The sequence below is a fragment of the Giraffa tippelskirchi genome, chromosome 2, assembly GCF_054371585.1.
Source record: "Giraffa tippelskirchi isolate mGirTip1 chromosome 2, T2T-mGirTip1v1.2.pri, whole genome shotgun sequence".
NCBI classification, from domain to species: Eukaryota; Metazoa; Chordata; class Mammalia; order Artiodactyla; family Giraffidae; genus Giraffa; species Giraffa tippelskirchi.
In genome coordinates this window covers 397,325-614,377 of record NC_137276.1, presented here as the reverse complement: position 1 = coordinate 614,377, position 217,053 = coordinate 397,325, and the positions used below count along the sequence as shown (strand labels likewise).

The following is a 217,053-nucleotide window of genomic DNA, read 5'->3' as shown; positions in this document are numbered from 1 at the left end:
GAGACACTGCGGCAGCGCGCGGGCGGGGCGCGGTGGCGGTGGCGGTGGCGGTGGCGGTGGCGGTGGCGGGGTGGGGCGGGGTGGGGGCGGGGGCGCGGGCGCGGGGTGGGGCGGGGGCGCGGGGGCGGGGGCGCGGGGGCGGGGGCGCGGGGGCGGGGTGGGGACGGGGGCGCGGGACGGGGGCGCGAGGCGGGGGCGCGGGGGCGGGACGGGGGCGCGGGGGCGGGGCGGGGGCGCGGGCGCAGGGCGGGGGCGCGGGCGCGTTGCCATGGCGTCCCGGCGCGCGTAGCCAGTCCGGAGCGCAGAGCCGGCCCGGAGCAGGGCCAGCCCAGAGCGCAGAACCAGCCCGGCGCGCGGAGCCGGCCGGGAGCGCGGAGCCGGCCGGAGCGCGGAGCCAGCCCCGGAGCAGAGCCGGCGGCCGGGGAGCCGGGGCAGCGGGCGGGGAGGCCAGGCTGGGAGGGGCGCCGGCCGCGCGGACCTCGGGCGGCGGGGACGCGGCGGCTCCGGCGGCGGCGCGCCCAAGAATGCAGACCATGGACCGGGCCGCGGAGGCTTTTTATGACGAGGACGGCAAGGACCTGGACTTCTACGACTTCGAGCCTCTTCCCACTCTGCCAGAAGACGAGGTGAGCCCCCGCCCCACGGCGGGACCCTCACCGCCCCCACCGAGGGGGTCGTGGAGAGACCCCCAGGCCCCAGGCCCCCGCGGGCCAGGTCCCGGCCGCAGGGGACCCCGCAGCTGTTCTCACCGCCCCCTCCCCGCAGAGGGGCCAGGACTCCACGCCACCGGACAGCAGCTGTGGGCCGTGGGCCGTCGGTGCGGATGTCCGCGCCCTGCAGGGGTGGGCCTGGGGTTACAGATGTTGGGGGGATGAGCGCGGGGCGCTTTGGCCCCAGGCCCAGCCTGGTGTTCCCCCTCGCCGCGGTCCTAGGAGGTGACCGAGGCCTCCGGGCAGAGAGCCCAGTCAGGCCTGTTCGGAGCTGGTGGTGTGGGGGCTGGGGGCCCTGAGACTGACGACTGACCCTGGGCCTTCAGTCAGGAGCCCAGGTCCTGAGCCCCCAGCAGGGGTCCCATGGGGCTTCTGGCCACTAACCCGGCCAAGAGCCTCTAGAGCCGGTTTGCCTGAGACCCGGCCGGAGAAGTTGCTCCCTGGCCTGGGTTCGTCCGGTAGCTCTGTAGGTCAGGGTCGAATAGAGACCCCACGGCCCTTGAACAGGCCAGTCCCGGCCACAGGAAAGGTGGCCGCCAGAGGGCTCAGCTGCTCCCCAGTCTTTGGGGTCTTTGCAGAGCCCCTGTCCCAGCACACCCCCATCTGTGGGGTCTGCAGACAGACCCACCCGCCCTCCTGAACTGGAGGGTCACAGAAACCGTCGCTGAGGGCCCCAGGGCCCCTGCCCCCAGCTGGCGCCTGCCCACGTCCTTAGCCGGGCTGGTTCTAAGGACGGAGGGGCTCATGCCCTAGAAACAGTCCTTCAGAGTCTGCGGAAGGGGCAGTGCCGGGCGGGGGGGCGGGGGGGTGTGCTGCCTCCCCACCCCGTCCCCACCCACCATGGCCTGGATTTGGTGAGAGAGAGGGCTGCGGAGAGAACCGCAAGGGAATAAATAACTCTGTGGGTATCTCCATGGCTTTATGGAGGAGTGAAGGGCGCTCCCAGCACATAGCCTGCAGATGCTCCCGTAGGGCAGGTTCCTAAAGCGCCTGGTGGAAGCCTCACGTCCCCCGAAGCACCCTCGAGGCAGACGCAGAACGTGGTTCTCCATGCGGCCTGTCTGCATCGACCGCCCCACGCCTCCAGAGCCTCCTCTGTGCCCGGCACACCGAGCTGTGATAGGTGCCCAGTAAACAGGGCAGGCAGAGAAGGGTTTGGACCTAAAGCCTCCACCCTGAGCCCGCCCTCTGGTAGCCGGGTCACAGCGCCCTGGGGATGGGGCAGCCCCCGCTGAGCCCAGTGCGTGGGGCCGGCACCCCCACTGTCCATGGCCGTCACCTCCAGGTGTCGCGGGAGGCCGCGGTGGTGGTCCATCCAGCAAGGAAGTCCAGACAACTGGCCCCTCTCGCCGCAGCCACTCCTGATGGGAGGCATTGCCCTGGGTGTGTTCTGAGCCAGGAGGTCTGTCCCTGGAGCTCCAGCTGATGTCCTGTCCCTGAGACTCTGGTGCCTGCACGCAGCGGGTGTGGTTAGTGTTAAAGGCTTTAAGTCCCTGCCAGGGACGTGGGACTGCCCGCGACAGCACTTTGCCATCAGGTTGATTCTCCAAGGCCGCCCCGTGTGAGAGGACAGAGGGCGGGGCTGCAGGAGCCCCCGGGGGAACCACGGGGATGCGGGCACCTTCCGGCCGGGCCGGACCAGCCAGGAGCCCCCGGGGGAACCGCGGGGACGCGGGCGCCTTCCAGCCGGGCAGTACCAGAGACCCCAGCAGGGGCCTCTGGACAGTCCCTCACCTGTTGTGACTGCGGACCAAATTCAAACTGCTGGTGAACGTATGAGAAAATGTTCGACTTCGTTACACTCAGGAAACACAAGATACACCCGCCGTGACTGCCTTCCGCCAGCACCGGGTTGGCAAGAACCAGAAAGCGGGACGGTGGCCGCTTGGTTGGGGGCGGGCGGTGGCAGGCCACCCTCCCTGAGGTCTGGGGGCGGTGGAGCAGACTGACCTCTTTGGAGAACAGTTAAGGGTCCTGTAGTGGGGTGTGGGTGCCCCCCCTTCCCAGCAACTTCACTCTGGGCACCTGCCCTGGGGACACACGGGTGACACATGGCCATGAGAACTCAGGGCCGGCACCGCCCAGCAAGGTCCTGGCCCCCCAGTCCCTGCCCACCAGCAGGCTGCGCCCCCACACTGGACCTGCAGAGGCCGGAGCAGAGGCGGCGGAGCCACCCGGGAGGGGCAGGCGTCAGCCAGCAGGTGGCCCTGGTCTTCGGGGGCCTTCAGGGGGCGGGGTCTCCCAGTCCCAAGGCTCCCTTGAGGGAGTATTCTTACTGCCCCCCCAAGTCCAGTGGGACGTCAGCACCTGTGGGCCGGGAGCTAGGCTGAGCCGGGGGGGTCTCCAGGTGGAGGGGCAGCGTTTGAAATGCGCAGAACGACCCGTGGAGGGGTCCCGTGGCCCAGGCAGCCTGGCCGACAGCCTGCCCCGGAGGGACAGATGCTCCCGCTGGCCAGCACCTCGCTGTGACCGGCCGGCAGCAGGAGACCCCCGTCTGGGACCCAGCATGGCAACAGGGGGCTGCCCGGGGAGGCTGTGTCCCCCGCCTCCCCTGCTCTTCTCCCAGCCGGGACAGACACAGCCTCTGCCCACACGGCTGCTGGGGGGCCCACTCCAACTGCCCCGGGAGGTCCGGCCCCCTGGGCAGTGGCAGGATGGAAGTGCCCCTGCCTGCCACAGCCCTGGGGTGCTGGTCCCGGGGCGCCCGGAGGCGAGGGGAACACAGCTGTCCGCTGGAGCCTCACTGGCTTGCTGTCCCCCGCTCCCACCACTCACAAATGTCCACCTTGGCCTGTGAAGCCCCTGCCAGCCTGCAAGCCCCATCGTCTCGGGTGTGGATGGGGGCCTGCTTGGCACGAGGCTCAGGGTCCATGGGGTCCCAAGCTGCTCCTCGGGGAAGAGCCCAGGCTTCCGTCTACCGGGGCGGGAGTTCAGGCGGGGCCAGTGGCCTGAAGGCCCTGCACAGCCAACACGGGTCCCGGCCTCTTGAGCCTTGTCTGGGCCCACTAGCCAAGTCTACCTGGCACCCGCGTGGCCTACGTGAGCCCCGGATCCAGGCAAGGAAGGGTCACGCCTCCTGCCTGGGCCCGAGCAGGGTGGACCAGAGGGGAGGTGACCGTGGGCCCATTGTCCGGGGTCCCTTGTCACGTGTCAGGACCTCCCCTGGGTGTGCTGGAACCTGCTTCAGCTGAATGCCGCCTCCCACTGCAGTAGTGGGGTTTCAGGGGGTCTGAGACCATCCCACCTGAGGGGGCGGGCTCCACTGAACGGAAGCACTGACTTGGGGCCCGTGAGAGTCACCCCACAGAGCCACACAGGGACCCCACAGGCGCTCCCCTGTCAGTGGCTGCAGGTCTCCAGCTTCCCTGAGGGTCTCCCCCAACCAGAGCATCGTCCACTGGGCAGGGCAGCAGAGGCCTGGCCCTGAGCCAGAAGCCATGGGCCTGCCCTGGGCGCCTTCTCCTGGCAGCACATCTGTCTGCGTGAGCAGGCGGGCCTGGTGCCCACTTGGCCACAGCCAGTGGGAGTCAGCGAGGCCCCCGCATTGGGACCGGCGCAGACGCGTCCTCCTTACAGCCGAGCCCACGGGGTCCTCGGGCTGTGGACTGTGCATGTCTGCAGGTGTGTGCATGGGCATCTTGGTGTGCAGGCATGCGTCTGTGTGCACACTGCCCGGGCACCTCTCTAACCAGGCCCCGTGGCACCCCCGGGCACCTCGGGCTCTGAGTCCTCAGGGTCCCGGCAGACAGACAGGCTCTGCATGACCTCTTACGGGAGAACCAGACGTAGCCGGCGGGTTTGGAAGCCGAGGTTTCGGGTTCACTGTCTGCTGCCGCGACCTGACCGCGTGCTCCGCTCTTTGCTCAGGATTCTCCTTTTAAGACGCCCATCCACCCTCCCACAGGGTCCACACATTTCCGGAGCTTGACGCGGGGCGCCCCCAACTCTGGGAGCCACGAGCCCTGTGGCCGCCTTGTTCTCACCCATCTTAATGCCACGCCCACCAGAAAGCTCAGGTCAGGCCCAGGAGGTTGGCACCGAGCCCCTCCCTGAGCTGAGAAGGACCTGCCCCATCCGCCTCCCGTCCCCTAGTGCCGCGCGCACACACCGCCACCCAACCTGCTGTTCCTCTGTTTAAACTCTGCATCTCCTTGGCTGTGGCTCTGGCGACCCCGAGCAAGGAGGTGAAGTTTAAAGGCAGGAGGCAGAGGCTCCTTTCAGGACCAGAGCTCAGCTACACCTGAGAACACGCTGCGTGCTGGGGTGGGAACAGTGAAGGCTGGAGGCAGAAGCTTGGTAGGGGCAGGAAGCTGGGGGCCTCTTCTGTACCACTCCACTCACTCCTGCTCTCCACCCCACTCACCCCAGCTCCCCACCCCACTCACCCCTGCTCCCCAGCCCACTCACCCCTGCTCCCCAGCCCACTCACCCCTGCTCCCCACCCCCTTCACCCCTGCTCCCCACCCCCACTCACCCCCGCTCCCCTCTACTTCCCACCCCCACTCACCCCTGCTCCCCACCCCCACTCACCTCTGCTCCCCACCCCCACTCACCCCTGCTCCCCCACCCCCACTCACCCCCGCTCCCCCCTTCACCCCTGCTCCCCACCCCCACTCCCCTCTACTCCCCACCCCCACTCACCCCTGCTCCCCACCCCCACTCACCCCCACTCCCCTCTACTCCCCACCCCCACTCACCTTTGCTCCCCACCCCCATTCACCCCTGCTCCCCACCCCTGATCACCCTGCTGTCCACTCCCACTCCGAGGCTGGGTGTCCAGGCCTTTTCCTGACCACTGCCTGCATGCTCCCCCAGGCCTCAGCTCCCAGTCTGGCTCCCTCTGTGCCCCCTCCCCTCTTTAGGTGGGTGGTGTGTGAACACACAGACTCACAAGGCTGACCAGGGCCTCAAACAATGCCCTGGAAAAGGGCGATGCGGTACAGGGTGTCTGATGTGTGTGAGCCTGTGCACTGTGAGCGCCTGCTGATGAGTGTGCTCGTGCAGGTGACTTGCGTGGACACCTGTGGGCACAAGCTTGTGGATGTGCAGGCTTTGCCTGCCTGTGCCTCTGATAACTAAGTGAATGTGTGGGAGTTGTGTGCGTGTGTGAGGACAGCAGGTGGGTGTGCGTGCACACATGCACGACAGTGTGTTAGTGTGTTGTGTGCACACACGCATGCATGTGTGAGTGCGTGTGGGTGGCAGGACCACAGCTGAGTCAGATCCAGACGTAGGGGCGGCCGCGGGGTCTTGTCCCCAGCCCCCCACACGCAGGTGCCCGGGGCTCAGCCCAGGCTGTCTCGGCAGGAGAACGTGTCCCTGGCCGACATCCTCTCCCTGCGGGACAGCGGCCTGAGCGAGCAGGAGGCCTGGGCTGTGTGCCTGGAGTGCAGCCTGGCGATGCGGAGCGTCGCCCACTCGGCCATCTTCCAGACCCTGTGCATCACGCCGGACACGCTGGCCTTCAACACCAGCGGGAATGTGTGCTTCATGGAGCAGCTCAGTGGTGAGGCCTGCGCGGGGAATGTGAGCACAGAGGTGCCTGTGTGGATGCGGGCCCCTCCCTCGGGCGCCATGGTCTGGAGCCGGGTTTCCACGGCAACCTGCCTGGACCTGGGTGAGGGGAGGCTGTGGGGCTGGGCCCCGCTGGTGGATGTTCCTGGCTGGGCCCCAGGTGCACGCAGCCCCCCATCCGGGAAGAGCCTGGCAGCCCGGCTCACCTGATGTGTGTTGGGGGGGTCACCGTGTGAACGGCGCCTTCTCTTCCCTCCCCAGATGACCCTGAGGGAGCTTTTGTGCCCCCAGAGTTCGACGTGACGGGGAACACCTTTGAGGTAAGTGGCAGCAAGGAGGCCAGCACCTGGCCCGCTCTGCGAGCGCCAGGGGTCCCCCCCGAGGGGCTGCCTGGGCCACTCTCACCCCGCGGCTGGGCTCCAGCGACAGTGCGCATCTGGCCGCCTGCTCCTCACTGCGTGCCTGGCATGTTGTCTGAGTGTGAATTGACTATATTTAAGATGTTAAAAGCACCTAAAATTACCAGTGGTGGCTGGCGGGAGTCACAGCTCTCCTGAAGGACTTGCGGGGGCTGCTCGTGGGAGGCTTGAGGCCTGGAGAATCCCCCATGAGTGTGAGCTGCGGCCACGCCAAGGACACTTGGGCCAAGGTCCCTGAGGCCGCCGGGCTGATGAATGCTGCCCATCAGGTGAACCCCTGGGTGCCCCAGTGCGGCGAGGTGGGCAGAGACCTAGAAGGGGAGGGCCCAGCCAGGCCATTCAGCTCCCTGAGACCAGCCCCCGCTGCATCTCCGCTCTGGGAACTTCCTTTTCCGCACTGGGTGTGTGGGGGGCGGGCCTGCCCGGCTCGGTGCTGCTCTGCGTGGCCTTGGAGCCCCCAGCCCGGTCACTGCAGAGCCGGGAGGGCCCGGGGGATGCTCCCCCGTTCGGGAGACCAGCACCTCCGCAGGTGTAGGTGGGGTGGGGCCGCCCCGCAGGCGGGCCCATCTCTCTCCAGCTGTCCGCCTTCCTCCCCGTACCTTCCTCCGTTCGGTCAGGATTGCAAATGTTGTGTTCACTGTGGAACGTGACGTCTCACTTCCTTGAGGCAGCAGTTGTCAAACTCTTTGGTTTTGGGAACCCTTATCCTCCTAAAAATCAAGTATCCAAAGAGCTTTGTGTGAGTCACACCTGCCAGTACTCACTGTGTCAGAGTAAAATGGAGAAATGCAGAAAAAGTCCACCTACTAACTCATGTAATAATAACCATCATAAGCCCATTCCGTGTTAACATGTATAACATATGTTCACAAAAAGTAACAGTATTCTCCCCCCAAAAGCAGTGAGGACAGTGGCGTTGTTTGGCGTGTTTGTAACCCTGCTGAAGGCCCCGCTTGGCGGAGGCCCGGCTCTCACCGCGGCGCTCGCGGTCAGTCTGCCGTGCCCGCGCCCGGCCCACGGCCCTGGGGGCCCTGCTGCTGTGCAGCTCTGTGGCCTCGAACCATGCTTTGAGAAACGCTGCCTGAAGGCATCCTTTGATGAAAAGAAAAAGTTTATCAGTCCTTCTCTTTTAGAAGCTTTTTTCTGGGTTTATTGGTGCATTTGTCGCGCTGAGTCTTCGTGGCTCTGTGGGGCTCTCCCTAGCTGCGCGGGCTTCTCCCTGCAGTGGCGTCTCTCGTTGCCGAGCACGGGCTCCGGGCGCGCGGGCCCGGGGAGTGCAGGCTCAGTGGTTGCGGCTCCCGGCCGCAGAGCTCGAGCTCGCTGGTGCCGGTGCGTGGGCTTCGTCGCTCTTCGGCATTTGGAGTCTCCCAGCCCAGGGGTCAAACCCGTGTGCCCTGCATTGGCAGGTGGGTTCTCAGCCACCGTACCACCAAGGGAGCCCTGCCATTTATAATGCAAATCATCGGTGGTGTGAACTTAAAAAAACACACAACGTGAGAGTTGCAAGTTAAGTTTTATTTGGGTCAAAATGAGACCTAGTCCAGGAGACAGCATTTCAGATACGTCTGCGGAACTGCTCCAGGGGGCGGGGAGGGGGGTGTCGGCCTGTGTGTGATTTGGGGGAGGGGAAGCGGCGTGCGTGCTCAAGCGTTCAGTCGGGTCTGGCTCTCTGTGACCCCGTGGACCGGGGCCCCCCAGGCTCCTCTGTCCGTGGGATTCTCCAGGCAGGAATCCCGGAGCAGGGAGTCATTTCCTCCTCGAGGGGACCTTCCTGACCCAGGGGTGGAACCCGTGTCTCTGTGTTTCCTGCAGATTCTTTACCACTACGTCACCTGTGTACAGTCAAGCTCGTATTCTTTCTTTTAATTTTTTAGAAGTTATTGTTTGTTTCTGCATTCATTGGCTGTGCAGGCTTTTCAGCAGTGTGGCCAGCAGGAGCCACTCTCTCGGTGCCGTCTGCGGGCTCCCCGCTGCGGTGTCTTCTCTTGATGCAGAGCACAGGGCGGTGGCTCAGCAGCTGCAGCCCCCAGGCCCCCGTGCCCAGGCCCCGTGGTCGTGGCGCGCGGCCTTGTTGCCCCACCGCCCGCGTGCTCTTCTTGAACCAGGGATCGAGTCCTTGTCTCCTGCATCAGCGGCAGATGCTTCGCTGCTGAGCCACCAGGGAAGCCCAGGCACATATCCTTGCAGAAGGTTTCTGCTAGTCGCAGGGAGCAGACGTCACCGTGCAGGATTTCAGTGCTTTTCTAGAAATGAGGAGATGCAGAAATGGCGCTTACAAGGTTGGGTCCTGACGGCATCGAGCTGTCCGAAGACTGTCCTGCCGCTTTCTCCAGAGCAGAGGGCCTCATTCCTGCTCTCCACCCTGAGCCCCTTTCAGGAGTGTTGAAGGTCGGCAGCTGCAGCAGCACCTGATTTAATCCTTGTGGAGGTGGACGGCAGGCGCCCGTTTGTAGGTGACCGTGTTTTCTCTTGCTGCTAGCGGTTTGTGTTGTTTTTTGCCTTAAGAAACCTTCCCAACCTCAAGGTCCAACAGATACTTGCTGACATTTTCTACCAAGAGTTTTAAAGGTTTTGTTGTTCACATTTAACCCACCTGAGGTGGATTTTTTTATGTAATGTGAGGAAAGTATCCAGGTGCATCTTTTTCTGTGTAGAAAAGGGTCTTTCCAGCTGTTTATTGGCTAGCCTTGGCACACTCCAGCGAAGCCACATACACCCCAGTCCAGACAAAAGTGGGTCTACTTCCCAGACCTCTGCTCTAGTCCAGGGGGGTCTGCACCCTGCATTTATTAACCTCCCCAGCTCCACACGGAGCCCAGCATCTCATAGGGAAAGGGCTCACTCCCTGTTCCTTTGTTCTGAAGTCTTTATTCTTCCACAGAAAGTTTGGACTTGGTATCAAGTTCCATGAAAAGCTCTGTTGGCATTTTGACTAGAATGGCTCTGAATCTGTGCCTCAGTTTGGGGAGGACTCACACCCTTACAGTATGTGGTCTCCTCTGTAAACCCATTATTCCTCTTCATTTATTTAGCTCTGATTTACTGTCTCAGTAACAGTTTAAAACCTCTCCTGTGTTTTACTTGAATGTCCTTTACTGGGTCATTCTCAGGAACGAGATGTTTCTGTGTAAACGGACGGTCATCTTTGTAATCACATTTTCCTGCTTTTTGTGTCAAGTCTACAGAAACGCAGTTCACTTTAGCATCTCAATCTAGTATCAGCCCTTGTGGTATATTATTTAATTATTTCTGATAACTTTCTGTTTAACTGATCAAAGTGTTAGTTGCTCGGTCATGTCTGACTCTTTGTGACCCCATGGACTTAGCCCACCAGGCTCCTCTGTCCATGGAACTCTCCAGGGAAGAATAATGGAGTGGGTAGCCATTCCCTTCTCCAGGGGATCTTCCAGACCCAGGTATCGAAGCTGTGTCTCCTGCATTGCAGGCAGATTCTTCACAGTCTGAGCCACCAGGGAAGCTTCCCAGGTGGCTCAGTGGTAAAAACTCTGCCTGCAGCTGATCAAGGCACCAGCAGAAGGTGGCAGGCAGTGTTGCCGTCCAAAGCTTTGGTGCCACGTCCCCTGCCCCACGGGTCCCGGGTGGGCTGGAGCAGGGGTGTGAGCAGGTCAGTGACTCTCTGCCTTCCTGAGAGCGCCTCCCACCTTCCCGCAGGATGGCTTTTGCCTGAGGCCCCTGCTGTGCAGAGGCATCGTGTTCTGTTGTGAAATGCTTCTGTAGCTTTTGAAATGATTATTAGGATGTCGGTATCTCCCAGTTTATTTTCTAACGTTAACTCAACCTTTCCTGCTTAGAAACACCTAAACCGACAGCGCCCTGTGCTTTCTTTGCCGCTGCATTAGATCAACTGATGCCTGCTTTGCATCTCTGCGTATTTTCATGAGTAGGCTGGTGGTTTTCCATTCTGTTGATGTTTCTGACGGTGTTGCCATCAGGAGTATCTTTGTCGTGTGCAAATCCCCCCCCCCTTCCTTTGCCGTTTTACAGCTTACATAAGAATGGAATGGTCTGGTCCTTGAAAGTCTAATCAGACTTACTTAGGAAGCCAGCTATTTCCTTGGAGCAAAGAGTTTTAATTGCTGCTCTATTTTTAATAATTATAGGACTTACCTGTTTTGAATTTCTTAATGACTCAGCTTTTGATAAACCACATGTTTCTAAAATTTTACCCATTTTAACCTGTGTTTCTAAAGTTGCAGGGGAGATCCTTTCTTAATCAGTGCCTTATTGTAGGTGCCCCCTTCCACTCCTTGGGTGATTTATTTGTGCCTCCTCTTGCCAGTCTTGCAGGAGGGAGTACATCCCTTCTATATTTTGTTAGTTTTGTCAACAGAAATAATAACAATCCATAATAGAAATGCAAAGACTGCTATTTGAGCCAAACAGAGGACTGCAGTCTGAAAGACAGAGTCAAGAAGCACTTTAATCATGTCCCCAGAATACAAAATGTGGAAGCTTTTAAAAGCAAAACCCACAAAATTACTTAAGTTGTCTGTCAAGAATTAGGGTTGGAGCTGCAAGAAGGAAGGGTGCTGGTTAAGCAGGATTTGTTGGGGTCTGAAATGGCTGCATAGTCACAGGGGGAGGCTTGAGACCTAAGGTTGCAGGTGGCAGCTGCTGGCAGATACTGTTTTGAGAACGGCTGGTGGTGTCCCTGAGTCTGATAGCAGCATCCCGAAATCCAAGTTCTCAGGGATGCAGGAACATGTCTGAACCCTCAGCCACCTGGATCCACCCCAGATGCCTGAACCACAGTGACTCCATTCTTATTTTTAAAGGCATCCTCTTCTCTAATGGTTAAAGCAGTCGTACGATGTGTGTTTGACAGACCATAAATCAAGCTGCTCTAGATGAATGGATAGCAAAGATGTAAGGATGTTCCTGTGGCCCATTGGTTAGGACTCAGCACTCTCGCTGCTGTGACCTGGGTTCACCCCTGGATTGGGAACTGAGACCCTGCAAGCCTCACGGTGTGGCCAAAAAAAGAGAAGAAAGTGATGTGGTGTGTCTATATACAACAGAATACTACTCAGTCATGAAAAAGAATGAAATGATGTCCTTTGCAGGAACATGAATGGACCCAGAGATGATCATACTAAGTGAAGTAAGTCAGAGAAAGACAAAGACCATATGATAGCACCTACATGTGGAATATAAAATATGACACAAACGAACTTATCTACAAAACAGAGTCACAGAAGAGATCAGACTTGTGGTTACCAAAAGGGAGGGAAAGATTGGGAGTTTGGGGTCCAACCCAAACTGTTACAATGCAGACTGTTACATATAAGATGGTGAACAACAAGGTCCTACTGCACAGCACAGGGAACCACATTCAGTATCCTGTGATAAACCATAATCAAAAGAATTTTAAGTATATATATATCATGTGTTTGGGTAGACTCCGGCAGTTGGTGATGGACAGGGAGGCCTGGCGTGCTGCGGTTCATGGGGTCGCAAAGAGTTGGACACTACTGAGCGACTAAACTGAACTGAATATATATAAATGAGTCACTTCGCTGTACAGCAGAAGTTAACACATTATAAATCAACTGTACTCCAATAAAATAAATTGTTTAAAAACAGGCTTCTGTGGTCAGCGCAGAGTTCAAGCGAAACCACGTATGAGCCAGAGCGACTTGCCCTACATGGAAGTTTCTTCCGTCAGCTTTTCAAAGAGCCCACCTTGTATCCTGTGACGTTTCCCGTCCTGTCTGCTCCTCTATCAATTCTGCTCTTGTTTCAGTCTTTCTTCTTGTGCCTGTTTTAAGTTAACGAGTCTTTGTAACTTGAGTTGGACACTCAGCTCATTAGTCTGAGCTTTTCTTCTTTCCTAACATTAGGGTCAACGCCTAAAGCTAAGACTTTCCGTCTAAACATGAATTTTGCCTCATAGCATTTTCAGTATCATTCACTTCTAAGTGTTATGACCAGGGATCAAACCCATGTCCCTTACATTGCAAGGCAGATTCTTTAACCACTGGACCATCAGGGAAGCTCCTGATTGTCTTATTTCTTTTTTAGATAGTTCATTGTTAATGTATAAAAATGTAACTGATTTATATATGCTGATTTTGTATCCTGAAATTTTACTGCATTTGTTGATTAGTTCTAAAAGTTTTTTGATGGAATCTAAGATTTTCCGCATGTAAGATCACATCATGCACAGAGACAATTTTATCTCTTCCCTTCTAGTTTGGATGCCTTTTATTTCTTTTTCTTGCCTAATCGTTCTGGCTATCAACAACTTCCAGTGTGTTGAAAAGTAATTGTGAGAATGGGCACCTTGTCTTGTTCTAAACTTAGAGTTCAGCGTTTCATCATTGGGTATGATGTTAGCTGTGAGCTTGTCGTATATGGCCTTTGTTATGTTGAAGTACATCCCTTCCATACCCAACTTATCGCGAGTTCTTATCATGAAAAGATGCTGAATTTTTCCAAATGCTTTTGCTGCTTCTATTGAGATGATTATGTGATTTTAACTTTTATTCTTTTAATATGGTGAATTACATTTATTGATTTGCCTATGTTGAACCATCTTTGCATCCCAGGGACAAATTCCAGTTGACCGTGGCATATGATCTTTTAATGTACTTTTTTGAATTTAGTTTGCTAATATTTTGTTGAGGGTTTTTACATCTGTATTCATCAGGGATGTTGGTCTGTATTTTTTTGTTGTATTGTCTAACTTTGATGCCAGGGTAATGCTGGCCTCATAAAATGAGTTTGGGAGTGTTCCCTCTCATTTGATTTTTTGGAAGAATTTGAGAAGGATTGGCATTAATTCTTCTCTAAATAAATGTTTGGTAAAAAGTCACCAGTGACGTCATCTAGTCCTGGGCTTTTCTTTGTTGTTGATTTCTGATTCAATCTCCATATTAGTAACAGTTCAGTTTATTTCTTCAAGATTCAGTCTTAGTACACTGTACGTTTCTAGGGGTGTATCCATTTTGTTCTAGGTTATCCAGTCTGGTGTGTACATCGTGGGCTCTTACGATCCTTTGTTTCTGCAGCATCAGCTGTGACATCTCCTCTCTCGTTTCTGATTTTACTCGAGTCCTCTCTGGTTTCTCTAGTCGGTCTAGCTAAGGGGTCCACAACCAAGCCAGAGGCATGTCTGCCCTCACCTGATGAACAGCCGGGCATGACTCCTGCCAGGTCCCTTGGCATTGTTGCCAGCTCCCACAGATGGTCCACAGATGGACCAAAGTGCTGCTGATGCTACAATCTAGAGACAGCCATCCTGCCCACATCCAAGTATTTTATCTTGCATGACGCTGGTTCTCCCAAATTCTGCACCATCAGCGCTGTTACACTAAAATCCCAACCATTCTAGGTATTTTTTTAAATGGGAGTGGTGGAACTTTATATACAAGCTTGACAAATGTGAAAATAATCTACCCAGGGGGTGGGGGAAGATGAAGAGCAATTTGTCCTCCAGGCGTGAAGGTGCGCTCTGAAGCTACCATAATCAAAAGAGCACAGTCTGGACCGAGGGAGGGACACAGAGTAAGGGGGGAGGCCAGGGCGCAGGCCCCGGGGAGCGAGGGCGCAGGACGAGGTGTGGGCCCACAGAGGGTGGGCTCTTCTTCAGCCGTGCGGGAGGTGACTCTCCACCAGGAGACAAACCCCCCTCCCTGCAGTGCCCAGCATAAAGACACATCCCAGATGGGTCAGAGCTCGATGCTTCACAGTTAAAAAAGTATTGCAAAAACACAGAAGTAAGCAGTTTTTATTGCCCTGGGCTAGGGCAAGTCCTCCAAGGAAGCCAATAAAAAAGAATTATCTCACTCATGAGTGAAGCTCCTTAGCAGCTGGCCATGACCAAGAACGGCAGTCCCACCCGTAGGGCCTAAGCCTTCGTGAATGTGGCGTGATTGCATGAAGACGTCCACCTGAGGATGGTCGCTGCAGCGCTGGCCACAGGAGCAGATTTAACAAATGAAAGAGAATTTTTGAATGTCAAAGACATATGAACAAAGTGAAAGGATACGTGACAGAGAGAACATACGTGTGACACAGAGACCAAGATCAGCCCCTTCATGTGAAAAGGGAAAGTGTTCCTCAGTGGTGTCTGACTCTTTGCGACCCGGTGGACCATAGCTAGCCAGGCTGCTCTGTCCATGGGATTCCCCAGGCAAGAATACTGGAGTCGGTTGCCATGCCCTTCACCAGGGGATCTTCCTGACCCAGGGATCAAACACGCGTCTTTTGTGTCTCCTGCATTGGGAGGCAGATTCTTGACCATCTGAGCCACCAGGAGAGCACCCAAAACAGGCGACAGCTCAGCAGAGAAATAGCCAAGCCCATGAGTGGGCATAAAGAGGGACAGTTAGGGCAGGAATAGAGATGTTGGGCCAAGCCCATGAGTGGGCATAAAGAGGGACAGTTAGCGCAGGGATAGAGATGTCTTGGGCCGAGCCCATAAGTGGGCATAAAGAGGGAAAGTTAGGGCAGGAATAGAGATGTTGGGCCAAGCCCATGAGTGGGCATAAAGAGGGACAGTTAGGGCAGGGATAGAGATGTCTTGGGGGTGGGGATGAGGAGGGGAGCTGCCCTGGAAAGATATGGGGTGCTCCTGGCCCGGAAGAGCAACACCGCGTGTGACAGGTGCTCTGCGCGGACCTGCGCGAACCTGCGCGACCGCGACCCCACGGCCCCTCCCCCAGGCCCACTCCACGGCCCCGCCCATGGCCACGGCCCCCCACAGCCCCGCCCATGCCCCCCCACCCATGACCCCACCCATCGGCCCCCACGGCCCCGCCCCCAGGTACGCCCCGCGGCCCCACGCCCCGCCCATGGCCCACACGGTCCCACTCCTGGCCCCAGCGGGTCTTTGGTGCTGCAGGCTCACATCTACTCTCTGGGGGCCACGCTGAAGGCGGCCCTCGACTACGTGCCGGAGCCGGAGTCGCAGCCCAGGCTGAGCCAGGAGCTGGAGGCACTGCTGGGCAAGATGCAGGCGGAGGACCCTGGGGACCGGCCCGACCTCCAGGTAAGCTTGCAGGCCTGCTCCGCTTCACCCAGGAGATACCCTGAGCCCTGCGTGCCCCCGGCCCGCGCTCGCACACCCAGCAAGCACGCGGGGCCCCCACCACCCGGTCATCCGGGCTCCTGACTTTTTACTCTGCACTTCGGCGATGAAGGGTGCGCCTTGTAACGGTCACGGGCGGGACAGAATCTGCGGGTTTCCGTAAGCGCCCCCAGCCCTGGCCCGTGACCCCAGAGCCTAGAAGGCTTAGCGGGCAGGGGTGAGGGCCGCCCCGGGGCTGAGCGCCGGCCCGCCGCAGAGCATCATCGCGCTGTGCGAGGAGAAGATGCAGCTCACGTCGTCCTGCCGCCTGTGCCGGAGCCTGTCGGCCGCCGGGAGGAGGGTGCTCTCCATTGAGTCCTTCGGGGCGTTCCAAGGTAACCAAACCCGCCAGCGGGCCAGCACACGTGCCCAGGCACTACCGCGCACGCAGCTGTGCACATGTGGGTGTGCACACGTCTGCACCAGCGTACTCACACACCGTGGAAGCACCCACACTCACATGCACGCGTATCCAAACAGATCACATGTGCCCCCCCAGCACACACGGAAACATACATGTATGGGGAAACTCGGACACACCTATTGAGACCACTCAGACAGCAGGCACAGCCCCGCACACACGCACGCACGCACGCACGCACACCCCCCCCAATCAGAGGTGAGAGGCAGGTCGTTTGGTAAGTGGCTGCTCAGGACCCCTCACTTCTGTCCTGCTCTGTGAGCTTTGGGGCCGTGGACCCAGCGCCGTCCTCTGGCGGCCACCTAGTTCCTGCCACACGCGCTGTTGCTGAAGCATCTGGGGTTTTCACGGCTCTGGGGTGTAATCTCGAGCGGCACTTGGAACCGGTGCCAGCGTCTGCTCTGAGCCGTGCTCGAAGCACGGAGCGCGGAGGGCCCTGGGGGAGGCGGGGCCCCTCTCCCAGCCAAGCAGCAGCTTTCCCCACCGAGTCTGCGTTTGTGGCGCTGCAGTGGCACCGGGCCCGCTGGCGGGTCTAATAGCGGGGAGGCTCCGCGGTTGAGGGTGGGGCTGCAGGCCCCCAGGAGTAGGAGAGCGAGTGTCTCTAGAGCGGTTCACACAGACACGTGTGCGCGGAAGGTTTTGCGTCAAGACAAGGCGGGACTGCAGCCAGGTCTAAGTTATTCCTATGGGGAGGATCGCTTGTGTAATTGTAATAGTAAAACGATGTGCTTTTTGGATGAGATGATTAAACAGGCCTTAGGAAACGTTTCCCCCGCGGGAAGCTTATCCCCGGCGTGGGGGGGGGGGGGCGGGAGCGCTTGGAGACGCATTAATTAGCCAGGATGGTGCGCAGTGCGTTGACTGGTGGCCGTGGGCAGGGGAGGCAGGGAGAGGCCCACCCAGGCCGCCGCCCTCTGCAGTGACCATGCCCTGGTCTCCGCCAGATGTCAGCGACATCACCTGGAGGGGGCGACTGGCTCCCAGAAGTGCGGGGCCCAAAAGGCAGCCAGGGGACCGTTCTGCTGACCCCGAGGCCCTACCTTCCCCGGAGGGCTGGCCCCCGAGCCCCGCCAGAGAAGGCCCGGAGCACCCCGGGACCCCGCCCTCCAAGGCTCTGCTGTCTTCCCCTGTGAAGAATGGAGAGAGCCCAGGTCGGGAGGGGCTGGCGCCCGAGAGGCTGGCCTGCCTCCTCCTGGATGCACAGCGGCCCCCGGCTGACCTGGACAGAGGCTTCCTGGACAGGAGCCGCCTGAGAAAGGTGCGGACGCTCCCTCGGCTCCCGCCCGACGGCCCCGAGTCGGGCGCGCTCTGCCTGTCGCTGACTAGCGTGAAAACCCAGCTGCCCGCATGGGAACTCTTCCCTCCAGACCCCAAGGAGGCCTTTCCGGAGGGGAAACATGGCCTTTCCAGCTTCCAGGCACAGCCTGGATCCAGACTGTGGCCGGAGCGAGAGCTCGAGCTCCGTCGCGGAGGGGACAAGCGGGTGGGCGGCGGCAGCCCAGCGCGGGAAAGCCCGCCGCCTCGTTTCGAGGGCCCTCGAGATGCGGGTAGAGACCCAGGGACTCCGGAGCCTGACGAGGGGACTGCGGACAGAGCCGGGGAGCCGGACAGGGCGGCTGCCGAGCAGGTGGGTGACTGGGTCCTGCACGCCGGGCGGGGCCTGCGCGCGCTCACGGGCGCCCTCCAAGTGCTGGGCATTTACCCCAAGGAAGGAGCGCAGCCTCAGCTTCACTTTGGCTCAATTTCCAAGCTTTAAGATGGGGAACCAGGCACGCCTTTGCTGGGTTAGTTTTTCTCTCAAGGACGTGCAGGGAGCAGCTTTTCCAGGAGAAGGCCCAAGGGGCGTCTCTGGGCTCTGCTTCGCCAGTCCGGGCGCTCAGGGGCGTCTTTAAGTTAGAAATTAATTAAGAATGTGGGTTGAGGTTGCTTACCTGTCAAGCTTGGTTGGAAAGGTGATAGTCGCTCAGTCGTGTCCGACTCTGTGCGACCCTATGGACTGCAGCCCATCAGGTTCCTCTGTCCATGGGATTCTCCAGGTAAGAATACTGCAGTGGGTTGCCATGCCCTCCTCCAGGGAATCTTCCTGACCCAGGGATCAAACCCTGGTCTCCTGCACTGCAGGTGGATTTTCTACCATCGGAGCCTGAGCAGCGTGCCGTGTTCTCCTCTGTACTGGGTTCTGAGCAGCTGCCAAGACCAGGAGGCAGAGCCTCCTGGGGGTGGGGTCTCCCCAAGGAGGTGGGGTCTTCCGGGTGGAGGGCGGGGCCTCCTTGGGGCGAGCGTGGAGCGGGGCGGGGGGGCGGCGATCTTCCAGACTTGGCGGCGTCCCTTCAGTAGTGTCCAACTCATTGCGACCCTACGAACGTAGTCCAGCAGGCTCTGTCCTGGCACTGTCTCTTTATAAGATGGCAAGGACAGAGGACTCCTTAGAGCCAGTGTCCGGGAGGTTACTGTGTTTTTCCCGTGACCGTGGGTGAGCTGAGTGGCCTGCAGCAGCCATCAGCCCTCTTGTGGGTGGAAGTCTTGGCCCCAGGAAGTCACTCCCCCAAGGTGGGTCCCCGTGAGCATCTTGGGACAAAGCCGCCTGGGAGTCTGTGGGGCAGTGCTGTTCCCCAGCCTCATTCCACCACCTCTGCCAACCAGGGCTTCCCTGATGGCTCACACAGTAAAGTCTGCCTGCAGTGTGGGAGACCCGGGTTCGATCCCCGGGTCGGGAAGATCCCCTGGAGAAGGAAATGGCAACTCACTCCAGTATTCTGGCCTGGAAAGTCCCATGGACGGAGGAGCCTGGCAGGCTACAGTCCATGGGGTCCCAAAGAGTCGGACACAACTGAGCAACCTCACTGCCGACCCAGAGGTTCAAGGGGAGGTCTGACTGAGTTACATTTTTATTCGTATCCTGACAAGCACCTGAGGGTGATTTACATGAAAAATGTTTACTTTAAAATGGAAATCTCTCCTGGAGACCCCAGCACGCACTGACACGTGCTCAAGGCCCACACGCTGTCCACTCCACACACACTGTCCCCCGCCCCGTCCCACCGCCTCCGCCCCCACAGCCACACTCCTGTACCAGAGCACAGGCTCCAGGGTGAACACCTCAGGGCTGAGCCAGGGGCCCCACTCACCTTCACACGCCCAACAGCCCACGTCCCAGATGGGTAAATGGAGGCTTGGGAGCACTGTGCAGAGGGTGCGTGGTGTCTGGGGGCAGAGCTGATGGGGAACCCAGCCATGGTCTCAGCCACCACCTTTCCTGCCCCAAAGGCCTCCCTCCTCTCTGTGTGACTAGACCTCCACACAGGCCACAGCTCATCAGGTGTCAGGGACCCAGGTCTCTGGGGAGCACGTCCCGGTGCCAAAGCTGGCTGCTCCAGCCCCACAAGTAGCAGGAGACTTGGGAGCCCTGTGCTCCTGGCCCAGGCCGCTGGCCAGGCACAGCCTGGGTGAGGCAGGCGGGGAAGCCACAGGACTAGGGCGGCTGCGCCCTGGGCCTAGAGTGGGGTCTAGGAGCGGGGAAGCCACTGCCTCCGGAACCTTCCTCAAACACACACACCCGTGGCTGAGGGTGGCGGCTCGGCCTCGCTCCTCCTGTGGCCCCAAAGCAGAGAACTCCCTCCCAGCCAAATTCAGGCTTCTGATTCTGGGACTTTTATGGGGTCGAGGTCGCAAGGAAAGGGGGACACGTAACATGAAATCACTGTCTTAACCATTTCAAGTGTGCAGGTCAGTGGCGTTAGGTACATCCACACTGCTATGCGAACATCACCAGCATCACCTCTAGAACTTTCTCATCTTTCCAAACCAAACCTCCGGCCCCGCTGAGCATGGACCCCTCCTTCCCTCCCCCGGCCCTGATACCCTCCCATCTGCTTCCTGCTTGGCTGTTGCTCCTCTCGGGCTGTGCTGTGTGAGGAATCAGCGGCCCCTTGTGGCTGGCTTGTCACTGACCAGTGTCCCCAGGCTTCACCTGTGTTGTTGCTGGGTCAGAATTCCCTTCCTCGATGGGGCTCGATGGTGTCCCTCGTGTGGATGGACCAGTCGCGCTTATCCATCCATCGCCCAAAGGCACTTGGGCTCTTCCACTTCTCTGTTGTTGTGCATCACACTGTTTTGAACATGGGTGTGTAACTACATCTTCAAGACCTCGCTTTTAAGTGAGATTACCGGAGCAGATGGTAATTCCGCGTCTGCTTCTCTGAGGGGCCTCCATGCGGTTTTCCACACTGTTGCACGTTTTACGTTTCCATCGACCATGCACAGGGATCTGGACTCTCCACTCGCACCCCCAGTACCTGTTGTGCGGACGTGGCCCCCCACCAGCCTGTCGTGAGGGGTGGGGGCGGGGGTGCTCTGTGGGGGAGGGGCACACGCGCCGTGTTGGAGGTGGTCCTTGCCCTGTGACCCCCTGCCAGGCGCCTGCACCCTGAATGCGACTCCCCCACCCCCAGGGCGTCTCCCTGCAGGACCTCCTGACCAAGCTGGGCCGGCCCTTCAAGGAGTACGAGCTCTGGGCTCTGTCCCACGCGTGCCTCAGCACCCTGCGGACACTCGGCCAGCACCCAGGTGACCCCCACCCCCGCGGGTCTTTGTCCAGCCCGCCCACCCCCGCACGTCTGGCCCGGGACCTGGTGGCCGCATGGCCTCCCTCACCCGTGTGCTGTGTGGACAGCTTGGGGCTGGGCGGCCGTGTCCACCCTGTGAGCTGGGGTCAGCGTGGGGTGTCGGCTCTGGCCTCGGGACCGAGGGGGCCACAGCTTAAAATGTGGGCCTTAGAGCAGAGACCCTGCGGAGGAGCCGGAGCCGTATGGGTGGGCTCAGCCCATGCCCTCTCAGCAGGGGTGACACTGTCCCCACTGGCTGGTGGGGGTGGTCTTGGATGCTGTGATGCTGTGTGGCCCCCGAAGCTCAGCCGTGCCAGGCAGAGTGACGGTCTCCAGCCCCACTATGGTTCTGGCACGTGATGCACGGGGCAGGCGCTGCTGTCCAGCTTCCCCGGGCCCTGTGAGCCTCGGGCTGCGGGTACTCTGGACCGGCCTCCCCCGAGGCCCGTCCCTCGGCAGCACTCAGCAGGCGGGTCGCGTTCCTCTGTTCCCCCCTCTTCCCGCAGCGCCTGCACCCCCGACAGCCGCCCTGGGCCCCTGGCTGCATCCAGAGGGGACGGCTGCCCCACCCTGACCGCAGCTCTGCCGGCCTTTAGGGGGCCCTGACCCTCGCCTTCCCTCGCAGCCTACCTGTGTCTGGATTCCGTGCTGGTGGCCGAGGACGGAGCCGTGCTTTTCGGGCCACCTCCTGCCAACGGTGCGTGAGTGGGCTCACCTGGGGGCCTGCGCCAGCCCCGACGGCCGGGCTGAAGGAGGCTCAGTGGGGTTTGGGGTCTTCTCTCTCAGGCGCTTACAACGCGTTCTTCCTGGCTCCCGAGGTTGCAGAGCAGAAGCTGACGACTGAAAAGGTACCAGGGCTCTTCCACTCCTCCCTACCCCTCCCCGTGGTGCCCACAACCCCTCCCCCTGACCTCCCGCACCCCTTCCCCCTGGCCACACGCACCACCCCCACCTCACGCACCCCCTCCCATGACCGCACGCACCCCCACCCCTGTCCTCCCGCACCCCCTCCCCATGGTAACCGCACCTCGTCCAGAGAGCCTGGTGGGGAAAGGGCAGAGGACGGGCCCAGTGTGAGAACCAAGGGGAGCTGAGGCGGCCCCCCTAACGCAGCCCCTGGGTCCGGAGGCGCTGCGGGGCCCAGGAAGCATCCACCTGGTCGGTGCCTCCTGGAAGGTGACAGAGGTCACCCAGCTTGCACTTCTACGTGGACGGCTCCAGGCCGTGTGTATGGACCCCAAGACCCCAGGGGTTTGCAAGGCACTTGTCAAACGCAGCCATTATTAAAAATTAACTTGTACAAACTTATAATCAAGTAAATTATGTTCCAAACCAAGTAGAACTTCTGCTTCTGGGAGCATGGGGGAGCGGTTAGTTCCTGCCTCCCCAAAGCACACGGTTCCTAAAGCGGGAGAGGATGGCAGGCAGGTGGGGAGCAGAGGCTGCCCGGTGGGGGCCTGGGCCGGGAGCGGTGGTTCCGAGAGCCCAGGGCCGCCTGCCTCACACATGGAGGATGAAGGGCGTCTGGGCAACCCCAGCGGGCACAGCTCAAGCCCAGGGGAAGCCCACACTCTGGAGCTAGGGCGGCAGGACAAGGTGAAGGCAGCCCGCCCCGTCTGGGTGCCGGCGGAGAAGGCCGTGGAGCAGGCCTGCGACCCCTGCCTTCCGCCGGCGAGAGTGCTCCCGGCCAGCAGGGGCGGTGTCCGAGGAGGCCTCAGGAAGAGCTAGGACTTCGCCATTGCCCACCTCCCCTCCAATAATCACTAACAAAATGAAATAGTTGTAAGTCTAACAAAGCATGTACAGGACTTGTATGCTGAAAACTTGAAAAGAAGTGAAGTCTCAACTCAGTAATCTAAGCTCGCACCTCAAGAACCAAGGAAGAGAAGAGTGAAATAGACCCAAAGCAGAAAGAGGGAAAAAGGGAAGCTGAGCGCAGCAGGCAATGACGTGAAAATGGAAAGACAGCAGAGGAGACCAACAAGAAAAGGGCCGGCTCTTGGAAAACAGCCACAAAACTAACAAACGCACTGACGGAGCAAGAGGTGGAGGGAGGCACAGGTTAGCGGCGTCAGGAATGACGCGGGGGACATCCCCGCGGGCCCCGCAGGCGGCAGCAGGAAAATGGAGCCCCGCGGACGGCTCCACACACATAAATGCAGCGACTTAGATGGAACAGGCCGACTCTTCAAAAGACATCAGCTACCTCAGCTCACTCGTGATGAAATAGACCTTGAATTTGCAAGTTTTAAACTCTCAAAAATAAATCTCCAGGTCCAGATGGTTTTACCTGGGTGCTCTACTGAATGTTTAAAGAAGAATTAACACCAAGTCTACAGTCTTTTCCAGAAAACAGAAGTGGACACTTCCCAAACCCTTTTATGAAGTTATTATTACCCTGATGCCAAAACCAAAGATAATGCAATAAATATGCATATAAGTCAATATCCCTCATGAATATAAAGGCAAAAATCCTTAACTAAACATATGCAAATAGAATTCACTAATATGTAAAAACAATTATACACCATAACAAAGTAGGGGTTAGTCCAGGGATATAAGTTCAGGGATATATGATTCCCTGAAAACCAGTCAGTGTAGTCCCATATATTAACCAGCTAAAGAAGAAAAATCCCATGATCACATTAATTGATGCATAAAAAGCACTTGGCAAAATTTAACATCCATTTATAAAAAAAAAAAAAAACACCGGAAAAATAGGAATAGAAGAAACTGCCTCGAAGAGCGTCTACCAAAAGAACCACACAGTTAGCACCATACTTAGTGGCAGGGCTACATCCAGAACAACATGAGGGTGCCCACTGACTCTACCCCATTCAACGCTGTACTGGAAGTTCCAGTCACTACAATAATGCAAGAAAAGCAGGTAAGAAGCAAAAACCCAGGAAGGAAGAAATAATACTGTCTGCAGATGACATGATTGTGTACATAGAAAATTCAAAGGCATTCCAAAGAATCTACAAAAAGAAAAAGAAAGCCTCCCAGAACTTAGAAGTGAGTTCTGAAAGGTCATAAGATATAAGATAAACATTCAAAAATCAATTGTATTTCTATATGCTAGCAATGAACATGTGGACACTAAAATTAAAAACATGATACATTTATAATCACTCAAAAAAATGAAAGACTTAGATGTAAATCAAACAATGTACAGAATTTGTATGCTTAAGGCCACAAAATGCTGGTAAAAAAAAAATCAAAGAAAAATTTTGGGATGGAGGGATAGGCAAAGAGTTGTTAGACTTGATGCCAAAAGCACTATCCATCAATTTTTCCATAGAAGGAAAAATGGGCAAATTGAACTTTTCATCAAAATTTAAAACGGCAAAGTGCCATTTATTCCAGTGTGGAAGGCTGACTCAACAACTGAAAATCAATGTAAAACATCACATAAACTAAAGCAGAAAAATCATATGTTTGTATCAGTAGATACCAAGCTTTTGACAAAATTCAACACTCATTCATAATAAAAATTCCCAGCAAACTAGGAATAGAAGGAAATTACCTTAACTTGATAAAGAATATCTACAAAAATAGCCAACAGATAATTAAGAGTGAGAAACTAGATAATTTACCCCTAAGACTGGCAAAAAGGCAAGAATGTCCCTTCTCATCACTCCTAATCAATATCGTACATTGATTTTAGCCTTTCTACTGAGTGTGTGGTGGTAACTCATTGTTTTAATTTGCATTCCCCAAATGCTATATGAAGTAGAACATCTTTCACATGTGTATAGATGTATACATCTACATGTGTATAGATTTGTATTAGCTCAGGTGAAAATGAGTGAAGAAGTCGCTCAGTCGAGTCCGACTCTTTGTGACCCCATGGACTGTAGCCCACCAGGCTCCTCCATCCATGGAATTCTCCAGGGAAGAATACTGGAGTGGGTTGCCGTTTCCTTCTCCAGGGGATCTTCCCCACCCAGGGATCGAACCCATGTTTCCTGCATTGTAGGCAGACGCTTTTACCATCTGAGCCACCAGGGAAGTAATGCAGCAATAAGATAAGAAAAGGAAATAAAATGTATGTTGATTGAGAAAGAATAAGACTCTCTTTGTTTACAGCTGACATGATTGAAATCATGTCAGAAAGTCCCAAAGAATTAACAGAAATCTCCTGGACCTAGCAAGCAGTTATAGGAAGACTGCAGAGTAGAAGAGGAATGATACAAACGTCACTTGCTTTCCTGTTACCAGCAACGAACAATTAGGATTTGAAATTTAAAAAACAATACCATTTAGGCTAGCACCAAAAAAAACCACTTATGTATGAATATGTGTATGAGAAGGGCTTCCCAGGTGGCACGAGCAGTAAAGACCTTGCCTGCCAATGCAGGAGATGTAAAAGACAGGGGTTCAATCGCTGGGTGGGAAAAATCCTCTTGAGGAGAGCGTGGCAACCCACTCCAGCCTTCTTGCCTGGAGAATCCCATGGACAGAGGAGCCTGGCAGCCTACAGTCCATAGGATTGCAAAGAGTCAGACACAGCTGAAGTGACTTAGTATGCATACATGTTTATAAGATACATATAAGGAAAACTACAAAGCTAATATGAGAGAAACCAAAAAAGAACTAAAAAAATGGAAAGGGAGTCCATGTTCATAGATTGAAAGATTCAATGTTATTACCATGTCAGTTCTTCCCAATTTGATCTATAGATTCAATGCAATTCCAGTGAAAATTCCAGCAAGTTACTTTGTGGCTATTGATGAACTGATTCTAAGGTTTATATGAAGAGGCAGGAGACCCAGAATAGCGCACACAATATTGAAGAAGAACAAAGTCAGAGGCCTGATGCCACCGAGCTCTAAAACTGATTGTAAGTGACAGTAATCAAGTGTGGTTTTGGCAGAAGGAAAGCCAAATAATAATGGAACAAATAAATGGAACAAGACTGCCCAGAAACACCCACACAAATACAGTCACCTGGTCTTTGGCAAAGCAGCAAAGGCGATCCTGGGAGAAACAGCGGTCTTCTCAACAAGCGGTGCTAGAACAACAGGACATACACACGCAAAAAAATCTTTACACAGACCTTGCACTTTTCACAAAAATTAACTCAAAATGGATCATAGACCTCAAAGCTATAAAACTTCTAGAAGATAATGTAGGAGAAAATCTAGACAAAACTTTACACAAAATCTAGGCAAAAATTTAGATACAAAACCAGAAGCATGATCTATGAAAGAAACAATCGATGTTAGACTTCATTAAAATTAGATGCTTCTGCTCTGTAAAAGATGCAATTAAGAGAATGAGAAGTCAGGCCACAGATGGGAGCAAAACCCGTATCTGACAAAGGACTTGTATCCCAAATATGCCAAGAACTCTTAAAAGTCAACAACAGAGTGCCTGAAGAACTACGGATGGAGGTTTGTAAAATTGTACAGGAGGCAGTGATCAAAACCATCCCCAAGAAAAAGAAATGCAAAAAGGAAAAATGTTGTCTGAGGAGGCCTTACAAATAGCTGAGAAAAGAAGAGAAACGAAAGACAAAGGAGAAAAGGAAAGATATACCCACCTGAATGCAGAGTTCCAAAGAATAGCAAGGAGAGATAAGAAAGCCTTCCTCAGTGATCAATGCAAAGAAATAGAAGAAAACAACAGAATGTGAAAGACTAGAGATCTCTTCAAGAAAATTAGAGATACCAAGGGAACGTTTCATGCAAAGATGGGCACAATAAAGGACAGAAATGATACGGACCTAACAGAAGCAGAAGATATTAAGAAGAGGTGGCAAGAATACACAGAAAAACTATACAAAAATGGTTTTAATGACCCAGATAACCACAATGGTGTGATTGCTCACCTAGATTCAGAAATCTTGGAGTGCAACGTCAAGCGGACCTAAGGAAGCATCACTACTAACAAAGCTAATGGAGGTAATGGAATTCTAGCTGAGCTATTTCAAATCCTAAAAGATGATGCTGTGAAAGTGCTGCATTCAATATGCCAGCAAATTTTGAAAACTCAGCAGTGGCCACAGGTCTGGAAAAGATCAGTTTTCATTCCAATCCCAAAGAAAGGCAATGCCAAAGAATGCTCAAACTACCCACAATTGCACTCATCTCACCTTTCTAACAAGGACATGCTCAAAATCTCCAAGCTAGGCTTCAACAGTATGTGAACCAAGAACTTCCAGATGTACAAGCTGGATTTAGAAAAGGCAGAGGAACCAGAGATCAAATTGCCAACAACCATTAGATCATAGAAAAAGCAAGACAATTCTAGAAAAACATCTACTTCTGCTTCACTGACTACACTAATGCCTTTGACTATGTAACTATGTGGATCACAACAAACTGTGGGAAATTCTTAAAAGAGACGGGAATGCCAGACCACCTTACCTGCTTCTTGAGAAACCTGTATAGGGGTCAAGAAGCAACAGTTAGAACTTGACACGGAACAGCGGACTGGCTCAAAATTGGGAAAGGAGTACATCAAGGCTGTATATTGTCACAATAACTTTGAACAGACACCTCACCAAAGAAGATATCAGATGGCGAGTAAGCACATGAGAGACGTTCCACTTTGTGTGGCACTCGGGAAGGCAAAGCAGAGCAGTGAATTCCCACCACACACTCAGCAGACAGGCTAAAATCAAAACACTGACAACAGCAAACGCCGACAAGGGTGAGGAGCAACAGGAACGCTCATCTGTTGCTATGGAGACCCAGACAACCCAGACATTTTTCTTAGAGATGACACTTGTGTTCAGTGAAGTCCTGCACACGACTCTCCATAGCAGCTTCGTTGGCCACAGCCCCGATCTGGAGGCCTTTCGGCTCAGACGTCTTCAGCGGGCGGCAGGCCAGCCCACAGAGCGGTGGCAGCAGTGACGGAGCTGAGAGAGAAATGTCAGCCCCGAAGGCTGCATAGCCTGAGATCCCGTTTATGTGACATGACGAAATTAAGAAATGGAGAGCAGATGAATCGCTGCCAGCAGCTAAGGCTGGAGGGGACAGGACGGATGCTGGTGACAGCGAAGCCCCACATCCTGCGGGGTCCACACCAGGGGCCTGGCTCTGGCACTGCACCCGGCCTGGCAGCACGGCCCCTCCGGGGCTGGCGAAGGCGCCTGGGCCTCTCTGGGTCATCCCCTACAACTGTGTGCATCTACAGTGACCGCAATTAAAAGAAAGTTGATAAATACTCAAAACCAACAACTTCCTAGTGATCTGAACTAAATTAGGAACTAAAGGGCCTCTTGAGGAGGGTGAAAGAGAGTGGAAAAGCTGGCTTGAAACTCAGCATTCAAAACACTAGGATCAGGGCATCCGGTCACGGCAGACAGATGGCGAAAAGTGGACAAAGTGACAGACTTTATCTTTTGGCTCCAAAATCACTGCAGACAGTGACTGCAGCCGTGAATTTAAAAGATGCTTGCTCCTTGGGAGAAAAGCTATGACCAACCTAGACAGCATGTTGAAAAGCAGAGATATCACTTTGCCAACAAAGGTCCGTCTAGTCAAAGCTACGGTTTTTCCAGTAGTCGTGTATGGATGTGAGAGTTGGACTATAAAGAAGGCTGAGCATCAAGGAACTGATGCTTTCAAATTATGGTGCTGGAGAAGACTCTTGAGAGTCCCTTGGACTGCAAGGAGATCCAACCAGTCAGTCCTAAAGGAAATCAACTCTGAATATTCATTGGCAGGACTGCTGCTGAAGCTTCAATACTTTGGCCACCTGATGCGAAGAGCTGACTCATTGGAAAAGACCCTGATGCTGGGAAAGATTGAAGGCAGGAGGAGAAGAGGGTGACAGAGGATGAGATGGTTGGATGGCATCACTGACTCGATGGATATGGGTTTGAGCAAACTCCAGGAGATAGTGAAAGACAGGGAGGCCTGGCGTCCTGCAGTCTGTGGGGTCGCAAGAGTTGGACATGATTTAGCAACTGGACAACAATGACTTGACATAGTTGGCTGTGTCTGTGCTTCCGGGCGGGAGCCCCATAGAAGGGCCCCCGTCTCCCCCTCCCCACTCCACGGCACCACCTTGACGGCTGGGACCCGTCCACGCATGAGTCTTCACACCATGGACATCTACCAGCGCTGAACTCAGGGCTTGGCTCCTAGTCTTGTCAGTTGACTAGACTTCCTGATGGACGTGGTGGAGGAATTTGACAAGATTGAACTGAAGAGCGCGGCCGGTCCGGGAACGACCCTGCGGGGATTCGGCCGCAGTCTCCTGACTCTGCACAGACGGGCTCTGTGTCTCTGGCTTCACTTTCACTTTTCCAGAGAAACAAAGGTATCGGCCACGTGCAGGTTGGAAGCTCGTGTGGGTCACAGGTCGGCCGCGGATACGAGTCGGATAAAAGTCAGGGGGAGCGCTCCGGGAGACGCGCCGACTCCACAAGCTCACAGAAGGAGCCTTGGCCCTTCCTGACGCTCTCCGGTGCGCGCGACACACCCTTGTAGCAGCACCTTCTAGAACAGACCTCTGTGGGCACCGGGAGGACGTGCTTTTGTTCAGAGAGCCTGCTGTCAGCATTTAGCAGCATGGCGGGGCTTAGGGGGACTCCGGGCCTCGAGCCTCCGCGGGGCCACCTTCCCTCACAGAGCGCAGGCCAGAAGGTGTGGCCGGGGCCCAGTCCCCCTGCTCACGCTGGGGCTCTGATGCCTGTGGGTACCGGTCAGAGCCCAGGCCAGAGCCTGGCGTACAGCTCGGGGTCTGTGGTGGGGCCTCCAGGCTCTGAGGACGCCCCCCACTCATGGGCAGTTCTGAGCCAGCGGCCCGCCCCTCTCCCCCACCCAGGCCTCTGTATACTGTGTGGCCGCGGTCCTGTGGACGGCCGCCAAGTTCAGCATCCCCCGAGACCGCAAGCTGGCCCTGCCACGCCGGCTCAAGACGCTCCTCCTGCACATGGCCAGACGCAGCGCCCAGGAGCGGCCTTCTGCCACAGAGGCCATTGAGGTAACCGCACCGCGGGGGCCCCGGCTCGAGGCCCGGGACCAGGACAGGCTCTCGTCTCTGGGGCAGGTGGGGGTCAGATGGGGAGGGCGTGGGTTCTGAGACCAGGGACCTCTGCTGCTCACCTCCTGACCTTCCCCAGCCTGTCCCGGCCTGCAGTGCATCCACCAGCCTAGTGGATGGGGGGTAGCCTGGGCCCGAGCATGGACCCTTGGCCCCTACAGACCCCACACATGCCCGACATCCCCAGACTCCTCCACGGGTCTGCCAGGCTGGGTGTAGCCCCTCAATCTGTGGCGTCCCAGCTGACCACAGCCGGGACAGCTGGGGACTAAGTCGCAGCACAGCCCCCAGGCTCTCCCCATGAAGGGGTGCCATGGGGTCCTCCTGCAGAGAAGCCCCCAGGCCTCCGGCTGCCACCGCACGCTCCGACAGGCTTCGGCCCGGGACAGCAGCGGAGTGGCTGTGTGTCTGGACGCTGGGCTGTACTTGCTTTCAGACCTGCAGTGGTTACCTCCTGCAGCGGGGCATGGACAGCCGCAAGATCCTGGCCCACCTGAGGGCACTGACCTGCCGGGTAAGCCGGGTGCCGCCGAGCCTGCGGACCCTCTGTGCTACCCCGGGCGGTGGGGGGAGGCTCCCATCTTCCTGCTCCGGGAGGAGGAGACCCCGGGCCAGGGCGGCAGGCCAGCCCCCACCCTCTGGGCTGACTGTGCTGCTGTCGGGGGCCAGGCCCCTGCCCCGTTCTCTGCTGAGCCCCTGGCGCGTCCTGGGGGTTGCAGAGTGACCCTCAGCTTCCAGGCAGGGCCGTGTCAGGTGACGACACCGTCCCTCGGATGCGGACACGCACTCAGTCGTTTGTCCACATGAGGCCTGGTGGCCCTACCCCAGGAACCCACTGCTCCGGGAAGCCCGTGTGCCCCAGGGGCTCCCGCTCTAGAGACAGAAGCCAGGCCCGTCAGCGCTGGGGGCCTCGGCCTGTGGCAGCCGCGCCTCCATCTCAGCGGAGCCGGCCGCGTCCTTGTGCCCCAGGTTTACCAAGAAGAGGAGAGCATCGGTCTGCAGCACGCTTTCTCGGTGGTTGATCTGGACCCCAGCCTGGTGGCTGCGCCCACGCCTGGCTCAGGTGGGCCTTGGGACTGGCCCTCCCCAGCTCCCCTGCCCCGGGGCCCATCATCGCCCCTGTCTCCAGGAGTCCAGCCCTGAGCGGACGCTGGATGTGGCCGAGGACCCCAGATAGCGTGTCCCGGGCTGGCCCCCAGCCGCCCTGCCTTCACTCCCCCCGGCTCCTCTGACCCTGTCATTCAAGCTTGTGTCCAGTGGCCGGAGCAGGCGACTCACCTCTGCCTCGTGGCCCGTGTCTCCCAGTGCACCCCCTCGAGAGAACCTGCAGAGCCTCCTGTCTGTGGCCCTCCCGTCTGTGGCCCTCCCGTCTGTGGCCCTCCCGTCTGTGGCCCTCCCGGTCTCTGGCCCTCCCGTCTCTGGCCCTCCCGTCTGTGGCCCTCCCGTCTGTGGCCCTCCCGGTCTCTGGCCCTCCCGGTCTCTGGCCCTCCCGTCTCTGGCCCTCCCGTCTCTGGCCCTCCCGGCTGTGGCCCTCCCGGTCTCTGGCCCTCCCGGCTGTGGCCCTCCCGGCTGTGGCCCTCCCGGCTGTGGCCCTCCCGTCTCTGGCCCTCCCGGTCTCTGGCCTTCCCGGTCTCTGGCCCTCCCGGTCTCTGGCCCTCCCGGCTGTGGCCCTCCCGTCTCTGGCCCTCCCGTCTCTGGCCCTCCCGGTCTCTGGCCTTCCCGGTCTCTGGCCCTCCCGGTCTCTGGCCCTCCCGGCTGTGGCCCTCCCGTCTCTGGCCCTCCCGGCTGTGGCCCTCCCGGTCTCTGGACCTCCCGGTCTCTGGCCCTCCCGGCTGTGGCCCTCCCGGCTGTGGCCCTCCCGGTCTCTGGCCCTCCCGGCTGTGGCCCTCCCGTCTCTGGCCCTCCCGGCTGTGGCCCTCCCGTCTCTGGCCCTCCCGGCTGTGGCCCTCCCGTCTCTGGCCCTCCCGGTCTCTGGCCCTCCCGGCTGTGGCCCTCCCGGCTGTGGCCCTCCCGGTCTCTGGCCCTCCCGTCTCTGGCCCTCCCGGTCTCTGGCCCTCCCGGCTGTGGCCCTCCCGGTCTCTGGCCCTCCCGTCTCTGGCCCTCCCGGCTGTGGCCCTCCCGGTCTCTGGCCCTCCCGTCTCTGGACCTCCCGGCTGTGGCCCTCCCGTCTCTGGCCCTCCCGGCTGTGGCCCTCCTGTCTCTGGCCTTCCCGGTCTCTGGCCTGTTCCCACCCTCCAGCCACTCAGCCAAGTACCGCGCCCTCCCTCCCAGCTCGGGGCAGCCCTGGGTGCTCCTCCCTCAGGCTCTCTCCTTGGACTCTCCCTCTCAGCGGCCCTGGGCTTGCTGGGCGCCTCCAGGCAGCGCCCACGAAGGCCCTCGCCCACCCCGGTCACCCTGTGTTTGTCCCCAGACCTCGTGCAGATCGTTGGCGACAGCAGGCTCGGGGCCATGTGGGGGCCAGTGCCCGGTCAGCCCTCCGGCCTCCGAGGGGCCGTGCTGCTGCCAGAGGTGCTCACCTCCCTGGACACTCACTTCACGCCCCTCGTCCCTACTGCGGATGCAGGTGTCTCCAGGTGAGTGCCGCTCTCGGGGGCTGGCGGGGTCCCAGGCGGCCCCTGAGTGTCATCTGCTCCGCTCACAGGGACAGGCCCGCCCTGACCTCAGGGCCAGCGGAGAGCCCGGAGGACACAGGAGGGCAGCGGGACCCGCAGGGTGATGGGAAGCAGGCCCTCGCGGCCCCCGGCCCGGAGACACCTGTGCAGCCACAGCCCAGCCCTCCAGAGCCCCTCAGCGAGTCCGCGCCAAGAGGCTCAGCCCAGGGGTGCCCCTGGCCCCCCACCCCCGCCAGCCTACCAGAGGGGCCGTCAGTGCTGACGCCAAAGTCTCCAGCCCCAACTCCGCCCCTGGAGACACAGGTGTCCTCCTGGGATCAAGGGGCAGACGAGCCCGTCCCAATTCCAGCATCTTCTGTTGGGCTCGGGCCCCAGCCCCCCAGGCCCCCCACAGCGCCCCCCAGGACTCCCCACCCAGCCGAGCCGCCTAGAAGTAAGACCACCCAGGAGGCAGGCCAGGAGCCGGAGGGCCCCCCGTCAGCCCCACAGGGCCCCTCCCCGGCCACAGGGAATCCAGACAGCCCCGGGGACGCCCCAGGAGGCCAGCCGGAGGCGCCCCAGCCCGCAGACCGCAGGCTCCGCCCGTCCAGCGTGGATGCCCCGCCCCTCCCGGAGGGGGCGGCCTGCCCGTCACTGCAGGAGGCCACGCGCCTCATCCAGGAGGAGTTTGCCTTCGATGGCTACCTGGACCACGGGCTGGAGGCTCTGATCATGGGTACCAGGGGCGAGGGTCCGGGAGCAGGGGGGAGGTCACCCGGGAGCCCGCCGCCGCAACGCGGCCCGGTGCAGGCGGAGAGGGCGGAGGGTCCCAGACCTGCCCGCCCCCTCTCCCGGCCGTGCGCCCCGCCGCGCCCGCCCACGGGACCGGGGGCACCGGAAGATCGCGCGCCGCGTCCTGACTCGTCCCCCGCCAACGCAGGGGAGTACATTTACGCCCTGAAAGACCTCACCTTCGCCACGTTCTGCGGCGCCATATCCGAGAAGTTCTGCGACCTCTACTGGGGCGAGAAGCTGCTGCAGAGCCTCTTCCAGGTGGTGAATGGACGGCCGCCGCCCTCGGGGAAGTAAGACCCCCGGCGCGGACCCCGGGCTCCTCCGCTGGCCGCGCCCCACCTGCCCCGGGGGCTCCTCTCCCGCCCGCGTCCAGCTTGGCGCCCTCCCCAGAGCCCCCTCTCTGGGCCGAAGTGCTCCCTGCGTGACCCCTCCTCTGGCGGGACGGGGCACCTCCCCTCCTGGGGCCAGCCCCCTGGGGGGCTGCAGAGGGCGATGTGGGGGGTGGGACCCGGCAGGCCTGTGCCTGGAGCAGCTGGGCGCGCTGACTCCCAGGCCAGCCGAAACCCCATCTCAGCCCCAGTCCCCCCGGCCCCCCAGCACCCCACACCGAGGGCCGCACACACCTGCCCTCCACCCCAGCCGAGCCCTGTTTTCACAGCACCTGGAGGGGGGCCTCGAGGGGAGACAGGTGCCCGGAAGACCTTCTGTCAAAGGGCCTGTGTCCATGATGCCTGTGGCCAAGCTGTCCCGGAGGTGCGGGCAGGGCCTCCGTCCCGAGGCACCCCTGTCCCGCCCAGGGGCACCCCTGGTCAGCCTGGGGAGGAGCCCGGGGGTGCCTGCAGCGTTCTCCGTTCTGATGGCAGTGCTTCCGAAGAGACCGGGCCACAGACCGAGGGAGATGGGACCCGAACTCCGAGCAGCTGCTCGCCGGCCAGCAGAAGGGCCTCGCGTCTCGGGCTGAGCGAGCCAGGGCTCTGGGGTGAGACCCCTCCTCCAGGGCGTCTGTTCTGTGGGCGGAGGGTGGGGCGAGTTCTCTTCAGGCCAGCAGTGGGCTGGGTCAGCAGTGTGGTGACAGGGTAACAATGGCATCCTTCCTGGGCACGAGCCATTTAAGACCCCAAGGTCCTTCGTGCAGCTGGAGCCCCGGGCTCCTGGTAACTGAAGTCTCGGTCATGTCCCCAAACCCCGTCTGACGGGGCCAGGCAGTGTGGCTGCGCCCACACCCAGGATGGCCCCTGCACCATGCGCCCGCTGGAGGTGCCCGAGAACAGCCCGCTGCTCGTGGGACCCTGGGTTCCCAGGTCCCTCTGCCTCATCTGAGAACAGGCCCGGGTTCCCTGGGATCTCCGCCCTGACCCCACCCCGCACGGCGGCCCACTTGGGAGGGGACTGAGGGACCCGACCCTGAGGACCCTCCCATCCTCTCCTCGGGACCCGACACTTCTCCGAACACAGTCAGGGCTGGACTGTCTCCCAGGAACTTGTGTCGCCATGTGTGACCCTCTCCCCTCTGTCCAGGGAAGGAGAAGCCAGGTGTGGACTCAGACGAGCTCTCTCAGGGCAACTTCGAAGTGGGGTTCCGGCCTCAGCAGTCAGTCAGAGCCGGGAGGGAGCGGCAGCCGGAGGCCCAGCCGCAGGGCGGGGGCCTGGCCAGGGGCTCCGAGGCCGAGTCCCGGCCCCCCAGGCCCCCCGAGGGCGGCCTGGCTGTGAGCCCCGCCCCGGCGGGCACGTCGAGCTGCAGCCCCGGCTGGTGCAGCGCCTTCTACGAGGCCGACTGCTTTGGGGCTGACGTGCACAGCTACGTGCAGGAGCTGGCCAGGCAGAAAGCCCCCCGGGACCCTGCCACCGACGCCCAGAGCCCGGTGAGCCCCGCGCGTGCCCTCGGCTGGGGGGGAGGGTGCTTTGCCCAAGTATGCCGTGGGCCACAGGACGTGTTCGAGCCGGGGCTCCCAGGTCCCACCTGCTCCCGCGGCCACCATGCCGGGCGGGGCCCCCACTGTCTGTCTCCCGGGGGGGGGGGTGTGTTATGCTCATCTGCATGCATCCCCCACCTCGGGGGCAGGAAACGGCTTCTCTCTCTTTGGGCTCTTGGTCACAGGGCACGCCTGGCAGGAGGTCACCTTGCCCTGGGGACCACAGCCAGGTTTGGGAAACAGGGTTACCATGACGAGGTGAGAAGCACCTGGCCCATGGCGGTCAGCTTGGCCAGGCCCCAGGGCAGCTTCTCTGGTGGGCAGCACACTCTGTGTCCCCCTCCGGGTCAGGGCCAGCCCCGGCTCCCCCCAGGTCAGCAGGGTGACGGCAGGCCCTGGACTGGAGTGTCCAGGTCTGGCCAGCCCGCGTGCAGGGCAGCCCTGCAGAGCTCCGAACGCAAAGCCTCTGCCCGGCCACTGGGGGTCTGCCCCTTCGCGACCAGGAGCCCTGACCTGCACTGCAGCCTCCCCCCACCAAGTGACCAGGGCTCCAACCTGGGCCACAGCCTCGCGGGGCGGGGCCCCGGGGGGCAGACAGGAGGGAGCAGTCAGCAGCCAGGCGCCCTACTCCCCCCACCCCCTGCAGCCCCCGCACCGTGAGCCTCAGCACTGTCTGCCCGTGCCTTCCCAGCGTCCTCACCTGGCTACTCAGTCCCAGGAAAGAGCCCCGCAGGCCTCAGTCCTGGAGAGCCAGCAGCCTCCTGTGCTCTTGGCAACCGCGCATCGTGTGCGTGCTCAGTCGTGCCTGGCTCTGCGACCCCAGGGACTGTGGCCCGCCAGGCCCCTCTGTCCATGGGACTCTCCAGACAAGAACACTGGAGTGGGCTGCCACGCCGTCCCCCAGGGATCTTCCCACCCAGGGACTGAACCCACGTCCCCTGTCTCGTGCACCAGTGGGTGGGTTCTTTGCCGCTGTGCCACCTGGGAAACCCCATATACACTGTAACTGAATCTAATAGAGAAGAAGCCCTGGGGTGGGGGTCCCCGAACCCTAGTGGGCTTCCTTGGCAGCCCCTCAACTCCGAGCCCAGGCACGCACAGCGTGCCACCAAGGCACTGCTGTGTTGCACTGACCTCAACTGGACCAAGATTTGGACCTTAACGAGAGCCACTGGGCGGTGGGGCCAGGAGGACGTGGCCCCGTCAGAGGCAGCTCCACACGGACCTGCCAACAGCCCCCGCTCAGCGGTGCTGGGCAGGGCAGTGGGCTGGCCCGAGTGTCCTCTGATGGCACAGGTCACATGCTCCAATGTCACAGGTCATGATCTCTGACATCACAGGTCACATCCTCGGATGTCAAAGGTCATGATCTCTATCACAGGTCACGTCCTCTGACACCACAGGTCTCATCCTCCGGTGTCACAGGTCATGACCTCTGACACCACGGGTCACAACCTAGGATGTCACAGTCACGACCGCTGGGGTGGCATTATATCAGTGTGGGCCCCTGTGGACAGGCAGCCCGTTTCCAGCCCGCACCGTGCTCAGAGCCGTGGAGGGTGCTGCCTGTCACCTCCTAGGCAGGTGCCTGGTGGGGTCCGAGGGGCCCTTGTCCTCAATCCCGGGCTCTCCGGGTGTGGCAGCTCCTGGAGGGAGACTGGACCGTGGATGAGCCTGGCTGCCCCCTGCGTCCCATGAAGGTGGTCCTTAAAGGTGGACGCGGAGACCAGCTCAGGCCCCAGACCTGTTGGGCTGGCGTCTGTGACTTGCTCGTGACCCCACAGCCAGGACGAGGCTCCCACCCTGCGTCCCACAGCGGCTCTGCGGGCAGCGCACGTGGGGGACGGTCTGGAGTGGGTGCGGTGGGCTGGGAAATGCCGGGCGGGCGACCAATGACCATGTCTCTCCCTTCTTCCTGCCCCCGGGAAGATGTGTCCCCTGGAACCTGAGTGCAGGCAGGTGAGTGCCTGCGCGCCTCTGCTCCTGGCCGGAGTGACCCTGACCCCAGCTCCACACTCGGAGACCCACCGTGTCTGTGACAAACAGGGGCCTCGGGAAAACACAAAAGGCATAAAAAACCCGTGGACACATCTCACATCTGCCACCCAGAAGGCACGCATGCATGAGGTCGGGGCAGGCAAACAGCTGGAGGGCACGCGGTCACTTCCCGCCGCTGACCACGCGGGGGCGCCGTGCGCCCGGCTGCACTGCGGCCTGTGGTCACCTCCTGCCACTGACCACGTGGGAGGCCGTCTGCCCAGCTCTGCCGCAGCCTGTAGTCTCGCATGTCTCCGCTCACCTTGGTGTCGTAACAAGGCTTTGCTCCGAGTTTAAGTGGCAGGCACTGATGGACGTTCACCTCCTTTTTCTCTTTGTCCACACTTTCTGGGTTTTCCAACTTGTGAGCCCTGTTTTATTTATTGTCAGGTCCACGTAAATCCAGTGGCCAGCGGGCCTAAACTGTGTCTCAGGTCATCCCTGTTTATTGGTCTAATGAACGGATGCTCCTTTAATCCTATGAGAACAACCCTTCATCGGGCTAGGGCAGGAGGAAATAACCTAAATTCAACAGACCCTGAGTGTTTCACATGGAGCATCGCCTGAGCCCGCCTGGGGCCAAGCCCACCAATGTGCCTGCCAGGCTGTGCCCATGGGGCTGACGCCCACTCACACCAGCCACCCTGCAAATCTTCGTTCACCTAGATTTATCCTTCAAGTCTTGGCCTGGCTGAAGCCCCCGCTGTCTTTGGGGCTCTGGACAGAAGTGCAGTGCTGGGCTCCTGGGGGCCACGTGTGGCTCCAGGGCAGGACTGGCTTGGTGGGCTTGCCAGGGTCTGCACTGCGGGGTGTGTCCAAGCTTCGTGCCCACAGCAAGGCGGCTGAGCACATGGGGGCGGGGGTTGGAGGCCCCCAGCCCACATCGCACAGGGGTCCCCAGGGGCAGTATGCGTGGGGTGGGGGCCTCAGTGGGTGGGTCTGGGGCCACAGAGGGGCCTCGTGGACCCTCACTCACGGCTGATCCCCTAGACCAGGAAACCACGAGAGGCGTGGGCTCAGGTCCCCCCAGCCGGGGATGTGGCGCCTGGAGTTCTCTCCAGAAGGCAACCCCTCTGACCAGAGGACACTGGACGCGCCCACCCGCTCTGCCCACCTTTGTTCCTGGGTGGCTGCGGGGTGAGCGGTGGGCAGGGCTGGGGTCACCAACACCACACGTGTGGACTCCTTGTTTCCAGCTAGTCCCTCAAATCTGGTTCTGTCCACTCTGCTGAGATGTCTCCCAGCTCCAATGACCAGACGCGGACGTCTCGAATGCCCACCTCGGCCCTGTGGGCAAGTCCGCCTCACCTGAACCCGAGAGGGGAGCCAGGGGCTCATGGCTCTTTCCTCTCCAGGAGCTGGAGCAGCAGCTCATGATCGAGAAGAGGAACTTCCGAAAGACTCTCAAGTTCTACCAGAAGCTCCTACAGAAGGAGAAGCGGAACAAAGGTAGCCTCGCTGGACGAGGGCCGGGCCGGGGTCAGGCGTCCCGAGAGGGTCGGGCGCTTCGTGCTGACTGCGTCCACCCCCAGGCTCCGAGGTGAAGACCATGCTGTCCAAGCTGAAAGGGCAGCTGGAGGAGATGCGGTCCAAGGTGCAGTTCCTCGGCCTGGCCAAGAAGTACCTGCAGGCAAGGCCCCTTCCCACAGGCCCCTCCCTCCAGAGGCCCCTCCCGCTAAACCCTCGGAAACACGCCCGCCTCTAAGAGGCCGCCCCGGGGTCAGGGACCAGGTGAGCGGGCGGCCGGCTGGCAGACAGCGCTGACTCGCGCCCCAGGTCGTGTACGCGGAGCAGTGGGGCCTGGAGCCCTGTGCCCTGCCCGTGATCGTGAACATCGCGGCCGCCCACTGCGACCCGCTGGACTTCAGCCCCCTGGACGAGTCCTCGTCCCTCATCTTCTACAACGTCAGCAAGCACCCGCGCGGCGGCCGGCAGCCAAAGGCGCGCGTCCTGCAGGCCGGCACCCCGCTGGGGCTCATGGCCTACCTGTACTCCAGGTGCGGCCCCGGGGGGATCCCTGCGCTCCTGAGACGGCTCTGCACGTTTCTATGTAGAGAATTTGTCTGTCTGTGTCGGTGCCCGCTGGCCTCTTTGGCCAGGCTCCTGGCCGAGTGGCCCAGACCCGCACGCATGGGTCTGGGGGTCTGAGTCAGGTGTGCAGGGGGCACCGTGAAGGAGACCCTGGGAACCCGGCCGCCATGACTGAGCCTGCCGGGCTCCTGACTCCACGCAGCCGGGACCCCCCAAGGCACCGTGACCACGCCCAGCTTCCTAGGTCGGCCGCCCAGTAGCTAACACTGGGCTCGGGCTGCGGGCAGCTTACACCCAGCCAGCTCTCCACGGCGCTGCTGGGCGCGAGCAGGGCTTAGGCTCACGTGCGTGCGTGCCAAGTCACTTGAGTCAGAACGACTCTACACGACCCCAGGGACTGTAGCCCACTGGGCTCCTCTATCCACGGGACTCTCCAGGCAAGAAGCCTGGAGTGGGAGGCCATGCCCTCCTCCAGGGGAGCCTCCTGACCCAGGGATCAAACCCCGGTCTCCTGTGGCTCCTACACTGCAGGCGGGTTCTTGATCGCTGAGTCACCAGGGAAGCCCGAGGCTCATGCGACCCCAACTAATAACGCAGGCAACAAGCGCTCGCCTGCAGCAGGGAGGGGCCAGGCGGCTCACTCCCAGGGCCCCCAGGCACCCTTGACCCCCACCCCCTGTGCCCCCGCAAGCCCCACCTGGGGCTCAGGCTCTGGGCAGCCTCCTTAAGGGCCCGCCCCACCCCAGCCCCAACTGGGTTGGATACAGACCTCCTCCCATGTGATGGTGGCAGCGTCACCCCAGGGTGGCTTCCAGGGGCTCAGGACGCCGCTCCGGAGCCCCTGGGGTCTTCTCTGGGCTGGAGGCTGTTGATAGCCAGTGGGGGACAGGGCCTTCCAGGGGCAGCTGCCTCTGCCCCCCTCAGTCACCCTCCCAAGGTGGGCTGACGGGGGCCTCCTGCCGGGGGGCGCTCCGGGCTGCCCCTCAGACTCAGGCCTCCTCCTCCGCCTCCCTTGCGGGATGGGGTGTCACTCAGCACCAAAGCCCTCCAAACTCTTCCAGGAGACATCGTGTGTGTGTGTGTCACAAGGCGTGTGTCATGTGTGAGCACAGCACCCCCGCGAGGGTGTCCCCTCTGTGGGGAGCCGGACCCCGGCTGCCTGGTCCCGCCTGTGCCTGGCTGGGGTCTGGCAGGGGACCAGCAGGCCCCAAGTCCTCACTCCTGGACCCCCACCTCCTTCTCGCTCTCCTGGCGCCCGGGGGCACCCCGAGGCGGCCCTGCCTGAGGCCGAGGACCCGCAAGCCCCCACCTGCCTCTTTCCTGACAGTGATTTGTGGCTGGGGAAGGGCCCCTGCATTTGCTCAGCTTTCTGAATTAGTGGTTTCTACGAGGAGACACAGTGAGAGCCTCGAAAACTGACATTAAGAAAGTCTTCAGGGACTTCCCTGGCGTCCAGTGGTTGAGACCCTGAGCTTCCAATGCAGGGGACGCAGGGTTCAATCCCTGTGCAGGGAACTAGGTCCCACATGCCACACAGCGCAGCTGAAAAACCCTTTAAAAAGATAAAATTTAAAGTCTTCAGACTGAAAATGTTTAGGGATTTCTAATGTGATCAGTCCCCGCACTCCCGGCTCATTGGTTCTGAGCGGTGGTCCAGCTGGTGCCTCCAACACAGGGCTCTTGTGTTCGTTCACATGCAAGCACTCACACCCACCCACAAGTGCACACAACTGCACACTCACACACACATGCACACAGCCACACACACCACACACCACTCACGCTCACACACACAAATACACACAGCCACACACCCATACCTGCACACACAGCTGCACACTCACTCATACACACACCTGCACTCAAGTGCACACCATTGCACACACCCACTCACATCTGCACACACACACTCATACACCCACACACCAGCACACTCACACCCATACACTCACCTGTCCACTCACATCTGCACACACAGCTGCACACTCACCCCCCCACACACCTGTGCACTCACATCTACATACACAGCTGCACACTCACACCCCCTCACACATCTGTGCACTCATCTGCACACCCACACACCCCTGCACATTCACATCTGCACACTCATGCTCACATTCATACACCTACACACCCCTGCACACACCCATACACACCTGCACTCACGTATATGCTCACACAAGTGCACATGGCTGCACTCACCCACACACACACCTGCACACTCACACCCATACACACACCCACACACACACCTGTGCACTCATCACACACAGCCGCACACACACCCATACACACCCGCACACCCCCCTGCACACGCTCACACCCGCACACTCATAGGCTCACACTCGCACCCACCCCTGTACACGTTCACACCCGCACACACACCAGGACCGGGTGCTGGCCGGCCCGCACTGACCACCCCCCTCCCTGCAGCGGCGCCTTCCTGGAGGGCTACGTGCAACAGTTCCTGTACACCTTCCGCTACTTCTGCAGCCCCCACGACTTCCTGCACTTCCTATTGGACCGCATCAGCAGCACCCTATCCAGGTACCCCAGGGTCTGGCACCAAAGGCTGGGGCGAGGACAGAGGCGGAGAGGGGGTGCAGACGGGCCAGGAGGGGCCCCGATGCCCACGGTGGGGAGAAGCAGGGTGGGGGCAAGGAAGGTGGGACCCCTACAGACTAGGGGATGGATGGGGGATCCTAAGGGGCTGAGCAGCAGGCAGGGTCAGCACGGGAGGGGGTGGTGGGCAGTGCTGGATGTTCTCTCGCCCTCTCTGAGCTGGCTTGTCCTTGCCCCGAGACACCCGCACAAGCTCAGGCTGGGCGCCCCGGGAGGGGACTCACAGAGACCCTGCCCCCGTCTCCTCCACCCGCAGAACCCACCCCCATGGCTCCGGATGCCTTCCCAACCTTGGGGCAGCCTTTCCAACCTTGGGGCAGGCTGGAGGGGGGCAGTGGCTGCAGCGGCCCCTTTCCTGCCCAGGCAGGTGGGCGGGGCAGGGCTTAGGTGCCCCCTAAAGGCAGAGCCACACTCTCCACCCGGCCCCCCGTCCTGTCTGGGGATGGCGCAGGGGGCCCTGCCCGGCTCAGGCCTCCTCTGCCTCCAGGGCCCACCAGGAGCCCACCTCCACCTTCACCAAGATCTACAGGCGGAGCTTCTGCCTCCTGCAGGCCTGGCTGGAGGACTGCTATACCGTGGACTTCGTGAGGAATGCCGGGCTCCTGCGGAGGCTCCAGGCCTACCTCTCCTCCCAGGTGAGGTGGGGGGCGGAGGGGCGCACCCCGCGGGAGGCAGCAGGTGACCCCGCGTGCTTCTGCCCAGATCCTGCCCCTGGACGGCTCCGCGGAGCACCTACTGAGCCTCCTGGAGGTGGGCACCGAGCGGCCGGCCGAGGGCGCCCTGCACGGCACAGACCTGGAGGACCCCAAGGAGGTGCAGGACGACGCCAGGCCCCTCAGCGCCCTGTGTAAGAGGCTCTCGGAGGACGCCGTCTCCCGGAAGGTGCGGCCTTTCCCGGGAAGATGGGCGCCCGTCCCCCCCGGCGTGGCGACACTCACACACTAGTACAGACACACACGTGCACAGGCACACACGTGCATGCCTTCCACACAGCATAGACAGGCAGAGGTGCGCGCACGCACACTCCGTCTTGCGGCTCTGGGGCACCAGCTCTGTGAGGCTGGCACTTCCTGTCACAGCCCCGGAGAAGGACAAGAGACCTGCCAGGGGGTCAGACTGCCCCACCTCCCTGACCTTTGGGCCAAGGGCAGGGTCGGGATGTGGCCGGGAACAGGGGCAGGGTCTCGGGGGATCTCACCATGACGCATGCAGGCAGCATCAAACTGCACGACTGCGTCCACAGGGGAGCCGCTGAAATCCTGGGGTCAGTGCGGCCACAGGAGGGAGGCAGGGCTCCGCCCCGCGGCTCTAGGCTGCCTGGGTCCGCCCTGACCAGAGGGACCCGCCCTCCAGAGCTTCCCCTGGCGGCTCTCCCGGGGCAATGGGCTGGCGCTGCCCCACCACAAGGAGCGGCAGTACAGCATCGCGTCGGCCCTGCCCAAGCCCTGCTTCCTTGAGGACTTCTACGGGCCCTACACCAAGGCCGGCGAGAAGGGGCCCTACTTCCTGACCGAGTACAGCACCCAGCAGCTCTTCAGCCAGCTGACGCTGCTGCAGCAGGTGGGGCGCCAGGTCCACACGGTGTGCAGGGGGCACCCTGCCCTGTATGGGCACAGGGCCCTCCCTGCTAGAACCGGGCGGGCGGTCAGCCCCCAGGTGCCCTTTCCCAGCCCCCACCAACCCGGGCCCCGTCACCTGGCAGGCGATGGCAGGGACAGGGACCCAGCGAGCCCACCCCCTGCCGCCGTCTGGGTGGACGTGGAGGGCCCCCCACCCAGAGAGCAGCCTTGAGATGGGGCGCTGCCCGCCCTCTGTCCTTGCCCCCGGCAGGAGCTGTTTCAGAAGTGCCACCCCGTCCACTTCTTAAACTCCCGGGCCCTGGGCGTCACGGACAGAAGCGCAGCGGCCCCCGAGTGAGTGTCCGCGGAGCTCTGCAGAGCGTGAGATGCTGGGGTGGCCGAGGGTCTTGAGGGCTCCACCCGGTTATTTCCACCGGGTGGAAATGCCTTTCCGGACACTCTGGCTGACGGGCAATGCCTTGTGGTTCTGGGCTGGACACCCCCCCCTCCTCGGGGTTCCAGCGCCACCCCGTGTCCTGGCTGGGACATGCTGGACCCGTGCCTACATCTCTTGCAGGGCCAGCTCTTCTGAGTCTCTGTCAGCCAAAACCTGCAGCTTATTTCTGCCCAACTACGTCCAGGACAGATACCTGTTACAGCTCTTAAGAAGCGCAGACGACGTCAGCACCTGGGTGGCTGCCGAGATCGTGACCAGCCACACTTCCAAGGTCGGTGCCCGAGGCTCTGGCCCCAGCACAGGGTCGGGGGTGCCAGCACGGAGGGCACCTCCCTGGGCGAGCCCCTCTGCTGGGGGTTCACAGAGATGTCCCGAGCATGAGCCCCTGGAGCAGGAGAGCACAAGGGGTGCTCAAGGCAGGGGACCCCGCGGCTCGCCGGCCTCCGCCCCCATCCGTGACAAAGCCCACCGTCACCAAGAGCCTCTGCAGCGTCTCCTGGCCCGAGTGCTGAGCTCTCTGAGCCCGTAGGGAGCCCCGAGGCCCACAACACACGCCAGCATCCCCAGGCTTTCCCCTTTCAGGGAGAATCTTCCAACTTCAGGGGTTTATTAGCTGCCAGACTGACCCCTCCGCACTCGTGCCAGGACGTGGCCCCCAGGAGCCTGCCCCGGCCCCCGTCTGCTCCAATCCTCAGTGTCCTCCTGAGCGACACCAGCCTGCAGCTTTCCTCTCACCCACTGGGCATCACACGGACCTCCAAGCGCTTTGGAGGGACACAGGGAGGGGGGCATCAGCGCCCGGGCCGCAGGCCAGAGCCGTCTCCAGACCCACCCGGGGCAGCGGCCAGGGGCCGGAGCCGGCGTCACTGTGAGCGGAGGCGGTGCGGCCTCTGCAGGGACAGGACGGGGCGGGGACAAGGGAGAGAGCGTCCGGGCTGGACATGCGGATCAAGCCTGAAACATACGCAGTCCCCGTGCTGCGTGCTGCTCGCTGTGCCGTCAGAGCAACCCGGAGACTGACTTCAACACGCGGCAACTCTGGTCTCAGAACACGGTCAAAACGCAAAAGTTGAGCCAGAGGATGTAACGGGAAGACTCTACACATGGACCTCACCAGATGGTCAACACCGAAATCAGACTGATTATATTCTTTGCAGCCAAAGATGGAGAAGCTCTATACAGTCAGCAAAAACAAGACCAGGAGCTGACTGTGGCTCAGATCATGAACTGCTTATTGCCAAATTCATACTTAAATTGAAGAAAGTAGGGAAAACCACTAGTCCATTCAGGTATGACCTAGATCAAATCCCTTATGATTATACAGTGGAAGTGACAAATAGATTCAAGGCATTACATCTGATAGACAGAGTGCCTGATGAAATATGGACAGAGGTTTGTGACACTATACAGGAGGCAGAGATCAAGACCATCCCCAAGAAAAAGAAATGCAAAATGGCTGTCTGAGGAGGCCTTACAAATAGCTGTGAAAAGAGAAGCGAAAGGCAAAGGAGAAAAGGAAAGATATACCCATTTGAATGCAGAGTTCCAAAGAATAGTAAGGAGAGATAAAGCCTTCCTCAGTGATCAATGCAAAGAAATAGAGGAAAACAATAGAAAGGGAAAGACTAGAGATCTTTTCAAGAAAATCAGAGATACCAAGGGAACACTTTATGCAAAGATGGGCTCAATAAAGGGCAGAAATGGTAGGGACCTAACAGAAGCAGAAAATATTAAGAAGAGGTGGCAAGAATACACAGAAGAACTATACAAAAAAGATCTTCACGACCCAGATAATCACGATGGTGTGATTACTCACCTAGAGCCAGATATCCTGGAATGTGAAGTCAAGTGGGCCTTAGAAAGCATCACTACGAACAAAGTTAGTGGAGGTGATGGAATTCCAGTTGAGCTATTTCAAATCCTGAAAGATGATGCTGTGAAAGTGCTGCACTCAATATGTCAGCAAATTTGGAAAACTCAGCAGTGGCCACAGGACTGGAAAAGGTCACTTTTCATTCCAATCTCAAAGACAGTGCCAAAGAATGCTTGAACTACCACACATTGCACTCATCTCACATGCTAGTAAAGTAATGCTCAAAATTCTCCAAGCCAAGCTTCAACAATACGTGAACCATGAACTTCCAGATGTTCAAGCTGGTTTTAGAAAAGGCAGAGGAACCAGAGATCAAATTGCCAATATCCACTGGATCATCGAAAAAGAGAGTTCCAGAAAAACATCTATTTCTGCTTTATTGACTATGCCAAAGCCTTTGACTATGTGGACCACAATAAACTGTGGAAAATTCTCAAAGAGATGGGAATACCAGACCATCTGACCTGTCTCTTGAGAAACCTGTATGCAGGTCAGGAAGCAACAGTTAGAACTGGACATGGAACAACAGACTGGTTCCAAATAGGAAAAGGAGTACATCAAGGCTGTATATTGTCACTCTGCTTATTTAACTTATATGCAGAGTACATCATGAGAAACGCTGGGCTGGAAGAAGCACAAGCTGGAATCAAGATTGCTGAGAGAAATATCAATAACCTCAGATATGCAGATGACACCACCCTTATGGCAGAAAGTGAAGAAGAACTAAAGAGTCTCTTGATGAAGGTGAAAGAGGAGAGTGAAAAAGTTGGCTTAAAGCTCAACATTCAGAAAATGAAGATCATGGCATCTGGTCCCATCACTTCATGGGAAATAGATGGGGAAACAGTGGAAACAGTGTCAGACTTCATTTTTGGGAGCTCCAAAATCACTGCAGATGGTGACTGCAGCCATGAAATTAAAAGACGCTTACTCCTTGGAAGGAAAGTTATGGCCAACCTAGACAGCATATTAAAAAGCAGAGACATTACTTTGCCAACAAAGGTCCGTCTAGTCAAGGCTATGGTTTTTCCAGTGGTCATGTATGGATGTGAGAGTTGGACTGTGAAGAAAGCTGGGCGCCGAAGAATTGGTGCAGAGGATGAGATGGTTGGATGGCATCGCCAACTCAATGGACATGAGTTTGAGCAAGCTCCAGGAGTTGGTGAGGGACAGGGAGGCCTGGCGTGCTGCAGTCCATGGGGTCACAAAGAGTCAGACACGAATGAGCAACTGAACTGAACAAAAGCCCTCAGAGGTAACAGCGCATCCTGTGCAGATCACATCCCTGGGATGTGGAAACACAAGGTCACAAAGGAATGGAAACAATGTGACATGTCTGAAAGTGAAAGTTGATCAGTCGCGTCTGACTCTCCGACCCCAGGGACTACAGTCCATGGAGTTCTCCAGGCCAGAGTACTGGAGTGGGCAGCCTTTCCCTTCTCCAGGGGATCTTCCCGACTCAGGGATCAAGCCCAGGTCTCCCACACCGCAGGCAGATTCTTCACCAGCCGAGCCACTAAGGAAGCCCTTGTTTTAGACGAGTAACGGTAGGAACAAAAGCAATGAGGACTCTGGCTTCAGCAGTGGGTGCAGAAGTCACGGGACACAACAGCGGAGATGAGGAAGCCACCCCGTGTCCACTGACGGCGAAGGGCTGACCATGCCGCCCACCACCCACCCCGGGAAAGGTCCCTCAGTCCCATGTGGGGACAGAGGGGGACACCCCACAGTGCTGAGCCTGGGGGCGGGAGGCCGGTCACCAGAGGCGACCTCCACGAGACTCCACCGTACGACGCACGGTCCCCATGTGCAGACAGCTCTGCCTCCACTGGCTGGGGACCTCCTGCTTTTCGTCTGTCCAGACCTACAAAGAAAAAGGACGTCAGTGGAAGAAGCAGGCGTGTAAACTTTCTCACGCCAGGCAGTGGGGTGGCCACATGCTGAGTGACCCCCAGGTCCATCCCAGGACCCAGGCGCCGGCCAAGCCCAGCAGCAGGGCATGTGGTGGGGTCGCAAGGGGTGTCCCCACCGGAAGGATGGCACTGGCCGTGGTGATGGTTCGCAGGGTGCAGCACCTCTGAAACTAGGGGTCAGCTGAACCCTCCAGAATCTTCTAGAAGTCACTGGAATCATGTGAAATCCAGGCACTGACTGAGGGCCGTGGGCAGAGACTCCCTGGTGAGGGCGGGGGTGCGGTGCTGGGGGTTCCCAGCTGACCCAGCTTGTCTGCCCTGCGGACCAGCGACCCTGTGTTAACAGGCACAACCCCGTCCTGCCTGCCGGGCAGGCAAGATGCTGCCATGGCTCCCTGTTGGCCCCCCTCCCAGATGGGTGTGCGCTACTGCCCCCGTCTGTCCTGAGCAGAGGTCTGTCCAGGGGACAGTGAGCACCTGGCCTGCGTCTGTGCCCGTCCCTCTGTGCCGCCTGCTCCGCCCACCCCAACGCTGACCGTAACCCCCGACCCTCGGAGCTCAGGATGTGAGTGTCTCATTCTCCGGTTTCAGCTACAGGTGACCCTGCTCTCCAAGTTTCTGCTGATCGCGAAGTCTTGCTACGAGCAGAGGAACTTCGCCACAGCCATGCAGATTCTGGGCGGCCTGGAGCACGCGGCCGTGGGCCAGGCCCCTGTGAGTCCCTCGGGGGCGCGGCTGAAGCCAGGCAGGGAGCCCCTGTGGGGCCAGGGGGTTTCACCTGCGCTTTTATTTTAGGCCTGGAGAATTCTGCCCGCGAAGATAGCGGAGGTCATGGAGGAGCTGAAAGCTGTGGAGGTACCGGTGTGCGCGAGCTGCAGATCCCCCCAGGGGCGGGTGGCAGGACGGGTTGCCTGGCCGTCTGCCTCACGGCCCCCCAGGACTGGGCGCAGCCTCCCCGACCCCTGGGCAGAGGCGGCAGGGGCGCTCCAGGAGCCCTGCCTGCCAACTGCCTCACGGGTCTGACGCCTACCGGGGGCGCCGGTGTCTGAAGCCCACCCCCCTCCTGACTGCCCCTCGAGAGACCATCGGCAAGGACACAGCCTCTGCTGACAGGGCTGAGGTGCCAGGAGCAGCCTGCACCCAGCCCAGTCCAGCTCTCTGCCAGTGGGGGGGCTCCCGCATGTCCTCGGCTGACACCAGACCCGGGGCCCTGCCGCTGGCCAGCCGGCTCTCGGCTCTCGGTCTGACTTGGGCGGGGTCCCCTGGGGCGCTTCTGGAACCAGCACCTCAGCAGCAGGAAGCGCGGCCTTTCTGGGGGGCCACTGTTCCTTCTGTGCCCCCGCGCTGTAGAACCTGGACCCCCAGCCCGGGACCCGAGGGGCATTTTGAATTGGATGGCAAATCAGGGTGTGGTGCCCCCACGCTCCGACTGGCACTGGCCGGCCAGCCCTGCTGGGCGCCTGGGACGCCCCCTCGCCCCTGCTCACCCCACGCCCGTCTGGGTCCCAGGTCTTCCTGAAGAGCGACAGCCTGTGTCTGATGGAAGGACGGCGCCTCAGGGCCCAGCCCACCCTTCCCTCAGCCCACCTGCTGGCCATGCACATACAGCAGCTGGAGACGGGCGGCTTCACCATGACCAACGGGGCCCACAGGTGGAGCAAACTCAGGTGAGGGGCCCACAGGCGAGCAGGCAGGTGAGGGGCCCACAGGCGAGCAGGCAGGTGAGGGGCCCACAGGTGAGCAGGCAGGTGAGGGGCCCACAGGCGAGCAAGCAGGTGAGGGGCCCACAGGTGAGCAGGCAGGTGAGGGGCCCACAGGCGAGCAGGCAGGTGAGGGGCCCACAGGTGAGCAGGCAGGTGAGGGGCCCACAGGCGAGCAAGCAGGTGAGGGGCCCACAGGTGGAGCAAGCTCAGGTGAGGGGCCCACAGGCGAGCAGGCAGGTGAGGGGCCCACAGGTGAGCAGGCAGGTGAGGGGCCCACAGGTGGAGCAAGCAGGTGAGGGGCCCACAGGTGAGCAGGCAGGTGAGGGGCCCACAGGCGAGCAGGCAGGTGAGGGGCCCACAGGTGGAGCAAGCAGGTGAGGGGCCCACAGGTGAGCAGGCAGGTGAGGGGCCCACAGGTGAGCAGGCAGGTGAGGGGCCCACAGGTGAGCAGGCAGGTGAGGGGCCCACAGGCGAGCAGGCAGGTGAAGGGTCTCCCCCATTGCTCCTATTCCTCTGAGGCCTGGACCAGCTGCCCTCACCCCAGCCCAGGCTGCCACACGCCCCCCCAGGTGACCCCCAGCCGCCGCCTCCTCCACAAACGCGGGGCAAACAGTTCCCACACTGTTGGCATCCATGGCCCCAAACACGGCCCCAAGGTCGTTGCGACCTCCCTTCTTGTTGGGAGATCAGGCACACCCTGAACCCCACCTCTGTGCAGCCGCGCCGGCCCCCCGAAGCCGCCTCTTCCCTCCGTCCCGCCTCTGCTCTCCTGTTGGACCCCCTGCCCTTGGGCTGACCGAGGAGAACCCCTGGTCAGGCCCCCGCCCCGTTCAGCTGCTAGCACCCCTGGGGACCCACCTGGGAGGAGCAGACTGGGTGCTGTTTGTGACCACCTTCACCATGACCCCACCAGGGACTCAGACACCCCCAAAGAGGGTCACTGCCCACTTCAGCCTGTGAGGCAGCAGTGTCCTCAGCATCCACACCCAAGCCAGCCTCTCCAGGGGCTCCCGGCCATGTCCGTCCCTCCGCAGCGCCCCAGGCCCATGCTGCCTCCAGCTCAGAGCCAGCCCGTCTGCAAGGAGCCCCCCTCGCCCCCCACAATTCCGTCCTCCCCGCCCTGCCCCGCCCTCACCGTTCACACCGCGGTCCCGTGGAGGCTGGTCCGGCCTCCTCGGGGTCAAGGGCAGCAGCCTCGCTCTGAGAGCCGGGCCCAGGGGACATGGAGCCCACCACTCCCAGCTGTGCTTGTAAGACCCCTTCAGTCACCCCTTTGAAGACAGTAGCTTAGAGGTAACGCTGTTATCCACGATGCACACTCACTGCAAGAGGTCCACGGCGATCAAAGGGGAGCGGGCGTTAAGGGGAGGCCACAGTCCAGAAAGGCCTGGCCAAGCTCCGCTCATGTCTGCCCTTCCTGACGCGGTTCACAGGTGCGTGTGTTTGCACACCTGTCTCCTCATTAACAATGGAGGCGTTCACATGGAACACACCACGTCTTCACCCAAAACCAGGGTGGGCACGTGTGTCTGGAGAGTCCACAGCCTCCCAGGGCAGAACCAAGGCCTGCAGCTCAGAGGCCCCCGTTTCTCGGATGACACCCAGCGGAGTGCCAGCTGCTGCCTGACGCCCAGCTCGGGGAGGCAAAGGCTGGCTCCTCGCATGGCCGGTTCCCTGGGCGCCACGTCACGGAACGGGGCTGGGGCAAAGCGCAGGGCACTGAACCCGCCTGGATGGAATAACCCGCGTCCACCCGTCTGATGCCTCGGGCTGCCTCACAGCTGCCTTATCGTGGGGTTTTCAGGACTGACCGGGCCTCACACAGCACATCTCCAGTCAACATTTGTGGAATGACAAGTGGACGGATGGACGGAGGGAGGGAGGGATGGAAAGACGCAGGGCAGGTGGACAAACACGCCTGGGCCCTGAAACGAGGTTTGGCCTGTGATTAAACAGCAAACTGGCCCCTTGCAGTCTGAACTCTGACGCGGCTTGGCTGGGCCTGGCCGGCGCCCACCGGCCGCAACACTGCCCCCGAGACGCGTGCAAACTCACGTCCCGTTTCTTCCCGATACAGAAACATCGCCAAGGTGGCAAGCCAGGTCCATGCGTTCCAGGAGAACCCCTACACGTTCGCCCCCGACCCCAAACTGCAGTCCCAGCTCAAGCAGAGAATTGCCCGCTTCAGTGGGGCCGACATCGCCATGCTGGCGGCGGACAGCGGGGCAGGCCCCCGCCATGTGGCCAGCGAGAAGCACTCCAGGAAGATCCAGAACAAGCTGCGGAGGATGAGAGCGACGTTCCAGTAGCGGGGGCGGCGGGCCGGGCTGCGGGCTCAGACACGGACCCGGAGACGGCACCGGGAGGCTGAGGGGGGGTCTCTGCGAGCGCAGTAAAACTTAAAGGTGTAAGATGTGAACCAAACCAGGGTGAGTAGGCTCCCCAGGAGTCGGACCCCCGAACGCGCGTTTACGTGTCTCAGAGACGAACAGCTTCCGCCCAGTCTGCCAGCTGCCCAGCCTGCCCCCAGAGCCCCGCACCCCTCAGACTGTAACCCAGGTGCCCCCGAGCAGTGCTGGCGTGAGTCTGCCTGTGTCTGCCACGACGGAGGGCCAAGACGGGCCCCTGGTCCCCCTGCTAACGACAGATTCCAAGGGTTCTGGAACCTTCCGTGTGAACCCGAGGCTTCCAGGGGCCGCAGCCCAGCCCTGGGCTCACAGTCCCCTCCGGCCCTGAGCCCTGGCTGCTCGCTCTGTCCTGGGGCTCGCAGCCTTCCCGCCGTTGGCCTGGCGCGGCCCTCACCCCGGCCAGCCTCCTGCTGCCCACCAGTGCCTCGCAGCTCCCACCGGCCCCTCCCAGGGCCCCACGCCCCGGTGCCCACCACCCACCACTCAGAGTGCGTCCCGTGGGGCAGGGAGCCCTGTGCCAAGGCCCCGCGCCCAAGGGCGCAGGACTCCGACAGCAGCTCCAAAGCCGAGACAGCCTCAGCGGCCCCTCTGCAACCCCGCCGTGTGGGGGGCGCCGAGGGGGTGGTCCCGGACGCCTTCAGCAGCCCTGCATGCGACACACACACCCGCGCCACCTCCCACAGCCGGCGGCCACGGCGCTTTCGGAGAGGAGAGGCGTCTGCCGCCTTGGGGGGCACTGAGCGCTCCCCAGGGCTGTTTCCACCGGCCTGCTGGGGTCAGCTTGCCCAGCGCGGGCAGGATGCGCTCGGCCGGCAGCTTGGGGACCGGGGCGGGGCATCACACCCCCTCAGCAGGGAGGCCAGAGCCCCGGACCGTCCCAGGCACCGACGTTCTTAGGTTGCCAATCGCTGCGAGACCCAAGATTCTTCTTTTGAGTTTTAGGATTAGTGATTCTTTGGCGCAACCAGCTAGTGGTATTTCAACGAAAACCATTACCTGATAAAATGCTGAATTTCTAACATCAGGGTGTTTTCCCACATGTATTCATTCCCAACACCCAGCTCCTGCGTACCTGAAATACCAGAGGCGTGCGGCACGCCTGTGAGAATTCGGTTCTGCACATCAACTGCTAGGTTTTCAGCACCTGAACTCAGCGAGGCCGGAGGCCAGCGTAAACGCGCACTCCAGCCAGGCAGTCGTGCCCGCGGCGGCTCCGCGCGCCTGTCTGCATGTCGCTCTGGCGTGGTCCGGTCTCTAATAAAGCCGTTTCTACCAAGAAGGCTGCCCACGGCTCCCGCGCTTTGTCCGCCCCATGGCTCACGGGGGCTCCTCACAGCCATGACGGCGTCTCCAGGGCTGCTCGTGAGGGTGGGGGGCGAGGAGACTCGGCCACGGCGATGACCTCGGGTGATGAGCCGACGGCAAGGCGGCCCCAGGACCAAGCCCCACACGGCAGGGCCTGCGAGCTGCCTCCGGAGGAGACGGCCAGTCTCCCACAGTCGCCGCCCGTGGAGGCCCCCGGGCACCACAGCCCCAGCCTGCCCGCCACAAAGCCTGCCCATCCCAGGGTCCGGCCACCCAGACGCTACCCGCAGGCCACAGGTCGGACAGCCAGCTTGTCCTTGCAGGGGGACTGAGGGGTGCCCCGGGCCTGTCATCGCCAGGAAGGGTCCTGCTGCTGCGGTTCAGGACTGGTGGGCACCGCGGGCGGGGTCTCTCTGCTGTGGAGCCAGCCAAAGCCTGGGGGTCTTTCTTGGCATCTCTGGGCTCCGCCCTCTAGATGCCAGCAGCATCGCTCCCACCCCCACCCGCAGCTGTGACAACCCACAACTCTCCAGACATCACCAAACGTCCCCTGGGGAGCAGAAGTGCCCCCCAAACCACAGCCCCTAAAGCACTGACACCCCAAATCTTGGTTTCCAGATACCATTCAGGTCTCCAAAAAAAAAGGAAACAGCTGAATGGCTGATTCCACGGCTGGGGTGGGGAGAGTAGCAGATGAGTCAGGAGCTAAAGGGGGGAAGGGGATAGAGGTAGATCACATCAAAAGGACACAGGACAAGAGGGCAAGAGCTGCTTCCACAGCCAGAGCCGACCACGTATGCCCCACGCATGACAGTGACAGGCTGCGGGCCGGGAGGAGGGTCAAAGTCTGAGTCCACACCGGCGTCAAAGGACAGCTGCACGAGAGCCGGGAAGACCGGGGGAAGCCCAGAGAGGTGCCGCCTGCCACCCCGTGAGTGTTGGGGCACCTGGCCACTGGCCCCCTGCGGGGCAAGACAGGAGAAGGGTGCCCTCGCAGCGGGGAGACGCGGGCATCACCCTAACTGGAGAGGAGGGTCAGCACCGGGGGCCGGCCCGCCGGCATCGTGCGCCCTGACGCGCTCTAGGCAGGTGCCACGTCACTTCCGGGGGTCTCGTCCCAGGCCCTCGAGCCCTGGTCTAACCATGAGAAGACACTAGACAAACCCAAACTGAGGGGCAAGCCTCAAAATACCCACCAGTCTCCTCAAAGTGTCAAGTACATGGGAAAAAAAGATCTGGAAAGGACCACGGCCAAGGGCAGACTGAGGGCACAGGATGACTAGATGCAGCTGGAGCAGACGGGGGATGGGAGCAGAGCACCTGCTGCACCGCAGTTTAGTCAGCCGCACTGCGCAAGCACTGACTTCTCAGTTTTGTCAAAGTCCCACGGCCGAGAAAGACATCAGGCATACTCTGCTGTCAGTATAATCCGGGTGCAGACTTAGAATTATCCCACACGCAGGAGTTTTAAGAATCAAAATGGACACAAAAGGGAGAATTTAATTCAGATGACCATTATATTTACTATGAGAAGAATCCCTTAGAAGAACTGGAGTAGCCCTGAGTCAATTAAGAGTCCAAAATGGAGTGCTCGGATGCAATCTCAAAAACGACAGAATGATCTCGGTTTGTTTCCATGGTAAACCATTTAATATCACAGTAATCCAAGGCTATGCCCCAACCATTAATGCAGAAGAAGCTGAAGTCAAACAGTTCTATGAAGACCTACAAGACCTTCTAGAACTAACACCAAACAAAAATGTCCTTTCCACCATAGGGGATTAGAACACCAAAGGAGTAAGTCAAGAGGTATCTGCAGTAACAGGCAAGTTTGGCCTTGGAGTACACAAGGAAGCAGGGCAACAGAGTTTTGCCAAGAGAACATGGTCACAGCGAACACCCTCTTTCAACAACACAAGAGACGACGCTATACATGGACATCTCCAGATGGTCAACACTGAAATCAGACTGATTATATTCTTTGCAACTGAAGGTGGAGAAGCTCAGCAGAAACAAGATTCGGAGCTGACTGTGGCTCAGATCAGGAGCCATTTATTGCAAAATTCAGGTGTAAATTGAAGAAAGTAGGGGAAACCACTAGACCATTTAGCTGTGACCTAAATCAAATCCCTTATGAATACACAGTGGAGGTGACAAATAGATTCAAGGAATTAGATCTGGTGTAGACAAAGTACCTGAAGAACTACGGACAGAGATTCGCAACATAGTACAGAAGGCGGTGACCAAAACCACTCCCAAGAAAAAGAAATGCAAGAAGGCAAAGTGGTTGTCTGAGGAGGCTTCACAAACAGCTGAGAAAAGAGAAGCGAAAGGCAAAGAAGAAAGAGAAAGATATATCCAACTGAATGCAGAGTTCCAGAGAATAGCAAGGAGAGCTAAGAAAGACAAGTGAGCAACGCAAAGAACTAGAGGAAAACAATAGAATGGGAAAGACGAGATCTCTTCAAGAAAATTGGGGATACCAAGGGAGCATTTCATGCAAAGGTAGGCAAAATAAAGGACAGAAACAGCAAGGATCTAACAGAAGCAGAAGATACTAAGAAGAGGTGGCAAGAATACAACAAAAAACTGTACAAGAAAGGTCTTAATGACCCAGATAACCACGATGGTGTGACCACTCCTCTAGAGCCAGACATGCTGGAGTGCGGAAGTCAAGTGGGCCCAGGAAGCATCACCACGAACAAAGCTGGTGGACGTGATGGAATTCCAGCTGAGCTATTTCAAATCCTAAAAGATGAAGCTGTTAAAGTGCTGCACTCAATATGCCAGCACATTTGGAAAACTCAGCAGTGGCCACAAGACTGGAAAGGGTCACTTTTCTTTCCAATCCCAAAGAAGGGCAATGCCAAAGAGTGTTTCCACTACTGTACAATTGCACTCATTTCACATGCTAGCAAGGCAATGCTCAAAATCCTTCAAGGTAGGCTTCAACAGTACATGAACCGGGCACTTCCAGATACACAAGCTGGATTTAGAAAAGGCAGAGAAACCAGAGATCAAACAGCCAACGTCCACCAGATCAAAGAGAAAGCAAGAGAATTTCTGAAAAATATCTACTTCTGCCTCATGGACTACCCAAAAGCCTTTGACTGTGTGGATCACAACAAACTGTGGAAAATTCTTTTCTTTCTTTTTTGATTGGGCTAAGCGGCTTTATTAGAGAAAGCCGAGATTACAGAGGACTGAAGAGTTGGCACTGGGGCCCTTCTTGCCAAAGGTGGGCACAACACTGGCAAAGCACTGGTTGTACAGCACGTGGCTCTCGATCCAGCCTGTCATCTTCTTTTTCTCCTGTTTGGCCACCTTGGGTGTCTGACTTCTTGGTTTCCTAGCACGGGCCAGGGAACCATGGACTTTACCTCCAAGCATGCAGCCGACTACTTCCGGAGTGCTCAGAGCCTCCATCCCACACCGGCCCGGGGTAGTCTCATCCCTGGGGGTGTGCGTGCCAGGAGCAGAACTTGATTTTCTGGAGGGATGCCCTCCAATGAGGCTACCTGAGCCGTGATCTGGGCAACGGCCTCCTAGTCGGTCACCTCGAGTGTGTAGCTCCTGGGCACAAAGAGCTGCGTGTTGGCAACCAGATCACAGACGCCACTGCCGTTACTGCGAAGATGGAGTCAAGAAAGAGCTGGAAAATTCTTAAAGAGATGGGAATACTAGACTACTCTGCCTTCTGAGAAACCTGTATGCAGGTCAAGAAGCAACAGTTAGAACCAGACACAGGACAATGGACTGGTTCCAGATTGGGAAAAAAGTACGTCAAGGCTGCATACTGTCACCCTGCTCACTGAACCTCTATGCAGAACACATCATGGGAAATGCCAAGCTGGATGAATCACAAGCTGGAATCAAGATTGCTGGGAGAGATATCAACGTTGGATATGCAAATGATACCAGTCTAATGGCAGAAAGAGAAGAGGAACTAAAGAGCCTCTTGAGGGTGAAAGAGGAGAGTGAAAAAGCTGGTTTAAAACTCAACATTCAAAAAACTAAGATCACAGCCTCCAGTCCCACCATTTCACGGTTAATAGATGGGGAAAAAGTGGAAACAGTTGCAGATTTTAATTTCTTGGGCTCCAAAATCACTGCAGATGGTGACTGCAGCCATGAAATTAAAAAATGCATGTTCCTTGGGAAAAAAGCTTTGAGAAACCTAGACAGCATATTAAAAAGCAGAGACATCACTTTGCCAACAAAGGTCCGTCTAGTCAAAGCTATTGTTTTTCCAGTAGTCAGGTGTGGATGTGAGAGTTGGACCATATAGAAGGCTGAGCGTCTAACAACTGATGCTTTCAAACTGTGGTACTGAAGAAGCCTCGAGAGTCCCATGGATGGCAAAGAGATCAAACCAGTCAATCCGAGAGGAAAGCAATCCTAAATATTTATTGGAAGGACTAACGCTGAAGGTGAAGCTACAATACTTTGGCCACCTGATGTGAAGAGCCGATTCACTGGAAAAGACCGTGATGCTGGGAAAGACTGAGGGCAGGAGGAGAAAGGGACGACGGAGGATGAGATGGTTGGAGGCATCACGGACTCAATGGACGGGAGTTTGAGCAAGCTCCGGGAGATAGTGGAGGACAGGGAGGCCTGGTGTGTTGCAGTGCACGGGGTCTCAAAGAGTGGCACGCGACTGAGCGACTGAACAAGGGGTTTCATACAACTGCTGTGGTTAGTGTACAGAAATACAGTTTCACACAACTGCTGTGGTTAGTGTACAGAAATACAGTTTCACACAACTGCTGTGGTTAGTGTACAGAAATACAGTTGGCTTTTGTTCATGTTATATTCAGTGACCTTGCAAAGCTCATTACTTCTGACTGTGCCTGTACATTTTGCACTTTCCACGTGTACCGCCATATCACGCGCGAGGAGCACCCTTTCACTTCTTCCTCGGCCGTCTCCATGCGTCCCACACCTTTTTCTTGGTTTATTCTCTGGCTAGGACTTCTAGAAGGCTGAGCAGAAGCTGTAACGTTGGGCACCCTTCTCTTATCCTTAGTATCTCAGGGGGTAAGGCTTAACCCTAGTAAACACAATGTTAGCGGCCGCCATTCTTTATCAGAATAAGAAAGTCCCTTTATGTGCAGTGTATGTAAATTACGACACTAAACTTGACCAACGGCCTACCTCTCCATCAGGTCCAGCAGCGGTGAACACTACCGCCTACGCAGACTAAAACCGCAGGGGGGTTGGGGGCGTCTGGTAGAACCAGAACATGATTGCACTTAGGAATATCTAGGGTGCTCCAAAGCAGAGCCTCTGGAACCAGAATGTTCCATGGCTTCCTTTACGCAGCGGTGAAAGGGCACGGCACATGCGTAAACACGGAGGGAACCTTGCGCGCCCCACACACTTTGCCATGTTCGTTTGGACTTGATCCAGCGGTTTAAGATGTACAGACAAGGGGGCTGGGCGGGCGCTTTCGCGGTAGGCGGGCGGGGGCAGAGCCTTACTCCACGAGCTGGAGACCCAGGAGCCCGAAGACTGGCCCGGAGACCAGGCGTTGCCGCGGCCGGGTTGAACTTGGCGCGCGGGGCGGGGCGGCGCGGGGCGGGGCAGGGGGAGGGCCGCGTAGACCCGGCGGGGCTTCCGCGCCGGCTTCGAGCAGGGCGGGCGCGCAGGGTCTTCCGAGCGCCAACGGGCGGCTTCTCCCGGGCCTCGGCCCCGACCCCGCCGGCCCCAGGATGCTGCTGCGGCCGCGGCGGCCGCCCCCGCCCGAGCCGCCATCGCCCGCCAGCCCGGACCCCGAGCCGCGGCTGGCGGGGGGCGCCCCGGAGACCCCGCCCCGGAGGCCCGCCTCGCCCGGCGCGCTGGCGGCGCCCGCGCCCCCCGGCTTGCCCGCGTCCCCCGGCTCGCCCGTGTCCCCCGGCTCGGCTCAGCGCACGCCCTGGAGCGCGCACGAGACGGAGCTGCTGCTGGGCACGCTGCTGCAACCCACCGTGTGGCGCGCGCTCCTGCTGGACCGCCGCCAGGCGCTGCCCACCTACCGCCGCGTGTCGGCCGCGCTGGCCCGCCAGCAGGTGCGGCGCACCCCCGCGCAGTGCCGCCGCCGCTACAAGTTCCTCAAGGACAAGGTCCGCGACGCGCACGGCCAGCCGCCCGGGCCCTTCGACGCGCAGATCCGCCAGCTTATGGGCCTCCTGGGCGACAACGGGCGCAGGCGCGGACGCCGCCGCTCCCCCGGGCCCGGACGACCCCCACGCGGCCGCCGGCCGGCCTCCGCCGCGCCCGCCGAGCCGGGTAGGTGGGCTGGGGTGGGGGAGGGCGCGCCCCAGACGGAGGAGCGGGGGGAGCGGGCTGTGGGGGGGGGGAGCGGGCTTTGGGGGAGCGGCCTGGGGGGGGGCGGGCGCGCCCCCGGCAACCGGCGGCTCCGCGTTCCAGGCGCCCAGCCGCTGCCCGCGTCCCGAGAGCTCGACTCGGATCCCGCGTGGACGCTCAGGTTCAGCCCGTCCCCGCCCAAGTCTGCGGACGCGCCCCACGTCCCCGGCTCCCCGACGGCCCTCTGCACCTTCACACCCGCGCCTGGCCGCCCCGAAGAATCTGAGCCCTTCCGCGCCCCCGGCTCCCCGCCCCCGCCGTCCCCGGGCCCCGCCCGGGAAGACCCCGACTCGCCGCCCGGCCGCCCGGAGGACCACGCGCCCCAACAGCCCGCGCCGCCGTCGCTGAACGCCGCCCTCCTGCAGACCCTGGGGCACCTCGGCGACATCGTGTCCATCTTGGGCCCGCTGCGTGACCAGCTGCTGACCCTGAACCAGCACGTGGATCAGCTGCGCGGCTCCTTCGACCAGACCGTGTCCCTGGCCGTGGGCTTCATCCTGGGCAGCGCTGCGGCCGAGCGAGGCGTCCTAGCCGACTCGCGCCCCTGAGGCCTGTCCCTCCGCGGTCCCCGCGCCGGAGGGCCGCCCCCTCAGCCCTGACCCTGCCTGCTGCCCCTCCCCCCAAACCTAGGTATGTTCAATAAAAAGATGGCTTTTTCTGATTCAGTCCTGTGTCTGCAGGTTGCGCACTGGGTAGGAACGTAGGGCTGGAGATAACCAGGAGGTTAAAATGGCCTCCGGACCCCGGGGAGAGGCCCAGTTGGGATTCTGCCCGGCCCCACCAGGCCTAGGAGTTCCGTCTCCCGTCGGGGGAGGGCTGTGGGCACGTGCAACCCGAGGTCGGGGCCCGCATCGCATACCAGCCTTCTCCAGGTCTCCAGACCCTGCTTGCCAGGACTTCCCACCAGCAGAGACCGGCCGCGGTGGGCGAGCCCCTGCGAGCGGGGAGGAGGCCGGGCGCCACGGGGAGGGCCCCGGGAACCGGCGGGGGCCGGGTTCAGCCGGAACCGGTGGGGGAGGTGTGAGCGGTCTCCGGCCGCCCCCCGCGGGCCGTCCAGGGAAGAGCCCGCGGCCTTGGGCCGAGCAGCGTCCAGGAAGGAGATTCCCGGGGAAGCGGTCCCCTCCTGTCCACGGAGGTGCGTGGGCTGGGTGGGCCCGGGGCAGGAAGCGCTGCGGGTCTGAGGTTTTCCACCTTGGCGGAGGCCAGGGTTCGTGCAACTTTAAAAGGACTTTATCGAAATCGCCCCAGGACCATTTTCCAAGTCTTGACTGAGGGCCCCACCCTGCGCTGAGGGCTCAGACCCGGCGGGGACGGGGCGGGGCCGGACATGCTCCCAGTCGGGTGGGAATAGGAAACAGCCAGAGGCGCGGGTCCGCATAACAATACGCCTTCGGGCTGAATGCCCGGCGGCTTTTCAGCAGCTAGGGGATCATTCAGAGACTTAAGTGGTTGCTCTGGTCCGCGAGGTAAACGGGAAGCCTGTCTCCAAGCGCCCTGCAGTCCTCGCCCTCCGGAGGCTCCAGGCGGCCAAGCACTCAGCCCCTCCCCCAGCCCTTTTCTGGAATTGTCTTCTAAGAGGCCCCAGTTTGGCCCCCAGCCGCAGGGACCCGGCAAAAGAAGGGTGCACCCACCCTTTGGTACTGGGGGCTGTGTACGAAAGATCCCAAATCCTTGACACGCTGGCCTCTGCTGCGAGAGATGGTGCCTGCCCCTTTCCAGTCCACCCGAGGGCAGAACCTGCAGTGGGATCTTTGGCGTGTGTAAACACCGGCACAGCCTACACACTCCCAAAGGTAAGAGCCAAGGGTGGGAGCTCTGAGACAGCCTGGGCCGCTTCCCAGCAAATCCCCGAAGCCCCCCCCCACCTCCCCGGGGGCAGGGGGTGAGGTCATCGGGACCCTCTGCTCTGGGAAAGGGCTGTTTCGGGGCTTGAAGAAATCCATGTAAGCCTCCAAGTCTTTGGGGACCAAGGTATTGGGGTGCACCAAGGAGAACCTGTCTGCCTTACTGCCCATGTTGCCTGGTGGTCTGGGGGCCACGACCAGGGCCTTCTCCTCAGGGCCTGATGACCCTGCACACCCCTTCCTGGGCCTCGCTAAGGTCTTCCATCTGGGGAGAGGTGAGCCTGTCTCACTCCAGCACCTCGGCTAGGGGCTTTATTTGTAACTTAAGCCATTCCTGACGCGTGGAAACGCTCAGATCCGGCTCCCCACCCTGCCTGTGACCTGCCTTGGCTGTAGCTCTCGGAGGGTCTGTGGGGGAGGTGGGTCTTATGCCAGCCATCCTGGGTTTGGCTCAGCACGTATGCAGCGCACCTCCCAGTGGGAATGGCACCCTGGCCATGGGCATGCCTTTCCCTGTGCCTGTGTGGGCAGCGACCCAGCCGGCCTCCCGGCCCATCCTCAGGGGTCATCAGGGGCCCCTCGGCCAGCAGGCTCACCCCTTCACTTGCACTCTGGTGAAATACGTGGAGCATTAAGTCTCCTGTCTTAGCCGTTTCCAGTGTGCAGCTCTGGCGTCGGGGACATTCACGTTGTGCAGCGGTCACCCCGTCAGCTGCAGAGCTTGCTCTTCCCACACTAATCACTGGACGCTCACTCTGCAGCCCCCCCGCCCCCGGCGGGACGCTCCGGTGTGTGTGCTCAGTCGTGTCCGACTCTCTGCGACCTCACAAGCTGCAGCCGCCAGGCTCCTCTGTCTGTGGGCTTCTCTAGGTGAGGATACTGCAGTGGGTGCCGTGCCCTCTTCCCAACTCAGGGATCTAACTCAGGTCTCCCGTGTCGCAGGCAGATTCTTTACCCTCTGAGCCACTGGGGACCTCAACAGTGGGATCAGACAGTATTTGTCTTTTTGTATCTGGTTTATTTCACCTAGAATAATGTCTTCCAAGCTGTGAACAATATACACGGCATACTGTGGATTTTCTTTTACAGACTGAATGATAGCCCACTGCATTGATGGACAGCATTTTGCTTGTCCATTGATTTGTTGGTGGACATTTGGGCTGCTCCCACATTTCAGCTATTGTGGATAATGCTGCTATGAACATGGGTGTGCAAATATCTTTCAAGACCCTGTTTTCAGTTCTTTGGGGTGTGTAAGTGGAATTAATGGGTCATATGGTAATTCCATTTTTAATTTTTTGAAGAACCTCCATACTGTCTTCCAGCCGCTGCCCCGTTTTATATTCCCACCGACGCTGAACAAGGGCTCTGATTTCCTCACACCCTCAGCCACACTTACTTCCGTTACCGTTTCATCTCAGCTGCCCTAGGGAGTGTGAGGTTCAAACCTTCAACACCTGGTGTTGCAGTGCGTGGTCAGCGGTGTGGCCGTGGACCTGCCGGCGCCCTCCTGTCCAGGGGCTCGGGGACCCGTCCAGCTGCTGGTGCCCGTGCCGCGTGAGCTCACCCGCGCGCCTCTTCTGTGGCGCTGAGGCCCGTGCACAGCGGCCTGTAGCCTCGTTGGCTCGGTCAACAGCCGTGACCGCGGGCCCCCCACTCCGGGCCCGGGGGCTGGCTTTGCTTTTCCCCTTAACCCCACACCCAGCTGGCGCTCCTGGCGTGTGTGTGGAGGACGGCCCTGGGCCCGTTTTGTTTCCTGGGATCCAGCTCCCACCTAATTCAGCACCCTCAGCCTCCCACCCCAGCTCCCCTCCCTCCGGGGCTGGGGCCAGAGAGAGCGGTTATCACAGCACATTCACCCATCCAGAGTCAGTGCTGTTGAGCCCTAGAAGAACAGCTATTCCAGTGACAAGGGACCACCTCATACAGATGCATTTTCCCCAAGGAGGCATTTGGCCCTCAGTCCAGGGGCTTCCGCAGCCCAGATAGGGCTCCACTCTGTCTGATTAGCTCTGTCTGCCCTACCTTGGTGTCCAGACGGTCCCTGAATCGAACTGAAGCGAGCTTCCTGTGTACCTCGTGTTTCAGAACTGCCTGTCCTGATTCTCACTGCTCATTTTCCAGACCCCGTCTATTCTACGCCTGCTCCTCTAAGCACACCGTCCATACTGGCCTCCGCCGGTGCACAGCTGGACCTGTGAACGGTCTCCTCCCCAGGGACTCAAGGGGCCAAGAAGGAACCCGAGGTGGGCAGACGTGTTTGTGCTCTCAGATCAGCACGGCTCCCTCCAGCGCTTCCTCCAGGCCCTCACCAGAGGCCCCCGGTCCGCGTGGTTCTCCGCTCTTCACGACACCCGCCACGTCTGCAGTCTCTTCCCCACGTTGTGGGGGCGCAGAGCGGGAGGGGGTGTGCCAAGAGGCACAATAGCGCCGCCTCGCTCTTGCTCCTGTTCTGCGCTGGACCAATGTGTCTGCCAGAAACCACAGCGCTGAGTGTTACAGACCGAACGTGTCCCCCTAATTCCGTGTTGAGACCCCAAGCCCAGGGTGGTGCAGTTAGGAGGGCCCCTGGGAGGCAACAGAACGTGAGGGTGGGGCCTCGTAGTTGGGGTTAGCGCTCCTGACCCCGCTCCCCGCTTGGGAGGCCACAGCAAGGAAGCAGCCGCTGTCCGCCCTGCAGCCCCCAGCCTGGCGTCCCTGCCGCAGAAGAGATGGGACCCTGCCGCTGGCGCATGCCTTAGCAAATTCTGGCAGTGTCTTCAGCGGGCGCCCAGGTGCCGGCCTCTCCCAGAGCTGTGGTCGCTGAAGGTCGGAAGTGGCTACTCGGGCGCGTGGCTCACCTGGCCCAGCCCCAGGACCTGCAGAGTCCCTGGCGTGGACCCGGAGGGTGGCTTGTCCGGGTCCGCTTCCTGGCCCTCACAGCGGGTGCAGCCCTGCCCGTCCTCCGTCGCCGGTCAGCGGGAGTGTCCAGGGCCCGTTGCCTTTGGCCATTTACCTGCGTGGGCACCTCTGTGCGTCTCGGTCGGGTTTCTCTGCTCATCGGGGGTCTCGTCTGTTTCCTTCACCTTCAGGACGCCTGTGGGCCCTCCTTCTTCCTTCGTTTTCTGAGTTTTGGGTGCTGACCTCATCCTACAAGGACTCTGCTGACCTGCAGAAGGTCCCTTCCCGAGGACCTCAGGGGTCGCTCTTCGCACTGTGTTCGTGAGGTGCTTGTCTGACTTCACTTGGTTCATTGTTTCTAATGGCAGCACCAAGCAAAAGCACTCTGGAGTGACAGGAACGTTCTAGAATGACTGTCCCACACGGCTGCCCCCAGCCACACGTGGCCCCTGAGCCCCCGAAATGTGGCCTGTGCGACGGAGAGACTGAATTCTCTAAATTAGTTCACATGTGCTCAGAGCTCCACACTCGGTCCTTACAGAAACCTCTGGTTTAGTGCCGTCGATTTCAGCTTCCTAGCTTCAGAATCTGTTTCACCAAAGACCAGGGCCTGGAGTTAGACCTTCATCAAGGTTCCCTCCAGGGTCACCAGGGGCCCCTTTCGGAGGCCCTCAGACGGACGGGGGACCCACCCCCACGTCACTCGCGTCCTGCCTCGGGGGGGACCGCTGCAAGGCCACAGGGTCTGGCTGTGGGTGGTGGCTTCCAGTCCGTCTGTCCGTGGGCGTGGCCCGGCCCCTCCAACCAGAGGTCTTCACGAGACTGGAGGACGGCGGGGCCCCACGTGCCGAGGAGACGTCGTGGGGGTCCCCAGGCGCGGGACTCGGCTCAGAAGCAGCTCTGCCAGGGCCGGCAAGACCTGGCTGGTGGGGGAGGTGGGGAGGCGAGGGGGCTGCAGCCCGGCCGAGAGGTGGGGGTCCGCCCCCCGCCTGTCCACTCAGCCTGCCCTGCTGCTGTCTCTGCCGGTGGGACAGAGGGGCCGGGCTTGGACTGCAGCCTCTCGCACAGCAGCAGGAAGCTCTCTGACCTTACCCTCTAGGAAGGAAGGGGCCTGGGGGAGGCACCCACCCAGCTGACGGGGAGGCCCAGACAGACGTGAGCCAGTCTTCACGGGCAGGCCCTTCCCTGACTCCACAGCTGCAGCCTGGGAACTGAAGGCGCCCCCAGACCACCGCCCTGCTGGGGTGGGACATGCCCACCGCGCCCCGTGGCCCACACCTCTGTTCTCCCCACCAGAAGCACAGATTCGCCCTCCTGGCTCCAACGAGGGGGGCGAGGGGCGTGGTGGCCGAAGCCCTGATTCTGAGGACAGCGGGGCGCAGGAGAGACGGGACTGGGGGCAGTGCCGGAGCCACATGGGGCCTCCTGGCCTCTGGGCCTCTCAGTGGCAAGTGGCATGGACAAGGGGTCCGGGTAGGGGGGCCTCACTTGCCTGCACTAGTCACGGCCCAATGGGGATGGTGAGGGCCCGGCGGGTCTAGGGATTCGGGCCGCTGCAGGAGGAGGAGTTCGCTGTGGGGTGGAATTGACTGGTCGTGGGCTGAGTTGCAGCCTCAGGGCCAGAGTGTAGACGGCTCAAGATCGCAGGCGCCCAGTCCCCGCTGGCCCCACCAGCCCCTGCCCGTGCAGTGGGAGGTCAGCTGCCACCTGGGCTTGGAAGCCAGCGGCCCAGAGCCACTGCCACACCGGTGCCTGATCACCTGGACCCAGAGGAGGGTGGCGTGTAGCCGCGGGGGGTGGCTCAGCAGCCCTAAAGACCGCTGCCAAGTGAGAAAGCTGAGGCCCCACGGGGCGACAGCTGTCACAGAGCAGCCTGGGGTAGACAGAGGGGAGGCGGGGCCCCAGGGGCCAAGAGCCAGGTGAGGAGAGGGGCCCGAGCCCTCGGCAGAGCTGAAGGACAAGAGGGGAGTCCACACCCACGCGCAGGAGCTGGAGGGAGAGGCCGTCTGACCCGCGAGGGGAGGTCACCTTGGGATTGAGAAGGGGCGGTTGGGGTGGGGTGGCTGTGAGAGGTGGGTTCCTAAGAAAAGGGGTCACCTGGCAGACCTGGGGTGGGGTTGCGGCGGATGGTGCCCGTGTGGGGCCAAAACGCCAATGGACTGGCCCTGAAAGATCAGAAGGAAAGAGATGTTAACCCTGTCTGGGTTTTGAAAGGTGTGGTACATGTTAATGCCTGACATTTCACAAAGTACTGCTCTTAGCACTCATTGCAGTAATTCCCAACAAACATTCCCCTTCTTCTAAGCCAGTGGTCTCCAACCTTTTTGGACCAGGAACCCGTTCTGGGGAAGACAGGTTTTGCGTGGAGGAGGCTGTGATTTGGGCGGTACCGTGAGGGATGGGGAGCAGCTTGTGAGCTTTGCCCATGTCCGGACGCCGCTCACCTCCTGCTGTATCACCTAGTTCTAACAGGCGGCTCCGGTACCGGCCCACAGGCTGGGGGTTGAGGCCCTAAGACCTAGAGGGTGCCTGTCCCGCGGGTTCTGTGCGCCTGGAGCAGTCACAGGGCTGCGGCTCACTTCCTCAACCAGCCTGGGAAGGCACCGCGGCTGGCCCAGGGGCTCCGAGCACCCGCAGCTCGGCCACTATCGTGGCGGGACACCCACATCCCCAGCTGCGCCGAAGAGCCTGTCCACGAGCGTCCTGGGAGCACCTGGGCACACGCAACCTGCAGGACTTCCTGCAGTCATCTCAGGAGACACCCCACCTGACACGGCGAGGGATTTAAATCCCAACCTCCCCCCCACCCCCAGGGACCAAGCCGGCCGGCCCTGCTCCTTGCTGAGCCCGAGGGGCTCGAGGGCGGGATTGGGGTGTTAATCTCTAAGCGAGGTGGCCAGGCGGGCCAATGTGGGGGTGGGGGACAGCCTTGGTTCCCAGCCCAGGCTGGCGCCCCCGGAAGCCCAGGCTGCAGACTCACCCTGTCCGTTCCAAAGCCTTCGGGGCTGGGGACTGGATCCGGCCGCGGGCGAGGCCGTGTCTGCCTGTGGGCGCGGCTCCCTGATGGGTCCCTGCAGCAGTGCCCTGTGGGTCGTCTAGGACGCACCACGTATCCGTCTGCCGGTGGCATGGAGAGGGAAGACGCGGGCCAGCCAGGGGTGGGGGAGAGGGCCGGCTGACTGGCAGCCTCCCCACGGAGCACCGGCCCCAGATCTCGCCACCCCCTTCCCTGAGGCCAGCTTCGCACCAGGGACGGGGCTCCGTTCAGCGAGGAGTGAAGCGCTGGGGGCACCGGGACGAAGACCGAGTGACTGTCCATAGAGCAGCCCCTGCACCCACCTGGCTACCAAGGGGCTCGGGGGGCACTGGGCAGTGGCCCAGCAGAGCAGAAGCTCCCAGGAGCCGGGCACAGACGTGTCCCTGCCCTGAGCCGGCAGGCCCCCTTCCTTCCTGCCACTCAAATCTGGGGGCAGCTCCTGTGACCAGAGTGAACCCGGACAGAGAGTGTGGGCGGGCCCGAGGGGTCCTTGCGGACCAGCCCCTCCCCACCCTGCCTGGCTCCTCTGAGCCCACGTTCCCGCAGAGCAGGACAGCCTATGGCACAGACAGTGGCCGAGCCCACCTGTCCTGGGAGTGACAGTGCAGACCTCCTTGAAGGTTGGACAGTGGGGTGCTGGGCGGGGGGGCACCCTCACCCTTCAGCAGCCCCGGCCAGCAGGGGCAGCAGAGACCACATAGCAAGTCCTCAGTTGCTGCCTCTGCCTTCTTGGCTGCAGCCCCACCCCTCCCCCAGACCTCCCGGAGCTGGAGGAGGTGCGAATGGCCTCCTTTGTGCCTCTGAATTGAAAGCAATTAGCTGCCGTTTATCTGCGGAGGGGGGATTTGGGTCATCTAGGTAAACCCACCTCCACCACCCCCCCCCACCCCCCCCCACCCCCCGTCCTGAGCTTATAAGTGCGGCCCAGCCCTGCCAAACCCTGTGCCCGGCCGGCCCCACCTAGCCAGCTGGACCCAATTCCCAGCCCCACCGTCTGTCCAGAGCCGGGTGGTGAGTAGGGCTGCCTCCCGCCTCCACCCTTCACGGCAGCTTCGGCCCGGTGGACTGGCTCTCCTGGAGCAGCTGCGAGGGGCGGGCGCACAGCCAGGCCCGCCGAGGTCTCCGGGTGTAGAGCGGGGGACCCCCCCCAGACCGTGGGCATGGGGGCGCTGAAGTCCCCAGCAGTGTCTGCCCCGGGGATGCCCACTCCTGGAGGGTGTGCAGGGGCCCTCCCTCCCCAGGCTGGATCGGGAATTGAGGTGGGTCCGGGAGGAGAGCCACCCAGCCGTGTACTTGTGTCGCAGGTGGGGTTTTTTCCCAGGCCTGGGGCTTCCCCTCGGATAGGGGGTCTTCCCTGCTCAGTCCTTTGGGACTCCTCCACCTCCCCCACCCAGGAGCTGCCCCCACCCTCCCTATTAGTCGTGGTCGGACGCTTGGTGCCCGCAGTGTACAAGTCCTAAGTTCTTGGAGCCCACTTCTGCAAGAGGGTCAAAGGTTAGCGCGTCTTGTGCCTCAGGAAGCCCGCTCACTTTGGAGAGGTCACCGCAGCCCCTCAGCGGCACTGGGTGCCTTCTTTCGGCCTCCAGACTCGGCTAGCTCGCCGGCCATCTGGCGTCCTGCGGGTTCGCCCAGGGACGGCCGCGGCCTGGTCCTGTTTGGATTCTGTTCCCGTGAACATCCCGGGGCTTCCGAACCCCGAGGACCCTCTGTCCGCAGCGGAGGAGACTCAGCCTGTCGTTCAGTCTCTGTGACTTTACCACTGAGCTTCCATGTCAGGTCCTGCGTGGCCAAAAGTGGAGCTAGGGTTGGCTGTATATTTCCATTTTCAAAAAGTTTAAATAAGGAATGTGGAGACGTGTTCACCTCACGGGGGAACTTGGTGCTGCCCCGTCTCCTACCTACAAATCGGGACCGACCCGCCGCACACAGCGGCGGTCGCGGAGCCGGGGCGCCCTTGGACGGGGCGGGGAGCGGGGGGCGGGCTTGGCCCGGGTGGGCTCCGGGCCCCGTGCGTCAGAGCTCGTCTACAGGTGAAGAACCTGCCTCCGGGAGGGGGCGCTGCGTGTTGTGGGCAGAGGGAGAGCGGCCGCGTCCACTCTGTCCTCCCGGCGCCCGCGCTCCGGAGCCCGGCCCGCAGGCCGGCCGAGGGCGGGGAAGGGCGTCGCCTCGACCCAGTGGGAGGCCGGCGGACGGGCGGGCGGCTTTCCCGAGTCCCTGGCCTCTCCGGAGCTTCCTCCTGGGCAGCCGCGTCCCTCTTGGGCGGTGCTTCGGCCGCGCGGACGGAGGCTGGGGACGCAGGGAGGGGGCGCCCCGGAGCGCTCCTCCGCCCGGGCCCGCGGGAGACACGGGGGGCGGGGCTGAGGGGGGCGGGCACCCGTCCTCGCGGGGGGTGGGGCTGATGGGGGGGCGGGGCTTGATAGCCAGGGCCGGTGGGGCGGCCTTCCTCTCCGTCTCCGCCCCTCCTTTCCCCGCAGACCGAAACCTAGCCCCGGAGCTGCCGTGTGAAACAGCAGCGCCCCCTACAGGACTCTCGGCTGAGCGCGGGCCCTGCGCCGCCGCCGCTGCGCCCCCGGGCCTCTGCCTGAGCCCCCTGCTCTGGCTCAGCCTCTGGGCTCCTTCCGAGCGGAACCAGCCCCCGGCTTCGACGTGGGCTTCGTGCGGCGGGCAGCCCCCAACGTACTGCCTCCCAGACGCCGAGACCGGGGTGCCCGCCTAGCTGGCCTTGTCCTGGGGTGCCCGGGGCCTGTGGGCGCTTTCTAAGGGATTGTGGGCGCCCGGACGCCCGCAGCTGAGGCCGGCCAGACACCAGGGGTGTGCGGGGCTTCGCCTGGTGTCCGCCTGCAGAGACCGCGGTGCCTGGCAGGCTTGCACCCCCCACCCCTTGCTGCTGGGACTGGGCCCTCTTGGCCTCAGGACTGTGGACAGTTTATAGTCGAGGACGTTTTAGAGCTGCTTCCTCCCTGAAAACAGCCAAAGGGTTGTGTAGGAAGGGACGGTCAGCGAGCCACCAAAGGAGGAGGCGGGGCTGTGCTGGGCCCTCACAATCGGGGCCAGCTTATCCGACAGAAGGTGCTGGAACCTGGCTTTCCAGTCGGAGTAGATAAAGGCAGATTCTTGTGCTGGGTGCTCCGAGCTTTGTGCACGAACCTGAAAACCAACAGGATTAGGAAGAAGTAAAGGTGTTTGTCACCCTGGGTTTGAATCCACTTTCTAACAGTGACCTCAGAGCTGGACACCAGAAAGGCCCAGCGGTGCCTGCGGTGGGGGCGGGGCCTCCGGGGGCTGTGTCCTCGGGCCCTGCTCGGCGCCTGAGGAAAGGCTTGAGGAGCCAGGACCCGTGCCTGCCCCCCGCCCCCGCTGTCCTCTGTTCTTGCTGCAGGACGGCGCCCATGGGGCAGGCGAGAGGGAGCAGGCTGCCCAAAGGAAGGCCCACGGCGCGGACGCTGCGCAGGGTTCTCACCGGCACCAGCTCAAGTGCTCACCCTACCCAACCCCTGCCGGCCCCATTCCCTGTCTCCTTCCCGTTCTCAGCCCAGGCTGGGACCCCAGCTGTGGGTCAGGGACAGGCGTGCCCAGCCAGGCCAACCCCACGTCAAGTAGAAAGAGTGGGCCTGCAGAGCAGAGGCAGCCCCACGAAGCCCCCCTTGGGGGTGCGGGGGTGCCCCCAGCCCAGCCCCGCTCTGCAGTGACGGAAAGGCCATGACACAGATTCTCCGTCCTCTGGTGTCAGCGACACCTGGGGGCAGAGGACCTGCTGTCCCTGACCAGTGTTTTCCGGGGTCAGGACCCCAGGGCCGCGTGGCCTCCAGGGCTCCTGGCCTCTGCAGCTGGAGGGCTCCGTGTCAGCGCCTCCCCAGGCCAGGGAGACCCACGTTCCCAGCCCTGGCGGTGACCGCAAGTGGCCAGGCAGCAGGTGGAGGGGAACCTCCCCAGGGAAGCCACGCTGAGGTTTACGGGGCAGGATCATCCCCTCACCCCACCTTTTACAGGACAAAGCCCCGCAGGACTGACAGCCTGTCTGGCGTCCCCTGGCCTTCCCGAAGGCCTCCCAGCCCCAGGCCTGGCCCCAGCTGCCTCTCTGCGCTCCTCTGCTGGACTCAGATGATGCAGGACCCACTGGCCTCCTCTGCTCCACCTCCTGGTGGACACTCCGAGGCCTGTGTTCTTGCCCGGGGAGCTGCCCACGAGGGATGCCCTCCTGCAGCTGGGACAAGTCCAAAACCCAGGGGGAGGGCATGCCTGGCTGGCCGTGGTAAGTGCAGGGTTTCCCTCCCTGTGCCCAGGAGCCATTCCCTACAGCTGCTGACAGGAGGATAACGGTGGAGAGCAAGGCAGAGCCACTGACGGCCTGGATCCAGCCCTGCCTGCAGCCCACCTCTCTCCCCATCGCAGGAAACAAAGGTGTCTGGCTCAGGGCCATGGTTACTCATGCACTGAGGGTGTCGCACCTGCTTTCCTTCAAGGGTCCCAGGGGAACTGAGCCCGCCTCAGGCCCCTGGTGAGGATGGACAGAAGGGAGCACCCGCTGGGGGTGGGCGTCTGCCTGAGCCCGGGGGCCTCCAGCAGCTGTGGCCCATCCCCTTCTCCCACCCCCCGCAGGACCATCCTACAGCTGAGCCTGGGACGACAGCTGATAAAGGGCGTCTCTGAGCTGTGTTTGCTGGGCCAATTAGCCAATAAGCCCGATGGTCATTGGACCCCTCTGCCCCTTCTCCAGGCGCCCTTGCCAGGGAGCTCCCACCGGCCGACAGGTGCCCCAGGCGGTGCTGGGCGTGGACTGTCTTCCCTGCAGCCTTGGGAGTTCTGGCCCGCCAGCCCCACTACCTGGGAGTGCCCTGTCCCCGTGACCCTGGTGATCAGAAAGGTCGTCAGGAAGCTCCCCACCCACCGCCCTCCCAGCTGACATGTCTAGGAGTCCTCTCACTCCCTCCGGTTTTTTTTTCACTAAGTTTTATTTTTATTAAGTTCCCCCAAGACCACTCTTACTGATGTGCCCGCCCCCCACCAGCTTGGATCAGAAAAAACCACAGATTGAGGGAGCTTTGTTTTAAACGCACCAGATCAACACTCTCCACACTGAACTTCACATGAAGTTACCTTTATTTGCATTACACTCGTTATCACAGCGCGATGAGGGTGGAGAAGCAGCCCCACGGCCACCCCCGGTGACACCCCCCACCTCTAGGCGCGTCAGGCCCCGCGTGGCTCCAGGCGGGCCATCCCACTCCTGTTGCCACACCGCACCTTCCGTCCCCAGGGCCGCACCCCCACCACGCTCCTGGGTGCAGACCAGGGCCTGGACCACACCCACAGCTCTAGGCACCCACGGAAGTGAAGGTCGCCCCATCCCGTCCCACGACCCATGACACCCCCCAACCCAAAGCGGAGGTCAGGGAGCCCTGACCCGGCGTGCAGGACGTGGAGGCAGGTCTCGAAGCGGGTGCCCGGCGGGGAGCAGGCTCTGGTGCAGGGGAACCTCGGGGCCCCATTTTCCCATGCCCTACACCTCTTTAGGCCAGACCCTCAAAGAAGTATATGCATAGGAAAAAGGAACAGCGAGTGGCGTGGCTGCAGGTCCAGGGTCCGTGAAGGCTTGGGTCGTCTGAATGAGCTGCGGTCGCGGCTGCAGGTGTCCGGGTGCGAGCAAGCCGGGGGGCCGGCGGGCTGCGGGGGAGACCGGGAGGCCCACGGGCTTTACCTGGTCACGGTCGGGCTCGGTCTGGGGTCCTGGCGGCGGGCAAGCAGGGCAGCGTGGCGGAGAGCTGCGTGAGGACCGCGGCTCTGTGGCTGTGGCCGCCTGGCGCCCTTTTATGCCAGGCGGAGACCTTGGCGGGGCGGCCGGGCAGCGGCCGTCACGTGCGGTCACGGGCCGCGATGTCCCAAGGACCCCGGCCGCCCCCACACCTGGGAGACTGGGGCACAAAGACCTGCTCTCAGCAGAGCGCCCAGCCCCGGCGGGCGGGCCCCCGGCGGACCTGGGCCGGGGCCAGCGCTGGCCCGCAGCCTCCTCGGGCCTTATCTCCCTGCGCGCGGCCTGCGTCACGGCCCGGAACACGTGCCCGGGGGCAGCCTGCAGGAGCGGCATCTCCCCTCCTGCCCGGGCGCTGAGCCCCGGCCCCGCCCCCAGGAGCCCAGAGGGCCCGCAGGCCGCCCTGTGCTCAGCTCTGCCCCCAGGGCCCCAGGGGTCTTGGGGGGACACGCGGGGACAGGTGAGGGAGTCGGCACCCGGGGCCGGCTGACCGAAGACCCCAGGCCACCCACACACAACGCACTCCCCACCCCTAGGCCCAGGGGCCCAGGAGGGCTCAGCTTCCTGCCCGTGGACAGGGCTGCCCGTCAGTACCCTTTGGCGGGGGGACAGCTGGTCTACGTGGACAGATGTCCACCGCTCCGTTCACAGACGTTTCCCCCCATGGGGGATGACACAGGAGTGATCTGAGTCTGAAACGGACCGGCCATCAGGTGTCCCCATCCGGCCCTCCCTGTCCTGAGTCCCAGGGTCCTGCCGTGCAGCCCTCACACCGTCTGCCCCCCTCGGCCCTGGGGTGGCTGCGCCTCCCGGACCCAGGAGGCCCCTACCCTGCGCGAAGGTCCAGAGAAGCCCCCCGCCCCGCCCTGCCTGTGCTCTGAGGTGGCTCTGGTGTGGGTGTGTGCACCTGTGTGTCTGTGTGTGCCTGGTGTGTGCATGTGTGTGCCTGGTGTCTGTGTGTGTGTCTGTGTGTGCCTGGTGTGTGTGTGTGTGTGCCTGGTGTCTGTGTGTGTGTCTGTGTGTGCCTGGTGTGTGCATGTGTGTGCCTGGTGTCTGTGTGTGTGTCTGTGTGTGCCTGGTGTGTGCATGTGCGTGCCTGGTGTCTGTGTGTGTGTGTGTGTGTCTGGTGTCTGTGTGTGTCGGTGTATTTGTGTGCCGCAGCCCCTCACACTCACCCAGACTGGGGGCCTGGGGTCTGAGGGCCGGGCTCCTAGATGCCAAGGCCAGCCGAGGGTACATGTGGCCGTGCGAGGGAGGCCAGGTGAGAGTGAGCGCCCACTGTGAACGTGCCAGGGCTCCTGCCATCCTGGCCCAGACCTCACTGACACCCCACCAGGGCCTGCACCCCTCAGGGCTGGGGGTGTAGCTGAGAATCTGCAGACCCTGGGCTGGATAGACGGGGCCAGCGCCCCCTGCCGGCAGCCTGTCCGCAGCCCCAGGGCCTCTGGGGGCCTTGTAGCGTGGCGAGGGGCGCCGGGGCCTGCAGACACCAGGGGGCGGTCAGCTGCTCAGGGGTCTCCTGGGCCGTCAGGAGGGACCAACCTCTGGGCTAGAGGGGGCCACAGAGGGGGTGTCAGACCCCCGCCTCCGGTGGGGAGGGGGACCTTCCGTGGAAGAGGAGACCCCCTCCCAGGGAGCTCAGAGGCTGGAGGGGGCCACCTGCTGAATGCCAGGCTGAGGGGTGAAGCCCCAACTTGAGCCGCAGCTCTGGGGCCATCTCTGTGGGTCCCCCATTCTCCGGAACCACTCGGGGTCCCCCCATCCCTGGGGCCTCCCCATCATGAGCCCCCACAGCCATCAGCCCTCCCCTTCACAGCTGCCTCCTTCAGCTTTGGGGAGACGCTTCTGCCCTTGATTGTGGCTCCTCAGGCGGGCGGCAGGCCTGCAGGGGGAGGGCAGCAGGAGGCAGGGAGTCCAGGGTGCGGAGGCCCGCGCTCCAGAGCCCTCTGAGGCCCTCCCGGTCATCCTGCTGACCTGCTTGCAACATCAGTGCCTGCTGATTATAAACCAGGCAGGGACCCAGAGAGGCTCGGAGAGAAGACGGGGGAGGGGCAGCGGCTCCAGGTCTCAGGTGTGTGGACCCCGCTGGCCCTGCTCGGGAGCGGGGGTAGCTGGCCCCCTACCAGCTGGAGCCTGGGGAGCCTGGTGGGCAGTCAGCGGGGAGAAGGGGCCAGGCCCACTGTCTGGTTCTCCCCCAAGGCCCCTGGGAGCCAGGTGCTGAGCCGGCAGAGTGTATGCGGAAGCCTCCCTGGGGTTGGGCCTCCCACGAGGAGTTTAGTCCCAGCCAGCCCACCTGGCTGTGGCCCTTGGAGACCCCAGGCCCTGGAGTCTCAGCCCCTGGAAGGCTCGCTCTGTGGACTCTGGGGACGAAGGGATGGACGCAGGGCCGGCTTCCACCCGGAGTGGCTGCAGGCAGGAAGGCCCAGCCAGGGGATGCTAAGGCGGCTCCCTGCCCGACGCGTGCACCCCAGCACCACCTGCTGCCAGATGCTGCGCGGCCCCTTGGGGCCTGGAGTGGACCCCAAGCTCAGGACGGGGACCCAGGCCCCTCCCCACACCCTGGCCGTGGAGCCTGCTGCCAATGTCCCAGCACCGTCGGACTTTAACGGGAGCCGCCTCCAGCCCCCTCCCCAGGCAGTGAGGACGGTCCCCAAGGGCAGACACAGAGGCTGGCTTCCAGGGAGGCCGGCCAGGGACCCGGGTTCAGCTCAGGCGGGGTCCTGCCCAGCAGTCCTGTGGCCTCCAGCAGGCACCCAGGGTAGGACCCTCCATGCTTGCCGAGTCTGTGGCCTCCACACAGGCCCACGCGGGGTCCTGGGCCCTGTCACCGCGTGCAGGGCCCCCACGAGTGGACCCCGAAACACGGAACGTGCTCTCCCTCTGCCCACAGGACAGAAAGTATCTCTGCCGGCCCTGAAGGACGTGCTTGGCACACAGCAGACCTGTGATAAGGGGCGTCCTTCAGGGCCGCTCGCTCCCTCCCTGCGTCCACTCCCGGCAGGGGGCTGTTCCCGCAGCTGTCTGCTCAGCTCCGCAGGCTCCCAGCCCTGGAGGCGGCTGCATTAACCCCTGGTGGGTTCCCAGACAGCACGGCCTCTCCCAGCGGGCCCTGCACCCCGACCACAGCTCCCCGGCTTATTAACCACGGGCACTCGCCACCCCAAGGCCGGGTCGGGGGCCTGCCCTGTGAGCGGGTGGTGGCCCCCGCCCCCCGGCTTCAGCTTCCCGCTGTCAGGGAGGCACTGAAGTTGGCCAGCCCCTCGGGGGCAGCAGGCCCAAGGGTGTCTGCCCGCGAGGTCTGTCCACCCGAGAGGAGCTGCCCCAGACAGACTGGACAGCAGGGTCCTCAGACTGGAGGACCCCCCCACCAGGGCCCTCGAAGAGCAGGGGGTGGGAGGCCCGTGGCCCGAGGTCCATGGGGTGGAGCACACGGGAGCCGGGGGGACGCGGCCACGGTGAACGCTGTGCAGTTGGTCTGAACCCGGCCTTCACCTGGCCGTCCGGGGTTTGTTGCTAAAACGGGGGTCCCCACACTTCTCGGTGGAGAGGACGGGGGCCTGGAAGGGTGACGGGAAGCTGTCTGGGCCAAGCCCCCGGTGGGTCCCGGGGCCTCCTGGGCTTGGGGTGTCCGACCGAGAGCCTGACCCGGGCTGTGGGCAGCGTGAGTGCGGTGAGCGGCCCCCGTCACCTCTGGGCACTGGGTCCCCGGGCAGGACGTGCATGTGGGCCGGGCGGGGAGACAAGGGGTTAAGGCTGGGCCTGGAGCGCCCCTGCCTCCACAGTGGGGTTTCAAGGCTGAGTCTCTGTGACTCCCTTGCTGGGAGATAATCCTCTCCCTCCCGGCAGATCAGAACACTCCCCCGGCCATGGGAACTTCCCTCCACTCAAGGCCACGGCGTGGGCGGCCTCCCAGGGCACCTTGGCCTTCCCGGATCCCCCAGCCAGAGGAAGAGCGTGGCCCCTTTGTCTGCACAGCTGACCCGGCAGCCCCCACCCCGGCCACGGGAAGCTGCCTCTGAGCGCCTGGCCCAGAGCCTGGCCCACTGGGCCTGCACACAGGCGTGCACACACCCCACACACCTGTGCACGCAGGGCTGGCCCCGGCAATCGCTGTCATCCCTAACCCAGAAACCGGGGTCTCTTTCTCACCGAGGGGCTGGGCCCCTAGCTCTGGGGGAGGATCTGTCACCTGCAGGCCGCCCCCCTCAGGAGCTACGGTCTCTACGGCCTTGAGCCTCCCCTGGACCCGGCCTCTTCAGCCCTGAGCCTCCCCAGGCCCCCGGCCTCCACGGCCCCTGAGCCTCCCCCAGTCCCCTGGCCTCTACGGCACTGGGCCTCCCCCAGGCCCCGCACCTCTACGGCCCCTGGGCATCTCCTGGGTCTTCAGCTGACTGACCCACAGGCAGATGCCCCTCCTGAAGCCAGTTCAGTGTCCCTGATCCGAGATCCCTCGGGGTCGCCACAAACACCAAAGGCCCTTTGTAGAAGCTTGGGGGTCAATTAAGTGCTGGGGATGCCGGGGGTGGGCACGGAGCCTGAGACTGGTCCCGCCTGACCCCATCAGCGCTGGCCACCACCGTGCGGAGGAGGAAACAGAAGCCCAGACCAGCAGGGTGAGCCGAGCTTCCCAAGGACAAGGGCCGCTAGAGCCCCAGCCAACCTCCTCCTGGACCAGGCGTTTCCCAGGGACCCCCTCCCCCATCCCCTGGTGGACAGAGAAGCCCCTGGCCCGGCTGGTCGGGCGGGGTCACAGGGTGGGGGGTGCTATGCCCCTGGGAGCCCTCAGTGGAGCACCCCTTGACTCCTTGCCGCGGACTTAGGTGGGGGCTGGGAGGACCTTGGATCTGGGAAAGGGGTTGGGCTGGGAACGTGGCAGGAGTCCTGAGACCCTGCTGCAGGCAGCCTCGGATTGCAGAGGAGAAAGCCCGCTGGAGCCCTAAACGCCCAGCCCGGTGGGTCAGAGCCAGGGCCCACAGGCAGTGGGAACAAAGGGGAGCCCTGGGGGATGAGTGTGAGCACATGTGTGCACGTGTGTGAGGACTTGTGACCTTGCAGTGGTGAAGGGGGCCTGAGGGGCCAGTGAGGAACGCTTGGTCCCTCCTGGGGCCCAGCCTGGTGGATAGATAGGCTTTCCTCTGGGAGCCCAGCCCGGCGTGGCTGCGTGCGGGGGACTGGGTGGGCAGCACACTGCCCCAGCCAGTCCAGGTGACTGCGGCTCTGGGGGCATCCAGACACGCCACACCGCACCCCCAGCTCTGCGTCGCCCCTGCCCACCTCCTCGGTCTCTGCGTCTGCCCTCTGCCTGGACGGCCACTCAGCTGACTTGAGGGTGGCGTTGGGGGGCACTTCACCCCGTGTGGCCTGGTACACTGTGGGGACACAGACCCCGCAGAACATGCAGTGGGGGGAAGAAGGTGCTGGGCCTGGGGTCCTCTCGCCTCCCCTGGGGTGAGGTCAGGGATGCTCGGGCCCCCAGAGTCCCCACAGCACCCCGCTGGACAGCGGCTCTGCTTTTGCTGAAAGGCGAGAGGCGGATCGTTCCTTCAGCTGCCGCGTTGGCTGGTTCTCTGAGGGGGGGTCTCTCTCTTTGAACGACGTGTCCTTTTCAGGGTCTGTGAGAGGACCGGACAGATGTCCAGTGTGTGCACGGCCCAGAAGCTGGACTGTCTCTCAGGTGAGCTTGCCAGAAGCATCATTCTCATTTCTCCCTGATTATAGAGCACGTTGCTCTGATGGGAACTGTCAACAACACAGAAGTAACTGTTCTCCACCCAAGACACATCGCTGTGAGCTGATGGGCTTCTGCCAGCCTGTTCTCCAGGCAGCTTTCACCACCTTCTTCGAGTCAGCATGTCCCTTCCAGGGCAGCCCCCCTGGCGCTGAGGGCCAGATCCTCCTTGGGACAGCAGCCAGTTGCTATTCTTTCCTGTCTTTTCTCTGGGCTTTCATTTCTAATCTCCGTCAATTGCAATCTGCACTGCTGATTTACTACCTGAATTTAATCAAAGCTTTGAGCTAAACAGGACTTCCCTGGTGGCTCAGATGGTAAAGAATCTGTCTGCAATGCAGGAGACTCAGGTTTGATCCCTGGGTCAGGAAAATCCCCTGGAGAAAGGATGGCAACCCACTCCAGTATTCTCACCTGGAGAATTCCACGGACAGAGGAGCCTGGCGGGCTACAGTCCATGAGGTTGCAAAGAATACGACTGAGTGGCTAACACTTTTCACGCTAAACAAATTTCATGTTCTGCGTGAACCTCTAAGTCAGTTTTTTAATATATTTTTTATTTGGAGAATAATTACAATATTGCGAAGGTTTCATGGAAGCCCCTGTCACCGGTTCACTTCTCACACATTTTGTGCAGCCAGGGTGCTTTTCCCTGAAAGGCGTTTCTCACGTGTCACAGAACACTTAATACATCCACACCACCAGGCCAGCTGCTGCCCCTTCCGGCGCAGAAAGGCGGCCTGGCTCGCTCTCAGCCTTGACGCCGGGGAGCAGGAAGCCCGGGGTTCACGCCCACCCCACCCTCCAGGATGGCGCTATGGCCCTGTGGTCAAGCACCCGCGCCCCTGCCTTCTGGAGCCCTAGCCGTGCGGCATCAGCAATGCCCACAGGGTGGGGCCACCTCCCAGGCGCCCCCGCGCCAGTCTTCACAGCCTCGTCCTCACCCCTGATGCCCCGTGTGCAGCCCACGCTGGGCCTCTGCCCCGCTGCACCGCGTCTGAGCTGCAGCCCCTCGCTTTGCTCAGAAGTCAGCCTGCTGCGCTCCCAAGGCCCTAGCTCCCACACATCCGCTTGGTCCCACCCCACTCCCAGCTGTTTCTGGGGCTCGCCCCAGGCCCCAGGCCTCCCTTCCCGCTGGATGGTGGTGTGCCATGTGGGGAGGGCAGCGTTTCCGGGCAGGCCGTGGCCCTGGCACCGCCTGCCCCATCGGGAGGACCTTCCTGCCTAACCAAAGCCTCGGGAGCTTTGTGGCCGTGAGGCCTCCCCGAGGCGCGTCCACAGCAGCGCGTCCAGCTCGCCATGGTGAGCATCTCCCCAGCGTCAGGGTCACTCACTTGAAACCCATATAGGAAGGAAAAGCTGGATCAGTTGCTTCAGAGATCATGGAAACAGATGTGCCAAGCTGGGGAGGGCACCATGGGGGCAGCGGGGGGAGGCCAGGAGCTCCCACAGGCCTGGAGGCCACTGCCATTTCTCTGTCTATACTGGGGGCTCCGTGGTACAGTCCACACCGCTCAACTGGAGGGTTTCTGGCTGACACAGGAATTAGCACAAAGCCCTCCAGTCCTCTGCGGGCAGGAAGGTCACGAGGGCTCCAGGCCCTCATCCCAGCCTGTTGCCATTCTTAGGGAGGGTCAGGAAGGCGTGATTGCTGCCCTGGCCACACGGGGCCGCCCTTGGACCATCCTGGGGGGGTCCGGAACGGTGACAGTGTGGCCTCCCCAGGCACTTACACGGCCGTTTCACGGAGGGGACTAGGGAGGCCCAGGGGCCACTGGCCTCCAAACCCCTGGGCAGGCGGGGTCCCTGTGGGCCTGCAGGCTGTCATTCACACCCCTGCACCTCCGAGGCTCTCCCCTTAAAAATGTTTCTAAAATCATGAAATAACACGTGCAAAAAGACCTGCCAGATGGCAGGCCAGGCCCCCAGGTGTCCACCTGCGCCCTCGGAGGCGGGCACCTACAGGCCTTGGCGTCTGCGTCCGGGCTGGGGGGTGGGCAGCCTGGCTTTAATGTCATTAACCCCCAGGGGCTGTCTCTGCACCCACGGCTCAAGGGGAAAGCTGGGGTGAACTCACGGGGAGCCAGGTCTCTAATAGCAGACAGCTGCCCTGGCCAGCAGCAGTGAGCGGAAGATGGCACGGGCAGCTTGGGTCAGTGGGTGGCCACAGAGCAGCCTCGCCTCATGTTCTTCTGGAGACAGGCTGCCTCTGCGTCTCCCCAGGGGCCTGGGCCTGGCCAGCTCTGCCTGTAACCAGCCGCCCAGCACACAGCCATCTGGTTGCCAGCCAGGTTGATCAGTGCGTGCCCAACCCCCACCCTGGCTGCTCCTCCGCATTCCTGCCCCTGTGGGTGGCACAGAGCCTTCAGCTGGCAAGGGTGGGGCATGGTCCTCCAGAGGACCTCCAGCCTCATGCCCCCGGTGAGCCCGCTCCTGCCCCCACCCCCAAGACACTTTGCGCGCTAGGCTGCGAAGTCCAGCTCCCTCTGTGGCTCCTGACGCTGGAGGCTGGAGCACGGGGGCTGCTTGCAGCCTGGGATCCCACAGCAGGCAGCCCAGACCCGCCCCCAGATACCCATCCTGGGGATCCTCTCCAGGGGCGAGGCTGTGCCCAGGAGAAATCTGAGAGATGGCCCCTCCTGGGCGACACCCCCTAACCAGTCTTCACGGCCCCTCCTGGGGAAGCAGACCCTTTGCCTCAAACCCTGGGTCCCTCCAAGCCTGGGGGCTGGACCCGTGCTGTGGGGCCAGGGCCGCACGTCTGACTCAGGGAGGACGTGGGCTGACTCAGAGCAGCTCTGAAACCGACGGAGGTTTCTGCTCTGACGCTGCTTCCTGAAACCCTGCAAGGGCCCGGGGCGTGTGCGTGTGGGGGGTGGGGGGCAGTGAGTCAGTTGCGGGAGGGGGGAGCACCCTGGATGCTGGGGAAGGGAGGCAAGAATACCAGGACCCAGGACAGGCAGGACACAGGCAGCCCCCTGCCCCCCACCTCAGTAGCTCAGGGCACCCTGGCCCCCGCCCTGACGCCCCCAGGGGGGAGCCCGTCCTGTGGATCCTGGCTCTGCTCTGACCCCCAAAACCTCCAGAGCAAGGAGGGGTGACTGGCCATGTCGGGTGACTACTGTGAGGTCCCCACAGGCTCCCTTCAGGGAGCACAACCTCCCGCGAGCTGTTTCTGCGGGGCTCCTGGGACGGCAGGTTGGCTGACTCACGACGCTGCCCCCACCCCGGCCCCTCCGGCACACAATTGCCCGCAGATGGTCCGTGTTCACAGTGACACCGGGACAGCTCAGGGGCTACAGGGAACCAGACCCGTCTTCATGTCCAAACTGGTCTTCTTTGGGGGACGGGGCGGGGGCAGCAGGGGAACCTCGGGCCACATCAGCTGGGCGCCCGGGACATGCAGTCAGGAGGGGCCAGGCCTCTGCTTGTGGACACGCTAGCTCAGGCCCTCCTCGGCGCTCTGAGTCTGGGGGATTTCCATGTGGGCTCGAGGTCAGAGTCTGTTGGGCTGGGGAGGGGCCCTTCTGGCCCCGAGTACCCCTCACTGGGGCTGGTGCCCCTGTCGCATGAGCTCTCCGATCCGCTGGTCCTTCAGTTTCACCAGGTGCTCCAGCCTGGCCACCTTCATCTGCAGAACCTGCAGGAAAACACCCCCGAGGGATGCCTGTCCACGCTCCTGTGGCGGGCAGCTTCAGCCCCAGGCTGTGTCCAGCCAGCCCCCCTGCAAGGCCACACCGTCAGCAATCAGACCAAAGGCCCTCCAGCAGGCCACTCTGCTCAGAAACGACATGGGTCCCTGAAATGAGCCTGAGAGCCCAGGTGATGGAGGGCAGGTCAGGAGGGGAGGGGCTGCCCAAGACCCACGGAGCCTCCTGACCTGTTCCCTCTGCAGCCCCGCCCAGCGGTTCAGCCTGCCAAGCGGACAGCATCGCGTGCAGGGGTCACTTCTGAAGGGAAAGGCCGAGAAAACGTCCCTGTGCAGACAGACGGTCAAGGACCGGCTGCCCGGCACTCCTGCTCAGCTGTCCTCACGCACAGCTGCTGCCTCCCGAGCCTCCCCCAAGCAAGGCCAGGGCACACACTCCCCTCCTGGAAGGAGGGCGCCTGCCACGCTCCAGCAGGTAAGAAGAGTGAATAGATCTGGAAGCTCGTCTGCCCCCAAACGCGTGTCCAGAAGACAGACGGTTCCCACTGGTCTCAGCAGACCGACCCTCCAAGGGCCCTGAGCGCCAGCACGCCACTGGCCCGGCCACACCGCCCCTAGGTGGAGAGCGTGAAGGATAGGGGGGTCCTAAGGCTGGGCACCACCTTATTTCAGCTGATGCTGCAGGCTGGGACCCCGGTACCCCTGGGTCAGCCCTGGGATGCTGCCCCTCCGTGCCCCCGCCCCCGCCCGTCCACCCTGACTTCTGTTTTATCTGACATCAGTGACAGTCACGGGAACGGAACTCAACTGTGTCACCATCAAACAGCAGGTGAGCTGTCTTGCTCTCTGGGTGTCAGAAAGTCAAATGCAGTTAGCCCTGGATCAATGCGGCAGCGGGGGGACACCAACCCCTCCTCCAAGTCAAACCCGCTGACAAACTGCAGCACTGGGGCGCCCACCTATGAAAAACACCGTGCGGTTCAAGCCGCGTGGTTCTGGGGCCCATGGTGGCCGTGCCTCCGCGTCAGCACAAGGCCCGGAGCCGGGCAGGGCGTAAGGGCAGCAAGGGGCCTTGCTGAGCCAGGGCTTCCTCCCTGCCGTCCAGCAGCTGCAAACCACAGGATGACGCCACCTTCCTGCTTCCTCAAGAAAACTGCGTCAAGATTCGCGGAGCCAGCAGGAACCGCTTTGTCATCACCATTTCTACAACTCCTCCGACCCCGAGACTGGGGTGGCCTGCACACCCCACCCCCACTGTCTCGGGTCCAAAACTGCAGCCTGGGCGCCCAGGGGAACGCGTGGTGGTCGCTGAATCAAAGTGACAGGACCCAAGCACCTCCTGAACCCGGGAGTGCTGAGACCCTCGGTGAGAGGGGGACAGGCGAGTGCCCCCAGAACCAGGCTTGTGCCTTAGGGAGCTGACTTCTGCTCCCTGACTGGGCCCCAGGGCCCTCGGCCTGCCATCTAGTATGTCTGGGTGGCAAGGCCTTTGAGTCTGCAGCCCCTGACTCGTGGTGTCTGGCGTCTGACAGGCAAGGGTGGGTGGTCATCTCCAAGGGGTGGAGGCCCACTGTACTCTCCCCTCTGCTTCTGGGTATCTCTGGGATATGTTCGCGGGACCCCCCTGGTCAGGGGCCCTGCCTGGTCCCCCTCCCGCCTCGCCGCATGCTGGTCCAAGCTGCTTGGAGGGGCGCCCAGACCTGTACCTTGATGGTCTCCTGCAGGACAGCCAGTGCCCACTCCTTCTCCAGCAGCTGCTGCGGCAGCCCAGGGTCCAAGTGGTGCCAGGGCTCACTGGCTGGGCAACTGAAAGGCAGACACGGGCCTTTAGTGGGCGGGCGGGCAGGCCAGTAGGGGGACAGAGCAGAGGGTTCAATCTGGAGCCCACCCTCTGCATGCACAGTGGCCCATCTTCTCCAGAGCCCTCTGACTCCAACGGGTCTCCGCCCCAGAGCGTGCCGTGGGGCTCAGCAGGCCTGCGAGACCACCGGACACATCAGCTCCGGCCTCCAGCTGGGGGAGGGGCCGGCGGGCTGCGGACTGAGGCCACCCAGACGGCACTGGGGCCGGGTCGGGCCTGAGCTGGTCCACAGGTGCAGCCCTCCATACTTCCGAACGGCTTCCTCGTTTGGAGAAGCGACCCCTGAACCCGAACGATGGCCACTTCACGTGGCCTGTGGGCGGGGGCCCCTTGTTGGGGTGACGAAAGCAAGGCTCCCTCCCAGTGGGGGGCAGGGTGGTCTGCTGGGCGCAGGGCCCCACACAGGGCGGGGGCGGGGGGGCAGTCTGGACACCCCCAGCCTGTGCAGGGGAGGCGAGCCCCACCCACCAGCATCCCCACTGGAGTGTCCTGGTTCCTGCAAGGGGCTCAAACGTTGTGCTGTGAGACCCCCTGGAGGGGCTGACTCCATCCTTGTCCGCAGGCCTGCCGGCGTCTCCTGGTCACAGACGGGCAGGGGGAGGGGCTCCCTGGAGGAGGGGGCACGGCCTGGACCTGAGCGCTTCTGAAAAGGGACGCAGGCCGGTCAGGCACAGGGACACAGGGCTTCATCCCCACTCACTTCCTGCTTTTACTCTCATCAGCAGGCAACGAGCCCGCGTCCCAACACAGCAGATGCCAGGGCCACACAACGGTACCCACATGTCCAGTCGTGCCAGGCGGGTCCTCACCGGCCTCCACCTTGTCCCTCACTGCACACAGGATGGGCTCGATGGCCCCAGGGGTGTTGACGACCACCTTTCGGATCTCTTCCTCCGAGACACTGAGACCCAGCTTGTGGAAGACTTTCCTGCAGAGGGAGCGGGTGCAGCCCTGAGACCAGAGTCCCACTGGGCATGCTCACCTCGTGCAGAGCCGCTGGACTGGGGTGCCTTCCGGCCCCCATACCCACGGGGGCCTGTGGCCATCTCGTTCCTGGTCACCCGCCGGGGGTCCCGGGACACAGTGCGCTGTGCCCTCAGGTCAGCTGAGTCCCAGCCTCACTGCCACCTCCCTGGGTAGCATTCATCTTTCCGAGCCTCCTCTGCTCTGTGCAGATGTCCTGCCCGCTCACCTCCAAAGTGCTGAGAGCCTGACCTCTCACACGTCTGCCTGCAGCTGTCAACCTCTCCAGGCTTTGCGGGGGGGGGGGGGGAGCCGCCCACCCCGCCTCCGTCTGCCCCAGTCTCTCTCCCCTCCGAGTAAGTCCCACCAGAACCTGGCCGGCCTCAAGCTGGCTAAGGCACTGTCCCCTCGGGCAGCGTCCTCCGAGGGCCCTCCCCACTACAGCCTTGCGTAAGACCCAGGTCGCCCCCCTCATGCTGCTCACTGTCACTTCCTGTGGTCCTGCCTCAATGTCCTCACGTGACTTGTCACAACTGACACTGGCTCCATCTCCTCACTTACCTGTATTCCCTCTCGACTCGCTGGGCCCATTTACTGCCATGTCTGCTGGGCCTGAGCAGAGTCTGTCACCCAGAATTTTTGGCAGATGAGTGCATGAGGCGCGGCTAGCGGGGAGGACAATGCCCTGGGAGCATGTCTCAAGCTGACTGTTACTGGCCACTTGGTGGGGAGCCCCCAGGAGCCTCAAGTGGAGCTGGACAGAGCATCAGGGAAGCCCACGGCAGGGACACAGCCTGAGAACCTGTCCCGGGGTGGGGGCCGCCCACGCAGGCCAGCCTTGGGGAGCTAGGAGCGGGCCCAGCAGGGAAAGCGGGGTGGAAAGCCCCACTCGGAGCCCTGCCTGTTGAGAACGCTCCAGTTGCTGCGCTTCTGGCCGGTGTTGCAGGTGGGGACGTAGTTGTGCAGGTCCACGAGCCGGGAGCGAAAGAGCTTTACGACCTCCGCCAGCATCACTGGGGCGGGGCAGGCAGGGGCGCGGGGTGAGCCGAGGGGCCCCGGATTCCTTGCATCATCCGTCCCCCAGAGCCTCCACACGTAGGAGGGCAGAGAAGGGTTCCGGGGAGTCCCCGCAGGGTGTGGGCGCCCCGGCGGGAGGGCCGTGAGGGCCGGCGGGCTCCGAGGAGCTGCTAGGGGACCCCTGGGACAGGCGGGGGTGGGGCGTGAGGAAATCCTGGGCACCCCTCTGCCGTCTGTCTCCTCCTCCCGGGGCCATCGAGGCAGCGGCCCTCCCGCCCCTCCCCGGGGGCCTTCACGACCCGCCTTCGCAAGGAGACCAAGGCGCGGGGACCTTGCCCGGGCTGCGGCCTTTGTCTGGCCGTCCCGCCAACCAGCGCCTCTCTCGGCCCCGGGGCTCCCGCTGGCCGAGGAGGACAAGCGCTGGGCTCTCGGCCTGGACCCCCGGGCAGGCACCCTAGCCCTCGGCCCCTCACCGCCGTCGCTAAAGTCCCGGGCCAGATGGCGCTTGTGGCGGCTGAGCGGCAGCGCGTCCAGCCAGGCGTAGAGGCCTTGGAGGGCGCCGGGCGGCAGCGGCGGCGGGGCCGGGGGACGCTGCCTGGCCGGCTGTTGGGCCGTTGCCGGGAGACGGTGCCGGAAGCGCCTGTAGGACCGGAAGGGGCGGGACCGGAAGGGCGGGCGCGCAGGTAAGGGCTCGGCCGCGCTGAGTGCCCGCCGGAGGCTCGGGATGGGGAGGGAAAGCCTGACTCGACGCAGTGAGGCTGGGGGGCTCCGGGACGGTGAAGGTCCGGGAGGCCCGGCGCGCTGCCGTCCAGGGATTGCAGAGTCGGACGCGACTGGGCGACATTGACGGTAGACTTGTATTTTAACAAGCGTCGAACTCTTACGTCTTATAAATTAAGTTCCACATGGTTTCGCATGCAGCACTGTGCACTGATCTAGTAAAAAACTTCCCGTCATTTAAAACTTGATCAATAATTTAATTGTAAAATATAAACATTTTATTAAATTTTTGAGCCCTGCTGAATGTGCACCTGAGGTTTTCAGGTGAGACACCAGGCGGTCAGAGGACACACGTGGTTGAGGAGGGGCTGGCCTCCCCCAACCTCCTTCCGGAGGTCAGGATGGCCGATGGCCCAGCTGGGAGTCCTGGGCCCAGCCAGGCAGTCCAGGGTCCAGAGGCCCTAGGCTGTGACCTTGAGATACTGAAGAGTGATCTTGGCCATGAGGAGCTGGTTCTTCCCTTTGGACATTTCAGAGAGGACTCAGACCCTGAGGGGGTGGAGGGCCTGGGGACAGGCGGCTGTGTCTGCTGCTGCTGCTGCTGGTGGCAAGGTCACAAGACCGCACGCAACGTCCAGACAGGTGCACAGATGCCCCTCAGGGTGCTTTGAGCTCGGGCCCTATCACCTCCTCTGGACAGGGGGTTTCAGAGCAAACTTCGGGTCAACGACTCCCTTGGGGAAGGAAAAAAACTGATAGTAAAGACCATCTGCTACAAAGAGCACAACTGAGTCTAAGTTCCTTTTACTTTTCTTAAAATCTGGATCCTTATTTTATCCAAAAACATGTGTGTGCTCAGAGGTCAGAGCGGCAACAGCCCCGGATAGTAACAGCTGATGCTTTACCAAGAAGTCTATCCTCCATCCAGAAGCAGAAGCAGTAAGTAGACTTCCGTACTTACACCAGTACAGACAAAGACGTCAGCAGCCGGAAGAAACAGTAAGCATTGAAAACTCCTCTGACAGAGCACAGAGCAGAGGTTACGGCCTCTCGTGGGGCAGTGAGTTCGCTCTGTCCCACCAGGTGGGCACTGCCCTGACAGTGAGGGCCTCACCTGAGTGGGTCCAGGCTGGGCCCCTCTCGCTCCAGGCTTGACGGGTGGCATTGGAGGAGCACAGGTCGGCTTGATGACCTGGGAAGAGGGAGACACAGCTGATGGCTGGCAGTGCCCGGGTGCTGTCTGCCCAGCACTTCTAGAAAGTTCCCTGGGTGCTCTGCTTGGCTCCGGACTGGCCTGCAGGCTTCTCTGTGCTGAGCTCTCTATAGAAAATTGCCCTGGACACCCTCCCCACCCTGGCTGGTACCGCCCTTGAATGAAACCCAAACATGGCAGGGCCCCCATTCCTGGGCCTGCCGGGTTATCTCACCGCCCTGCTCTCTCCCTTCAACTCCCCACTTCACCCCACCCCAACATCACCCAGGAAGAGCTCTTAGATTGCAAGAGTGTGGGTCTTTGGATGTCTAAAACCAAGGATTCACTACTAAAATGTGTGTTTGTTTGCATTTCAGCTTTCCAGGGGCAACCTTGGCTGAGGTAGGGAAGGAAGGTCTCTAGCAGGACCCCTGCTCAGCCCTGGCCAGGGTGGGGTGCAGCCCAGCACCCAGAGGGCCCTGCTGAGTGGGGCTGGGGGCTGAGGGATGGGGGCGGCCTGCACTTTCTTCTGCAGTACAGTTCCCTGGCTGCCCCTGCTTCCTGGGCCGGAAATCTGTTTGCTCAACCCCCTTCCCTATTTGGCCTGTCAAAACTCCTCCTGAAACTTTATTTAAAGACTCTTTTTTGTAACTTTACTGTAACTCTAAAATTAACTCAAAATAAAGAATAAAAAAGAAAAGAGAAATAGAGAATCTCCATTGAAGAAACACTGCAATAGTGGTTGTCCCAGGCAAGATCCACCCACAGAAGCCCCGTGGGTTAGCCTCTCGGAGGCTGGGCTGGAGGAACCGGGCTGGCCTCTCTCCAGGCACCTCCAAGTTTTAACCACAAAGGGAAGAGGGCCCTAACAGTGATTTCGAGTCCACACAGACACCACTGCAACCAGTGATGACTCCACACCCCCGGGGACAGACAGGCTGACACGGGGCCCCACGGGACACCTGGTGGGTGAAGCCCCACCCCAGGAGGGGAGAGAAAGCCTGGTCTTCCAGGCCTCAGCGTCTGTCAGAGCGGGGAGCCCCTGCCTGCTGGGAGGTGGGTGTGTGTCCAGAGGTGTGTAGGACCCTCAGCAGTGCCCTCGGTGCTCCCAGCAATGGAGGGGCCCACCAGAGCCAGACCTCACGGGGGGCAGAAGGGCCTCCCACACACGTCCCAAGGCAGGGGGCCTGCTGGGGCACCAGTGACGCACATTTGGGAGAGACCTTTCCCAAACCGCGGAAGCCTGGAAAGGATGGAGCTGGAGCCCACAGCGCCCCTGAGCTCCTCCCCCACAGTCCTCTCACCTGCTTTGGCTTCAGCACCGGAAGCGGCTTGGCGGGAGGAGCGGGTCTGAGCTGGTGGGAGTGGGGAGGAGTGGTCAGAACCCCCAGGCCCCCTGGGTTCCGTTCATGTCCTTGCTGGGCTGCCAGGCTGGGTGCCTGGCTCACTAAGTGCAGCCCCAGACCCTCCTCCCCCGGGGCCCGCGCTCTGCCCCCTCGCTGGCCTGGCTGCCGGCCGCTCCCTGCTCACCTGGCCCGGGGCCTGCGGGGGGTACACAGGAACAGGGGACGGCGGGCTGGACGTGGTGACTGGAGGCTGAAGAGAGCAGGTGTGAGCCTGGGTCTCCCCGGGCAACCGCCCCCGGAGAGGCCTGGCTCAGAGCTGCCCCCACCCACTGAGGACCCAAGGTTCTGGCCCCTCCCAGAATGGGGAGGAGGCCCCAGGTGTGTGCACTGTGGGGGTCCCCCATCCTGCTCCACACTGGGCGGGGCCTGAGCCAGACCCCCCTCTCAGCCCTGGGGTCACACGGAGGTGCTGGGCAGCAGCCTCTGCGCCTCAAAACCATCCTGGGATGGACACTGCGGAGGCTTTGAGCTTAGATTCGATTCTGCTCCCGGCTCAGGCGGGTCCTCAGACCACTCATCCTAAAGCCTTGGTTTTGCCTCCAAACGGTGGTCATGGTGGCCACTCTGAGCCTCGTGAACCTGAGATTTGGGGGTGGCCTGGAGTCTGTCAGGATGGCTGGCGCTTACAGCAGGGGGTGGTCGCTTAGGGGTCACCGAGGAAGCTGTGGGCTTGGGGGGCTGGGAGGAAGGGGCCAGCTCTGGGGGGCCCCCGGGGGAAGCCTGAGCCCCGCCTCTCGCAGGCTTGCTGTGCCCTTCGTGGAACAGGGGGTTGGAGAGCCCCATGGCCGTCTTGGGCGCCACATTCCTAGGAGAAATAAGATGGGTCAGTGCGTCCTAGCCTCAGGATTCAGCCCAGGGACTTGAGGCTCCCAGGCGTGGAGACTGCTCAGCTGCAGCCGCCCCGCGGGATGTGTGGGCCACAGCTGCGCAGGCAGAGCTCTGGGGTCAGGCCAGGCCCGGGGTGGGAGGGCTTGGAGGCCACTGGTAGGTGTGTCCTGCTGCAGCCAACACGGGGTGAGGTCCCCAGGAGCCAGGCGGGCTCAGAGTGCAGCGTCACCCATGGGCAGTGGCCCGGTGCTGCCTTCTCTGAGCTTCCTTGTCACCAACCTGTCCCCACAGCCCAACCTGCTCCTGCGGCAGAAGGCAGGGGCCCAGGGTGGGGCCGCCACCGTGGGGTCCCCTCTCCCCCCAGAAGCACCGCAGGCGACTGGCCCCGCACACGTTGACGTCCTGCGAGCCCAGAGCACAGCTCCCTCACCGCCTTCGGACCGGGCTCCGGGCCTTGCGGTAGATGAGCACGCCTGCCAGGATCAGCACCAGCACCACCAGGGCGCCCACGCCTGCCAGCACACGCGTTCGGAGGCTCCCAGGGGCTGCGGGGGCACAGAAGACCAGGGCCGGACCCGGCTCGAGGCAGCAGGGACTGGGACGGCCCGTGGGCAACTCAGCCCTGGCTAGGCCAGCCCAGAGCTGAGGAGGGGAGCACCTCCTCGGCCAGGCCGACAGCCAGAGCCCTGGCCACATGCCCCAAAGCCCAGGCCCGTCTGAGGCTCTGAGACTCAGTACGTGACACCATGACACCGGCGCTCCGGGCTCTCGGGGGACCAGTCGGGGGCTTAGCGGGTGGCCCTCGGTCTGGGGCTTGGTGGGTGGCCCTCGGCTGGGGGGCTTGGCAGGTGGCCCTCGGTCAGGGTCTTTTGGTGGTGGGTGGCCCTTGATTTGGGGGCTTGGTGGCGGGTGGCCCTCGGCCCTAGAGATGCGGGCGTGGCTGGGCCAGGCCCCGGGGGCCGCAGTGCTGTGCACGGCCTTGTGTTCCATGGGGGACAGTGTGGGGCCGGGAGGCCAGTGTCCCATGCCCAGGCCGGGTTAAGGACCCAGCAAGGAGTGGCCCATGCTGCCTGCAGCCCTCCTTCTGGGGCAGGGCAGGGCCCCCTCCTTGGGGAGGGCCGCCCTGGACCTGTGCGGTCAGGCTGCAAGGCCACACCTTCCATGGGCCCCTCGCGGTTCAGAGGCCCAGAGCCTCCTCTCAGCCCTGCCCAGGTGGTCTAAGGGAAGGCAGGACCCCCGACCAGACCCCGTCAGGCTTGAGAACGTGTGAGAAGGCATAGGCCTGCCCAGCCTACCTGCGTGCTTGCCGGACAGCAGCTCTGCGCAGTAGGGCGGCGCCCAGCCTGGCTGGCAGTGGCACTGGTCCTTGTGGTTGCACTCCTGGGGGACAGCCGGGCATCAGGGCCTCTGGACCCCCATGCGCTGTGCTGGCCGGTGCCCATCTGGGCATCGGCTCTGCCAGGCCCCCGACAGAGGACGGGCGGGGTGTCTAGGACCACCGCCACCAAGGTTTCATCACAGGTGCCTACAGCCGCAGCCTTCCCAGACAACGTGGGGCTTTCTGAGCAAAGCAGGCATCGCTGCGGAGGGGCAGGGTGGCATTGCGGTGGGCTGTCCTCCCCAGGAGGGGACGCAGGAGGGCACAGCCCTGAAGCCCTGGCCTTCCCAATGTCAGAGCTCAGAACCGGACGCTTCACACCTGACTATCCTGCCCATGTGTCCACCGGCTCTGACACCCAGGAGATCCCTGATAGTCCCCGCCTCGGGAGGCCCCGGCGGGCTCCCTACGTCCCCAGGGCGCCAGCCTTAGCCCTCTGTTTGCCTGGGGGGTGGCAAGCATGGCCGGCACATCTCTCAAGCCCAGAGGGCCGGTGGCGGGCTGTGCCCTGGGCCCACGTACCCCGTGGCCGTTGCACCGGGCGGAGCAGTTTCTGGATCTGTACACGTGGAGGTCCTGGCAGAAGCCGTCCCAGCAAACCTGGAGGGCAGCGGGGGTCTCCTGAGGCAGCCAGTCTAGACCCCTGCTTGAAGCACCCAGTCTCCCCGGTCAGCCAGAGCCGCCCCCAAACTTGCATCTGGGCTCTGGGTGAGGGGGCAGGCCACGGCCCCCACCCTCTCAACGGCCCTGCCTGTAGGTCATCTGCTGGCCAACCTTGGCTGTGGGGAACGACAGCACCCGGCCAGCCGTCTGCGGCCACCAGGGCTGGCGAACACCCCCGCCCACCCCCAGGGCTCGCAGACCGTGTTCAAACCCGTTCACTGACGGGGGGCTTCTCCCACAGCTCCATGCGCCTTCTGACTTGCTACCTGGGGCAGAGCCCTCCAGCAGCCGCCACGGCCCTGCAAGCTCACCCCAAGCCCAGCGGCCTGGCCGAGAGGCGTGTCCAGCCCACCTGCTCCTCGCCGCACTTGGTGCCCTTGGGCACCGGCTCGTGTGCGGTGCTGCCGTCCTGGACGACGGCCCGGCAGACGCCCAAGGGGGTGGTGAGAATGCAGTACCCGCGTTGCGGGGGGTCCTGCCCCCCCTCGCAGAAGAGAGTGCCGCACTTGTTGACCCTGGGGACAGAGGGACGAGCGTGGGGCTGCTCTGTGGGGCTTCCTGCTCCAGGCTCAGTGCGCCAGGAGGCCCCAGGAGGCCCCAGGCAGCCCACAGGCATCCACAACCCAGCACCAGGGGCCCGCCCTCCTACAAGGGCAGCACGGCTCAGGCCAAGGGTCCTGCAGGGCGGGGCAGGGCGGGGCAGGGCGGGGCGGGCCCCCCACCCACCCCCCAGAGGCCCTGACTCAGCCCCAGACTCCTTTATGCAGAGGACCTTCTTGTGGCCCCAGGGAGGGGGACATCCTGGGCCCTGGCCCCAGGGGAGTTGGGCCACGAGGGACGCTCACCTGCCGGAGTGCAGGGGGACCCCGACCCTGCAGCCTTCGGAGATGCTGTGGCGGAAGCAAGTCTCCACGGCCACCCGCGAGCCTACAGACAGGAGAGAGTCAGTCCTCCCGCTCGGGACCTGCCGCCACCCTCGCCTCCCTGAGGGCCCTGCAGCTATGCCTGCCTCACCTGGCCCCCACAAGTCCTGGCAGCGCCGGGCCAGCGTCGGGCAGGCCCCGTTGTAGCAGTAGCCCCCAGGGCAGGGCGTGCCATTCTCCCGGAAGGCGTCCTCGGGGCACACGGGCCGCTGGCCATCACAGTGCTCGCCGAGGTCACACTCATCCTTCGCGGAGCGGCAGGGCTCTCCGGCCAGCTTCACCTGGTTCCAGGGGGCCAAGATCACTGTGGGAACGGGAGACCCCCAGCACACACCCCTGCCCTGAGCCCGGGCCCCAGGCTTACCCTGCACTCGTGGCAGCAGACGCCGTGAGCACACTCGGCCCCCTCGGCCAGCAGGCAGGTGCTGGCGTTGCAGCAGCGGTTCTGACAGTCCTGGGGGCGGGGGTGACAGTGAAAGTCCGAGTGGGCTGCACACTGGGCCGCCAGCCCCCGCCTCGGGAGGACTGGTCACTCCCAACCAGCAGCCCCGCCGGTTGTTTCGGGAGGTGTGGCGGTGGGTATGCAGGGCACCCAGGGATCAGAAATAGACGCCCAGCCTGCAGATTGGGACTTGGCCCACGAGCACAGACAGCGGAGGGTGGTGGTGTTCAGCTCTGTACCTCGGGGCGGCCGCAGTCACACTGCTCCCCGCGCTCCAGGAACCCGTTTCCGCACACAGGGCCGCCCACCAGCCGGTCAAGGTCTGGGGCGTCCACCAGGCAGGCTGTGTGGGGCTTTTCCACGAACGTCTCCAGGTCGGCCCGGCTGCACTGACTGAACTTCCTGGGGTACTGGGAGCTGGTGGGGGGGTCCCTGTTATCAGGGGGGCTCCTTGGGGTACTAGGAGTTGGTGGCGGGGTCCCTGTTATCAGGGGGGCTCCCTGGGGTACTAGGAGCTGGTGGGGGGCGTCCCTGTTATCAGGGGGCTCCCTGGGATACTAGGAGCTGGTGGGGGGGTCCCTGTTATCAGAGGGGCTCCCTGGGATACTAGGAGCTGGTGGGGGGCGTCCCTGTTATCAGGGGGGCTCCCTGGGGTACTAGGAGCTGGTGGGGGGGGTCCCTGATATCAGGGGGGCTCCCTGGGGTACTAGGAGCTGGTGGGGGGGGTCCCTGTTATCAGGAGGGTGGGTGAAGCCGGCTCTGGCGCTGACAGCACCCCCAGTCCGGGGCCCTGGGCCAGGCTGGATCGCCGAGCCTCACCCGATGCTGGCGGCCATCACGCAGCCGCCGCCCTCTCGTGGCACCGGGCAGTAGCAGCCGGCGACGTTCTCGTCATGGTCCATGCCCAGGTTGTGGCCCATCTCATGGGCCATGGTGCTCGCCACGCCGATAGGATTCTGGCTGTGGTCCTGCAGGGGGGCCGTGCTGGCTGGGGCTGCTCCCCAGGCTCAACGCCCCACCTCACTGCCCGCTCCTCCCCCACCATCTGCCCCAGGGAGGCTGAGGGGCTTGGCAGCGCTCCTGCCAACATCGCTTTTTCAAATAATAGATATACGGTAATATTATTACAAATAACAGTAACAGCGTCAGAGCGTTCCCGAGAAGACGGGGCTGTTCAGCCAGCCAGGGTGCAGCAGGGGGCGGAGCGGTGGACCTGAGTGCCCAGCTCCCCCTCACGTGCTGTGGGTCAACCTCCAGGCCTCGCAGCCGCCCCCCGCCCCCCCACAGCCAGCTACAGCCTCTGTCCAGCAAACCCATGCAGACCCCCGCACCTGGTTTACAGCCCCTGAGTTCTGGGAGCACATGGTAGACACCTTGGCCAGCCCCACGGTGGTCCCGGTGAAGTCGACCCCGCTAGAAGGAAAGCAGTGTCCGCCGTGGCCACCCCAGAGCCCGCCGCCCCAGGCCCCCCGCTCCGCCCTGCCCGTGCCGCGCGTGTCCCCCTGCCCCGCCCCGCCCCGCCCCTGTCTCCCCCTCCCCCGCACGTGGCCCCTGTCTCCCCTCCCCCGCATGTGGCCCCGCACGCCCCCACCCCCGCACGTGGCCCCTGTCTCCCCCTTCCCCGCACGTGGCCCCTGTCTCCCCCTCCCCCGCACGTGGCCCCCGCCCCTGTCTCCCCTCCCCCGCACGTGTCCCCCCGCCCCTGTCTCCCCTCCCCCGCATGCGGCCCCGCCCGCCCCCACCCCCGCACGTGGCCCCGCCCCACCCGTCTCCCCCTCCCCCGCAGGTGTCCCCCCCGCCCCTGTTGCCCCACCCCCGCACGTGGCCCCGCCCCACCCGTCTCCCCCTCCCCCGCAGGTGTCCCCCCGCCCCGCCCCTGTCTCCCCCTCCCCCGCAGTGGCCCCGCCCCCAGCTCGCTCACGTGATGAGCTGCACATTGTCGTGCGCCTGCCGGCCCACCAGCTCTCGCGCCCGCCAGGCCAGAAAGTTGTCCAGCGTGGAGTCAGGCTGGGAGCTGACCTGAATCTTGTCCCCACCATTCCACATCTCCAGGCCCACGAGCACCACGCGGAAATTGAGCTCCTGATAGAGCTGCCAGAGAACAGGGAACCGCGAGGCTCGGGGTGAGGCTGGCGGAGGGCCTGAGGCCCCGCGGAGTCCACTGTGGTGCGAGGGGTCTCGAGGGCGGGGGCAGGGTCCCAGCTCCCCCCTCCCCCGGCGGGTGGCTCTACCTGCAGCCCGCCCGCCACCACGGCCGCCCAACCCTCCTGACCAGCGGGGTTTCTGTCAGGCTGGGTGTGAGCTGCCTGCCCAGGGGTCCCGGCGGCCCCTGCTGGAAGCCCCCAGGGCAGAAGTAGCGCCCACCTTGTCCACATGGTTGACCACCTCCAGCACCCGCCGACGCACGGCCTCTCTGCTCCCAAACCGCTGGAACTGGAGGATGGCAGACCCTCAGTGGCAGCCTGGGGCCCCCGCCCATCACCCTTGCACCCCGCCCCCCGCCCCCCGCCCCCCTGCACCCCTCCCCCGCACTCCTCCCCCCCTCCCCGCCCCCGGTACCTCCGTGTTGTCTGTGACCACGAACAGCTCCACATAGCGGGTCTCTCTGGGTTCTGGCCACTTTTGAGAAGGGGTGACAAGAATCCGGTCAGCCACCAGCCACAGCCCTCTTGTCCTCAGCCCGTCTCCACACGCTGATCATCTCCTGGGCCCTGGAGCTGGCGCCTGGCCCCCCGCCAGCGCTGGGGGAGCCGTCAGGGGTCGGGGGTTCTGCTGCTGTGGGGCGGAGCCAGGCCCAGGCCCACCCCCACCCTCGCTGAGCACCCAGCAGTCTGGGGGGGGCGCGGGCCCAAGGAGAGCGGCGAGAAGCGTCGGGCTCCACTCACCCGAGGTCTGAAGGCTGCAGAGACCCGCGGCCCCAGGATGCTCTCCAGGCTGCTGTCGTTGACGCCGCAGGTGCCAGCCGCCTGCTGCTGGTGCTGTGCCAGGTACAGAGCGTGCGGCCCTTTCTCCCCGGCCCCCGCCAGGGGCTCGATCAGGCGGACGGTGGACCCTGCCCGGAAGAAGCCCCTGAGGCAGAGGCGAGCCTGGCTCTGAGTCTGTGGCCCCGGGACCCCCCTGCCGCCCCAGCCGACCCCTTTCTCCTGGGCCCTGCTCACTCCTCTGGAGAGCGAGGGGGCCGGGCCGGCAGCACCCACCTGAGGCCGGCGCAGGTGCTGAGGCTGGCGGCCGAGTGAGGGTGCCCCTCCACGTGGCCCTGGTAGAAGCAGTGGTCCTGCGGGAGGAGGGTGTGAGGGCCCGCCCCCGCGCCCGGGCTCCCGCACCCGGCTCCCAGCGCCCCGCTGCTGGCCTGGGGCAGGGTACTTGGGCCATACCTGCCTCTGCAGCTGCTCTGTCACCTGAGAGCCGTTGGCGGCCATGTAGGTCTCCGCGTAGCCCGAGCCCACCAGGTCCCTGGAAAAGAGCCACTGTGGTGCCCTGGCCACCCCTGGAGGAGAGGCTGGAGACAGCGGGGTGCGGGACAGGGGAAGGACGGTCACTCACCTGTTCTTCCGAAGGTGCAGGGTAAAGGTGTGCCCTCGGGCCCCTAGGACGTAGCTCACACTCTCTGGGTACAGGCCCTGAGAAGGGGGCAGGGAGGGGCCCAGGGTGAGGGCCCTGCCCAGCTGCGCCCACCTCAAACCTGGATGGGGCGGCGGGGCTTGGGCAGCACTCAGGGGTGGGGCAGGCGGGCAGCTCCACCCAGAGCTGGGCCTTAGGCCGCGGGGAGAGGACAACACCTCTCCCGGGCCGCGTGGGGGAGGGGGACCCCCGCCCCGACAGAGGACACGGGGGCTGAGGCCGCCCTCCCTGCTCCAGGGGACCCGCTCCTGTGAGGCCCTTCCCCTTCCAGCCCCGGGCCGACCGGAAGGGTGCCCCCAGGCTGCAGCTGACCCCCCGGGACTGTGTGCGTGGCGCCTGCAGAGGGGGCTGGGGGCCCAGGGCGGTGGGTGGCTCCTCCTGGGACAGGGAGGTCAGGTCAGGGCTGTTTCCACCCTCACATGCAAACAAGCAGGCGCACACTCCGTCAGGAATGCCCCCAGGCAGCCCCGGGGAATCCCAGCCCGGCCCCAAAACCCGGGAGAGGTGTCAGCTACGTAGCCGTAGCCCGCAGAGCCACCCCACGTCTTAGAGTGAAACCGGGGAGTGGCCTCGGCCGGCGGGCTCCAGAAAGGAAGACAGGGCTGCGCCAGCGGGGGCCACCCGAGCTCGGGTGCGGCGGCCCTGCCTCCGGGGTGAGCAGGACGGAAGAAGGTGGAGGCCTGGAGGCAGGGGGCAGGCTGCTCAGACAGAGATGAGCTCTCAGGAGTCTGCCCAAAGGCCTGGAAGCCTCCCGGCCCTCAGCAGGGAGCTACCACTCTGCTCAGAGTTGGAAAGGGGCTCTGAGGCCGGGGATGGGGGGCGGCAGGGGGAGGGCGGACCCCCGGGAAAGGGCTCTGAGGGCCCAGGTTGGAGCGGGTGGGGGGGACCCCCAGGCCAGCGTTCTGCGGAGACTTACCAGGTGGGAGGGCAGAGCCCGCCGAGTGCGCTGTGCAGGCAGGCGCCGGGGCCGCACCACCTCGTACTGCTCCACGTGGGGCAGGGAGGCCCCGGGGGCGACCTCTGCGGGAGACGGGGGTCAGCAGTGCACAGCACACCCTCCCGCCCCGGGACTCCCTTCCTGGCCTGCTGTGCGTGGCCCCTCCTCTGGGGGAATCACCGCAGACCCTGAGGTCTGGTTCCCCAGCCCGAGTGGGGGCCCTGCCTTAAAGAGACCACAGGACCCCACCGGGGCGGTGCCCAGAGATGCTGCCCAGCTCACCAGCTGCCACCCGGAGGCCAGGGTGGCCTGGACACCGCCCCCCTCAGGGACCAGGACGCACACAGGCCCTGGGGGGTGGGGGGAAGCGGCTCTGCCCACCCAGCACTCAGAGCTGACGCTTTTCATCTCTATAATCACACAACTGCATCTAAAGGGGGAGCAAGAGCCCTCTTCCGCAGGGTTCACCCAGCCAGGATCTAGAAGCTGCCCTGTACTCAACCAGACAGCCCAGACCCAGAGCTGACCACCACTCTCACTGCCGAGATTCTTCCTCTTGCCAGTGTTAATGGTCGTGCCCCCCGTTACACTGTCTGGCAAAGCTCCAGGACTGAGAGGCCGAGGGAAGGGCGCCTGCCTAGGAAGTGCCCTCACTCCAGAACCCCAGGAGGCTCTTGGGAGCCAGGGTGGGGGTAAAGGCCAGCAGCACGGCCAGCCCCCCAGGAGAGAGGCAGGTCCCCATGTGGCCGGGCAACTCCCCGGGATGTCCCCAACACCTCAGCTCCAGACCACCGCTTCTCATTTTCCCTTCCTCGTCAGGCTGGGGGTCCCACCAGAGGTGGGCAATCGCCCCCAAGCCCTGGGATAGAAGGGGGGCAGCCGGGCCTTCACTCTGAACTTCCCGGCGAGGCCCTCCAGCGCAGGAAACGCCCAGGTGACCGTTTACCCACACAGTTCCCTTTTGCAGGTTCCGTGCGTCCACCGCCAGGCCTCCCCGCTGCCTTGGCCGACTCCCCGAGACGAGCCTCGAGTCCCGCGCAGGGAGCCACGGGCCAGGAGGCGGCGCAGGCAGCGCGGGCCCGCTCTCACTCACCCTGCAGCCCCAGCGCGGCGAGCAGCAGGAGTCCGAGACCGCGCATGGCGGGGGTCCGGCGGGCGTGGGGTGCGCGCCGGCCTTCGGGGGCCCGAGCGCAGGGATCCGGGGTCCGAGGCCCGGGGTCCAGGAAGGGCGGCGAGAGCAGGTACCGCCACGGCTGCGCCAGCACTGGGGCTCGTCTTGCGCTCGAGTCGGGCTCGTTCCCCCGCGCCCCACCCACGGCGACCAGCCCCCGGGCCGCGGCCAATCGGCGCCTCGGGTACCGAGAGGGGCGGGGCCCCCATCGCCTCCCAGGTCGCCCTCTATCTAGTCCCCTGAGGCTCCAGGTCAGCGACCCAACCCAGTGTTCAGCACACGGAAGTTTCCTGAATGTGAGCCGAATCAACCGGGGGCAGGTGGTCGGACTAACACGCGCCACCCTGCTACGCTGCATCCCCCAAGCCGGTGAGGGACAGGCTGGGGCTGCCAGGGGCCTGCTGGGGTGGTGGAGGTAACCGACTGGGAAGGGCTGTGTGTGGTGTGGAGTCTCTTGGGGGAGCATTCCCTCCAGCTTCCTGGGAACAGAAAGCCCCAGCGGCCCCTGGGCAGCCTTGCCCCCAGGCCCTGAGGCCTCATCGGGGAGCCTGGCACAGGGCACACCCAGGAGCAGCCGCTTCACTTGGGGCACAGACCTTGCACTGTGGAGAGGGTGCACACGAGGCTGCCTGCCCAGCAGGCGGCCCAGGAGCGGGCTGATGTGTGCCAGTGCCCTGCACAGCGGCTGGGTGCAGCCTGCCCACTGGCAGCTCCCCCTGGTTTCTGCTAGTCCTGCCCTGCCCTGTCCTGCAGGGCAGGGCCATCCCCCTTTGGCCTGGTACACAGGGACCCAGGCTTCCTGCAGCTGAGCTGTCCACTGGCACCCACGTCTCCTTCTGGACGGGCTCCCTGACGTGGTCAGACATCGGGGCATGTCAAGGCCTCGGGTGAGATGGTGTGGTGCCCACGAGTGGTTCCAGACCAGAGGTCAAAGTTGAGCAGGCCATCATTTCCCCCGAAGTGAATGGCAGGAAAAGAAATATAAGGCAGGACAGGCTCACACAGACTTTGGGGTGACCTGGGTGGTTACAGCGTGGGGGCAGAGGTGGCTTCTGTCCGAGCTCACATCATAAGAACGACGTGTGTGAAACGCCCAAATCCTCTGGCAATTTTACTTCTCCTCCTTGGTATTGCGTGTTACCTGATAGCAGAAGTTCAAAGGCAGCCTGACCCTATTTGGGCAAAAACACCAACTGCTGGGACTACACGGTCCCCCAGCAAGCTGCCTAGACCACAACAGGCAGCTCAGCAACAGGGCAGCCACTGGCAGCCAGAAAGCCCACCGCCACCCCTCGATGTGGGCCACAGAACTCCTCCCACCACAGAGGACCTGCTCACCAAGCCCACAGGCGCCCCCTGTCACCACCTCCCCCAGAGGCGTCTCCGGAAAGCCCAGTGCTGAGCCCAGGACAGGGATGAAGTCCTCAGGCAGACCCTGTGCTGCAGAAGCCCCTGGACTGGCAGATGAGCCCCTTGCTCCAGGTCACGCCTACACATGACGCAGCTCAGAAGATGAAGCCGTAGTGGCTCGAGTCCAGGCCCCCCCATTCGGAGGGCGCCTCTGCTGGGCACTCCGGGCTGAGAGCCACCCCTACCCCCATCCTGGGGGAACCTGGGCTTCTGTCCTCTGCCAGGGGCCTCCTGGAACAGGTGGTCAGCACTAGATTTTGAAAATGAGACACGGAATTCTGCAGGAAGGGGCAGCTTTGTGGGAGGGGCGGGGGGGGGCAGGGCAGCAGGAAGATGCTGCCAGTCACACACACCCAGACGGTTGGCTGGGCAGGGCCTTCCCCTCAGGCGGCAGCCCCAGGCAGCTCTAGCACCCTCTTGGCTACCGACCAGGGGCTGTGCTGCCCCCTGCTGCCCAGAGCCAACCCCAGCCTGCAGTCTGACTTCCCGCTCACCCCAGCCCAGGTCACAAGGACCAGTGTGGACACCACAGCTGGATCTCGCCCCTGCCCAGCACCTTGGTGACCACCCTAAAGTTGTTCTAAGCCCATGTGTTTTCACTTTGCCTTATCTGACGCCAAAAAATTCTTCCCAGTGCCTCCGCTCGATCCGGGAGAGGACTGCAGAGTCCAGGACTGCCCTCCCCCACGCCTGCCCAGACCAGCAGACGCGCTCTGTCTGGGCAGAGCGTGAGCCCAGGAACGAGAGGAGACAAGCGCAGGTGCGTCAACTTTATGTGTGGACAGGACACACAGCACACACACTCCAGACACGCCTGGTGAGGCCCCAGCACATCCACCGAGGCTCAGCCAGGACAGGTGAGCAGCGTCACTGTGCGGGGACGGCGACCCTGGGTGCGGGAGCGGGGGGGCCCCGTGGGCCGGGCACGGGGGGGGCCGCCTTCTGGCTCCTCTCTGCAGACAGGCGCTCCAGCCGCTCCGTGTAAAAGCCGTTGAAGTCAAGCCTGTGAGGGGAGCGGGCGGGGTCCCCAGGGAGGCCTCAGTCACCCTGGCGACCCCCTCACCACCCACAGCGAGGTCCAGGGCACTCGAGAGCACACGCACATATGTGCACACGCACGCAGGCACACAGGGCCCAGGTGCCACCTGCCCCAGCAACAGTGAGGGCAGAGCTTAAAGACACAGGAAAACACCCAGGTCAAAGGGGAGACAAGCGTCTCCAGCCCCTGGACCCTGCAGCTCTCGGAACCCTGGGCCCCAGGACGTCAGGGCACTGTGGGCAGAACTGAGCAGTCCCAGCATCTGGCTGAGCCAGAGGCTGCCCAACAGGAGCCTCCAAGAACAAGGACCGCTCCTCCTGCCCAGACCTCACTCACAGAACCCCGCAGTGAGCGGGCCCATCACGTCTCTCTGAGGAGCGGAAACTGCCGGCCCAGAGCCACAGAACCCACTGCCTGGGCCCAGGGCCCCGCGCCCCGTCCTCCCTGCCTGGGCCGAGGGCCCCGTCCTCCGTCCTCCCCATCCCATCTCCACTGTTTGGCCCACAGGCCCCCCAGACTCCACACTCCTGCTCCCATCCCGCCTGCTGCTGGTCGCTCCTGGGGTCACAGGCAGCGCAGCCCAGGGGAGCACCATCACAGCCCTGGAGGCGTGGCCAGCCTCGCGTGCCCACCATGGCAGGCGGGAGGGCGCCGCCCTGGCCCTGCCTGTGCTCCCAGCACCTCCTGACCTGTGCCGGCGGGCAGGGAGTGGGGAGGGCAGCACCTCCTCACTGCCTGTCTGGAGACAGGGTCCTCCTTGTCCAGTCCTGGGTCAGGGCACAGCGGCCAGTGCAGCTGACCCCGGCCTTGCCCTCAGAACACAGACAAACTGGGCCGGGAGAGGTGCTGACGCAGCAGCCTCATGCATGCTGGCCCACGCGTGCACGCACGTGCACACACCCGCGCACATGTGTGAACACCCAGATGGCCTTCCCTCAGCAGGTGATGGGGATCAGCGCCCGCGCACGGAGGCCCAGGGCGCGGCCTCAGTCACAGCGGCTCTGGGGGGCAGGCGCACCTGGAGATGACGCTGGCCATGCCGTGCTCGCAGTCGCTGGTGCTGTAGACGCTCAGCCGGGCCAGGAGGTCGAGCAGGTGGGCTGAGAAATTCTTATCGAATTTATTGATGGTGGCCTCGAAGCTGGAGGCCAGCTGTGGCGCGTCCACATGCTCAGCCAGGCACTGCAAGACACGGCACCCCCCAACAGCTCAAAGCCTGCTCTTCTTAGAAGAACACGTCTTAGACAGTCATCCTGTCATAAAGGGTAAAAAGTTAGGGCAGCGTACAAATTCTGAGATGGTAGGACCTAGGCGCGTCCAGGCGCTGGGTCCTGTGTCCCGCAGCACACGGAGCCAGGAAGCACATGGACCTCGGGGCTTTCTCAGGTGGCTCAGATTTTCAAGCTGCCACTCGGCAAGTGGGCAACCTGGAAGTGCCCGCCTGGGTCACCTTACCCGGCCCCGCCCTACGGGACACACAGCTGCACCTGGTCAGGTGCCCAACTCTGCCAACTAGACGGACTCTGTCCTGGGGCCACAGGGCCCGAGCTCCATGCTCATTGGGCCGCAGGCCCCGGTGGGGTGTCCCCACGGCCCGGCCTCACCACACCCCCCTGGATGACACGGCCTTGCCCTGGGAGGCTAGGAAGGGAGATTCTCCACGGCTTGTGTTTGGAATGTAATTTAAAGACAGTCTTTTTATCAATCAAAGGAAGACAGGAACGGAAGGACGTAGCAAGCCTGGTTTCTAAGCGCCGTGACCCGAACACTGTCCAATCCGAGGTGAGGAAGGAGGGCCTCGGGGACGGCCGCGTGGTGCCACCCACCTTGCGGGCGAGCTCCTTGCGGGCGCGCTCCTCGGCCCGCTCGGCCTCCGTGGGAGGCCCCTGCATCGTGCCGTGCTCCAGCGTCAGGCGGCCCAGCTCGCTGTCCAGTTTCATGCTCTGCGTGAATCTCTTGGGGATCGGGAGGAATGCTCGTCAGCCACGACCCAGCCCCGTGAGAAACGCTACCCCCATGCGGCCAGGACGGGCCGTGGACTCGGGTCGTGCCCGCCCGCGCCCGCCCCGCGGCACCTGCATGCAGTTGGTGAACATGACGCACACGGACATGAGCCTGGAGAAGACACGCAGCAGCTCGGGGTTGGTCAGCATGCAGTCCTTCAGGCAGCTGTCCAGGAAGCTCGTGTGATGCCCCAGCACGTCGTCGATGTTGGAGGCCTGTGTGGAGGCACCGTCGGGCGCCTGAGGGGATGGCACCGCGTCCCCAGGGGCTGCCACGTGTGCCGCTCTGCTCCTTGTTTAAACAACCCCGGGGTCTTTTAGGGAAAACCTTCAAAATGTTGCTGAAAGAACACATTTAATGTGCCCCACAAGGCCTGAGTTTGGGTTTTTAAAGACAGAAAACACTGCTCGCTGTACTTGTGCTCCTGGAGTTTCGTGGCGTGACCCTCTTGACTGAAGGACCCCAGGGCCCTGGACGGGGTGCCGGCCCAGTGCCGAGGCTCTGAGGGAAGGACGCGCTCCTCCAACAGCCTGAGCCCAGGCCGTGCGTCCTGAGCGCCCTGCCTCCTCTCCTGGGAGCAGTGAGGCCCGGGCCCTGCCTCCCTGACCCCTGACCCTGCTCTGCAGACCCCCCGAGGCGCGTGGCCGGCTGGCCTGAACTTACAGATCTCAGGTTCTTCTCTAGGACGTGCCAGGTCGGCTCCATCACCTCAAACATCATGTAGTACTGGATGTTCTGCACGAAGTTGAGCATCCGCTGCCGCAGGGTGAAGGCACCCGCAAACCTGCACGGGGCGAAGGCGTCAGCATGCGGCATCCTGAGTGCCCGGGCCTCCTGCTGCATCCACGCCACCTGCTCCCTGCCCTGAAGGGGCCGGAGATCTGTCCCGCGTGCACGCAGCACAATCGCAGGGGCGGCGGAGGCGGTGGTGCGTGCCGCGGGTCCGTGCTGGGTGCGCACAGGGCCTGTCCCACCCCTCCCCGGGCGCCAGCACGCACCACTTGGCAGAGTGCAGGGAGTGCTGTTTGGCAGTCTTGTTGCTGATCCAGACGCTGCAGAGCTGCCGCTCCACGTGCTTGCAGTAGAACATGTGTCTGAAGAGCATCTGGTAGCGCGTCAGGGCTTTCCTGTGAACACAGGACAAGGTGGGCTCCAACAGGCGCCTGGGAGCTGCTGCTGCACCAGACATCGAACATGAGGCTCGTGGGACAGAGCGTGACTCAGGCAGCCAGTAACCCCCAGGGGCATGAGCAGGCCTGAGAGCCCAACGCTCACCTGTTAATGATCAGAGACAGGGGCCACTTGACCACGTAGTCGAAGGAGAAGGCCTCCAGGCCGCTGAGCGTGAGCTCGGTGGGGTCAGCGTGGACCATGGCTTTCTCCTGCTTGGTCTCAATGGCCAGGACCCGCAGCAGTTGGGTGATGAGGTCGTGAGGCATCAGGTCGATCTTGGGGAAACAGACAAGGAGCGTCACGTCCTGACCACACCCGCCGCTGTGTCATGACGGGAAGCGAGTCCAGAGCCTGACTACACCCGCCGCTGGGAAGCCAGTCCAGAGCCAAGGAAGCGCCTCCAGGCACAGATTCTAAGTCTGGGAAACGGCCTAATGCACCAGACATCCACCGACAAACTAATTAAAAAACGAAACCACTTCCCAACACAGCAGGAAAAAAGAGTACAGAGACATTACTTTACAAACACCCCTGACGGTATCGATGAGACACAAGGGCAACGAAGAACCCCGAATCATGAGTCACCGCCCGGTCCCACCTCGCACAAGCCCAGCGAGGGGAGCGTGTGCTGAGGGCGGCACAGCAGCCCAGGCAGGGAGTGCAGGCCCCACCTCCGCCACACACATGAGGGCCTCCCACGCGCCCGCGATGGCAGGCTGGTAACTGGTCAGAAGGCTGAGGACAGAGAATGACGGACGAGAAGGAGAGGGAAGAACAAGCAAGCAGGAGCTGCAGGTGAGCACACACATCACCCGCAGAAACGGACCCGAATAGCTGGGCTGCAGCCCCACGCGGCGGGCAGCCCAGCGCCTGGGGACCGAGCGCCGGTGACGTCGGTCCAGCTGGGCACTGGCCGTGTGCTCTGACTCAAGAATCTGACTCCAGAATCTTATCTACCTCACAAGAGACCCCAAAAGATACGGAGCATGAGCTGAAGGACTGAGGGAGACCTGACACCCCGCTGTCCATGATGCAGACAACCAGGCAGGCTGGGGCCAGGCCGTGAGCGCAGTGGGCCGACTGACCCCACAGGGCCTGGCCCAGACACTGAAGGCCCCCGGCACACGCCCCAGGACGGGCCACGGGGAGCCACAAAGACTCAGTGAGGCCGAGGAGACATGAATCCTAGCGTGCCCTCAGACGACAGCAGGGCGACGTCAGGGATCAACAGGATCAAACCGGACAACGCAAGCGAGAAAAGGAAACACGCTCCTAAAAACAAACGGGCCAAGGAAGGAATCACAAGAGAAATCTGAAAACACCGTGAGACGAATGGGAACGAAAACACGGCAGCCGACACCACCCAAGCAGAGCCGCGGGAATCAGGGCCACAGACGCCTGCGTTAGAAGAGCCTCAAGTCCACAGCCTCCCTCTACAACTCGAGAAACTAAACAATAACAAACTCAACCCACAATCAGCAGAAAGAAGAGCAGGAGTAAACAAAAGACAACAGAGAAAACAGATGAAACCAAGTTAGCTCTCTGAAAGATTAGCAAAACTGACAAGCTTTTAGCTATATTTAACTAAAAAAAAAGACACAAATTATTAAAAAGAGAAATAGAAGTGGGGACATTGTCAACCTTACAAAAATAAACAGGACTGTGAGAACAAACTCCTACACAAATTCCTAGGTACACACACAGTACCAAAACGGACTCAAGAAATGGAAAACTGGACCAGACCCGTAACTGCGGGGCAGACGGAGGAAACCACCAAAGCCTCACACCACAAGAAGCTTCCAGGAAGAATTAGCATCCGCCCTCCACACCCATCCAGCTCCACGTATGAGGCCAGAAACACTACAGAAGACTAAGGCCAGTGTCCCTGCCCAGCGTGGATGCAGAGGCCGCAGAGACCCACGGAGAGGCTGGGCACCCACAGCCCGAGACGCATCCCTGACAGAGCCAGGGGAGTCCTGGGAGCGCTCCCCCCGCGGGGAGGCGCGCTCGCCAAGGGCCCACCTTGAGGTCGTCCTTGAAGGGGTCGGTGTTGGCGGTGCTCATGCGCAGGGCCAGCTCCAACAGCGCCTCCAGGCGGGTGGGCGTGATGTCGTCCACTGGCTTCTTCAGTTCCTCTTCTGTGAGGTCCATGAAGTGCACAAAGAAGTCGCCCTGGTCCATCAGGAAGTAGCGCTTGATGGACCTGTGGGCGGGGGACAGCCCAGAGTCGCCTGGTGCTCCCACGGTGGGTGCCGGGGTAACGAGGGACTGGGTGGGGCAGGGAGGACGTGCCGAGTGCATCGCCCGTGAGCGCCCCCACCGAGAAACACCCTCACACGGGAGTCCGAGATCGGCTCAAAATGAGCTCAAAGGAATGGGGGGCACAGGCCTACTGCGCCAGGCTGTGTAGGAGATGCGGCCAGAAGGGCACGGAGGGGGCTGCAGACAGGCCCCTGGAGGGCAGGGACCGCCACAGACGTGGGGACATGGCAGACATATCTGCGAGGACCTCGCAGGTTCCCAGCAGGCCGAGGCCCAGCACCACGTGAGCCGAGCCGGGCCCTGGTGCGGGCAGGGGCGGTGGGCAGGCCGCCAAGCTCGCACACCTCAGATGGGCCGCGAGCCCCTTCTCCCCAGGAGGAAGCCGCGCACCTCAGGCGGGCCGCGAGCCCCTTCTCCCCAGGAGGAGGCCCAGCAGCACCTCAGGCGGGCCGCGAGCCCCTTCTCCCCAGGAGGAGGCCCAGCAGCACCTCAGGCGGGCTGCGAGCCCCTTCTCCCCAGGAGGAGGCCCAGCAGCACCTCAGGTGGGCCGCGAGCCCCTTCTCCTCAGGAGGAAGCCGCGCACCTCAGGCGGGCCGCGAGCCCCTTCTCCCCAGGAGGAGGCCCAGCAGCACCTCAGATGGGCCGCGAGCCCCTTCTCCCCAGGAGGAGGCCCAGCAGCACCTCAGATGGGCCACGAGCCCCTTCTCCCCAGGAGGAAGCCGCGCACCTCAGGTGAGCCACAAGCTCCTTCTCCTCCATGAGGAAGCCCAGCAGCACCTTGCTGGCGTAGCTGAAGGCCTTCTCGATTTGCTCCACGTACGCCCGCTCCTTCAGCGTGTAGATGACCTCTTTGGCTGCCGGACAAGTGACGTCATGACCACACTCTCTGACCACATTCAGGTATTTTCCTGGAATGGGATGGAGAAAAGCACATTGCAACTTTTGCTGCACAGGCGACAAGTCGCAGGCCTGAACCCGAGAGGCCGCAGCCCCAACACTGACCAGAGGTCGGGAACAGACCCAACTGGGAGAGAACGGTCCCAGAAACTAAACCCCCGCCCAGAGCAGAGCAGCACAGTACAGCTGGCACCCACCGAGCACTGCGACTGCCTGTGACTCTTTACCCTGGACTTCCCTCACCGAGGCCATGAGAATCACCTCAGAGCCAGACCCTCCACCACTTCCCAGCCCTGCCCCTGGCCCAGCTCTCAGAACCAACGTCGGGGCCCTGGCTGGAGCCTGTCTCTAGGTAACTCGTCCCACGTGTCTCTACACCAGGTTCCTGACCCACAAGGGGATGACTGAAAACACCGCTGGCCTAGTGGGGCCTGTGTGCTTTCCTGCTTTTCCTCTGCTGGCCTGTGATGCTGGCAGAAAACACAACACGTGTCTAGTCTTGCTCCTGGTTCCAGCTCTGAGCACCTAGGACCCTCTCACCCCACCTGCGTTCACACACATGAAGGGACTCCTGGCCGTCCCTGCAGACCTTCAGGAGGCAGGCTGGGCCAGAGGGACCACCGCATGGCAGGACAGTGAGACCCTCGGCCCGTCCCCCGATACCTGGGGAGGGGAGGGGCTGGAGGTCAAGTTAGTGACCAACAGCCCACGAGAGGACCAGTTATGCCCTGTCCTGGGACCTACGTGAACCCCCATGGGAGGGGGCATGGAGAGCTTCTGGGCTGGTGAGCACGTCCACCTGCCAGGAAGGTGGGGCCTGGTGGCCCCCAGCTCCTCGGGGACAGACATTTCTGTGTTTGGGGCCCTCCAGGCCTCCTCATCAGGCTGTTTGTCTGTCTCCATTACGACATCCTTTATAGCAGACCAGCGTATCTGCTAAGTAAAGTTTCCCCAAGTCTGGGGGGCTGTCATAGCAAATATCAAACCTGGGGAGGAGCCCGGGACCCCGAATGGTGGCCACACTGGACAGACGTGCAGTGGCCTGGGGACCCGACGCGCATGACGGGCGTCTGCTGGGGCCGGCCTTGAGGGAGCCCTGATCCCTTGGGCCCACACTGACCCGGCGGTTAAGTGTCAGAGCTGAGTTCAGTGGGTGGTCCCCTAGCTGGTGTCCATGGGGGCGCTGAGAACTCGCTGTTGTGTGGAAACCCACGAGCCTGGGGTCAGAAGCGATGAGGGCACAAAGCGGTTCCCTTCGGAGGCCGCGGCCTGGGGAGCCCAGCGGCGGGGGGCGTCCGCCCGCGCTCACCCGTGCTCAGCACCTTGCCCGCCATCTTCTGCAGGAAGGACGGGATGTGCCGCTGCACCACGGTGTAGCGCTGGTCCCAGTACTTGTCGTTGTAGTCCTCCTGGATCTTCTCCTTGCGCAGCTCGTGCTCCTCCACCATGAACTCGCTGCAAGGCAGGGCGCCTGACGCAGGGCTCACCCCGCGCGGGAGGCCCCACAGCCCCGCTGCGCCTCCACACACAGCCATGACCCCTCGGGGCAGGGCGTGCGTCCCGGGGTGCAGAGGGCGGGGTCTGCGGGGCTGGACAGGACGCTGCCCCCCAGTGCCGCCCCACCTGTACGGGTCGTCGATGATGCCCCTGTAGATCCACTTCTCCAGGATCTCGAAGTAGGGTACGCTGGCGGCCGTCGTGAGGTACAGACACAGCTCCTGCGCCTGGCTGTCGCCCGTGTAGCTGAAGCTCCGGTCGTGCAGGAGGCTCAGCGTCGCTCCCCCCACACACTCACCTTTATCCACCGAGGTGGCTGCCAGGGAGAGGGCGGCGCTCAGCGCTGAGAGGGTCCCTGGCCACGCTGGGCAAGAGCCTTCAGCTCACCTCCCACCTTCTCAGGGGACAGATCCTCCTTCTGGGATAAATTCAAACTATGAAGCTGGCGTTTCTGGAAACGTCCAGCGTCTTCCTCTCACAAATTCGTAAAACACAAAGCTATACAGCCTCTGAACTCTTAAAAAAATCGAAGACAAGCACCTTGACCCAGGGGGACCCTCCCGCCAGGCCCTCCTCGCGTGCAAGGGGTCCCTCCCGCCAGGCCCTCACACCCAGGGAGGCCAGGATGTCCACGGTGCGCATGGCTGGCTGAATGTAGAACCAGAGCTTCTGCAGGGACAGCAGGCCCTGCCTCTGCAGCTGCTCCAGCTGTGTGACCAGGATCAGGTACTCCTTCAGCAGGGTTCTCATGGCAGCGGCCAAGGCGTGGTTCACCTGCCCGTACTCGAAGGAGGATTTCTCCTCAATGAACCTGAGAGGAAGGCGACCCTGAGCCCGAGCAGCTGAGAGCGGCATCTCAGGAGGGACGGCCCAAGGGGCCTGTGGACGCCGCCTCCCTCGCGTCTCCAGGTCTCCCGGCCTGGCAGTGAGGCCGACCTTTCCCCAGCAGGGTCTGCGTGGGCTTCCAGGCACCGTGGCGGATGCGCACCCACCTGCTGACGGTGGAGTAGCTGGCGGCCACGGGGAGGATCCTGCTCACCAGCTCTCGGATGGACAGGTCCAGGTTGGGGTCCACGAGGAAGGTACGGCTCTGCCTCCCTGTGAGGGGCTGGGCCGTGATGTACCTGCCGTCCACACCCACCAGCACGTACAGCAGGTCCTCCACGACGGCTGCTTCCTGGGAGGCCAGGGGCAGCGTGCCTGTGGGTGCAAACACCAGCGGGCCTCGCCTCCAGAGCCCCACTCCATGGCCTCGCCCTCCCCACCCTCCTCCCGCTATGTAACTTCCTCCAGTGCTGTGGATGTAAAAACCAAGGTGACCGCTTGGGTTAACTGATCCCATCAGGGAACCAAAGGTCGAGAGTCCAAAACCACCACCAGCAGAGGCGCTGACCACCTGACAGGCAGGGACCACACGACGAGTCTGGAGCTGACTATCAGAGCCTTTAAAGCAAGTAAAACCCTCCACACACAACTAACTGCTTCATCTTCAAAGTGACAAAGCACTTCTGACACGTGTTGTGCTCACAACGCTCACCGCCCGGTGAGGCTGGGTCGCTCAGGAGGAGGCCTGAACCAGGCTTTGCCAGGGGAGGGACAAAGATGGACGCCATGGTCACCACGTGGCCAGGAGGAGACACCAGGGAAGCTGGAGCCCGCCGCAGATGCGGAAATCAGGAGAGGGACGTCAGACAGAGTGCTGGGCCACACGGGGCACAACAAATCCCTCCTCACAGACGAGGTCCCCCAGAAAAGGGAAACTTGAGAGCCGGGAGCTCCACCTCAGGCCCCAGGGCTGGGGTGGGGGCCGGGGAGAGGCGAGGGACAGAGCCACGTGCTGCTCAGACTCCAGGAAACTGGTTGTGTCTGCAGGACCTGAGCCGAGGCTTAGGGACCCAGCGGAAACCACACACACGGCTAGGAGCGACAAAACGCCCGTGCCCACGGCCTCGGGAACAGGCCAGGAATTGTGAAGACACGTGTCTATGTCGTCCAGCCGTGGGCGGGATGGCCCAGACAAGCAGATGGAACTGGAGGCTGGCGTGAGGAGGGACGGCCTGGTCACAGGCAGGGGGCATGCCTCTGCTGTAGGACTCGGATGGCAAGATGACTGTGGGGTGCACCACACGGCTGGCGGGGGACGCCCTGCAGGGCTGCTGCACACCAAGCAAGGAGGCAGGGCCCCCCCGGGGAAGGCTGCGCCAGGGGGACACCAGGGAGGGCCGAGGATGACCGTGATGATCACAGGCATCTTGGCATGGATGGCACCATGGCCAGAGGGCCCTGAAGGTGGCATCGGGGCCTGCGTTGCCAGGCCAGGGCGTGACAGAGGCCAGAAAGGTGATACAGGGCCCGTGGGACAGACGCCGATCTCGCCACCAGAGCCAGTGCAGTGTGGCTGCTGGAGGGAAACGGGCCGGGCCACCTGTCCTGGCCAAGCTCTCCCTGAAACAGTGTCATGCGAGTTGGCCTCAGGGGCCACCCTCAAGCACAGCTCACCCCTACCAGCGGGCAGCACAGCAGTCCCACTACAAAGAAAAACCGCCACGTCAAACCCCGCGAGCCCACCCCACCCTAAGAACCAGTGCCCGGCCACCTCCGCTCCGCAGAGCCGCACCCCCCAACCCGGCAAAGCCTCCCCAGAAGGTTCTGAGCAGCGCCTCACGCGGGCCTAGAACCTACTGCATCTTCTAACCAATCCAAACGTGCAAATCAACACTCACAGAGTGCACGACCTCGGGGGAACAGGTTTCCTCAGGGGTTTTCCTACGAAACCGCTTTAGATTGTGTTGAATGTGCCAATGCCCCAGCCAGCCGCCCCAGGAGGCAGGGCCCCAGGCCTGCAGCATCAGGGCCCCCCACCCCACTTCTCCACCTCGGATGTGGCCCTGGGGACCAGGCTCCATGAATCCCGCTGCAGGGCAGGCTCCTCTAGCGCCTGTGAACATGGCCGTGCCTCCCGCCCCGGCCTCCCCTGTACACTGTGAGCAGAAGGCCAAGACACGGCTCTCCGCCCCTAGGGGGCCACAGATGTAGGCGAGCGGCACAGACACTCGCATGCCCCAATGCCCCATGGTGCTCGTGGCCGAGGCCGTTGTCCCGGCGGCAGAACCTGCAGGGACGTGACTCACTGTTGGGAAGGATGACCCTGGTGATCCTGCCACCCTCAAGTCTGCCTGAGCCCCAAGACACACACGCTCCTGAGAGCCGGGCACAAGCCAGCCCAGACACTGGCACGTCACCACCCACCGGTGGGGGGGGATGTGGAGGCCAGCGGGCAGCGTGTGTTGCCACGTGGCCGAGGGCAGCAGACGGCCCGGGAGCAGCACGACGCCATCCACCCATTGCCTCCGAGGAGCTCAGCCTCCCTGTCCCAACGAGGCCCCACTGTCCGAAGCCGTGCGTCACCTACCGATGGGCACAGCCACGTCTGTGCTCGTGCCCGAGCCGGGCAGGAAGTCCCCAAGCAGCGTGGGCCTCTCGTACACCCACGCAGGAAAGACTGGGAGGCGCTGCCCTGAGTTTTTTTTGTTCTGCTTGTCTCGAAGCATCTTTCTCGTGAGTTCCAGAGACTGGTGGGGAGGTTTTTAAAAACAGAAAGAAAACACACACCTTTAGTACAAACACTTAAAATTAACACACCTACTATATGAAAACACACATCCCTAAGCACATGTGAGGGACAGACGCTTGTGGAAGCGAAACGCACACCCAAGCCCATCACGGTGGGGGCGGGACCGAGGTTGCAGGAGCCCCTCCAGCACACGGGCCTGGACACCTCGGCGCACCCTCAGAGCGCCGCCCGGTCCCTGGGGTGGACCCGAGCTGCCAGCTGTGCAAAGTGCCCAGTGAGAGCTGGGCCGGAGAAGGGGTGCCCACACCTGAGCCCCCTGGGCTAAAGCAGGGAGACATGGCCCCGCTGGCACAGGCAGGGAGCAGTGGTCCCCGAGGGCACCCCGCTTCCAGAAGCACTGAGGGGGGCAGAGCTGTGAGAAGCCACGAGGTGCTGGACACAGAACATGCCCAACCCGCACGGGCCTGCGGCTCAGACCTCAGGCTGTGGTTCTGAAGGGCTCGAAGGCCCAGAAACAAGATGTGGGGAGACGCCTGGACGGCCGACCAGGGCCAGACGCAGAGTCAGAGGAGCAGTCAGAGAGGGAGACAAAGCATCACCTCAAACCAGCTGCCCACGTCCCCGAGGGAGATAGAGCCGGGGTCCGTGCTGGTCGAGCCCACCGCGCATGGGGCAGCAGGCGCCCCCCACCCCCAGGGCAGACCAGAACCTCTCGCCCGGGGCCCAGGACCCCATCCCAGAGCCGGTGCCCCCAGGCAAGTCTCCACACGCCAACACCGCGGCCATGTGCTCACCTGCTGCCACGTGGGGCCCGTGGCCACGCTCCCCAGCTGCTTCCTCAGCTCCTCCAGCTCCTGCATGGAGATCTTGGAGGCCGTGGCGGGGGCACCAAAGCTGGAGGTGCTGTTGGCTGCAGCACTGGCTGCGAGCTCTGCTCTCTCCTTGGCATTCTGCTGCAGATACTGCAGGGTCTGAAACACAGGGCCCCAGCGTCATGCTGGCTGCACACGGGCGTCCTCCGCTGGGCACGGCCGCCCCGCCACCCTCCCACAGCTCGGCCTGCAGGTCCTCCAGCTGCAGCCCGATCTCCTCAGGCTGCATGCCACGTACGCCACGTCCCCAGGTCACTGGACAGGACCCCACACCCGTTTCCCGTGGCTCGGCCTGTTCTCCGCACGTGGCCGGCCTCCCTTGCTGTACGAGACCACACCCCTTCATGGTTCCCGGCGTGGGGCCGCCAGGTGCCCCTGAACAGACCCTGGGCCTCGTGCCTCAAGAGGAAGCACTGACCAGCCCCACACACCCTGGGGCCACAGCTCACACTCTTCACGTGCACGTCTCAGTGTCACAAGTAACAGCGCTCAATTTAAAAGAGATGAAAACACAGACTAGACAATGGAGGACACGGTCCCTCAGCCCCAGAGGTCACCAGTAACACTCCTTGTGTGTATCACCATCAGGAGCCACTTCTGCTCAGCTGCACGTGAGTTATCTCAGTGCCGCGGGCCTGAGGCTGAGGGTCAACAAGGGGCCACCACCAGAGAACAAGAGAGAACATGGGCCAGGCACGACACCCATCCACCCAGCCCTCAGACTCAGACAGGCTTGGCCCCAAGCCCGGCACACACCTCCCTGTCCTCTGTGAGCTTCGACAGCAGGTACACCAGGGGGTCCAGGTTCCTCGTGTTCTTAGATTTCAGTTCATCATATTTCTTCAGAAAGTCCTCAGGAGTACGAGAAAACTCTGCTATTTTAACCTCAAAAGCATATTCAGAGTGATTTAGAGACTATAACCAGGAACTTTACAAGGCTGTGCAATTAACTAACCTCCCCCCAAAAAAAATCTAGAATGAAGTTAGGGAGATGAAATAGTCATCCATCTCTGAAATAAAACTAAGAAACAATTTGTCAGACTTGCCATCATCTCCTCTGTGGCTCCCTCACTTTATCCTTCCTAAGCAACTTACAACCACACGTTTTTGTTAGTAGTTTATGCATTCATTCTTTACATTTAACTTTATTCCCTCTGGAATTCACCACTACACACAGGTTCAGGAGTTACGTGTTCTCACTGATCAGTATGCCCCCCTTTATAACAAAGCAGACGTAACTGTGTGTTTTCAAACTCTATTCTGCTCAGTAAGTTTTCTGAGTTATCCTTGTGCCATCATTAGGCTGTCAAAGTAAATGAACTCTCATAATGTTTTGTTTTAAATATTCACATTTACTTACTTGGCTGCTCAGCCTTAGCTGAGGCAGGCGGGATCTTTAGTTGTGGCCTGTGGGACCTAGTTCCCTGGCCAGGAATTGAACTCCTTGCACTGGGAGTGCAGAGTCTTAGCCACTGGACCACCAGGAAAGTTCCCATAATGTTTTTAAGACAGACTTCAAAATTGTCTTTTACAGAAAACCTATGATTTTAATTGCACATTATTTGAATTTTTAAAAATCCACTTTAAAAGGATTTCAACGTGGCTAAGGCTGGGAGCTTCCTTTTTCACACAGAAGAGAATCTGTGCCATGACGTGAACAGAAATCAGGACCACCTGGGCCTCCAGACGGAGGTCAGGCTGCCAGCCCAGTGTTCTCCAAGCCTTCACTCACTCATCAGTGCACCCAGCGGGCGAGAGGGGCCGTGAGGAGCCACTGGAGCAGAGCTGGGCAGAAACTTGGTCCACAGAGAGCATCTGACATCAGACGGGCACCACTGTGGCCACCCAGTGAGGAAGGTGAACTCTTGTGCCCCACCTAGCCGCGGGGGCAGGACCACCTCGCCCCACACAGTCCTGGGGGGCGGGACCACCTCGCCCAGTGCAGCACTGGCGCGGCACTCACCTTGGCGCTGTGTGCAGACACCGTGGTTGTGACATACGGGGTCCTATTCTTCTGCAGCAGGTCGATGTAGACCTCGGCCCCGTCCCCTCCATGCACCCGCAGTAGGCTGAGCAGCTCATTGACATCATGGTGAATCCGAAATTCACTCATGATTTTGGCTCTGAGACATCACAACGTGCTCCCCTAAAGGTAAGAGACAAACCATTTACAAAAACAAAACCCTATAAATAAAAAAAGTTTAAAGCAATCAAATTTGGCCAGTCTCAGGTCATGAGATGCCAAACTGTCACATGGGCTAGCCTGGCGGGCCCACAGCTTCCCCGGGCAGACCCCACCACAGCTTGCCCTGACCAGCCCGTGGGGCCCCTTCCTGGGGAGGCTCTTCCGCCCCCCTGCTGGGGGGGGCTGTCTCAGTGGGCAGCTCTGGGGGAACTGGAGCCCTGACTCAGAGCCTCAGCAGCTGCGGCCAGTGTCCAGGCTGCTCCTCCGCTGGGGGCTGGCACGTGCACAGAGAGTGGATGCAGCCTGAAGGCCTGGGCCTCCTTCCTCTGGGTGACTCTAGCCTCACACGGCCCTAGGCCAGCGCGGAGCTGCTCCCTCGGCTGGCGGCCAGCACTTTCTAGCCACAGCTGCACAGACACAGGGGTCCCTGCCCTTCAGGGGTCCTGATCACACAAGGAGCTCTGCACAGGCCTAAGCCACTTCCCGTCCTGGCTCCTGCCACAAGGCCCCCAGCTGCCGCTCTGGTAACCAAGATGCTGCCTGTGCTCGCCCAGGCCAGGTTTTCACATCCACCATGCACTGTAGCTGGGTGGGCTTCCCCTTCAGTTCCACCTGCCCTGTCAACCAGGTATCTGAATGTCTCCTCACTGGATATATAACCTTCCGGGGTCAAAACTGTAAATGAGGTCCCGCCAAGCAGACGGTGGTGGCCTGCATGAGGACGTCTGTTCTCCCACTGATGATCGGTCCAGTTAGCCATTATTATTAACACTAAGACAACGACAGACACCTAGATTCAAAAAACAAACACGAGCAGGCTTTACGTGCTTCACATAAACGTTTGGACAAACCTATGCAGGGTTCATAATATGGGATCATGAGCCACAGGAGACCCTTGGAAATTACAGGCAAGGTCATTTCTGATTTTTACGAGAAGGTCTTTCAACAGATCCTCAAACACTCTGTGATCCTAAGAAGATTAGAACCACTGTGCCAATAGCTCCAGTGAAGACAAACTATGAGTGAAACATCAGCTGGGGGAGCCTCAGCACACATGCCCACAGTGTGAATGTTGATTTGTAACCACACAGAGAGGGACTCTAACCCCCAAGTGACGGAAAACAAGCTCCCAGTACACGAACATCAGTCATTGGACACAGACATCCAAGACTGGCCAGAGGCAGAGTATCTCCAGACAAGAAAGCCAACAGCAAGGGTGAGCTGGCACGTAAGTCACCAGCACATGTACTTTTCACATCAGGAGGCGCTCACAGGACCACAGTCAGGGGCCTGAGGCATAGCGGGGCCGGGGCTGAGGCTGAACCCTGACTTGGGGCTTCCAGGCTGTAGGACTCTGGACAAAAAGCTTGTCCTCTGTAAGCTTCTTCTGAAAGGGGGTGAGTACTAGATCCTACTCACGAAGCTGTCGTGGAGAGTTAATATGGCACCTAACAGCCTGCACTGTCGCTATCAAAAAAGCAGAAACGAACACTGCTACTGCTGCACATGGCCAACCACTGGAAACGGCTGTTACCTGAGAAATGGGAAACTGGCCATGAATCAGAGCCAGCACCCTAAACCATGGTTCCCTTGTAACCAGTCAGAAGGCAGTAAGCAGGCACCGAAAATGACAAGCAAACCAGAAAAGAGCACAGAGCTCTCACAGGGCCTCTTCAATTCCAAGGGCTTTCACCCACATTCCAAGAGGTTCCCAAGGACTGGGGGTGTCCCGTAACAGCTGGCCTGAGGATCACTTTGGATGCGTAGATGGCAAGGACACTGCATTTGCCACCGGAAGAGGCACAAGCGAATGGACAGGGCTGTTGTGAAGAAAGCTCATGTGAGCAAACGTTTACGTAAAAACTACCTTCGTGAAACCTCACATCTGTGGGAGAAACAGAGCAGACGTTCCACGTCACAAGTACTGACCCTCCCAGGGGCCTGGTGCTCCACCTGGGTTTGGGAACAGTTCCCGCGAGCTCTGCGGCTCTCACCGACGGGCAGCACCGCCCGGAGAGGACTTCTGGCTGTAGCCTCACGGGAAGGGTGCTCCTGACACTCCCTGGCAAGAGGCCGGGGGGCCAACACCAACCGAACCCCCTCTCCACAGCGCAGCAGCGCCCCGCTCAACACGGCTTTGAAGAGCATCTAGCTCATCTTGCTGACGCTCCCGAGTGCTTCTCCCTGCCGGCCGCCGCCAACCGACCCACAGACCCCGGTGACCGAGACTGCGCTGCCGGGCGCCGAAGGCTCTGCAGGGCAGAGCGACACAGCGAACCGTGACTCTCCCGGAGACCACTCGGGCTCGCTCTGGAGACAAGGCCGGCGCGGAGAACGCGGCGGCCCTTCAGGCGGGAGGCGAGGCAGGGGGCAAGCGCGACGGCGACGAGGGCCGGAAGGAGCCTGCGGTGCTCGGGGCCGGGAAAGGGACCCGAGCCTCCCGCGGGAGAGCCGCCCCCAGGCCGACTCACCACAGCCGCGCGCCGGAGCCCGAAGCCGAGCGCGCCAAAGCCCGCGGCGCCGCCCGTGGCGGCGACGGAAGTGTCGCATGACGTCACGTCCGGCCCCGCCCCGGCGGCTCGGGGACGGTGGCCGGCAGGTCGTGCCGCCGCCGGCGCGCAAGGCAATGCAGCTGCCGCCCGCGCTGCACGCCCGCCTGGGGGGGGCCCCTGGGGCGGCCGTGCCGCTGCCCGTGCAGCGGGACCCCCTGGCCGGGAACGCGCCCTTCCGCTTCGCGGCGCGCCAGGTGCGCTTCCCGCGGGAGCACGAGTTCTTCGAGGTGCGAGAGCCGAGGAAAGAGAAGGCGGTTGCGGGTGGGGGCGGAGCGGATCCCATGTGGGCGGGGCCAAGGCTCGGGGCGGGGCCCGGGTCCTAGGGGCGGGGCCCGGGCTGACCCGGGTACGAGCCCGCAGAGGTGTCTTCCGCAGGACGGGGACGTGCAGAGGCACCTCTACCTCCAGGATGTGATTACGCAGGTGGCTGGAGAGCCAGAGAGGCCCAGGTGAGCGCTGTGGCCCAGCTCAGGGCCCTTCTTGCCTTCTCGCCCCTCTGCTCGCCCCGCCCTGGTGTCTGCCCTGAGCCACCGATGAAGCCAGCATGGCTGGCGTCGCCACCACCTTGCTTGTCCGTGAAGATGTATTTGTAATGAAGGCAGGACTTGGGATTGCAAGAGAAAATCCAAAGCTTTATCAGCTTTATCTTAAGCCACTTATCGGGGGTGGTGACAGGGAGCCTGACGTCCTGGCCTCCGAGGAATTGCATCCACACCAGGCGTTTTTCTGCTAGGGTGCCTGAGTTCACCTGTCAGGTGGCCGGCTGCTGTCAGGTGTTCGACGCCCTGGAGGACTATGAACATCACTACCACACTCTGCATGGAAACGTCTGCTCCTACTGCAGGAGGGCCTTCCCCTCTGGGCACCTGCTGGACACCCACATCCTGGAGTGGCACGACTCGCTGTTCCAGATCCTGGCCGAGCGGCAGGACATGGTGAGTGATGCTCGCCCACTGAGGCCAAGGGCAGTCATCATGGGGCTTGTCCCCGAGCCATGTGCCTCATGGTGCTAGAGCCTGGAGTCCAGACTGGGTGAGGCAGTGGTCCCGGGGTCAGGGTGGTGACACTGTTTCTGTTGTAGTACCAGTGCCTGGTGGAGGGCTGCACGGAGAAGTTTAGGACCAGCAGAGACCGGAAGGAGCACCTGGTGACGCATCACCTCTACCCTGCAGACTTCCGCTTTGATAAACCGAGGAAGGGCAGAGGGTACGTGGTGGTACTCGAGGAAGCCGCCTCCTGAGCTTAGCAGGCCTGAGAGTGTGCAGACTCGGAGGGTGTGGACGCCTTCGTGCAGCACTCCTGTCACCTAATGTCACATTTAGCTTTAGGTTATGTTAACCCTGCGAGTCAGGAGTTACTAACAGAGAGGGTTGAGCAGGTGGAGGTGGCTTTGTACGTTGCCACTCTGTCTGCAAGGAGGACAAGAAGGGGGAAGCTGCCTTCCTGGGTCTGTGTGGCGGTGACCAGGGTGCCGTCACGGGGTCTGCTGGGTGTCCCTCTGCGCTCATGCTTCGCCTTCACCCCCCTCATCACCTCTCCTCCATCCTCACGTGGGCCTTGGGGCCTTTGTCCCAGGCCATGAGCCATTTCCCGCACGTGGAGCCCTTTGGCTTGTCATTTGTCCCATCAGTACATTTACAAGCTTGACGACAGAGCTGTCTAACAATGTTCAGAAAGCACTGTGGGAAGTGCCTCTGGGAACTGTCTTTAACTTCGTGTTTTCTTTGCCTTTTCATTAACTGATCTTCTCAGGGGAAGCTTTGTAACCACCTAAAGATTGCATGGATTGAAATCATTTCAGACTAAATTGTTGTCCCCAGATAGGACTTTGCTGTTCAAAGTAGAATAATCAGGAAAACTCACTTCAATATGGGAGATTTTTCTAAGACTTTGAGTATAAGGTAACTCCTTCCTTTCCAAGGAATCATTTTAAGTAGAAAAAAATCATGCAGTGCTGGATTGAGACAGTGGTGTTAAGGAGGAGAAGCTCAGTATTGTATGACTGGCTTTAGTGAATTTCTCACTTAATTGTTGTGCAAAGGACACTTGGTACGGTTGATAGTCACTTACCACATGACACCATAAAGGTAGTATTTTAAAAGATGGAGTGTGACTGTTATACCTAAATTCATAAAACGTGGTGTGTGTCATATTAACAGTCGTCTCTCTTTGTCCTGGAATTCCAGTAGCCTGGAATTACTCTTGACAAAACAGCCATAAAACAGCTTTGCGAGTTCACTCCCGGGGGAGGGTGGGGCTGCAGGAGCTGACCCCGGGAGAGCCCACAGCCTCTGTCTCCCCCAGCCCAGCCTCGCAGGGGTCAACAGAAGCCATGGGGGAGGACTGGGCACCCTCTGAAGGAGACGCCATGGAAGTCTGCTCGGAACACACAGAGCCCCACCCAGAACCTCCGAGAGAGAGGCGGGTCTACGGCCACAGGTCAGTACCTGGCCCCTTTCTGAACCAGGTTCTGAAGTTGTGCTTCTGGAGAATTCTGGGTTTGACGCTGAGCGTCCCCATTGAGAGAAGCCACACTGCGTTGGAGTGTTGGCTTCAGGGGGAGATGAAAAGGCTGACCACCTGCTGCCCTTGGGTGACCTGGAGCCCGGGAGCACAGCCTCCTCTGACCGTGGCCTAGGTGGGGATGGAAGGCCGCAGGATGTGACTGCCTGGGTTACAACCTACTGCCTGTTTTTCTAGTGTTAATGGTGTTTTTGTTGGGTTAATTTGATTTCAAGTCTAATTTGGGGGTCAGTGTTGGAGAAATGGAAAAAATGACCAACAAGCCCACTCTGTCTGAGGGAGGACCTGGAGTCCTTCCGTGGCCTGCCCACGGCTGCGGTCACTCTGGCCTGAGAGTGAGCCCGGCAGGTGGGCAGCTCAGGCTCTGTGGGGGGCGGGCACAGGGGCAGAGCGCGGTGGCCTCGCTGGACGCGGGGAGCGCCCACCTGAAGAGCCCGTGGCCGCCCTGCGGTCCGCTGGGGAAGAGGGAGCCTCCAGAGCGCGAGTCAGGCCCCAGGAGACTGCCGCTGCTCTGAGCCGTCTGTGGGCAAAACCGTAGTGGTTTCGTGTGGACGTTTTTCCGTTTCAGGATACCGTCCACCATCTGTTTCGGGCAGGGTGCCTCTCGAGGATTTAAAAGCACCAAGAAGAGAAGCAAGCGCCCGTGATGGCGGAGCCCGCCCGCCGTCCTGCTTGTCCTGGGCCGTGAATAACCAGCTGACTGAGGCCGCGGGGGCCGTTGGGGACGCGCGGGTTCTGGGAAGGGACCCCTTGTGGGTGACCAGGGTGCGGGGAGCAGCCGCCATCCCGCACAACACCGTTTGGAGACTCGTGGGGTAAACAGTTTTCCTTAAGTGTTGTAAATAGTTTGAGACGCGTGGAGTAAAGGGTCTTCACTTACGTGGAGTAAACGGTCATCCTTCTGTGCCGGGTGACAGGATTTCGTCCTCGGCGGCCACTTCTCAAAGGGGGCGACAGAGTGACAGGTTTCTGGGGGCTCTTCCTAGTTTTGGGGAGACACCCGCGGCCCTGGTGCCCATGCTCAGGGGAGACTCTGGCCTTGGGCGGGGCCGCAAGCCCTGTCGAGTCAGAGGGACGTGGCCAGGCAGGCAACAGAGCCCGGACAGGCGGGCGGCCGGCTCGGCCCCGGTTTGGTGATACAGGCCCACCGTGCTGGGCTCGGGAGCGAGGACCCACCGGCTGGCCGTCCTCCGGGGCCCGTCCCCCTGAGGGGCCCACTTGGCCCTTCTCGCTGGGCGCTTGGGCCTGGGGCCTGACCAGGTGCGCAGGCGCTGGTCTCTGGCCCCTCTGAGCCCCGCGCAGAGCCCTGCAGCCCCGGCAGTGCTGCGGGTGTCAGCCCGAAGGTGGCTGGTCTCCTCCGTGCTTTGCTGTGGCTCCACTGCTGCTTCCGGCGAAGGCGCTCACCACCCTGCCTGCTCCACGGCGGGTGTTCTGAACCTGGGCTTTTCCCTCCTCGGATGGTACCTCTGCCCCATTCTCGGTTCCTGCCCCTTCTAAAACCCTGTAACAGTCAGACACCCTCACTCTGCCTTCTAACAGCCCTTGCCTGTTTCCTGTCCCTAACCTGTCTAGGCTGCGTTCTGGGTCATTTTTGCTCAAGATCCACTTTCCAGCTCACTGACCTCATCAGCCCATTCACAGTGTTTACTTTCCAAAGTTACGATCTTCAGTTCTCTAAGTGCTATGTTTTTCTAATTTGCTGGACTTGTATAGCTTTTGTTAGTCTTATCTTCGGCTCAGTCTTTTTTAACGTATTAAGCTTACTGTACGTTCTCTGACTGACAACACTGATACCCGAGGTCTCTGTGCGTCTGACCCCTCTTTCCTTTTTTCTGTGGCCTCGCTCACACTGCCTTGTCTCCTGGTGAATTTTATGATTTTTGGCTGTGAGTTTGTATTTCTTGGAATTTACCACTGGAGTTTCTCTGACATGTCTGGGTTCTAGCTGAAAAAATGAATATTTGTTTCTGTCATGTGACTGGAGATCTATGATCTAGGACCACTTTAAAATAAATTTTTAGAAAAATAGATTGTCAAAAACTATTAGGTATGAATTTTCACCCCAATTCTCTTTTCCACCAGTGCCCTTTCTGTGTTGCCTTTACACAACCCTGGCCAAAGCAGAACGTCTGAGGGGTAGAAACCAACCCCTCGTTTCACTCACAGAAAGAGAAATAGAAATGAAAATACACAGAGACCCATTCTTCTGCATCCAGTTGACAAAACCCAAAGGTTAGATGGCACACCCTTTTGTGTGTGCAGTGGGGGGACGGGCACCTCACATGTGGGCAGTGGGGGTGCTGCATGCTGCAACCGCCTAGAAAGGGGTATTTACAATACCTAACAGACTCACTTCTGCACATACCTTTGACCTGGTAATCCCACTTTGAGGACTACATTCTGAACCCACATTGCAATTCTTCAAAAGATTTACCCAAAAGGCAGTTTATTCAGTGAAATATTTAATAACTAAATACTGAGAACAACTCAAATGTCCCAACTACCAAATGACCTGAGTAGTTTGGAGAACTGAAATTTTTTGGCTTGGGAAACGTAGATTTGGGAGCATTGAAGTGAAAAACCCATAGTCCTGAATTTGAATTAGAAGTACTGTTGTAAGCTATAATGTATACACCATATTTACTAAACCCACAACTTCACTGAAAGCCCAGATTAGTCTTTTGAGATGAAGGAAACTATTGAGGAATTCCAAGCTTGGACTCAGGAGGTACCCCAGAAAGGTGCTGCTGGTTGAGGGCAGGACACCTGGACTGGACTGAGAACAAGAACCACAACCGGAAGAAATACATCAAATATACTTATATCCGTGAGTTCATAATGTCTCTGTAAAGACAAAACACGCTTCACTGCAGAGACCCTGCTCCAGAGGCTGCAGCTGAGGACTCAAGGCTTCCTCCCCTGGCTCCTTCCCCCAGGAGCAGGCCCAGTGCCTGCCTAAGTGGGGGTGAGGCTATCTGAGCGCAGGGTGCCCTCCTGCCCAGTCCCCTCTTGGCAGGCAGGCTCCACCTTGGCACCACTGAGGGTGCTGGACCCCTAGCCACTTCCCCAGCTGTGGGTCAGTGGTTCTCGCCAGGAGAGATGGCAGAGAGGACCCCAGGCTGGCGCCCCGCCGCCGAGCTCCTGGAGCAGGGGTGTCGTGGAAACATCCGCCGTTGTCCTCCCCGCCAGCTCCAGAGTCACAGCTCGGAGACTGGGAGGCAGGGGTGTGAGCGAGTCAGAACAGATCGCTCCTAATCTCTTCCCAGAGGACTGACTCTGTTTGCAACAGACTGTGGAGAAGTTCAAGCCCAAGTTCTCAAGTTTCATGAGGCGGTGGTGGACACTCAGGAGGAGATTCGAGGTAAGGCTAAGCTGGAGGCTGGTTCACAGGAGGGAACCAGGGAATAAGAAAACCAGGAGAGCCCTCGTGGGGTGGAAACATGAAACACCGACGCAGAAAAGGTTGTGTCAATATCATATATTAACGCATGTATATGGAATCAGAACAATGGCACAGATGAGCCTATTTCCAGGGCAGAAATAGACACAGACATAGAGAACAGGCTTATGGGAATGGAGCGAAGGAGAGGGCATGATGAACTGAGAAAGTAGCATTGATGTACATGCACTATGATGTGTAAATAGCTAGCGGGAGGCTGCCGTACAGCACAGGGAGCTCAGTCTGCTCCGTGATGACCAAGAGGGATGGGATGGGGCGGGGGCGGGGGGGGGGGAGTAGGGAGGCCTAAGAGGGGCGGGCTATGTGTGTACTTAAGCTGATTCACTGTTGTTGTACAGCAGAAACTAGCAGCATTATAAAGCAGTTATACTCCAGTTTAAAAAGAAAGATTGTGTCAGACAGGGCGGAACTGGATTGGATAAGTTGTAGAGGAATTTATGCCCAGGGGATTGTTGAAATCAGTAGAGCAATCAGCTGGCAATTCAGTTCAGTTCAGTCACTCAGTCGTGTCCAACTCTTTGTGACCCCATGGACTGCAGCACGCCAGACTTCCCCGTTCATCATCAACTCCCAGAGCTTGCTCAAACTCACGTCCATAGTGTTGGTGATGCCATCCAACATCTCATCCTCTGTTGAGGATCCCCTTTCCTCCTGCCTTCTATCTTTCCCAGCATCAGGGTGTTTTTCTATGACTTAGTTCTTCGCATCAGGTGGCCAAAGTATTGGAGCTTCAGTTTCAGCATCAGTCCTTCCAATGAATATGCAGGACTGATTTTGTTTACCATTGACTGGTTTGATCTCCTTGCAGTCCAAGGGGCTTGAGTCTTCTCCAATACCCCAGTTCAAAAGCGTCAATTCTTCGGCGCTCAGCCTTCTTAATGGGCCAACTCTCAATACACAACTACTGGAAAAACCATAGCTTTGACTAGATGGTCTTTGTCGGCAAAGTGATGTCTCTGCTTCTTAATATGATGTCTAGGTTTTCACAGCTTTTCTTCCAAGGAGCAAGCGTCTTTTAATTTCATGGCTGCAGTCACTATCTGCAGTGATTTTGGAGCCCAGGAAAATAAAATCTGTCACTGTTTCCCCATCTATCTGCCATGAAGTGATGGGACCAGATGCCATGATCTTAGTTTTTTGAATGTTGAGTGTTAAGCCAGCTTTTTCACTCTCCTCTTTCACCTTCACCAAGAGGCTCTTTAGTTCCTCTTTGCTTTCTGCTATAAGGGTGATGTCATCTGCATATCCGAAGTTATTGATATTTCTCCCGGCAATCTTGATTCTAGCTTGTGCTTCATCCAGCCTGGTATTTCGCATGATGTACTCTGCATAGAAGTTAAATAAGCAAAGTGACAATATACAGCCTTGATGTACTCCTTTCCCAATTTGGAACCAGTCTGTTGTTCCATGTCTGGTTCTAACTGTTGCTTCTTGACCTGCACACAGATTTCTCAGGAGGCAGGTAAGGTGGTCTGGTATTCCCATCTCTTGTAGAATTTTCCACAGTTTGTTGTGATCCACAGTCAGAGGCTTTGGTGTAGTCAATAAAGTAGTAGATATTTTCCCAACAATAGAATGGGAAAGACTAGAGAGCTCTTCGAGAAAATTAGAGATACCAAGGGAACATTTCATGCAAAGATGGGCACAATAAAGAACAGAAATGGTATGGACCTAACAGAAGCAGATGATATTAAGAATAGGTGGCAAAAATACACAGAACTATACAAAAAAGATCGATCTTCATGACCGACATAATCACGATGGTGCGATCACTCACCTAGAGCCAGACATCCTGGAGTGTGAAGTCAAGTGGGCCTTATCACTACGAACAAAGTTAGTGGAGGTGATGGAATTCCAGTGGAGCTATTTCAAATCCTAAAAGATGATGCTGTGAAGGTGCTGCACTCAATATGCCAACAAATTTGGAAAACTCAGCAGTGGCCACAGGACTGGAAAAGGTCAGTGTTCATTCCAATCCCAAAGTAAGGCAATGCCAAAGAATGCTCAAACTACCACACAACTGCATTCATCTCACACGCTAGCAAAGTAATGCTCAAAATTCTCCAAGCCAGGCTTCAACACTACATGAACTGAGAACTCCAGATGTTCAAGCAGGATTTAGAAAAGGCAGAGGAACCAGAGATCAAATTTCCAACATCCACTGGATCATAGAAAAAGCAAGAGAGTTCCATAAAAGCATCAACTTCAGCAACTGGTGAAGTTTTAACAGTGGGGTGTGGTCCCAGGGCTGTGTCTCCCTCAGCAACTCACCACTGGCGGGGGTGTGTGTGTGTGTGCAGCAGACAGTCTTCACTGAAATAATCCAACCAGTCACCAGAAAAATAAGCAAATAATGAGGCCCAGATGATACCACTCTAATGACAGAAAATGAAGAGGAACTAAAGAATGTCTTGATGAGGGTGAAATAGGAGAGTGAAAAGGCTGGCTTAAAATTCAACATTCAAAAAACTAAGATCATGGCATCTGGTCCCATCACTTCATGGCAAATAGATGGGGAAACAGTGACAGATTTTATTTTCCTGGGCTCCAAAATCACTGTGGACAGGTACTGCAGCCATGAAATTAAAAGATGCCTTCTCTTGGGAGGAAAAGCTATGACAAACCTAGATAGCATATTAAAAAGCAGAGACATCACTTTGCCGACAAAGGTCTGTATAATCAAAGCTTTAATTTTTCCAGGAGTCATGTATGCATGTGAGAGTTAGACCATAAAGAAGGCTGAGTGCCAGAGAATTGATACACTCAAATTGTGGTGCTGGAGAAGACTCTTGAGAGTTCCTTGGACAGCAAGGAGCTCAAATTAGTCAATCTGAAAGGAAATCAACCCTGAATACTCATTGGAAGGACTGATACTGAAGCTGAAACTCCAACACTTTGGCCACCTGATGAGAAGAGCCAACTCATTGGAAAAGACCCTGATGCTGGGAAAGATTAAGGGCAAGAGGAGAAGGGAACGCAGAGGATGAGATGGTTGGATGGCATCACCGACTCAATGGACATGAGTTTGAGGAAACTCCAGGAGATAGCGAAGGACAGGGAAGCCTGTGTGCTGCAGTTCATGGGGTCGCAAAGATTCGGACACAACTTAGTGACTGAACAACAACAAATACCCTGAAAGCTATAGAACATTGTTCAGATAAAGAAGAGTTAAATAATTGGGAAAACATCTCATACTCATGATTAACTTAACATTGTTAAAATGGCAATATTCCTTAGAATATTCTCTAATCTACAGATTCAGTGCACTCTCTATCAGAAACCTATTGGACTTCTTTGTAGAAATTGACAATCTGATTCTCGAATTCATATGGAATTGCAAGAACCCCAGAATAGGTCATTCTTGTTCTTGAAAGAAAGAGCAAAATAGGAAGGTTTCCAAACTTACTACAAAAAAAGAAACTGACTAGAAAGCAACAGTAATCTAGACCCTGGTACTGGCAGGGGATAAATATACAGATCAATGGAGTAGAACTGAAGGTCCAGAAATGAACCCACACACCTATGGTCAAGCGACATTTGAGGGCATGCAAAAGCAATGCAGAAGGAGTAGTCTTTTCAACATATGGTGCTGGGATAGTTGGATAACCACATGCAAAAGCATCAAGTTGGATACTTACCTTACAGAATATTAAAAAATGGATCAAAAGCCTAAATGTAAGAAATACAACTATAAAACAGTGAGGAAAAAACCAGAGTAAATCTTCATGATTGTGGACTTGGCAAAAGATTCTTAAGTATGACCACAAGCAGAAGTGAGGACTTCCCTGGTGATCCAGCGGCTAAAGACTCCTTGCTCCCAGTACAGGGTGCCCCGGGCTGGTCCTGTAACTAAGAGTTTGCATGCCGCAACTAGAGATCCCACAGGCTGCAACTAGAGACCCTGCAAAAAAAACCCAGCCCAGCCAAATCAATTTTTTTTTAAAGTGCAAGCAACAAAATTAAAAATAGCTACAATGGATTTAATCAAATTCAAATATTTTGTACTTCAAAGGACTCTGTCAAGAAAGTGGAAAGACAACCCACATAATGGAAGAAAATATTTGCAAATTCTGTATCTGATGAGGATTTAATATCCTGAGTATATAAAGAATGCTTACAAATGCTCAACATAAAAGAAAACCCAACTGAAAACTAGGCAAAGGACTTAAGCAGATGTTTCTCTAAAGAACATACATAAATGGCGAATGAGTGCATGAGAAGATGGTATCACTAGTGAACACAGATCAAAGCCTGAGGTTTCACATTCACTCGGCTGGCTGCAGTCAAAATGTCAGATAGAAACAAGTGTTGGACATGATAGGGAGACTTTCTGCTGTAATTGTTAACAAATTCAAGGGGGGAAGCAACTGATCACCTAAACATATGCCGAAAAAGCATTTAATAAAGTGCAACATTCACTGATATTAAAACATCCTATTAACTAGTTGGAGAAGGAAACGCAGGGCACCTGAAAAACCCGGGCACACATCATGTTTATGGTGAAATGTTACAAGCATTTGCTTCAAAAAGCAAGAGTAAGACAAAGACGCCCCTTCTGGAAGCGTCTGTCCACACTCGCACTGCGGGCTCTGGCCAGCCCGTAAGACAGGAGAAGAGTGAGCGACGTGTACTGTGCGTTTCGCTCAACTCCGTTTAACGGAAATTAATCCTGCCTCCTCCAGGTCCTGGGCACTGCCCCCAGGCCTCTGGGTGAAGCATTCACCACCCCAAGCTGTGGGCACAGGGGCTCACTGAGGGTAGTCCTGAGTACACAGCTCCTCGTTCTACAGATTTTCAAAGTCAGCCTGGAAAAACAGTGACATCATTCCTTGAATGTTTAAAGGAATAATGCAGCTGTTTGGTGTGGTTTTTAAAAACACATGCTTCATACATGCTGAGACATTTCCTGTCCACATTTTACTGTCTCTGAAATTTAGCATCTTATCATCATGGGCCATGCTGGTTAATTTGTTGTATGGTTATTTTTCCTAATTGATGGAAATACAGCACAACATATAGAACATCGGAAATAGCAAAACTGTGTGTATTTAGTTAATGAGGCAACACTTGCTTAAAAGTCAAATAAAAGTTCCAGAGCTCTGCGCCATCTGGGGAGCATTACATACTGTCACACAGGGACACACATGTGCAGTCACTCAGAAGCACTTCTGAGGGCATGTTCAGCGCTGGCGGGGAGGCCAGCAGAGAACCTGCCTTTGCCCACTGCTGGCTGCATCCAGAAGCGCGTGGCCTCGGGTGACGCAGAAATGGCCTCATTCTTTACAAGGCGATCATTTTAGCCTTCCAGCCTATCGAGATGAAGTATCACCTTGGTAGTGTTTTCTTGTAGTGAAATGTTTCATACTCACAAAAGCAAATGTAAACTTGCCTGCATGTCCTGGCAAGGACAGTAGAGCCCACAGCCCCCCAGCCCAGCTCAGGAGCACCCAGTGTCGGAGGAGTCCCTCGAGGAGGTCTCTGTCCTCCTGGCAACTGCTGTCTATGATCATTCAAGATCCCTGATCAGATGGTGCTGTCCCTCCGCCGGAAGTCCTGAAGCAGGACTGAGCCAGCCGCACTCTCTGAGGGGTCCACGCCTGGAGTGGGCTGGGGGCATCACCCCAGACACAGAGCAGGCCAGGCAGGTGCAGGGGCCAGCAGGGGCCCTGGAGCTGACTGGGTGCCAGGAGGGACTCTGGGGCCCAGGCTGATCCCCACCCAGGCAGCAGAGGTGATGCTGACGTGGGAGCCTGAGACTCGGGCTTGGTGAGCAGGTCACTATCTGGGGTCCTCCATGGTCCCACCTTCCACACTCTGCACTTCAAGGAGTCACCCAGAGTCCACACCTTTGCACAACTCGGCCCACCCTCTGACTCTGGATCAGGGGGCCCCTGTACCTCCAGAGGCTCGGTCTGCCCTGAACTGCTGTCCTGCCCCTCTGTCCAGGGGGTGCCCCATGGGAGGACTGCTGTCTCCAAACCCAATGACAGGGCACCGGCAGGCAATGAGGAGGCAGGGCACTGGAGCTCGGGGCCTTCCTCGCAGGGTCATGATGGGTGAATCCTCCCACACTGGCTCAAGTGGGCTCCTGGCCACTCAAGGCCTTGGAGACACAGTGGCCGAGGAGATGGCCACAGTGCCCCTGGGCCCTGAGACCTGGCCCAGAGCGTTCAGGGACCTGAGTAGAAGTCCACGGGCGAACTGCCCTCTTCCGTCCTGGGTGGGAGCCCATTCTAGAACCACGAAGGAACAGTCTTGGTAAGTCTGCTTCAGCCTTGCCCAGCAAGGGCACCCAGCTGGTGGGCTCTGGGCCCCATGGAGCCTCAGTCACCCTCCAGTAATCTGGGTGTCTAGCCCTGAGTTGAACAAAAGACAGCCGCCCACCTCTGTGGGGACCTGACTGGTGAGGCCCCCCAAGGGCGTCTGGGTGAGAACCAGATATGGAGACAGGGAGCGAACCAGTGTGGCTGGCTCCTCCCTGAGCCCGGGCTGCCCGGTGCTCTGTGGTGCGGAGAAAAGGATCAAGGAAGTATCGGCCAGCCTTAGAAATCAGCAGGTGCGCTTCTGTGGGTGCCTGAGCAGACAGAACCCGCTCCGTGGCCGCCCTCAAGCCCCCGGCCCCTCAGCCAAGCTCCCTTGGTGCAGGGACCCCGCCCGCCTTCTCCGCATTTCCAGACCGCCCCTTGAAAGTCGTGACTGGAGTTGGGTTCCGAGTTTAAACAGCACGGGTTCAGGACTCGCTGGTCCACATCGGAGGAGAGATGGGCCACAACTGACCTCCTCCTCCCATCACCAGGCCTTCATCTCCGGCAGCTGTGCTTCAAGAACTGGGTTAGCTTCTCTCTTAAGTCCCGACTTTGCATTTTTCCAGGAAACCGAGGGAGAATGACTGGTAAACAGAGACGTTAATGCCGCACTATCCTTGCTTCCCGCTGCCTGCCCAGAAGAACTCTATCTCCTTCCTCGTCTCCAGGCGACAGGACCCCAACTCTGCGGTCCTCAGGAAGGGAAGAGCCGGGAATTCCTTCCCCTGTGGGCCCCGAGCGGCCCCATGCCCCTGCGGCCCAGGCGGTCTGCAGCCCGGGTCCCGCCTCCAGCTCCGAGGATCAGCTCCTCTTCTCACCTGGTGCCTGAGCGCCCGATTCCTAAATTAACTCAGCACGTTGTCCAGAGGCAGTGGGAGGATAAGGCCACCAGCCATCCCGGGCAGTCGTTGGGAAGTTCCTGACCGCAGGCTCCGCCGGTACTGCTGCGGGTGCGCCTGGCACCGCCGTTCCCCTCGGGCTCAGTCCTCGCGGAAGCCAAGCGGCGCGCCAGGCCCGCGGTCCGCCCCGCGCTCCGCCAAGGCCGAGGCCGGCGGCCGAAGTATGGGCGCCCTGCGCATCACACCCGTTCCGTAGACCAGCACCTGGCCTCTGGTGGAGCAGAGAAAATAAATGTACGTGGGGAAAATGCCCTAAAATAAGAGTGGAAGTTTCCACTCGCGCAGGACGCTGAGAAATTTCGTTAGTGAAAGCAACCGGTAAGTTTCTCTTTAGCATCCCCGGCGCCAAATTATCATTGTCTTGTCTTTGCTCGGAATCGGCTTCCGCCGCCACAGCCAGAAACAACCGACTAGGTTCCGAGCCCCCGCGGCTGCTGGAAGCGGGGCCTCAAAATGCTTTATTGGCTGCTTTGTACACAAGGAGAAGCCCTATTTCGGTCCATTTCGACACTATAAAACAAGGTTCACTGCTTTTCAGGAAAATTTGTACAAACATGATTTTTTAAAAAGTTTTCAAATATCCCTAAGATACCCAGAGATAGGTCTGTTAATCTATTACAACACTATTAACAAGACACACAAATCTTAAAAACGAGTCAAGAAGAGGACCCCAGACACCCGCTGCGCACCAGCGGGATCCCGCCTCCTTCCCGGGGGCGGAGGTCCCTCGGCCCCGCCCCGCCCCGCCCCGCCCTTCCTGCCCGGCGGACCCCCAGCACCAGGGTCTCGCGGCTCCAGGGCAGGTAATACAGGCCGTAGGCGGCCACGGGCGCGGCGAGGAGTCCGGGCACCTGCGGCGGGGCGGCGGCGGAGCCGCGAAGGCGGGCGCCCAGCGGGAAGGGCAGGGAGGACGGGGGCAGCAGCGGCCTGGCCGTCAGCTTCAGCTTCTCCAGCTCGGCCTCCTGCAGTCGTTTGGCCTTGGCCCGGCGGTTCTGAAACCAGATCTTGACCTGCGTCTCGGAGAGACTCAGGCTGCTGGAGAACGCGGCGCGCTCGGCGACGGAGAGGTGCTGCCGCTGACCGGACCTGCGCTCCAGCGCCAGCAGCTGTGCGGCGGTGAAGGGCGTCCGCGGCTTGCGGTTGGGTGGAGGGCTGGGGGCGCCTGGGGGGAAAGAGCGCAAAGCGGGCGCTCGGACGCACTCCTGGATCGCCGCCGTGGCCGACTCTGGATGCGAGTCCCGGCTCCATGACCGCCGGCCTCAGGCGAGACGGGACCCCCAAAGCCTGCGGGGTAATGAAGCAAGGCACGGGAGGGAGCGGGGGGCGGCGCGCGGAAGGGGGCAAAGTGGACTGGGGCTTTGCTCCCCAGGGAGGAGGGCAACTCTGCCCGCTTGGAAAAGCGAGAAACTTGCGCAGGAAGCCGCAGCCAGACCTGAGCGGTGAGCGAGGAGGGGAAGCAGAGGTCAACCTTGGCGGGGACGGTAGGGTGCGCGGCCGGAGAGACTCCGAGACGAGAGGGCCTGGGTCTGGGGTTGCGGGCCCCGCCCCCGGGTAGAGCAGGGTAGACCTGTTTGGAGGGGACAGGGGAACCGCCGCAGGGCTCGCGCGCGGGAGGGCTTGGGCGGGCTCTTGTGGGCTGGTTTCTTTCTTTGCACTCAGGCCGGCGCGTTAGTGGATGGCTATTTCCGAAGTTATGAACGACAGCGCCTTTCCCGCCCTGGTCCTCCGAGCCCGGGCCGAGCGGGCTCCTCTCGCAGCCCGGGACCGCGCGACAGGGCACTTACGTGGGGCGCTCGAGAGGGCGGTCGGCGGGAACCAGGCCCGGGGTTCCGCGGCGCCCCGCGGCCTCTCTTCCCGGGGTTGCACGGGCTCCAAGTCCAGCCAGCGCTCGGCCTCCAGCAACGACTCGACGCCGAAGGGCAGCGGGCCGGGCCTCGCATGGTCCCCGTCGCACGTCCTGAGCCCAGCGGGGTTCATGCCGAGCAAAGCCGGGGCCATGCGCTGGCCGGCGGGCGCTGGGCTAGCGGAGCCCGGCGGGCACAACGTGAGGGCAGCGCGCTGTGAGACTGCGGGCGACTCGGCGGCGCCCCCGCCCTCGGTGCCCTTTTTATAAAAAGCGGCGCCCCTTTCATACTCAGCTGTCCAGTCGCCGCAGTGGCTGCCGCGTGGGTCCAGACGCCCGTTGGTTTCGCTGACCCGGAGGAGAGGAGGGGCAAGGAGGGGCGGGGCCGCCGGCCCAGCCCCAGACTGGGACCCGTGCGCCCCAGCCCCGGCCAGCCTGGCGCACCCCGTCGGTTTCCTAGAGCCCGCTGTGGCCGGGCTGGGATGCGTCTGGGGCACCGGGGCAGCATGAGGAGCTGGCCCCAGCCTCCCCGCGTGGAGGAGCCCACAGTGGGCGCGACGGAGTTGAGCCTCCGTCCAGGCGCCTCCCACGGTGTCCTCACCCCCGGCGGCTTGTCCCGCTGCGCCACAGCCCAGAGCCGGAGCCATCGGCGCGTACCTGCCGTGGTCCAGACTTTCTCTCCAAACCCTGGGGGCCACTTTTGACCAACCTTGCTCCCGGACTGGAGACTCTGCTTCTGTCGCCTGGAAGTCGGGCCACGGCGCCCTGACCCTGGAAGCTTTCCAGGCGCCTGTAGCTGGTGGGCGCTCTCCCTGGCGTCCCACAGCTTGGCCCCGGGAGCAGCCCGCGGGGCGCAGCGAAGGTCCCAGGGCAGGGCTTGGGGCCGCGGGGAAGGCCGAGGCGCCCACGTCTCACGCGCCTCCAATGCACGGTCAGGGACACAAGCAGGGCGCCTAGGGCCGCCGGTCGCGAGGTCGGTCACTGGGTGTCGGATTCACCGTCAGCCTCTCCCGCTCCGCAGTTGCTCGGCCGAATCCTCGGGAAACCCGGGCCCTGGGACCTGGGAAAAGCCCTGCGACTTCGGTTCCGACAGACCCCGGCCGGACCGCCGAGCTGCTCCCGAGACGCCGCGACCAGGTGGCGAGGGATCCGGGACCGGGTTCCTAGAAGGAGCGAAGGTCTGACAGAGACTGGCACGTACTGGGACTCTTTCTCTGAAACTGGACCGGTCTTTGGTTTGGAAACCTTTTTGGTTGCTGCAGACGAGGCACCGCTCTGCAGTCTCTCTGCGAAGGGAAGAAACTAGGCGTGAATTTTAGAATAAATCACGAGATTGGTTTGCCAGTAACAATTTCATGTCAGAGTAATATCCCTGAACGCAGAAGCAGCAAACTAAATCGACACATGTTTATTTTTGAAAAAGCGAAGTCGTTTAATGAAAGCTAGCTTTGGGCGATGCTTTGTCCAGTTAAGCTAGAGAAATTCACTCAGGAAGTTCCTCACCATGCAAATTTAGAAGCAAGACTGAAAGGGGCCCTCAGAGCCCTCCGGCCAGGCCTGTGTCTGAGGCTAGACCAGCTCTTTTCTGCATTTCGAGATAAATTGCCTTTTTCTAATGTAATAAAGATGTTCTGAGTTGATTGAAGATAATTGCATCATTAAAGCACTTTCTTTGAAGGCCTCTCTCCTGATAGTTTATCTTTAGCAGGCCACTCACTGGAGCCTTTGAAAAAGAATTTTAACGAGGATAACAGCCAGCTGCCTCGGCCTGCCCCGTGTCCACTCAGGATGGCCCAGAGGTGGCGTCTGGGTGGATGACGCGGGGCCTGGGCTGTGCCTGGCTGTCGGGTGGGTTGGGGCTGTGGGGCCAGGTACCGGTGCCGACCTTCAGAAGGTCTCCCTGGAGGCATCTGGACTGGTGTGTCTCCCTCCCAGCAAGGCCAGCCAGTGCTGATCGGGCTCCTGCCCGGCCTGGCTCCAGAGGGGGTGAAGGATGGAGGAGAGCCCCTGGGCTTGACAGCAAAGCTGGACCCCAGCACTGAGCACGAACAGGCTCTGGCACAGCAGCCTCCCCAGCCCCACTGGGCCCTGGGACAGGAGGTGGGCAGGGGTGGTGGGCGTGAGAAGGACGGATCCCATTTCTGTCAAAGTGCAGGCTTTGGGCACAGAAGCCTGGACCCAGCTGTAGGAGCCTGGGCACTGTCTCTGGTCACCAGAAGAGATGAAGATGCCTGCGGGCACCTGGCTTCCCAGTGGCCCAGTAGCAGGCCAGCCAGGCCTGTTGTGTGGACAGGAGACCAGGCACAGCCCCGGCAGTGGCCCCTCTTGAGGCTGGTAGGTGCTGAAGCCAGTGCCAACTCTTCACCCCGTCTCAGGTGAGCCCCTGAAATGATAGCAAAGCCTCAAAGACCTGCCCGCTCAGTCCACACTGGGGCAGATGCTGACCCCAGTCTGAGCGGCATTCTTCCTGCAGTTTACTCTGAGCCCTGAGGGGCCAGGAGGTCAGCAAAGGCTGGACACTTGTTCTTCCTGTGTCCTGGTGCCTCCTTTTGGTGCTGGCTTCACGGGGATGAGCACATCCTGACCTTCCAGAAACGAGGGACAAGTCCGACATGGGGATTGGACGCCCAGAGGCCTCCTGTCGGTGCAGTCAGCATAGGGAACTGAGTTCTGAGAACGGGTTTTTTTTTTGTGGGACTCTTCCAGCAGGGTTTGGAACTGCGCGGGACTCAAACAGGAACAGAAACACTCCCCCTGTCTTAAAACCTGGTGAAGGGGAGGAGGGTCTGCTGAAGTGAGAGAAAGTCAAGTCACGCTCACAGCGACGGTGCTGAGGGAGGGAAGCTGGCCCCATGAGACTGAGGCCACTGGCCGTCCCCTTTTGGACGTGGATGGAGGCAGCTGGGTGGTCTCTGTGGTGGTTTGAACGCGAGGCACCTTTGCTAGCCTGTGGCGTACAGACGGCTGACTCCTGGTCTTGCTCCAGGGCAGCACTGCCCCTCCTCTGGGCCCCTTCTAAAGGCCGCGCTTTGCAGACAGTGCAGTCTGCAGGGAGCACCATGAGGCTCCGCCGCGTCCTGCCTCACCCTCCGTCATCTCTCTCAGCCGAGGCCCCGGACAGCTCCCTTTCATCCTGAAAGGCCGGGGCCACTCTCCTTCTCAAAGGCATCTGTGTTGGAGCCTTTGACTTTTTCCTTCTCGACTTATTGGAAAATTGCTCCAAACACAAGTGGTACTTTCCATGACTCTGGCCAGAAGAGGGCTAGATGACACGAGCCCCAGCAGCTGGTGGGCGTGATGAGAGAGAGGCCACCGGACGGGAGGTCCATCTCCTCAGGTGGATGCTTTGGCGTCGCTCAGGAGAGGACCTGCTCCAGGTCGGGTGAGGCCCACGGGATGGGGAAGAATCAAGCGAGGGTGGGGGCTGAGGGGAGAAAGCCCCGAGACTCATCCTGAGCCCCTGTCCCTTCAAGGTGTCTCCCCACGTCTTTCCTTTTCTCCTGTCCACGTCTCCCTTCTCCGCCAGTTCCCCTTCATGTTTGCTCTTCGCCTGCAGGGCTCTGAGGCTTGGGCGCACCTGGCGGGAGAGCCCAGGGGAGGAGCCCACGTCTCTCGAGGGGCCCTCTGTCCAGAGCAGCAGCTGCAGGTAATCTTGGCCGGTAAAGAGTGACCTCGGCCCTCCCTGATGTCTGCTGCCTAACCCCTGGGGCCCGGCAGTATGTCACGGTATGTGGCAAAGGTGGGATTGAGACTCTTCATCAGCTGCTTTGGGATTGCTAGAGCCTCCCGGAGCATCCAGGTAGACCCAGTCTAATCGTGAGGGTCCTTGAGAGGCCAGAGGGGGCAGTGTGGGATGGACTGAGCCCGTCACAGCTGGCTTTGGCCGTGGCCTCTAGAGGACCCAGAGCCTCCAGCAGGACCCGCCCAGCCTGCTGACACCTGATTTAGCCTGGGGAGACCCACTTGGACTCCTGGCCCTAGGTCTGTCCAGGGGTGTATCTGGGCTGTCTGCAATCACTTCTGCAGAGGCAGTAGGGAGCTGGCATCCTCTACGCGGCACTTCTTATCATCCCCGCTTTTGTGGGAGAGGAAACAGGCTCTGAGGGAAGCGATTTGGCAACGGTCCGGCGGGATGGGCCCAGCCCCGAGTCACTCTCAAGTCCCTGCTCCTTCCTCTGCACACTGCCTGGGGCCTGGCACTGTCTCCATGGGTCAGAGGCACCAGGGAGCCAGGCTCCGTGGCACCTGGGACCTCGCTGTGGCGCCAGCTCTTGCAGACTCCAGGCCCCCGGCATCCTGAGCCGCCTCCCTTGCTCTGCCTCCCGGGCCCCGTCGCCAAGCCCCCAGGTGGGAAGCGCTCAAGTGTCCTCCGCTGGCAGAGCTGAGAGTCAGACCGTCTGTGCCCGGTGGAGGTGGGGCTCTGTCTCCTGGGGGAGCTGGCTGTGGGCGTCTAACTGCAGAGACCGGGTGAGCTGGAGGTCTCGGTGGACACAGGACAGCAGCGGGCCAGGGCAGTCCTTGCCTGCAGAAACAAGGGGGCCCTAGGGACCGCCTGCGGTGCAGGCCGGGTGTGGGCCCGAGTGTGGGATGGGCGGGAGAGTTCACGAAGCTGCGCAGAGAGGATGCTATTTTGGAATTACTGAATTGTAAATATATGTATATATTATTTTGAGAGTGAACAACTTTGGAGATGCCTGGAAAAAGGCAGGGCATGGGGGAAAAACAACACCATTCAGGAGAAGATGGGGATGAGTGTAGGATGGTTCTGGAAACAGGACCCAACCTGCCACTCCAGGCTTGATGCCCCTCGGCTCCAAGGCCCCGGGGGGTGGGGGGGACAGTGGTTAGACCCAGGGCCTCAGGCCGGTGCTCCAGGGCAGGCTGGACAGGGCAGGGCCGTGACCCAGGGGTGAACTAAGAAGGCCACAAGAGTCCCCTGGCACCAGCCCTTTGGGCAGCAAAGGCTTATCAGTGCCCCTGATCTCTAGCAGCCAGCTCTCAGATTCATTATCTTTGTCATCTCCTGCTTTCTATTTCACTGATCTTTTTGTTTCCTGTAATTAGTTTATGTTTTGCTCTACTTTTTCCCGTTTCTTGGTGTGGAAACTGTCATGGAGTTTAAACCTTTCTTCTTTTCTAATAGAGCTCTCAGCGTTATGAATTTTCCTCTAAGTGCTGCTTTGGTGCATCCTACAATCTCGATGTTTTCATTCATAGTTCAAAATACTAATTCTCTTTTGATTTCTTCTTTGACCCAAGGTCACTCAGAAGTGTTACTGAGTTTCTAAGCATCTGAGGTTTTTTCAGGGATGTTTCTGTATCCATTTTCATTTTACATCCATTTGGTAGCACACACTTTGACATGTGTCCTTGGCCTTGACTGGTGAGGAGGGAAGGGGAAGCTGGGATGGAGAGAGATGTTGGGGGCAGAGGCAAGGGCCACAGAGCTCAAAGAAGGGGCCCTCGGACCCGTGAGGCCTGAGGGGCCACGGGACTCAAGGACAGGGATCCCAGGACTCTGAGCGAGTGACTCCACCTCTCCTGGGGGTTAACGGCCCACCCAGAACCTCGGGGGGGAGCCCTCTGTCAGGACTCTCTACCTGAGGAGGGATTGGTGGGAAGTCAAGCCCCCGGAGCACAGGAGACCCTGTGTGGTTTGAGTGCAGGCAGCCAGCTGGGAGCAGTGGGCCGTTCCGGGGCCGGGCGTGGCGGGGTCACAGCTCACCACCCCGCAGTGCCTGGGGCCTGGCTCATCTCCATGTTCCTCGCCAGTCCACCGCGAGGACTCTGGGAATCCACAGGAGTGTCCCCGTGGCACCTGGGCAGAGGGAACCTGGGGTCCAGCCAGGAGCCCCGAGGCAGCCCCTGGCTCCGGGGAGAGGAGGGAGGCAGGAGGGAGCCCCTGGCACAGAGCCGCACCGCTCTTCTCAGCGCTACAGGAAGGACTGGCTCGGCCCCTCACTCCATGCCCCACCCGCCTGGGAGGCAGGTGGTCCTGGTTCAGAGAGGGGATGGAGCCCTGTTGGCAGGTGGGGGCCCCCCTGGCCCCCCTTAGGCAGTCTTTTGCCCCACTCCACAGGCTGTCACACTGTGGAAAGGGCCTCTCGCCAGCCGTGGGCACGGTGGACAGAAGTGCTGGTGAGGGGCGTGGGCTTGTAGCATGGGTGGGGAAGGCCACCGCCCCAGACCCCATCCTGGGAGATACGAAGGGGTCCTCGGGTCTGGCCACTCCCCCGGGAAGTTGGAGAGGATCCTATTCAGCTGGGCCATGTACTTTCCTCCCAAAGGCCTTCCCCGCCCAGCCCAACTGCCCAGCACACAGCCACCTCTGAATGCCCAGCCAGGCCCTTCAATCCTGGCCTGGCCCCTCCAGCCAGGCGGGGCCTTCCCCAGGGCCAGAGGAGTGTTCAAGGGGCCTGAATAAACAGGCGGGGCATTTTGGGGACAACGGGCGGCCTGGCTCCAGTCTCCAGGCGGGAGGGACCTGTGGAATCCTCTAGCTCTGCTCTGCGCAGGGGACGTGCTTGTGCCAGGCTACAGCTGGTTAATGAGCTGGAAAATACAACCGCGCCTCCCTGGCTGTGAAAATCGCTTCAGGGGCTGTGGAGTCAACTTCGTTGCTGGGAGAACCCAGAACTGATTTCCTTTGTCTGGGCTGGCCCAGCGTCCGGCCACCCTGCAGCAGAGAGAGGGGTCCCCCTGAGCACAGTCATGAGGACGAACCGTGTTCTAGAACATGCAAGGGAAGTTCTCCTTTTCCCTCGGTAACGAGCAGTATCAGACTGTCCTCACAGATAGCAAAAAGCCTGGGGGCGATGCCTGGGAGCCCCTGCTCCAAGCACCCATCTACCCACCTGCCCATGGAGCTCCTTGCACTTGGGGCAGGTGGAAGGTTCTAGATGCTAAGGCCTGCAGGCATGAGTTGGAGATGGTGTCAGACCCCACCCACCCTGAGCTCCACCCCCTGCACCAGCTGTGTGACACCCGCCCTCCTGGGCTCAGAGATCACCAGTGGCAGAGGACCAGGGGCATGTGCCCAGTGCCAGTTACAGGTGGATCTTGAGGGGAAGAAGGGGTTAGGGAGTGTGAAGGGGGACTGGGACTCGCATGCCTGGTTCCAGTCTTGGCTCTGTTGAAGGGCTGTGCCACCTGACCTGGCATCTTAACCTCTCTGGGCCCCGGATTCCTGCTTGGTCTCCCCCACATAAGCCAGAGTAAACACAAAAGAATCCCCTTGGTCATGGTCATCAAAGCCTCTGCCCACTGCCTTTGCACCCCCTCCAGTTGGCCAGGCACAGAGGCCCTGGGGGAGAGGAGGTCACCAGCCAGGCAGGGCAGTGGGTGGACTTAGGGGGAGACAGGGGCTACTGGGTCCAGCTGCTCAGGGGAGGGAAGGGGTCTGTCTTGTCCCAGGCCCTCAGGGTCGATAGTGCCTGCGCAGTTGCCCCGGGCCTCGAGAGGGGAGGGCCCTTCTGGCTGGTCTCAGGGTCAGCTCTGTAGACAGAGACCCTCTGTCCACTGAAGTGGGGTTCTGCCAAAGTGCCGTCAGCCTTCCCCAACCCCTGTGCAGCAGGACCACTCCCAACAGGGCATGCAGGCCTCTGACTCTCTGCGGGAGGCTTCTGGAGTTTGTAATACTGCCTAATCCTGCTTCAGATCCCTGTGGGCAGGAGGAAGGCCACACGCAGCGGACTCAAGCCAGCCAGCAGGTCCTGGTCCCGGGGACAGGCCAGGGGGTGGCCCTCTGCAGCCCCGAGCCCCCAGCTCAGGGCCCTGGAGGTCCAGGTCCAGGACCTGTGCTCAGGCATGAAGCGGAAAGATGGAGGTGCCTGCCTTGCCTGTCTCTCTGGGGCCTCCCCTCAACCTGGGCAAGGTCACACACAGGCCAGCTCAGCCAGCCCGGTCTGGGTCCAGGGCCAAAGTAAGCCAGAGCTGGGGCCTGCCAGGAACCTCGGACGGGAGCTGCAGGGGACTTTCAAGGGCGCTCTGGCATTTCTGTTCACACTGAACAGACCCTGCCTCAGGAAGCTCTCTCTGAGCTGACGGCCCTGCTCCTGAACGTCGCCAAGCTGGAGGCCAACCTGCAGTGAGGGCCAAAGGGACCAGCCCCAGAAAGTGCATCCTCCCCGGCCCGTGCACTGTCAAGGGGAAGGAGAGTCTTGGACCCATGCACCCTCCACAGTGGCCGCTGGGCAGTGCCTGGGGCTCTCCAGGGGCACAAAGTGAATGAGGAGCAGCTAGGGGCCCAGGGGTCACATGGGGCATTCCCAAAGCATCCTCCTGTTGTAGCCACACGTTTTGGGAAACAAACTCACTCAGAAGGACAATGCAGGTAGTGGAGTGCAGTTTATTACACCGGCGGGCCCAAGGCAGAGTCTTCTCTTAGCCAAGGGCCCCGACCAGCATTTGTGACAATCTTTTATACCCCATGTGTACATGTCTGAACTCACCACCCCAAATTCCTTGAGACTTACATAAACAAAGGAAGGGTAAATACAATCACAATAATCTCATCATTTATGTGTTATGTGTTTAAACAGTTAAACAATTGGCCAATAATCAATAAGCCCGAGGTTACACTCCGATAGGTACAGAAAAATTTATGGCCTGTCCAGAGAGAGGGGTGATTAGTGTATGTTTTCTCTTAGGCAATGAGTAACCTGGATGTGATCTTCAAGGTTCCCCTGTCAGGCGGGGGTCTTATCCTTCTATTGTCGTTTCCATAGGCACTAAGCACAGAGTTTAGAGTCCATTAGAGAGGTGGCCAAGCATGATCAGCATAAACAGGCCTAAGATGGAGTCCAGGTCCTATGAATTCCTTCTTCACTCCTACAGCCATGACGGCACCTGATACAAGAGAGGGATGCTTAGGTGGCCTGGTCAAGGAGATCCAGCATGAAATCTGAGCAGAAACTCCAAGGCCAGGAGCACTGTGAGGACAGAAACAGGAGAGGGCAAGAGGACCTCAGTCATCACACGTGGGGCTGAGACTTTGGGTTTTGTTCTAAACGCGTCAGGGCAGAGTCGGGCATGAAGCCTCAGAGGCTCAGACCAGAGGAAGTGTGACAGCTCTCTACTCCTGCCTCACAGATTCCTCCAGCGGGGCCTGCAGAGACCATGGGTGGGGGCCAATGAGGGCCTGTGATTGTGGTTTTCAGTCTGTCTGCCCTCTGATGAAGAAGGTTAAAAGGCTTATGGAAGCTTCCTGATGGGAGAGAATGACTGAAGGGGAAACTGGGTCTTTTCTGATGGGTGAGGCCATGCTCAGTAAATCTTTAATCCAATTTTCTGTTGATGGGTGGAGCTGTGTTCCCTCCCTGCTATTTACCTGGGGCCAAACTATGGTGGAGGTAATGAAGACAGTGGCGACCTCCTTCAAAAGATCCCACGCATGTACTGCTACACTCAGTGCCCCCAACCCTGCAGCAGGCCACTGCTGACCCATGCCTCTGCTGGAGACTCCTGGACACTCACGGGGAAGTCCGGGTCAGTCTCTTGTGGGGTCACTGCTCCTTTCTCCTGGGTCCTGGTGCACACAAGTTTCTGTTGTGCCCGCCGAGAGTCTATTTCCCAGTCCTGTGTAAGTTCTGGCAGCTCTATCGTGGGGTTAATGGAGACCTCCTCCAAGAGGGCTTATGCCATACCCAGGTCTGCTGCACCCAGAGCCCCTGTCCTGTGGCAGTCCACTGCCGACCCGTACCACCACAGGAGAACCTCAAACACAGTTCTGTCTCAGTCTCTCTGGGGTCCCTGGGTCTTTGTGCGCACAGGGCTTGTTTGCGCCCTCTGAGCGTCTCTGGCAGGAATGGGGTTTGATTCTAAACATGAATTTGCCCCTCCTACCATCTTGCTGGGGCTTCTCCTTTGCTCTTGGGCGTGGGGTATCTCCTTACAGCTGCTCCAGCGCCGCGCATGAAACAACAGACTGGTTCCAAATAGGAAAAGAAGTACGTCAAGGCTGTGTATTGTCACCCTGCTTATTTAACTTATATGCAGAGTACATCATGAGAAACGCTGGGCTGGAGGAAGCACAAGCTGGAATCAAGATTGCCGGGAGAAATATCAATAACCTCAGATATGCAGATGACACCACCCTTATGGCAGAAAGTGAAGAACTAAAGAGCCTCTTGATGAAAGTGAAAGAGGAGAGTGAAAAAGTTGGCTTAAAACTCAATATTCAGAAAACTAAGATCATGGCATCTGGTCCCATCACTTCACGGCAAATAAATGGGGAAACAATGGAAAGAGTGACAGACTTTATTTTCTGGGCTCCAAAATCACTGCAGATGGTGAGTGCAGCCATGAGATTAAAAGACGCTTACTCCTTGGAAGGAAAGTTTTGACCAACCTAGAAAGCATATTAAAAAGCAGAGACATTACTTTGCCAACAAAGGTCCGTCTAGTCAAGACTATGGTTTTTCCAGTAGTCATGTGTGGATGTGACAGTTGGACTATAAAGAAAGCTGAGTGCCAAAGAATTGATGCTTTTGAACTGTGGTGTTGGAGAAGACTCTTGAGAGTCCCTTGGACTGCAAGGAGATCCAACCAGTCCGTCCTAAAGGAAATCAGTCCTGAACATTCATTGGAAGGACTGATGCTGAAGCTGAAACTCCAATCCATTGGCCACCTGATGCAAAGAACTGACTCATTGGAAAAGACCATGATGCTGGGAAAGATTGAAGGTGGGAGGAAAAGGGGACGACAGAGGATTGAGATGGTTGGATGGCATCACTGACTCAATGGACATGAGTTTGAGTAAACTCCAGGAGTTGATGATGGACAAGGAGGCCTGGTGTGCTGCAGTCCATGGGGTCACAAAGAGTTGGACACAGCTGAGTGATTGAACTGCCTGACTAATTAGGGCCTGAAAGGAGCCAGTGGGATTCCTCCCCTCGATCAAAGCGGGCCAGCAGTGTGAACTGTGTGTGTTTGAGGATGCTGTGTTTGGAAACAACATAGGATAGAGAGTAACTAACAACTGAGCATCTAATTTAATCTTCGTCTGAAAGCCTGTTTATTTAGACCAAGCAGCTGAGCGAACACTTTAGCAGTGGGTCTGACCGCCAGGTCCTGGAGCAGGGCGCCTGTCAAGCCAGGTCTTGAGTCAGGAGGGAACGAGGGTCGGGCATCCCCAGACTGCCCGAGCAGAACGAATTGTTGCTCCCAGCCTCCAGACGAGTTGGGGTGACGGGCTCATCGTGGGGGAAGCTCATAGGCATAGAAGAAGCACCTCCCCTGGAATGGCACAGGCTCCGGGCAGCCACCCTGGTCCCCGACCTGACCCACACCTGCGGCCTCATGCAGCTGGAGCCTGGCTATCGCAGGGCCTCTATGAGCTGGGCCAGCAGAGGACTGGGCCTTGACGGGAACTAGAAGGTTCTTTACTTCCCTGGTGGTCAAGCCTGAGCTGGGGTCCCATTCTGTGTGCCCCTCAGCCCGGCACTGAGTCACTGTGTGAAATCCTGGAGGTGCTCGTCCCACCCGGAGCTGGTGGCGAGGAGCCCAGGACACCAGGGAGCCCTGCAGGACTGAAAGCTCCCTGTGCTCTGAGGGGTCGGGAGACTTGCGGGGGGTCAGGGGCAGCGGCAGGACCCTCAACCGAGGCCCAAAAGGGTCTGAGGCAAAGCTGAGGGATGTCCCCTGCTTGAGAGCTCCTAGGGTCCAGGCACTCCCTGCCAAGTGAGCCTCGGTCACCCAAGATGAGCCTGTCCCCCCCAACCCCCGCCAGGTCCGGCCTGGGCAGCCTGTGGTCACACACGACCCAGGGAAGGACAATGCTTCCCAGGTTGTCGGCGGTAAGATAGTCCGGGTCCCACCACAGCGAGTCCCAATCCTCTTCCCGAGGCAGCCACGGCCTCTACAACCCCAGGAGGGGCTCCGAGGACCCTCAAGGGTCCCCACCTGACCACAAGGGGCAAAGAGTGGGGCTCAGGCAGCCCGCTGAGGCTCTGTCCCAGACCCCTGGGCGGTGGGCCAGTACTCCTCCCAGGGGGCTCCCCGATGTCCCCAGTGAGGGCGCTCTGGTGAGGAGCATCTTCACAGCCCTGCCTCTCCCCGGGGGGCTTGCTGCCCACCCTTCCATCCCCCCTCGTACACCGGGTGTGGGGCTGGAGGGAGGCTGGGCTGAGCTGCTACAGGCAGAGGTCCACGGCAGGTCCTGCCCCTCGGACCTGGGAGCGTGTGGCGCGAGGGGCTGGAAGCCGGGGGCCCTCCGCACCCTGGACCCCGAGGGCGAGGGCTCCGGCCTTTGGTCCTTTGTTCCCACAGCGGCCAAGGAAGCCAGGCTCCCCGACTCAGAGGTGCTCTGGCCACAAGGGCCCCCAGCCCCAGACTCTCCGATCCGGCCCTTCTGGCTTTGGGAGCGCAGGGCCGGCGCCGGCTGGCGGCAGGCTTCCCACGGGAGGGCCAGAGCCATGCCCCCAGCTCCCCGCAGGAGCACCCCAAGGTCGGGCCGGGACACGGAGCCTCTGTTGTGCACACGAGGGTGTCCCCGCTCCCCGCGCAGCCTGTCGGGCCTCTTCCCCTGGCTCTCCCCGCCCACCACTGTCTCTCCTCTCACACACAAGCCTCTCCTCACACACCCACCTCTCCTCACACACTACCTGCCTCTCCTCACACACTACCTGCCTCTCCTCACACACCCACCTCTCCTCACATACCCCACCTCTCCTCACACACCCACCTCTCCTCACACACTACCTGCCTCTCCTCACACACTACCTGCCTCTCCTCACACACTACCTGCCTCTCCTCACACACCCACCTCTCCTCACACACTACCTGCCTCTCCTCACACACCCACCTCTCCTCACACCCCACCTCTCCTCACACACTATTTGCCTCTCTTCACAAACCCCACCTCTCCTCACACACCCACCTCTCCTCACACCCCACCTCTCCTCACATACTACCTGCCTCTCCTCACACACCCCCTCTCCTCACACCCCACCTCTCCTCACACACTATTTGCCTCTCCTCACACACCCCCTCTCCTCACACACTACCTGCCTCTTCTCACACCCGCCTCTCCTCACACCCCACCTCTCCTCACACCCCACCTCTCCTCACATACTACCTGCCTCTCCTCACACACCCACCTCTCCTCACACACCCCCTCTCCTCACACACTACCTGCCTCTTCTCACACCCGCCTCTCCTCACACCCCACCTCTCCTCACACCCCGCCTCTCCTCACATACTACCTGCCTCTCCTCACACACCCACCTCTCCTCACACACCCCCTCTCCTCACACACCCGCCTCTCCTCACACACCCACCTCTCCTCACACACTACCTGCCTCTCCTCACACCCCGCCTCTCCTCACACACCCACCTCTCCTCACACACCCCCTCTCCTCACACACCCACCTCTCCTCACACACCCACCTCTCCTCACACACTATTTGCCTCTCCTCACACCCCACCTCTCCTCACACACTACCTGCCTCTCCTCACACCCCGCCTCTCCTCACACACCCACCTCTCCTCACACACTATTTGCCTCTCCTCACACCCCACCTCTCCTCACACACTACCTGCCTCTCCTCACACCCCGCCTCTCCTCACACACCCACCTCTCCTCACACACTATTTGCCTCTCCTCACTCACCCACCTCTCCTCACACCCCACCTCTCCTCACACACTACCTGCCTCTCCTCACACCCCGCCTCTCCTCACACACCCACCTCTCCTCACACACTACCTGCCTCTCCTCACTCACCCCCCTCTCCTCACACCCCTCCTCTCCCCACCCCTGCCTCTCCTCTCCTCTCCCCTACACACTCCGCCTCTGTTCCCCTCCCCGCCGCCTCCTCCCCAGCCTCTGGCCTCCGTCTCCGCCTGGGGTTTTTGCCCCTTTGAAGCCCCCTCTGGCTTCGCGGCGTCCTCAGCGCTCCCACCCAGCGCGGAGCTGCCGTTCGACCCCTCGGTTTCAGCTCCTTTTCATCGTTTCATTTTCAACTTGATTAAAACCAGCGGAGGAACCGACGCCCGGGGGCAGGGCGGAGGTGGGGAGCCTACGCTCCGGGGAAGCCCCGCCCCGGCCCGGCCCGGGCCCCTTTGGGCAGGCGCGCGGGGCGAGGTCTTGGTCGAGGGGGCGGTGTCTACGCTCAAGGGGGAAGGGAAGCCCCGCCGCGCCCCGCCCCGGCCCGCCCCGGCCCGCCCCGGCCCAGGCCCCTTTGGGCAGGCGCGCGGGGACACGGCCCGGCCTGTTTCTGCGAGGCCGTGCGTGGCCAGCCGTCCTGAGCCCACAAAGCGACCAGGTGCGTCTCCCAGGTACTGTTTGGTTGTTTTTAGTGTTTGTTGAAAGAATGAGACGGAGAAGGAGAGAAAATTCGGACAGGTTTAGGGAACTGGCCACCAAGGCCCCACCCCACTCGTCCTGGACCTCGGGCCTCAGAGTCTGTGCTGGGCCCGCCTGGAGCGGGTGGTGTGAAGGACCCCATAGGTCCAGCCCCTGGGAGCTGATGGCGGGGGCGGGGCTGGTGGTGGAGAAGTGCCCTTGGGGGTCGGCTCTGGTTCCCTCAGCCCCAGCTCTGCCCGCGGCGGTGAGGGCGCACGTGGGGGTGGGAGTCGGAGGAGGGCACCTCCCGTTTGCACGCGTCTTCCTGGGGTGTCTGTTCTCTGCCTGGAACAATCAGCTCTTCCTGCAAGGGTGCAGAGCCAGGGTGTAAACTCACTTCGTTGGTTCATTCGCTCATTCTTTCATTCACTGAACAAATCGCTGTGGGCCTCTTTCTGGCTGTGGCTGGGCCCTGGAATGCAGCCCTAGAGAGCCAGGAAAGAACTCTGGAGAACAACTCTTTGGGGCCTTGCCCCAGCTTCAGGGCCTGGGGTTTGAGGCTGGAGGTGACCTGCAGCGTCCCGCTGTCCTGAGACCTCAGGGAGCAGGGCTCCTGCTTGTCACAGGGTGTGGGGGATTTCTGAGGGGCTCCGCACAGTGGAGCCCGTCCCTGGGCCTGGCGCCCCACGTAAGCCTGGGTCCCCAACTCACCTCTCCGCTGGGCCTTGCAGCTTCCTCCCCCCTCCTTCAGCAGGCTCTGGCCTCCCCTCCAGCCACACCACACACCCGCGCACACACACAGACACACGGACTCCCCCCCGGCCCCCGACACCTGCGGCTACCGGAGCCCAAAGACCTGCAGCGCGGGGGCTGGTTCCACCGCGCTGGACCCGCTCTCAGCTGGGCTGCCAGGCACAGGACCCCAAGGGACACCTGTCAGACTGGGGCCCTCAGGTCTCCTGCTGGCCTCCACCTTGTGATGAGGCCCAGACTCCAGACCGGAAGGACTCCTTCGAAATCTGGGACCGCGAGTGCAGAGACCTCACCTGGCCAGGGGCCTCCGTGGGTGAACCTCAGTCTGACCAGGTGAAGGTGAGGGACAGACACGGACACGCCCCGTGCTAATTGGCACCCTCGCCTCCCCCGGGCCTCAGCTGGGACTGCGGCTCTCAGGTTCCCATCTCTCCCACCCCTGTGCAGCACCCTGGAAACAGGACCTCACCCAGGACCGGGGGATCTCCCTGGCCCCCATGGCCCCCACAGTCCCTCGTGGGCTCTGTTATGGGCACAGCCCTGCCCCGTGTCCCCCTCTCAACAAGGTCTCTGTCTGTCTTTTCTAAAATCGCACTCAGTCTCCACCTTGACCTGTGGGTTCCTGCCCGTCATCAGCCTGAGGTGCCTCAGCACACAGACTGGCAAGAAGGCAGGAAGCAGTCTCCACAAGGACCCCCCACTGGCTGCCCAACAGGAAGTTCCAGACGGGGTGAGGGAGTTGGGCCAGCATCCTGTTGTCGCCTTGAAAACAGAGAGGAACAGAGAGGAGCTGGCTGGCTGCCCAGGAGTGAGTTCTCAAGATCAAGCAAGTGGGAGGCAGGGTTCCATCTGCGGGGGGCACATGTCTCCCCCACCCCCCCAGCCTGCTGTGTGGAGTTGGGGGCCTGCCCTCCCTCTGGGCTCTGGGCGGTGGGCCTGGCCTGCTTGAGGCTCTCTGTGCCCCCGGCCAGTTACAGCTGAGCACAGAGCCGGCCACCAGCAGCATTTCCAACCCCCGTCAGAGGCCCTTCCACCTGCCCTCGCCTGACGCTGCCATCCGACCTAGACCCTTCCTGGGGTTGTGGGCAGGCCCTGGCTAGGGGATTGGGGACTGCAGGCCACACTTGACCTTCCGTGGACCTGGGGGTGGGCATAGTCCAGATGTGGACATGGTTGACCCACGGCAGAGGAGCCTGTCGTGTGGGAAGCTGACCTGAGCTTGGTTCTCCCTCCCTCTCGCCCATCTCAAATACGTCTGCTGCTTGGCAGGCTGGACACACGGATGCCCACTGTGTCCACCTCCTAACCTTGCCGAGCAGGGCCAGTGAGCTGGGACACAGTGCCTGTGCTGGGGGCTGCTGGGGAGGGGGTGAGACTCTAGTGGGGCCTTACTCAGAGGCCCCCCCTGAGATCTGGAAGCCAAGAGGGAAAGAGTGACCAGCAGAGGCGATGGAGGCTGGGTGTGGCGGGAGCCCTGGGGCTGACCGAGGGGCCTGCAGGGTGACGGGCCACGGCAGCTCGGGAGGAGCCCATCTGGGGACCCTGCTGGCCAGCAGGGCCCACTCACCTCAGACAGCACCCGCGCCTGTCCAGACACCAATCAAAAGCTCAGACAGCAGCCGGCTGAGGTCGTCCAGTTCAGCCTTGATGGGAAGGAAGGAGCGAGCAGCCCTGCCCTGGGACCACGCAGCAGGGGGCGCAGGGTGTTGGCTTCCTCCCTGTTCCTCCAGGTCAAGGGTGCTGAGAGCAGAGCAGGACCCCAGCCTGGCTGGGGTGGGAGTCCTCTGGGCTCTGCTCCAAGGAGAGCGCCAAGCCCCCCAGGGCGCCCCCCACGGGGTTCCAGCCGGGACCATCCCGTCCTGCCCTGCACACTCAGCATCTGCAGTCAGGGCCGCGGTCTCACGGAACTGCTGCTGAGGCTCCCAAGCGAGCCCTCCGCTCACAGCTCCATTGCCGTGTTTTCAGTGCTCTGGTTACCACTGGACTTTCTCTATCGTGCCCATGTGACATCTCGGGTTTTTAAGTAGAAAGGTGGCTCAGGCGGTAAAGAGTCTGCCTGCAGTGCGGGAGACCCGGGTTTGATCCCTGGGTCGGGAAGATCCCCTGGAGAAGGGCATGGCAACCCACTCCAGTATTCTTGCCTGGAGAATTCCATGGGCAGAGGAACCTGATGGGCTATAGTCCACGGGGTTGCAAAGAGCAGACACGACTGAAGTGACTTAGCACACACCACGTTAATTTAGCTTGTGTTTCTTCCTTGGGTATGAGGCTGACTAGCGGTTTTTTTCAAGTGATCCCATGTGTCCAATGGCCCAGATCAGAGAGGAGCGTTTGGGGGCCGGCTTCCCCAGGTGGGAGGGAGATGTCGAGGGCCCCGAGGGACACACAGATGGCCCTCCCTGGGTTACTGGGCAGCACTGGTGAAGGGAGGGAGAGTTTCCAGAAGCCACAGCAGGGTGTGGCCGCCCCGTCCCCGGGGTGGGGGGAGGTTCCTGGAGGAGAGCAGCTGTTTGGGGAGGGTCACCGGCAGCTGGGCCGCCAGCTCCCCGCCCCCTGACCCCAGCATGGCCTGCCCTCCTGAGAATGGTCACCCCGCTGCTTCCAGCGGAAGGGCCCAGCCCAGCCTCCAGAGTGCCAGGCCCCGCCAGGGCCTCCTGCTCACCTGGCACTACCCTCAGCTAGATTTCAAGTGAGCCCTGACTGTCCCACCTCCTGGACAAGCCTGTGCCCTTTCCCAGCAGCAGCTGCACTGGCCACTTCTCCTGAAACTGCCTCCTTCCTCAATTTGCTTCCTTGTTTCACTTTCCCGCTATTCATCAGATTTAGCAGCCATGTCTCAGAAAGCTTTGGCTGCAGAAGTCCTTCTCTCTGGAGCAGAAGCGCCCCGGCTACTCCCAGGCCTTCTCTGAGGACGGGCGTGGGGAGCGGGCAGTCTGGGCACTACATTGGAGGCCCTTGGTGCCCAGGAAGCACAGCGGCAGCCTCTGCCTCCTGGATACCTGGACGCTGCAGAGGAGTGCCCTCTCCCCCTTGGAGGTGAGAGGAGGCGGGGGTGGGGTGGGGCTGTGGTCCTGACCGCCAGGCTTTTCCAGGGCATCCCTCAGAGCCTCAGCGCCTCCTCCCCTGCTTCTCAGCTGCCCACCCCTGTGGGGTGCAGGGGCCCTGTGGCAGGGGCAGGGGGTGCTAGACCACAGGGGGCTTCCCGGGCTGACCTGGCCCTCGTGACCTCCACCCTGCTCCCCCAAGTGGGGAGGGGTCTGAGCTGGAGGGCCCAGAGGCCGTGAGGTCACAGCCTGCCTTGGGCCTGCAGGGTTGAGGGCTGCTTGCTGGGACCCGCACGGCGGCCGTGGGCGTGTGAGGAGGCCTGCAGGACTGAGTCCTGGGAGGAGGTGCTCTTGGGGACAAGCAGGCAGACCAGTGAGGGCGACCCAGGCTCAGCTCTGACTCCTGAACTGACGTGGCGGGGTCTCAGTGGGAGGCTGTGTGCAGAGCAGAGGCAGTCCAGGGCCCCGCACGGTGTGACCCCTCCCTGGGGCACGTTGCTGGGAGGACCCAGCCAGTGCACTTGCTGCGCTGCCGGTACCACGGGAGGCAACTGCACAGCCCCGGTCCCATCCCACAGCCCAGGAGGCTGGCGGCTGCAGGCCTTGGGCCTCGGGTATGGTTCCCTGAGGCCCACTTCCTGGCTTCTCGACACCGGGTCCTCGTGCAAGGGTGGGTGGGGGTGGCAGGAACTCCATGGGGTCTCCTTCAGACAGACACTGACCCCAGCCTGGGGGCTCCACCGGTGACCTCGTCACTTCCCCAAAGCCCCACCTCCTTAGACCATCACCATGGGGTTAGGATCTCACACAGGAAGTCTGGGAGGACACAGACATCCAGCCTCCCATGCCTATGGACACATGAACCACAGGGGACTGGAAGGTGCGGCCACTGAGACCCCCAGCCCTTTTGGAGCTGAACGTCCTGTGGATGTCCCCAGAGGCCCTGAATGGACGCTACAGAGAGCAGACCCCCAGGGTGTGCTGGAGCAGGGTCCCGGTCACTGGGGTTTGGTGGAGACCCCAAGGCAGGCCCCAGAGTGGGAGGGGCACGGGGCCCCCCCGGGAGGCTGGGTCCTCAGGACGGGTTAGGGGAGCCTGTGACTTCCTCTGGTGCGTCTCGAGTTGGGAGGGGGAAGGGTGGCCGTCGCTGACCGCACCGTGGCGGCTTCCTGGGCTGGCCGCGGCCGGCTGTGTCCACGGTTCCACCTCTGCTGCGGGTCAGCCGTGGTCCGTCTGCACAGTCGGCCTGTCCGTCTCCACCTCCTGCAGCCTAAGGGTGGTTTTCTTCTCAGGGACCAGAGGCAGACCCGGGGCAGCCCATGGGTTCCTACGCCGGGGAGGAAGGTGTGGCCCCGGCCATCCCCCCGCTGAGGCCCAGTGATCAGTTTCACCTGTTTGTGAGCTACAGCAGCGTGGACGCCGTGTGGACCCATGGGCTCACTGGCCGCCTAGAGGCCGAGCTCCCGGGGCTGAGGGTCTGCCTGCACGAGCGGGACTTCACGCCCGGCAGGAACGTGCTGGAGAACATGGCAGGCTGCATCCAGCAGAGCCAGAAGGTGCTGCTCGTGCTGAGCGAGGACTTTGTGCAAAGTCGCTGGTGCCTCCTGGAGGCCGACCTGTCCCTCGTGGGCTCCTGCCTGGAGAGGAAGCCAGTCCTCCCCGTCCTGCTGCGGCCCTGCCGGGTCCCGCTGCACCTCAGCCACCTGACCTACCTGGAGGCCACGGATGGCCGCTTCTACCAGAAGCTGGTGCAGCTCCTGTGCACCCCCAACCAGCGCCTGGCGCGCCCCCCTGCCCTGCGCTCAGCCCCTGCCCTCTACAGCGGGAAGGCCCTGCTGACCCTGGACTGCATCAACAGGGACAGCCTGCCCTCGTGGAAGGTGGGCACCTTCAGCACGCTGGCCGTGCCGGACCCCCTGAAGGAGGTGCTGGAGGACCCTGAGCTGTACAAGCAAGCCGTGGGCATCCTGAATGGTGTGCGCTCGCCCCGCTGCTGCCTGCGTTACCTGGGCTGCAGGATCATCCTCGCCATAGTCCTGATTGTCCTCTCTGTGGCTTCGCTGTTCTTACCCTTAATCATGGGGCTCCAGCAACGCCACCCAGCTTGGCGGCTTCTCATGATCAGTGCCAGTGTATTTCTCTGCCCCTTTTTCATAATCTTAAGCGTCAACACCCTGTGCTGGCTCCGAAGGTCTTCCAAGAGGACCACGCGGGAGCTGGCGCGCCGCGTAGGGGAGGCCAACCTACTGCTGGCACCGCACTCGGTGCTCATGGGCTGCGAGACCAAGAACAAGCTTCACTTCGTGTACGTGCTGCTGGGCGACTGCAAGCGGGCCTTCCTGGGCGCCCCCGAGGGCGAGGCCGCGTTCCAAGAGGCCATCCTGCGGTTCTCCTCCAGCTTCGCCTGCTGCCTGGCCCACGCTCACTTCCCTCACTTGGAGGAGGCCGCGGGGGCCCCGGGCCACCTGGAGGTGGGCCTGTGCTTCTGCCAGTTCGTGTCTCTACAGCTGAGGAGACTCGGGGGGGTCGGGGTGAACCCCGTGTGACGGTCTGAGGGCAGAGGCAGGGCCCCTTGCTGGACACCCGGCCGCCCCTGGGGGTCCCTGCGGACTGGGCTGCCCTGAGCCCAAGGGGCACACACAGGCCTCTCCAGTGGTCCGCTGTGCGCCCCGCTCGGTCAGACCCAGCTGATTGCAGACTCACCTGGGGCCTGTAGAGGGCGTGTCTGGGGCCGCCGCGCCCTGTCCCCCCCCCCCCCCAGCAGAGGCTTCCGCAGAAGGCTGGGGTCTCTCCACCGCACTGCCCCCGGAAGCGGGCTTCCCTTCCGCGGGCCCCGTTCCTCCCCGGGAGAGTGGCCTGGCCTTGGGGACAGCAGGGCGGCACCTGAGGGCCCTGGCTGAACGGGCGAGGCCCCATCGCTCTGCACTCACCTGGGGAGTGGGACTCTGGCCGGGGCCCCTGAGGTCCCTACACACCAGGGCAGGACGGCAGAGGTGTGCAGTGGACCTCGGTCTCTGCCCTGGCCTCAGTTTACCGATCTGCAGGTGAGCAGCTGGCATTGAAGTCCAGTGCTGGGCAAATGCTCCTGCCCTTCTTGGGGAGCCCGCGGTCCACGCCGGGTGCAGTGCTGGCGAGGGCTCGGCTAAGCCCCGTGTGGTATCGCGGCCCTGCAGCCACTGTGACCGGGCAGCCTTGCAGTCGGTCAAGCGCAGCTCCGGACGGCAGCCCCAGAGTCACAGGCAAATGCAGCCCCTCAAGGGGCCTGCCCAGCCGCCCCTGAGCCACAGCGCCCTCCCTCCCAGGCCTGCCAGGCACCCCTTGGAGGAGGCCTCCAGAGTAGACCCGGCCCCACCCAACCAAGCCCAGCCCAGGCACCCCGAAGCACCCCCCACCCCCCACTCAGGCCCGTGCTCTGGTCCCGTCCACCCGCCTTCCCGGCCGCCCCTGCGGGAACATGCCTTCCCATCTCATCGTCCCCTGTGGTCTGTCGAACTGCGGGCCGGCTCCGAGGCTTCACGGGTCACCTCGGTCCTGGAGCCGGGGTGGCACAAGGAGGGTCCCCTGGAGGAGACTGGCCAGCGTGCGAGGGCTCAGGAGAGGCGGCTCTGGGCCAGGGGCAGCGTGAGCAAAGGCGCCGGGCGGGGGGGGGGCCCGACCCCAGGAGCCCCGCAACGGGATCTGATGCGGGCTCTCCACGGCCCGCGGGACCTGGACCCCCTGCACAGAGCTGATGGGGAGCAGCGTGGCCAGGACGCGGGGATGGATGCTACCCAGAGGGGGCACATTCTGTGAGCCCCGAGCTCACACAATGGCCTTGGTGCTGGAACATTCCAGGGGGACAGCAGTGAAGCAGCTGGACCCCCCCCCCTCCCCAGGGGTCCCAGCACCTGGCCTCCGAGATGCCCAAGGCAAGGCGCCACCTGGGCCTCATGTGGAGAAGGAACCTCAAGGAGCAGTGGAGGCTCCTGCTGCCTTCCAGGGACCCCCCCCTCTGACTCCACTGGGTCCTCTGTCCCTGGCAAAGTCTCAGCACGTGTCCAGCACACCCGCACCAGGCCAGAACTGCCTCCCAGATTAGACAGGTGGCACCCACAGGCCACACTGGCCACGCCTGACCAGCCCAAGCATCCACTCAGTGCTCAGGGTGTCTGTGCCGCAGAGCACAAGCCCCGGGCGCAGAGCCGGGCAAACAGGTGCCCTTTTGTGCCAGACTCTTGGCGGCAGCACAGGGACCCCTGGGGGCCGGGGCTGGGGGTCGGGGGTCCGAGGCCCCACTGTGGGCGCACACGTATGTAGCTGCACCCACAGGTGTGCATGCCCGTGGCCCCGTGGCTCTGATGACAGTGGCATTCCTGCCCTGCAGTGCCAGGCCATGGCAGACAGGCGAAAAGAAAGGCAGTCTGTCACGTCAAAGGGCTGAGATTTCTCATCACGAAATAGCACATTTGTACAACAAGAAAGGGAAAACATTTAAATAAGCCATTCCATGGAACCGTCTCTCACAGGGTGTGTGGGAAAGCCCAGCCACTTTTGGACCGTGTGCAGGGCAGGCAGGCCCTGCCCTGGCCAGCCCTGGGGGCTCTATGGGGCTCTTGGGGCTTGGCTGTCCCTCCTCCCCGTTCCTGCGCAGATCCTGCTGTCCAGGCGGGGCAGCGTCAGGTGTGGGGGTGCTAGACCTGGAGGAGTGGTCCCCCAAGAGTGCCTGCAGTTTCCAGGGTGTGGGGGCCCCCCAGGATGGTCGACCTCCAACACAGCCCCCCACTCCAGGGCTGCGTGACCCAGGCCTGCTGCTCCAGGATGCCAGGACCCCTGCTCCCCTCTCCACAGCCTGGATCCAGGGCTGCCCAGGGTCACACTGCCTGCTCTTGCCTCTCAGCCTCACCACCAGCACCAGTGGCTAGCGGCTGGGGGGTACCCGGGAGAGGGGTCTTCACGGTGGAAGCGAGAGGATCCCCTGTGCCCAGGACAGCACCCCGATCCCCACTCTGGGCAGGTGAGGGACTTTTGTGGGCAGACGCCCTGGGAAGTGCTTCCGCTGGGCCTGGGGCTAGCTCTCAGTGAGGTGACAGGCGGGGGGGGGGGCACTGAGGCTCTGCCCAGTGCCGGGAGCCCCTCACAAGGCTGCTGGTCATCAGTCCGGCATGCCACCTGCTGGTGTGCACCCCAAGGTCCCTGGGCCCCATAGGACCCTCCAGGGCCTTTTAGGACCCCTGATATTCCCCAAGGTTTTCTAGGCCCCTCCACTGGCCCTCTACCTGGCTGGACTCTGCCCTGTGGGTCAGGGGAGCCTTACCAGGGATGGTTGGGATGAACCAGAGCTGTCCTTGCCATAATCTTCCCCCAAGGGGACAGGGAGGTGGGATTCAGCCTGAGGTCAGCAGAGGGCTGTCCTGCACCTGCTCTGGGTGTCCTGGGCACTGTGTCGAGGCCGTGGACTGGGGTCCTCTCCCCAGACGTCCATCCCGGGGGGGGGACTTGGGTGGGCCTGGAGGCACCAGCTGGAGCTGGGATGGAGAGTGAGGGCAGGTCCCAGCTGCCTTTCTAGACGGTCCTCACGGGCCTCGGGGTCTGGCCGCAGCTGAGAGACCTCGGCCAAGGAGACAGCTGGGCTGCCTGGCACTGCGGGGGTCCACATAGGTGACTGGGCTGGCTGTGAAGACAAGCAGCAGTGGGGGTGGGGGTCCCCAGCAGGATGCCCTCGGCGGGTGCAAAAGGCACCCTGGAGCTGGGAGCTGGCAGGGTGGCCCTAGGGGCCTGGGAAGCCTGGCTCCAGAGCAAGTGGCCCATGTGCCCTGCTGGGGCAGGCCCTGCCCCAGCACCCCAACGTCAGGGGAGACTTGCCTGGGTCCTAGTTTACAGACAAGGAGACTGAGTTTCAGGGGGCTGGCCCCAGAGACTGTGCAGCTCCCCATCCCCATGGCAGGGCTGCAGCCAACTCCTGCTGCTGGCCCAGGTTCCTGCCCCAGGGTCCCGGCTGCTGGGTGAGTGGCAGGAAACCTGAGGGGGGATATCCCACCTGCGGATGTGGCCACCGGCCAGCAGGTTTGGGAGGCCAGTTCTGAGGGGAGTCCACGTCCAACACCCCAGGCCCCTCTGCCGACCCCCACCCTCTGCCCCAGCTGGGGAAGGTTGTGTGTGTGTGTGTGTGTGTGTGTGTGTGTAGGGAGCCGCATTGTTGACACCTCTGTGTGTGTGTGTGTGTGTGTGTGGTGTGTGTGTGTGTTTAAGGAGCCGCTTTGTTGACGTGTGTGTGTGTGTGTGTAGGGAGCCGCATTGTTGAAGGTTGTGTGTGTGCGTGTGCGTGCAGGGAGCTGCATTGTCGACATCTGGGGGGAGGTGGGAGTGCATGTGCACACACTGTTGGCATGTGAGCGTGTATCTATGTACATGCGACTGTGTACCCCTGGGCTCTGCATCCGAGGGTTCAACCAGCTGCCCATCAGAAATACTCAAAAAAAAACTCCAGGACGTTCCAAAGAGCAAAACTTGAATTTGTCAAGCTGGCAACTATCTACATGGTATTCACATGGTATTAGGTATTATAAGTAATCTAGAGATGATTTAAAGTAAGCGGGGGGATGTGTGTAGGTTGCATGCCAATATTGCACCATTTTCTATAAAGGACTTGAGCATCCCTTGATTTTGGTGTCCACAGACTTCACTATCTGTGTGTGTGTGTGGGGGGGGGTCCTGGAACCAATCCCTGATGTACCAAGGGATGTCTGTATGTGTGCATGTGAGTGTGTGCACACGTGTGCAGAGGGGACCCTGGAAGTGTCAGTACCACATCGTAGCGCAGGGGGCCTGGGGGGAGGCGGGGCAGAGGGGTGTCCTGGCTGCCTTGTTTTACTGCAGGGTCTGCACTGCAGGCTGGACCTACTGCAGGGGGCCCGGCAGGCCACCCGGAGCCGGGTCCCAGCCCACACCCTGACGCTGGCCGGAACCCACAGCCCTCTTGGTCTGAGTCCATCCTGGAAGCCTGTCCTAGAGCCAGCAGGGTGCGGCCTGCCCCCTCGGGTGAGCCCGCAGGATGTGCGGGGAGGGTGGAGCCCCGCTGTGTGTCTCAGCGTAGGTGCACCCGAGGGGGTGAGGGAAGCATCAGTTCATGATGTTTGCTACTGAAAACCCAGGAAGGCCTTAAGAGGATGTAGCACAGGTGAATTGTTTTAATTTGAAATGGTTTAAATTTCATCTCAACAACCTTGGGTTTTAATTCTAGGAGGTGAGGGAATTTCAGTTTAAGATCTGACTCTGACCTTGTGTTGGACGGTGTCCTGAGAGGCAGGCTGTTAAAACGTTCCGAAGATTCCTGGGGTTTGAAACCCTTAGGAAATCTAATTAATGAAGTTGGTCTCTTTGGGGAAATGTCTTAAAAAGTTCAGAGGGATTAAATATACTAAATGGATAAGACCATAAAGAATGTCAAAGAACTGATGCCTTTGAACTGTGGTGTTGGAGAAGACTCTTGAGAGTCCCTTGGACTGCAAGGAGATCCAACCAGCCTATCCTACAGGAAATCAGTCCTGAATATTCACTGGAAGGACTGATGCTGAAGCTGAAGCTCCAATACTCTGGCCTCCTGATGCGAAGAGCCGACTCATTGGAAAAGACCCTGATGCTGGGAAAGATTGAAGGCAGAAGGAGAAGGGGACGACAGAGGATGAGATGGCTGGATGGCATCACCGGCTCAATAGACATGAATTTGAGCCAGCTCTAGGAGATGGTGACGGACAGGGAAGCCTGCCGGGCTGCAATTCTTGGGGTCATAGTCGGACACGACTTAGCGACTGAGCAATAACAATGACATATTAACTAAGGAATAAGTGAGGGCATATACAAAGGTTACTAGATTAATAAATGTTTTTAAGTTGAGCTTTAAAGCTTTTTTTTCTAAAGAAAAGCCGGGGTAAAGGGGACACGAGGCAGGAGGGCGCCCAAATGGGGTGCGGGGCACGAAGCGAGAGCGCGCCCGAATGGAGGGGGCGCGGCAGGAAAAAGGCCGAGGACGGAGGATGCTCGGGGGAAACCAGGTGGATGTGAGTCTTGACTCAGAGAACAGCGACAGAGCCAGAGGCTCGCGCGGGGCAGGAGGGGCGGTAGCAAGGGGAGGCCTGGGAGCAGGGGCGCGGCCACAGCGACCACAGCGGGGGCGGCTTCGGGCGAGGGCGGCCACAGGCGCGGGCGGCGCGGGGCGCTGCGGAGACAGAGCGAGGGGGCGGTGAGAGCGCGCCGGCAGGACGGGCACAAGACCGGTCCATCGCCCACCTGCGGGCGGCGGGGACCGCGAGGCGGAGCTCCGCCCTCCCGCCTCCGGGTCACCTGACGCCGCGCCCCGCCCCGCCTACATCCCCCGCCCCGCCCCGCCCACCGCCCCGCCCCATCCCTCCCCGCCCACCGCCCCGCCCCATCCCTCCCCGCCCACGCCCCCTTCCCCGCCCCCGCCCCCTCCCCGCCCACGTCCCGCCCCATCCCACACCGCCCACACCCCCCCGCCCCCCCCCCGCCCCATCCCACACCGCCCACACCCCCTCCCCGCCCCCGCCCCGCCCCATCCCACACCGCCCACACCCCCTCCCCGCCCCCGCCCCGCCCATCCCACACCGCCCACGCCCCTCCCCGCCCACGCCCCGCTCCAGCCCACACCGCCCACGCCCCGCCCACGCCCCACCCCATCCGCCCCGCCCCCTCCCCGCCCCCTCCCACGCCGCACCCCGCCCAGGCCCTGTCCCTGCCCCCGGCCCCATCCCCGCACGCGGTCACGGGGGTCGCCAGGGCGGAGAGCACCCCTGCGTAAGTCTCTAGCAGACTGGGCCGGCGTCCCCCGGGGCCCCGGTCCCTGTCCGGGGGGCACACCTACCCGGAGGGGCTGTGACTCAGAGGCCCTCACTGGGGGGCTGGGGGCGGCGTGCTCCCCGCCACCTTCTGCGCTGCCTCCTTCTCTCCCTGCAGCGAGGCGTCCCCGGGGGGCTTCCCGGAGGGCTTCACGGTGGGCTTCCTGGAGGGCTCGGTGACCGCCGCCGCGGCCGCCGCGCGGGCTTGCGCCCTGGACGCCTTCCTGGGCGCCTCCTTGAAGGCGTGGTAGCTCGCAGACAGCCAGGGGGTCTCCGTGCCGTGCTTGCGGCCCACCGGGTAGGCGCCGATGGCCGCCAGGAGGCTGCGGTGGTGCTCGGGGTCCAGCTCGGTGTAGTACATCTCCAGGGTCAGCGGGGTGCAGATCTTGTGCTGCGGGAAGGGCGGGTCAGGGGCGCGAGCGGGGCGCCGTGGGGGGCGGGGGGAGGTGGGAAGCGCCGCGCCCCTGGACTCCGGAGGCCAGGTCGGCCGGGATGCGGGAGGCATGTTCCAGGGCCACCCGCGGGTGGGCAGTCACCTTCTGCTTTTGAGCAGTTCGATAATACTGGAGGCAGGGCCCCTAAATGCATTTATTTCTGCTGAAACTTCAAGTCACCAAGGGGAGACCTCCGATTCAGAACTGAAGGCTCCACTGGGAGTCAGCCCCGCACAAAAGGCGGGTGGCTGACCCGCCCGCATCCCGCGGGTCCCCAGGGTGTCCCAGCGAGCGAGGGGCGTTAGCAGCCTGGTGAACCCGCGGACATACAGTGAGGATTGGCGGCCACTGTGGGGTGCGGTTTCATCTCGGAAACCACGGGAAAAGGGGAAGGATTTAACTACTGAAAACTCAAGAGTCTCAGGAAAAAAATACACTGAAAATGATTTTTTTTTTAAATCATCATAAGGAAAGCTGAGAGAGGAAAATGAGGAAGGCGAACCCCTGCCAAGTGCGGAAAACTCACCACCGCCACCTTCTTCCTTAGGCTTCACTGTTTAGATTACAGGGAGAGAAAACCTCCTGCTAAAACACCTTTTCTTTGAATTTTTCTAAAGGTGAAACTTGACTATTCCTGGAAGCTGATGTTCCCACAGAGCTAGAAACACCCGTTGCCCTCTTGTTGGCAGGGGGTGGGTACTCAGGGCAGTGGTGGGGAGGCCAGTCCTTCCCCTGGACTCCCCGCGGGACCCTCCCTGGCACACTCCCTGTGGGGCTTCACGGCCCTTCCCAGCCCCGGTGCCCAGCACGCCAGCCTTACCCGAAGCAGGAAGCCGTCGGGGCAGCTGAACTGGTCGTACCAGATGGCCTTGTACATGATCAGGAGGCAGCCCATGAGCGCCATGGTGAAGGCGATCATCCGGCCGGTGGGCATCTGGGGGTGGACAGGTCAGAGGGAGAGGGGCGGGTGAGGCTGGGCTGGGGGGCGGGGGGGGGCAGTGACCTCTCAGCGAGGAGGGGAGAGGAGGGGCAGATCTGTCACTGAAACATGAAAGGCTCCAGCGATCACTCATGAGTCTGAGCAAACTCCAGGAGATGGTGGAGGACAGAGGAGCCAGGCGGGCTCCGGTCCACGGAGTCGCAAAGAGTCAGGGATGACTTAGTGACCCAACAACAACAGATTATAAACGCTGTCAGTAGTAAAGAGCTAGAAACAGAAGGGAAAACACATTTGCCAGATACACAGCAGGAAAAGTGAGTCTGCATCGTATGTCGGAAACCCGGGAGTTATGGGGGAAGAGACACAGATGACCCAGCGGGAAGGGTCCCGGGCAGGAGCTCCACTGAGGGCGGGGGCTCTCCCCGGCTTTACAGCAGCGGCCTCCCCAGCAGGAGCCTGGTGCTGCCCAGGCCTGACCCCACCTCTGATGGGGTGGTTCCCCGTCCAACTCCTGAGAGCGGGACGCTGACCAAGGAGCCCCGACCCACCCACCCAGCCCCGAGTCTGGGTGCCCACAGCTGGCAGCGCCTGTCCACCTCCCTGCCCTAACTCCCAGGGACAGGCTGGGAGGGTTACCCTGCAGCTGCCTGTCTGCCACCCCTGCCCTGACCCCCAGAAGCAGGCCGGGAGGGTAGCTGCCTGTCTGCTCCCCCTGCCCTGACCCCCAGGGACAGGCTGGGCGCTTACCCTGCTGCGCACGTCCTCCGGGCCGCCGCTCAGCTTCTGGCCCTCCAGGTCGGAGAACTTTGTCGACGGGTCCCCGGAGGACAGCTGATATTCCGTCTGCGTCTTAATGACCACCTGTGGGAAGGGATGATGCAGGAGGGCCCTGAACCAGGAGGGCTGGGAGGGAGGGGGCCAGAGGTCAGCAGGCCTGCAGTGAGGGTGCTAGTGGTGGGGATTGAGGGGCTGCCAGCTGAGGCCAAAGAGATGTTGGAAGTCCACTGGGGCCGTGGTAACCCAGGACCTGGCCAGACCACGGAAAGAGCCCCTCCGAGGAAAGGGCGGTTCTGGGTGCTGGGGAAGCTGACCGGCTCATACGGTGGGCTCAGCCTGGCCCTTCCTCTGCTGGGCGCACTGCCTTGGAGGAGGCCACACCTCAAGTTGCCTGGCCCACCGCCCTTTGTTTCGAGGGCAGGCTGGGAAGGGCCCCTCACCTGGTCAGCGAATGATGGCTGGAGCTGGCTGACGTCCAGGGGGCTGATCAGAGGGACGCTGTCCATGGTACCCCCATCCCCAGAGCCTGTCTTCCCAGAGAAGCTGCAGTTCAGCTTCACCATGGTGGACGGCACTCCCGGTCCTGTCCAGAGGCAGACACAAGAGTCACTGGCCACCTAACAGATGCCCACATCAGCTGGACACTGAGATGGCCCGGGTGAGCCCTGATGCCCCTCACACCAGAGCTGGGCCAGGCCACGGGCGAGCAGGCCAGCCTCCTCAGGACAAACCGGATGAGTCCTGCCACAAGACGCCAGTCCCTTCCTGTCCACCGGACTCCCTCTGGATCCCACAGCCATGCAGGTGATGACTGTCCAGATGTGCCCACCAGCTCCAGGAGATATTCTAAGGGGGGCAACCAACAGAAAGCAATCCCAGAGAGAAGCCTGGTGAGTCGGGCGGCCAGACATAGCAAATAAAAGTACAGGACACCAGGTCAGATCTGAATTTCAGATGAGCAGCAGATGCTTTTGCTTTTCGTAACATATCCATGTAACATGCAGTACAGGACACACTTATACTAAAAAGTTATTCATTGTCTATCTGAAATTCCAACTTAACTGGATGTCCTATATTTTATCTGGCAACCCTACTGGAGATGCAGGAAGTAACAAAGAGCTACAGAAAGAGGCTGCTGGTGAATAAACCCAAGGTCTAGCTGCACGGAGCATGGGAGTCACGGGGTACATGAGAATGGACCATCTCGGGAGCTGGGACTCCCAAAAGGAGCAGGAGTAGGGGTCGGAGAGGACAGGAGGGCAAAGCTCCCCTGGGGAGGTCAAGACAGTCCCACTTCTAGGCTGACCGCTAAGAGAAAAGGAACACAACAAATGACTTCCAACTGAAAAAAGAGAGACACAAAACATACTCCGATCAATCAAAGAAGAAAGAAATGGTCCCATGTCCATTAAGAATTTAAATCTGTTGTTAAAATCTTCTGACAAAGAACTCCAGGCCCAAGGAGCATCAGCCCTGAATTCTACCGATCACTTAAGGAGGAAATAATGCAAATTTCATATGAAACTCATCCAGAGGAAACAAGGGCACCCACCCCAGCTTGTGAGGCCAACAACTTTGATCTCAGCATTTGGCAAGGACATGAGAGAGGAGACTGAAGGCTGTGCCACCCACCAAGGCCAGTTCCAAGGTCCCAGATAAAATGCAAGCACAGGGGATCTAGTAAGACATACAAAGGCTGGGTATATTCTGGAATTTAGCATCTGAAAAGCATCAATAGTTTCACCATATGAACAGAATAAAAAAGAAAATTCATCTGATCAATTTCAATAGTAGCTGAAAACGTATTTGATAAGATCCAACATTTGTTTACTATTTTTAAAAACCAATTGGGGTCCCCTGTGGTCCAGTGGCCAGGACTTTGTGCTCTCAGTGCCGAGGACCTGGGTTCAACCCCCGGTTGGGGAACTAAGATCCCTAAGATCCCACAAGTGCTGTGGGAAAAAAGAGTCTATTAGCACACTACCGGGAGAAGAAAACTTCCTTAATCGGTTGAAGATTATCCACAAAAACCCTACAGCAGACCTTACTGAATGTGATCAGAGAAAGCTCTGCTTTCGAAATCGGGCTGGGGACTTCTCTGGACCACTGGTTGGGTCCAGTGGTTAAGATGCCATGCTTCCATGGCAGGAGTTCGATTCCTGGTCAGGAAACTAAGCAGCCAAAAAACAAAATAAACAAACATTGGGAGGGAGATACAAGGCCCTTTATAAATCATGCTGGTAGAGGTCCTATCCAAGCAGTAGGGTGGGAAAAAGAAATAAGAGGTACAAGGCCTGGAGGAGATTAGGTAATACTCTCATTAGTCACAGAGAAAGCATCTTGTGTGTATAGAAAATCCAAAAGAATCAGTAGGAAAGTTATACGGATTAAAAGTGAGTTAAGCAGAGTTGATGAGTTTAAGATATTCAGAAATCAATTCTGTTTTTATGTATCAGTGACCAAAAAAAATTAGAATATAACTTGTTGAAAGATTCCATTTAAACAGTGTTGGAAATAATCAGATGTTCAGGAGTAGGTCTAAGAAGGCATGAGAAGGGCCTCCCTGTGGAAAAACAGAGGAAACCTTCATCAAAACATTATTGACTAGGACCAGATAACTCCTAAATTTCTTAAAGGGGAAAGACATGGTCATGGATTTTGGAAGGTTCCACGTTTAAAAATGTCATTTCCCCTCAAAGTGTATCCAGTCAGTAAATCAGAATCAAAAGCCCAAGATGAGTTTTGTGTGTGAATTCGACAAGCTCTGTGATTTTATGCGGGAGGCAGAGGGACAAAGACACTCGTGACGTCTTGGGAAAGCCCAAGGGGGGCTGGTCTGCCAGGCGCCCAGCTCATCACACAGCCGTGTGGTGTCACCGCCTGGTGTGTGAAGGCCCGCGGACACACCCTACACACGGGTCAGGAGGTGTCCCTGCAAAGCAAGGGCACAGCCACCGTTCAATAAACAGAGTCCACGTGGCAAACGGTGGACCCAATCCCCACCTCACAACCACAGAAAAATCTCCTCCAGGTGGAAAAGCCAAGATGGAAAAGCATCATGGAGATAATTCGGGATACTTGCCTGGTCTGAGGGAGGGAAAGACCTTCAGTGTCACAAGTAAGCACTAACCACAAAAGGGAATATCGAGACTAGAACCACACTAAAATGAAGAGCAGAGGATGAGATGGTTGGATGGCATCACCGACTTGATGGCCATGAGTGTGAGCAAGCTCTGGGAGTTGGTGATGGACAGGGAGGCCTGGCGTGCTGCAGTCCAAGGGGTCGCAAAGAGTCGGGCACGACTGAGTGAACTGAACTGAACTGATACAAAAACTAGGTAAACAAGGGGGCTTCCCTGGTGACTCAGTGGTAAAGAATCCGTTTGCAAGGATGCACGCGACGTGGGTTTGATCCCTGGGTTGGGAAGATCCCCCAGAGGAGTGCATGGCAACCCACTCCAGTATTCTGGCCTGGAGAATCCCACGGACGGAGGAGCCTGGTGGGCTAAGTCTCAAAGAGGTGGACACGACTGAAGTGACTAAGCATGCGTGCAAACAACAAGGACCTGCTGGAGAGCACAGGGGACTTAACTCAATATCTTGTAATAACGTATCGTGGGAGAGAGTCCAAACAAGAAGAGATATATACGTGTATAACTGATCAGTTTGCTGTACACCTGAAACTAACGCAGCCCTGCAAATGAACAATAGTGAGCTTCTGCCCATTGAGATACAGCCTTCAGAGGATGCAGACAGAGACTGAGATCAGGATCAGCCATCTGCAGCTCCTCAAATGAGAAAAGGCTTGTTTGTCCAACGGCAAGATGAGTCTAGGTCCCTACTCTGGGCACATGTGAACATGACCTTATTTTGGAAATAGGGTCTCTGCAGATCTAATCAAGTTCAGATGAGCTCATACTGGATTAGGGTGGACCTAGATCCAGTGACTGGTGTCCTTATAAGCAGGGGGAAATCTGGACACGGACACGCAGGGAGGAGGCCATGTGAAGATGGAGGCAGCTATTGGAGGGAGGTGGCCACAAGCCAAGAGATCCCTGGGGCTCCCGGGGGCGCTGGACGAGCCAGGGGGAGCCTCCCCTGGAGCCTGGGAGGGCGCTCTGCCCTGCCAACACCTTGACGTCCACCTCCAGAGCTGTGAAAGAATGAGTGCCAGGCTGTGGTGACTTGTTACAGCAGCCCAAGGAAGCCATGTCTCAGACATCTAAAATACAGAGAGCGTCTCAGTGTGGTCAAGACACACAGGTAACCCAAGAGAAAAATGGACAAAGGAGGATTTCAGAGGGCCCTGAATGCTGAAGCGGTGCTCTGTCTAGGGTGTTGGCTCTGTGCCAGGCCTCCCTCCTGGGTGCATACCCAGGAGGACACCCCCAACCACGGGACGGCAGGTAAAGAGAGTATTCCTGCGACAGAGCGAAGGGAAGGAACCATGCAACCTGCAAGAACAGCCCTGAATCACAAGAGTGCTGGCCAAAAAAGCCAAGCACCAAGGAAGGTTGGAGAGGAAGCAAACCGCCGCCTGTTTCAGGAACCGTCTGCGCTCAGGCGCTCGGAGGCGCGGCCGCTCCTGAGTCAGCAGAGCCCCAGGGGCGCTTTGGGGCCAGCGGGCGTTCCCTGTCTTCACCGGGATGCTGGATACCTGGGGTTCACTTACGATGATTATGCTGCACCTTTGTTTCACGTCCTCTTCTGAGTTCGTTATATTTCCCAACAGAAAAAGTTAAAAACGAAACCAGGGGACAGGGGGCAGGCGCAGAGGCGCCCACCCCGCGCCCTCCTCTAGGACTGGGCCCCCGCGTTCCCGTAAAGGGTGGACCGATGACTGGCTGTCCCCTCCTCACCAGGACCCTCTGGGGGTAAAGGGTACAACCAAGGGCCGCTGTCCACCCTGAACTCTGAATGTGGCCCCTCCCTCACCACTGTCGGGGAGCATCCCACAAAGGCTGCTTGGCCTCGGACGCCATACTTGTGTCCTGCGCGACCCTTCTCGAGAGCAGCACCACCAGCGCCGGTGCCTACCGGGCCCGCGGGCGTCGGCTCTCACCCCGACGTCCAGGCCCTGCTGTGGGCTCCCGCGCTGGTGGACCGGTGGGAACGAAGAGGCCGGAGCCCCTGCTGGCGGCAGAGACAGACCTGCGGGGTGGCGTGTGGGAGGCGCTGGACAGGGAGGCTCGGGCGGCCACTGTGGGGCGGGCTGGGAGAGGGGTCGCCCCGCCGTGGACTCCGCAGGCGCCCGAAGAGGAGGGTTTTCTTAGGGTCTTGAAACGGGGCCCTGCCCTGAGCGCCTCGCCCGGGCCAGTACAGACCAGCAAAGCCACTGCCATCTACCCCAGGCGGGGGTCGGGTGCTCTTCCGTCGTCATTCTCCACCAGGACAGCGCTGGCGTGACGTCCACGCTCCGGGAGGCAGAGACGGCCAAGGAGCACCCAGTGCGCAGAGATGAGAAGCGCCGAGAGGGGCGGGGGGACAGCCGGGGCCGGCGGAGGAGGGAGGTGCTAGGGGAGCACAGGGCGCCCAGGGCTTGCGGGGAGCGTGGCGGGGCGGGAAGGGTAGAATCCACGGGAGCCGGACTGCGGGCCTTCTCGCAGCGGACGCCCGGCCACTCTCACACCCAGCCCGCGGTTTAGGAACGCTGCGCGGAACGGCAGAGGTGCAGCCCCGACGCCTGCAGACCGACGATCTCAGGTCGGTGGCCTCGCCCTCTGGGCAGGGGATGGCCGAGATCTCCCCCTCGCCCCACCGGAGGCCCCTCCCCAGGGCAGCTCCGCCCCTGGGTTCCCTTTCAGCCAAACGTAAGCTCCGACTCCTTTGATCAGCGTGACGTCATGTTACATCATCTTGGGTTTCCACGGCAACAGAGACAGGCGGGCCACGACACGTCTTCTCGAAGAAAAGCAGCTCTGGGGACCCATGTACCCTCTGCGCCTGGTCCCGGGCAGAATGCTGGGGTAGGGCTGGGCGGCATGTGGGAAGGCTCGGTCCCCAACATTCCTATCCCAGGCGGAATCACGTGGACCCTCTGGGCGGGCTGGCTGGGCGCGGTCACGCGACAGACAGAGCTCGGGGGAGCGGGAGGGGTCTTCCCTCCGCTCCCAGCCGCCCCCTCCCTCCACCTTGCTGCGTCACTGTGCCTGCTCCAGCGGGTCAGCTGCTCCCCGCTGTCTGCGGTGCGCGTCTCCTCGGTGAGACGTGGGGAGCGGGCACAGGACGAGCAGGGAGGCCGTGATCGCGGTCCGACCGGTGGGTGGGTGGGAGGGCACAGACCCGGAGCTGCCAGCCCCCAGGCAGCTCGGCTGCAGGCCGCGTCACAGGCTCGCTCACACGTGCCACCCTGGGATGCTGCGTCACCCGGAGGCGCGCGCCGGGGCGCACCGCGCGGGCACGAGCGTCCTGTGCGCACTGGGCGCGCGTGTGCGGGCGGAGCGCCGGGGCTGCGCACTCTGCTGGAACCCCGCGGAGCCCCCCGCCCGGCCGCGGCCCCCACCCAGGTGCTCTCCTGCCCGCTGGCCTGTAGGCCGGTGGTGGGCTCGGCCGCCCATTCAAGGGCTGGGGTCTGCGGGCTCCAGTCCGGCCCCGAGGCCGGGCGAGGCGGGGCGGGGAGCGGAGCCGGTCTGCACCCGGCTTCGGCGTCCCAAGTAGCCGCCACCTGTGGCCCCCGAGCCTGCGGCAGGTGGTTCAGAGAACTGCCCCTCGGCCTCTTGGCCGCCTCCCGCCTGCCCGCAGCCTGCCTCACCACCGCCACCCCGCGCCGCTCCTGACGGCTCTTCTCCGTGCCCTAGTCGGTCCGAAGCCCCTCCTGTGCCCCCCGCCCCAGACAAAGCTGAACGGGCCCTGGAACCGGCGCCCCCTCCGCACCTCCAGACGCCCGGCTCCCACTGGCTCTCTCAGACCCGCAGAGGTGGAGCTGGCTGGCGGGGAGGGGGCTGCCGCGGAGGGAGAGCTGATGTCCCAGCGGTCCTACCCCCCTCCCCCAAGATGCCCCCTCTACTGAGGAATCCAGCAGCACGTCGGGTCTGTGCCGGACACCTACGGCCCTTCCGAAGGTCCAGGCAGGGCCCTCCCCCCCGCCCCCGGGGGGCTCCCGGATCCTCCCGGAGGCCTGACAACATCCTGCCCTGAGGTCAGCCAGGCCCCCAAGTGGAGGACCCCTGCTTGCCCAGCTGCCGGCGGGTCCGCCACAGTGCCCCCCCACCCCGCACACGCACCTCGCACATCCGTGCACACAGTATTTCTGCGACCCCTGCACACACATCCCACTTCCCCACACACACCACGCATACCTGCGCCACGCACTCGCACACCCCTGCACACACTTGGCTCACACCCCCACCCCCAGACCCTGCTCCACAAGAAACGTGGAAAAGGCTCACAGGCGGCTCCAAGGGGCAGCTGCGCAGGATGCGGCGGCAGGACAAGGATGCGGAGGAAGGATGCGGTTCCAGACGCTTCGTCGCTGGGGCGGGGCGGGGGAGGGGCCGGGCCCCAGACCGAGGCTGCTGTTGCCCAGGAGACGCAGGCTGGGGGACCGGGGCGGCTCGGTCTGCAGCCGCTGGAACCCGCCCGCGCGTGCCCGTCAGAGCCTGCAGCGTGTCCCCAACCTGTCACAGACACACACCCATATCCAGCCATGCACACACTTCACATATGAATGCATATGCCTCACACACACATCACATCCACACCGTTCACACACATTGCACACACACATACCTCACAAACTCGCACTGCAGGCAGGGTGGGAGGTGGGGTGGGGGGTTGCGGACAGAGACCCTGGCCAGCCTCCTCCCCCCGGGGACGTCCAGGCACTCAGGCACCACCTCGCGGTGGGTGCAGACTTGCCCTCTTGTCCCCTTTGGGCAGCTTGGTTCAGACACAGCCAGTTTGGGCCCCACCTGCCCAGAGGGTCTCCTCCTGAGGCCTCAGTGTCTGAAGCCCTTGGGCTATCCGCTTTGCAAGGACAAGCCTGTGGTCCCTGGTGGCCGTTGATGCCCAGAGCCTGCACAGGGCCAGCTGTAGAGGGGACTCACCGTCTGGTTGGCTGAGTGAGCCGGTGAGCAAGGGTTGTGGTCCTGGGGCCCCCAGCCAGGGCCCAGCCCATCCCCACGCCAGGCTCGGGGTCCCACACTCAGGCTCACAGCTGCTGAGCAACGATGGACGTCACTGCTGTGCCAGCCACTCTGCTGTTGACAGTGCCCCATGGCATGTGTGCCCCGGTTTATCTCGTCAGTCTTTCTGGACTCCGGGACACACAGCAGTTCCCAGCTGTGTCCGCTGTTGACAGCGTGGCTATGAATGTTCTTGGACTAGTGTTAGTGTGGACTTTGATTTCTCTCAGGCTTGTATCAAGGAATGGAACTTCTGGGTTGGATGGCAGTTTCCATGAAGCTTTTTAAGAAAAAGTTAACCTTCTTCCCAAAGTGACTGCACCCCACACATCTCTGCCAGGGACACGGGGGTCTCGGCTCCCTGCTCCCCTCCAGGCCTGGCGCTGTCTCTCCTTCTTGTCACTGCCATCTGTATTCAGTTGCTAGAAGTTTAAGTGTTAGTCTCTCAGTTGTATCTGACTCCTTGTGATCCTGTGGACTGTAGTCATCACTAAGTCCCGTAGACTGAGTGCCTTAAACAACGGGACTTGTCTCCTGGTAACTCTGGAGGCTGGATGTCAGACACCAAGGTGTTGGCAGGGCTGGCTTCCTCTGTGGACTCTCTCCTTGCCTTGCTGGCTTCTTGCTTGTCGTCAGATGGCCTTTCCTCCCCGTGTTTCTGTGTCCTAATCTCACAATGGGTTAGGGCCCACCCATATGACTTCATTTTAACTTAATTACCTCTTTAAAGACCATATTTCCACATACAGTCACATTCAGAGGTCCTAGGGGGTTAGGGCTTCTACCTGAGTTTTGAGAGGACACAGTTCTGCTCACAACACTGACCTAATACCCACTAGGAGGGGGAGTGATGTTTCACTGGAGTTTAGTCTGCACCCTTAATAGCTCATGACACTAACAACAACAAAAATTAATCAACAGTGGATCTAAAGAAGAGAATTTTATTCACGTTAACCTGAGGCTTATGACTCAAGATTCTGAGGGCTGTTCTGCTTGTTCGAAGTTGAAGGGACAGCTATATTAATACATTTTCAAGACAAGGGATTGTTCATCGAAATGACACTGACATTTTATGTAAATTTCACCAAAGATATGCATTCCAGATCTATCAACACATGTATGAATCGAGAGACTTCCCTGGTGGTCCAGTGGGTAAGAATCTGCCTGCCAACGCATGGACACGGGTTCAACCCCTGGTCCGGGAAGATGCCACATGCCTCGGAGCAGCTAAGCTCGTCCTCCACGACTGCTGAGCCCCTGCACCTGGATCCTGTGCTCCACGACGAGGGGCTGCCGCAGCCGGGAGCCCGCGTGCCACGGTGTGGAGTGGAGCCCCTCTCGGCACCCAGAGGAAGCCCGTGGGCAGCACCCAGACCCAGCACAGGAAACATAAGCAAATGTTTTAAAAAATACACGTGTGCATCGAGCTGCATGTCAGCTTGGCCTTTACAGAACTAGGAAGGGAAGGAAGAAGGGAAACAATTTGGTCTCCGTGGTGAGGCGGATGCTCTCGCTCTGGAGGGGTCTGGTGGACGCCCGGTGCAGACGCCCGTGAGCAGCCCGGGGCAGGGGACGGTCCGTGCGCCCTGTCTCGTCCTGTCTCAAAACACGACTTCTATTTCGTCAGTAACTACACATCTCTTCGTGGGTTTCTTTGCCACCTGTATATGTTTGGTGAAATACGTGCTCAAATGTTCTGAAATTTTTTCAGTTGTTTGTCTACTTGTTACTGAGTTGTAAAACTCTTCACATATTCTGGCCTCAGAAGATTTGCAAATAGTCTCTCCCAGTCTGCGACTTGCCTTTTCACTTTCTTGAGTCTCTTTTAAAGTGAAGTTTGTGATTTTGATGAAGTCCCAGAAATCAGTTTTCTCTATTATGCGTTGTGCTTTCAGTATTGTGCTTAAGAACTGTTTCCTTGATCTAAGGCTATGAATATTTTCTCAAGTTTTTCTTCCAGCGGTTTTGTAATTTTAAATTTTACATTTAAGCCTATGATGCATTTTGAGGTATCTTTTGTGTACAGTGTAAATTATAGTTCTAAATTTTTTTTTTGTATATGAACATGCAATTGCCTCAGGCTTCCCTGATGGTTCAGGGATAAATAATCTGCCTGCAATGCAGGAGACACGGGTTCTATTCCTGGGTCAGGAAGATCCCCTAGAGGAGAAAATGGCAACCCACTCCAGTATTCTTGCCTGGGAGATCCCATGGACAGGGGCCTGGCGGCTACAGTCCATGGGGTCGCAAAGAGTCAGACGTGACTTAGTAACTAAACAACCACAACATTTTTCAAATCTCTTGTTTGCCACAGGCTATAAATAAGAGCTGTGGAGCAGGTACAGAGAAAGGCTTTGAAGCCTTCACTGTACAGGCTGGGGGCTGCCAAGCTGCTCGGTCACTGCTGGTAGTTAGCATTATGTGGCCCGGTTGACTTGAGTGGAGGACACAGTGAGGTGGTGGGGAATGTGTTAACTCCTATTAGAGTGAGAGTGATGTCAGCTGCTGAAAAAGATGACACCACTGCAGCCCAGCAAGGGCTCCTGTCGCCTCAAGGTAGAAAGCAAGTTCTGACAACAGGTATTTCCCATCTGAATGCAGAGTTCCAAGGAATAGCAAGGAGTGATAAGAAAGCCTTCTTAAGTGAACAATGCAAAGAAATAGAGGAAAACAACAGAATGTGAAAGACTAGAGATCTCTTCAAGAAAATTAGAGATACCAAGGGAACATTTCATGCAAAGATGGGCTCAATAAAGGACAGAAATGGTATGGCCCTAACAGAAGCAGAAGATATTAAGAAGAGGTGGCAAGAATACACAGAAGAACTGTACAAAAAAGATCTTCATGACCCAGATAATCATGATGCTGTGATCACTCACCTAGAGCCAGACATTCTGGAATGTGAAGTCAAGTGGGCCTTAGGAAGCCTCACTACGAACAAAGCTAGTGGAGGTGATGGAATTCCAGCTGAGCTATTTCAAATCCTAAAAGATGATAATGTGAAAGTGCTGCACTCAATATGCCAGCAAAGTTGGAAAACTCAGCAGTGGCCATAGGACTGGAAATGGTCAGTTTTCATTCCAGTCCCAAAGAAAGGCAATGACAAAGAATGCTCAAACTACTGCACAATTGCACTCATCTCACACACTAGTAAAGTAATGCTCAAAATTCTCCAAGCAAAGTTTCAACAGTACATGAACCGAGAACTTAGATATACAAGCTGGATTTAGAAAAGGCAAAGGAATCAGAGATCAAATTGCCAACATCCATTGGATCATAGAAAAAGCAAGAGAGTTCCAGAAAAACATCGACTTCTGCTTTATTGACTATGCCAAAGCCTTTGACAGTGTGGATCACACCAAACTGTGGAAAATATGCAGAGTACATCATGGGAAATGCCAGACTGGATGAAGCACAAGCTGGAATCAAGATTGCTGAGATACCAATAACCTCAGATATGCAGATGACACCACCCTTATGGCAGAAAGCGAAGAGGAACTAAAGAGCCTCTTGGTGAATGTGAAAGAGGAGAGTGAAAAATCTGGCTTAAAACTCAACATTCAAAAAACAAAGATCATGACATCCTGTCCCATCACTTCATGGCAAATAGATGGGGAAACAGTGAAAACAGTGAGAAACTTCGGTTTCTTTGGCTCCAAAATCACTGTGGATGGGGTGACTGTGGCCTTGAAGTTAAAAGATGCTTGTTGCTTGGAAGAAAAGCTAAGACAGCAAATTAAAAAGCAGAGACATCACTGTGCTGATGAAGTTCCATTCGTCAAAGCTATGGTTTTTGCAGTAGTCATGCACAGATATGAGAGTTGGACCATAAAGAAGGCTGAGTGCCAAAGAAGTGATGTTTTTGAACTGTGGTGTTGGAGAGGACTCTTAAGAATCCCTTGGACTACGATGAAACCAGTCAATCCTAAAGGAACTCACTCCTGGATCTTCACTGGAAGGACTGATGCTGAAGCTGAAACTGCAATCCTTTGGCCAGCTGACGCGAAGAACTGACTCATTAGAAAAGACCCTGATGGTGGGAAAGATTGAAGGCAGAAGAAAGGGACGACAGAGGATGAGAGGGTTGGATGGCATCACCGACTCAATGGACGTGATTGTGAGGAAACTCCAAGAGATAGTGAAGGACAGGGAAGCCTGGCGTGCTGAGGCCCAAGGGTGTCGCCAAGAGTCAGAGAGGACTGAGTGACTGAACAGGCAAGGGTGGGGACACAGTCCTCAGATCAACTCAGATCAGCCTTGGACCTACTGGGTCTTTGAGTTAGGGGATTTTTTTTACAAAAGAGCACAAAGAAAGAGGCTGGGATTAATCATCCTTTTGTGACATTTTGGAATCTGGTTTCAGGAGTCAGGACGTCTTCGGTTTACTCTCAGGCCAGGCGGCCCATGGCTCCAGGATCTGTGAGCTCGCTGTGCCCTGGAGAAACAACCTGAATGGGTGGTTAGTCTCTGACAGCAATTTAAGTCCATTAACAGTTATCAACAGTAGCAGTCGGTCACCTGACTCTGATTAATTAGCGTCCAGGGAGCACAGGTTGAGGTCAGAGGGAACAAGAAAGGGATAAAGTCTGGGGTGGAGAGATTCATCATGAACTCAGGGAACTCAGTTTTAGGGGGACTCAGTGTCACTACTAGGAATAACTCCCTAGTTAAGTTGATTGTTGGGGGCAGGGCTAGCTTTGTAAGCCCTGCTAATAGGCATTTTTTGCCTTTTTACACAGTTCATGGGGTTCTCACAGCAAGAATACTGGAGTGGTTTGCCATTCCCTCCTCGGGCAGCAGAGGATGAGGTGGTTGGATGGCATCACTGATTCAATGGACATGAGCTTGGGCAAACTCTGGGAGATGGTGAGGGACAGGGAGGCCTGGCATGCTGCAGCCCATGGGGTTTCGAAGAGTCAGACATGACTTGGTGAGTGAACAATAACAATGGTCATCATGTTGCCATTAGTGGAAGAAATGTTTATGCCCTGGGCTAAAATTATGGTTCAGCTCTGAGCCCTTCAGGTTTTCCCTGGTGGCTCAGACAGTAAAGAACCTGCCTGCAATGCAGGAGACCCAGGTTCAATCCCTGGGTCAGGAAGATCCCCTGGAGAAGGGAATGGCAACCCACTCCAGTATTCTTGCCTGGGAAATCCCATGGACAGAGGAGCCTGGTGGGCTGCAGTCCATGGGGTCTCACAGAGTCGGACACGACTGAGCGCACACAAAGCGTCCTCTCACACGAGGCGAGGCCACGGGCAGCTCTAAAGGCCAAAGCCCCTCTGCACCATCACAGCGTCCGGGTGGGGACAGCTAAGGGGCGGTGTGGCCCGCGGAGGAGCAGTGATGAGTGGGCTGAGCTGTTATGACTACTCTCCATTCGGAGGGTGAAAGGCCTGGGTCTGCTCTGCGGCTTGAAGGCTTGCGAGCTGAACGCCGTGGCTGCAGGAACCATAGATCCTGCCTGGGACGTCCAGCGTGCCTACAGTCAGAGGTGTAACCTGCAGAGGGGTGTTTTTCCTGGAAAAGCTCTCATGTGTGACAACTGCATGACAACATCGGGTAGAGGGAGACACTGCTCCGGCTCAGTATTGGATTATTAAAAAGTTTGGTGAACGCGTGACATTTCAGAGGAGTCCAGCAGCTGTGGCTGAGGGCCCAGTGGGCGGGGAGGGCTGGGATGCCCTCTGGCTTCCAGCCTCAGTTGGCCCAGCTTGGGGTCCAAACTCCCCCGGTGACAAGGCCTGCAGCATCAGAACACAGGTGGGTGGGGTGCAGGCAGTGCGGATCCCAGCGTGTGGAGAGATGGGGGGGCAGGGCTGAGTCAGGTCTCGGGAGCGGGCTGAGAGCCGGTCATGGGTGTGACCGACGGGTGGAGGGGCACCCAGTCACCTCGTCAGCACAGTCAGGATCCCTGGCCCCTGACCTGTGTCCAGACACGCCCACATGGGGGCCATAAAACCTGGAGAGGCGAGGGTGGGAGGAGCAGGACTGCCGTCTGGATTCCCGGGCTGCTGGCTACCTGGGTCTGACACCGTAGCCGCCCACAGAGCACCCTCTGCACCAGGAAGGCGGCCCTGACATGAGAAGGTAATGCCCAGCACCCTTAAACCCGGGTTCCCCCCAGACACCCTGTCTTACCACAGCTTTGCTGTGCAGTCACTTGGGTCCAGGAGCCCCAGGGCAGGGACCAAGCTCTGGGGCCCCTGTGTCCACAGCCCAGCTTGGTTCTGGACGGGGGTCCAGGCTCTGCCTGCAAACCTGTCTGGCTGGCCTCCCAGGCACTGGCTCCTCCCGGGTGTTCCCAGCTTGGGGACAGAACTCTCCCTCCTGAGTCCCCCAGAAGGGTCGCTGTCCCCAGGGCTCCATCTCCAAAGGCCACCCCTGTGGCTCGGGAGAGAGAGCCCCTGTTCCTTAGGGTCCCTTGGCCCTGAGAAGAAGCACCTGAGAGCCCCTGGAAGCAGGTGGGAGATGCCAGGGTCAAAGGAGGCAGCTCTGTGACTGACAAAATGGAAACAGGGGTCAAGAAAATGAGGTAGTGCTGGAGGCCTGGGGGGCCCTGGGGGCGGGGGCAGCTGGAACGCAAGGGGTCGTCACCCTGGGAGCTGGGGTTGAGGCCAGGAAGTCCTGAGGCTCCCGTGGGCCCCCCCTCCTGTGGGACCCCCTCAAGCCAGAGCTCCCCTGACCCTCCTATCCTGGGGATTCTTCCAGGAACCCCAGCTTGGACACGAGGTGGGCCCATCAGTGACTTGGGGATGTCCTGGTGTTCAGAGCCTCTGCCTAGGGCTCGGTGCCCAGATCAGGCCAGCGCCCTGCAGTCCAGGGCAGGTGCCTGCCCTTTGCCCCCGTGATGGGCACGGAAACCCCCGCCTTGATGTGCTGAGTCACCCAGAGGGGTCAAGGTCTCCGTGGGGCTGGAAGCGAAGCTGGGGCATCGGGTGGGGAGCCGTGGGTCCCTCCCCAGGAGCGGAACGCTTCCTACACTTGGTGAGCCGGTCTGTTTATTTAAGCGAAACCCCACTGGAGTTGGGCAGCATCCAGTCAGCAGACAGAAGGAGCTTGAGCGGCACAGAAGGGCGGGCAGCGGCCTGAGCCCGGGACACGCAACAGCTGCGGGCGGCCGGTGCAGCGGGCTGCTCCCCACCAGGCCTGTACGGCAGGGGCTGCAGGCCGCCGTCCCCATGGCACCGGGCAATCCTGGACTGTCTGGCTCAGATTCCGTCCCGGGAGGGCCCAGACTGCAGTGAGGTCTCAGTTTAGGGCCGGACACGAGCCCACACGCAGAGGCAGCAGCTCCACGGGGGCCAGTGTCCTGAGGTTTGATGACGCGAGAGACGCCAGGGCACGTGCACGCACACGCCTGCACACGTGTGCACCCTGACATACCTCACGCCCCCGCCGCCCGCGCCCCCAGAAGCCCTGTGCCGGCTTGGTCCTTGGGCTCCTCAAGGTCAGGCTGCAGGTGTCCATGCAGAGCGCCCCATCTTTCCTGCCCATGTCTCTGGGGCGGAGGGAAGTGCTGTCTGCCTCTGAGGAGCCACAGGGTGTAGCCTCGGGGTGCCACGGGCCCTAACAGTGGAGCCCCGAGCCTGCCCCTCAGCCCCAGGCCCCGACAGAGGTTCTGGAGCCAGAGGCAAGGCCCACGGGAAACTGGGGCCTGCAGGGTGGGGCCCGAGGGCCAGGGATCAGGCGTGGGCCTGGCCTGTGTGTCCTGGTCGTGACACAGGGGACAGTGAACTAGGTGCGGACCTGAGCAGGACCTGACCCTGGCTCCTGGTTGGACCACTGCCGGCCAGGCCAGGCGTCCCGCCTGGACGCTGCGGGGCAGGAGCAGCCCGCCTCTCACCCTCCCCTCTGCCCCCAGGCTCCTGCTGCTCGCCGGCCTGGTGGCTGTGTTGCTGCTGAAGGCAGGCTCAGCCCGGACTGAGGTACGTGTGGGCTCCTCACCCAGCCGCCCCCGGGGCTGCAGACAGGCACCAGTTGACGCAACTGCAGGGCCTGTGGGCACTGGGCCCTCAGCAGGGTCTGCTGGAGAAGTCTCAATGGCCCCAGGCGAACCGGGTGGAGGAGGGGCCTGGTGAGGCTCCCCTGCGCTGTGAAGCCCGGGACCCCTCCGTGTGCAGGGCTGCCCGGGGGGCCATGACTGCTGGGCCCGCGTCCTTCCCCAGCCCCGGGCCCAGGCCACCCCGCCCTGCAGCCTGGGAGCGCCCAGCTCAAGGGGGAGACAGGGAGGACTGGCACAGCTGTGCCGCAGCTGCTGGGCCCCGGTCACTGCAGTGGGTCGCCGTTTCACTTGCTCCCCTGTCCCCGTCGGCCCTGCAGGAAGGACGGGCAGAGGAACCAGCCCCAGTGCTCAGCCCACCAGCTGGGGGTGGGGGGAGCGGGTGCCGCCTGCTCCCCAAGTCTCCCCAGAAACCGCAGGGCCTCCAGCCAGTCCCCAGAGACATGGGGCAGGATGGAGTCGGCAGTGCCGTCGGGGGCCTCGGCGCGGCCCCTCCCAGCCGCCCACCTCCCCTGCACCCTCGGAGGGCTGCGCTGAGCCTCACCTGCGGCCTCTCTCTCCCAGGTCCGCGTCCAGACCAAAGGCAAAGTCGGGGCTGAGCAGGACACAGAGGAGTGAGTGCCCCTGGCAGTCCTTCCCGCCCCCCCCGGGGACCTTGGTGGATGGGGGGGTCGTGTCCAGCTTTGGGGAGGGGAGGTACAGGGGCCCCTGAGATCTGACCGACCCAGCAGAGCGCGGGCCTGGAGGGTTCAGTGGCCCCCCGCCACCCCACCCAGGGGATCCGGCCCCTCAGCCCTCCTGGCGCCCTGGCACCCGCTAGGCTGGCTCCCGCTGGGGGGCCGAGGCAGCAGGCAGACAGCTGCGTGGGCCAGGCGGCCAGGTAGGCGGACATGGCGCCGTCTGCAGCCCCGGGCTCCGCGGACCTCTGCCCCGGCCAGGCCCCCGGAGCCTCCTCCAGGGCTCGCCAGCAGGGCCTCCTCAGGCCCACGCACAGGAGGGGGTGCAGCAGGGACCCTGGCCCGGGGGTCTGGGCTGCAGATGGGCCTCCTGCTGCACACGGGGAGTTGAACCAGTGCTCTGGCTCACAGGGCCTGGGATGCTCGTGCGGTCGAGTCTCTGGAGAAGGACAACCAGCTCATCTGGCTGCTCATGGCACCCAAGCTCATGGCCACCAGCGAGGTGGAGCAAGGTGGGGGCGAGTACTGCCCACTGGGCCGGGGGGCATGGGGTCGGCTCGGACGGATGACGCCTCAGGAGGGAGACTAGGGCCATCACCGCTCTGTCTGTCCGTAGGTGCGAAAGCCCCAGCAGAGACCAAGGACGCCCTGGGCCGCGTCCCAGGCCCGAGGGAGGGTCCTGAGCCTGACTGGGACAGCCTGTTCCACGACGGGCCCGAGGAGGCCCTGGAGGAGGCGACGGGCCCGAGGAGGCCCTGGGTGCTGCCCCCTCGGCAGGTGCTTCACGGGCCTGAGGAGGACCGAGACCATATCTACCACCCCAGGGAGCCCTGACCCCGCCCCGGCCGGAGAAAAATAAAGCCTGCAGAGGTGGCCGCAGGTCTTCAAGAACAGTGATCGCGGGCCGCCCGCGGTCTGGGAGAAGGGGGGCTGCAGGCTCGCCCCACACATGCAGGGTCCCCGCGGTGCAAGCGAGCCTGGACCCAGTGCCCTCGCTCCTGGCACCAGCTGCTCCCCCGGCCTCCTGGGGTGCTGCGATGGGCGGGGATGAAGCAGGATGGGAGAGCAGGAGGACTGGGAGGAGGGGACCCGGCACGGGGACAGGCAGACAGCGCACGGGCGAGCGGGGCAGACAGGCCCAGGCTCTGTGTCCTGCAGCTCAGCAGGCCCGCGGTCAGCCGTGGGCGCAGGTCACTGGAGCGCTGCACGCCGTCCACGTGCAGGTGCCAAGCTCGGGCGTAGAGGGGCACACTCAGTGCCTGGACCCTCCCCACGCCTGGATGGAGCCCGCTCGCCCGGGGCTAAGACACGATGAGGTGCCCAACAGGGGCCCACGTGCCCTAGAGCCAGTACGTCACCCCCAGTTCTGAGCTCCTCAAGGGCAGCCTCAGCCCAAGACACACTGCTCAGCAGTGTGCAAGCCTCCAGCCCCACAGGAGCTGTCGCGCTGCGGCACCAGTGAGGAGCCCAGGGCCTCGCATTGATCGGCTCAAAGTGAGAGAAAGTGAAAGAAAACTGAAAGCCACTCAGGCGTGTCCGACTCTGTGACCCCAGGGACTGTACACTCCATGGGACTCTCCAGGCCAAAATGCTGGAGTGGGGAGCCTTTCCCTTCTCCCGGGGATCTTACCAACTCAGGGATCAAACCCAGGTCTCTGGCATTGCAGGTGGATTCTCTACCAGCTGAGCCACAAGGGAAGCTCAAGAATGCTGGAGTGGGTAGCCTATCCCTTCTCCAGGGGATCTTCCCGACCCAGGAATTGAACCAGGGTCTCCCGCATTGCAGGCAGATTCTTTACCGGCTGAGCTATGAGGGAAGACCTGCTCATGGTCCTGTCCTAACTGGGGTGGAGTGGTCCTGGTCTCCCTACCAGGCACCTCACTGCCCTCCAGCTAAGTACAGGGGCCGTGCCGACTCGCTTCCCTGCTCCTGCACCAGAATCGCCCAGGTCTCAGGCTGCCCCAAACCTCACACAGCCCCCGTGAGGGCTCACGCCCCTCCAGATCACCCTGTCAGCGAGAGGTCAGCCATCTCTGAGCGAGAAGACAGGCGATCAGGCACCACTGGCCTGAGGAGGGCAGACCCGGGTCCACGCTGAGCATGGCCTTGGGCAGCCCAGGGGGTGTTTGTGGCCAAAGCTGCCTCCAGCACTGCTGGAGCTTGGTCCCCTTGGGCCCTTCCTGCACCAAAGGCCCAGCCGCAGAGGCGGCGGGCGCCAGGGGGCCTCGGGATGAGCACGGGACACTGGCGGAGGCCACAGGCCGCTCAGCCTCGACTGACATCCCGGGGAGGTCTGTCACTTGAAACGGCCGTGGCCCCTTCTGGCCCTTCAAGGCAGTCGGGGTGGAGGGGGTTTGGGGGAGCCCCACCTGGCTGGCTCCCCCTGCAACCCTCTAAACACCCAGGGGCATTCGCACTGCTCAACCGCCCGAGGGAGCCAAGTCCTTTGACTCTGAGCCTGGTCACCTCCCTCTGCACCCCGTCATGAGGCAATGCTTCTGCAGTGACTGCTGGTGGGCAAGGCACCCAGACAGGGAGGAGACAACTGAGGCCAGCCCTCCCGGGAGCCACAGCCTTCTGCCCTGATGCAGTGGCCCTGGACATAGCACCCCCACCTAGGGACACAGGCTCTTAGCCAGGCGGTGCCCACCAACCCTCACCTCCACACACCTGAGCTGCCCTGAGTGGAGTGGCTGTGACTTGCTGTATCACGGGATGTTCCTCTGATGGCTGGAAAGGGTGGTCTGTGCTCTTCCTCGAGTCTGAGCATTTGGTTGAGCCCAAGAGTGGAAGCGACAAATAGATTCAAGGGATTAGATCTGATAGAGTGCCTGAAGAACTATGGACAGAGGTTCATGACACTGTACAGGAGGCGGTGACCAAAACCATCTCCAAGAAAAAGAAATGCAAAAAGGCAAAATGGTTGTCTGAGGAGGCCTTACAAATAGCTGAGAAAAGAAGAGAAGCTAAAGGCAAAGGAGAAAAGGAAAGATATACCCATTTGAATGCAGAATTCCAAAGAATAGCAAGGAGAGATAAGAAAGCCTTCCTCAGGGATCAGTGCAAAGAAACAGAGGAAGACAACAGAATGGGAAAGACTAGAGATAACTTCAAGAAAATCTGAGATACCAAGGGAACATTTCACGCAAAGATGGGCTCAATAAAGGACAGAAATGGTATGGACCTAACAGAAATAGAAGATATTAAGAAAAGGTAACAAGAATACACAGAACTGTACAAAAAAGATCTTTATGACCCAGATAATCATGATGGTGTGATCACTCACCTAGAGCCAGACATCCTGGAATGCGAAGTCAAGTGGGCCTTAGGAAGCCTCACTTACGAACAAAGCTAGTGGAGGTGATGGAATTCCAGTTGAACTATTTCAAATCCTCAGTGATGCTGTGAAAGTGCTGCACTCAATATGCCAGCAAATTTGGAAAACTCAGCAGTGGCCACAGGACTGGAAAAGGTCAGTGTTCATTCCAATCCCAAAGAAAGGCAATGCCAAAGAAGGCTCAAACTACCGCACAATTGCACTCATCTCACATGCTAGTAAAGTAATGCTCAAAATTCTCCAAGCCAGGCTTCCACAATACATGAACCGTGAACTTTTCCAGATGTTCAAGCTGGTTTTAGAAAAGGCAGAGGAACCAGAGATCAAATTGCCAATATCCGCTGGATCATCGAAAAAGCAAGAGAGTTCCAGAAAAACATCTATTTCTGCTTTATTGACTATGCCAAAGCCTTTGACTGTGGATCACAATAAACTGTGGAAAATTCTGAAAGAGATGGGAATACCAGACCATCTGACCTGTCTCTTGAGAAAGCTGTATGCAGGTCAGGAAGCAACAGTTAGAACTGGACATGGAACAACAGACTGGCTCAAAATTGGGAAAGGGTATATCAAGGCTGCATATTGTTACCTTGCTTATTTAACTTATATGCAGAGTATATCATGAGAAATGCCAGGCTGGATGAAGCACAAGCTGGAATCAAGATTGCTGGGAGAAATATCAATAATTACAGATACGCAGATGACACCACCCTTATGGGTGAAAGTGAAGAGGAACTAAAGAGGCTCTTGGTGAAGGTGAAAGAGGAGAGTGAAAAAACCGGCTTAAAGCTCAACATTCAAAAAACTAAGATCATGGTATCTGGTCCCATCACTTCATGGCAAATAGATAGGGAAATAATGGAAACAGTGAGAGACTTTATTTTCTTGGGCTCCAAAATCACTGCAGGTGGTGACTGCAACCATGAAATAAAAAGACACTTGCTCCTTGGAAGAAAAGATATGACCAACCTAGACAGCATATTAAAAAGCAGAGACATAACTTTGCCAACAGAAGTCCGTCTAGTCAAAGTTATGGTTTTTCCAGTAGTCATGTATGGATGTGAGAGTTGGACCATAAAGAAGGCTGAGGGCTGAAGAATTGATGCTTTTGAACTGTGGTGTTGCAGAAGACTCTTGAGAGTCCCTTTAACTGCAAATAGATGAAACCAGTCAGTCCTAAAGGAAATGAGCCCTGAAGGACTGATTGGAAGGACTGATGCTGAAGCTGAAGCTCCCATACTTTGGCCACCTGATGCGAAGAACTGATTCATTAGAAAAGACCCTGATGCTGGGCAAGATGGATGGCAGGAGGAGAAGGGGATGACTCAGGAACCACCGGGTCGAGGATGAGATGGTTGGATGGCATCACCGACTCAATGGATGTGAGTTTGAGCAAGCTCCAGATGGTGAAGGACAGGGAGGCCTGGCGTGCTGCAGTCCATGGGGTCGCAAAGAGTTGGTCACGACTGAACGACTGAACAAGAACCTTCTGGTGGGCTCAGGGGATCTCCAGCAAGAGCTTCGACTAAGTGAAAAATGCTGTAATACTGTGATTTGTAATCAGAAACATGTTTGGTCTTCATCCTTGATCCTGGCACGGAGGTCCTAAAACTCTTGGAACTTCCTGTGATGAGTCTGATCTGGTTGTCCTTCACTGTGTGAATCAAGTGATTCTGAGAAGGTCCCTAAGGATGGGGCCAGTTGCCAGGAACCCACCAGAAATTGAGGGTTGGAACTTCCAGCCCCACAGCCAGTCCTGAGGGAGGGGAGGGGGCTGGGGGTTGAATCAATCGCCAGCGGCCAGTGCATGTCCTGAAGCCTCCAGAGAAAATCAGAAGGCTGGGTCTAGAGAGCTCTGGGGCTGCTGAGCACGTGACGAGGTGGGGAGAGTGGTGGCCGGGAGGGCAGGGACGCCCCCCCAGGACCCATCCACCTGGCGGTTCCCAAGTCCTGTCCTTGTAGGATAAACAGTGACCTAGGCAGTGGTTGTTTCCCTGAGTTCTGTGGGCTGCTAGAGGAAATTAATCAAGCCCGAGGAGTGGTTGCAGGAACCCCGAATCTACAGCCGGTCAACCAGAAGCATTGGGACTGACGCCTGGAGAAGGGCGTCATCGGGGCAGTCCTGTGGGATTGGGCCCTGAACCTGTGGGTTCCGACGCATCCCCGGGCAGGCGGTGCCAGAGCCGAGCTGGACAGCAGGGCACCTGCTGGGGCCACAGGGCTGCCTGGTGGGGGTGGGAGCCTGCCCCCTCCCCCAGGGGAAGTGTCAGCAAAGACAATAGACAGAAGGCCACCCACACCCATGAGAAGATACTCAACATCATTAACCATCAGGGAAGGAGAATCAAAACTGGAGGCGACACCAGTGCAGTCCCGCTAGAGCGGGGTAAGGACCGGGGCTGGAACGCGCACTCCCTGGGGCTGGGGAAGTCAACCCGTCCAGTGGCCTGAAACAGTTTGGGGGCCTCTTGCAAAGTCACACACACACGTGCCATACGGCCAAGCCTTAAACAGAGGTGTTTGCCCCACTCACGTTCACAGCAAGCTTATTTGTAACAGCCAAGAGCTGGAAGCAACCCAGAGCCCCCCAAGAGGTGCTGGGGAGCGGCGGAACCCTGCTCAGCAGCAAAGAGGAATCAGGACTCACACGGCAAGCACTCCACACGAGCGTGCTGGGCACACATGGCCTTCCACGTGAACAAAATTCTGCAAAGTGCACACCGACCTGGGGGTTAGGGATGGAGGTGCTGATTCAACACCCAAACAAATTTAACTGAACACTTTAAATGTGATCAGCCACTGCAAGAGAATTCAGCCTCAATAAAGCTGTTTCAAGAGGCCCTTCTGTGGCTGGAAGTGGCTGGCTGTGGGGTCAGAGGTCTGAGACTAAGCCCGAGCGGTAGAGGGCCAGAACACGGTCCCTTCCCCCGGCTGAGCCCCAGATCTGCCCAGCGTGCCTGCCTGCCCTTCAGGTCCACCAGCCCCTGGTCCAGACCACGGGAGCCTCCCCGTACCCTGGGGATCCCCGGTCACCCCAGCTCCCACACCCACTTCTGTTGAGTCTGGAGGCAGAAGGAGAGAACCCTCAGGGAGGGGCCCTGTGCAGTGGCCAGTGGGACCCCTGCCCATCCTGGTTCCAGACCCAGTTCAAGAACATGCCAGGAAGCCATCGCAGCCTCCCGGGCCCCCTTCACCTGGGCGTGGGGCATCCTCCTGTCCTCTACCACCACCCCGGCCATTCCCAGAGGCACTCAGCTCACGTGTACCCATTCAGTAGGTGCTTAACCACCAGAGAGAGGGAACTGACCCAGCTGACGGTGTGGTCAGTCCCCAGAGCTTCCGGGCCAGCCCCCGACACCTTCCCTCCTGCCTTGGGGCTGAAGGAATGGCCCCAGCCGGGCGGGGCTAGCGCAAGCCCACAGCCCACTCAGGGCTGCCCGGGCGGCCGGCGCACCCGCTCCAGGCCCCCTGCCCTGTGCTGCATCACCAAGGACCCCCACCCAGACCCCCGGGCCCTGCCCAGGCCCTCCGTCCGCTCCCCCCCCCCACGGGTCTCTCCCCCTGTGTGCACTCTTGCTCCACATCCAGGGACTTGCCAAGTCAGGTGACCAAACCTACTGGGAGGAGGAAGGCCTTCCCTCCCCCTGAGGATTCACCAAGGGTGGCTGGGGGTCTGCTCTCTGGGGAGCCAACAGCCTCCCTTGCACTCAGCACCAAACAGGCCTCTGTGAGTCAGGAAAGAGCTACTGTTTAAGGCTTTGGACGCAGCTGGGCCACCGCGCTTTTGCATCACTTTCATAGACGGGACGGTCCCGGCCCCGGTCAGCAGAGGCCCACGCAGGAGCCCGGCTGGGCGAGCTTTGGGTGTTGTGGGGAGGGCCAGGCTGGCTCATCCAGCCACTGGATGGACGTGTCTGCTGGTGGCCTCGGCAGGCTCGGGGGTGTAGACTCCTCTCTGGGAGGGTGGTCTTCAGCGGGCCTGGCACAGGTCTTCGGGGGCCAGCACCCCCTTCTTGAGGATGAGGTTCCCGTAGAGGGCTGTCTCCCTGCATAAGGAGCAGGCTGAGCGCCGGGCGGGAATGGAGAGGACCCGGCTGCCCAGACCTCCGCTCTGCTCCTCGCCCGGGCACACCCAGCACACCCCTCAGGGCTCATTCCCTGTGGGGCATTTAGTCCGGGGGCGGGGCTGAGTGGAGGGTGGAGAGAGCTCTGGAGTGGGGGGGGGTAGGGCACAAATGCAGCGCGACCCAGTGGATCCAGCCAGAACTCACCCAGTTGCCACAACAGCAAAAGCCTTTTTCGCCCGCTCATAAAACGCAAACCTCTCTACCATCCCCAGGGATCCCTGGAAGGCAGAGCGGGAGGGTTGAAGCTCAGGGCCGGGGGCAACAGGAGACTCTCCAGGCTGGGGCCCCAAGGACGCTGGCCTTCTGATCTGTGCGGACTAGGCAGGCAGAGACACAGGGGGCTGTGGTGCCACCTGCCTGGGGCCCCTGAATCACCTGAGCTGCCCCCAGCTGGTGGGTGGGGGTGGGGGCTACTGTCCAGAACAGGAGCCCAGGGTCCTCTCTTCAGGAAAGCCCCACCCAAGATCGGCCCGGCCCTTTGCAGGATAGGGTATGACAGGTAGCATCGGGCCAGGCCTCTGGCCACAGGTGGGAGCCAGGGGTACCCTGCTGTCCCCAGGTCGGGGCGTGTGAGGACCCTCCAGGCAGAGATAGATGAGGGTCCTGGGAGGGAGGGGGTTGGCCGGGGCAGGAGCTCGCATAACCATGGTGCAGAGTTCAGGGGCCGTCTTTCACTTCTCCCGGGCCTCCAAGGCACAGAGGGCTCCTGACCCCTTTCCCAGTGGGGATCTTAGGCTCACCTCATAGCCAGCCCTGGAGAGGATGGACTGGTAGCTCCTCCACACTGGGGTCAGCAGGCCTCTCTTACTGTCGCTGGGCACCAGCTGCATGACAACAGCCTAGAGACGGAGAGGCTCGGTTCTGTGGCCACCCACCCCTGCCCTGGGCGCCCTCAGGGCTCCTCCGGTCGGGTTCAGGGCCTCGGGAACACATGTCCTCCCCACCCCCATCAAGGCAAGTGGTCCCCCCGTGTTCTGGCAGAGGATACACCGAGGCCCAGAGCAGGCTTACCGCACTCTCCACGTAGGTGTCCAGGGGTAGCAGCTGCAGCACGGCCTCTAGGAGCTGGGGGATGCCCAGGCCTGAGGGCAGAGTGTGGGCCTCAGACACTGGGCACGAGCTGCCCGCCTGGGGACACTTACCGAGGTCGCAGTGAGGCCTCTCTGCCCGAGCCATGGCCCCTGTCTCTGTCTGGCCCTGCCCACCCCACCTTCCCTCTTGCACACAGGCCGTTGGTGGTGACCCCAAACACGTGTCCACCAGGAGGGGCATCCAGGCCACCTTCTTGATCCCAAGAGGCCCTGGAGATGACCCCCTAGAGACAACGATAGTGGGGTCTGCAAAGAGGCCTCTCTTGGCTGCCCCCAGACCTGCCCCGCTTGGCTCCAAGGCCCCTGCTCTCCTGAAAGTTGGTTTCTGATTGTTAAACTGTGTGTTCATGTACAAAACTGGGAAATACAGAAGCCCATGAAAAGAAAGGACTGTCCCACCCTCAGAACATCGCTGGGCGTGGGAAGCACCCAGGCACGGCCGAGCCCAGCCCACTCCCGTTACCCTCAGGACTGCTAACCCCTCTCTTAACGTCCCCTCCAGGACCTGGTCCCGCCCCCCAGCCTCACCTCCCACTCTCCCCTTGCGCGACCCGCCCTGCGCCACCCCTACCCCCCACCCCCGCCATGAGAGGGTGAGAAGGTCTTTAGAGGCGGGTGAGGGTGCGGACACCTGGAGCGTTTGGGGCCAGCTCAGCAATGCTGGGATTCCACAGCAGAGCACAGGCTGCGCGCAAGGCCTGGGCTGGGCACCACTGCTCCGGCAGGCCCGTTTTCCCATTTGTAAGAGGCCAGCAAGTGCGTGAGATGAGGCAGGAGGCCCAGGCTCCCGTCTGGGGTCGGGGGCTGAGGGGAGCATCTGGCGCTGAGACTTCCTGGGTCCCTGGGGCAGTGCCTGAGGGCTTGGTGGGAGCGGGAGCAGAGCCGCAGCACCCGGCGGCCCAGAGCCCAGCGCACCCTTCCACCCACCCTGCGGCAGGCGGGGCTCACCGTCGGCGCGGATCTCCTCCGGGCCGCCTCTGCAGATAGAGCTGCTGGGGAAGTTCACGTCTGCAAGAACTGGAGCGCCAGCACGGCCAGACATCAGCGCTGGGTCGGCCCACGTCCCTCGCGCCGCATGGGGGGCACAGACCCGGAGCCGCAGGGCCGACGCCTGAGGACTCGCCCCGCCCCGCCCGGGTCTGCGAGCGCGAGGGACCGGAGCCCGCGCGCCCGAGGACCTGCGGGGTCGCCGAAGGCTGGGCGGGCTCCGGGCGCGCGGCCGCGGTCTCAGGAACAGAGACCGACGCACAGGTCCTAGGCCAGCCCGGGCCCCGGCGGTGCGGGCCCGAGGGCCGTAAGGGGACGGGGCTGGAGCGGGGGCTGCGGCGGGGCGTGCGCGGGGCCGCTCGGCCCGGACGCCGGGCTGGAGAAGGAACCGGACCTGCCCGCCCCCGCCCAGGCCCGGCGCCCTGCCCGCCTGCGGCCCGCGGGGCCGGCTCTCCCGGAGGCTCGGACCCCGCGCTCACCGATCTCATCTCCGTGCCCCATCCGCGCCAGGGCGAAGAGCAGCTCCGGGGACAGGAGCGCGGGGATTCCCTTGAGCACCACCATGGTCGCGGGCAGGGGGCTGGCGGCCGGGGGGCGGGGCTGCGCGGGATGGGAGGGGCTTCGGGGCGGGGCTGTGCGGGGTGGGCGGGGCGGCTGAGGCGGCGGGGCGGGGCGGCTGAGGCGGCGGGGCGGGGCGGGGCGGGGCGGCGGGGCGGCTGAGGCGGCGGGGCGGGGCGGCGGGGCGGCTGAGGCGGCGGGGCGGGGCGGCGGGGCGGCTGAGGCGGCGGGGCGGGGCGGCGGGGCGGCTGAGGCGGCGGGGCGGCTGAGGCGGCGGGGCCTGGACGGAGGGTCCCCAGCCAAGCGCTGCGGGCTAGGGGGTTGTTTTGGGAGCGGTGGACATCAGCCCAGCCCAGTGTTGCCGGAACCAGTACTAGAGAAACCAAGCACCACACTCGGAGAGTTGGAGAACTCAGATTTATTATGTCAGGGGCCCAGAGGAGTTAACACTCCAAGCTGTGAGCCCCGAACAAAGGGGTCACAGAGTTTTTAGAGACAGACTATACTAGGCTTATAGGGCGCTTCCCTCATAGCTCAACTGGTAAAGAATCCGCCTGCAATGCAAGAGAGTGTGGTTCGATTCCTGGGTCGGAAAGGTGCCCTGGAGAAGGGATAGGCTACCCACTCCAGTATTCTGGCCTGGAGAATTCCATGGATTGTACAGTCGCAAAGAGTCAGACACAACCAAGCGACTTTCACTTTTTTTTTTTCACGTGATAGTGGGCAACACTAGCTGTTACAGGCTGGTTTAAACTAAGGGAACATCAGTCAAGATGGGGAGGGAGATGCCCGACCTTTACACCGAGAGGCATGATTAAGCAGGTTTGCAGGGGCCGGGCGATTGCAAAGAGCAGGACAAGGGTGAGTGAGATAAGCTCCAGTCCCTAGCAGTATGAGTCCCCACTTTCTGAGACTACGTGATCCAGACCTTACAAGGAGCAGGAGGTTATGTAAAATTTTAACTTTTCCTCTTCACCAGCAGCCACCGGTTTCGGTTTCGGGGCTTCGGGACCCTCCGGGTCCAGGACCCGGGACCCCACGTGTTTGTGGTCGGAGCTCCCTAGAGCCTTCCTTGGGCCTTGCTGACTCGTCCCCCACCCCCACAGGGTCCGTGGTGCCGTGGGGTGGGGAGGAGTGGGTGGTGGCCCAGTTCTTCCTGAGGGCCAGTGGGGGCGACCTCCTCCCAAGGGGCTGTGCAGAGAGTACCCTCCCCTGTCTCGCAGGGCAGCCTGCTGAGACCCCTCAGGGGCCCAGCTGGGGGCCAGCACCCCTGCTCTGAACAGTCGCTCTCTGACTCCACCCTTGGGCCCGGAATCCCAGATGCCAGCTCTGGGTTAACCCTTCGGGTTCAGCCCTTCAGAGCTGGGACTGCCTGCCACACCGCTTCCCTGTGCAGGGTGTCACTACCTCCTGTGCGCCGTGCTCGGAGGCTGGGAGAAGACGCCCATCACCCCAAAGGGGAGGCTGTAGCCTCTCAGCCTCCAGGGCTGAGTCAGGATTGTGGTCCTCTGACCTACTCTTGGCTGTTGTGTGTGGACAAAGAATGTCTCTGCCATGTTCTCAGGTGGCCCTATTGGTAAAGAACCCGCCTGCCAATGCAGAAGACATAAGAGACATGGGTTCAATCCCTGGGTCGGGAAGATCCCCTGGAGTAGGGCATGGCAACCCACTCCAGTATTCTTGTCTGGAGAATCCCAGGGACAGAGGAGGCTGGCGGGGTACAGTCCATAGGGTCGCAAACAGTCAGACATGACTGCAATGACTTAGCACTCATGCACACCATGTCATTAAACAAAGGATGTGGAGGCCACCAAGCCTTCAGCCACTGCAGCTGCACCTGAGTTGCACCCTGAGGGGATTTACTACGGAGAAGAAAAAAATGATCCTGGCCCTAGATAGCTGAGATGCACATTAAAGGCATGATTCCAAGGAGCCCAAACACTGGCATCTGCCCATACATAGGCGCTAAATTCATTAACTTAAGATGTCTGGTTTTCTTTAGTTAGCAATCATCTTTTGCTGTTCCAACCACCTGGTTTTTTGTTTTGTTTTGTTTGCAAAAACTCTTAATGTATACTGGCTCCTCCTGTTACCTGAAAACTGGGTTCGCCTCTCAGTGAGTGTCAAACCAAAAGACACAACCAAGCTGGCAAAGATGATGAAAAGAAAGAATTTATCACTCACAGCAAATAAGGAAAACACGAGGGATATTTCCCAAAGCAGTGTCTCCCCACTAGCAAAACTGGGGAAGTTTTAAGCTATGGGCACCACTAGAGGGTCTTGAGCAGAGACTTCAACATAAAGCTGGAGCAAAGGTCAGGCCGACAGAGTCCAAGTCTTTGTTGACTTAAGTCAGGAGGGTCAACATCATCAGCCCACCCTCCACCTGGGTGGGAGGCTTAGTTCCTGCAGAATTCAAAGTGTATTATTATGTTTATCCCTTGACAAGGAACTAGGACTCTGCTTTGTCACTGCATTTTCTCTGTCCCTGCATTCCTCTGTTCCTTTAAGAACACTGATTACTGAGACATGTTCAAGGGCAAGCACCATGACCAGGTTTAGATCACAAAATGGCTTAGACCAAAATGGGTTGTCTTAAGTCAAGAAGTGCAGCACTTTCACAGCATCACCTTTGAGGATTTGAAATAGCTCAACTGGAATTCCATCACCTCCACTAGCTTTGTTCGTAGTGATGCTTTCTAAGGCCCACTTGACTTCACATTCCAAGATGTCTGGCTCTAGGTGAGTGATCACACCATCGTGATTATCTGTGTCGTGAAGATCTTTTTTGTACAGTTCTTCTGTGTATTCTTGCCACCTCTTCTTAATATCTTCTGCTTCTGTTAGGTCCATACCATTTCTGTCCTTTATCGAGCCTATCTTTGCATGAAATGTTCCCTTGGTATCTCTAATTTTCTTGAAGAGGTCTCTAGTCTTTCCCAATCTGTTGTTTTCCTCTATTTCTTTGCACTGATCGCTGAGGAAGGCTTTCTTATCTCTCCTTGCTATTCTTTGGAACTCTGCATTCAGATGAGAATATCTTTCCTTTTCTCCTTTGCTTTTTGCTTCTCTTCTCTTCCCAGCTATCTGTAAGGCCTCCTCAGACAGCCATTTTGCTTTTTTGCATTTCTTTTCCATGGGGATTTTCTTGATCCCTGTCTCCTGTACAATGTCACGAACCTCTGTCCATAGTTCATCAGGCATTCTGTCTATCAGGTCTAGTCCCTTAAATCTATTTGTCACTTCCACTGTATACTCATAAGGGATTTGATCTAGGTCATACCTGAATGGTCTAGTGGTTTTCCCTACTTTCTTCAATTTAAGTCTGAATTTGGCAATAAGCAGTTCATGATCTGAGCCACAGTCTGCTCCTGGTATTGTTTTTGCTGACTGTATAGAGCTTCTCCATCTTTGGCTGCAAAGAATATAATCAATCTGATTTCGGTGTTGACCATCTGGTGATGTCCACGTGTAGAGTCTTCTCTTGTGTTGTTGGAATAGGGTGTTTGCTATTACCAGTGCGTTCTCGTGGCAAAACTCTATTAGCCTTTGCCCTGCTTCATTCTGTACTCCAAGGCCAAACCTGCCTGTTAACGCCAGGTGTTTCTTGACTTCCTACTTTTGCATTCCAGTCCCCTATAATGAAAAGGACATCTTTTTTGGGTGTTAGTTCTAGAAGGTCTTGTAGGTCTTCATAGAATCGTTCAACTTCAGCTTCTTCGGCATTACTGGTTGGGGCATAGACTTGGATTACCGTGACATTGAACGGTTTGCCTTGGAAGCGAAGAGAGATCATTCTGTCGTTTTTGAGATTGCATCCAAGTACTGCATTTTGGACTCTTCTGTTGACCATGATGGCTACTCCATTTCTTCTAAGGGATTCTGGCCCACAGTAGTAGATATAATGGTCATCTGAGTTAAATTCACCCATTCCAGTCCATCTTAGTTCGCTGATTCCTAGAATGTCAACGTTCACTCTTGCCATCTCCTGTTTGACTACTTCCAGTTTGCCTTGATTCACGGACCTAACATTCCAGGTTCCTATGCAATATTGCTCTTTACAGCATCGGACTTTGCGTCTATCACCAATCACATCCACAGTTGGGTATCGTTTTTGCTTTGGTTCCATCCCATCATTCTTTCTGGAGTTATTTCTCCACTGATCTCCATTAGCATATTGGGCACCTACTGACCTGAGGAGTTCATCTTTCAGTGTCCTATCCTTTTGCCTTTTCATACTGCCCAAAGAAAGGCAATGCCAAAGAATGCTCAAACTACCGCACAATTGCACTCATCTCACATGCTAGTAAAGTAATGCTCAAAATTCTCCAAGCCAGGCTTCAGCAATACGTGAACCATGAACTTCCAGATGTTCAAGCTGGTTTTAGAAAAGGCAGAGGAACCAGAGATCAAATTGCCAACATCCGCTGGATCATCGAAAAAGCAAGAGAGTTCCAGAAAAACATCTATTTCTGCTTTATTGACTATGCCAAAGCCTTTGACTGTGTGGATCACAATAAACTGTGGAAAATTCTGAAAGAGATGGGAATACCAGACCATCTGACCTGTCTCTTGAGAAACCTGTATGCAGGTCAGGAAGCAACAGTTAGAACTGGACATGGAACAACAGACTGGTTCCAAATAGGAAAAGGAGTACGTCAAGGCTGTATATTGTCACCCTGCTTATTTAACTTATATGCAGAGTACATCATGAGAAACGCTGGGCTGGAAGAAACAGAAGCTGGAATCAAGATTGCCGGGAGAAATATCAATAACCTCAGATATGCGGATGACACCACCCTTATGGCAGAAAGTGAAGAAGAACTAAAGAGCCGCTTGATGAAGGTGAAGGAGGAGAGTGAAAAAGTTGGCTTAAAGCTCAACGTTCAGAAAACTAAGATCATGGCATCTGGTCCCATCACTCCATGGGAAATAGATGGGGAAACAGTGGAAACAGTGTCAGACTTTACTTTTTTGGGCTCCAGAATCACTGCTGATGGTGACTGCAGCCATGAAATTAAAAGACGCTTACTACTTGGAAGGAAGGTTATGGCCAACCTAGATAGCATATTTAAAAGCAGAGACATTACTTTGCCAACAAAAGTCCGTCTAGTCAAGACTATGGTTTTTCCAGTGGTCATGTATGGATGTGAGAGTTGGACGGTGAAGAAAGCTGAGCGCCGCAGAATTGATGCTTTTGAAGTGTGGTGTTGGAGAAGACTCTTGAGAGTTTCTTGGACTGCAAGGAGATCCAATCAATCCATCCTAAAAGAGATCAATCCTGGGTGTTCATTGGAAGGTCTGATGTTGAAGCTGAAACTCCAATACTTTGGCCACCTCATGCGAAGGGTTGACTCATTGGAAAAGACCCTAATGCTGGGTAGGATTGGGGGTGGGAGGAGAAGGGGACGACAGAGGATGAGATGGTTGGATGGCATCACCGACTCGATGGACATGGGTTTGGGTAGACTCCGGGAGTTGGTGATGGACAGAGAGGCCTGGCGTGCTGCAATTCATGGGGTCGCAGAGAGTCGGACACGACTGAGCGACTGAACTGAACTAAGTCAAGAAGGTCTCTTATGTCTCCTATGCTGTGAAAGTGCTGCACTCAATATGCCAACAAATTTGGAAAATTCAGCAGTGGCCACAGGACTGGAAAAGGTCAATTTTCATTCCAATCTCAAAGAAAGGCAATGCCAAAGAATGCTCAAACTACCGCACAACTGCACTCATCTCACACGCTAGCAAGGTCATGCTTAAAATCCTCCAAGCTAGACTTCAACAGTATGTGAATTGAGAACTTTCAGATGTACAAGCTGGATTTAGAAAAGGCAGAGGAACCAGAGATCTAATTGTCAACGTCCGCTGGATGTTAGAAAAAGCAAGAGAGTTCCAAAAAACCATCTACTTCTGCTTTATTGACTATGCCAAAGCCTTTGACTGTGTAGATCACAACAAACTGTGGAAAATTCTTCAAGAGATGGAAATACCAGACCACCTTACCTGCCTCCTGAGAAATCTGTATGAAGGTCAAGAAGCAACAGTTAGAACTGGACGTGGAATAGACTGGTTCCAAATTGGGAAAGGAGTACGTCAAGGCTGTATATTGTCACCTAGCTTATTTAACTTATATGCAGAGTACATCATGAGAAACGCTGGGCTGGATGAAGCACAAGCTGGAATCAAGACTGCCGGGAGAAATATCAATAACCTCAGATATGCAGATGACACCATTCTTATTACGGAAAGAGGAGCTAAAGAGCTTCTTGATGAAGGTGAAAGAGGAGAGTGAAAAATCTGGCTTAAAACTCAACATTCAGAAAACTACGATCATGGCATCTGATCCCATCACTTCATGGTAAATAGATGGGGAAACAATGGAAACAGTGAGAGACTTTATATTCTTGGGCTCCAAAATCACTGTAGATTTGACTGCAGCCACGAAATTAAAAGACACTTGCTCCTTGGAAGAAAAACTATGACAAACCTAGACAGCATATTAAAAAGCAGAGACGTTACTTTACTGACAACGTCTATGTAAATAATCAAAGCTATGGTTTTTCTGTAGTCATGTATGGATGTGAGAGTTGGACCATAAAGAAAGCTGAGCACTGAAGAATTGATGCTTTTGAACTATGGTGTTGGAGAAGACTCTTGAGAGTCCCTTGGACTGCAAGGAAATCCAACCAGTCCATCTTAAAGGAAATCAACTCTGAATATTCATTGGAAGGACTGATGCTGAAGCTGAAGCTCCAATACTTTGGCCACCTGATGCGAAGAGCTGACTCATTAGAAAAGACCCTGATTTGGGGAGACTGAAGGCAGAAGGGGAAGGGGACGACTGAGGATGAGGTTGGATGGCATCACTGACTTGATGGACAAGAGTTTGAGAAAACTCTGGGTTTGGTGGTGGACAGGGAATCATGTCATGCTACAGGCCATGGGGTCACAGAGTCCAACATGACTGAGCAACTGAACTGAACATGGTATCAGTCAAGAAAGCCGTTCCTGCTTCTTTCTCTGGGGACCCCCTGCCTATCTGCTCACATTCCCTCAGCTCTGTGGAACAGGCCCCTCAGAGCTCTCTGAGAGGCTGTGTCCTGGGCCGAAGTCCTCAGCAAGTCTGCTGAATAAGGCATAATTCCCAACTTTCAGGTTGTGTGTTCTTTTTAGAGGACAGGTATGCCTGTCTTCCCCAAATGGCAGCACCACCACCATGCCGTATGTGACACGCCTCCCCTGAGAAGCGGGTCTGTCTCCCTTCTTGAACCAGGTGGATCTCTGTGACTACCTCCGATAGAATATGCTCTACAAGCTGCTGCCTGGCTTCTGGGGGCATATCATAAAAGGCAGCATGGTTTCTCCCTTCAGAACACTTGCTTTGGTGTTAAAATCAAATCGATGTGGGGATCATTTGTTACGCAGCAGTAGCTGACTAATGCAGGTGGCCCCTGTGCCCAGCGGAGATGTCAACAAAAGTCCTGCTACACCACCCTTGGCCTTCCACCCTGTGTCTGCTCCATCCCTACCCACCCCCCCACCAATCCACGCAGTCAGGATAGAGGGCAGACCCCAGTTCAGATGCCCATGCCTGCACCAGCTGGGTCATACTCCTGCTTTAAAATCCAGCACCTAACCTTACTGCCCAGCCTGCCGACCAGCTTTTGCTCAGGCCAGCCAGCTCTCAGCCTTCCATGCTCAGGCCCCTCCTTACAGGGCTGGCTGCCTTGCTCACCTGAGGACTTACTGCTGCTGGCCCTGCAGGAAAGCCCAACTTAGAGCCCGGACAGGCCAGGTTCTCTCCCCTCGGGGCCCTGCCCCTTCCACCTCATCTCTGAATGTACCTCAGCCCTACCTGCGGTGATATGCCCAGAGACCCAGCAGGTCCCAGGGAAGTACGGTATGTGAAAGAGGCAGAAGACCTGAAGACAACAGGCACCCCACATCCACTGCTCGTCCCTGTGGAGCCTCAGTGGTCAAATGAGCTGCCAAGGGAGGTGCCCGGCAGGGCCCGCACACCAGCCACCCACCGTGGCCGACTGCACGCAGCATGAGCAGTGTCTGTCCCCAGCCCGACTGGAGAGGCTTGCAGCTAACACTCCCGGAAGCTTGTTTCTTTAGCCGAAATGTAGGAGGGAAAAGCCAAGTTTATGGCGAGATGAGAAGGAAAGTTCTCAGCTTCAAAAACCAATCACAACCCAAAACCAGTATGGGGCGGGAGGTCAGTTAACTCAAGAGGGAGTGGAGGGCTCTCTGGGCTTGGGGTCCCTGCCATCCGTCCAGGATTTGCCTGCTGCCCTCTCACCCACAGCAAAGCACGTGGTCACATGTGGACAGTCCCATCTCTCCCAACCCCAGGGCCAGCACACAGCCCAAAGAGAAGGTTCTGTTCCCTGGATCTGAGGGTAGGACCCCATCCTCCCCACGTTCTGAAACCCAAACGACCCTGTGGGTGCAGAACTTTGAGACACACACAGACACTCATGTGTGGGCTCCACGTCCAGCCCCTCCTCAGCTTCCAGCTGAGCCACTAGGACGACGGTGCCTGTGAGCCTCGGAAGGGCTCCTTGCAACTGGCCCCCAGCACTTGGGGCTCCATTAGTCAGAAACAAATTTATTATTTATTTGGCTGTGCTGGGTCTTAGTTGTGGCTTGCAGGATCTTCTCTGCAGCTTTATTTTAGTTGTAGCATGTGGCCTGTAGTTGTCCGACCAAGGGCTGAACCCAGACCCCCTGCATTGGCTCAGATGGACCACCGGTATAGTCCCATTCGGAATCAATTATGACGCCCAGGCCCAACACATGTGGAAAATTAAACTAACGCATTTCTTTTCTCAACATGAAGGTTCCCCCTGCAGATACCTCTGTTGGTTCATTCTAGAGGGCACGTCACTTGCACAAACCCTGGTTACACAGCTTTAGCACGTGGGTCCCCACGTCTGTCACGGTGAGGACCGCCTGGCTGGGCCCGGCCTTCCGACCCCAGGGAAGCCTGGTCTCACTGTCCCTTTGTGCCTGCTTCCTCCCTCTCAGCGTGAGGGCGACCCCCTCATCTAGCACCTTCAAGACGTGCCCTTGCGCTCTGGTCGTATCTGCACAGCTGGGGGTGAGGGCCCCATGAGAGCTGCTCTGCAACCCTCTACCGAGGGGTCTGTCTGCTGCGTGTACTGTGAGGAGGGGCTGGAGAGGAGGCAGTGGTTCTGTTACGTGACAAGACCCTCACAGACGCGCTTGAGCTGAAGTGCAAGGGTTCACAGACAATGCCGCACTGTCGTCACGACGGCTCTGACACAGGAACCTGGACATGGTCTCAATGTCCGACGCCACTTGAGCAAGCAGATCACAATGTACCCACGTCATGAAATACTTCAGGGCCACTGAGGAGACCGCGAGCAGGAACCGTATTCAGCCATGAAAGGAAATGGGATGGTTCCTGTTACAACCTGGGTGGCCTCTGGGAATGTTACATTCAACTCAGCAACAGAAAGAAAGTGGAATAAAGGTCCCCAGGACCGGGGGGGGGGGGGGGGGACAGGCGGGGAGTTAGTGCTGAGGTGCAGTTTCCGTTTGGGGCGATGCAGCCACATGCAGACAGCTGAGACGCTGCACGCACTGCTGCTCAGCGCGCATTAAAGACGCATCAACAGCCAGCTTCCTGTTACCCGTGTTACAACGAGAAAGAATCTGTCGTGAAGAGCAGGGTGCATCGTGTGCAAGAAGCAGAAAAGTGGAGAACCACTTTCATACAAAGAAAGCCGAGTTTCACACGTGAGCGTGTGGGCACAGAAAATCCTAAGAGCCATGAAGCTGTGAACAGAAGTCACCCTCGGACTAGGATGGGAGCACTTCGCGGACCTCGTTCTGTTTGAACGTTGCTGCTTAGAATGACAGACAAGTGTTTAAAAAGTGATAGAACACTCACGAATAGAAATAACCAAAAAAAGGCCTAATGTGACCTGAAGTCTGTCAGTCAAGAGCGTGTCTCTTTAGAGACCCAGCAGCAAGGCCTTCACTCTGAGTGGCCACGTCCACTGGCTGCAGACGACACAGTGACCAAGCCGGGGTCCTCGTGACCACTGGGTGAAGGCCACCTGCCCCCAGCACCCTGCAGACCCCGCAGAGCTGGAGAGAAGCCATGTGTCACCGACACTGCACAAGGCAGAAGCACTGATCACTGCTGAAGCTGCTTGTCCTCTTGGAAAGGGGCCGAGGCACAGGCCGCCGGCTGTCACTGGTCTTTGAAGTTGGCCTTTCTCTTCTCCACAAACGCGGCCATCCCTTCCTTCCGGTCTTCCTGTGGGGAGGAGAAGCGGGGGTGGACGGTGACTCCTCCCAAGGCCAGGCCTGCTCACTGCCTGCCGGCTACCGCTGCCCTCAGCCGTCCACACCCACGGGTCCTGGGGTGGGGTCACCTCAAGGGTGAATGACCCAACTCTCCGACCAATGAGGGCGGGCCCGGGAATGGGTATTTTCACAGTAGACACCCCCGCCCTGCTGTGGTGACCATCACTCAGTCACCCACTAACCCTCGAATGGAATAAACCGTCATCTGCAGAGAACCTCAGGGGCATGTGCTTGGTCCTTCACCAAATCATGACCTGGATCTGGTCGTGATCTGTGTCAGGCGGTGTCCACAGGGTTAGGAAGCAGGACACGAGGAAAGGCTCTACCTCAGCCCTCCCTCCTTACACATGCACACACACACGTGCACACATACACATACTCACAACACATGACTATACCCACACCACACATATGTACACACACATGTACTCACACACAAGTGTACACATACAGTACATGCACACACGCACTCACATGTGCACACACGTACTCACAACACACATGCAGACTCACACCACATGCACCCACAGTACATGCATGCACTCACAGGACACACATGGACTCACACCACACACATGCATCCCCACACAAGTGCACACACACGTACTCTCACACACATGTGCACAAAACGCACTCACACCACACACATGCACTCACATGTGCACACACACATATCTGCACTTCCTCAAGAGCCAAAGTCACTTTAATCTTTCTTTTATGAAACACCTATCTATGACTTCCTGATGGTAAGAGATGAATTTTAGTGACTATTAAAAGTGATTTCCTTTAAGTTACTGGCGGATACTCTAGAAAATAATTTTCCAAGGCTTCAAATTACAGTGTTAAAATACATTTGATTCCCATTCTAAGTAACTGGAACAATCTAGGAAAATTTTGGGTAAATAGATTGCCTTCTAAATACAGGAACTGCTATTTAAGTGTGCGATTCCTAAGATCTTTTGTAATAAGAAATAACTGTAAAAGTTTTTGTACTTTTGAACTTCCACATGCCGTGCTGTGTTAGTTGCTCAATCGGGTCCAGCCCTGTGTGACCCCGTGGACTGTAACCTGCCAGGCTCCTCCGTCCTTGGGATTCTCCAGGCAAGAACACTGGAGTGGGTGCCATGCCCTCCTCCAGGGGCTCTTCCCGACCCAGGGACTGAACCCAGGTCTCCCGCACTGCAGGCGGATTCTTTATGGTCTGAGCCACCAGGGAAGCCCCATTTATTTGCAAACATCACTGCCCAGCTACAGGGAGGCTATGAGTTCTGACCAGAGAGAAACGGGGGTAAAACCTATAACAAACTCCAGAACTTCCGCGATGCCCACGTGAACGCGGCTACTTACGGTGGCAAAAGTGGAGTAAAAGAGCTTCTTCTCCAATTTAACGCCCTCTGCCAACGTCATTTCAAAAGCTGGAAAAGAAAACCCTGCCGTGAGGAGCTGAGACACAGACGCGGGAGCGCAGGGGCGGGAGCCAGCCCGGGGGCCGCCGTGCGCTCCGTGTCACGGGGGTAAAGCGCAGCCTCCCTCTCCAGGGCGTCAGCCCGGCCGACGGGCCCAGTCAACAGCGGCTCTGGGCTCCCTGCGCCCCGTGTGGGGACCGGCATGGAAGGCGGGATGGAAACTCTGTCCAGTCACGAGGGGGCTAAGGAGGCCCAGGAACGTGGACGCCAGAAGCACGACAAACAAGTAAGGATGACACCGAAAACGGAGCTGTGGGCAGAAGGGAGCGAGGTCTGGGTACGTCCGCAGCAGAGGCGAGGGGGCGCGAGGCTCGTGGAGGCGCTTCCGCAGCAGCCCCTGCAGCCCGGTCCCGTGACCAGTGCCCGGTGGGGACAGGGGCCCCGGGCCTCGCCCACACCCCCCACCCCCCCGCACCGCACGCTCCACGCACTTAGGGCGGAGCCCGCGGAGCAGAGACAGGCTCGGGGCGGCGCGGCCCTGCAGGGACACACGCCTGTCCCCGCTCACTGCCCTCACGGGCGGCACAAGCAGAGGCATGGCCTCCCTCCGGCGCTGAGAAGAAACCGCCGTGTTAACGCTCAGGCAATTCTCAAGAGGGGCGGTCAGAGCTGCTCTGCTGCCCAAGAATGGCCGCTGAGCCCAGACCCAGAGCCGGGAGGGCGGAGCTGCCCCCGGCTCAGCCCCGGACCGGCAGGCGCAGCTGCGGCAGAGAGGAGCCTTTTCCTCCCAGGCTCTGCAGGGGACCCTCCCGGGCTGCCCCTGCTTGCCAGCACTGGCCCCCAGGCTGGCCCAGTTCTCAGGTCCTGCTTCCAAGGGGACCTCAGACCAGTTCAACAGAATTTGTGAGCAAGCAACTAGAAACTAGACCACTACGAAGACCCAAAATCGAAACACTGAGAATCCTAACAATTTTTGTCTAGATCAATTAAGACGCACAAATCAGACCCCAAGTTGTCAAGCCTCTCAACTACTGTGCACCTCTCCACCCTCCTCCCTACCTGCGTTCACTGATTCTTTGGCCATTGCTGTTACAATTTTAGAGTTGCCAGCAATTTTTTCTGCACATTGGATGGCTTCTTCAACCACTGTCTCAACAGGAAAAATCTTGCTTACAAGACCTACAACACAAAAAGGTAAACACCACGTGGAAACAGCTGGTTCTAGTTCTGTCACAGCGCAGGCCTCCAACAGAGACACAGGAAAGGGTCCACAGTGTCCCCTGGTGGGGCTGCCACCCTTGGCTGCCGAGGTCATGGGGGCTCTTACAGTCAAAGGTCACTGAGGGGCCGGGAGAGGGTCTGCCTGCAGGGGGTCTTAGAGACCACCCCCCCCATTGTTCACGTTGGTTCTGAGAAGTGGAATGGTTTCGCTGTTAGTCTTTAATCCACATGGACATTTGAGTCACTCCTTTGTGCGTGGTGGTATTTCAAACAGACACAGGCAGGGAGTGTCCTGGACTCCCAGGACACTGGAAAGCTCTGTGCTGATCATTTGGAGTCCCTGGGTAAGGCCCTCCCCTCTCCACTCAGCTTCCCAAGGGGGCAACTCCATGGGGTGGCCCCAGCCTGTACCTGCTTGCTTGGCATCCTGGGCTGAGATCCGGTCACCAGTGAGGACCATCTCCATGGCCAGTGACTTTCCAACGGCACGGGTCAGTCTCTGGGTGCCCCCTGCACCTGCAGGGGCAGAGCGCTGCTGGGCATGCCGCTCTGTGGCCAAGTGTCTAGGGCCTGAAGACCTACAGCACTCGGTTGGGGGGTGGGCAGAATTGGGGGAGACCCAGACACCACAAGGGAGCCTCCTTCCCACACTCCGGCCCCTGCCTCGTGCCCTGGGCCCCCTGTACCAGTGCCTCTCATGCAGGAGTCAGACTCTGGATGGATGCGTGGAGCTCGCAGAGCGACCGGACCCACCCTGGAGGGCAGCTGAGAGCGGCCTCCGATCACAACCGGCTCTGCTCCCAGAGTGGGACGTGGGCAAGGCTCCTGCCTCTCGGGCCTGGGGATGCGCTCCTCTCTGCCGGGCTCTTTGGGTGTCTAGCCCCACGTGGACTTCGCCTCCACGGGCCCTGCTACCCTTCCCGCTCACTCAACGGCCTCTGACTAGAAAGACTGGTCTGCCCATTCACCTGCCCACAGTCAACCCCAGGGTTGCCAGGGCGAGGCAAGCAGCCATCTGAGGGAGGCACCCACGGTCCAGCAGACTCGGGCGCTACCTCAACATGGTGGGGACCTTGGGCACTGGGACGGGAAGAGCCTGGCAGTCCCCCTCAGCTGACCCCACGCTGCTCACTGCCTGGCCCGGCTGGCCTGGGAGGCCCTGGGCTCCAGGCTCTACACCCGGGGTAGAGACTTCGTGGGGACACAGCCTGTAGCTCTTGTCAGGTGGGCCGAGGGGCAGAGGCATCACCATTGGCCTACTGCTCCCGTCCCCCTCCCCGCGGGGGATGTGATTCCCTGCTCTGAACCTGCTGAGGCCACGGGTCTCGCTCTGGCCACTGAAACGTGAGCACTCAGCGCTGGCCCGTGGTCACCATGTTTTCTTCTCTGAGCTGCTGACCTACAAAGACCCACCACGGATGTGGCTCAGCAGCAAGAGTCACCGTGGTCAGAAGCCAGCATGTGGCCAGCCCCGAGGAGCCGGCAGAGCTCCAGGCCCCCAGGTCCTGCCTCGCGCTGACCGCAGTGCAGCCGGGCTCACACGGGAGCCCCACTGTCTCTCTGTCTGATGCTGAGACAGCACAAATGCCCGGCAGACAGCAGATTTGGGCCGATGACTCGAAGAGCTGATGCTAGAGCCTTTACCTGGGATGGTTCCTATTAGAATCTCCGGCTGCCCAAACTGGGCTTTCTCTCCAGCATAAATGATGTCACACATCATAGCAAGTTCACAGCCACCACCAAGCTGCAAAACAAGAGGCACCGCGAGAGGACCCCAGTTAAAAATCACTCTATTTGCTCATTTACATTTTCTATCAGAAAGGAACGCGGCCTGGGGTACAGCAGACATCAGCACAGAGATGGCGAGTCAGGTAACTGTTTCCATAGATTACGTACACAGTGGATTCTGCCAAGCTTTCTGGCAAGGGCCAGGAAGCAAATGCTTTTGGCCTTGCGTGTCCCACAGTGTCTGTCGTGGCCACGCCACTCGGCTGAGGGAGCTCAAAGGCAGCCAAGAGAGGGGAGAACCAAGAGGCCGCTGTGTTCCAATACACTCTGCCTGCTGACCCGCTCACCTCAAGGGAGCTTTACTAACGAATTGTGAGTTAAAAGGTCCTTCTCACTTCTGTACAGGCCACAACCAGCCCCAGAGCCTCTGAACCGTCCAGGCACCTACAGGAGACCCTGACGCACCAAACAGGGCACCCAGAGCTTTCAACGGTAGCAGAAGGAGTTAATTTATAAGGCAGTGCAGGTTGGAAAGTCATCACAACTGCACAGAAAGCCAACACAAGTGCCCTTAACCTAGCAGAGGGGGACGAAGGCTCCTGGAGGCTCTTAGGGACCATACTGAAGGCTAAGGGGCTTTACTAATAGGGGAATCCAGAGGCCAACAGCTGAACCCTTCCCACAGAGCAGATGCTAAAGGCCCTTTACAGGTCTTGGCTCTTTTGCATCACTGAGAACGAGATGCAGCCTCCTCCAAATAAAAACCGCCCTACTGCACAGATCCAGTTCCTTCAGGTGCTCTGAGTGCAAGGAGGCGGCGTAGGGGGAACACTCACGGCATAGCCATTGACAGCAGCTATGATCGGCTTCTTGACACGCGTGAGTTGGTCCCAGTGGCTCAAAAACCCGCCAGAGTAACAGTCCTGGAACGTGTGGCTCTGCATTTCCTTGATGTCGGCTCCCGCTGGGTGGTGGGAAATGACGTTCCAGTTACCAGAGGTCCCACATCAACAGGCAGCTGCTGAGTGTCCCCAAGGTAAACACTGGGGCTTCGGGGGAAGGCCACATGGACACACAGCTGGGCCGGGGGCACAGTGCAACATCGGGTGATACAAGGTGACGGAGGTAACACAGAGGGATGTGGACAGGAAACAAGAGACCAGGAGGGGACTCAGAGAAAGAGGGGCTCACTCACTCGTCCCTCTCACCCGAGACCGGCCTGCCTGTGAGCAGGCTGATTCTGCCGGCAGAGTGTGCTCAACATTAAACATCAGAGAGGCCCCTCCAAGCAGCTCAGGGTTTGGTCTACCTTATGTAAATAAATCCCCCAGTTGCAGAACTTGCCTGATGCCTTCATGGAGGTATAAGGCTGCCTGCCATGCCACGGGTGTGATCACATACCTGGTGGCCTGCCACCATGCTGCCCAGCTCACCTGCAAATGCCTTCTCCCCGCCTGTGAGGACAATGGCCCCCACGGCTGGGTCTTCCTCGAAGGCCTGCAGTGCCTGGTTGAGCTCCGCGATCAGGCCATTGCAGAGCGCATTGAGGGCCTTGGGGCGGTTCAGCTGGATCAACCCCACGTTGCTGTTCTTTCCCTTCTTTGCTGCGATGATATACTCAAAGGCTGCACCTGGGAAGGAACAGGAACCCGGGATTCCCACTAACAGGCATCAAACTGGAGGATGCACTCCGCGCCGGGACAGGGGGACCCCGACACCTGGGGGCCCTGCTCAGTCCCTGGTGCTGCAGCTCATGCCGCAGGGGGGGCTGCTGCAGGGCTCTCTGCTTTCACAGATGTTGGAACGTTTCCTTAAGTTAAGACAGCCCTAGCAATGACGAGCAGCCTTCCTTCTGAATGTCGGCTGGCACCTCCCAGAACCTGTGCTGGAGATGCCTGGGATCCTGTAGAAACAAGGAATGAGGAAACTCCCTGTTTAAACAGATGCCAACTGGGTGAAGTGCACACAGGCAAAGGGCAACTGCCAGACCAGGAGGGGCAGCCTGCTCAGGCCTGGGAGCCAGAATGACCTGGGGCGGCGGGGGGGAAGCTTAACCAAGGCAGCTGCTTCCTTGAACGGGGTACCTATCCGGTAGGCTTGCTGGGGAGTGACTGAAATCACCCATGTGTAGGCAGCATCCCCTACACCCTACATACAAGACCAAACAAGACTGCTGGGTACAGGCTAGGATGCAGAAGCAGGTGCTCAAAAGGACCTCAGGGAACATCAACACCAGTTACCAGCTAGGTTAAGTGTACACATAGGTGAAGGAAGAGGCTGCAGAGATTCGTTCCCAGAGATGTGGCCAAGAGTTCCTGGGCAATAGGGGGGTGGGGGGTGGGGCGGTGCCCGGCTGGCTGCGGGTGGGGCAGGGCAGAACCTGAAGGGAGACGCAGTGGAGCTGGGGAGGCTGGGCAGGAGGCACCACAGGACAGCACGCGCGACCCCTTCCAACTGCAGATGCGCGAACCGAACGTCCTCTTAGTCTGAGGGCTTTCACACCAAATGCTGAAGTGGCCAGAGGTCTTGGCACTCAGCCCCAAGTCCCCGGGGTCGAGACGCTAGTGACCCCAGGGCTCCGCGCGCTCAGGAGGGAGGTGCTGGGCGGGGAGTCAGGCTGGACGCTCCGCGGCAGGGGCGCGGTGCAGCCCAAGGGTCCCGGCCCAGGAAGAGGCCCGGGGCCCCAACCACCGCCCGCCCCCGCGGCCCCGCACTCACTCGACGCGAAGGAACGCTGCACCGGGAAGCAGGGCCAGGGCCGCAGCGGGGCGCGGACGCGGGGCAGCAGGGCACGTAAGGCGGCCATGGCGCTCGCGTGGACGTCTGTGCCCTCCGCCCGCCCGCCCCGCGGAGCCGCCCCCCGGAGCCGCCCCCCGGCCGCGCCAGTCAGGGCGCGCCCCGCCCACCGGCCCGGGCCACGCGACCACGCAGGTATCGCGAGACCACGCAGGTATCGCGATACCACGCCAGGCGGCGGAAGTGGGCCGGGCGACGGGCCTGCAGTTTAGGGAGGAGGGGGCGGAAGGAGGGTCCCGGAAGAGGGGCGGAGGCGGCAGCTGGGAGAAGGGTTTGGAGTTCAGGTCCTGGTCCTTCTCCCGCCTGTACCGCCCCAAGCTGTAGGAACTGTTGACTAAAAAGATGCACTATGTGAGAGCTTCAAGTTAAGTTTTGTTTGGGGCAAAATGAGGACTGCAGCTGAGGGAGACTGTACCTCAGCTAGCTCTGAGGAATTGTTCCAAAGAGGCAGTGGGGAAAGGTCAATATGTAAGATTTTGGTGAACGGGGAGGTCACTGCAATCAAGTGCTTACTTGACAAAAGGTTTTCTGTTAGTCATGAGCTAATGTCAAGGTGAAGGGATTTAGTGCTTTTCTAGATATGAACAGATGGAAGGACTAGGGTCATGAAATCAGTTTCTGAAACTGTCTAAAGAGCTGTTACACCAGTTTCCCTGGAGCACAGAGTGCCTCACTCTCCGCCCTGAATGAAGGTCGGCAGCTGCAGTAGCACAGGGTTGGATCTCTGCAGACGCAGATGGCAAATGCCCTTGTTGTTCAGTTGCTGGCAAATGCTCTTGGCAAGTGCCCATTGGCAGTTGACAGAAGTAGCCGGGAAGATCTGAGAGCCGACGCCCGGGGCTAGCTGAGCCGTGGGGGTGGAAACTTGCGTGGCCTGCTCGCCGGCGCCCCCCAAGCCCAGGGCCTGAGACCCACAGCTGGCTGGGACACCCGAGTGCCAAGAGGGACCACCAGGAGCTTGCGCGAGTGCACCGCTCCACCGGTCCATGGTGCTGGCCCGTAGGGCTCTTGGCGGAGCTGTCCGCTGGCCTACACTACCTCGGTCTTCTCTAGGTGCAGCCGTGCCCTTGATCTTTGGCCCTTCCTGCTGTGTCTCAGGCTGTGGGACAGGCAGGGTATACCCACTCCCGAGTGACTGGACCTTGAGCCACAGCTGGATCCTGGACTCTGAGCTGGAGGCAGTGGCTTTCTAGCCAAACCTGCCTGTGGACTCCCTGGAGCTGGGCGGACATACCGGTGACCTGAAGTCAGCTCTCAGGACAATGTTCAGGTGTAACCAGAGCAGAAGCCAAACACCCTGACAGCGGGTGTTTGCAGGACGCCAAGCAAATGAGTGAGAGACAATCTCAGATCCACTCAGACCAACTCTGATAAGCCTCTGACCAACTTGGTCTTTGAGTTACGGGATTAAAAAAAAAATTTTTTTTTAAAAAAGAAAGGTTAAGATTCATTTTGTGACATTTCTGAATCTAGTTTCAGGAGTCTGGATGTCTCTGGTTTACGTTCTCAGGCCAGGTGGTCCATGGTTCGGGGGGTCTGTGAGCTCATCTTGCCCTGGAGAAACAACCTGAGTTTGTACATTAATGATGATGTCTACAGCAGCAATTTTAGTGCATTAACCCTGTTACTGATAGCATCCATCTTGGTCATCTGACTCCAGCTCAGTTAGGGTGCAGTTAGCATCATACTTAAGTCAGAGGGCACGAGAAAGAGAAGTTTGGGGTGGAGAGATTAATCATGAACTCAGTAAGAGAATTTAGTTTTCGGGGGACTAGATCTAAATGACAGGGAGAATTCAGAGTTAAAACTGCAGTGTGGAGAGGAGTTGAGAGGCAGATGTGCTTCGACAAGGGAAAGATAAGTTATTAACAAAATGCTTCCTTTTAGAGGCATCACCTAACTGAGTTTTCCCCTGCTGAGCACTGTGACAAACATCTATTAATACTTTGTTTCTCTTCCTCCCATTTCATGGGTCAGAGGTCTCATGAAGTGTGTGCAGCATTAGTCACAGCAGCTGCACTAAGTGGCTGAGGGAAGTTTTGCAACAATTATGAACAATTCATGTCACTCTGAAATTTATGTATTTATAGGTTTAAATATAACAAGAGTGAAGCATAATACTGACTCTTTACATTGGTAACTAGATATCTATTGACTACTAGATTGTGAATCGTTTTATTTTTATAAAATAAGATGTAATTGTGCTAGTGGTAAAGAATCTGCCTGCCAATGCCAGAGACATAAGAAATGTGAGTTTGATCCCTGGATCAGGAAGCTCCCCTGGAGGAGGGTATGGCAACCTACTCCAGTACTCTTGCCTGGAGAATTCCATGGACAGAGGAGCCTGGCGGGCTACCTTCCATGGGGTCACAGAGAGTCGGACCTGATTGAAGACACTTAGCACACACACATGCAAACTTTAACAATGAAGTAATTTCTTTAAATTACTTTGACTTATAAATTTCAAATGTTTGGACACCTATTATTAGCCTCCATTTGTATTCTTACCTAAATTCAGCAAATTTGAGGGTGAAGATAAAAAGATAACCTACATGGGACTACCTGGTGGTCCAGTGACTAGAACGCAGAGCTTTCACTGCTGGGGCCTGGGCTTCATTCCTGGTCAGAGAACTATGATCCCACAAAGTTGCATGGACAGCCAAAAAAAAAAAAAAAAAGAAAATCACTTACAAATGAAAAGCAAAATGGATGTTTTCAAGTAAATAATAAAATCCAAGTTAGAATTTAATACTCAGCAAAACTCTATTTCCAGGCTGTCGGGAGCCACGTTAGGCATTATTGACAAAATGGAGGCACGGCCCCCACCCCCTCTCCTCATCCCGCAGGCACGGTCCCGGGATGAAGGAGTTAGGTCTTGTGATTCTGACTTGTCCTTTCCTTCCTCTGGTTGAGTTGGCTGGAAAGAATGTTATAATCCATAAAGTTAACTATTGACATTTGTTCAAGGATCTTTACAAAGACTGTTCCAGGATGAGCACATAGGCCGCAGACTGAGGCCGTGGGAAACATTGTTATCTGAAACCTGCTTGTAAGGGAAATGTTTATGGCAAAACAAGTTTGCTGAGTTTAGGGGTCAGGAATAATTAAGAATAGTTAGAAGCTAAAAGTTTAAGGTATGTTGTAGTGTTGGCATATTTTACTATAGCTTATGGAAACTAGGTATTTTAGAGATACTAATAGCTAAAAGCCTTTTCAGGAGATGATGAGCTTGAGTTACTGGGGGATAGCAGGATTTAGAGAGAGAAGAAATAAACTGAGGAATGTGGTGTGCAGCCCAGAGACAAACATGAGTTACAATGTTATCACAAGGACACTTAAGACGGAACTCTGAAGGACAACAATGATTTATGGAGACAGTCAATATGGGTACTTGGATGCAATCTCAAAAACCATAGAATGATCTCTGTTCGTTTCCAAGGCAAACCATTCAATATCACGGTAATCCAAGTCTATGCCCCGACCAGTAATGCCGAAGAAGCTGAAGTTGAACAGTTCTATGAAGACCTTCAAGACCTTCTAGAGCTAACACCCAAAAAAGATGTCCTTTTCATTATAGGGGACTGGAATGCAAAAGTAGGAAGTCAAGAAACACCTGGCATAACAGGCAAGTTTGGCCTTGGAGTACAGAATGAAGCAGGGCAAAGGCTAATAGAGTTTTGCCACGAGAACGCACTGGTAATAGCAAACACCCTATTCCAACAACACAAGAGAAGACTCTACACGTGGACATCACCAGATGGTCAACATCGAAATCAGATTGATTATATTCTTTGCAGCCAAAGATGGAGAAGCTCTATACAGTCAGCAAAAACAAGACCAGGAGCAGACTGTGGCTCAGATCATGAACTGCTTATTGTCAAATTCAGACTTACATTGAAGAAAGTAGGGAAAACCACTAGTCCATTCAGGTATGACCTAGATCAAATCCCTTATGAGTATACAGTGGAAGTGACAAATAGATTTAAGGGACTAGACCTGATAGACAGAGTGCCTGATGAACTATGGACAGAGGTTCGTGACATTGTACAGGAGACAGGGATCAAGAAAATCCCCATGGAAAAGAAATGCAAAAAAGCAAAATGGCTGTCTGAGGAGGCCTTACAGATAGCTGGGAAGAGAAGAGAAGCAAAAAGCAAAGGAGAAAAGGAAAGATATTGCCATCTGAATGCAGAGTTCCAAAGAATAGCAAGGAGAGATAAGAAAGCCTTCCTCAGCGATCAGTGCAAAGAAATAGAGGAAAACAACAGATTGGGAAAGACTAGAGATCTCTTCAAGAAAATCAGAGATACCAAAGGAACATTTCATGCAAAGATAGGCTCGATAAAGGACAGAAATGGTATGGACCTAACAGAAGCAGAAGATATTAAGAAGAGGTGGCAAGAATACACAGAAGAACTGTACAAAAAAGATCTTCACGACCCAGATAATCACAATGGTGTGATCACTCACCTAGAGTCAGACATCCTGGAATGTGAAGTCAAGTGGGCCTTAGAAAGCATCACTACGAACAAAGCTAGTGGAGGTGATGGAATTCCAGTTGAGCTATTTCAAATCCTCAAAGGTGATGCTGTGAAAGTGCTGCACTCGATATGCCAGCAAATTTGGAAAACTCAGCAGTGGCCACAGGACTGGAAAAGGTCAATTTTCGTTCCAATCCCAAAGAAAGGCAATGCCAAAGAATGCTCAAACTACCACACAATTGCACTCATCTCACATGCTAGTAAAGTAATGCTCAAAATTCTCCAAGCCAGGCTTCAGCAATACGTGAACCGTGAACTTCCAGATGTTCAAGCTGGTTTTAGAAAAGGCAGAGGAACCAGAGATCAAATTGCCAATATCCGCTGGATCATCGAAAAAGCAAGAGAGTTCCAGAAAAACATCTATTTCTGCTTTATTGACTATGCCAAAGCCTTTGACTGTGTGGATCACAATAAACTGTGGAAAATTCTGAAAGAGATGGGAATACTAGACCATCTGACCTGTGTCTTGAGCACCTGTATGCAGGTCAGGAAGCAACAGTTCAAACTGGACATGGAACAACAGACTGGTTCCAAATAGGAAAAGGAGAACGTCGAGGCTGTATATTGTCACCCTGCTTATTTAACTTATATGCAGAGTACATCATGAGAAATGCTGGGCTGGAAGAAACACAAGCTGGAATCAAGATTGCCGGGAGAAATATCAATAACCTCAGATATGCAGATGACACCACCCTTATGGCAGAAAGTGAAGAAGAACTAAAGAGCCTCTTGATGAAGGTGGAAGAGGAGAGTGAAAAAGTTGGCTTAAAGCTCAACGTTCAGAAAACTAAGATCATGGCATCTGGTCCCATCACTTCATGGCAAATAGATGTGGAAACAGTGTCAGACTTTACTTTTTTGGGCTCCAGAATCACTGCTGATGGTGACTGCAGCCATGAAATTAAAAGACGCTTACTCCTAGGAAGGAAGGTTATGGCCAACCTAGATAGCATATTTAAAAGCAGAGACATTACTTTGCCAACAAAAGTCCGTCTAGTCAAGGCTATGGTTTTTCCAGTGGTCATGTATGGATGTGAGAGTTGGACGGTGAAGAAAGCTGAGCACTGAAGAATTGATGCTTTTGAACTGTGGTGTTGGAGAAGACTCTTGAGAGTCCCTTGGACTGCAAGGAGATCCAATCAATCCATCCTAAAAGAGATCAATCCTGGGTGTTCATTGGAAGGTCTGATGTTGAAGCTGAAACTCCAATACTTTGGCCACCTGATGGGAAGAGTTGACTCATTGGAAAAGACCCTAATGCTGGGTAGGATTGGGGGTGGGAGGAGAAGGGGACGACAGAGGATGAGATGGTTGGATGGCATCACCGACTCGATGGACATGGGTTTGGGTAGACTCCGGGAGTTGGTGATGGACAGAGAGGCCTGGCGTGCTGCAATTCATGGGGTCGCAAAGGGTCAGACACGACTGAGCGACTGAACTGAACTGAAATATGGGTGAGGGGAAACTGAAGATGTCATACCTCTGACCTAATGTTTTTGTAAAAGTATAAAAGAAAACCTGATGCTTAAAATAAACATGCAGCCCAGTGCTTTGAGTCAGAGGCTGCATCATTCTCTTTGCCGACCCCGTTCATCCTTTCACGCGCTTCCCTGGCTGCCGGAGCTGGACTTTGGCACCAGGCTAAGGATAGAATAAAGACATTTTCTTTCTTTCTTTTATTTATGTATTTATTTGGCTGCATCGGGTCTTAGTTGTGGCTCCAGTTGAGGTGCATGGCCTCAGTAGCCCCGCAGCATGTGGGATCTTAGTTCCTTGGCTGGGGATCAAACCTGTGTCCCTCGAACCGGAAGGCAAATTCTTAACCACTGGACCACCAGGGAAGTCCCAAGACATTTTCTTACAAAGAGATACTAAGAGACTTTACCACAGTAGCCTCTGTCTTAGTGTGGGCTATGGTGCTGTGACAGGCACCCAGATGGAAATGGCTTCAACATGAAAGAATATTTTTCTAACACTCCAGGGCTAGTATTGAAGTAGGTGGCTGCTATCCTCCATGAAGTAATTTATGGACAAAAGCACAAATGACAAAAGGAAAAATACATATATATATATAAATTAGGCTTCACCCAAATTAAAAACTTTAATGTTTCAGAGGATACCATAAAGAAAGTGAAAAGCTATCTCACAGAATGAGAGAAAAGTCTCAAGTCATATATCTGAGAAGGGTCTTGTGTCTAGAAGATATCAAGAATATCTTCAACTTGCTAACCAAAAAAACAGTCATTTTACTATTTTTGTCTATTTTATGAGATTCATGACTCAATGGACATGAGTTTGAGTAAACTCTGGGAGTTGGCGATGGACAGGGAGGCCTGGCATGCTGCAGTCCATGGGGTCCCAAAGAGTCGGACACAACTGAACGACTGAACTGAACTGAACTTACAACTTTTCTCTCTTTTACAGAGAAAAAGAGGAAGTTGGGAGGAGTTTTGAAGAAAAGTCAGTTGGAGGCAAATGAGAGTTCAAGGTGACGACATGTTCTCATTGGCCTAGTAGCTGGGGTCCTCACTTTCCTGTAAGAGATGCAGTGAATGTCTTTCCTGTTGGGACCTGTGGTGGAGGATTCTTTCCTGTTGGTGATCCTTCTCTCTGGGTCTGTAATTGACAATGCTTCCTGTAATTGACAGTCAAGTGTCTGAGAGCTCCCTCTTCTGGCCTTCCAACTCCATTTTAAATGGTTTCCCTTTATTAATGTTCACAAACTCAGTGATACAAAGACAGTTAACAAAGAGCAGAGGATTGCACGAGACTTCTACAATAACAATATACAGATGGCCGATATGCACACAAAAATGTTCAACACTATTAGTCACTGAAGTGAAAGTCGCTCAGTTGTGTCCAACTCTTTGCGACCCTATGGACTATACAGTCCATGGAATTCTCCAGGCCAGAATACTGGAGTGGGTAGCCTTTCCCTTCTCCAGGGGATCTTCCCAACCCAGGGATCAAACCCAGGTCTCCCGCATTGCAGGCAGATTCTTTACCAGCTGAGCCACAAGGGAAGCCCAAGAATACTGGAGTGGGTAGCCTATCACTAGGGAAAAACAAATCAGTGGTTTCATGAGATATCTATTAGGATGTTGTTGTTCAGTTGCTAGGTCGTGTCCTATTCTTTGCGACTTCATGGATGCCAGGCTTCCCTGTCTTTCACTATCTCCTGGAGTTTGCTTAAATTCATGTCCATTGAGTTGGTGATGCTATCTAACCATCTCATGCTCTGCTGCCCTTTCCCCCTTTGGCCTTCAGTCTTTCTCAGCATCAGCGTCTTTTCCGATGTTGTGGCTTTCTGCTTCAGGTGGCCAAAGTGTTAGAGCTTCAGCTTTACCATCAGTTCTTCCAACGGATATTTTCAGGGTTGATTTCCTTTAGGATTGATTGGTTTCATCTCCTTACTGTCCAAGGGACTCTCAAGAGCCTTCTCCAGCACCACAGTTCAAAAGCATCAGTTCTTCTGCGTTCAGCCTTTCTTTATGGTCCAACTCTCACATCCATACATGACTACTGAAAAACCATAGGTTTGACTATACACACCTTTGTCAGCAAAGTGATATCTCTGTTCTTGAATATACTGTCTTGAATACACTTGTCATAACTTTCCTTCCAAGAACCAAGAAAAGGAAATGTCACTGCTTCCACTTTTCCCCCTTCTATTTGCCATGAAGTGAGGGGACTGGATGCCATGATCTTAATTTTTTGAATGTTGAGTTTTAAGCCAGCTTTTTCACTCTCTTTCACCTTCATCAAGAGGCTCTTTAGTTCCTCTTTGCCTTCTGCTGTAAGTGTGGTGTCATCTGCATATCCGATGTTATTTCTCCTGGCAATCCTGATTCTAGCCTGTGATTTATCCAGCCTGGCATTTTGCATGATTTACTCTGCATATAAGTTAAATAATCAGGGTGACAATATACAGCCTTGTCTTACTCCTTTCCCAATTTTGAACCAGTCCGTTGTTCCATGTCCGGTTCTAACTGTTTCTTCTTGACCCACATACAGGTTTCTCAGGAAACAGGTCAGGTGGTCTGGTACTCCATCTCTCGGAGAATTTTCCACAGTTTGTTGTGATCCACACAGTCAAAGGCTTTAGCGTAGCTAACGAAGCAGAAGTAGATGTTTTTCTGGAATTCCCTTGCTCACCGTATGATCCAGTGAGTGTTGGCAATTTTATCTCTTGTTCCTCTGCCTCTTCAAAACCCAGCTGGTACATCTGGAAGTTCTCAGTTCATGTACTGCTGAAGCTTAACTTGAAGAATTTTGAGCGTTACTTTACTAGAGTGTGAGATGAATGCAATTGTGTGGTAGTTTGAGCATTCTTTGGCATTGCCTTTCTTTGGGATTGGAATGAAAACTGACCTTTTCAAGTCCTGTGGCCACTACTGAGTTTTTCAAATTTGCTGACATATTGAGTGCAGCACTTTAACAGCATCATCTTTTAGGAATTTAAATAGCTCAGCTGGAATTCCATCACCTCCACTAGCTTTGTTCACAATAAAGCTTCCTAAGGCCAACTTGACTTCACACTCTAGTCTGTCTGGCTCTAGGTGAGTAACCACACCATCCTAGTTATCTGGGAAATTAAGACTTTAAAAAAAAAAATAGTTTTTCTTAATATCTTCTGCTTCCAATAGGCCCTTACTGTTTTTGTTCTTTATCTTGCCCATACTTGCATGAAATGTTCCCTTCATCTCCCCAATTTTCTTGAAGAGATCTCTAGTCTTTCCCATTCTTGTTTTCCTCTAATTTGTTTTCATTGTCCTTTTAAGAAGGCCTTCTTATCTCTCTTTGCTATTCTCTGGAACTCTGCATTCAGTTGGGTATATCTTTCCCTTTCTCCCTTGCTTTTTGCTTCTCTTCTTCCCTCAGCTATTTGTAAGACCTCCTCAGACAACCATTTTGCCTTCTTACATTTCTTCTTCTTTGACATGGGTTTGGTCACTGCCTCCTGTACAGTGTTATGAACCTCTGTCCATAGTTCTTCAGGCACTCTGTCTACTAGATCTAGTCCCTTGAATCTATTCATCACCTCCACTGTATAATTATAAGGGATTTGATTTAGGTCATACCTGAATAGCCTAGTGGTTTTCTCTACTTTCTTCAACTGAAGCCTGAATTTTGCAATAAGGAGCTCCTGATCTGAGCCAGTCAACTCCAAGTCTTGTTTTTCCTGACTGTATAGAGCTGTTCCAATCTTCGGCTGTAAAGAAAATAATCAGTCTG

The 217,053-nt window shown here is 59.4% G+C and overlaps 12 protein-coding genes and 2 long non-coding RNA genes across 46 annotated transcripts; 7 read left to right on the top strand and 7 right to left on the bottom strand.

The window, feature by feature from the left end:
* Positions 1–279: 279 nt before the first annotated feature.
* On the top strand, positions 280–52,937 carry KNDC1 (kinase non-catalytic C-lobe domain containing 1). The gene is made up of 30 exons (XM_081570391.1): positions 280–626; positions 6,018–6,216; positions 6,486–6,544; positions 15,510–15,656; positions 15,952–16,069; positions 17,100–17,782; positions 20,607–20,721; positions 21,385–21,456; positions 21,546–21,607; positions 29,544–29,702; positions 30,199–30,276; positions 30,732–30,825; positions 32,092–32,335; positions 32,404–33,089; positions 33,294–33,438; positions 34,012–34,127; positions 34,667–35,010; positions 38,454–38,547; positions 38,631–38,728; positions 38,875–39,095; positions 41,563–41,676; positions 42,239–42,386; positions 42,454–42,633; positions 43,105–43,311; positions 43,582–43,664; positions 43,888–44,038; positions 48,145–48,267; positions 48,349–48,408; positions 49,063–49,220; positions 51,334–52,937. Exons 1-30 carry the CDS (start codon positions 525–527, stop codon positions 51,563–51,565), a joined length of 5,292 nt encoding a protein of 1,763 aa, XP_081426517.1. The 5' UTR covers positions 280–524; the 3' UTR covers positions 51,566–52,937.
* Positions 52,938–58,602: 5,665 nt separating this feature from the next.
* Positions 58,603–59,975, top strand: UTF1 (undifferentiated embryonic cell transcription factor 1). Its single transcript, XM_081572720.1, has 2 exons — positions 58,603–59,236; positions 59,378–59,975. The coding sequence occupies exons 1-2, from the start codon at positions 58,681–58,683 to the stop codon at positions 59,860–59,862; spliced, it is 1,041 nt and encodes a 346-aa protein (XP_081428846.1). The 5' UTR covers positions 58,603–58,680; the 3' UTR covers positions 59,863–59,975.
* A 331-nt stretch (positions 59,976–60,306) lies between these two features.
* On the top strand, positions 60,307–66,286 carry LOC145539187 (uncharacterized). The gene is made up of 3 exons (XR_014077616.1): positions 60,307–61,107; positions 63,283–63,404; positions 64,230–66,286. It is a non-coding gene; the product is annotated as an uncharacterized LOC145539187 (long non-coding RNA).
* A 15,583-nt stretch (positions 66,287–81,869) lies between these two features.
* On the bottom strand, positions 81,870–86,671 carry LOC145539186 (sperm flagellar protein 1-like). Its single transcript, XM_081572775.1, has 7 exons — positions 86,516–86,671; positions 85,927–86,038; positions 84,843–84,990; positions 84,531–84,705; positions 84,090–84,177; positions 83,908–84,007; positions 81,870–82,192 (listed from the first exon to the last, which is right to left on the bottom strand). The coding sequence occupies exons 2-7, from the start codon at positions 86,034–86,036 to the stop codon at positions 82,097–82,099; spliced, it is 717 nt and encodes a 238-aa protein (XP_081428901.1). The 5' UTR covers positions 86,037–86,038; positions 86,516–86,671; the 3' UTR covers positions 81,870–82,096.
* A 346-nt stretch (positions 86,672–87,017) lies between these two features.
* ADAM8 (ADAM metallopeptidase domain 8) lies at positions 87,018–99,456 on the bottom strand. Of its 5 annotated transcripts, none has more exons than XR_014077615.1 (24): positions 99,246–99,456; positions 98,132–98,235; positions 97,138–97,214; positions 96,969–97,047; positions 96,792–96,868; positions 96,480–96,663; positions 96,154–96,213; positions 95,959–96,027; positions 95,516–95,685; positions 94,926–95,007; positions 94,414–94,562; positions 93,834–94,011; positions 93,517–93,606; positions 93,244–93,433; positions 93,075–93,156; positions 92,582–92,744; positions 92,089–92,166; positions 91,484–91,568; positions 90,619–90,733; positions 89,988–90,165; positions 89,485–89,543; positions 89,259–89,309; positions 87,877–87,954; positions 87,018–87,496 (listed from the first exon to the last, which is right to left on the bottom strand). XR_014077615.1 is itself a non-coding variant. In XM_081572773.1 (24 exons), the coding sequence occupies exons 1-24, from the start codon at positions 99,289–99,291 to the stop codon at positions 87,446–87,448; spliced, it is 2,502 nt and encodes an 833-aa protein (XP_081428899.1). In that variant the 5' UTR covers positions 99,292–99,456; the 3' UTR covers positions 87,018–87,445. The 5 variants fall into 5 exon arrangements, 4 of the variants coding, with proteins under 4 accessions (XP_081428899.1, XP_081428900.1, XP_081428897.1 ...); XM_081572773.1 differs by having other exon boundaries at positions 89,485–89,550; XM_081572774.1 differs by lacking the exon at positions 99,246–99,456 and adding an exon at positions 99,105–99,168 and having other exon boundaries at positions 89,485–89,550.
* A 2,033-nt stretch (positions 99,457–101,489) lies between these two features.
* Positions 101,490–118,770, bottom strand: TUBGCP2 (tubulin gamma complex component 2). Of its 11 annotated transcripts, none has more exons than XR_014077613.1 (18): positions 118,708–118,770; positions 116,015–116,197; positions 114,808–114,936; positions 113,974–114,150; positions 113,018–113,177; positions 110,598–110,805; positions 110,217–110,416; positions 109,732–109,921; positions 109,418–109,563; positions 107,939–108,119; positions 106,972–107,152; positions 105,052–105,224; positions 104,751–104,903; positions 104,440–104,640; positions 103,848–103,991; positions 103,599–103,727; positions 102,791–102,954; positions 101,490–101,736 (listed from the first exon to the last, which is right to left on the bottom strand). XR_014077613.1 is itself a non-coding variant. In XM_081572743.1 (18 exons), exons 2-18 carry the CDS (start codon positions 116,162–116,164, stop codon positions 101,601–101,603), a joined length of 2,718 nt encoding a protein of 905 aa, XP_081428869.1. In that variant the 5' UTR covers positions 116,165–116,197; positions 118,166–118,770; the 3' UTR covers positions 101,490–101,600. The 11 variants fall into 11 exon arrangements, 10 of the variants coding, with proteins under 10 accessions (XP_081428869.1, XP_081428873.1, XP_081428868.1 ...); XM_081572743.1 differs by having other exon boundaries at positions 104,440–104,560; positions 104,775–104,903; positions 118,166–118,770; XM_081572747.1 differs by having other exon boundaries at positions 104,440–104,560; positions 104,775–104,903; positions 114,808–114,903; positions 118,166–118,770.
* Positions 118,771–118,817: 47 nt separating this feature from the next.
* ZNF511 (zinc finger protein 511) lies at positions 118,818–123,337 on the top strand. Its single transcript, XM_081572769.1, has 6 exons — positions 118,818–119,015; positions 119,164–119,237; positions 119,522–119,723; positions 119,870–119,994; positions 121,093–121,227; positions 121,880–123,337. Exons 1-6 carry the CDS (start codon positions 118,863–118,865, stop codon positions 121,956–121,958), a joined length of 768 nt encoding a protein of 255 aa, XP_081428895.1. The 5' UTR covers positions 118,818–118,862; the 3' UTR covers positions 121,959–123,337.
* Positions 123,338–123,392: 55 nt separating this feature from the next.
* LOC145539183 (uncharacterized) lies at positions 123,393–129,193 on the top strand. The gene is made up of 3 exons (XR_014077614.1): positions 123,393–123,543; positions 124,578–124,672; positions 126,058–129,193. It is a non-coding gene; the product is annotated as an uncharacterized LOC145539183 (long non-coding RNA).
* Positions 129,194–132,056: 2,863 nt separating this feature from the next.
* LOC145538387 (homeobox protein MSX-3-like) lies at positions 132,057–133,952 on the bottom strand. Its single transcript, XM_081570332.1, has 3 exons — positions 133,760–133,952; positions 132,654–133,137; positions 132,057–132,186 (listed from the first exon to the last, which is right to left on the bottom strand). The coding sequence occupies exons 1-3, from the start codon at positions 133,950–133,952 to the stop codon at positions 132,057–132,059; spliced, it is 807 nt and encodes a 268-aa protein (XP_081426458.1).
* Positions 133,953–147,992: 14,040 nt separating this feature from the next.
* On the top strand, positions 147,993–158,537 carry LOC145539177 (uncharacterized). 9 transcript variants are annotated; one of them, XM_081572756.1, is made up of 5 exons: positions 147,993–148,080; positions 148,855–149,192; positions 149,453–149,661; positions 151,674–151,889; positions 153,190–158,537. In XM_081572756.1, exon 5 carries the CDS (start codon positions 153,217–153,219, stop codon positions 154,441–154,443), a length of 1,227 nt encoding a protein of 408 aa, XP_081428882.1. In that variant the 5' UTR covers positions 147,993–148,080; positions 148,855–149,192; positions 149,453–149,661; positions 151,674–151,889; positions 153,190–153,216; the 3' UTR covers positions 154,444–158,537. The 9 variants fall into 9 exon arrangements, with proteins under 9 accessions (XP_081428882.1, XP_081428883.1, XP_081428878.1 ...); XM_081572757.1 differs by having other exon boundaries at positions 148,832–149,192; XM_081572752.1 differs by having other exon boundaries at positions 147,993–148,093.
* A 1,202-nt stretch (positions 158,538–159,739) lies between these two features.
* Positions 159,740–168,663, bottom strand: CALY (calcyon neuron specific vesicular protein). Of its 8 annotated transcripts, none has more exons than XM_081572766.1 (7): positions 167,815–168,663; positions 167,537–167,586; positions 163,320–163,462; positions 162,850–162,963; positions 161,983–162,096; positions 160,755–161,119; positions 159,740–160,091 (listed from the first exon to the last, which is right to left on the bottom strand). In XM_081572766.1, the coding sequence occupies exons 3-6, from the start codon at positions 163,440–163,442 to the stop codon at positions 160,781–160,783; spliced, it is 690 nt and encodes a 229-aa protein (XP_081428892.1). In that variant the 5' UTR covers positions 163,443–163,462; positions 167,537–167,586; positions 167,815–168,663; the 3' UTR covers positions 159,740–160,091; positions 160,755–160,780. The 8 variants fall into 8 exon arrangements, with proteins under 8 accessions (XP_081428892.1, XP_081428889.1, XP_081428893.1 ...); XM_081572763.1 differs by having other exon boundaries at positions 167,552–167,586; XM_081572767.1 differs by having other exon boundaries at positions 167,552–167,586; positions 167,864–168,663.
* A 115-nt stretch (positions 168,664–168,778) lies between these two features.
* On the top strand, positions 168,779–180,556 carry PRAP1 (proline rich acidic protein 1). Its single transcript, XM_081572770.1, has 5 exons — positions 168,779–168,845; positions 178,867–178,930; positions 179,569–179,618; positions 180,093–180,193; positions 180,298–180,556. The coding sequence occupies exons 1-5, from the start codon at positions 168,808–168,810 to the stop codon at positions 180,513–180,515; spliced, it is 471 nt and encodes a 156-aa protein (XP_081428896.1). The 5' UTR covers positions 168,779–168,807; the 3' UTR covers positions 180,516–180,556.
* Positions 180,557–183,875: 3,319 nt separating this feature from the next.
* On the bottom strand, positions 183,876–189,798 carry FUOM (fucose mutarotase). Of its 4 annotated transcripts, none has more exons than XM_081572739.1 (6): positions 189,704–189,798; positions 189,186–189,254; positions 188,158–188,228; positions 187,887–187,985; positions 187,291–187,364; positions 183,876–187,065 (listed from the first exon to the last, which is right to left on the bottom strand). In XM_081572739.1, exons 1-6 carry the CDS (start codon positions 189,786–189,788, stop codon positions 186,990–186,992), a joined length of 474 nt encoding a protein of 157 aa, XP_081428865.1. In that variant the 5' UTR covers positions 189,789–189,798; the 3' UTR covers positions 183,876–186,989. The 4 variants fall into 4 exon arrangements, with proteins under 4 accessions (XP_081428865.1, XP_081428866.1, XP_081428863.1 ...); XM_081572738.1 differs by having other exon boundaries at positions 186,746–187,065; positions 187,291–187,463; XM_081572740.1 differs by lacking the exon at positions 189,186–189,254.
* Positions 189,799–199,434: 9,636 nt separating this feature from the next.
* On the bottom strand, positions 199,435–207,308 carry ECHS1 (enoyl-CoA hydratase, short chain 1). The gene is made up of 8 exons (XM_081572736.1): positions 207,200–207,308; positions 205,915–206,112; positions 205,318–205,445; positions 204,398–204,497; positions 203,165–203,269; positions 202,592–202,711; positions 201,474–201,541; positions 199,435–200,076 (listed from the first exon to the last, which is right to left on the bottom strand). Exons 1-8 carry the CDS (start codon positions 207,285–207,287, stop codon positions 200,011–200,013), a joined length of 873 nt encoding a protein of 290 aa, XP_081428862.1. The 5' UTR covers positions 207,288–207,308; the 3' UTR covers positions 199,435–200,010.
* Positions 207,309–217,053: the final 9,745 nt, after the last annotated feature.

Bases quoted from the DNA above. Each gene is read 5' to 3' on its own strand.
- KNDC1 (XM_081570391.1), top strand. From the start codon at position 525: ATGCAGACCATGGACCGGGCCGCGGAGGCTTTTTATGACGAGGACGGC. The intron at 627-6,017 runs GTGAGCCCCCGC...CTGTCTCGGCAG, and splicing joins CCACTCTGCCAGAAGACGAG to GAGAACGTGTCCCTGGCCGA. The intron at 39,096-41,562 runs GTGCGGCCCCGG...CCCTCCCTGCAG, and splicing joins ATGGCCTACCTGTACTCCAG to CGGCGCCTTCCTGGAGGGCT.
- UTF1 (XM_081572720.1), top strand. From the start codon at position 58,681: ATGCTGCTGCGGCCGCGGCGGCCGCCCCCGCCCGAGCCGCCATCGCCC. The intron at 59,237-59,377 runs GTAGGTGGGCTG...TCCGCGTTCCAG, and splicing joins CGCCGCGCCCGCCGAGCCGG to GCGCCCAGCCGCTGCCCGCG.
- LOC145539186 (XM_081572775.1), bottom strand. From the start codon at position 86,036: ATGCTGGCGGAGGTCGTAAAGCTCTTTCGCTCCCGGCTCGTGGACCTG. The intron at 84,178-84,530 runs GTGGGTGGGGCT...GTGGTCTCGCAG, and splicing joins ACACTCCAGTGGGGATGCTG to GCCTGCTGAGCCCCACGGCA. The intron at 82,193-83,907 runs GTACAGGTCTGG...GTTTTCCTGCAG, and splicing joins TCCTGCAGGAGACCATCAAG to GTTCTGCAGATGAAGGTGGC.
- ADAM8 (XM_081572771.1), bottom strand. From the start codon at position 99,291: ATGCGCGGTCTCGGACTCCTGCTGCTCGCCGCGCTGGGGCTGCAGG. The intron at 93,434-93,516 runs GTAAGCCTGGGG...CCCTGGAACCAG, and splicing joins TCTGCTGCCACGAGTGCAGG to GTGAAGCTGGCCGGAGAGCC. The intron at 93,157-93,243 runs GTGAGGCAGGCA...TCCTGTCTGTAG, and splicing joins CCAGGACTTGTGGGGGCCAG to GCTCGCGGGTGGCCGTGGAG.
- TUBGCP2 (XM_081572743.1), bottom strand. From the start codon at position 116,164: ATGAGTGAATTTCGGATTCACCATGATGTCAATGAGCTGCTCAGCCTA. The intron at 109,922-110,216 runs GTGTGAGGGCCT...TCTCCCTGGCAG, and splicing joins GGACATCCTGGCCTCCCTGG to CCACCTCGGTGGATAAAGGT. The intron at 107,153-107,938 runs GTGCGCGGCTTC...CCCCGCCCACAG, and splicing joins GAGCTTGTGGCTCACCTGAG to GTCCATCAAGCGCTACTTCC.
- ZNF511 (XM_081572769.1), top strand. From the start codon at position 118,863: ATGCAGCTGCCGCCCGCGCTGCACGCCCGCCTGGGGGGGGCCCCTGGG. The intron at 119,724-119,869 runs GTGAGTGATGCT...TTTCTGTTGTAG, and splicing joins TGGCCGAGCGGCAGGACATG to TACCAGTGCCTGGTGGAGGG. The intron at 121,228-121,879 runs GTCAGTACCTGG...TTTCCGTTTCAG, and splicing joins AGGCGGGTCTACGGCCACAG to GATACCGTCCACCATCTGTT.
- LOC145538387 (XM_081570332.1), bottom strand. From the start codon at position 133,952: ATGAACCCCGCTGGGCTCAGGACGTGCGACGGGGACCATGCGAGGCCC. The intron at 133,138-133,759 runs GTAAGTGCCCTG...CTTTCCCCCCAG, and splicing joins CGCCCTCTCGAGCGCCCCAC to GCGCCCCCAGCCCTCCACCC. The intron at 132,187-132,653 runs GTGTCTGGGGTC...CTGCTCCACCAG, and splicing joins ATCCCGCTGGTGCGCAGCGG to AGGCCAGGTGCTGGTCTACG.
- LOC145539177 (XM_081572758.1), top strand. From the start codon at position 153,217: ATGGGTTCCTACGCCGGGGAGGAAGGTGTGGCCCCGGCCATCCCCCCG.
- CALY (XM_081572760.1), bottom strand. From the start codon at position 168,221: ATGGCAGTGGCTTTGCTGGTCTGTACTGGCCCGGGCGAGGCGCTCAGG. The intron at 163,463-167,941 runs GTGAGAGCCGAC...GCCTCTGGACAG, and splicing joins AGCAGGGCCTGGACGTCGGG to GACCGGGAGTGCCGTCCACC. The intron at 161,120-161,982 runs GTAAGGCTGGCG...CCCTTCCCGCAG, and splicing joins CCGACGGCTTCCTGCTTCGG to CACAAGATCTGCACCCCGCT.
- PRAP1 (XM_081572770.1), top strand. From the start codon at position 168,808: ATGTACCCTCTGCGCCTGGTCCCGGGCAGAATGCTGGG. The intron at 178,931-179,568 runs GTACGTGTGGGC...TCTCTCTCCCAG, and splicing joins CAGGCTCAGCCCGGACTGAG to GTCCGCGTCCAGACCAAAGG. The intron at 179,619-180,092 runs GTGAGTGCCCCT...TCTGGCTCACAG, and splicing joins GCTGAGCAGGACACAGAGGA to GGCCTGGGATGCTCGTGCGG.
- FUOM (XM_081572737.1), bottom strand. From the start codon at position 189,788: ATGGTGGTGCTCAAGGGAATCCCCGCGCTCCTGTCCCCGGAGCTGCTC. The intron at 189,255-189,703 runs GTGAGCGCGGGG...CTGGCGCTCCAG, and splicing joins GGGGCACGGAGATGAGATCG to TTCTTGCAGACGTGAACTTC. The intron at 187,986-188,157 runs GTAAGCCTGCTC...CTCCGTCTCTAG, and splicing joins ACACCTACGTGGAGAGTGCG to GCTGTTGTCATGCAGCTGGT.
- ECHS1 (XM_081572736.1), bottom strand. From the start codon at position 207,287: ATGGCCGCCTTACGTGCCCTGCTGCCCCGCGTCCGCGCCCCGCTGCGG. The intron at 206,113-207,199 runs GTGAGTGCGGGG...GTTCCTTCCCAG, and splicing joins GCAGCGTTCCTTCGCGTCGA to GTGCAGCCTTTGAGTATATC. The intron at 200,077-201,473 runs GTAAGTAGCCGC...TCCTCCCCACAG, and splicing joins TTTACTCCACTTTTGCCACC to GAAGACCGGAAGGAAGGGAT.